General features: G+C 43.1%; 4 protein-coding genes across 13 annotated transcripts; 2 read left to right on the forward strand and 2 right to left on the reverse strand.

Annotated features, from left to right (window-relative positions):
• The first annotated feature begins 8,022 nt into the window (after window positions 1–8,022).
• Window positions 8,023–30,045, forward strand: TSEN2 (tRNA splicing endonuclease subunit 2). Of its 5 annotated transcripts, none has more exons than XM_066615128.1 (12): window positions 8,023–8,479; window positions 9,792–10,003; window positions 10,610–10,691; window positions 10,789–10,825; window positions 11,425–11,881; window positions 12,423–12,500; window positions 13,217–13,267; window positions 17,760–17,898; window positions 19,141–19,177; window positions 20,284–20,398; window positions 21,634–21,723; window positions 29,772–30,045. In XM_066615128.1, the coding sequence occupies exons 2-12, from the start codon at window positions 9,836–9,838 to the stop codon at window positions 29,829–29,831; spliced, it is 1,314 nt and encodes a 437-aa protein (XP_066471225.1). In that variant the 5' UTR covers window positions 8,023–8,479; window positions 9,792–9,835; the 3' UTR covers window positions 29,832–30,045. The 5 variants fall into 5 exon arrangements, with proteins under 5 accessions (XP_066471225.1, XP_066471223.1, XP_066471226.1 ...); XM_066615126.1 differs by having other exon boundaries at window positions 9,810–10,003; XM_066615129.1 differs by having other exon boundaries at window positions 8,023–8,364.
• An 11,571-nt stretch (window positions 30,046–41,616) lies between these two features.
• MKRN2OS (MKRN2 opposite strand) lies at window positions 41,617–48,455 on the reverse strand. The gene is made up of 4 exons (XM_066616987.1): window positions 48,135–48,455; window positions 47,194–47,243; window positions 46,424–46,586; window positions 41,617–42,179 (listed from the first exon to the last, which is right to left on the reverse strand). The coding sequence occupies exons 1-4, from the start codon at window positions 48,350–48,352 to the stop codon at window positions 41,903–41,905; spliced, it is 708 nt and encodes a 235-aa protein (XP_066473084.1). The 5' UTR covers window positions 48,353–48,455; the 3' UTR covers window positions 41,617–41,902.
• A 1,124-nt stretch (window positions 48,456–49,579) lies between these two features.
• MKRN2 (makorin ring finger protein 2) lies at window positions 49,580–67,838 on the forward strand. 2 transcript variants are annotated; one of them, XM_066614847.1, is made up of 8 exons: window positions 49,580–49,776; window positions 51,007–51,135; window positions 52,686–52,864; window positions 53,938–54,245; window positions 55,895–56,109; window positions 57,714–57,824; window positions 66,344–66,488; window positions 67,490–67,837. In XM_066614847.1, the coding sequence occupies exons 1-8, from the start codon at window positions 49,748–49,750 to the stop codon at window positions 67,631–67,633; spliced, it is 1,260 nt and encodes a 419-aa protein (XP_066470944.1). In that variant the 5' UTR covers window positions 49,580–49,747; the 3' UTR covers window positions 67,634–67,837. The 2 variants fall into 2 exon arrangements, with proteins under 2 accessions (XP_066470944.1, XP_066470945.1); XM_066614848.1 differs by lacking the exon at window positions 49,580–49,776 and adding an exon at window positions 49,960–50,042 and having other exon boundaries at window positions 67,490–67,838.
• A 10,837-nt stretch (window positions 67,839–78,675) lies between these two features.
• Window positions 78,676–139,929, reverse strand: RAF1 (Raf-1 proto-oncogene, serine/threonine kinase). Of its 5 annotated transcripts, none has more exons than XM_066618114.1 (18): window positions 139,812–139,929; window positions 110,416–110,645; window positions 109,157–109,269; window positions 106,176–106,278; window positions 103,403–103,560; window positions 101,157–101,249; window positions 99,622–99,775; window positions 96,649–96,708; window positions 94,390–94,417; window positions 94,007–94,131; window positions 93,289–93,406; window positions 92,346–92,430; window positions 91,250–91,426; window positions 90,643–90,689; window positions 89,448–89,566; window positions 84,219–84,350; window positions 82,278–82,412; window positions 78,676–79,832 (listed from the first exon to the last, which is right to left on the reverse strand). In XM_066618114.1, exons 2-18 carry the CDS (start codon window positions 110,620–110,622, stop codon window positions 79,692–79,694), a joined length of 1,995 nt encoding a protein of 664 aa, XP_066474211.1. In that variant the 5' UTR covers window positions 110,623–110,645; window positions 139,812–139,929; the 3' UTR covers window positions 78,676–79,691. The 5 variants fall into 5 exon arrangements, with proteins under 5 accessions (XP_066474211.1, XP_066474214.1, XP_066474212.1 ...); XM_066618117.1 differs by having other exon boundaries at window positions 139,866–139,883; XM_066618115.1 differs by lacking the exon at window positions 139,812–139,929 and adding an exon at window positions 139,472–139,489.
• Window positions 139,930–218,990: the final 79,061 nt, after the last annotated feature.

The raw sequence follows: 218,990 nt of genomic DNA on the forward strand, positions 1-218,990 counted from the left end.
AATCCCTATACATTCTGCGTGAGGATGATAAGTGGCAGAGAAGTGGCACAGAAAGGACACAGCAACTTGGGTTCGTGATTGAAATTGACACTGGCCTGCAGTAAAACTGCAGTAGTGTGAACCGGTCCCAAGAGTCAAACATTCTTCTGATGTTGCTGGTTTTACAAATACAATGAAATGGAAGCTATTCCTGGACTTTTGTGCGATATTTAATGCCATTTGTTAATATATAACTTGGCATGCCTCACCTTATATTGACATTTTCAACAGGCTGTCAAACATTTGCTTGTAACTGCTCTGAAAGGAAAGGCTGCCACTGGTGAAACTTACTGAAAGATGGACATCTAGTGGCTCCACCAATAATTGCATGATTATTTAAAGAGCAACATACGCATTGATAGCAGGAAATAATATTGCATTTGGTTGGTTCTGCAGCTGGCAATTGGGCTTTCTTTCGTTGTTTTTTTTCACAGTGTCTCCCTACTGGCCCAGTGGATAAGGGGGCTGTGGTAGCCACAACATACTTGCAAGAGCAGTATGTTGTGCTCTTTACTGGGGAGCTGTAAAGGCAGACCCGTAGAAGAGGTTAATGCAGTAGGATTTTATTTTATTTCATTTTTAAATTTATTTTATTTTATGTTCTCAGAGATGGTCCAGGATCAATTTAATTCAAAATACAGCAGCATGCATTGGTGAGAACGCACCAATTGACAGATATAACTCCTCTGCTGAAACAACTGCATTGGCTTCCAATTCATTCCTGAGCACCAATCAAAGTGTTAATTGTGATCTTCAAAGCTTCCAATTGCCCTAGTCTAGATCAGCATTTCTCAAAGTGTGCTCCTAGGAGCCCTGGTGCTCCCTGAGACCCTTTCAGAGGCTCCACTTCAGGGCTCCATCCACTATAAGTGGCTACCACTTGACCTTGCCTGGTTTACTCATCCATCCATCCATCCCTCCTCCCCTGCTTTTGTCACTCCTTCCTCATGCCCCTCCTGTTCTGGCTCTTTGCCAGTATTCTACGTTAGGCTTGGTGCCATATTACTTTGCACATGCGCTGATACCATGGGGCTCCCTGAGATTCCATGGATGTGCTGATGGGGCTCCCCAAGTCTCCATTTAGGAGTATAAAGTGCTCCAGAGACGGAAAAGTTTGAGAACCTCTGGTCTAGATCATTGCAGGAATGGGGGAATTTTTATCCATATGAGTATCTATGCTCTGAAATCCCCAGCTGAAACCTGCTCTGAATCCCTTCTTTTCCCACATTTGTCCCTATTGATGGGGATGAGGTACAGGGCCTTTTCAGCAGTGGCACTATCACTAGAACGGCAACACTGCTTACGTAATTTTGTTTATGTTTTTAGGAAACTGATAACACTTTTTTTTTTTTAAATTCCAGCAAGTGTTCAACAGGAAAGATTAATGTTAATAATCTGGCAGCCCAATCCTATCCTGTCCTGGAACAAGCAGACCAGTTGGCCTGCACTGTATCTAGCGGAGGGTTGGGCCTGGCTGCACACAACCCAGGGCAAGGAGAATTAATTCCCCTTCTGCCCAATAATGTGGCAGCAGCCCAAATGGAGCTACTTGGATCTGCAAGTAGATCAGAGATCTACTCGGTGGCACAGATCTGAGCAGCCTAGGCACAAGGCTGGGCTGCCCAGGAAGGGAGTTAGGATCCAACCTAAGTGCCGGGTCCTGGCTCCACCCCGTCCCAGGCCCTGTCCATCCACAGGACCACTTGCTGCCCACTTTCCCTTTGCCCCAGAACAGCCCCATTTCACCTTCCCCCAGAACCCCCAAAACCCCACGCTGGCTGAGGCCAGCCGGCACATACTTACCTGTCTGCTGGCACAGTGGGACCTGATTTGGCCCCAGGAGACCAGCGCACATTCGTGCACCGGCCTACCTCCTCCCGCGATGGTGCAAAAGTGCCTTACGGCACTTTTGTGATTCTCAGAGGCCAGCACACAGGACTTGCGCTGGCCTAGGGTACACTTTGGATTGCACCCTGAATCTGTTTTATGTACTGCTAAAATGCTGTTTTTACACTGGCTCTTTTAAATTTTGGGTTTTTTTATTTTTTAATATTATGTCTTATAGTGGTATTTGTTGTTGTCTTTGATATTATGTTGTAAATCTCACTGAACACTCTGTGGTGCCATCTGGCAAGCCAGAAATCCCAAAATAAATAAACAAAATGTTAATCGTGGTGCCAAAGGCAAAAAAAAAAAGTCTCACCTCTCCCAGTGTATTACAACAATAATATGCGGTGCAGTCTTGTGTGTGCTAATGCGATCCAAGTTCCCCTGTATTCAATAAGAGTTGCTTGTTAATAAATATGTTTTGCAGCTTAAACGACTGACATTTTGCTGTCCTTTAAAAATCAAAATCTGCAGCCTAAAATGACCTAACAGTAAAGCCAGTCCTGGTTTTTTTTTATTCCCCAACCCCTCTCTCAAGCAAAGAGAGCAAATTTAATTTATTTTTCCAATAAATAGTGCATTACTGTGTATTAATAAAAACAAAACACTGTCCACTAGATGTTTTGTAAAGTGTCCAAAACCACTGGAAGTTCATATTACTAGCACTTTAATGAGAATTGGTGTTGCCTCAGAATTTGCCCAGAATGAAAGAAAAACAAGCCAAAGTCTGACACAATTGAGTTTTGTGTGTGAAAAGTGTAGCGTTTTCTGGGGTGTAACTTGTAGGGCACCACCTGCGATGAGAGAGTTCTGTTGATTGCGACAACGATCAGATTACACAGGTGATTTGAAAGTGGACTATTAATTACAACTTATGCATAGAGACCGCAACATTTTAGATAAAAGCTGGTGTGGTTTGAATGAAATCTAAAGAGCAAACTGTTAGTCAGGCTTTTCCCAAACTGATGGAATGCCAGCTTTTCAATGCAAGCATGATTAAGAGAAAAACTATGTACATAAAAATGTGCCCTTAGCATCCAATAACTCCACCGGATGTTGGCCACACAGCAAAGCAAACACACAGGGGTGATCTCCATCTGGTGCCCGGGTCACTGCTCTGCACACAGTCAATTAAACAAGAAAAAATACTGTTTATCATTAGCCGTGGAACAGCCATAAAGGTGCAGGATGCAGGGCTCACAAATGTACCCAGCTGCCTCAGTGGGAACCCCAATTTACTTCAGCCTTGTGTGGAGTGACTAACAGGACTCTGTTGGGCAGTGGCATTCCCAGAGGGGAGCACAGTGCTGTGTTTTGCAGGGCACCTCAATGGACTGTGCAAGCTACCCCTTCCCCTTGCCATCAGAGTCATTTCAGGTGGCAAAAGCAATGACTGGTGGTGAGGGGAAAGGGCAGCTTGCACGGCACATTGAAGCACACTGCAAAACTTAGTGCTGTTCCCCACCCCCATACTGAGAACACCACTGCTGTTGGTTTTCAAACAGGAGTCTTTCTCATACCTGCCTGGAAAAACCAGGGACTGAATACTGGGGCCTCAAAGTGAGAATTCTTTTCCAGATTACTTTATCTGCCTGGTGATTCAGTCTTGGTACAGTATATAAAAGTACCTTGACATGTGGAGCAGCTCCTTACCTCTGATGGCCACAGCCAGACTTAGCTCCTGGACTACGGGTAGATATTTGGCCTCTTTCTTTGACAGAACCATGAGGACAGAGCATTAGTGGTTGCCTTGTAACCAAACAGAAACCACACGGAAACCCAAGGGTTTCTACAGCCAACTGAAAGTGACTCTCTTTCTCTCCCCTTCCTCTTTCTCAGAAACAGTTCAGATAAACATGTGGGTCTTGATGACCATTTGAATGTGGTGGCAGGGACAGCTGGCTTTATATCTCACCAATACAGGGCAGACCTTTCCATACCTTTGTCCCTTTAAAAAAAGTTTGGGGCATATCAATTGATTTGAATACACTAAGAGCCAATCCTATGTATGTCTGTTCAGAAGTAAGTCCCATTATAGTCAGTGGGGCTTACTCCCAGGCAAGTGTGGATAGGATTGTGGCCTGAGTCAGTGCAGGAACCAGGTTGCTGGGGCCCCAAGGCAAAGTCCTGTATGATCCGTCCCTGTACATACTTCTCCACAGCACTCTCCATCCATTCCCTGATGGCACTTTGGGTGCTACTGAAGGTGCATGGGTCAGCCTGGCTGGTCAGCCTTCTGATGGGTGTGAACCATCTGCCGGTACCCCATACAGACCACCTGCAATGCCACCCCTGCTCCAGATATCAATTTTTTTTGTCTCATTATATTGGGGGTTTTAATAGTTATCATTTTATCCATTTTTAAATACTGGGACTTAAAATATGCCTGTATTTTGATGAAAGGCATGTGTATGTGATTGCACTGGTATAACCCAATGATAGATCTCCAAAACCTACATCTGATCTTCAAATCCTTTTCATGCAAAGGATGGATATCATGCAATGGATACAGTGGGCGTTTGGATATAATGCTGCAAAATTAAAACCCCTGTTCAGCAAAGGGGTCATTATTAGTCCATCTGTTGTAGCCTAATACATGCAACTGTCGCCATCTGTTGCACACAGCCTTGACATCTTTCCTCAGGGTTGTTTCTGTTGGGGGGGGGGGGGGTCTGAGATTTTTCCAAGACAGTATGTGCTATGTTTTTATACCTCAAACATGTGTAATTCTTCCCTTGGATAAGCGATTGTTATTTTCATTATCCTGTGGCTATGTGACTGTCATCATGGCCACATATGGATGCTGCCTGAGAAATGAATGGTTTCTAGGATCCACTGAAAAACCTCTTCATGATACTTTGGAAAAATTACATTCCAGATAATGCTAGTGCAAGAACAACAATAATGAATTATGCATCTAATGAGGACTGGCCTCAAGGCAGGTTACACCTGAGGTCCAGAAAATTTACCAACACCTCTTGCCACTACCATCTCCTCATCCACCCCTATCCCCTTATCTCCAAGTGGCAGGGTGGTGGCAGTGGTGGAAGTACTGCTGCCAAAAAGACAAAAACAAAAGGGAAAGATGAAATCTGCATCCCTACCACCTTCATTGCACAGTCCCTTTGAATAAAACAGACAATGCAGGACACACTGGGAGTGATCTCAACACATTCCATACTTCTTGTTTTATTTAAAGGGACCATGTGAGGAAGGTGGTAGGGAAGCAGATTCATGTGAGTTTGGAGGGGGCATGCAGCAGCAGCAGCAACAACAACCCACTGGTCACTCCCAACATGTCTTGCTCTTCCCATTTATTTAAAGGAACTGCATGAGGAAGGACTGAGGTGAGTAAGATAGCAAAGTGGATCACTGCTCCTGATCTGCTTCCCATTCACTAAAAGAAATTGAGAAATGGATCAGAACAGTAAGCTGGAAGGAGGCAGTGTTAGCAGACTCAGGATTGAAGGCATGCTGAGTCTGTTTGTGGCTCCCCACCATGAGCTCAACATGAGCCTCATCGTTCACTTAATCTATGGGCCAGCCCTGCACCTCATCATTGACCTTCTTGCCACAGAACTATCAAAGAATTAACCTTGAAGTTGGCTTTTAGCAGTGTAGAGGAAGTAAGCTCATATCACAAAAGCCAGTGAAGTGCTGTCAGCTAAACTGACTTTGTTGACATATGTCTATTTCCAGCAACAACAAGTGTGTATGTAATGTTTTCAGAGACAGCAAAGGACAGGTCTTAAAGTGCTAAATGTACTGGAGTAACTAAAATTTATCCTGCATATACTTGTCTGGGTTTTTTTACAGACAATGGGAAAATCTTGTGTCTGATGTGCAATGTGATATTAGTGCTAGTACATGTAATGTTTGGTGGACAGTCTTGTCACATGGGAAAAATCTTTGTATGAACCTGAATAAGAATATAAGATCTGTAGGATCAGGCAAAGGCCCATCTAGCCAGCTTTCTGTGTGGGAAGTTGCAGCTGAAACTGAAATTTGGAGTTGTATCAATGCATCAAATCACTGAGCTGTATCACTGCTGAACTGCGTTGCTGAACTATGTGAGAGAAGGATTTCTATAGAAGTGTCCTTGGTAAATGAATCCAGCTTTGTTTGAAGAGCTGCACTGTCTCTACTTCAATCCTGTGCTACGTTCTGGCAGAGAGTCAGGTTATCTTGGGTTCTCAGATCCAGGGTTGAGAATGTGAAAGGGAGCATCCCTGATTTTTCAAGCCCTTGCAGTGAGATCCTTCACAGCTTTGCAATGATAGGAACTGGTGGCAGCAGAAGACTGACTGGATGGGTTGGTGTCTGCAGTGCTTCTCTGCTTGCACAAATACTGAAGCCAGGATAAATTTTTCCCCACGTTCCAGAATCTGGGCAACCTGAATGCAGTCAGAAACTTTCCCCAGGTTCAGTGTTTGTCTGTAAAGACAAGTACGGACTGTGGGGCAAACAGTGGGCATGGCTGTAGCACATTGGCACAGACAAAGCCAGCTGACATGCTCCCAATTCCTCTCATGTTGGGTTGAGTAGCATAGTGGATAACAAACTGAGGGCCCAATCTTATCCAACTGTCCAGCACCAATGCGTGGTCTGTGGCTTGCATCCTATGGGGGTGGGTGCATCCCTATGGGTGCATCCTATCCTCACAGGCCTACTCAAGGTAAGGAAACAAACATTGTCTAACCTCAGGACTGCATTGATGCTGGGAAGTTTGATAGGATTCGCCCAGAGCTGTGAATCTGGACTTCTTTGATTGAATCTCATTTACTCTGTGAACTCCTGAAGAGCTCAGCTTGCCAGCTACAATACAGGACTAATAATACTTACTCAGGTTGTTGTAAGGACAATATCAAGATTTTAAATGGGAAGTGATTTGCACACTTCTGAAAGCACTACTGCATATAAATGCTAAGTATATTAACACCTGAACAGGTCTGCAGTCATTCCGGAAAATGTGTGCATGCATACAAAATAACAGGTGAATCTGGGCTGCACACCAAACCTAGCAGCTGTTACAAAGTTCACATGAGTTACAATGGAGGCGAGACGGGGATCCGATTTTTAAAATTTCCAGCATGAAGAAAGATAACAGCTCATGCTCAGGCTGACCAGGCATCCTCTTTTTCCAAGACACATCCGCTTTTTAGCTTCGTGTCCTGGAAAAGAACTTAAATGTCCTCCTTTCCCTGTGGGCTGGCCTCTGTAGGCAGCCTTTTTATAATTCATAAATTATATGTAATATAGTTTTAAATTTCATAATAAGTAATAGTGCTTAAATTAACCACATGAAATCAACATACGAGTGTTTTTAGCTTTTATTTTGTCATGTCCTAAATTCTTCTTGGATGTCTTACATTTTTGGGTGCCTGGTCCTCTTTTGCAGTTATGACATCCGGTCCCCCTGTTCACACTCCAGAAGCTTGGTGTCTGTGAACCTACATAAGAAGAGCTCTGCTGGATCTGGCTATAGGCCCATCTAGCCCAGCCTCCTGTATCTCACAGCCTCGGGGGCACACAAGACCACAAGAGACCTGCATCCTGTTGCCACCCCCTTGCATCTGGCATTTTGAGGCAGCCTACTTCTAAAACCAGGAGGTTGCACGCACCCATCATGGCTTGTTAAGCTGTGATGGACTTTCCTCTGGAAATCTGTCCAATCCCCCTTTAAAGGCACCCTGGCCAGATGCCATCACCGCATACTGTGGCAAAGAGTTCCACAGTCTAATTACAGAGCCTCCCCCTCAGAGAGCCTCCCCCTCAGAGCCTCCACCTCCCCTCCAACAGAAATATTTGTAATTGCTCATACAGTACTCAAATCTCTTATATAAAGAGAAAGAGAATTAAAATAGTCCATAAGAATAGCCCATAAGGTGGCAGGTCAATGCAGTGAGCAGCAGAACTCTACTAGGAGTCCAAGGATCTACCCCCTGCTACCCCCATGTCCTTCCACTACTCTTGCCCCGCACAGAGAGGTTGCAACACAGGACCGGAGGTGATACTCTGCGTGCAGCTCGCTTTTCTGTACCTCTTTGGAGCGAGAGGCGCTTCCTTTTTCCGTCGCTGCAGAGAGGGGCTGGGCTGCCCGTCTTCCTGTCCACCATGTGCGGGGAAGGTGACTGCAGAAGCTTATGCCTGGGGTCGTGGGCTGGGTTGAGCTGTGCTGTGCCAGCAGCAGTCACCCTGGGTGGCTTTGTGTGAGTTTAGTCTTTGCTGGGGGAGGCGGCAGCAGCGGCATCAGCATCTGTCTGTGGTTTTGAGCTGATCTCAGGGAAGGCAGACCTGGGCAAAGCCCCTCCAGCTCCAGTGAGGAGAGGAGGTTGTCTGCTCAGGTCATCAAGGTTAGGACTGTAAAGACTGACTCGTCCAGATATCTGGAGCTGAGCCTCTTTTCTGCCTCCTTACTCTCTCCCCCCTTCCCAAAATGTAAGTGTGTGATAAAAGTGGCATCCTTCAAAGGTGCCCACTGTTTGATTCAGCGCAGTCCTGTGCATGTCTACTCAGAAGTAAACCCCATTGATTCCATGGGCCTTACTTCCAGGTGAGCATGTATAGGAGTGCAGCCTTTGTGATTTTGTTTGTAGATGAGAGAAAAGTGCTCTGGACATACGCCCTTGTTTTTCTCCTAAGCTGTTTTGCATATGTGTTGAAAAAACTGTTTCTGCCTTTGCTTTTGTTCCCATTTGGGGTGGGGGTCATGAGGACAGAGATGAGGACTGGGATTGCTGAAGAGACAAGCATCCAGGAATCCTTTCATAAGAAGCTGCCTTGTTTTGAGCCACATCCTTGGTTTATCTCGCTCAGTACAGTATGCACTGGCAGGCAGCATCTCTCCAGAGTCTTTGATGGAATTTCCAACCCTCTCTGAAGCTGATATCATCTGCATGTGAATCATGTGTGCTGCCACTGAACTACAGCCCACCCACCCCTTCTTCTTTACTCTTTCTTCCTCCAGAAATGTAATGGTGTCACCAAGTACATCTTTGCTTGTGACCTTATTATCTGAAATATACTCTGTACATGCTCAGAGAGAGAACTTGTACTTAAATTTATCTGCTGCCAAAAAAGGCCCTTAGACAGGCTTACAGTGAGATGATTAAAGACATTAGTGGACATTATACTGAATGCATAATTTGAAAACTAAAATACCAGCCTAATCAAGATACAATCCAGGACAGATCTCGGAAGATCTGGCAAAATGCACATGTCTTTATGAACTGCCAAAAAATGTTAGTGAGTTGAATATGGTGGGATCTGCCTTGGAAGGACCTGTGATCCCACCTCAGGAAAAAAAAAAACTTTCTTGTGGAGAACAATCTTATGACTTTCAGTACCCCCATCATCATCCCCATTTCATCTTCACTGGAGGTGGGGAAGGAACAGTAATGAAGGTAGTTCTTCAGGCAACGCACAAAAACCTTTTTCCCCCAAAAGCCTGGTGTGGGTCGGCAGCAAGAACAGGGTTTCTGTGTAAAAAAAATCTCTTTACTTCTTTTGACCTTACAGTGTTTGGTGATTTGGTGAAAGACTCATATTTCAGTAGTGAAGCTCATAGTTTGTGTGCATAAAATGGGTTTGGGATTCTGTTAGTACTGTATGTCCTTTTTATTCCTACATCACTTTATAGGTTTAAGTGACATTTATAGTATTTGCAAATTAGGCAATGGCTACCTTATTCCTCAACTGATTTTTAAGCTGACATCCATTTGCATTTGCCTTTCATTGTTTCATTTAAGTCAGTGGGTCTTTTCTAACCAATTCAAGGAAAAGTGTACTGGCTTATTTGATTTGTGGATATTGTACCTAACAAACTTAGATTAGTTTAAAAAATTCCAAGTTTTTTCTTCTTATAGTTTGTCCTTTGGTGATAGTTGCTGAAGCAGAAAGATAATCCAGAATGACAGAAGCAGTTTTCCGACCCCCAAGAAGAAAGAAAAGGGTGTACGAATCATATGATTCTCCATTTCCTATTTGTGGAAGTGATTTCAAAATATGTCGGGCTGAAGTTATTAACAACAATGTAATTGTGAAGAATCCTGAAGATATAGAACAGCTATATAGCAAGGTATTGTTATCTGCTTTGGCTGTTGCAAGGAAGCAGTGACATAACTGAAATGTTTTAGTTCCTCCTAAAACTGCCAGATATATTGTCAACCCAGGTGATGTTATCTTTCTTCTCCTAACCTAAACCTAGGGAAATACAATGCCTTTTTAGCCAATAAATCTAAAAAATATTTGCAGTCCAATAATGGTTGAGAAGGCATTAAAGGATCAATTATGTTTATCCTTCCACAGACTGGACTGACATCTCATATAGCCTTGCCAAAATAGATTCCAAGTGAGATTCTGGTAAAATTAAGGAGCTGGGGTTCACTGTTTTTTTGCTTCCTCTCCGAAGAAGTAAAGGGAAACTGCATTGGGAAGATGGGGGCAAACTAGTGTTTCAGCATCACATCACCTGTCTTCCAGAAGACTAGTTTTCATAATGTTGGAATGTTTGCAGTGTAAAGAGATAGTGAAATGCTTCAGATCAGTCATGTGAAGAATATTAAAGCTATAACTCAGTAACTGTGAAACTACCAGTTAAGTTCCATTGAAAGATTCTATATCTGGATGCTGTATTTTGAATGAGCTTTGGGTAGATAGTAACACTGATCTTTCCTTTTTCCAGGGATTTTTTGGAAAAGGTATTTTATCCAGAAGTCAGCCAGCATACAATATTTCAGATCCTGTTTTGGTTGCTAAGTGGAAAGGTAAATTAGTATGAAATTGACTTAAAGCTATAAAGTGTGCACTAGGATCTTGAAGTGATTTGATATTTATGTGAAATAATATTTTTTTTTATTGCAGATGTCAGGTTAAACATGCCAATAATCTCATCAAAAAAGTAAGTGCAGTTCTCTTGCTCTGAATCTAGGGCTAGAACTACAATTAGATAATTAATCGATGGTGAAATTTCAAATTAATGAGAACTGGCATCCTGATGTGATGCCAGTAAATGATGTGAAGCATTATTTCACATGAGCCCTACTTGAACTCTCCACAGTTAGGCAGTGTCTGTGTGCACACCATCAACACCCTTGTAACTCTACCACTTCTTTCTAGGGAGAGCATTTTTCTGAAAAGAGGAACACTATCCCTGTGGAGATATTAACCATGCAACTTAGAAATCTGGACTGTTCCAAAATTTAGCTCTAGAAACCTCCTCAGTGCAATTGTTTGAAGATTGTGTTAATGATAAGTAATACTGTATATATCCTGCAATGTATCAATGTTATAGCATCTGTTGTTGGGTTATAAATAATAATGGCAGAATATTGCACAAAAAGGATAGATTCTTAAATGAAAAAATAGCTTGCAGATGTAATAGAGAAGTTGATGAAACATGGACACTTCTATATTGCGTAAATTGTTGGATTGTTGTGAATTGGTTAAAGGATTCTGGGTACTATAATCCTTTGTGCTCTTTGTTTTCTTTTATTTCAGGTACCATTGTCATGTAGAATGGGCTAAAAGTCTAATGCGGGAACAAGGACTTGATGACTGCACAATTAATGCAACTATTCTAAATTACACTGAGCCACTTAATCTGAATCAAGAAGCTGAACAAAATAGTGAGCCTCAGGTTGAAGAGACTACTGAAGATAAACCAAATTTTTTAGTGACTTCTGCTGAAACAAATGGGAAGAAGGTTGCCTGTTCGGAAGGCGAATCATGTTATGACCCATTATGCAAGTATGGTTCTAATGATTCAGATATAGCAGGCTTTCAAGCTGTTGCTAAAACTCATTCAGCAAACTCATATCCATTCAGTTCACAAGATGACTTTATGAAACAAGAATCTCATTCTGTGATCAGCAAAGAATATAATCATGAGTATGTGTTGGTGGAAGAAGAAGAATCAGATTTGTGTCTGGAAGAAGAAACTAGTGAGAAGTTAAATGTAAGGTTGCTAGTTTTGGGGTGATATTTTTAAAACAAAATATAAGATGATTTTAAAATGGTATTTTTGCCCTTTTATGAATAGTTTTATGCATAAGCAAACATTTATCCCTTTTTAACTGAAACTGCTCAGCTGAATTCATCATTAAGGTGACAATGCCTTTGGTATCTTGGCATTAATTGTAGTTTGATTTAACTAAGCATACATGTAGGCATTTTAATTCTAAGGGTTCTCAGGACCCACTGAAGACAGTTCCAGTGATCAGTACCCAAATCGCCATGTGGCATCAGCCCAACTAAGCCAGTGGCATCCAGAGCAGTCCTAAAACTTCTGCCTGCAAGATCACTCTGTGACTTCAGAACAGATCAGCCAATGCCATCAAGAGAGCCGTTCCAGGCAAAAGAGGAGATTGCAGGAGTGAAGAGATCTCATGGAAGAAAAGAAAAACAGCTTCTCATGTTGACAGACCCTTAGACAGTGCTCAGTAAATGTCTTAAGTATGTTGGTTGCTTCTTTGTAACTATGTTTTTCCTTGTTGTAGTTGATGAAAAGCAAAAAGTTAGTATGCAGAAAAAATCCATTCCGGATTTTTGAATATCTGCAGCTCAGTCTAGAGGAGGTAAGTTCTGCATACTTAGTAATATTAGAACCTAAGTCTATCAATGTAAATATAACACAGTATGAATTTCTAACTTCAGGACATCTGCCCGGTTTTAATTGGGGTGCTTTTTAAATGCAATGGACGAATTTTACAAAAATAATTACAAATGTAGTTTCAGAGTTCTTAGTTCTCCATGTGTCCTTGTTCTCCCGGGAAGGGGTCAACAACGACTGCAAGGTGGTAACTAAGCAGCCAAGTGATATCGGTCCAGAAAGCATTTTAATTATGAGAGTATTGCTGTTTATCATCAGTGACAGTAGGAGTTACTAATAAACAGTGGTGTCTGCCACCAACAGCTGCAACTGTTGCAGATTTCTAGCCAGTGAAAGCCACATTCTAGTACATTCTTGAACTTCAAAGATCAAAAATAATTTGACTAGGGTTGTGAAATCTCCCCTCCTCTTTTTATGTTCAAAAAATCTCCCCTCCCCCTTTTTATGTTCTGGAGAAGTTCCAGCTGGAACGTATTCATTGAAGTTCATCTCACAGTTTTTGACAATGGAAGTTGAACAAAGTACTGTAATGTCTTTCAGTATGCTTTTAATGTGAGCAAATACTTTGCCAATGGTTACTTGAACCACTATTCCCCTCCCTTACTTTTTATTTTGTTACAGAATATGCACAAACTACTAATTTGTAATATTTACAAAATAATTCAACTTCTTTTTTCTTAGGCTTTTTTCTTGGTCTATGCCCTGGGATGTTTAAGTGTATATTACAATGAGGTAAGATGATGCTTCTAGCCTTGATGGATGGCATTGAATGGATAACCTCTTGCTTTGTGTACTGATTTTCAGCACTTGTCAATTGGTACTTGATAGTAGTTTCCAAGGTAATGTATGCCAACCTTGAAGGGATGGATAACTTTTCTTTCTCTTATCATCTTACATTAATTTTTCCTTAACTGGACAGTCTTTGGTTGCAAGCCTACCTTACTGAGGGTATATCTGGAGTTCTATTCAAGTCCTGTGGATCTTGGTGAGATTTGTAATACAGTTCCACATATGTTTACTTTGAAAAGCCTTGCTGTGTTCATTGAGGGTGAACTCTTCAGTAAGAGTGCATGGGATTGCTGGTTGACTTTCATGTAAGCATACTTGAGTTATCAAACTGTAATTATACAAGATTTTGTATCCTCTCTGTATAAGACAGGGGTGGCCAACTTTTCAACTTTAGGGCACCTAGACCTTTAACATTGGGAAAGGTAGGGTGAAGGGATGTGATAGACGGTTTGGCACAATGAGAGGATGCGGGGACAAAGGAGCAAATAAGCAGCCCATCCTGGGGCATTCCGTGTATAAATGCTTTTATGCGAATGCCCGAAGTCTACGAGCAAAGGTGGGAGAACTGGAATGTCTGGTGACAAGGGAAAATATTGACATAGTGGGCATAACGGAAACCTGGTGGAATGCGGAGAATCAGTGGGATACCGCAATCCCGGGCTATAAACTCTACAGGAGGGACAGGCAGGGGCGTGTTGGAGGTGGGGTGGCCCTTTATGTTAAGGAAGGGATAGAATCCAGCAAAGTAGAGATTGAAGGTGGGTCCGACTCCACCGTAGAATCTCTGTGGGTTAAATTACCAGGCTTGTGCAGCAATGTAATACTGGGGGCGTGCTATCGTCCTCCAGACCAGAAATCTGATGGGGACCTTGAAATGAGGAAACAGATCAGGGAGGTGACAAGGAGGGACAGGGTTGTAATCATGGGGGACTTCAATTATCCTCATATTGACTGGGTCAATTTGTGTTCTGGTCACGATAAGGAAACCGGATTTCTTGACGTGCTAAATGACTGTGGCTTAGATCAGCTAGTCAAGGAGCCCACCAGAGGACAGGTGACTCTGGATTTAATTTTGTGTGGTACGCAGGACCTGGTTAGAGATGTAAACGTTACTGAGCCATTGGGGAACAGTGATCATGCTGCGATCCGTTTTGATGTGCACGTTGGGGGAAGAATACCAGGCAAATCTCTAACAAAAACCCTTGACTTCCGACGGGCGGACTTCCCTCAAATGAGGAGGCTGGTTAGAAGGAGGTTGAAAGGGAGGGTAAAAAGAGTCCAGTCTCTCCAGAGTGCATGGAGGCTGCTTAAAACAACAGTAATAGAGGCCCAGCAGAGGTGTATACCGCAAAGAAAGAAGGGTTCCACTAAATCCAGGAGAGTGCCCGCATGGCTAACCAGCCAAGTTAGAGAGGCTGTGAAGGGCAAGGAAGCTTCCTTCCGTAAATGGAAGTCTTGCCCTAATGAAGAGAATAAAAAGGAACATAAACTGTGGCAAAAGAAATGTAAGAAGGTGATAGGGGAGGCCAAGCGAGACTATGAGGAACGCATGGCCAGCAACATTAAGGGGAATAATAAAAGCTTCTTCAAATATGTTAGAAGCAGGAAACCTGCCAGAGAAGCGGTTGGCCCTCTGGATGGTGAGGGAGGGAAAGGGGAGATAAAAGGAGACTTAGAGATGGCAGAGAAATTAAATGAGTTCTTTGCATCTGTCTTCACGGCAGAAGACCTCGGGCAGATACCGCTGCCCGAACGGCCCCTCCTAACCGAGGAGTTAAGTCAGATAGAGGTTAAAAGAGAAGAAGTTTCAGACCTCATTGATAAATTAAAGATCAATAAGTCACCGGGCCCTGATGGCATACACCCAAGGGTTATTAAGGAATTGAAGAATGAAGTTGCAGATCTCTTGACTAAGGTATGCAACTTGTCCCTCAAAACAGCCATGGTACCAGAAGATTGGAGGATAGCAAATGTCACGCCTATTTTTAAAAAGGGAAAGAGGGGGGACCCGGGAAACTATAGGCCGGTCAGCCTAACATCCATACCGGGTAAGATGGTGGAATGCCTCATCAAAGATAGGATCTCAAAACACATAGACGAACAGGCCTTGCTGAGGGAGAGTCAGCATGGCTTCTGTAAGGGTAAGTCTTGCCTCACAAACCTTATAGAATTCTTTGAAAAGGTCAACAGGCATGTGGATGCGGGAGAACCCGTGGACATTATATATCTGGACTTTCAGAAGGCATTTGACACGGTCCCTCACCAAAGGCTACTGAAAAAACTCCACAGTCAGGGAATTAGAGGACAGGTCCTCTCGTGGATTGAGAACTGGTTGGAGGCCAGGAAGCAGCGAGTGGGTGTCAATGGGCAATTTTCACAATGGAGAGAGGTGAAAAGCGGTGTGCCCCAAGGATCTGTCCTGGGACCGGTGCTTTTCAACCTCTTCATAAATGACCTGGAGACAGGGTTGAGCAGTGAAGTGGCTAAGTTTGCAGACGACACCAAACTTTTCCGAGTGGTAAAGACCAGAAGTGATTGTGAGGAGCTCCAGAAGGATCTCTCCAGACTGGCAGAATGGGCAGCAAAATGGCAGATGCGCTTCAATGTCAGTAAGTGTAAAGTCATGCACATTGGGGCAAAAAATCAAAACTTTAGATATAGGCTGATGGGTTCTGAGCTGTCTGTGACAGATCAGGAGAGAGATCTTGGGGTGGTGGTGGACAGGTCGATGAAAGTGTCGACCCAATGTGCGGCGGCAGTGAAGAAGGCCAATTCTATGCTTGGGATCATTAGGAAGGGTATTGAGAACAAAACGGCTAGTATTATAATGCCGTTGTACAAATCGATGGTAAGGCCACACCTGGAGTATTGTGTCCAGTTCTGGTCGCCGCATCTCAAAAAAGACATAGTGGAAATGGAAAAGGTGCAAAAGAGAGCGACTAAGATGATTACGGGGCTGGGGCACCTTCCTTATGAGGAAAGGCTACGGCGTTTGGGCCTCTTCAGCCTAGAAAAGAGACGCTTGAGGGGGGACATGATTGAGACATACAAAATTATGCAGGGGATGGACAGAGTGGATAGGGAGATGCTCTTTACACTCTCACATAATACCAGAACCAGGGGACATCCACTAAAATTGAGTGTTGGGCGGGTTAGGACAGACAAAAGAAAATATTTCTTTACTCAGCGTGTGGTCGGTCTGTGGAACTCCTTGCCACAGGATGTGGTGCTGGCGTCTAGCCTAGACGCCTTTAAAAGTGGATTGGACGAGTTTCTGGAGGAAAAATCCATTATGGGGTACAAGCCATGATGTGTATGCGCAACCTCCTGATTTTAGGAATGGGTTAAGTCAGAATGCCAGATGTAGGGGAGAGCACCAGGATGAGGTCTCTTGTTATCTGGTGTGCTCCCTGGGGCATTTGGTGGGCCGCTGTGAGATACAGGAAGCTGGACTAGATGGGCCTATGGCCTGATCCAGTGGGGCTGTTCTTATGTTCTTATGTTCTAACAATTGTGTAGAGGTGGGAATTTCAACAGGAGCATCCTGTCATCTGTGAGATGACAAGCTGCACTAGCTGACATTCCCTCTTCTATGCAATTGTTGAAGGTCCAAGAGCCCTCAAGTTGAAAGGCTGGCTACCTCTTGTATAATACCACAACAATATGCTTTATCTGTAAAGTTTGTGAAGATTTTAATGATAGCAAAATTGGGGGATGGGGCCAGCACTGGCCCGAGAGAACTGTTAGGGCAGCCCCTCCCCATCTTCCCAGGGACTGCTTAAGATCTGCATCCCCTGAGGGAAAGGAAGGAGGTGCCCAGGCCAGTGGGAGCTTATATGCCAGCTACTAAAGAGACCATCCCTGACCTGAGAGTTGTTTATTATTATTATTATTATTATTATTATTATTACAGATATTTATATACCACAATTCAACAAAAAGCTGCTCATAAAGTGAACTCACAGACCATAAATAAATACATTAAAGTAGTTTATTTTATTAAGATATTGTACTTTTGAAAATGTTGTAAGCCACCTTGCGGGAGTGCCTCTTTAGAGAAAGAAAAACAGGATATAGCTATCTTGATGAATAAAGAAAGAGGGTTCTACTTAATTGCATATATAACTCTTCAATGTGGTATGTTGCTTGTTGCACTGTAACAAGCTTTTGAAAATATGCCCATTGTGGAGAGTCTTCATTACTGACTTCTGGTCTCCCATGGGATTTTCTTCTCTTGAGTTTTTGATAGTGATAGATAACACACAGGTTGAAAGCTAGATGGCATTTATGTTCTGTCTTGCCTTTTGGGTATTTTCAAAACTTGAATGGCGTAACAAGTACAAAATATGCAAGTTGAGAAGTGGCTAAGAACAGTACTTTGCTGTCAGTGTTAGTCTTACGCTGCAATTGCATGAATGCATTTTGTGACTTTTAGGTACCTTTATCTGTTTTGAAGCTGTGGACATTTTTTAGTGACGTGCAACCCAACTTTAGGACTCTGTACATGGCATATCACCATTTCCGTGCTAAAGGGTGGGTCCCTAAAATTGGACTGAAGTATGCATCTGATCTCTGTGAGTATTTTCTTTCATGTTTATGTCTGGTGGTCTTAACCTGCAACAGGGGTAGTCCTGATGAGATGACTGCCACAGCTCCTTAACAACAGATACGGACTGAATATGGGTGGTGTATGAAGCGGGAGAGACACATAACTCTGAATTTCCATGCTGAAATTAACTTGAATTCATTTTGACTTGGCTTAAGCCTCTCACAGTGAAGAGATGAGATAATTAAAGTTGTATAAGCCCCTTTTCTATCTGCCTGGTCCCCACTTTAAATTATTGTCCATGATTTTTATAAAGCAGGGTTTTGTATTTTTTTCTTTTCCCAAATATGCTGCACGTTCAGGCGGGTATGATTTCCTTGGGTGTTGATAATGCTGTGTCATATCTCAGTGTTCTCATTCTTCATTGGCCTAGTTAAATAATAGATGTGCACATTGCAGTAATTTTAAATGTTTAATTGATGGCCTATTGTCATCAGTAAGAGTGAAATGCTTTTTACTACAGGGAGAAAAGAGCTTGGAAATCTGTTGGGAGGTGTTCATTATTTATGTTATTGAGCACATGCAATACGCAAAGCTCTTTATAATCCTTTATTAATCTCTCCCAATTCCCTTAAAGTTTTTGAGCATGGTGAGTGATTCCCCCAGCAAGGTCTAACTATGTTATAATTAGTATAACCTACACTCTCTTTCCTTTTTAAGAGTAGCAAAACCAGCAAGGCAGTGTTTGCCTGAACTTAGAACAAGATAAGTTATACTATTTATTTTCCTTCTAAATGCATAACTGACTCGGGGTGTGTGAAATTTTAAACCAAGCAGTTACACCCTTGTACACCAGGCAGCTAGTGTACATGTTATAAGTGTTAAAGCAAGTGTAATCAGGCATGCTGTGGGACACTCATAGTAAAGTGCACACATAGGGAAAACAATAGTTGAAACCCCTGTGTGGGGTTAGAATAATTTGTGGAGGGGTAGGCATATTTGTCTTGTAACTAGAAACAGCTTTTGTACTTGAAACAGTTTTGTGGCACTTGACAGACCCACAAATTCATTGTAGCAGAAGTCCATGAAAAACCTATGCTATAATAAATGTGTTACTCTTTTAAGGCACTGCAAGATTTTTTGCATGTCAGAATTGTTGTACTGCACTGTAGATGTCTAAAGTTGAGTAATGGAAATGCCACATTTCCTTGCCTAATATGATTCAAAATGAAGAATGAATTTCTAATGACTGTGTGTGTTTTTGTTGCAGTGCTGTATCGAAAAGGACCTCCTTTTTACCATGCCAGGTATTGTGGGCTGACTGGGATTGAATATTTTATGTGTTTGAGTACTCCATTAGTTTAAAAGAGTTACATTTTGTTTCAGCTTTTGTATTGGCATACTTCTCTTAATGTTTTGCATCTTCAGCATCAAAGTAAATGTTATTGGGAAAGTTGCATAGAAGATGGCTATTTTTGAGAAGTGCACTAAGATACAAAACAAGCTTTGTAGCATTTTCCCTGAGGACCCTCTGGGAGGTCATACAGTGGTATATAGTGGCACTAGGGAGGCACTGTGATAATAATATGAACCCTTGGAAGAATGATAAAAATGCTAAGTATTATTATTACTATACTATTACTGTTCAGCTTGATTGAGGGCAGGCAAAGCATTTGGATCAACTGGAAACAATTTAAATGGAGAATTCACACTGACTTACTATGTTGCTGTTAACCCCTGCTAATTGGGTAAGAGGCACTTTTTCAAGTGGGTGCTCCTTTTTTTAGCAGGGGGAGAGTAACTGGCCCACCTCACCCCAGCACTGTCTGTTCTAGTGGCTGTCTACTGGTATTCCTTGGCATCTTTTTAGATTGTGAGCCCTTTTGGGACAGGGAGCCATTTAGTTATTTGACTTTTCTCTGTAAACCGCTTTGTGAACGTTCAGTTGAAAAGCGGTATATAAATACTGTTAATTAATTAATTAATTAATTCACTTTATTGAGCAAATAATGTGGCCTTCAGATAAACTGTCAAAAAGGCTTATAATTGCCTTTTTGTAAGTTGTTTTGGTCTACAATATTATGATGATCTTTGTAAGTTGTTTTGGTCTACAATATTATGCCCATTGCTTGATCAGATAATTTGGGAGAGTATAGTATCTCTTACAAGACTTGTTTTGTGCTTAAGCCATTTCTGCCCAACGTTGCATATATGCAACAGGGACCAAATGTTTACACCTGTGGGCTGGGCAGAAATGGGTTGAAGGAAATGAAAACTAACTGTCACTGCTTAGCTGTTTACTAAACTCATAACTTTCATCTCTGCTAGAAATAAGCATCTATTCTTAAACTTCTTTTTGCTTAGCTGTGGTTAGAGTTATACTCTGAAAAGTATTGCTTTGGTTTTTTTCCAGTTACTCTGTGATTGCTGAGTTAGTTGTGGATGATGACTTTGAGGGGTCATCTCAGAGACCTTTCAACTGGAAGTCTTTGTGTGGCTTGAACAGAACTACAGCAAATGTTTCTAAGGTAACAAATAAAAGGAACTAAGAATTTTAAAAAATCACAATGAGAGAATAAAATATGGAATGAAGATGAATGCATAAAAGCTGTGGAGATTCTGTTGTAATCCAGAACTTTTGATAATATATGTGGGAGTAGAAACAGATGTACATACCTTTTTATTACAATTTCTTGTGCTCCTGAGAGCTGCAATAGGAGTGGAAAATTTGGAGATCTTTAGTACGCACAAGACTCTTTAGGCTGGATTCAGATGAGCATGAGTGAATGAGGTACAAAATGAGGTACCCATTTTGTTTGGATACCTCGTCCTCCTCCAATACAGTCTTTTCCACCCAGAATGCCACACTTTGGATCCTATCAAACAGAATGGGATGGGGGAACTGCTGAAAATGAGGGGAGGGCACTTGAGAAGCCCTGTGTTGGGCTTTTGAGCCCGACATGGGGGATAGGATTTGACGGAGAAGGCCTCTGCCAGTTCCATCCCCCTTGGGCCTGTCCCTTTCCCATTACATCCTCTGGCATCCACCCACCCAGAAACACCTCCCACCACCTTCCCCATTCCCCCACGCTGCTTGGTACTTACCTGAGCTCTGGTGGTGGCTGGCGCTCCCACTGCAAGGTCAATGGGGTGGTGCAGGCCTCATTGCCAGTGCCACCTGCTCTCTTGGTGGCGCAAAGGTTCCATAAAGCAAGTCTGCAACACCCAGTACCATCACGACCTGCTCTGTGCAAGGCAGAGCCGAAACTGGGGACTGGGAAGCTCTCCCCCTGAGAGGAGACCAGATCCATTTCGGCCCTGCCTCTTGCAGTGGGAGAGACTACCCATCAGTGATGAATGCCCCCTCCCTCTTCCCAGAACAGGAGATTCACAGGTAAGGAATTCCTTTCTTTATTTACAAATTTATGCCCACTTTATCTCCCTCATGGCATTCAAAGCAGATTTTGACCCATTGTCCTCCTTAATCTAAGTTCAATACTATATATATTGAACAACACTGAGTCTCCCTACACCTTTGCCATTATAGAGGTGAAGAATGCCCCTTAATTTGGTGAACATTTCAAACTTTCACTTTCAGCTGAGTTTCAGAAAGATATCTTGGAACCCAATCCTATGCATGTATACTCAGAAGTAACTCTAATTGTAGTCAATGGGGCTTACTCCTGGGTAAGCATGGATATAATTGCAGCCTTAGTGTATTTTAATTTTTTTTAGTTTATGTGTATGATTTATTTGCCAACAGGAACTTATGTTCTGCTATTTGATTAAACCATCTAATATGACTGAAAAAGAAATGGCATCACCTGAATGTCTCAAAAGAATTAAAGTGCAGGTATGCAAGTTCTGCTCTGATTTTAATTCATTCTCTGATGTAGTGATTGTCTCGAGATATTCAGCTCATTGAGTACTTGTAGCTAAGGCCATATGTAGCATTTGGGTTTGTTTGTCTTTTAAATCTCCCTAACCAAGTGTATCTCGGCTGAGGTGGTCATGGGCTTTCCCACAACTGGGGCCATCTCTGCCTTTGCCACCCTCTGTTCCTGACCCAGAAGTGATTGCAGTGACGTCATTGTCACCACATTTACTTCCACGTGCTGCATTATCTGTTCCCCCTTTGAAAAAAGGGGGAATGAAGGAGGCAACCCAGGCTCCAGTGGAGCCTTTTGTGCCACTTCTGAGCTGTGCAAACAGCTCCATCAAAGCATTTTGGGGCTGCTGGAAGCGGCACCCAGGACAGGCAAGTACTGCTTCCGGGAGGCAGGGGGAGCTCATGGGTGCCACTTTCAGTGCCCCAAAATGCTATGAGGGAGTGCTCCGCAAAAGGCTCTGTCGGAGCCGGAGAAGCAGCATGCATCTCCCCTGAAATGGGAGGAGGCACATGCTGCTTCTCCCCGCCCTGTGGGCCGCCCCTCACCTTTCATTAAAGGGAAGGAGAGAGGCATAACCTCAGACATGGTCGGGAACCACACAGAGAGTGGTTACAGGAGTGCAGCCACTCTGCGCGGTTCCCTGCTGGTGGAGAGGGAGTGGTGCTCATACCAGCAGGGAACTGTGCAGAGTGGCTGCACTCCTGCAACCACTCTTGGCATGGTTCCCGACTGAGGTCTGAGGCAGCCCCTCTCCCCTTCCTTTTAACAAAAGGGGAGGGGAGGGAGGTGGCCCTCAAGGGCTGTGTTGACAGTGGCTGCACTCCTTGCCATACCAGGGGCAGGTCACAGTGCCCCCCCAGTGTAGCACCTGGGGCATTTGCCCTGCTTGCCCCCCTCTAGGTATTTCACTGGGCACCCACTAGAGCTCAGTTTGAATCTACAGTGGCTGGCACCCTGCTAGCCTGACATGGCCCATCTTCCCTCCATCACCAGTGCCAACCCTCCATCACCAGGACCAACCCTCAAAGAGCCAAAGGAATGCTGTGGGAGCCACAACACGATGCACTGGATAATCCTGGCTTCCTTGTGAGGAGCAACATTTCTTATTTCTGTGCCTTCTGGTCACCAGGTCAACTAGGAGACAGGCAAGGAGGGGAAATAGGGCATAGCTGGGGGTGGGGAAGTATGAGACCAGTCAGTACATTTGGAGATGTACTCTAATGTAGTTACTTTTTCCCTTTACTGTCCAAAATACTGTCTAAGCATGTTTCACCAGCTCTGTGTACAATATCAGTTCTCGGAGCATCAATTCCTACAGTTTGGGTCTGGTCAGTGCCTGGATGGGACACCACCTGTGGACCTCATGTACACCACCTTGAGTTCCACTATGGAAGAACGGCAGGACAAACACAAAATAAATATTTTCAAAGTGGGATATAACTACGTAATGCATTTACCCTACACGGTTCCTTCCTACAGACGTTCAAGGAACAATTCAGAATCCAGATATATTAAAGTGGTTTCTTTATCACTCCAGTAACAAATTATAGACAGATACTGGTATTATAGACCAGGGGTGTCCAAACTTTTTGGCAGGAGGGCCACAGCATCTCTCTGACACTGTGTCAGGGACCAGGAAAAAAAGAACTAATTTATATCTCAAATTTGAATAAATTTACATAAATGAACATATTAGAGATAACAGGAATTTGTCTTACCTGGGTAAGTCTTGTTCCTGGTGGAGGCAGGGGGCATTCCTCACCAATGGGATTGTCCCTCGCTGCTGCTGGAGGCAGGGCCAATGAAAAGGTGGACGGAGCTCCACAAGCACAGGGATCCAGTCCCCAGACACTACTTGCCAAGCTGTGACAGGATCCTCATACACACTACTGTGACTGGTTGCAAACTTGCATCACAATTGTACTCTGTTTGGAAAACTGCTTTGCACATAAATAGGTTTAATACCCCAGAAACAGAAGGGTTTGAACAAGGGAAATAGGTCATAGGAAACCCTAAATACCACCTTGCATCTATGTTTATGCAGTAGAGGGAGTGATCCCCTTTAGTGTGGTAGGCGGAATGCCCCCTGCCTCAACCAGGAACAAGACTTACCCAGGTAAGGCAAATTCCTGTTTTCCCTGGTGGAGGCGGGGGCATTCCTCACCAATGGGATCTACCCTTGGGGAGGGGCAGTTAGATCACTCACTCTCACACCTTTAGTACCCTCTGGAGAACTTTCTTCCTGAAGGAAACCTCTGCTGAGGCGGATAGATTTACCTTGTAGTGCTTAAAGAAAATATGAGGTGATGACCACGTGGCAGCCCTGCATATATCCTAGAGCGATGCCAGGCTTTCAAATGCTGCCTAAGCAGCTGCCATCTAATGGAAAAAAGCCTTTAAACCTCCTGGAGGTTATAAACCAGCTGCCTTGTACACCATCAGGATGCGAACTCTAAGCCACTTAGCTAGAGTTACCAGGGACACCTTTCCACCCGTGGTAAGTTACAGATAGAGTGTCCATCTTCCTGAATGGGCAAGTGCGTTCTGTATGGAAACTTAGGACTCTTCTGACATGTAGTGTGTGCCAAGCCTTTTCCCTTGTATGTTTAGGATTAGGACAAAATGATGATAAAAACTAGTTCTTGCTGTCAATGAAAAATTGAATTAACTTTGGGTAAGAAAAATGAGTCAATCCTAAGTACCACGGTGTGTGGAATACACATAAGTCAGGATGGATAAGGCCTCCCATTCATATACCCTTCTTTCCGATGTTCTAGCTACTAGAAAGGCAGTTTTATATGACAGGACTTCATGGGACTATGGCCACAGGCTCGAAGGAAGGACTCATTAAAGATGTTAGGATCCTGTTCAGATCCCGATTTGGAAGCGTATCAACAGGAGGAATGTTCAGTAACACTACCCCTCTGAGAAAATGTTCGGGGGTGGTGGTGGTTCTGAAGATAGGCAGATAGACCCACCCTTGACTTGGAGAGCTGACTTGGATGACTTGGAGAGCTGCTACTTGACAATGTAGCCAACTAGTTCTAAGCTCCTTGACTAAGCCATCCTGGGGAAACTCCAAGATAACAAACACATCAGGTGAGGTGGGAGAGAAAACCTTATCCCTGCACCAGTCCCTAAAGGTTTTCCAGGTGATCCTATACACATTTCAGGCACTTAGAGGATAGTCTGGGCTTTATAAACTTATCGGAGAAGCCCAATTGGTGCAATTCCAACTTTTCAACCTCCACACTGTCAATTGGGATCTTTGTGGTTGTGGGTATTGTAAAGGGCCTTGTAAGAGTAGATCTGCCCAGACTGGAATCTCCCAAGGTTCCTGTCTTAATAATTGTATTAAGTTTGGGTACCAACCTGGCCACTTTTGTGCCACCAGAACAACTTAGGAGCTCCTGAGGTCAAGGGCTTTGATAGTGCATCCACCACTTCCACTCTGACCCTGGAGTAGAATTTTTTAAGTTGCGAGTTTTCTGCAGTAGCAAACTATTACAAGTAGCAAACTACCTACTATCGGTGTCCAAATTTGGTCCTCAGTTTCTGGATGCAACCTGCACTCTGTTTCCAAGAGGCTCCATCTACGTAGGCAGTCTGCCTCTATGTTCTTCTTTCCTGCTAGGTGTTAAGTTGTGAGAGATAACTGTGTTTTTTTGTGTGTGGACGCTGTCTGTTCTTACTAGAACATGACAATGGCAGAAATGAGGTTTGAGCTGAAAACAGAGCAAGATAGATAGATCTCAGCTCCAGGAGACTGATGCTTTGAGACATCTCCTGAGAGGAATAATGACCCTGAATCACTCTGCCATTTCGTTGGGCCAGCCAACCAACCAAATATGCTGGCATCAGTGGTCAGGATTACTTGTTGCCAGTCCTGAAGGCTCATCTCTTGGACATCTGTCCATTGTACACCCACCACTGCAAATCCCTCTTCATGGGTGGTGGAATTAGAGTATGGAAGTGGCATCTCCTCTCTATCTTCTTAGGGAACCAGAAACACTCCTGAAAGAGTTCTGGTGTGGAATTGGGTTTAGTTGACCAGCTGGTGACAGCACCAACATTCATAGCAGGTGGAACAGCATCATGATATCTGCCTACTTGACTGAGAATCTGGAGAATTGTGTCTGTAATCCTCTGTCATCTCTCTGTTGGCAAAAAGGCATGGAAAATGTGGGTAGTGAAAAATACTGGATGGTATCTGGATGGGAACCAGTGAACTGTTTTGACTGGATTATCACAAAACCATGAGTTTGGAGGCAGAGCACCATCTGGTGCGTGTTGAGCACTGCTTGCTCCCTGAGCGACACCTTTATTTAAAAGTCATCCAGGTGAGGGAAAGAGACATTCCCCTCTGCCTGAGATGCGCCAATACTACCACTAACACTTTTGTGAACCCTCTTGGGGAGTTCATTAACCCAAAGGGGAAGGCATGGTACTGAAAGTGCGAGGATTTGTAGAAGACCTCAGATACCTTCTGTGATTTCACAAAAACAGTTCAACCACCTTAGATCTAGAATTCCATGCATCTCTCCATTCCGCTTCAGTACTGGAAAGAGCACCAAGTAAACCCTGGTACCTCTCTCAGCAGAGGGAACTGCCTCTGTCGCCCCAATATGAGGTAGATGGTATATGGCTGCTAAGATAGCTTCATGTTTATTTGCATCCCTTGATTTTGATGGGTTTTCCCTTGGTTTTCTTACAAATTCCAAGGAATAGTCTTTGGAGATATGTCTCCAGGAACCACGTGTCCAATATTTTGTTGTACCAGGTTCGCACATAATCCTGAAGCCTAGCCTGCACCTTGGGTAAGAAACCCCTGGGCGTGGCAACCTGTCTCTAGCTTCATTCCCTGCCTTGGAAGAATGGGAATGCTGGAACTTTCTGTGGAAGTTCCCAGATTTGTGCCACTTGGGGTTGAATTTGGACAGCTCTCTATTCCTTCTTTCAAGATGAAAGGGGTGAAAGTTCTGGTTGACTTTAGTCTCCCCTGTCTTGGAAGCTGTGGGAAGTGCTCTGTTTTTATCCTTGTTTCAATGAGAACAAGGTCTAACGCTTGCCAAATAACTTAGATTTGGAGAATAGAGTCCCAAGTAATCTACTTTGAGATTGCACAGCCACAGACTTCTTATGGCCACCATACTGGAGGTGGTAGCTCTAGAACAAATAGTCAGCTGAGAAAGCAGCTGGCAAGGATACCTTTTCCAAAGTGTCTTGATTGGTTTGGATAAGGTGTTGTTCCTCCTCCCAGAAATAGGTGGCTCTGGAGAAAAACAAATTGGCTGCTGAGGCTCTGAGAGCAAACAAAATAGTCTAGAAAGCTCTCTTCAGCTACGCCTCAATGCATTTGTTGCATGGGACACAAGGGCCATGTTGCCCATCTGAAGGGATCAAGGCCTGAGAAGACAGTACTGTAACAAGTGCATCCATTCACTGATGGTACCTCGAGTTTATCTAAGATTCCCTTAGGAAGAGAGTAAAACTTACTCATGAGTTTGGTGTCTCACTAGCCGTGCAGTGAGGAGGACCACTCCATCTCCATCGTTTTAGGATGGGTTCTGGAAAAAGGCATCTCTGCTGGCCTCAGTGGACCCTGAGGAAAGAGACTTCCTGGAGAAAGAAGTTAGAGTTGCAACACTGGCTCTCATTCTGAGGCTTTAAGGCTCAATGGCTTAATAACCTTATCAAATATCCTGGAAAAAACTCCCTCTGGAAAGAGGTTTTTTTCCATTGATGTGAGCTTCTGCACTCTCCACAGCCTCACCATTTTGGGGGGGGGGGGGTCCTTTACTGAGGAATGGGGAACTCTGAATCTGAGGAGTCAGATTGGCCTGAGCATTGTGAGGGAGAGCTGGAAGGGACAGGATTCCTCAGCGCCTGAGGCTGCTGTCCCTTTTCCAACCTTGGTCTTTCAGTTGCTTAGGGAGAGTAAGCAGACCCTGTGAGGCTAGCTTGCTGTCAGTCAAGCCCTTGAGTCACAGCAGGCAGGGCAGGAGGAATAGGGGTTACAGCAGTACTACTGCTTGACCCCTTAGGCTTATTAGCACCTCTAGGCTCTTTGGAGTGCCTGGACAGGTTTGACTCTGAGCTGGCCTCAGAAGACATGTTGGCCTCTTTTTTTAAAAAAAATATATATTACCACACTGAACAGCCAAAGAATAACCAACTGGCTGTCCACTGGACGGTTTATGAGGGAAAAACAGAGGCTGGGCAAAAAGAGCGGGAAAACAAACCCCTCACTGGGTTCCTCACTGCATGTGAGGAAAATGTTGCCCGCTGAGATACAAAATAGCACCCGCTGAGGTAAAAAAAGAGCCCATGCTTGTGAGCGTTGGACAGGCTTTGGGCACGCTGATGGGGGATCCTGTCCATTTGCCCCTGACACTGCAATAGTGCCTGGTGATCAAGGGGTCTGCCTCTGTTCCTCAAACCTGCTGCCACCTCAGAGAGGTGCAGACCAGGCACCGTGAGCTCAAACAGCTGAGGTAAAAAATGGCACCCACTGAGGTAAAAGCAGACCTGATGCTTATGAGTGTTGGGCAGGCCAGGCAAACACTGGGAAATGTGAAGCCACCAGAATGGTCCTGATCTGATGGAACTGGAGCTCAACAAATGCTCCAGAAGGCAGCCTCCCCCCCCCCCACCAACTAAAAAGGATTAAAGCAGAGGCTTCAGCTGATAAGGTGAACTTTTTTGAGACTTGCAAAGCCAGGTGGATCCTGACAGTGATCTGGTTTAAACACAAGTTCTTAAATTGAACTCAGCACTCGGTAGGGCTGAAAACCTTACTGGTTTTGGAAGGGGGTGTTATTGCAGGTAGGCTACAGAGGAAATTCATTTGGTGGAACAGGGCTGGCTTTTGCATATTTAATTATTTGTTTTACTTTAACTATTTATACTTATTTATTTTAATTTGCCTGATGATGTCACTTCCACCATGACATCACTTCTTGGTGGGTCTTGGACAGATTGTCATTCTAAAAAATGGGTCCCAATGCTAAATGTTTGAGAACTGCTGCAATAAGGTGTTAGTAGGTTGACACCCTTGGGTGGGGTGACACCACTAGTGACCAAAATCACTAAAATCACAGTTTGGAGAAATAATACCATCATGTTATATATCAATCAATGCATAATTTCATGCAGAATGTGTTCTATCTTTGTTCTATCAAACACGCCTGCCACCTGGGGTGTTGCCCCACCCACTGCATGGGGGTGACGCACTTGCATTCCCACACCGGGTGACGTGAACCCTAGTGACGCCGCTGCTGCCACTGCTGCATCACAAGACGTGAAACAGTATGGAGGGAGCCCTCATCCCATAGCTCACGCGAGAGGTTGAACAGTCACTCTCACCCTGAGAGCAGTTGCATTGGGCCAGCATGGGCTCCAGCAAGTCTCCAGAGGGTCAGAGGTTCATTGGAGACAGGAGGCCAGATTGGGAGGGCTACAAGTGGCCCCTGGGCCAAGGTTTGGACCCCTGTTATAGACCAATAATGCTGTGATCTAGCATTCCATAGATTTTGGACTAAACACAACCAAAGAACTGTGCAACTCGTTCCACAATCCTAAGAGGGTTTAAGGTGTGTAATAGTTAACCAGCATGCCCCTTAGCAAACCTCTCACGAAACTTCAAAAGCAATGTGTAAAAAAGTCAAAAATTTCCCAGGACATGCTTTTGGGAAACTGAAAAGAGCTCTTACAATTTCCAGTCAAATGGAAGCATTCGTCTGATACACCAGAATCCTAAATGTAGTATTTTAGGGTGGGATGTGTGTGATTAAGTTGGTAGGAATTCAGGAAAAAATCCACTCAGGACCACTGGCAATTCTATTACTGCCAGGCTCCTGCAGAGTTGAGCTGCAGTCTTACCCCATAGATGAGCCAAAAACCCTCTCATGAGAGATAGGGATAAGATCTGTGGCCATACTGTTTTTACTTTTATACATTTGTAACTTTTAATAATCAATGGCTTTCTTTTTCCATTTGTTATTCTTTTAAGGAATTGATTCTAAATCGTTGGGTCTCATCCCGTGAGCGCAGTGAGCAAGAGGAGCTATGATAAGAGATGGAAAAAATTGATTATAGTCGACATAATGGCGATAAATTGATAAAAGTTTACTCTTTTTGAGCTATCAGTGCCTTTTTAAAAAATAACTTGTGTGTACATAATACCAAGTATTCTTCAAAATAAGAGATGTTTAGAACAATGGATACTGACATTTTGTGTGATGCTATTTGGTCCATAAAAACATTAAATTTATGTTCTCAAGCTAGTATGTGTTGATGTTTCTGTGAACATTACTGTAGATCTAGTGGAACATATTATGCCACAGTAGGAATGAATATATATATATATATATATATATATATATATATATATATATATATATATATATATATATATATATATATATATATATATAATTTAGGAATATATATTTTTTATTTTAAATTTTCTTACTACACCTTATATTTACATTATATTTACATTCCCGTACGTGAAAATCCGTTACATTACCGGTTTTATCTTTGTTTCTTATTAATACAATGTATTATCTTATCTAACTTACATCTAATATAGAATTGTTACCTAGTATTAATTGAAAAATGTTGTACAAATGTTTCAATTTCCAGTTTTCTGTCACATTATTGGAGCAGTTGTTCCCTGGTCCCAAGGCCAAAATTTTTTCCACTTGGTTTCTGACATGCTTTCTTTTTCGTATCTACTTAATGCGTTTACTTTAAACAATATAAATTCAACTGAATTACTTATTTTACTTTCTTTTCCAATTTTAATTTCTCTGTTTCTTTGAAACGTTAATGCTAATAGTACAATTAAATTTATTAGACGTACTGTTGACCAGGGAACACTCCAATAGTTTATCACAGTTGGTTGTCTTTCATTCCTTTTCCTTTTCTTTGTAGTCTTCTTTCTTGGTCCTTTGAAAGATTCTGTTTTGTTTTGTCCTGAAACAATATTTTCCCAGTTCTGTTTGGCCAAATCTGGCCAGTCCATTTTTTCTGCTAATTTTGTCCAAGTTTCTTTTGCTGTAATACAATTACTAACAAAATGTTCTATTGTTTCTGTATGAGGTTGTCCTGTTGTAACTGTTTGTCTTCGACATGCTATCAGAGTACAAGTTTGATCATTGGCTGCCAGTTTGCCAGTACAAGTTTGATCATGGTCTTGCTGCTAAAACTCCATAAACTTGGTGGTATAACCGCCATCTCAAGTCCCACAGATAGAATGGTACTCTGTTGTCTTTAAAATATTCAATCGGATAATCTGGTTCTCTTAAATAGTTACATAAATTACTTTCTTTTTTTCTAATTCTGGTTCAAAATAACATTTTTCTAATATATACTGATACGTTTTCTTTTTTGTTATTTTCACAGAAGCTCCAAATTCTTTCAACATGTCAGAATTTATATTCCACTTTTTTACACTTCCATAAATTTCACATAAATAATCAGGTCCAGTAAGTTTCATTGCCTGAGTGACATTATAAGATAAACTACCAGATTCCCACCACTTGTTACTCCAGTGTTTTCCCTTCCAACCCGATGCGAATGCTATTAACCAAAATTTAACATCTGTTCTTTTGACATCTTCAAATTCTAATTGAGCCCATTTTCCAAAGTTAAAGGATAAAAAAGTCGCTAAAAAAATTGGCCCTATAGCCGGCAGATCTAATCCTCCATCAACAACAGATCTAAATGCTGTTGCTCTTGCAAGTGGAAAATGGATTGTACCCCATAAAAATTTAAAAATCAAATTATCTGCTTCCTTAATCAACCACTGAGGAGGAGGGTACACTGCTGCTATATTTGTCACTATGGGTAAAAGATAAGTTCTTACATAAATTGCTCTTTGGTACACTGTTAGAGTCCAATTTTTCCATACTTTTATTTTTTCTGTAATTTTTTCTAACCATTTTTTCCAATTGACTTCCCATCCATTTTTTCCTACTGAAAAATAGACTCCTAGCAATTTTACATATTCCTGTATTTCCATATTTGTTATTGTTTTTAAATCTGAGTTGATTACATCTTGCATTGGAATAACTGTCATTCCTTTTTTAGGTGCTTTTAAAGAAATTAAAAAACTCTTTTGAATATTTAATTTTGATCCAGAACATTTCTCATAGTTATTAAACAACGTAATTAATCTTTCCATTTCTTCCTTATTTTTTACCAAAATGGATACATCGTCTGCATGGGCCACCAATTTAACCACCACGTGACTTTCTTTTAATGTATCTTTTGCTTTGTGTGTTATATCAGTTTTATTTGTTGACTTTAAATTGTTTTTACTAAATAATCCTAAATTACCTGGTATTGGTAAACATATACCAGTTATACCTTTATCTAAATGAATTTTAGCCAAGATAGGATCTAATGCTAATACATACGATAAAGAACTCAAGGGACAACCCTGCCTCACTCCTGATAAGAGAGGAACTGGACTACCTCTCCAGCCGCTAAATTGAGGAGTCACAGTGGCACCTTTTACAGTAGTTTTACAGTATTTAGTTTTACAGTATTCACAAAATCCGTTGGTATTTTCTTCCACAACATCACTTCCCACAAATAATCATGATGGATATTATCAAAAGCTTTTACTTGGTCAAGTTGTACCAAATTACCTTCCCATCTCCCTTTATTAACCAAACAGAACATTTCTCTGAAAAGACATAAGGAATCAGTCATATTTCTCCCTGGTATACCATTGGTCTGGCATTGCATCACTATTTTACTTGCAATTTTTGCTAACCGTTCGTTCAAAATTTTTGTTACAATTCTATAATCAACATTTGTAAGTGCAATAGGTTTCCAATTTTGTGGTAGGGTCAAATCTCCCTGCTTGGGAAAAAATATTAATGTTCCCTCATAAAAGGACTTATTCCAGGTATGGTGTGTCAAACAATAATTTAAGACTCTAGTAAGAGGGCCTACTAACCAAGCACTGAATATCTTGTAGAATTTCCATCCAAGTCCATCTGGACCTGGAGCAGATTTACCTCTTCCACTGGTTATGGCCTTTTTAACTTCCTGTTCTAAAATGGGACAAAGAAGAGTTTGAATATCTTCTTCATCTAATCCCTGATAGATTGCACTCAAATCATGTTTTGATAAGTCTGATAAAAATTGTATAGTGTTCTTTTTATCTATCTGTTTTACTGAGAACATTTTTCGATAATAATTTTCCATAATGGCGACCATTTCTTGTGGATGAAATTTTACTAGAGCATTTTCATTTTCTCTTAAACCACACTCAATGAACGTTTTGGAACTTCTACTTTTGGCCCATTGATCCATATCTATGATCCCTCCCTTTGTTCTAAAGTATTTGTTATTTAGTCTTTTTATTGTTTTCGTTGAAAATCTGCTATAATTTCTTTAGACCGCTTTATGTTTGTTTCATTGATTAAGAGACCTTTATTGGCCTCATAGTGACCCCTTAAAAATTGATTAATAGCTTTATGATATTCTACTATTTCTTTTATAAAAATATTTTTTTCATATTTTCTACATCTGTTAACTACTGTTTTTTTTAGCCTTTCCCACCATTTATCAAGATCATCTAAGTAAAAATCTAGTATAGATACTAGTTCTGCTAGAGTGGATTCAATTTGTTTTTTATATTCATATCTGTCCAAGTTGCTTGGTCTTAATCTCCAAAGTGATTTCCTTTTTGATGTATTTGACTTGTAGAACATTCGAGGGCAAGCATGCCATGATCTGACCATGGTGTGATCAAAATACGACATTTTTGAACTTTTAGATTTTGTGGGGCCCATAAACGATCTATTCTACTTGCAATTCTAGGGTGATAATACGTAAACCTTACTCCTTGTATAGACGAATATTTGCTTAAATATATTTTTCTACAGACAACAGGAAAAAAATCTAACTCATTGCTGATGTTCAAAGCTTTGTCCTGTAGATCTTTTTGAACCAAAAATATTTGTAACATTTTTTCCTCAGGGTCTAACATTTTTGAATATTGTCTCTTGGTTTTTGAAGTGACATAACTACTCCTGTCTGACACCTTAGACCTATTATTAAAATCTCCTGCTACTATTAGATTTTTTTTTTGTATTACATGCATCTTTCAAATGAGACCATAATTTTTTCCTACCCGTTGATGTGGTGGGAGCATAAACTCCACATACACAAAAACTTTTTGTCTCATATTTCCCATTACTTAAAAGTTCTTTTAATGAAAAATCAACCACTAGCAATCTACCTGGCACTGCTTCCAAAATAAAATCAACAGTCATGTTTTGTTTCTGTTTAAATAAAATTGCCACACCATCTTTCTTATCCTCGCCATGGGACTAATAAGAAGGACTCAGAGTCCAAGCCCTCTGGGCCTGACTCCGTTCCTTCTGGTTGGTAAAATGGGTCTCTTGTAAAATGTATATATCTTGGTTTAAACTAGGCAACTTTGATAAGATCTCATTTCGCCTATCTACAATTTTTAGGCCTCCTGTATTCCAAGTAATAATGTTAAGTTGACCCATAATGATTAAAAGTTAATAATTTGTATTGGTTCAACTTTCTATATTTCCTCCACCTGTTTGATACCCATTTCTGCTTCTGCTTCTTCTTCTTTTTTTATTCTTCTTTTACATCATTTCTTTCTACCTCCTCTGAAATCAGAGGTGTAGCACTACTTGAATTGTTTACTTGAGTCTCTGGAGGTTTCGAGGGTATCAATCTAGGGAAATCAGTAATGTCAAGCAAATTTTTTGTTTTTTCTGCTGTTTGTTGTATAGTTTGTTGGGTAGCTCGTTGATAGATTTCAACTCCTTGCTTTTTATGGTGTAGGATGCTTTGTTCTGAAGTAGTTGCAAGATATCCACTATCTTGATCAGATTGTCTACCTATAGTACTTTCGCTTTGGATTTCCCCTCTTTGTTCCGTATCTCCTGCAGTTTTGTCAATGTCATATGCAATTATATTCAGTTTTATTTGTAATTCAGTAATGTCTTTTTCCAGTATTGAAATAGAATCTTTTAAAGTTTTGTGATGCTTTTGACTTTTAGTTCTTTGTAATTGGTTATTAAGCGTGTCCCATTCCAAATATTTATCTTGTATTTGTATCTGTAAAGATTCAATTTCTTTCTGAAAATTGGCTCCTTTTTGAATCAAAAATTCACTTTGTCTATGTTTCTTATTCAATTTATTCCTTTGTTCTTTTGGAGATGATTGGTTTTGAACATTCTCAATTTTGAAAGAAGTTTCATCTATATCTGACAAACCATACAGGCTATTCTTTTCTTCTGTTTCTTCTTCTGTCATTAACATTTGAAATTTGTTTTGTTCAGCTAAAGTGTCTACTGAGAAGGTGGACAGTGTGTGATTTATTTTCCTGGATTTCTTACCTCCTTTTTTCTGCTCTCTCCATTCAGATGTTTTTTCCGCTGACAAATCGACTGGGTTAAATTGGCTTCTTAGAATATAGTCATCATTATCTATGCCCTTTTCCATAGTTGGTGTTTCACTTTCCATTTCATCAGAAGCGTTTGGTTGTTGATGTGCTTCATCCTTTCTGGTAGCAGTTTCTTTTGAGGTTGATTGTTTTGTTGTCTGTTCCCATCTTTTACGATCTTGCTGTTGTAGTAGGCATCTGGACATTTGTAATAAACATGACCTGCTTTTCCACATAAATTGCAACAGATACCTTTTTGGCAAATGGTCGCATCGTGTCCTCTCGTACCACATTGGAAGCACAAAGACGTTGTGCAAAAACGCCTTATGTGGTCGTAGGCCCCACAATGATAACATGCTGGTCGTTGTCCACTGAAACATGCTATTCCTCTATCTGTCCCCAAAAAGAAATATTTTGGTATTTGGGTGACTCCATCTCTAAAGGCGATAACAGTTCGATATTCACCAGTCCATATTCCAAAGTCATCGTACTTCTTGTCTGGACCTAATAAGATGTTTGCATATCTGGAGATCCAAGTTGCTATGTCCTGTGCTGGGATGGTAGTTGTTCTTAAAATAATTGTTAAGACTTTGGTGTCACCTCTGAAGAGTGGCACCGCATCATAATCCTTAAATAAAGAAGCGTCTTTAGACATAATGTTTTTAAAACTGAGCCAAAATTTTTGATAGGACCTTTCCAATGCTAAACAAAAGTCAATTTCTTTGGATCCAGTAAGCTGGATCACAGCTACAATATCTTCTCTTGGAAAAGATAATTGTTCTTTTAGAAAACGTTGTATGAGATACTTACGGGTCCCTTTTTCAGGATCTGTCCCTTTGTATGTAAAGCGTACCACAAATCTTTTCCGAGGATTCTTTTCATCAGAAGCCAAGTGTGTAGTATTATTCCAATAAGCTTCCTCTTCATCTTCAATATCTTGTCTGTCTGCAGAGACACGTGTAAGACGTTTTCTCCCAATTTGAGGGTCTTGTGTTCTCTTGGCTCCTGTTACCTTTGCATAAGGTCTTTTAGAGTCTGTCTGTGTTGGTCTCTTAAGAGTGTCATCCTGTATGCTTCCTTGCTGTACTGAAAGTCCTTGTAGCACTGGTGTATCTTGTTCCTTTTGTAAATGTATTTTCTCTTTGTCAGAAGAAGGATGTAAAATAGCTTTGGATTTTCCTTCAATTCTTTGTACTGTTGATAAATTTTCTGATATCTGCTTATCAAAATGTTCATGGCTTAGGTATTGTGATTCCATACTAATTAATTCTAAATTTTCTTGAAAGGGTTCTTTGGCCCAGTCTCTACCTCTTCTTGGCTTTATATGTTTTGGACCTTCTATCTCTGTATCCTTCCTTTGTTCAAATAAACTTTCACTGTACTGTAATTGTACTGTCTCTTTAATGGACTTAAACACTTCATTTGAATCAGTTTGCATTAAAGATTCCTCCGCTGATATCTCTTCATCAGGTTGTTCCAGTTTTTTTCCAAAAGTTTTAAATCCCACATTTAAGGTTTCTTGCAGTTGTTGTTTATAAAGTTTTTGTCTTTGTTTTAAATTATCAACAACATATCTCATTCTATCCAAATACGTATTAATATCAACACACGAAGAACCCTCTTCTAAGTGTTGTTTATGATACATTTGTGCACCTTCAAAAGGCTGCTCCCAAGATCTAATCAGATGTTGTACCATCTTGATCATATTTTGTTCTTTTAACCATTCTGGTATGGGCTTTGTCCTTGCTTTTCTAAAAACTATAACTTTTTTGACAATTTCAAGAGTTACAATCCTTGCATAATTAGGTTGATGCTCAATGTTGTTTTTATGTTTACCTTGTAGTATATCCAACATGTTATCTTTTTGATTATCCAGAAGGTTCCATAATGCGTCTTGGCTCAATCTGGAGAGTTTAATCATGTTGTCTGCTGGTAAATCTATGTAAGCAAACCCCATAGTTTTACCATATCAAATTTATGCATTTCTTTAGGATAGATGATTTCCTGAACACTTTTGTAAAAATCTTTATGTAATAACACTTGCCAGGCTTCTTGAATTTCTCTCTCTTTAGATGGTTTTCGTTTTCCAGTTTTAACCTTCATTACAACATCAGTTTCACTTGTTTCTTCTTCACTAAATAGTTGCACTTCACTATCTGAATTATGAATCAAAATGTAATCTTAAACATCAGACTGCAACGAGTTAGTAGAATTTATTTTTCCATTTAGTTGTTTATTAGTCTGTTCAACAACGTCTAAAATACTTTCATCTTTTGGTAAAATAAAAGGGTCATCTTTGACTTGTATATCAGAAGTAAGACTTTGTTCTTTTTCTTTAAGAGTAGATGCCTTATTTTTTTCTTTTAATTGTATTTGTTTATCCTCACCCAGTAAAGATAGATCAAAATCAAATGAACCAATTTTTTTCCTTAATTTTCCTTGATGTCCATCATCCCAAGACAAATCTAGTATCGATTTGTGAGGTGAGCGATCTCGTTCTTCTAAAAGAAATTTTCCTTCACCGATGAAATCTTTAGACAAACTTTTCTTTGATAAAGATAGTTGTTTTATTGTTTGTCTGGTGCTTGTTTTGGAAGTCTTTGTTAAGGCAAAGTGTCCTAAAGGTTTTAAGACCTCTTGCACTGGAAAAGTTATTTTTTCAATAGTCTGCAGTGATGCATGAAATTCCCCTTCTTTAGCTCCCAAAGTCAAAGTTTGTGGGGTATGACTAGGCTGAGCTGATTCCTGAGGATTTTTAGGAACCCCTCCTGTCGTATTGGATGTGGTTTCCATTCCAATAAACATGGTTTTCAGTTGATTGTGATCATTATTTACATTTGGGCCTATCGGGCTTGTTCCTAAAGCAGGGGACTCACTTAACTGCTTGCCTGATTTTGATTCCAGTGAATCAGTTGTGCTTTGACTTAGTGGACCTAAGACAGAGGCCTCGCCTATATACTTTCCCAGAAAAGGCTCTAAGTCTTTATTAGCATGTGATTGCAAGGCTTGCTGGCCTGACCGCTCTGAAGAAACCAAAAGGTCTTGTGGTTTCCTCCCCATTAATAGGGTACAAGAAAAAGATTCACTTTGCTGTTCTCTTTCAGTAGCCATTTTGTCTTGTTCTTCGTCTCTGTCTTTTCCAGTCATAGAGACCTCTTCATGTTCTGCAGTTTTCTGGGGTTCTATACAAGGTACCCCCTCCATCCTGATCTTATTTTGATCCTTAGACATTCCCCCAGCTGATCCTATATTGGGATCCTGGGCATTGTCACTGGAGAACTGAATTTTGGACATTTTTTTCCAACAGAAGTCAGGAACACAGTCCAAACACTTTCTCTCAAGGCAGAGAAATTATGCCACAGTAGGAATTAACCCAGTCTTACTTCTAGAACATTGCAGTTACCCTGTTGCATGCTGGAATCTCAGCATCATGAACTACAGAGCATAAACTTTGCTTCTAGAGCAGGTCGAAACAGAACATAAGAACAGCCCCACTGGATCAGGCCATAGGCCCATCTAGTCCAGCTTCCTGTATCTCACAGTGGCCCACCAAATGCCCCAGGGAGCACACCAGATAACAAGAGACCTCATTCTGGTGTCCTCCCTTGCATCTGACATTCTGACATAGCCCATTTCTAAAATGAGGAGCTTGCACATACACATCATGGCTTGTAACCCATAATGGATTTTTCCTCCAGAAACTTGTCCAATCCCCTTTTAAAGGCGTCTAGGCTAAACGCCATCACCACATCTTGTGGCAAGGAGTTCCACAGACCAACCACACGCTGAGTAAATAAATATTTTCTTTTGTCTGTTCTAACTCTCCCAACACTCAATTTTAGTGGATGTCCCCTGGCTCTGGTGTTATGTGAGAGTGTAAAGAGCATCTCTCTATCCACTCTGTCCATCCCCTGCATAACTTTGTATGTCTCAATCAAGTCCCCACTCAGGCGCCTCTTTTCTAGGCTGAAGAGGCCCAAACGCCATAGCCTTTCCTGATAAGGAAGGTGCCCCAGCCCCGTAATCATCTTAGTTGCTCTCTTTTGCATCTTTTCCATTTCCACTATGTCTTTTTTGAGATGCGGCGACCAGAACTGGACTCAATACTCCAGGTGTGGCCTTACCATCGATTTGTACAACAGCATTATAATACTAGCCGTTTTGTTCTCAATACCCTTCCTAATGATCCCAAGCATAGAATTGGCCTTCTTCACTGCCGCCGCACATTGGGTCGACACTTTCATCAACCTGTCCACCACCACCCCAAGATCTCTCTCCTGATCTGTCACAGACAGCTCAGAACCCATCAGCCTATATCTAAAGTTTTGATTTTTTGCCCCAACATGCATGACTTTATACTTACTGACATTGAAGTGCATCTGCCATTTTGCTGCCCATTCTGCCAGTCTGGAGAGATCCTTCTGGAGCTCCTCACAATCACTTCTGGTCTTCACCACTCGGAAAAGTTTGGTGTCGTCTGCAAACCTAGCCACCTCACTGCTCAACCCTGTCTCCAGGTCATTTATGAAGAGGTTGAAAAGCACCGGTCCCAGAACAGATCCTTGGGGCACACCGCTTTTCACCTCTCTCCATTGTGAAAATTGCCCATTGACACCCACTCTGTTTCCTGGTCTTCAACCAGTTCTCAATCCATGAGAGGACCTGTCCTCTAATTCCCTGACTGTGGAGTTTTTTCAGTAGCCTTTGGTGAGGGGCCATGTCAAACGCCTTCTGAAAGTCCAGATATATAATGTCCACAGGTTCTCTCGCATCCACATGCCTATTGACCTTTTCAAAGAATTCTATAAGCTTCGTGAGGCAAGACTTACCCTTACAGAAGCCATGCTGATTCTCTCTCAGCAAGGCCTGTTCGTCTATGTGTTTTGAGAGCCTATCTTTGATGAGGCATTCCACCTTCTTACCCGGTATAGATGTTAGGCTGACCGGCCTATAGTTTCCCGGGTCCCCCCTCTTTCCCTTTTTAAAGATCGATGTGACATTTGCTATCCTCCAATCTTCTGGCACCGTGGCCATTTTGAGGGACAAGTTGCATATCTTAGTCAAGAGATCTGCAACTTCATTCTTCAATTCCTTAATAACTCTTGGGTGGATGCCATCAGGGCACGGTGACTTATTGATCTTTAATTTATCAATGAGGTCTGAAACATCTTCTCTTTTAACCTCTATCTGACTTAATTCCTCAGACAGGAGGGGCCGTTCGGGCAGCGGTATCTGCCCGAGGTCTTCTGCCGTGAAGACAGATGCAAAGAACTCATTTAATTTCTCTGCCATCTCTAAGTCTCCTTTTATCTCCCCTTTCCCTCCCTCACCATCCAGAGGGCCAACCGCTTCTCTGGCGGGTTTCCTGCTTCTAACATATTTGAAGAAGCTTTTATTATTCCCCTTAATGTTGCTGGCCATGCGTTCCTCATAGTCTCGCTTGGCCTCCTGTATCACCTTCTTACATTTCTTTTGCTACAGTTTATGTTCCTTTTTATTCTCCTCATTAGGGCAAGACTTCCATTTATGGAAGGAAGCTTCCTTGCCCTTTACAGCCCCTCTAACTTGGCTGGTTAGCCATACGGGCACCCTCCTGGATTTAGTGGAACCCTTCTTTCTTTGTGGTATACACCTCTGCTGGGCCTCTACTGTTGTTTTAAGCAGCCTCCATGCACTCTGGAGAGATTGGACTCTTTACCTTCCCTTTCAACCTCCTAACCAGCCTCTTCATTTGAGGGAAGTCCGCCCATCGGAAGTCAAGGGTTTTTGTGAGAGATTTGCCCGGTATTCTTCCCCCAATGTGCATATCAAAACGGATTGCAGCATGATCACTGTTCCCCAATGGCTCAGTAACATTGACATCTCTAACCAGGTCCTGTGTACCACACAATATTAAATCCAGAGTCACCTGTCCTCTGGTGGGCTCCATGACTAGCTGCTCTAAGGCACAGTCATTTAGCATGTCAAGGAATCTGGTCTCCTTTTCGTGACCAGAACACAAATTGACCCAGTCAATATGAGGATAATTGAAGTCCCCCATGATTACAACCCTGTCCCTCCTTGTCACCTCCCTGATCTGTCTCCTCATTTCAAGGTCCCCTTCTGATTTCTGGTCTGGAGGACGATAGTACACCCCCAGTATTACATCACTCCTCAGGCCTGGTAATTTAACCCACAGAGATTCTACAGTGGAGTCGGACCTGCCTTCAATTTCTAGCAGAATCTCTAGCATGAATGCTTTCGAAAAGACAGGTGATTGTGAACTTTTACAATTATCAGTATTTTCCTGCAGTAGATTAGGTATTATACATGAAAGCAAGGAAGTTTTATCCCATACAGTTAGTGATGTAGAAGGTTGACTAGTTGCATCATGCAAAAAAAAAGAAACTGAATATATGAGAATGCAGACAATGAATTTATTTTGTATAATGCTAAATGTAACTGTTCAGAAAGAAAGAGAATCTCATTTGAAAAGTTATAAGGGTGCACTGTGTACAAGTAGGGATAAGCCTCTTTGGTGGGCCACTGTGAGATACAGGAAGCTGGACTAGATTGGCCTATGGGCTGATCCAGTGGGGCTGTTCTTATGAACTCCATGGTTGTTCCTTTCAAGAAAAGACATACTGAATTGTGTTGCAGTCCCAGAGTCTTATTTTCCTTGCAAGAGGATGGGGAAAAGTAGTATCACAGTGTCATGACCTGAGGATTTTACTTCCATTACTATCTGTATGTATTTCATTATAGCCAGTGGAATCACCCTCTTCTTGATCAGGGTGGTCAATAACGTAGAAGCCATTGTTGCATATTTCCTTGTAGATTGTGATATACTTGGAAGCTTTCCTTGTCCGTGGAATCACAAATCTCTCTGTAAATTCACTTTTATTCATTTGCTTCTTCCCTTGGGCACTCAACACACAGTTAATAAATGTTAATGCATATGTGTAACAATTGTGGAAGTATTCTTCATACCTATGAAATGGGTAACCAGAAATGAATTTAAGAAATCAATGTTCCATACAACTATTAAACGCTTTATTAATTTGCACTACAGTCCTATCCTTAGGTTACATTTGGCTAGCTAAGGATCAGGTTGTAACCCAATTCCCACAAACTTATGGAATGCAAAGTTACAACCATGCTGAAGTTATGATGGCATAGGAACCATTATGTTGGAACAACTTTTGGCTGGTAGAATAATTAGTCATTGGAACATAAAATGCACAAGGTTAACAAAAAAAAAGTGGAGATGCAGATGTGGAAGAGAATTAGTCAGGTTAGCTAGTCTCCTATGTCTGCTCTGTCAGCACAAGACTGCAAATAGTAAATTGTAGTAATTTAAATTCACCTGTTATAAGTACCCTGCCTCCAACTTAGGCATATAAGAATGTGGGACTAAGTAGCCGATCATGGCATAGCATCAAGAATACAAGGGCCAACATGGGATTATAGCTTAAATATATTGTTATAGGGTATGGGCTACATCACTCTGCTCCCATACCTACAGAACTGCAAGCAAACAAAAGGTAACTTCAGCTGAGTGCCCTTTCACCAGATGAGTACTGTGCACAAACAAAAACACACACTAGAGTCTAGCAGAACAGAAAAGGAAGTGCAGTAGGCCAACACTTGTATCGTACTCACCTCTATACAGAAAAAAGGATGGAAGAAAAATGGAGACCAAAAAGGATATCAGTTGAGTTATAGTTAGCGCAAAGATTACTATCTTCATGTAAAGGTATTCAATCTCTTCCGATTAGCCTAAATAATTTAGGTTTCATTTGTCTTCACCAATCACAACTGTTGTACTGATCTATTCACCTAGAAATCTGTGTCCAGGTGCAGTTCTCACTATCTTGTTTTCTTTAAAAAAAAAAAAAATTCAGGTTCGCAATAGCATTTAATGCCTTATTCAGAGATTTGTGCAAAACTCCTGCATTACAATTTCGGTGCATGAACTGGAGGTTGTCCATGACTTTGTGTACCTTGGCTCAACGATCTCCAACACTCTTTCTCTCAATACCGAGCTAAACAAACGCATCGGTAAAGCAGCTACCACATTTTCCAGACTCACAAAGAGTCTGGTCCAACAAGAAGCTGACGGAACATACCAAGATCCAGGTCTACAGAGCTTGCGTCCTGAGTACACTTCTGTACTGCAGCAAGTCATGGACTCTCCGCTCACAACAGGAGAGGAAACTGAACGCTTTCCACATGCGCTGCCTCCGACGCATTCTCGGCATCATCTGGCAGGACAGAGTTCCAAACAACACAGTCCTGGAACGTGCTGGAATCCCTAGCATGTATGCACTGCTGAAACAGAGACGCCTGCGTTGGCTCGGTCATGTTGTGAGAATGGATGATGGCCGGATCCCAAAGGATCTCCTCTATGGAGAACTCGTGCAAGGAAAGTGCCCTACAGGTAGACCACAGCTGCGATATAAGGACATCTGCAAGAGGGATCTGAAGGCCTTAGGAGTGGAGCTCAACAGGTGGGAAACCCTGGCCTCTGAGCGGCCTGCTTGGAGGCAGGCTGTGCAGCATGGCCTTTCCCAGTTTGAAGAGACACTTGGCCAACAGACTGAGGCAAAGAGGTAAGAAGGAAGGCCCATAGCCAGGGAGACAGACCAGGGACAGACTGCACTTGCTCCCAGTGTGGAAGGGATTGTCACTCCCGAATTGGCCTTTTCAGCCACACTAGACGCTGTTCCAGAACCACCAATCAAAGCGCGATACCATAGTCTTTCAAGACTGAAGGTTGCCAACAGGTGAAAAACTATATAATCGCCTTGTCCTGTGAGACTCCAGCAGGTAAAAAGATTGCATATATACCAGCAACTGCATGGGAGAATATGGTTGAGATACACTAATTGAAATGTAGCCGGGGAGCTTGGCAATCAAAATGTCTTTACAATTGCTCATTACTTTTGAAATCAAGAAAATTGGCCAAAATACTGAATAACTAGGGAATGCTTGGGTGACTTTTTAAAGATACTTTCATTACTCTGTGAAATGTATTTAGTTTATTTTTCTGAACTGGGGATTTAATTGCTTTAAGAGTGCAAAGTGGGTGTGCGTACTTTTGTAGCCGACTCTTATACTCCCAGACTGTAAACTACTGGGTGGGCTTTCCTTAAAACAAAACAGATGAGAGAATCAGCCATAAGCTTTATGGCCTTTTGTTAGGATCCAAAACAAAATGAATGTGGTTTTTTTTAGTGTCTTCATTGAAAGATTTATGAATTTTGTTGCTTTACTGAACTTCAGTAAAGCCCCAAATGTCCCATGGTGAATGTTCTAATAGTCTGCATTGGTTTTGCTATACTACCTTCAACGAAACCATTAGACTGCAAGAGCAGCAGCAATTGGGCCTTGGGGTAATGCCTAGGAGTCCTCTTAAAGCACAGGAACCTGAACAAACCTCTTGTTCTGCTTCACTGCAAGAAGACATACTCATGACATAAGTCATACAAGATGGAAGACTTGTAATATGAAACAGAAGACTATTCTAATAATCACTGCATCCATATCTAATGAAATTTTCAGGGAAATGTTGGAAGTTACACAGAAAGCTTTGCACTTTAAAAGAGGTACTGCATATGGAAACAGAAAGGTTAGATTGAGGCTGCAATGGGCAACATGCACCCATGAACTCTGGGACAAGTTTGTGTGATCAGCAATCTTCTGTCCAAATCTTGAGATTTTTTAATTCAAAAGTTTCTAGTACTCATTTGCAGTTTCTGATCCAGACAATTTCCATTTCTTGTAAACATCATCTGAACAACAGCAACCAAAACCAGAAATGAAAATCTTTGATTGCACAGATGAACTCAGAAAATGGAGTGGGAATTAAGCATGGCTCTAGAGTCACCTTCCCCTGCAACTCAACTCGAAAACAAATAATAATGGGGGCACTTTCTGAGTCTCCATGTCAACGGCTCGATAGGACTCGGTCAAGTTGCCCTGCGCCCTTTTAAAAGCCCACCGCGGCTCAGCAGAGGGAAACAGAACTGCTGTTGGGCAGTGTGTGTGTGTGTCAAAGCTCTCTTTGAACACAGCCCTGATGTCCCTGCCCATAAACAGGGTGGGAGGGACTGTGAGAGAGCGGGGACATATGTGGCAAGAGAGAGGAGGGTCATATGCAGCAGCTGTGAGGCTTATCAGGATGACCCAATCCTTGGTATCTCTATACAGAAGTAGTCCCATCTGCACGAGTCATTCAATGAGTGTTCCCCCTCCCCAGCAGCCATGGTGGAAGGCGTGATCGCTATGAACTGCTTTCCTCCTTCTCTGCCTCTTCTCCCTCCCTGGGCTTCTGTAGCCAATTGTGAGGCAAGAACCCCCAGAGGCTCCTTCTTCTGCCCTCTCAGCCAAAGAAAATACCAAACCTCCCATACTGCATCCAATGATCATCTGTTCCTTCCTTCCTATCAGAGAGCCCACTCCTGCCTCCCACCTTCCCACTCAGCTGCAAAAGCAAACAGTAATCCTTCCCTGCCTCTTAATTGGAACTTCCCTACTGCTCACCCATTGGAATGATGCCGCATGAGGTCTTTCACACTGTGAAAACAATAAGTAAGCACATCCAGACACAGACAGACTCAAGTGTGCGTGCGTGGGGACGAGTGCCGTGTCAGGAGGGTCCTGACTTGAGTGTTTTTCAAAGTCTTCCACACGTGTGCGTCACGAGTCAACGAGTCAGCAAAAAACATGCATTTTCTTGACTTGAGTATGAGTCATCCAAGTCGAGTTCTCAACTCTAGATTTTGCTGACAGAACCACTACTGTGCAGCTACAGGAAACGTTTTGCAACATGGCCCTGTTAAGAACTCTCCCCTCTTGTTTTGCTGATATGATATAAACTAGTCGTCTGAACTTTAAATAGAAATGGTTGAATCCAAAAACTATTTTCCTAGTGTAGTTTGTCTTAATGATTAGATATTTGTCACCACTGTGCAAGTTGCGTTTGCCAAAGAACCTCATCTTAAGTGGGAAAGATGCACTCAAGCACTTGTTTTGTACCTTCTTTTGTTCTTGAAAGAATATTTTTGTAGTAGCCTAATGAGGATATAGACTTTGATGTGGTTTTATGTAAAGCTTTGACTCTTACACTGTTGCATAAATGAATATATCAAATCCATGTGTCTGCCACAAGCTAAGCAGAGTCCAAAATCAAACATGTCTGTCTACATTTCAATCTCTGTTGAACTTCATACCTGTGTGGAAGCCAGATCTCTTTTGCTGAGAATTGGTCGAGGTATATATCCCACTGTTTAAGCAGACTGTACATATCAGGCTGTACCAATGGGACGCTTACACATTGCTCCCATCCATATTCAGCTATATGAACTCCTGTTTCATTGTAATTGAATACTAAACCTGAAAACACAAAGAAGCTGAATCAGGAGAGTAAAAAATAATTTGCTACAAGATACTTCATGATGGTAATGCTTTGAATAATGACAAGTTTAATTGCAGTTCATCAATTGCTGCTATCTGCAACATCATTCCCATTCCAACTAAAGCTGTTCAGGAAAGAACAATCTTTCTTAAAATCTGATTATCTGAATCTACAATATGGTCTCATGCAGTCCAATGGAATCCTTGCAATAGTTAGCCAGTCATCCAATTTGTCTCCCTCCCCATATCAAAGCACTGATGTTCATAAACATAACTGCTAAAAGGAAAGCTGTCAATTAAAAAAAAAAAAGGAACACTTGAGGGGGGATGTATTTACTGCACAAATAGTAAAGAAATAGCTGGCTTTTCATCCCACTCCTGCCTCTTCCCACCCAACAGGGGAAACACTGGTACTCAGGTGGAAGCAAGTGAAGTAGGTGTGCCATGCATTCACACCTAACTTTGAAGAATGCACATTATTCAGTAATGTGGCCAATCCACTATACAGTACAGGAGCAACATAAAATTATATGTTCAATGCAGAGGGAAAAATGCATTTAGAAAATTAATTATAAACTTCACTTACCACTGGTATTGGTTATCCCAACATGAAGGTCAGAACTTCCATCATAACCTCTGAAACAAGAAAGTAAATGTTTTTCATGTTGGAAAATACAGTAATCCATTTGTATAAAGAGATGTCCTGTTCTTTCCTGAATGAAACAGGATATGATTCAGTTAAACCAAACCATCATTAAGCTGAACTTACACATTATAAAAGAACCAAGGTCTTCTCTGTGACAGCCCCAGTGCTCTGGACCTTGCTTCTAAGAGATAACCTTCTTGTGCAGAGCCAGTCAGAGCCCATTATTTTTCAAAGGATCATTGATGTTTCTGATTGTGTTTGCACTGATTCAGGCTGTTGTGCTGATTCTGCAGCTGAAGTTGTTTTGCTGATGTATTTATTTGCTTTGCCTGTTTCAGTGGATGCTGTTTTTATTGTTGTATTTTGTAACCTGCTATGAAATGTGATGAGTAGGAGTAGGACTGAATAAATACAGTCTAATTAACTATGGAATTGATTATGCAAAAAGGGACTACAAAGTCATCCCCGCTCCCCAATAAATAGGACAAGTGTGGTCAATTTGGTTTCAAGGCAACTTTCTACTGAAATTAACAAAAAATACATAATGTAGACACACAATGATGTGAGCAGTAAACTTGATTCTCCAGCTGCACTGAAGTGGGCCTAGAGAGTTCAATGCCAGGTCATATGCTTTGCATGAAGAAGGTGTCAGGTTGAGTTCTAAGTACCTCCAGCACTGTTACCAGATCTCTGGTAGCAGGAACCCTGCTCTCAAACTCTGGGGAGTTCCCATCAGTTACAGTATAGAGAGTACTGGCCTCAATGGACCAATACTCTGATCTAGCTTTATCTCTTTATAATTGGTCTATTCAGGACAGGAAGCAAACACTGCAGAACACTTACTTCAGCATTGTCAAAAAGAAAACCAAAAGTAATCATACCTTAGAAATGTTCCTGTAGTAGGTTTCAGTAAAAATGAACACTTTTCTCTGTGCCCGTTAATAAATGGGCTGGGAATACTAACAGGTGCTTCATCCAGTCTCCTGTAGATCAGGTTGTATCCACACAAAGGGCACTGCTTGGGCACTGAGAAACAAAATATGGCTTTCTTACAATGGCTGATTTTGATCAAGCCTCTTTCTGGCTCCCAAGGCTGCATACTTTCAGCCACCTCCTTGTGTAAATACTGCTTGCTTCTTCCCTGTCACTACCTCATGGATGAAAGCCAAGACTAACCACTGAAACCGGCATGGAAAAAGAGAAGGGACTTATGAACAGTCTACAGTGCTTGAGAATGGCAGTTCACGTAGCCAATCCGGGAATGTGAGGAAGACTGGCAGGCAGGCAGCAGGGGAGGAGGCAATTTCCAGCTCAGCTCCTTTTTAAAGAACCAGAGTTCTCTTCATAGTTGTGTTGAGATGATATTGATGAACAGCCACTTTCAGGACAGCCTTGCTACAATGTGTCTATATTAGTTCAAGTCAGACTAATCTTGCCAGACTCCTGTAGCCTGAATCACAGGCAAGTACATGGCATTTAAAACTTTCCTCATTGCTCAAGTGTCATACCTGGAAAAGCTTCAACAGCTGGATTTAATTTCTGCCTGTTTTGCAGAAATTAAAAGTACAGGAGCCCTAACAGCATGCGTGCAGAAGTAATGTGCAACCACACTTGCTCTTGCTCCGCGCATGGATTGTGTGTGCTTGCACACCTTAGGGGGTGCTGGGGGAGGCTCTGTCCTGCCCTGCCTCACCACCTGCCACATGTCCCTGCTTAGAACAAATTTTATTTGTGGTGTGAGTCAAATTTGCTTCCAAGTATGGCTGCAGGGCCTAAACAACTCCAAAGAGCTCAGGGCAGTGTGTCCACACAACAACCCTGCGAGGTAGGTGAGGCTGAGAGAAAGTGACTGGCCCCAGGTCACCCTCGTGGCTGAGGGAGGATTCGAACCTGGGTCTAAGTCCACCTCCCAAACCACTACACCACCCTGGCTCATCTTGCAGGGGGGAGGGAGGCAGTAGTCAGGAAGGCCTCCTGAGACATCCTCCTGAGACATCCTCAGGGCGAGAAGGCGGAGAGGTTGGTGCCGAGTCCTGTAGAACTCAGAGGGACTCCCTAGCTTTTGGGTGAACCTGCTCGGGTGTGCTGGAAGGCCTGAGAGGAGTAGGAGCAGAGGCTGCACCCTCCCGGACAGGCCTTGTCCTTGTCCAGCTGGACAACTGCGATGAACCGAGCCTCCCAGAACAGCTTCCTGCAAAGCAGGAGAGGCAAGTAGGGGGCGCTCTGCCTCAGAAGGGGCGCTCTGGCTCCGTACTCGATGCCCCGCTCGCGCTCCCGTCCCGTCCGTAGGCAGAACGCTACTCTCTATGGTCCCCACGCCCAGCGCCGCAACTAATCGGTTCCGACGGGAAAGCAGTTCCTGCGGGAAGGGGCCGGGCGACCCAGGCCGGGCTCCCCACGGCTCCTCCCCTCGCTTCAGCTCCGCAGGCGGAACCAAAATGCGAGGAGCCGCGCGGGGAGGGGACGCCGAAGCGGGAGCGGAGCCGGCGGAGACATGAGCACCACTAAGGACGTGACCTGCAGGTCAGAGCCGGCCCCGGCCCCTCCCCCGCCCGCGCGCTCCGCCCCCCGCCCGTTAACCGCCGGGCCCCCTCTCCCACGGGAAGGAGCCCGCAGCGCCTGCCTCTGTTCCCCCAGCAAAAGCCCCTCCCGGCGCCCTCCCTTCCCAGGCCCGAGTGGGCCCCCTTGCCCCGGGCCTGCAGGAGCCCCTCGGGGACCTCGCCGCGCAGGAGCTGGGCCGACGCTGGTCAGGGCGCCCGCTGGACGCTGCCCTTCAGAGACCGATTTAGGTATAGAATCTGCACCTGCCTTTGTGGCCTTGCAAGTGACGTGAGAAAACAACATTCTCTATACACACGCACACACTCACGCTCTATATGCACACACACATATATACACACACTCTTGATACACACACACACAGGCATGCACCACGTAACAACGGTCCACACAACGACAGACCACATATATGATGGTGGCAAAGCACAACAAAGAAGGCGATCAGTAGCCTCCCATAGCCTTTGCAGCCAGCAAGTGTCTGGCAGGGAGCTCTGCTTACACATCAAAGGTGGAATGTATGCTTAACAACCTAATCACATAACAACAGGGATCGGAGAACGTATCCCTGTCCTTAAGTGGCTCACACAGGATAAAAGAATTAAAGCAATAAAACACAATAAAACCTGGATCCTAATTAAAATGCGTTAATGAAAAAGTGCCAGTGGGAGGCTCCCCTTCTGTGTCAGCATAAAAAGTCTTCCCTGAATGAAAAGGTCTTAATTGCTTTGGCCAGTGTTGGCTTTTGGTGCAGCCCATCAATGATGGACTCGCTTCCGCTAAGCAGGGGCAGCTAAAGTGGGCAACAGCCTTCCTTTGAGCAACTGCTGTTGTATTTTCAGATATGTTTTAGAACCTGTTGCCATAAGGATATTCTATGACTTTTCTCTTAGGCTTGCCAGCAGAATAACAGCACTCATGGTCTAAGTCAGGCGAAACCCTAGAGCCTTTTTTCAATGAACAGCTTAATCGTTCAGATTAGAAACTAGGATCCAAAGAGAGCATGACAGAATGTGCCTATCCTTTGCTTGGTGTACATTCTGACTTACGTATATACTATTTATCTTTACAAAAAAAAATACATTTATGGAGACAGATTTGTTTGCCATACATGAACAATCAAAAGAATCCCATACCTAATCAAAAGATAAATCATTTTTTTCTGCTGTTTTTGGATATAAACATATCATCCTGTAGGTATTTTATGCAAGGGGTGTGCCGTGAAGGAAGTAGGTGCCTGTTTTCACACGACTTGTCTACAAGCAAACCATCAACAATCTGCAAATTCTACCAGAAAGGACAGTGTGCCTATGGAGCTCGCTGCAGGTATGAATTGTTAGTTTTCAGATTAGTAACTGCAGACTACAGCAGGGGTGCCTAAACCCTGGCCCTGGGGCCACTTGCGGCCCTCGAGGCCTCTCAATGTGGCCCTCAGGGAGTCCCCAGTCTCCAATGAGCCTCTGGTCCTCCGTAGATTCGTTGGAGCCCACACTGGCCCGACGCAACTGCTCTCAGCGTGAGGCCGACTGTTTGACTGCTTGCGTGAGCTGTGGGATGAGGGCTCCCTCCAAGGCTTGTTTCATGTCTGTGATGTAGTAGCAGCAGCAAAGGAAGGGCCAGCCTTGCTTAGTGCAAGGCCTTTTATAGGCCTTGAGCTATTTCAAGACCTTCATTCATTCATATAAGTTCATCTTTAATATATTCATTTATGTAAACTTATGTAAATTTATTCAAATTTTAAATGTAAATTAATTCTTTTTTTCCCTGGCCCCCCCCCCCCGACTCAGTGTCAGAGAGATGATGTGGCCCTCCTGCCAAAAACTTTGGACACTCCTGGACTACAGTGATAACTTAGGAAGCTATTTGTCATTAAAAGGGGTAGCTTGTTGCTCCAAATTGGTTTGTAACATCTAGATTAGTAGTTCCCAAGCTTTCAGCAGCAGGACTCACCTAAAAAAAAGTTTCACTTTACCAGCTGCTCAAGCCTCAAGTTAGAACAGACAAAAGAAAATATTTCTTTACTCAGCGTGTGGTTGGTCTGTGGAACTCCTTGCCGCAGGATGTGGTGATGGCGTCTGGCCTGGACGCCTTTAAAAGGGGATTGGACAAGTTTCTGGAGGAAATATCCATTACAGGTTACAAGCCATGATGTGCATGTGCAACCTCCTGATTTTAGAAATGGGCTATGTCAGAATGCCAAATGTAAACACGGGTAATGGCAAGGTCAGATAACTAATTGCCTCAAGTCTTGAGGCTTTTCAAAAATCAGATAGCTGCTGATTACCCTGCAAACAGGTCAGCTCCTGAGGTAGCTGCTAATTGCCCTGCAAGGAGCTGAGGTCCTGTAGTAAGCTTGTGTAAGTACAGGGAGATAAATGTGTCTTGTGGCCCAATCCTATCCAACTTTCTAGCACAGGTGCAGCCACAATGCAGACCTGAGGTAAGAGAAGAAATGTTCCCATACCTTGAGTAGGTCTCTGTGACTGCCTCCCCACCATAGGATGCAGTTCACCTCTCATTGGCATGGCTGCACCGGCACTGGAAAATTGGAAAGTATTGGGCCCTCAGTTGGTAGAGAAATTCAAAAAAATCAGAAATTTTATATTTTTCTTGGAGAGAAATGTAGAAAAAGAGCATTCATTAAAGTTCATTAAGGCTGCTTCATGATGAGGAATGAATCAAGCTGAGTTTTTTGTAAATAAATTGTTACTTGTAAGTAAATAAATAAAAAAATTATTTCTAGATTTTTTTTTAAGTCTTGTAAACCTAGGTGGATCCTAGAATGTCATTTTATAAAGTGGGTCCTGATGCTAAATAGTTTGGGAACTTCTGCTATAGCAATTTCATCTTGTGTCTATTTTTTATTTGTTTTTAAGATACGACCACATTAGACCTTCTACATCGGGTGGTGTGGTGGGTACAAGGACACTTTACTCTTCTGCACCACCTTTCTACAGCCTTAACTCCCAACCAGAGCCAAGTGCACATATAATCAAAAATAAAGCACATGAGCCTGGAAAACGTGAAAAGAAAACATTAGTTCTCAGGGACAGAGGTGAGTAGGAGCCAGTGGCTCTGCATTTTCTGGTGGGTTTTATTACTTCTGTTGATCCACTCATTTACTCTTGTACATTTGTAAACTGGCCCATTTTCCAAGTAAATATCCATTGTTCCCTTTCTACAAGTAAAAATAGGACAACTGAACAATTGTTTTCTTTTGAAAGGCAAAATTGTTTTCTTTTGAAGGGCAACAATTACACTTGCCGTATACAGTATTTTATTTGCCAGTGATGCTAATGACATCCTCTGTAGAAAGGAAATGCAGGTATCCAAACCAAGGGTGTGCGAATGCCAGGTGGCTGTTCACCCAAATACCTAAAAACATGATCCCAATGCAGATATTTGAAATATTTTTTTCACTTGGGATAGGTTGTAGGAACTTTTATCTACAGCAGATCCCAAAATTCCACCCTCCAGCATTCTGTTTCACACTAAAGCAATCAAGAGACAGAACCCAGTATTTAACTATATAAGTGGAGCATGCTTGATTCCTAATGGGTTGGGGTCACCAGGGATAGACAGCAGGTTTAACTCCCACCCAATAATGTTCCTTGGTGCATCCTTTTGCATTCTGCTGTGTGAGTTATTGCCATTCCTTTCTCTGGGAAAAAATGTCCTACATGTGGAAGGAAAATGTGAGGGTGAGGGCAAAACTCACCTGGACCTCGTGTTAGAGGTCCCTGAAACTCACAAAGTACCTGCTTCATGTACCTGCTTCCCATTGTCATAACTAGTATTTGGCTAGTTTGAGATTATTTAAGTGTGACTGGGCGAAAGTGAGAGACTGCTTGCTGGTAGATTGCTTTTATGTGATTTATACTTAATTCCTTCTGGTATTATGGTATGTATCTGGAGATGATAAATCCTTCTGTGATTTTAAGGCAAAAGTAGGTTTTCTGCGTTTTGATGATGGTGGGTTAGGTTATATGACAGTTCATATTTTAAAATGCTAGCTAGTTACTGATTTACAATATAGGATTCCATGTGAAGCTAACAGAAGCTCTTCCAGGCATTCCTAATGCTCTTCTGCTTTTAAATGTGACAATATTTATTTCCTCATCTCACAAGATTTATGTGGCTCAAAGGAGGAAAGAGTAAGACCCAATACTGTGAGTGAGTCAGCATGTTGCAGTGTCTCAAGTGATCCCCCAGAAATGAAACCTCATTCATATTTGGAAGCCATCTGCAGTGGGCTTGAAGAAGATGCTGAACCTGGAAGTTCATACACCGATGGTGAGCAGCTATGTCCCTATGCGGCAGCTGGGGCATGCCAGTTTGGTGACAGATGCCTCTATCTCCATGGGCAAATGTGTGAAATCTGTGGATTGCAAGTACTTCATCCCTTTGACCCAGAACAGAGGAAGATGCATGAGAAGGTAAGTAGGACCAGAAAAATATCTGGTTTTAACATGATTTGGTATTATTTTAAAAATGCCGTAAGAATCGGTGAGTAGGATCCAAATATGCACTTCTGGTATTGGAAGGCCTCTTTGTTTTTACATATGGGCTGTTCTCAAATCAGCAGGAGGGTGTTAAATTAGAAAAGTTGCCCCATTCCAGAGGAGGTTTTCCATTTGTACAAGCTCATGTGCAAGATTTTGTAGAATTTTTAAATCATTTAAAAATCCATGGAAGTTTATATATTTTACTGCCATTAGATATTTGATTTTCTCTGTAAACCGCTTCGTGAACTTTCTGTTGAAAAGCGGTATATAAATACTGTTGTTGTTGTTGTTGTACTGCTCAATCCTGAGCTGCCTCAGGCGCAGGGTTGCAGCGACGCTAAAATGGCTGCTGCCGCGTCCTGCATGCTCCAGGCAGCCACTGGTGACTCCTCAGGAGAAGGGGACTTTCGTCCCCTTCTCCTGGGTAAAGAGTGTAGCCCTGCAATGGGGCTACTCAATTCACTGCCAACCAAAAGGTCGGTGATGAATCAAAAACCTCCTCAAGAACCTCCGTGTCGGGTGAGGAGCCCAACACCCAATGCCCAACTCCCATCTCCCTCCCTCCCCGCTTCCTCCCCCCCCCGGAGTGCTTCATCCCTGCTTCCCTCCCTGGAACACCTCTTCCCCACCTCCCCTGACACCTCCACTTACCTCTCTGCTGCTTGGTGGTCCACGCATTCGCCAAACAGCAGAGCTCTGGTGACTGCCTGGTGGTGACAGTGTGTGCTGGTGATAAGCCGGTGCGCACTGTTCAGGATTGGGCACTTATGTGTTATCTGGTGATGCAACCCCCAGTACATTATGGCTCTGCGCTGTGAGAAACCTTCTGCTCACACTTGCACAAGAATTTATGGAATAGCACTAAGTCACTTTCCCCTTCCACTCACAGTTCATTGGATCTGTGCTAGTGTGTTAAATTTCACAAATCATCTTGTATTTCTGCTAGAATAGTTTTTGTGTGTGTCGGGGGGGGGGAACTGTACAGTGATTCTGTCTGCAGACCAGATTCTTTAAAATGTCATGATATATTAAGTATTTGTTATTGGTTATCTTGCATAAGAAATGAAATTATTTTCAGTTGGCTCTATTTGAAAAGTTGGGTACTGATAAAAGGTCAGTGTAGCAATAACCATTAGTTCATGTCTGTGAAATACTATTGTATTAAAAACAATTCTCACACTAAACCGGCTCAAGGCACAATCCTATTCTGCAATGGAATAGGCAAGCCAAGAGGCTTGCGCTGTATCCAGCGCAGGATAGGGGCCCAAAGTGGCTCAGCCAGAGGTACGGGCAACCTTTTCCCCTTACGTCTGGGTAAGGCACCCTGGCCCCTATGGGTCTCAGGAGTTCCTAGTACAGTTTTTATGGGTCTCTAGTACAGTTTTTATGCAACAGAGGTGGCAACGTTTGTTAAGAATAGATAGTACCTATAAATGTAAAGACACACCTGCTTTTCAACAAATTTTCATTATTTTACAGTTTAACAGCATTGTGGTAGCACTATGGCAACAACAACAGTCCCCTCTGCCTTTTCCTTATTGATTTAGTTTTTTTTATGTGCCTTTTCTTTCAATATGTAGATGTGCATGGCTACATTTGAACTTGAGATGGAGAAGGCCTTTGCCTTTCAGGCAAGTCAGGACAAAGTATGCAGTATCTGCATGGAGGTGGTGTATGAAAAACCATCAGCATCTGAGAGAAGATTTGGAATCCTTTCTAACTGCAATCACACCTACTGTTTGTCCTGTATCCGCCAATGGAGAGGTGTCAAGCAGTTTGAGAATCCCATCATAAAGTAAGTTCCTAGAGCTTAAAGTTCTTATGGAATGGACAATAGGGTATCTGCTTAGTATTTTTGTTTTTTCCACAGTACAGCAGTACAATACAGTGGGCCCTCTGTATCCTTGGGAGATCCATTCCTGGATCCCTGCAGATACAGATTTCTGTGGATGTGGAAAACCCTTAAAGGACCTCCCGAACATAACCAGAAATGCCTGCTGGTTGCGTCCGGAAGATTTTCTCCCCCAAACTTCAGAACATGTCCAGGCACAATTGGGAGACCCTTCTGGTTGCATCCAGGAGGTCTTTGCAGCCCTTCAGTCATGGGATTGGCACCCATATTAAATCAATGGGTGCTGAACCCGCAGATGAGAAGGACACACTGAACTTTGACTTTTGTCACTTTACTCTTTCAGCTATTTTCAATTATAACCATGTTTCAGATGTCATCCACATGCTTTCCTCTTCCATCTGATCATTACCACAGTCTCACAAGGTCCCAGCAGGGGATGGCGACACAAAATGAAATACTTGGTCTTGCCTGAAGTATTGAGTTTATTTTGGCCACCATTCTTTGAATATGCGCTCTCTTCCTGAAGCCACTATGTTCAATTTTAGGGTTATCTGAAACAATCAATGACTTCCTTAAAACATTTTAGGAAATAATCATTTATACTACAAATGGTATGGAACTGTGACTTAATATTTGCTCTGCAAATTAATAATAGAAAAATGGAATAAAGCACTTTTGAGGGAAGTGCAGGTCCTATGATGGCTTATTTAAAGTAAATAAATAAAATAAAATGAAACTTTGGAGGACAGCAAAAACAATTAAAGACTGAAGGTACAAGGTATTTGATGATCTGTCTTCAATTAAGAGTTGCTGAAAGAGAACAAATGGTTATTCCTTCCCTAGACTAAGATAAAAGGAAGATAAACTCAGGTAAGTATTGGTTTGGTCCTGATTTGTTGGTATAGACCATTGTAGCGGTCCTGAACCCACTTCCTGGGTTACTGACCTCAACTCCTTTTCAACTCCTTTTCAAAAAGACAGGAGGAAAGACTGGATGGGCTGGGGAGTGCCTAGCGCCTTTGTAACAAACAATCAACATGGGTTATCAATAATTCCCCACTTTAAATAATATGATCCCCCCACATTCATAACCCATAAAAAGGCCATTTAGACAAATACCAGAGAAGCATATTAACATTCACAGGTTCTGAACCATTCTCCTAGCTAAGATGATGATGATTCTTCCTCTTTTGCCCTTTCCTTTATACTCCAACTAATCAACTACCCCATCCCTCCCTTCAGTAATCCCAGCCTTACACCAGCTGAGCATAATAACCACAACTTCACAAACCCAGTCAAGATCTTAAAGGGCCAGTACATTACAACCACCTTATCCTGTAAGATCTTTATACCTGGGAGTTTGACAAAAGATTGACTAAGATCACATCATAGAGATGGTTCAGACTTTCTGGATCTTCACAAGTAAAAGGAGGGTGCATTTAAAGAGCCTTGGAAGACTTACTATCCTGTCCTGTAATTGCCCTTCAGAATTGTTTTTCGTGCTCTTTGAGTTGGGTGAAACATACATTTTTCATTATTCACTCCAGGTCCTGTCCAGAGTGTCGCGTGATATCGGAGTTTGTAATTCCCAGTGAGTATTGGGTAGAAGACGAGACCAAAAAGAATGAGTTAATTGAAGCATTTAAGCAGGGGGTCGGGTAAGTATGATTTGATTTAGTTGAGAACAAAAATGTTTAATAGGAAAAGAGAATTCATATGGCTCTGTTGAGGTCTCGCTCTAGATCAGTGTGCAGTGAGACTTCTGTGAGTAAGGCCACAATCCTAACCAACATTTCAGCACTGACATAAGGGCAATGCAACTCCGAGATGAGGGAAGGAACATTGCCTTAGCTTGAGGAGGCCTTTGTGGCTGCCCCCAACTGCAGGATGCAGCACATGCCCCACTGGCACAGCTATGCCAGTGCTGGAAAGAGGGTTAGGATAGTGTCCTAAATCTGCCAGCAGTTTATTTAATTTGTAAAATGTGGCAGTCATTGGAATGAAAGACCTGCTTTGTGCTGGAGGAATTGGTTAATGGATTGATGGCATGTATATATTTATCAGGGGATTTTTATACTGTTTTTGCCTCTGAAATAGCTGATTATAAAAGAAAAATACAGTAGCTCAATAAAATCCATACAATACATCTAAAAACATAATATCAGATAGCAAATAAATAAAATAGTTGCCAAAAAACCCCATAAGACTCAGGAATTGCAAACCAACTTAGGGGCACAACTTAACTAAATGCCTGTGTAAACAAAAAAGTTTATCAGGATTTTATTCCGGATTATGTATCCTAAATAAAAAATAAATCCCCAAAGCTTTTTCCAAATCTTGTAGGGTGAAAGCTTCAGTGTTCCTCTGACAAATGGTGTCTATCTGCCTTTGAGAAAGCTCATGGCTCAGATTTGAAAGTGTTCAAGTATCAAAGGTTTCCTGCTTTTTAAAAAATCTTGTCATTCTTCATTTTTTAATATTTCTTGAACAGGGAATTAAAATAAGTATAATTTTAATAAAAATCTATAAATATAGTTTGGGTGGGATCAACTTTAAACATTAGAAAGAAAAACATAAACAACCATGAAATTACAGAAGTTGTTTTGTTAAATTAATGAGAATCAGGGATAGAAAATGTTTTGATTGTCAGGGGATCTCAAAGAAGACATGTATGCCTCCAGGAGTAATTCCAGGTGTTTGCATACACCTGAGACAAAATGTTGCATTTGTGCAACTTTTGGACTTTACAGGATTCAGAAAGGCCATGTGTTTGGAATTGGAGCTGTCACAGAATGCTGCTTTGACCCGGAAACATTACAGATGCATAAGAGGATTCACAGCACACTTCCATGCATGTCTTCCCAGAAGGAGGTCCCGTTGGCCAGCAGGACTTACTGCTTCCCTAGAAGTATATAAGACTACAGGCATGCCCTTGTATATCCCCACGGTCAAGTGAAACTGCATCTACTAGTGAATGCCCCCCCCCCACCCTCCGGAGGTAAGGGGAGCTCTGCTTCCCTCACCTCAGGAAGGTCTTCTGAGCCCAACAGAGGCTGCACTCGTCCAATCACAGCCTCTGCCAGACTCAGAATAAAGCTTAGAGTAAAAAAAACAAAAACACAACTTCCAGTTTTTCAAAATGAAAACATTTTAATGTCTTATAAGGCATTTAGGGCCCCGGGAACTTATAAGGCATTAAAAACATCACATCCAATTAAAACAAAAAACCAGAAGTCATGTTTTTTTTCCACACGAAGCTTCATTCTGAGCTTGGCAGAGGCTTCAGGCAGACACGCAAGGCCTCTGCTGAGCTCAGAAGACCCTCCAGAGGCAAGGTGAGTGAAATTCTCACCTCTAGAGGGGATACGTGGGGGGGGGGTGTCGTACACCCAATCGGCGGATACGGGATCAATGAATTCCAGGGGCCCCCCTGTATAAGGGATTCCAAACACATGTTAGACCTTCAGGAAAACTGTTTCTCTGTGTTATACTGACTCATGTGTAATTTGATCTGAGGTACTTGAGCAGTTTAATTGTTCACTTTCAGCATCCCTCAGCATCAGCACCATGACTTTATGTCTGAGGTGCTGATTTTGAAATGCTTATAAAAATCATATACAGAAACAGTTCTCACCTCAGCATCCCAAAAAATTCTCAGTAAAAAACATCCTTTTTCTTTCACTGAGCACACGGCTCTAGCTGTTGCTAAGTCTTGCAGAGCATGGCAGTGGGAGGTACATCTGTGAACTTTGGATACCCTATAAATAGCTGGAGAAGGAACCTATTTTTCAGCTGGTTGTTGCAAGGCTTACAAAGCGTAATGAGGGGACTTCATAGGAAGGGTAGCTAATGACTTTTGAGTACCCTATAAATAAGTTGGAGAAAAAAACCTATATTTCCCAGGGAGCTAGCTTTTGCAAGGCTTGGGAGGCCTGCCTTGTAGGCTGAGCAGAAAGCAACCTCATTGACTTGTGAACACTTCTAAGTACCTGGTACTTGGTTATCGAAATCATCAGTAAAATACAACAGATATCTATCTTTTCCATGGAGCTGGTTGTCCCAAGTGTCTTGGGAAGTTTCACAGGAGGGATAGCTAATGATCTTTGAGCATCCTGAAAATAGCTGGAAACATATGAAGAATGAAGTTGCAGATCTCTTGACTAAGGTATGCAACTTGTCCCTCAAAACGGCCACGGTGCCAGAAGATTGGAGGATAGCAAATGTCACGCCTATTTTTAAAAAGGGAAAGAGGGGGGACCCGGGAAACTATAGGCCGGTCAGCCTAACATCCATACCGGGTAAGATGGTGGAATGCCTCATCAAAGATAGGATCTCAAAACACATAGATGAACAGGCTTTGCTGAGGGAGAGTCAGCATGGCTTCTGTAAGGGTAAGTCTTGCCTCACGAACCTTATAGAATTCTTTGAAAAGGTCAATAGGCATGTGGATTTGGGAGAACCCATGGACATTATATATCTGGACTTTCAGAAGGCGTTTGACACAGTCCCTCACCAAAGGCTACTGAAAAAACTCCACAGTCAGGGAATTAGAGGACAGGTCCTCTTGTGGATTGAGAACTGGTTGGAGGCCAGGAAGCAGAGAGTGGGTGTCAATGGGCAATTTTCACAGTGGAGAGAGGTGAAAAGCGGTGTGCCCCACGGATCTGTTCTGGGACCAGTGCTTTTCAACCTCTTCATAAATGACCTGGAGACAGGGTTGAGCAGTGAAGTGGCTAAGTTTGCAGACGACACCAAACTTTTCCGAGTGGTGAAGACCAGAAGTGATTGTGAGGAGCTCCAGAAGGATCTGTCCAGACTGGTAGAATGGGCAGCAAAATGGCAGATGCGCTTCAATGTCAGTAAGTGTAAAGTCATGCACGTTGGGGCAAAAAATCAAAACTTTAGATATAGGCTGATGGGTTCTGAGCTGTCTGTGACAGATCAGGAGAGAGATCTTGGGGTGGTGGTGGACAGGTCGATGAAAGTGTCGACCCAATGTGCGGCGGCAGTGAAGAAGGCCAATTCTATGCTTGGGATCATTAGGAAGGGTATTGAGAACAAAACGGCTAGTATTATTATGCTGTTGTACAAATCGATGGTAAGGCCACACCTGGAGTATTGAGTCCAGTTCTGGTCGTCGCATCTCAAAAAAGACATAGTGGAAATGGAAAAGGTGCAAAAGAGAGCGACTAAGATGATTACGGGGCTGGGTCACCTTCCTTATGAGGAAAGGCTATGGCGTTTGGGCCTCTTCAGCCTAGAAAAGAGATGCCTGAGTGGGGACATGATTGAGACATACAAAATTATGCAGGGGGTGGACAGAGTGGATAGGGAGATGCTCTTTACACTCTCACATAATACCAGAACCAGGGGACATCCACTAAAATTGAGTGTTGAGCGGGTTAGGACAGACAAAAGAAAATATTTATTTACTCAGCGTGTGGTCGGTCTGTGGAACTCCTTGCCACAGGATGTGGTGCTGGCGTCTACCCTAGACGCCTTTAAAAGGGGATTGGACAAGTTTCTGGAGGAAAAATCCATTACGGGGTACAAGCCATGATGTGTATGCGCAACCTCCCAATTTTAGAAATGGGTTATGTCAGAATGCCAGATGCAAGGGAGGGCACCAGGATGAGGTCTCTTGTTATCTGGTGTGCTCCCTGGGGCATTTGGTGGGCCGCTGTGAGATACAGGAAGCTGGACTAGATGGGTCTATGGCCTGATCCAGTGGGGTTGTTCTTATGTTCTTATATTTTAGGGGGAAAAAACAGTTCTTTTCCCCATGGAATAATTACAGCTTCAGTACCACACACTCTCAGCATCAGTACTCACACACCTTCAGCTGTCCGAGGTGTTGATGCTGAGGGGTGCATCTTATAATCATAACCAAAATCACTTCATTGAAACTCTGTGTCCTTGTCTGACTGAGATAGAGTTAGTCTGAGAGTCTTTTCAGCTGTCCTGGCCAAGTTTCTTATCTCTCCATCAGGTGTGAATAGAGCTGTAGAGCACCTAAGGCCTGAAGCGAATCCCTGCAACTTTTACTGAGTCTCTCCCATGATCAACTCACATAGTTATTCACATCTAACTACTGTACCAGCAGAAACCAAAAGAACAAGAGATGAGCAAAGCATGCAGAAACATGACTGAATATGCTTGAAATGGCTTGAACCCTGTAAGTCCCAAAGTTGCATAAAAGCAACATTTACAGGCATTTGCCTATTTCTGAAACATTCCAATTAAAGTGAATTACAAAGTCTAGTCTCTGAACCTTCAATGCATACAGAACAGATTTTTAATTTCAGTGGGGAGGGGACACTGAATGGTCAGAGCACTAGTGGTACAATGGCTCTCAGTGAACTCCCCCATGCTCAAAATGTGGTATTTCTAAAGATCTGAAAAAATTTAAAGAACAAGTTTCATCCCTTTACTGTCAAAAGTAAAAAAAAAAATAAATCGAATCAGAACAACGAGTCTAACTACCTTTTCTACACTCGTATATTAATGTTGCTTTTATGCAACCTGAGCCCATATGGGTTAAAATGGGTAATCGTCTCACATCAGACTACTTCAGCTGCTATTGCACCTGAAAATCTGGTGGACAAAACTGGGAAAGGTAACCTCCACACTCCTGGCCCAAGTAGATCTCTGTCATGCATGCCAGGTCAGTCTGCTCACCCAGAATAGGATTCTAGATAGCACAGGTTTTGTTATTTATCAACCTGAAATTGAGCAGCAGCATTTTAAAGTCCAGAGGGCTGTTGCTGCACTTACCCAGCTGGGAGACATGTACATTGATTTCGAATCGTGTCCCTTTTCCACAAGTCAATAACTTGGTTCAAATGCAGTGCTAAATCATGGTTTGAAGGTTTGTGAACAAGCCTCCCTCTTCCCTCCACAGTGTTTGTGCAAACCAGAATTAGTTTGCTCCACTCAGATGAAATGCCAAGTTCAAGAAGGAAAGTGGGAACAACGTGTGGCATTTTTCCAGCCCTCCCTTTTGAGAACACGGGGTCCCACCCAGCCCAGTGTCTTTGTGTTCTGTTGCCTCAGAGAGGTGTGTCTCCGTCCTTCAAATGTTATTGTCAGTTCTGGTTATGGCTGGGGTGTTCACCCACCCTGTCAGGCTTTGGTTTTCCTAACAATCCTCCAGTTGGCCAAGGCAGCCCTGCTTGCATTTTCTTAAAGCACATGATAAAAATGAATGTTGACAACTGGAAACGTCTTTTTTGCTTGGTGTCATATTACATTCAGGGAGACTTAGATGTCATAGTGGGGGTAGGACTGTGGAGCAGATTGAGACCACATAGTTGAGGCGTACAGTTTCTGTTGGGTTTCACCTCAAGTCTTTGAGAGCCTGGCAGTGTCTCCACTACTGTATATTTGCAGAGCTTGCAATTTTCTGGGCTGATTCTTCATACACATGTATAGAAGTTTACAGCCTTTGTTCTGAGATTAATGAAGTGCAACATGTGGAAATATTTTTGACTGTGTGTTTAGGTTGCAACTTGGTTATACAGCATCAGATCATAAATTATTCCAAGAATAGTTTTCTGTAGCATTGCAAAGGGGCCTTGGTTTTCATCCTATGACCTTCTGCAAAAAAATTTATAGGGCAGTTTAAAAGAATTCTGTTGTCATATCTTTCCTAGCAAACCTTTTAAGCGCAAGTATTTTAGCTTAAACATTGTATTCGGACTGCAAGTAGCAAATCTCTGATGGAAGAGACTGTGTGTGGCATTTTGACCAAACTGCCAGATTGGAAACTTTTAGACTTTTGCTTTGTTCTTGTGTACAGGCAGCTGTAACTGTTACCCTGCACATGCCTGATCTTGTCTGATCTCGGAAGCTAAGCAGGGTCAGGCCTGGTTAGTACTTGGATGGGAGACTGTCTGGAAATACCGGGTGCTGTAGGCTTATACCAGTCTTTCGACACTGAAGGTTGCCAACCATGCCAACCAAGTAGGAAACTTAAAGAAAAAACAAAATAGAAAGTGAAGAGTTTTAATTTTATGTGACCTAACAGTGAATTATATATATATTCTACATAATCTGTTTAGCATTTGGTCGAATGCATGTTGCATCTAACCAAATGTCAGCTGTGTGATTCTGTGACCTTCACTGTTGATCTCTAAAATGTTATGTTTGTTTCTGAGGGGGTGAAGCTTTTGTTGTTTACATTGTGTTGCTTCGTGTTTATGCTTATCAGTCACATCAGAGGCTGTGCTATTAATATATCTGGAGCTGAAATCTGCAGCTGCTGATCAGAGCAAGCAGCTTGGCACTCTGCTCTGATTACAACCTGTCTAATCAAATATTCCTGTAGAAAATCCAAGCGTGAGGACTCCAGAAACAAACCAAGGAGGGGGCTGTTTGCATTGGGCAGTAAACCACTTTGTGAACTTTTTTTTTGTGTGCTGAAAAATGGTATATAACTATTTATTAATAATAATCCTACGATCTTAAACTGTTTGCAGTAGGATCCTGGGGGGGGGGGATGGGACTAATTATCAAAATTCACATTTAATTTCTGTCTTGCTGGAAAAACTTAAAAATTCATGTATGTAAGTGGGTTTGTGATTTCCTCAACTTTACTAGTGTTTTTTCACATGGTGTCAAGTTAAAATCCTCCTCAGTACTGCAGTAAGTGCAACTCCCTGTAGATTTCTTGAGAGATCTGTCGTGCAAACTCTAATTTAATTAAAGTTGTGGCCTTCATTTCTCAGAACAATGAGTTTCTTCAGTGCCTAGTAATGGAAGGTGCAAGAGGGCGCTCCTGTTGCATAATGGTCTTAGATCATTCTCGCAGCTGAATTACTATGAATGTCTAATGGCTCAGATCAGGAAATTTTGTAATTCATGAAAACTATGCATAACTTGTTTTCTTGTGAGTTGGATAATCTAAGAATCTACTACCATTTCAGATTTTGCAACTTAAACTTTTTATCAGCCATTAAGTTCTTCTGTGTTAAGCACAAAGATAAGTCCTGATGCATTATATTGCTTCAGATTTTATGCCACTTTATAAGCAGTATTACTCCCTCTTGGTGTTAATGACTCATTGTACTTTTTCATAAGTTGCAATTGGACTTTTTCATAAGTTGCAGTAAGTTGGTTCTTTACATCAAGAAAGTAAACCATCATTTCACAATGGAATTTAAGCTACGGTCAGAACCCCTTGCCTTTATATTCTTATGCAGTTTTATTCTATTAAGAAATAAAGAGATACATTATTATCTCTATTATTAGAGATAGAGAGATATATAATAGAGAAACATTATTTCTCTATTAAGAAATAAAGAGATATCTAAAGAAATTTTAGATACATTGATCTAAAAGCATCAATGATCTAAAAAAATGATCAAAAAAAGCATCATTTTTGATCTAAAAGCATCAATGTATCATTTCTTAAGTCTTTTATAATATGTGAGCTTTATTTTTCCTTGTAACTTTGGATGCTTCAACTAGGCTGATCATAGGGAAAGTACTGAAATCTGACTTGGTTTTGTCTGCTCAGCATGGTGTAATTTTATCCATTTTTCCCTCCCTGGTTGGTGTCTAAAGATAATTGCTGCTTTAGATAGCTATAAGGTTGCATATCAGGATGCCAATGAAGCATATGTTTATCCTTTCTGTCGCCATATTGACAGAGGGCAATATTCAAGGAATACTGGAAAAAATGTCAACAGTTACTCCAGCTCGTGTCCCCTTCTACAAAGTGACAAGGAAAAAAATTACAGTTGCAATAGTTTGAAGCATGTACTGCATATGTTGCACAGAGACTCCTCTACTATCTAAGAACTGCTCACCTCTCCACGTGCAGTAGTGGTTAGAAGTTGCTGTGCAGCTTAGGGTGCAATCCTAACCAACTTTCCAGTACTAAGGGAATAAATGTTCTCTTACCTTGAGGAGCACTCCATGACTGCCACCCAACTGCAGGGTGCAGCACGTGCCTCACTGGCATAGCTACGTCAGTGCTGAAAAGTTGATTAGGATTTGGACCTTAATTATCTAAATATTGTTGCGTAGAGAGGCTCCCTCACACTGTCTGTGTGAGGGAGATGGATGGAAAGGTAAGTATTGGGTGCTGTAGGAATGATATCCATGCGCACTCTTTTTAGTAGCTTTCCTTTTGTCTTGTGTTAAAAAGTGATTCACTGTGTCTCTCATGTTGCAGGAGGAAGGCCTGTAAGTATTTTGAGCAGGGCAAGGGGACCTGCCCATTTGGGGGCAAGTGTCTGTATCTCCATGCCTATCCAGATGGGAGGCGAGCTGAACCAGAGAAACCACGAAAACAGCTTAGCTCAGAGGGAACTGTCCGGGTAAGGTGGTTTGAATCTCATGTTCTCTCTCAACGAGATAGCACTACTTCTTGATGATCTGTTGTTGTTTAACCCATTTCTGCCCAGCCCGCAGGTGTACACATTTGATCCCTGTTGCGTATGTACAACGTTGGACAGAAATGGCTTAAAGTGTTTGTTTCAGCACAAATGGACAGTTTGGGGTGCCAGACTCACTCTAAAATGCCGTCTCAGAGAATTGATGCTTTTCCACAATGAGTGCTGATTTTTTTTATTAATTCGGTCCCTCCACTCTCAGAATCAGTTTTACTTTTATTTGAACTATACAACTCCTAATATGTTGCTGAAAGGCAAAACAAGTTGACATAATGTAAAATCTGCTTGGGTCTTCTTCATTTTCGAGTCTGTATTCTTGCTTTGCTAGCAGCTTTTCCTATTGGAGCAGGGAAAAATTGCAGGTGGTTTTTCATACATGAATCACTCTGCCATCTATTTATCTGGTTTTTGTGTGATGTTCTTGCATATTATGGAGTTCCTGCACCTGTACCAACAGCACCCTTGTGTAGCCTTTGTATCTTCTCTCATCGCCTCTTTCCTTTTTGCACAACTGATCATAGGATCAGACTCTTAATGGGTGAAGGAATAACTTGACATTGGGTTGTTTTATCAGGATCAGTTTCATATCTGCCTGTTCATCAAAAGATTGTTTTTCAGCAGATGGAGGTCAAGGCTAAACAAAATTCCCTTTAATGAAGGCTATTGCCCTAGCGTTTGTATCAACATGAGCCAAAAGCAGCTGTTCACGGGATTATGTGACTGTCAGTAAACCATCATCCAAGCACAGCTCTGGAGTGTAGCAAATTATGCAGTGCTTACCAAACTTGGAGGCTGCTCTTTATCTAATCAGGAGGTGGCTGCTGCACCTGATTGGAAGGGCATGTAGTCACCTGAGGCTATAGCCTTTAGTGTCTCTCTGATACAAGAGTTATTAATAAAAGCTACCTGTGTGTGTTTTTTCCTAGTTTCTAAATTCTATCAGACTCTGGGATTTTATTGAGAACCGAGAAAACAGGACGCTGCCAGTTGCAGAGGAGGAGGTAGCTGAGCTTGGAGAAATTTTCATGCATCTCTCAGGAACAGATGCTGAAACTGCTCCTTCTCCCTAATATAACACAAGATTGATACTATATTCTCTTCTATATCAGTTCTTCTGTTCCTTAGCTTTGTACTATTTACCACAATGTTAGAATTACTGTGCGCCATGAGGATTGAGGTCTTGGTGAAATTCTAGTATAAGCCTGTCACTGTAGAGCAAAACTGTTGGTGTAATAAAATGAATGCTTTCAATAAATATGATTGACATCACAAAGAGAACTTCCTTTTTTTTGTATTTAAGTGGTAACATAGTAGGTTAACCATTAAGGGAATAGATTTGTTCAAGACCAGAGGACTGTGTAAGAACCCTCAGTCAACAGGAGTAGCATAATTATGGAACACTTTTTATATAGGATAGTATAGGTGGACATTGATCTCCAACTGGAATAGCAACAAGCAAGCTGGAGCCAAAATGAATTCCATCTTTTTTTTCCCCCAATATATTTTATTCATTCATTACAGATACAGGAAAGGAAATAGGCTTAACTTTGGGTAGGGTACGACACAGGTTACACATAAGGGTTGGCCCCAGATTCCAACATACATCATTCAATTAACTCAAAAACACAATAATCATCAATACAAAGGTTCGCATATTTATCGATATAGAAAAATTAATTTTTACGAAACACTCAATTTTATCTAACTAGATTTATCTACCCAATCATAAAAAAACTTCCAATATTTTCTTACTCTATCCAAACCTCTCTCTTTCATTCTTTCTGTTAAAATTTATGAAGTAGCAGAAATGGAAGTTTTATCTATTAAATCTTCCTTAGTTGGTGCATCTATAGATTTCCATTTTTGCGCAAACAATATTCTTGCCGCTGTAACAATATTTACAATAAGGTGTTTCTTAGGTTGGTCTTTAATTTCTGATGTCACATTTAGGAGGAATATTTCTGGTTTGAATGGTAATACACAATGCAATATCTCTTGCAACACTTTATGTATCATCTTTCAATATTTCTTTGCTTTTTCGCATGTCCACCACATATGATAAAAAATTCCTTCTAGCTCATTACATTTCCAACACTTATTTGATAACCCAGAGTACATTTTTGCTAACTTCTCTGGTGTTAAACACCATCTATAAAACATTTTATATAAATTCTCTTTAAAAGTCACTGCTTTAGTTATCTTAATATTCGTATTCCAAATTTGATTCCAATCATCCATTGATATTATATCCAAAAATTTTTGCCCAACACACCATTGCATCTTTAATGATCTCATCTTCCATTCTCATCTCCAGGAGAAAACTGTACATTTTTCTTATATACTTCCCCTCATCAATCAAAAATATTTTATCAAAACTTATATCTTCTTCATATAGACCTATTTTTTGGTCTTCTCGTAATCTTGCATTTTGCATTTCATTCCACCAGTCCAGCTTTATTCCTTTCTCTTCTAACTCAGACTTACTTAAAATCTCTCCTTTATTATTCAGCAAGTCACTGTATGGTTTATTTTGATCTTTTTTAATCCCGTTCGGATTGGTTGCTATTTTGAGTGGTTTTATCCATCTAGGTAATTTAAAATATATCTTATATTTTATCTGGTCCCATATCCAAATTAGAGATCTTCTTAAAATATGTTGTTTAAAATATCCATGCTGTTTATCATAAAAGAGGAACGCATGCCAGCCTATTTGTAAATCGTGTGCTTCTAATGTTAAGATTTTTTCGTTCAATACAACTCCCCAATCTTTTATTCAGTTTAAGGCTGCTGCTTGATAATATAGTTCCCAGTCTGGTAATCCAAATCCTGCTCTTTTTTTTATCTTCTTGCAATAATTTCAGTCTTATTCTCGGTTTTTTACCTTGCCAGATGAATTTTGTCGTAATTTTGTTCATTTCTTCAAAAAAAGCTCTCTTCAAAATAATCGGAATAGTCTGAAATAAAAACATTAATTTTGGTAATATTTTCATTTTCAACAAAGCTATTCTTCCCATTAGAGATAGTTGCAGTTTATTATATTTCTCCAAATCTTTTTTTATTTCTTTCATTAATTTGATATAATTATCTTCCATTAATATACTTATCTTTTTTGTAATTGTAATTCCTAGATATTTTACTCTGTTTGTTATCTGTAGTCCAAATGCCTTTAATTGTTCTATATCATTATTTTTTATGTTTTTAAGTATCATTTTGTTCTTCTGGTAATTTATTTTTAAACCTGCTACTTCTCCATATTGTTTTAAGTCTTCTATCAAAAATTCCATAGAGTTGAGTGGATCTTCCAAAATAAATACCAGATCATCCGCAAACGCTTGTAATTTATATTCTTCACTTTTAATTTTGAGCGGTTTCACCCTATCTTCTCTTATTACATTATTCAATATTTCTAATGTCAAGATAAACAACAATGGTGAAAGTGGACAACCTTGTCTTACTCCTTGTTGAATATTAATCTCTCTCGTCAAATCTCCATTTACTCTTATTCTTGCTTTCTGGTCCGAATATATTCCTTGTATCATCTTGATAAATTTTGGACCAAAATCTAATTCTTGCAGACAATTAATCATAAAATCCCAATGTAAATTGTCAAAAGCCTTCTCCGCATCTAGAAACACTAGAGCTAATTTCTTATCTGGATGGGCTTCAAAAAATTCCAATATATTTATTATCATTCTCACGTTGTTTTTTAATTGTCTTTTTGGTAAAAAACCAGTTTGATCTTCTTTGATTATCTGATTCAATACTTTCTTTAGTCTTGTAGCTAAAATTGAAACAAAAATTTTATAATCCGTGTTTAACAACGAGATGGGTCTATAATTTTTAATATCTTTTTCATCCGTGTCTGGTTTATGTATCAAAGTAATTGTTCCTTCCTTCCATGAATTTGGCATTTCTCCAGTCTCCCATATATCATCAATGACTTTTTTAAATGGTAACAACAATACTTCTTCAAATTTCTTATAATACTCAGCTGGTAATCCATCAGGTCCTGGCATTTTTTGAAGTTTTTGTATTTTAATCGCTTTTGATACTGTTATTTTTCTTCAAATATACTTTTTGTTTCTGGTGTTCTATAACTGATAAAATTGTTCAATAATTAATTTTTTCTTTTCTAATTCTGTTTCTTCTTTCCCCATCAAATCTTTCAATATCTTAATATGATTTTTTTGTCTTTCTTTTTTAAGCTTGTGGGCTAACCATCTTCCTGGTTTATTTGCATTTTCAAAAAAATTCTGTTTTGCCATTTTCCATTTCCTGAGTTTGGAGTATTTTAATTTCATGTTGTATCTTCTTAATTCTTTGTTGAATTCTCTGATTTGTAGATTCTATCTGTAATTCCTTTTCACCCATCTCTAATCTTTGTACAAGATCTTTCATTTTCTTCTCTTGTCCAGTTCTTTGTTTCACTGCATTTCTAATTGCTAATCCTCGAAAGAATGCTTTACTTGCATCCCAAACCATTTGTGTTTTAGTTTCTGAATGAAAATTAGTCTTAAAAAAAAATTCCATTTCAATTTTTGTTTGATTCAAAAATTCCTGATTATTCAACTGAATTGTATTTAGCTTCCAAATATTTCTCCTTAATTTTTTATTTATTATTAATGAAATTGGGTTATGATCTGCGTATATGTTAGGTAAAATTTCCGACTGAAACGTTCCACCTAAACCGGATATTGAAGCCCAACACATATCAATTCTAGACCAGGAATTATGTGAATTTGAATAATATGTAAACTGTTTTTTCTCTGGATATTGTGTTCTCCATGTATCAATCATCTAAAAAGCAACTAAAAGCTTTGAGCAGTCAGTAATTTTAGCTTGGACAGGAGCCAGTGGAGTGTCAGGGGAAATGAAGTAGGCTTCCCCAGTCTGCTTCTGCTTTCAGAATTTGAACAACTGTTGCTGTGACTACAGGCGCATGGACCTATATTGCTTGCTGCTGAAAAGAATGTCATTTTTCAGGCTTTGACTTCCACATTGTTATTTAAAATGAAGTAAAATTTTAAATTTTGGCCTGGCATGACACTCTCCCTGCAGCTTGCCTGCAGAACTGAGCAGCTCAGTAAGTGGCAGATGTTTACCTCCCATATACTCCTGCACTCAGCTGCACAAACAGAATCTGGCAACTAACCACTCCAAAAGGAAACAGTTTTTTTCTTTTATTAAATATTTTATTTATTACAGATACAGGTGAGGAAAATGGGTTAGACTTTGGGCAGGTACTACACAGGTTACACATAAGGATATGGCCCTAGATTACAACATGTGTTATTCAGAAAAAAAAGCAATCAAACGACTGGAAAAAAAACACAATAATCTTCAATACAAAAAGCTATCATATTTGCCATTATAAAAATTTAACAAATGAAGTAAACCCAAACTTACTTAAGATATCTCCTTTAATATTCAACAGATCGTTATATGATTTATTTTGGTCTTTTTTAATCCAGTTTGGTTTAGTTGCTATTTCAAGCAGTTTTATCTATCTGGGTAATTTATCTTGTATTTTATCTGTTCCCATATCCAAATTAAAGATCTTCTTAAAATGTGTTGTCTAAAATATCCATTCTGTTTGACTTTATCATAAAACAGGAATGCATGCCAGCCTATTTGTAAATCATGTGCTTCTAAAATTAAAATTTTAGAATTTGGTACGAGTCCCCAATCTTTTATCCAGTTTAGGGCTGCCGCTTGATAATATAATTCCCAGTATGGTAATCCAAATCCTGCTCTTTTTTTATCCTCTTGAAGTAATTTCCGTCTTATTCTCAGTTTTTTACCTTGCCAGATGAATTTTGTAGTAATTTTATTCATTTCTTCAAAAAAAGTTCTCTTCAAAGTAATCGGAATAGTCTGGAATAAAAACATTAATTCTGGTAATATTTTCATTTTCAGTAGAGCTATTCTTCCCATTAGGGATAATTGCAGTTCATTATATTTCTCCAACCTTTTTTTATTTCTTTCATTAATTTAATATAGCTGTCTTCCATTAATGTAGTTGTCTTTTTGGTAATTATAATTCCTAGATGTTTTACTTTGATTAAAAGAATTTGGACTACAAATAACATTCTATGTCATTGTCTTATATTTTTAAGTATCATTTTGGTCTTCTGGTAATTTATTTTTAAACCTGCCACTTCCCCATATTCTTTTAAGTCTTCTATCAAAAATCCTATGGAGTTAAGTGGATCTTCCAAAATAAATACCAAATCATCTGCAAACTCTTGTAATTTGTATTCTTCACTTTTAAATTTAAACAGTTTCATCCTGTCATCTTCTCTTATTACATTATTCAACATTTTTAGTGTCAAAATAAACAACAGTGGTGAAAGTGGACAACCTTTTCTTACTCCTTGTTGAATGTTGATCTCTCTCGTCAATTCTCCATTCACTCTTATCTTTGCTTTTTGATCTGAATATATTCCTTGTATCATCTTAATAAATTTTGGACCAAAATGTAATTCTTGAAGACAGTTAATCATAAAGTCCCAATGTACATTGTCAAAGGCTTTCTGGGCGTCTAAAAACACTAGGGCTAATTTCTTATCTGGATGTACTTCAAAAAATTCCAATATGTTTATTATAGTTCTCACATTTTTCAACTGTCTTTTTGGTAAAAAAACCAGTTTGATCTTCTTTATTTTATTTAATTTTTTAAAATCTTGTAGCCAAAATTGAAGCAGAAATTTTATAATCTGTATTTAAAAGCAAAATAGGTAAAAAAAAAAAAAAAAAGGAAACCATTTTTCTATGACAGATGTAAGTACAGGTGGGACCTCAGTATCCACTGACAAGGCATCTACTGATTGACTCACATCTGATCAGGGTACATCTTTAAATGCCTTATAATGAGAAAAAAGGCACCAAAATCCAATTTCCTACCTTCACATTGTTAAACCACACTGGTTGCAAGCTTTTCATGGTTAAAGATAGCTTTAAAAACCCACTGCCACCCCAGTGTGCTTTACCACATTCAGCCACTAGATGGGGTGAATAATAGAATCTAATGGAATTTCATTCCATTCTTCACCCCAGCTAGTGACTGAATAAGGTATAGCATCTATAAATGCATTCTGAGGCAACAATGGAGGAGCAAGAACTGGTCTTTAAAGCTATTTTTCCACTGATTTGGTATGCCACAGAACTCCAGTGCATAACGAGGTACAATCTGTATTAGTCTATTCAGGACAGCACACTTGAGTGAAATCTTAGGACTCAACAGTTGAAGGACTGTCATACTGTGCCCTAGTACTAGAACATAGTGCAGGCGGGTTCATGGATCTGATATCTGCAGATTCATTGATCTGTGGAGCACCCTGAGCTTATTCCACTACCTTAATTTGTGTACTAGCACTGGAAGTGCTGCTGGTCCTTCCTTAAATCGAGAAATTCTTGCAAAACAGAAGAGCAATGTGCAGGCAACCAGCCTGCACACTAGTAGAAACCAAACTGAACATTAACATTGCGTGCTTCCTGTTAGGGTTCAGTTATTCCCCTGCATGTTTTATGCAAGCTTGTGTTTGCATAAACACAAGATTAGCAAGGTTTAGCAAGATTTCAGTTGGTTTAAGAAACCCAGTGCTTCCAGTTCACAAAAACTAAGGTAATAGAATGTGCTCAGGGGAGGCACATGGGGGCTTGCTACAGTATTTAAATAGAGTCCCCCTTATCTGTGGTTTCTGTATCTGTGGAGGGAACAGAACCCCTGCAGATGTGGGGCCCCAAGTATATATGGCAGCTTCCTATGTGTCCAAATCACACCATTGATCTATCTAGCTCAGCACACTAGACACAGTATCTCTCCAGAGTGGAGACCACTGCACACTGGAATGCCTTCCCCAATGCCACCGACACTATTCTGGTGCACTGTGGCTCTCTATGTCCCCCAATCGAAATGATGTGATGCTCTGGGCAGTCACATCATCAGGCATGGCTCCCAGATTTCCTGGCAGATACGACTGCCCAGAGTGTTTTATTGTCCTTATCGGGGGACATCGAGAGCCATGGCACACCAGAACGATAAGCTCCGCTCATGGAGCTGATAGCTTCTCCTAAACCCCAGCTTGTGGACCAGGGTTTGGAGGGAGCTATTCCAAAGTTTCAAAGATGAATTTTCGCCCACCCTATATTGAGATACTAGGATTGAACCTGGGACCTTCTACATGCAAAACAGAAGCTGTCCCAGATAGAAGCTACAGTCTATCTATCCCTGCTGCTACCTACATGCCTAAGCCATGAAAGCAATATTGATTTTTCAATGCAACTCTTCTTGAACATTTACCATAAGATTCATTTGATAGACTATCTGCACCATTTTTCCACTTTTAATTCATTTCTATATAGTAGGATAAGGAAGCTGACTGATACTAAATTAATGTATGCAGTTAATGTTTATGATCAGGTGCAAGGCAGTAGCACTCCTTACCATAGCATAAATATAAACTGGAAAGTCACATCACTGCTTTTAGGATGACATGCAAACACAATCATATTAGATATTAAAAAGCTTATATGAACTTGAAAATTGTAAACTGCTATTTGACATCTACAGTGTAAACAGAGATTTTCAGTTAGTATTTCCAAAGAACTTCATAGCTCCACATGTCCAAGGGAGATTCATACTTCAGTTTCTGGGAACAGCAAACCTGCCCCTTCCCCATGCTACACAGCAAGTTTCTTTGAAATCAGAGATAAATTTGAAACAAACTTTTGATATGGCTTTTTATGCCCTGCCAAAAAGAGGTCAGAGATCCACTAGGCATGCCCAACACCTTAGACTTGTTTATATAGCTCTTTGAATCCAACTCAATTGCCCTAAACCATCCACAGTACACAGAGCTTTTATTTACTTAAGAAAAATGATAAACTCCTGACAAAATTCCTAGAATATTCCTCAGGTAACCTAATAAGCTAGTACAGCATTTCTCAAACTGTGGGTCACAACCAATTTTTGGTGGATTGTGTGCGTGTACTGAGATCAGGAATCTGCAGGGCAATATGAAGTACAACTCATGTCACTGGCCGCATTGCATCCTGGATCCCCTTGCAGTTTCCTAGTCCAAAAATCAGGTTGCAACCCACCAGTGGGTTGCAACACAGTTTAAATGCAGCATGACATGGTCAATAATACGGGTCACATACTGGCATGACCTTCTAGATTGTAACTTCTGGATTGCACACCTCATTGTCCTACAACTTCCTGGTTGCAGCAGGTCTGGGACTCAATACAGACAAGGTTGGTTGCAAAGGTAAGTCGTCTGAGAACTGCTGAGCTAGTGAGTTGTCTAAAATGATACTCCATCCGAGAAATTAACTGGAGGTGTTAAAAGATACAAAACACAAAGCAATTCACATTTCAATACATGATACAGGCAATATTACCACTGAGCTTAAGAGTTATCAAATCCTATCTCAATGGATACTCCTAGTTTAAGGCAAGACATCTGTATGGGCCCCAACACTGCAAGATCAACCTCAAATGAATCATCTTTGTTGCTTTCAGAAACTTTCATCCAAGGCCTTTGAACAGAGACAAAGGACAGCTTTCTGTAATTCTCTAGATGGAGAAAGAAGCAGTCTTCGCAAAATCCTTATGGAACTAGGTCTTAAGGGTTCAGTTCTTCAATCACCAAAAGCCAACCAGCTGCTTGTGTCTCTGGGAGTGGGCATGTGGCTGCAATGCTCCAGGGACCTAGGAACATCAAGGCACAAAGGCAGGCTGCAAGCACTGCGGGGAGGAACATGCCCGCCTGCTCTGGAGAGCTTCCCACCACCCCTGCTGATGAGACCCAGGAGGAGGGAAGGAGAAGTGCTGTGCAGGAGAGCTCCAGGAGAGCGACCAGCCTGTGCACGAGGCAGGAATGATCTGGGACCTAGTCCCTATGCACAGGGAACTCCACCCTCCTTTTGGGCTTGACCTGCCAATATGAAGTGACGAGGGACATTCCCATCTGTCAGGAATGCCCCAGTCTCCACAAGGGAATTTAAACTTTCAGGTCACATGGCAGCTGATTGGCTGAATGCACTGAACCAAGAGAGAAGCACAATACCCAGTTCTAAGGCTTTCACTACAGAAAGGAAAACACAGGTTACCCCATAGAATGAAAAAAATGGTGAGGTGGATGTGAACACAAACGCGAGGAACAGGACTGCACAAACTTCAAATCCAAAACTGTAGGGAATCAAAAGAACTGTGAAAGTTGAGGATGGTCTATAATTAAGGAAGTCACCCCTACAACACAGAGAGGTAAATCTGTAGTTGACATTTCCTAGGCCTGTCAGAATACCTGTAACCTTGCTTGTGCAGTTTTAGCCTCCACTTCATTTGCCAGTGCCCCTTGCTTAGTAGAAGCTCCATCAGGTTAAGTGTTTGCAGAAACTTTGATCCATCCCAATAGTTTGTGTTTATCTATGGCATGCAATTAAAGCATCTATGATCAGGGCAACCCCCCAGAGCCCAGGTGAAACAGTCATTTCAAACCGCCGTCAGGGGGAGGCAATGAACTGATTGAGGATGCTTCAGGCCGTCTACTTGCCCACCACTTCCACCAGCCTGTTGTCCACCCAGCTAGCTATGTTGCCCTGCAAGGAAAGGAGAGCTAATGAGCAGAGGGTCAGCGACCCACTTCCTTTTCAAGTGCTGCTGCTGTGAACAATTACGACAACAGAGCCGGACGGGAAGTGAAGGGAGTGTCACCGTGACCCTGTTCTAATAGCTCTCCTTCCAAAAGAGCAATTGGAAATGAATCATGGTCCCCTCTAAAGACTGGGAGAAAAACTGCTATAGGAGGAAGAGGACTCCCTTTTCTGCTCCCAGCATCCTTCTGCTCATCCTGTTTAGAAGCAGCAAAGTGGACTAAAGGTCGCAGAGGTGGTGGTTGGGGCATGTGTTTTCTAACACACATGACTGATGGGGGGAGAACAGAAAAATTGGGTGCCATTTGGCTTGGATCAGTACCATTTATGACATACAGCTTGCATGCTCTTCAAGCACAAGGTAGACCATAATATAACTTTGAAAATTTTGGTTACTATCCTCAGTGTAAAAGGTAATTTTAGGAAGAAATGCCATTAGTAAGCATTTTGGAATGTCACCTTGGCATGCCATAACAGTGGTGGTTACTCAGTACGAAAAATATTAACCATCTATTTTCCACTGGTTAAAACAAGAAGTATTGATTTCCCTATATCAAAATTTAATCATTTGCTTTGCTACATCTGAAAGATACAAATGGTTTTGAGATTTGTATTGCCTGTAAATATGGGTGAAAAAAATATTTGTGTTGCAATGCACACATATAGAAATATTAGTGGCAAGTATCTACCACTATCTACCTACCTTTTGAGAGAGACCATAAATGAGGTTTCCCCCCCAAAACACTATTAGATGAAAGTTGTTTCAGTATTTTTACACTCTCCTAAAAAAGTACAGCTGAACCACATCCTAGGCACACTTTACTTGCACATATTCAAGTAAATGTGCTTGAAAAGAAACAGAGATAAACAGTTTAAATAATGCAGGTTATTCTGCTCACCATTCCAATCACAGAGCACATGTCTCAGAACAAGGATAAGATGTGAAAATCTATTTCCTCAGTCAGTTTCAGTTCCTGCTTGCCTTTTGTAGTTTGTAGAAAATATGTAGTTAAATACATATTTTCACAGTAATTTTGAGTTTGTGCAGTTTTACACTTAGATGCCAACTTCAGAAACTAACTCTTGTGTAAGATGCATTCTGAATGTATGAATACCAGCAGTTCCCAAATTGTGGGTCCAGGACCCACCACTGGGTCATGACCAAATTTTTGTTGGGTTGCAAAACTAACATGGCAGATTAGGCTATGTACTTCAAAAGTAAAACAAGCTGAGACGGGGGAGGGGAGGAGAGTATGACTGCCCAATAACCATTATAGGCACACCCCTTGGCATTTATAAATCAGGTAGTAGCCTCTAGAGCCTGTAAAAAATTTGGGAACACTTGATGTGTACACATGATTTATAAATTAGGTATCACGACTACATACAACATATTTCTAATATCACATACAAAGTTTGAAAGATCAATTGGAAAAGAATTAATTGAATGTCAAACTGAAATTTAATTTATTTTATTAAAATAAGATAAATCAGAAGAACCTGGGCTTACAATAAATGCTTCTTTCTTAGGAGCAATAAAAACAAAATTAAAAACAGAATTAAAACCCAAAATCAGCAAGGGAAAAACCTGTATACACCAAGTTTCTTTATAGTGCATCTTGGAAAACAGTTTCAAAACAGGCTAAAGGCTGCTTTTTTGCAGAAATATACTGACAGCATTACTTAGCTTGCTTCTTCTCCTCCCCCCAAAACTATAGTTCCTCACTGGACACCTCAAGGTGCTGCAAGAAACAAGTCTAAAGTACCCAATAAGCTTTTTATGTTGCTGTAAGAGGATTGTAGCATGATTGTGCTAGCTTCCTTCTGTGAGCAGTACTAGTTAGAATAATATTCTTGCCTTTATATTAGCATTTCCTCCTATGTGCAAAACTATGTGTGTTGACATAATAATGATGTTTAAAATGTCATTGTCTTGAAAAATACTTAGTAGGAGAAACTTTCCAGAACTTGCACTTCCCGCTTCCCTTAAGTCTTCTTGGTGGATGGCCGTTTGAGTTACAATCCCACCAGCTTGAATGGCACAAGGTCTTAGGATATCAGAAGAACAGCACCATCTGCACTGACTTCTCTCAAATGCTAAGCTGTTATTGTTGCTTTAGAAAAATACCAGTTTCAAAAGAATGAAAGAGTCAAAACTTGCCAAAGTAGCAATTCTTTTTTTCCTTTTTATGCATATGGGGAAAAAAAATAAGGCTCAAGTGCGTCTATAAAAAATAGCAATAGAACTTCTTGTATAGTCTGTTAACTATTTCAATATGATAAACTGTAGAAAAAGGCAACACGGAGTTTTGTCCCTGTAGGATCAGAATGATAAATTCATAGCAGCTCATTCTTAAAACTGGCATCCAGCTGAATCCCATGCTAGCACTGCAATCCTGTAGACTGAGGCCTTGGAAGCACAACTGCTATAACTGTTATTGGAGAGAGCAGTGGGCAGTGCACACAGACCTCCTAAAATACAGGTAGCTTTGTTGATGTCAACGTGCATGAATTTATATCCTGTGTGTGGGTTGCACGATGCAGAGAAGGTTCTGAAGCACTTCGATTGATTTTAGGTAAAGAATACTGCAGCAATTCAATGGAAGACAATATCTAAAGGGAAGAGGAAGAAAAGAAAAATTATACAACGAAAGTTATAGAAATGCGTAATTTCAAGTCCAGGCACTGTACTGTAGTGCTGAATATTCTGTAGCTCCCAAGGAAAGGGCAACAGCATAGTGGTAGCACACATGCTTTACAGTCAGAAGATCTCAGATTCAATCCCTAGCATTTCCAGGTAAGAAAGATCCCTCTCTGAAATCCGAGACAACCACTGCCACTCAGACTAGATCAGGGGTGCCCAAACCTCGGCCCTGGGGCCATTTACGGCCCTCGAAGACTCCCAATCCGGCCCTCAGGGAGTCCCCAGTCTCCAATGAACCTCTGGCCCTCCGGAGACTTGCTGGAGCCCATGCAGGTTTCATGCAACTGCTCTTAGAGTGACAGCCAAGTATTTGACCTCTTCTGTTAGCTGTGGGTCGAGGGCTCCCTCCACCTGCTGTTGTTTGCTGTTTCACATCTGTGATGCAGCAGTGGCAGCAAAGGAAAGGCTAGCTTTGCTTTGTGCAAGGTCTTTTAGAGGCCTTGAGCTATTGCAAGGCCTTCATTCATTCATATAAGTTCCATGTCTAATATATACATTTATGTAAATTTATTCACATTTGAAATGTAAATTAATTCTTTTTTTCCCCAGCCCCCGACACAGTGTCAGAGAGATGATGTGGCCCTCCTGCCAAAAAGTTTGGACACCCCTGGACTAGACAATACTGACCTAGATAGACAGATGAACTGACTCTGTATAAGGCAGCTTACACAGAGTTCCTCAGACCTGAGGAGCCTGAAAGCTAAATTTCAACAGCGGGGAAGGGGAGGGAAAGGAGGAGGTGAGAGTAACAAGGGATGAGTTCAGGTAGATGTAGGCTTAGAACGCAATCCAGAGGTGCCCTTGGGCTGGTGCAAGTCCCTTGTGTCAACCCAGGAGGGTTGCAAACGTGCCGTAAAGCATGTTTGTACCTCCTCATGAGCAAACCACGCCAGTGCACGAAAGTGCACTGGCACACGGAGGCTGAATCCAACCTCTGTGGTGGCTTGCGTGATGAGCCTTGTGTCGGCCAAGCTGGGCCCACGCAAGGCTCTGGGGTAGGCGGGGAGGAGGCGTTCTGAGGTGGGGAGAGGGTGAGCAGTGGGTGGCCCCAGGGGCGGGTGGATGGGGAGCGGGAGGTGGGACTGGGACCCGGCAGTTATGCCAGATCCGAACCCATTTCCAGGGAGCTCGGAGCGGCTTCATGCTGTTCCACTCTCCTCAGACTTGAGGTGGCACAAGGAGACCCATAGGGGTAAGGGTGCCTTACTCGGAGGTAAGGGAAAAAAGTTTCCCCTTACCTCTGGCTGAGCCATTTTGGACCCCTATCCCACGCTGGATACAGCACAAAGTAGGTTTGCACCCTTAGTTTCCACTGGCAGTGAGAAATGGGATTGATTGGCAATTCTTTGTTGGCAAAATTAAGAAAGCTGTATAACAGTACAGGTTAATACAAATTCAGGATAGCACAAGCATTAAGGAATTCCTTGCCTAGTGAGATGCAGCTGGGGCCTTCTCTGCCAATATCCTTGAGGGAGTAAAAAAAATTTTGTTTTTGTTTTTTAAATTTTAGCAGGTAATCTCCAATATCCTTTGGTTTTATTGCTATCCTGCTGGTTTGTTTTTTAATTGTTTTGCTGCTGTTTAGTTTTATATTAAACCTTTATATTGAATTGACATAATATGGTTTTTAAGTTTGATTGTGAGCCATCCTGAGTCCAACTGGAAAAAGTGGGATATAATTTTAAACTGTTTTGAAAAAGCAACTTGTAGGAAGAAAACATCAAATTAATTTCCCAAAGTATTACCTGCTGTATTCCTTTTGCAGGTCCTGGAGCATTCAGTATAAAAAAAATATGGCTAAATAGGCTCATTGCCCAGAGTCTTACAAACTAAAATAATGTTTATAAGCAGGATCTTACAGGACACACAACAACAGAGTCCCATAAAAACGAATCGCTGATAAAATTTCCAAAAGTTACAGCACCATCCACAAACTGATATGCAGGAATGCCCACCAGCCCATGAAACTAGGTTGGTAGTATTAATAAGGATGTGGTTCCTAGAACAGGAATATTTAACATAATCTTTTACATCACCGTCATCATCATCATCAGTGTTTCAGGTTTATCTCAAAATTTGTCAAAGCATACTTAGGAAGTATTTGATCACTGCAAAACTTCTCATTGTTTTCTACACTCAATATGAATGAGGCGACCTCCCTAGAACACTAAGCATACATATTGTGCAACCAGATACTAATTCAATTTAGAAGTAGTTCTTGTTCTACTTTCAAAAAGGAACTTAAGTTTAGAAGTTTGGTGTCTTTTGGGAAACGGATCAGAGGATGTTCCATCTAATTGTGTTCAAACGCATGCTAGAGAATACCAATTTTAGACTCCTTAAAAAGATCTTACCTGTGGAAAGAGAGGCCTTTCTTCCCTAACCTTCTTCACACAATCTGCTACAAGTCTTTTCATAGCTTTGGGGCAGTTTTTGTATAGTCTACTGAGGTCTGGAGATGCATATCCTCGACCAACCATAAAAATGATCTAAGAAAAAAAGAGGCAAACAAATTGATAAATTGAACATAAATCATAACCACTTCCTATTTAACATTATTTCATATCTCTGTATTGTATCTATTTTATTAGGTATAAATGATATCTAATTTCATCAAGCATTCAGGCTGCTGGCAGCCTGTTCACGTTGCGCTATAGGCTTGAATGCTTAAAGCGACCTGTTAATATAACACTTTGCCCCAGTAAGGTTACAAACCCAGTAAGGTAACAAACCATGTTAATGGGTGGTGCGTGGGGGAGCTGAATCAATGGATAAAGGATCCCATCTGTATTAAGAACACTGATATATTCTGTCTAGATCCCAACTTACCCCTTGCAGGTCTGCAGGGGACTGACGTCAGGGAATGCAGCATGGCACAGGCCTCCATAGGCCAGTTGGGATTGTTATCCAGAGTACCATTGGCCTGGTTGGCCATCTGTTGGGGCATTGCCTCCCTTGGTCTGTGCATTTCTGTCAGGCCTACAGGTGTACACATTTTATCCATGTTGCATATACAGTATGCAATGTTGGGAAGAAATGACTTAATCAGGCCTCTGGAGCCTGCAGAGCAGGGAGGGAGCGCACTCACAGGTGTGCAATTTACATCCCTGGAGCAAAGAAGCTTCTGTGTCATACTCCAGGAAAGAAAGGGGGGAAGTAAAGCTCCCAATGCTTCTCCATTCCCATCGATGGCCCAGACAGGGGGTGGAGAAGGTGCTGGGGGTGTAGGAAGGGGTGGGGACAGCAGGCTACTGCTCAGTTCAAGATGTGGAATGAGGATGGCTGAGTTAAGACTGAGGGGGTGAATGGCTGGGGAAGACCCAAGAAAAGAGGCCCAGCTGCACCGAGGAGGCAGGTCTGCCCTGAGACAGTGGCCAAGAACCAAGGGTGACAACCAATCCCCTCCCCGCAGCTACTTCTGAAGCTTAGCAGGGATAGCAGGTGAAACAGGATCACCCTGGACAACTAGGGGGAGCCAGAACTTAAAAGGGGTGTGTACCTCTTGCTAAGACCCCCTTCCCTTGCAGGTCAAACAACCATCTTTCAGCAAAAAGGTTCACACACCAGTTTGCAGAGAAACAAATAATTAAATGGTTCCCTGTCCCAAAGCAGCTCATAATCTAAAAAGATGCAGAAGGAACATCAGCAAACAGCCACTAGAAAAATACCCTGTGTTACGGTGAACAGGGCTGCATCACAGCTTTCTATAATAATTCTGTTTGTACTGACTATTGCTTGTCTTGGGAGGAGGGGCCCCTTGGAGTGAGGAAGCCACACAAGTATGCAGGGTGGTAACACATGGGGACAGAGTTAAAGGGGGCACAATCTGGAATGAAACAGCAGTCAGTGGGACCAACAGGATTCCTAGAACTTTCACCCTAGATTTCTAGGGAGAATTCCTTGATTGCCACAGACTCATATTTGTTTAAACTATGCTGTTAATTCATAGTTGTACAACTGGTTCATCATACTTAACAAGCTGATGCTACAATTTACTGCACTAGCAAATAAAGCTGCTAGGACAGCGTGCCCTAATCTTGCTGGTGGACTGGCATTTTAATGGCACTGCAAGTCAATATGCCTGCACAAAATCTTCTACATGAGGCACATTGTACATCAGATTTGCACAAGCTAATTTTGAAGTTATTAGATTTGCCATTCTCACACAAAAGAATGAGGTAAAGTGCAATTATTTGTTCCATTACATTCCACAGAAAATCTAGAGGTAATCTGAAATAGTAAATATATTTTCTTTAGAAATACAATGCAGTACGTAAAAAAAGACCTGCTCTCACCTGGTCTCTATTGTTAATATGGGAATATGGTAGCTCTCCTGTCATCAGTTCATACAGTACAATTCCATAAGAATAGACATCAGATTGGAAACTGAATGGATTGCTATCTTGCATTCGTATGACTTCTGGTGCCTTTATAAAAAGAAAAAATAAAATTTTTATTCTAAGGGGAAAAACCACAGGATACAATTTCTACATCTGGAAAAAGAAAACATGATATAATGACCCTAATATGACACATAGTTAGAGCACATAGTTTTGAAAACACACACATTCAAGTTGGCTCTGAGAGCAATGAATGAGCAATATCATTTTTGACTACAGGGGATGAAATGATTGACAATGAATCAGTCGAGTTTTTGAGAGCTACCAGCACATGCTTTTTCTATGCAAGCAACGCAATAGTCAATGAAAGCTACAAAATGTTACAAGACAGCAAGTGTAAAAGCACTATAGTAGAAGAAAACACACTTTGGAACACATTACACAATTATTGTATTGGCAACCTTCAGTCTCGAAAGACTATGGTATCGCGCTCTGAAAGGTGGTTCTGGCACAGCGTCTAGTGTGGCTGAAAAGGCCAATCCGGGAGTGACAATCCCTTCCACACCGGGAGCAAGTGCAGTCTGTCCCTGGTCTGTCTCCCTGGCTATGGGCCTTCCTTCTTTGCCTCTTAGCCTCAGACTGTTGGCAAAGTGTCTCTTCAAACTGGGAAAGGCCATGCTGCACAGCCTGCCTCCAAGCGGGCCGCTCAGAGGCCAGGGTTTCCCACTTGTTGAGGTCCATCCCTAAGGCCTTCAAATCCCTCTTGCAGATGTCCTTGTATCGCAGCTGTGGTCTACCTGTAGGGTGCTTTCCTTGCACGAGTTCTCCATAGAGGAGATCCTTTGGGATCCGGCCATCATCCATTCTCACGACATGACCAAGCCAACGCAGGCGTCTCTGTTTCAGCAGTGAATACATGCTAGGGATTCCAGCACGTTCCAGGACTGTGTTGTTTGGAACTTTGTCCTGCCAGGTGATGCCGAGGATGCGTCGGAGGCAGCGCATGTGGAAAGCGCTCAGTTTCCTCTCCTGTTGTGAGCGAAGAGTCCATGACTCGCTGCAGTACAGAAGTGTACTCAGGACGCAAGCTCTGTAGACCTGGATCTTGGTATGTTCCGTCAGCTTCTTGTTGGACCAGACTCTCTTTGTGAGTCTGGAAAACGTGGTAGCTGCTTTACCGATGCGCTTGTTTAGCTCGGTATCGAGAGAAAGAGTGTCGGAGATCGTTGAGCCAAGGTACACAAAGTCATGGACAACCTCCAGTTCATGCTCAGAGATTGTAATGCAGGGAGGTGAGTCCACATCCTGAACCATGACCTGTGTTTTCTTCAGGCTGATTGTCAGTCCAAAATCTTGGCAGGCCTTGCTAAAACGATCCATGAGCTGCTGGAGATCTTTGGCAGAGTGGGTAGTGACAGCTGCATCGTCGGCAAAGAGGAAGTCACGCAGACATTTCAGCTGGACTTTGGATTTTGCTCTCAGTCTGGAGAGGTTGAAGAGCTTTCCGTCTGATCTGGTCCGGAGATAGATGCCTTCTGTTGCAGTTCCAAAGGCCTGCTTCAGCAGGACAGCGAAGAAAATCCCAAACAAGGTTGGTGCAAGAACACAGCCCTGCTTCACTCCGCTTCGGATGTCAAAAGGGTCTGATGTGGAGCCATCGAAGACAACAGTGCCCTTCATGTCCTTGTGGAAAGATCTGATGATGCTGAGGAGCCTGGGTGGACATCCAATCTTGGGGAGAATCTTGAAGAGGCCGTCTCTGCTGACCAGGTCGAAAGCCTTTGTGAGATCTATGAAGGCTATAGAGTGGCTGTCGTTGTTCCCTGCATTTCTCCTGCAGTTGTCTAAGGGAGAATACCATATCAGTGGTGGACCTGTTGGCTCGGAATCCACACTGCGATTCTGGATAGACGCTCTCTGCAAGTACCTGGAGCCTCTTTAGTACAACTCGGGCAAACAGCTTTCCTACAACGCTAAGGAGAGAGATGCCGCGGTAGTTGTTGCAGTCACCCCTGTCACCTTTGTTCTTGTACAGCGTGATGATGTTTGCATCCCTCATGTCTTGAGGTACTCCACCTTCTCTCCAGCAGAGACAGAGGATTTCATGCAGCTCAGTGACGATGATCTCTTTGCAGCATTTTAGGACTTCAGCAGGGATGCTGTCTTTTCCAGGTGCCTTGCCAAAGGCAAGGGAGTCCAGGGCCACGTGAAGTTCTTCTAGGGTTGGTTCACTGTCAAGCTCTTCCAGCACAGGCAGGCACTCAATGTTGTTCAGTGCTTCTTCGGTGACTACATTTTCTCTGGAATATAGCTCAGAGTAGTGCTGCACCCAGCGTTCCATCTGCTGCGCCCGATCCTGGATGACCTCGCCTGTGGCAGACTTCAGAGGGGCAATTTTCTTCTGTGTTGGACCTAGGGCCTGCTTGATACCATCATACATCCCCTTGATGTTGCCCGTGTCAGCTGCTATCTGTATCTGGGAACAGAGCTGGAGCCAGTAGTCGTTAGCACATCTCCTGGCAGTCTGTTGGACTTTGCTGCGAGCAGTTCGGAGGACCTGCAGGTTGCGCTCACTGGGACAGGCCTTGTATGCTGCTTGAGCTCTCCTCTTTTCCTCAATGACTGGTGTCAACTCCTCAGAGTGGGCTTCAAACCAGTCTGCCGCCTTGTTGGTCTTCTTGCCGAATATGGACAAGGCAGTGTTGTAAACGGTATTCTTGAAATGTTCCCATCTGTTGGATGCGTTTGCGTCGGCCGGGCCTGGAAGAGATTCCTCAAGCGCTTGTGCAAATTCCTCCGCTTTTCTCTGATCCCGGGTCTTGCTGGTATCAATGCGAGGTCTTCCTTCCTTTTTCGTGTGATACTGTCGCTTTGTTTGCAGTTTCACTCTGCTGCACACCAGGGAGTGGTCAGTGTCGCAGGCAGCACCATGATAACTGCGTGTGATCTTGATGCTGGGAAGGCTGGAGCGTCTGGTGAGGATCAGGTCGAGCTGGTGCCAGTGCTTTGATCTTGGATGTCTCCAAGAGACTCTATGTTGGGGCTTTGTGTTGAAGAACGTGTTGCTGACACAGAGACCGTGATGACAGCAAAACTCTAGCAGGCGTTGGCCATTTTCGTTCATCCTCCCAGTGCCAAACTGACCTAAGCAAGTGGGCCATGAACTGTTATCAGCACCAACTCATTACACAAACATTACATTACATTACACAAACAACCTCAAAAAGCAGTATGCTATAAAAGAACTAAGCTTGACAGAAAAATGACAATATGATAGGCACCAATAGTACTATTTAGCTGTTTCATCTGTACTAGAACTATGATTTATTCCAAAAGTCACGATAGTCTATAAATAATATTGTTAGGCTGCATTCAACCAGACTCTTTGTATGGCCTTGATTAGTCATTCTCAGGACTGTTTCACACATTGTGGGAGTTGGGAAGTATATATTGATATCTATATCCTGCATGGTACTCTACAAGGCAAAACTTTCAACACACATACACACCCTGAGGGAACTGCAACTGAACTGCATCATGTAAGTATACAGACAGCAACACACAGAAAGACTTTGTCCTTCTCACATTACAAGGATCACCACAGCTATGCAAAGCATACAGATGTGAACCTACTTCTTCCAAGGCACATGAAGCAGCCTTCCTTTTAATGGAATAGTAATGCAAAGATAAGTGAGGAAAAAAAATGAGGGTAACTAAAGATGGGAAGATCCAGAAAAAAAAAAAAGCAGGAAAAATTCAGGGAAAAAGAAGCCCCCCCTCCCATTGACAATTTTCAACTTTTCTCATGGAAATTTGGGGAAAACCATTCTGATGATTTTTTTTTCTCTTTTGTAATGAGTGAAACAATTCATTTCTCTTTTGTAATGAGTGAAACAATTCTTAAAGTTTTGCTCACCCAGAATGCCACAAACTGTGTGGTATGAAGATATGTATGGAAGATAGTCTACAGAAGTAGAAAATTATAATCACTGTGCACACTGTAGACAAAATGCAAGGTGCAGGAGGTCTGGTCGAGAGGGTAGAGCCTCCGTCTGCTTGAAGATAACATCCACAAGGTCGCCAGTTCGAGGCCACTGGCACTGTGCGACCTTGGAGCAGCTGACAAGCTGAAGCCGAGCTATTCCATCTGCTCTGAGCGTGGGAGGATGGAGGCCAGAATGTGAAGCCAGATCGGAATGAAACACCTTGAATGTAGTCTTTGAAATTGTAAAAATCCCTATTTAATAGGGATTTAATAAAGCCTGCCTATGTAAACCGCCTTGAATAAAGTCTTGAATAAAGACCAAGAAAGGCAGTATATAAATACCTATTATTATTATTATTATTATTATTATTATTATTATTATTATTATTATTATTATTATTATTATTATTATTTCTGCACCTAGAGGATGCTGCCATCTTCATGAGAAGAGCATACAGGGCATTTGCTGCTTGTAGATTGCTGCTGGCCTTTCTTCAGGTGACTTTTATTCTACTTTGGTGAAGAGTTTTCAGTGCTCCTGCTGCCCTTTGGACCTGGCCCCAGTCAGCCTTTTCACCTCTGCTTTCAAATGTGACACAGATACCCTGCTACAAACTAGGAACAAGCACCTTATTGCTCTGCCTAGCTGGGGGATAAACAGGTCAGAAGGAGGTAGGGCAGAAACTGTGACAGCTTGCTGTGGGTACCAAAGCCTCAGAGAAAGAATGTGAAGTTTGGGTGACAAAAACTCTAACCAGTCCAAGGGTGAAATAGGATGCAGCAGTTTGCAGCTCTCTTGTGGGTATATCTGCAGTTATGCATGTGCAAATCTAAGTCTTTTATAACTAAGTTTCATACATAGCCAAATAGTACCATTTTATATGTTAACTGAGTTGTAAATGATGCATTTTATGCTGCTAAAGCAGTAAAATAAGTTTAGGCTTGATATGAACATAACTACTGCATATATTTCACTTTTTTCCAGTTTCCATTTTTGGAAATTTTTCATGGAAAAAAGCCTATTTTTTCAACTGCTTCAACAGTACTGGAAACTTTTACATCTTAGTGGGTAACACTGCACATTCAAATAATAATTTAAAAAAACCAGTTTTAAGGATCATCAGTAAAATTAGATCAGATGTATACATTTTGCTCCGCAACAGCTACACCTGTCTTTTTTCCCCACACAAGATACTTACCATCCAGAGAACAGATCCGGTAGGCTGTTCCACCTGCTGAGAACCACTCCATCTGGATTTGACTGTTGCCAACCCAAAGTCTCCTATCTTTACTGTGCGGTCTTCATGAAGAAATATATCTACATGACTACTAAGGAACAGTAATTTGATTTACAGAACACTAGCCTTTTGCAACTAGATGAGCATTTCCAGAGTACTGTCCATACTATTACATTATAATGTACTTCCAGAGTCCCCAACTATGGTTCGCAGTCCACATCTGCCACCACATTCTGACTGGCCTACTAAGCCCAGTGGTATTATAGCAAGACCTTCCCCGTTCATTTCCACTTCCATCCCCATGTACCTTCAAATGGGGTACAAAGAACAAGAAAGGAAATTATGGTTGATATCAGGAAGAAATTCTTAATGCTAAAGGCAGTTTGGCAGTGGAGCAGATCACTAAGGGAGGTGGGTAGATTCTCCCTTACAGGAGATCTTCAAGCAGAAGCTAGACAAGCACCTGCTGAAGATGATCCAGAAGGATTTTCTGCTACAGGCAGGGAGCTGGATTAGATGACCTTGAGGTTCACTTCCAATTCTGTGATTGCTAGGCTGCATCACTCTCACAGAGAAAGAAAGAAGCAAGAGGCCCTGCCTCTTTGCAAATATTTCTCTCCTAGTGTGAAAATTCAGAATTCTGTACAAAATGTATGTCATTTTCTGTAATAGATCCATTCTAGTCTGCCACAGCAGCAAGACAAGCTGAAAGTTTGGGGAACCCTGATGTACAGAATAAATACATCTGAAGAGCTTTATAAACATTCAATATGAAGGGAAGGGAGTAAGATGTCTGACCCTGTCAAAGGTTCCTCCTCTCCTCTTTCCCACTTCCCCAAAGTTGATCCCACTATCAAAACTGATCATCTGTCTGGCAGGCAGAGGGATCCTTCACCAGTGAGCATGTAGCTCTTCCACTATAATCGTAACAAGTTGTCAAATTTTGTCTTTTGAATTGGAATACTGAGCCCTTAGCAGCTGTTTTTAGCCCAAATTTGTATATGAATGGCAGCAAAAGAATGAAGAAATCATTTTAGCTATGTAACTGGCAAGTCTTGACCTCATCCAATCACTACAGACTAGGTATACTAAATTAATTTACTATACTGATCACATGAAAAATAGACCAACAGAATCACATCAGGTAAAAGGATACTATTTGACTTCATGTCTCTGTGAATAATATTCTTGGCATGTAAGTAGCTGTAAAGAAAATTTAATATAAATCTAATGTATTTACAAGTCAAAAGATGTTACAAAGCAACTATCTATATCTTTTGCTATGTAAATTATTTTGTTAACTTTTTAATTGAAAAGTGGTATATAAATATTCTTATTCCAAAAACAAATTATTTTTTCCTCAATTATTGAAAATTTAAATTTCACATTTAATGTTTAATATCCATTTAACCTATGTAGAATTAATTTTATCCATTCAGAACAAATAATGCCATTGTTGTACATCCAGAAAATCTTTTTATAATCTCTACCCTTTGTGGAAAATTTCCTAATGTTCTGCTGTTTCAAGGTTAGTAGAAAGAATAGAATACAACTAGGCTTCAAGTAACATTGACTTGATTTTATGTAAAATTATTTTTTCCTTTCAGAAAATCTTGTACCCTGCTACCTGCACGGTTATCTGCCAAGGATGTTAACAGTTTTGAAAGATGCTGAGGGCAGTCAACACCACTTCCAAAACTGTTATTATTTGATTCCATTTTTCATTCCACAATTCTGCCACTGCAGCTCCTGTAACTACTTACTCCATTCCTTGTGCTGTCTGTCTTGCAATATCAATACGTTGTAACATCTGAAACTTGGACTCCTGGACATGTAGGTGTTTATACAGACTGCTTCCTTCACACCATTGTGTAACAATAGCCAGATTATCTTTAGTCATGTAGCCCATGAACAGCAAAATATTAACATGCCGTGTTTTCCTAACAGAGACAAAGTAAGGTACAAGTATTTTTTAAAGTTGAACTCTAAAAGATCCTGAAAATCTGTCATCTTGAGAACTAGGGATGATCAAAATACTGAAAAAATCAGAGTACAGTCTTACATATTTCTTACATACTACTATCCTACATATTTGACATTTTAAGTTGGGTAATTTTTAGAAATAAATTATTACATTTAAGGAAAAAAAAGGAGGGCAAGTCTTTAAGAGTACCTGTATTTAAACATAATGTCCAAGTTCCAGGAAAGAACATAAACATGGAACATAAGTAATTCAATATCCAAACACAGCTTCAACAAAATGTGCTAACTTAGTTAGATACAATGAAGCCAGATTGATTTTTTTCTATAGCAGAAACTGCATGACTGCAAGAATGCAGATAGGTCAAATACAATGGGAAAATAGCAACACGTACATAAAGAAAACTATTACTCAGCTGGTAACAGAAGACTACATAAAGCTGGGTTTTTCCTCTGCAACTCATGCTAAGTGATGCTCAAAGCTGACCCAGCAATTTTGCTGGCACAGGTCCAAGTGGACCCAAGAAGGTGGGGCGAGGCCAGAAATGGGGACAGGATATCAGTGGCAGTGCTGTCCTCTTCTCCACCTTGACACACATCCCTCCCTGGCCTCCACTCTGTTCCTTTTACTCCCTGAACCAGGTGTCTTTGGATGCTGCTGGTGCACAGCAACAGTGGGGCCCGGCCACGCAGAAGAGCATTTTGTCTTTTGTAACTTCCATAAAGCATGCTGTGCTGCTGGACCATGGTGGTGCAGAAGGCCCACAGGACTGGGCCACAAAGTTCTACTGTAAAGTAACTACTGCAAAGCCACTAGGAGGACACTGCCATTTAAAAAGAATGGCTCAAGAAGTACATAAAGTTGCAGTTTTGGCCTACCTTAGTACAGCCACTTCATTTCTGAAGGCTTGAAATTGTTCTGGAGTTGGATCCACAACCTTTAATATCTTTACTGCTACATCTCCTGCAAACACAATGTAAGAATCAAAACACAATGCCAATGTTCTTACTCACATACAGAACACTAAAATCTGTACACAAAGTATGTACAAGAACAAACCACAGGCTTTGTGATACACTTTGCATGCAGAAATAACAAGGATCAATCTCTGCCATCACCATTTGAAAGATCTCTTAGATAACAGGACCTCAGACCAAAACTTGGAGATCTGCTATCAGCCAATTAGTATTATACATGGACCAATGGAACCATTCAGTATAAGTCAGTTTCACAGATAATAATCAGAGGTATCTTCTACACTGTCATGGGGCTGAAAAGCTGATTTTTGAACTGAAACATACCACACATTCATTTCCCATAAAACTCTGGATTATGTCAGGCATGGTGCTCTTATTGCACTGAAACTGATAATTTCTTCAATAGGTGGCAGCAGGTGATACTTCTCCCTGTCATGCGTTACCACTTCGCAGCAGTTCAGCAAGTTCCATACTTTTAATAATAGTGTGGCATATGTCAAGCATGTCTTTCCCATTGCCATCTCTTTCTTATCTTTAAACATCTGCAGGGGGGGAAATGCATAACCCACCCCTCAGGGAGAAGAGTTTACTGTTGCATTTTAGAAAGCTACCTTAAAATATCCTGAATGCAGCCCATTGTATTGAACTCTGCATCTATCAGAGCAGTAATAAGAGTAACAGGACTCAAAATTATGAACCTCAGAAGAAAATCACTAACATTTGGTTTGACCAGATGGAAAATAAAAAGGTCAGTTCTTGAAATATCACACACACACAGCCAAACATTTGACTAGATCTGCCATTTTAGAACAATTATGTAGAACTACAAATGCTTGCTACTTACCATGCCACTTGCCCTTGTAAACCGTTCCAAAGGAGCCTGACCCAACTCTGGTAGAGAGCATAACTTCGCTTGCTTCTATTTCCCAATAATAACTTGAGTCTCTCTGTCCACGAGGTCTCTGAAAAGCAAATAAATATTTAGAGCATGGTTTAAAAGGTTCAAATCAAAGCTTGCATCAAGCAGTAGAACTCAGATATGACTGTGCAATATGCACAGTTTCAACACCAACTTAACAAAATGTCAACAGGAAATGTGTAACAAAAATAGAGATTAAACTATCATGCAAGTCTTCCATCTGTATTCAGACATCTGTTGTACAGCTAGAAGATCCAGGCCATAGTTTCAAGTCCAAGAACATTTTTCTCTTGAAGTTGATTAGAATCCCTAGTAAATACAATTATGATAATAAGGTTTTTATTCCCATCTTAAGACTCTCTGTAGAAGGGGACAAATGCTTAGCACTATCAGCTATACTATCCTGACATCAGAAAGAATAGCTCAAGATTCTGACATAAAAACAAGGGTGTGAGGTTGATCCAAAGCACATTATATACTATGGCAATACGCAACAATATGGCAACAAATGTACAGACATCTCCCCAAATTACTGATATGCAAGTTACTATAATTTCACTTCCACTTACATACTTTCAAAACTGATGTTGGAAATCCGCATGTTTGCTCTCTAAAACAATACTGACAAACCTTTCAAACTTACAATTTTTTTTTCTTGTGCATTAGATGCTGTAGCTTTCTCTCTTTGGGCTGGAACTGGCGTTTTAGGCTGAGACCATCCTGTCGGACTTGTGTTGTTGGGACTTCCAGATATTGCTGAGGGTGATGCTTCACATTTTTGAAAAAAGAAAGAATTTTTCTAAAACTGCTGCATGAGACACACTTGCATGTTCCTAACTGCCATGAAATCAGCATATTAGTTATGTTGATTGAAGACTAGATACGTGTTGTAATTGCTGCATACATATGATTATGTAAGTTCAGATCACACACCAGTTCTGACATGAAGTTCTTTCCATGCAGACGTTTTTATAACGTGTACTGACCTTCATCGTATCATAATGATATTGTTCATGTAACACTTACCAGACTCACTATGACTACGAATAGCATCCTGAAACAGAAAGAGAAGAGCTATCAACACTTCAGCATAAATTTCCACAGAATGGGGCCAGAAACTTTCAGTAATGAGAAACTGACTCAGCAGCTTTGTTGCTATATACCCCCAAACCTACAAAACACCATTTTGATATGGAAAGATGTTGGGCATTTTAATACTGGGCTTTGGTTTCAAGGCTTTCAAAATGAGCTTGTCCAATTGACATCTTGCAGCTTTAATCGGAGCACTGGTATATTCTATACAAGGGCACCATTAGCCACTGCATTTGTAAAGATATTAATGTTTGGAATTCAGCTGTATGTAAAGTGTATTTTACATAGCCTACTGTCTAATAGCAAGTACATTTTCATTTGGACAGATTACTCTGTTTAAACAGAACAAAGAATTAGAGCTGTAAATATTTCAGATTAGTGGAAGCCTGCATTGTTTCCACTGTACCACTGCTGCAACTGAGCTGGTTTCTCCTTCTCTGCCTTCATGCCACACATGCTGTCCTGTGTAAACATGCACAGCTCTGACATAAGACACATTTGTACTGTTCCTGACCTATCCAATACGACTCAAAGTACAATCTGGATAACTGAAAGAAAAGGCACATTCCCAAATGCTTCAGAAAACAAAAACCAAGATCAAACGAGGCCCAGGGCCTGAAGGCACATAATGCAGTTCTTCTGTTGAAGCTAAGCAGGTCTGGCCCTGCCAACTCTTTAGAAACCACATGTAAGCTGCTCTAAACTTTATGAGGAAAAGTGGGGTGTAAGAAGAATGATTCATAAAATTAGTAAGTGATTTCAAATCTAAGTTAGAAAAAAAATATTTGGCAGGTTGAACCCCTCCACAAAATTCTGACAGTAGTAATACAGCCTTGTGAGAATGGCACATTAACATTGCAAAGAGATTAATTTGGAAGTGGGCAGCTGGGGACAGCTTGAAGGATCCAAAGATCTGTCAAGCAGAAAGTGTGTCAGGGTTAGAAAATAACCTGGGGAAATTTGGCCTGGATAAGGTAGGGCCTAAGCTGTGTAAAATGCTGAATCACCAAGAGTCAGGTGAATAGAGAGCTCACTAATTGTAACAGGTGTTGAGCTAGCACCAGGAGGAGGAGACACCACCCTTCCTAATTCACACACAGTGCTTTAAAAGGACTGCAAGAGCCCTCATGTGTGGGAAGGCAGGGGAGGCTGGTGGTCATGTATATTGCACCTTGTGCCGTCTTTATGTTTCTTTGCTATGCTGCTGTTATTTCTCCATTACCTTGTAAATACAGACTGAAATAATGACGGATTTATGTCTGAAGTGCTCTTTGTGTGGGCTGAATCTGAGGCTGCATTCCGCAGGCAGCAACAGATAAGAAGCTGCTCCTTCCTCGACAAAGTGTTTCAGTGCGCTCATACAGAATGGGTTGCAATTTTTCCTTCTGTCTATTTCCTGTTGAACATCAAAATCCTGCTCCTCAGGTTCTTCTCATTTTCAGAAGCAGACCTTTGGAGACACAAGGGGCTCCAGTGGGAAGAAACAGGACTAGAAAAATCCTGGTACTGTTTTCCGCAGTTAAATTTAATCTGGACTTTTCAGCACCACTTTCACGTATGTGCCGTTATTTACATGTAGCCAATACTGATTTCCCACCACTTCTTTAACATAAGTCAAATTACAACTGCGTAAGTATAGACACCAAAATTCTAAGAAAAAAATTCACTATATTTCAACTTTTCCCCATTTTAACTTTTAAGAACAAAATATTAATTTCCCCTGGGCATAGGTTCTGCAGCACTGTTAATTACAGCTTGAGTAAACGAAAGCCTTGCTTTATCCAAAACCTAGTCGTCATCATGGGTATAGCTTCTCAGTGAAAATACACTATAATTCACCAGTCCAGAGGACAGTCTATGTAGTAACACCATTTCTGTCCACATATTTCTATAATGAAGTATTTAACCAGGATATCACTTATTGTTCAAACACACTTAGACAACCAAATCCACAATGATAAAGCTGAAACAGAGGTTCTGTTCAAGAGAATGAATTCTGCTCAAACTGACTGGATGAACCAAATTTTATATAACCAACACTGGCTTTAGTGTTAGGTTCAAAGAAACATGCCACACTGATAACTCTAAATGCAACTGTTAAAAGCTACAGTTATGTTAACTCACACTGCTTGACCAACCGTTTAAGCAATCCTGTTAACTGCAAGAAAGCAAAGGCATCCAGACAATACCTACTCTTCCCCTTAAACAGAATCTTCTGCACCAGGACCTGGGAGAAGCATTCAGGCTGTTATTCTAGTTCAAAGTAATGAGAAATAAGAAAAGAACAGAGGGAGTAGTAAAAAAATAGTTTCCAGCTGCTAAAATGAAAGAAGCACAGAAGGTAACTTGAAAGAAAAACGAGTTAAGACATTTGCTATGTGCATGCCATTTTACCTAAGAACTGTAGTTTTAGAAGTGATGCAAGAATGCTCAGTAACCACACTTAAAAGATTAGGCAGGCAGACATTTCTGCTGAACAAAAACTAAGAAAACACTCTTCAAGTAAAGTTATCTAATTTATCTTTTGCCCCATTCCATATCTGGAGTATTCCAGTCTTATAACAAAATTAAAATCCAAGAACTCAGCGGGAATGGCAAACCATAACAAGGTATATACAATCTGGTATGAACAAGGTATGAAAACAATCTGGTGACCTGAAGCTGAAACCACATAGAGTTAATTCAGTTGAGTTTGCCTGCAACTCTATAAGAAGTCAGAGGTATCATATAGAATGACCTCACTATTCTAGAATAAAAGCTAGAGAAAACTGAACACAATCAGGAGACTGAGGTGCAATTAAAATAGTCATTTTCTCTTTCATCCCAAACAATTCCAGGAAAGACTTTCCAGTCTGGTTAGAGAGATCACAGGAGTGAATTTGATCTATCAATAATGAACTGCAGAGTTCCAAAAGTAGCCATTTATATATAACAAGGTAGCAAAAGTTAAACCCAAGAAAAGATTAGCTATAGATTAAATTACCTTAAATCAGCACACAATTGGTTTATTTTACATTTCTGCTATTAATGGGAAGGGTTTAAAGAGCTAGGCATAGCACTGATATTATTCCCTTATCTAGTAGAAATCCTCACCCATCCAATGTGGTTTGCATACTAATTTTTTACTGACATGGAGCAACAGCAGAACAATGGGACATACTGCCCTGAAGACAGAAATGATCGCCCATTGTAAAACCTAAACTACACATAGAAAGTCAGATACAGAACCACTGGCAAAGTAGGATGGCTCTCTAAAAATTCCTGGAAAAGATGAACCTTACCAACAATGTTTTAATGACTTTTAGAGTAAGCTCTGTAAACATAATGATTATCCTCTGATGAAATGATGCAAGAAGTATAATCTCTTCTTTGCACATCTGAATATTTGGGTTTGACTTTCACTAGCATCAAGCACAGCTTCAACAATGTTCACTATCCCTCCTCCACTACTACCATTCCATTGTCTCTGCAATGAGAGAAGTGAAATGGAAAACAAAACAGCATAACTTCCTGTTGTACCCTGAATACAAAAGAATGTTGCATTAAGTATTAACTCCCCTATAAACTGACTTAATCTGAAATATTTATTTTTTTTAAACAGAATTACCCTAGGAGCATCATTTGTTTTTGCAAAAACTCACCAGATGCATATCCACAAAGCAGGTCTGTGGCCCCCCGCACGCGCCTCCCTGATGGGCTCCCCTCGCCTCTGGAGGATCCTCTGAGCCTAGCAGAGGCCGTAGACATCTGTCTTCAGCCTCTGCTGGGCTCAAATCGAGCCCTAGAACTGAAAATACTCGGATTCGGGGGCACACCTGTATACCCAAAGGAAAATGGATTGCCATTCATCATTTCCTTCCTATGAACAAAAGTGTCCAAGTTGGAACACTACATCAGAAATTATCCGGATTTCCCATTGGTGTAATTTTATATCTTGGCTATGTTTCATTAATTTCTCTCTGCTAACTTTCAACTTTCCACTCCAACTATTTCTTTATTCTAGAAAAATATGCTAATGGCTTCTGATTGTCCTTCTGAGTAAATCTATACTCACAAGGATGTCCATGTGAATGAATGGGCCACAGTTATCTATAAGGAGAGTAACTCTGATTTTTGGACCTTACTAAATTATACACACACACGCACTGGCGTCGCTAGGGGAGTGTGGGGGGTGCAGGCTGCACCAGGTGACGCGCTGTGGGGGGAGTGATGCGCCATGCACCCCCGCCCCTGCACGCTTACCAAGTGTGTGACGTCACAGCCTCAAACCTGCAGCCAAGTTCCTAACCTTCTGAAGGCTGCAGCTAGATCTAGCGTCATGCTCTTGTGCGAGCCTCATGCATGTGCACGATGCTAGAGGCACCTGCAGCCAAGTTCGGAAGGTGCCTGAGAGCCCCTCCAAACTCAGCTGCAGTTAGATCCAGCATTGTGTGCGTCTCGCACATGCGCACAACACTAGAGGCACTGCCCACTACACAGAAGGAGGTCCATCATGGGGGTGACGCACTCGCCTCCCACACCAGGTGACGCAAAGCCTAGTGACGCCACTACACACACACACCTGGGAGTGAATCCTACTGAAGTCAACAGGAGTTATTTCCTAGTAGATATGCATAAGGCTGCACTGTGAATATGACAAGCAGAAAACATGTGTTATGTGTTCATGTGTTTACAGAATGTGTGGTGATGTGCAGTGCATACGGTGACACACACAGAAATCTATTTTCAATTACATTTAACAGAATCTGGAAGGGACTGGAAGCTGGAAGGGACTTAAAGATCATCAAGTCAAATGTGGGAAATTCCCAACTGCTTGATTCCTTTGTAAACATCACAAAATCCATCTAGGACAACCAGTTACCTCTCTTTTCTGTTTCCAAATGAGGGTTAATGGCTTGCAAGGTTGCTCTCTTGTGTAGTTCAGAGAGTTATTAATACTAGTGTCTTTTTTAGACACTAAAAAAAGGTCTTTTAAAGAGATCAAGATGTTTTCAGTTCTGCACAAATCTCACACTTCTGTGAAAACCCTATTAACAGTTATCAGAGGGGATACTAACTAAAAGAATGAGATGTCATGGGGTTCGTCTCACATTATCACTGGCAACAGAAAAGATATCAGACATGCAATTAGAAATTAAACACTTGATTTAAAAGGTGTAGGATTACCTCAATTATTCGGTTGTCCACAGGCATAGTAGTGCTGACAATATGGACATTTGGGGTTGATGTAGATCTTTGTCTTTGAGAAAGGGAGCCCTCAGGAGAAGGATTTGTTGCGCTGAATGTGAAGGCATGAGGTGTAGAATATCTGTGCTGTGAACTGACAAAAGTTGAGGCTTATTTTGGCTTCTGTAACAAGAAATTACTATTCATTGTTGGCCAACTGAAAACTTATTCCAAAGTCTCTAGCATAATGTTTCTCAAACTGTGGATCAGGACTCACAGTTGACTTGCAAACCAATTTCAGGTGGGTTCCCATTTCACTTCAATGTGTATTTTATTTTTAATACGTAAGACTTGATGCTACCATGGTATGTGACTGCATTTGGGGAAATGTTACGCATTGTACTTTTAACAGGCTACTATGTATGCTTTTAACAATGACAGTCAATGGAGCTTACTCCTAGGTAAGTGTGGATAGGATAGGATAGGATAGGATAGGAGCTTACTCCTAGGTAAGTGTGGACATCCCTTTGGGATGTTTGGGGAATTTTTAAAAACAGTTCAGCAACTGCTTGGGAGGGTTAGGACGGTTTTTCTTTATTTTAAATAAATTTATAAATTTACTTATTGCAAACTTTTTTAATTTCACATTTCATTTTGCACTGTTTCCTGTTCAAAGATCCAAACATGCCTACTGCATATTCAACAGGAGTTTGTATTGTCTGCATCATTACTGTGTTCTTTTCTTGCCCGTATAATGCAGAAGCCTCTCTTTCTGCACTGGATATGCAGAGGCTGTTTTGGTGCTACTGAAATGAAGCACACAAAGTTAGTTAGGATTGGTTCACCCCTTGGTTAATACTCACAAATGCATAGCATAAAGAACCAGTGACACTTTGACTCTTATTTCCATTAGCGCTCAATGCCAGTCTTGTCATTAAGCCCCCAACCAACATTCTTTCAGGGTATGCGTATGCTTGACCCTTATTCCTGGCAGCAAGGAGAGGGTGGTTTAATTTTTAAATTTTTTTTCCACTGCACCTTTCAAATACTTTTGGTTCTGAATTGCTCTCCAAGGAGATTGCTCTGCAGATACCCTATCCTAACAACATAAGAAGAGCCTGGCTTGATCAGGTCTTTTCATTAAAGTGCTGCTAATGCTCCCAGGGGCCAGTTTTTGTAAGTCACCTATTTTTCCCCTTTTAAACCGTGCTCTATGACACACAGAGTATCTCCCGGCATATTCTAAAGGAAAAAAAATGGCAACAAGCAGAAACTATCCACCAGGAATACTAGCAGCACTGAAGTGTTGCTGAAACTGCCGGTGCTTGCAGAGGCATGCCAAAAATGTTTTGTTTTTTTTAATTCTAAAAACCTCAAAGCTGTGATTCACCCACACAAAATTCAGTTGCCAATGGTGATCAGGTGAGTGATTTGAGACAAGAAATTCACTTGGTGCTGCTTTTAAATATCTAGGGTATTGTTCCAGGATTACTTTATGAATTTTGCCACTACAAAATGGTTAAAGTACAACTTACTTAGGTATTCGGGACACAGATTCTCGCATTCGCCGTGGTGTTAAAGGAGGTAGTGTAGAGACGCCACTTTCACCAATATTTGAAGGTGGAAATCTGAAATCAAAGAAATTCAACTGAAGAGAATACTTAACATTCTCTTAGTCATCCTTCTAGTGTGTAGGCTTCCTGCCTGCTTGTCTGTCTGTAAGCGATGCTTATAGCTTCCTGTGAAAGCAAGATGCCAATTGTTTCACGCAAGTGTAAACAACAACAAAGATAAAGGGCAAGGGGGCTATAGGGGGGCACAGAGACCACAGAGATAGAGTCCCCTGTATCGACAATGGGGCAGGAACATATCCCCCGAGGATACTGGGAACGCCTGTATACATAAACAAAGTTGTATTAAATTCCAAATAACATAATTTTGAACCACTGTATCTATTAAATTTTACAATGGTCATGATTTCTCAATAGAGATAAATCAAAATTAGTGGTAACACACAAAACAGCTCAATCCTATATCCTTTCTAGGAATATAAAAGCTGGATGGAATTACATTTGAATAAAAACACATTAAGCGGTCATTCCTAGCATGCTGACAACTTCCACTTTCAGATGTTTCAGGGAAGAAGAAAGGGATTGGGTACTACTGCCTTGCTCCTAACCAACAGGGAAGAGTTACGGCACAATCCTAACCAGGTCTACTTAGAAGTAAGTCCTATTTTGTTCAATGGGACTTACTCTCAGGAAAGTGTGGTTTGGATTGCAGCCTTAGTCAATGGCAAGGAGTTCCACTGATTAATTACACACTGGATAAAGAAATATTTCCTTCTTCTGTTCTGTCTCTCCTGCCAATCAGTTTTAGTGGATGTCCCTGGTTCTGGTGTTGTGCAAGAGGAAAAAGAACTACCTTCTATCCAGCCCATGCCTAATTTTATACGTCTCTATCATGCCCCCACCCCAGCACCTTCTTTCTAGACCAAGGGTCTCCAAACTTCTCAGCATGATGGCCACATCATATATCTGACACAGTGTTGAGGGTCAGAAAATAAATAAATACATTCATGAAGAACCAATGTGCTGAGAATTTGATTGAATACAATAAATGAGTGGAGATGGGAGGAGGAGGGGAGCAGAGGGCAAAACTGATTTGCACAGGAAGGGGGGGAATTGATTTTGAAAAAGGATTGGGAGAGCAGAGGGCAAAATTGACTTGCATAAGAACAGTGGGAATGGATTTTGAAAAACATCAAGCAACCAATGACATAAATCACATACTTCTTTTGGTCTCAGTTTCTTCTCTATATAAGTTTAATGTAGACATTAACTTTAATTTCTATTTATACACCAGGTCACACATCATTGGTATATATCTCATTTAGCACCTCTAGCAGCTGAATGAGGAATATACTGGGTATATACCAAATTCGGCTACTAGAATTTATTTATGGAAATAAATTATTCCATTACACTGCATTACATTCAGTACCTCTAGTAGTTGAATGAGGAATATACCCATGCTGGGAGACCCAGATGTGCATCATTTGAGCTATTTTTAACTCTGAAATGCTGGGGAACCTCGTGGGCTGGATGAAATCCTCTGGAGGGCCTGATGTGGCCTTCAGGCCAGAGTTTGGAGACCCCTGTTCTAGACTGAACAGCCCCAAATTACGGAGGTGCCCCAGCCCACTAATCATTTTGGCCACTCACTTCTGCACCTTTTCCTCTCTCAGAGTGCTCCCCGGGGCATCTGGTGGGCCACTGTGAGATACCAGAATAAGGCCTTTGGACCTGATCCAACATGGCAATTCTTATTTTTTTATTAAATTGCTCCATGAATAATTTAACCCACAGTGCTTCTATGGCAGAGTTGGACCCACCCCCTTCCATTTCTACTCCGCTAGATTTTACTCCTCTCAACATCGAGGGCCACCCAACTTCCAATGTGCCTACCCCTATCGCTATAGAGCCTGTACCTAAATTGCAGTATCCTATTGGTCCTCCACATTCCACTAAATTACTGTTATGCTTACTATATCAATAGTAAGCCACAAAAAATTTCAATTCCTTCATCTCAGACTCCTACCATATAGAACTTCTGAGGAAGTACAAGCCTGACAAAAACCTCAAAACAATAGTATAGTGCTCAGCTAGCTCTCTTTTACACTATTTAAGTATTTGCATGTTACAAGTTAGCAGTACTTTACACTGGAAGAGATGGCTGTATACCAGGTAACTAGACAATTCCTTGAGTTAAAAAAACTTACAAGAGTTGCCGAATATTGCTCCAGTCCACGCACATGGTTGGAACTTTAGTGCTGCAGTGTTCATGGAATTTATAACCACAAGTTTGACACCGGAATCCATTTAGTAAGAACTTCTGGCAGATGTCGCAGAATGCAAGCTTTAGAAACGTCTTCCGGGCCTACAAAAACAAGTGTATTCATTTTATTGCTATTTGTGTTGCTAACTATGTAGCAGTGTTTCACATTCCTGAAATGATCTGAATGATTATCTGAAATGATCTAAATCTGAATGATTAAACTTTAAAAACATTTCACATTATTTAATGTTAAGTCCTGATTCCTCAGAAAAGTTCCACATTTTACAACTTTTACCAACTACTTATTGAAACTCCCAGGGAGTACTGTGTTAATCTATTGCAGGGCTGCCCAAACCCCGGGCCCCGGGCCACTTGCGGCCCGTAGGGGGCCCCAATCTGGCCCCCCAAGGAGCCCCCCAACGGGCGCTCGGCAGGAGCCCTCGCTGGCCCGACATGACTGCTCTTAGCAGACAGCGAGGAAAAGGCTAAGCACTCACAGGAGAGCAGGAGCCCCACCCATCCGCAACCTTCCCATTAGGTTGGGGAGGCTACAGCTGAGTTCAGGCTTCGGATGGGGGTGAGAATTCCTGGGTCTGTTTGCCCTGATGTTTGGGTTGGGGGGGCGGGGGTAGGCACTAAGGAGGGATGGGAAACTGTGGGTCTATTCGTGCTGCTTGTGTGTGCTGGGGGGTGGGTTCTGCAAGGGAGAAATTGTGGGATGTTTGAATGCCGCTGGAGAGCGTGTCTTCTCGGCAGTAAATCCCATCTGACTCAGTGGGGTTTACTCCCAGGAAAGTGTGGATCCAATTGGGCTGTGAGTGTGCTTGGGGTCGGGGGCTGGCACTGCAGGGGAGAAATCCCGGGGATCCTTGAATGCAGCTGGAGAGCATGTCTACTCAGCAGTAAGTCCCAATAGAGTCAGTGGGGCTTACTCCCAGGAAAGTGTGGGTTGATTGGGCTGTGAGTGCTCAGTTTTGGAGGCAGGCACTACAGGGGAGACCTCACCTGTTTGAATGGGGGGGGGGGAACTACTGCTTGTGTTTGTTGGGGTTGCTGGAAGAGAGGGAAGAAGATGGGGGTCTGTTTGTGAAGGGGGAAATACACACAGCTCTCTGCCTGCTTCTAAGTTTGTTTTGTGCTCGGTGCAGGCTGGGGGAGGGGGAGACTGAGAGAGGGAGACAGGCAGCTCCCTTCTCTGTGTGAATGAGGAGAAACAAACTCTTGTCCCGAGGGGGCAGGTGCCTGACTGATTGTGTTCCTTTGCTGCTGCTTGTTGCCAGGATGAGGGGGGAGAAAGAGAGTAAAAACATGTTCCTGCATGGGGGGGGAAGGACCCCATGCTGACTCCTCTTAAGTTTGTTCTGTACTTTTCCCTAGGAAGAGGTTGTTGTATGTGTTAGGAATTATTTTAACAACCCCCCTTTATTTTATTATTTTAACAACCCCCCTTTTCTGGATCTCATGTGTATTATAAATAAGCTCAGCAAAATTAGTTCATTCATATAAATTACATCTCCAATATATTCATTTATGTAAATTTATTCAAATTTGAAATGTAAATCCCCCTCCCCGGCCCCTGACAGTGTCAGAGAGATGATGTGGCCCTCCTGTCAAAAAGTTTGGACACCCCTGATCTATTGCAATAAAACAAGTCACAAAAATCCTGGGACACCACACAGACTAAGGAGTTCGCCACAAACGAAAGCCGTGGGCTACAACAAACCTGTTAGTCGTTAAGATGCTGCAAGACTATCAGTTTTTGTTTTTACTATCAGTTATGAATAAGGATGTTTGTAGTATACAGTTTTAACACATTCTTTTCTCAGAATATGCAGTTTTAAAATAGTAAACAGTAAAATATTTTAAAGCATTTACAATGCAAATAAATTTCAGTAGATTAAAAAAAAAAATAAAGTTCATATCATTTATGTTTTCAGAAGTTAGTTTTTATTTTCAAAACCCCAGGTAGAGTTAGAGCCTTTGTTAGAGCCAACTAAAATATACTAGCAAGCTTCTCAATACTCCAGAACACCTCTCCAAGCTGAAGGTTAGCCAAATTAAAAAGGGATAGGGGGAAGAAATCTAGATGAGGTATGGCACAGTGGGAAAGCACCAAGATCTATAGTCGTAACAGTTTCAATATGAAGTGCCTGAGTTTTTATGCAGCTAACCTGATTAGCCTGTGCTAGGTATAAGACTAGCACTAGTGCAAGGCCTCCTTTAAATTGCAAGAGTAACAATACATATTTCAAATTAGCCAGAGACCTAGTTCAAACATACATGCTTATCACTTGAAGACAGCATCAAGTAGTGCCTTGCTTGTGTGAATGAGCCATCACAGAACTATCATCTTATTCACAAAGTTTTTAAATGAAAATTGTTCATAGCTTTGAGTCATCAGATGTAAAACTCTTCTTGATCCCTCAAGTAACAATTCAATATCTACTCGCACAGGAGGGCCACAAAACATAACATTCCCTAGCATTCTGATGAACTCACCACAAAGTTGTTCATTTCCCAACAAGACTGGAAAGGTACAAAAGCAAATATATTAGAGGAATCTGCTTTATTAGCTGATGGGTATGAAAAAAGAATATTAGAAAGTCCTAAGTGCACTACTAATACTATACTATTCTTAATAAAAGCCTGCCCACAGTGGTCCTAAATAGCATTCCAAATCTATGCATATATAAGTCTAATTTAGAAGATCAACATACAAAGTTGTGTGTCGTGAGTGGAACATGATCAAGGAAGTCCACTTGCAGTTCCTCTCCAATCAAGGATGCAGCATCTGTACCCCAATCCAATCGTGCTTTTTTACTGAAAGAGAAAGAAACTCTTGTAATATGCTGCATGCATTCATTTTTCAAATAAATTAACACTGTGCAAGAACAGAAGAATTAAGTGACTACCGGTTTAGAATCTTCAGCAGCAGAACTATCTTAGGATGTGTGTTCACACACCTTAGGCCAGAATCCTAAGCAGGTCTACTCAGAGTCAAGTCCTATTGTGTTCAATGGGACTTACTCCCAGGAAAGCGAGGTTAGGATTGCAGCCCTACTTTACAGCATTCAAAAGCAACAAGCACTAGAAAAACAAACACACACTAAACAGCAGGCTTAGTGATATGGAAGCTATATGATGCACGTGACCCTGAACTTACTGGGAACTAACATGGATTAAAGTGCAGAAATGAAAACTGACTGTTCCATTAATGTGGTTTAACATGACATTCAGAACAAGCCTTAAGACCAGTGGTATTCAAACTGGGGTGTTGTGACGCCCCAGCACGTGGGTCCTGGCCTCTGCCCCCTTAAGGGGTGGGGGCAGCAAGGAGACAGGGGATCGCGCTGCTCAGGGGGGCTGCAGGGGCTTGGGTGCACTTGCCTAAGCCTCCTGCAGCCTCCCTGGGGTGCGGGGAGCCCTGCGCAACCTTCGGTAGGGCTCCCCAGGACAGGAAAAGTGAAAGCAGAGCAATTGCGCTCCGTTCTGCAAAACTGGAAGCAGAGCACAATCGCTCCGCTTTCCCTACTGACGGGGCTGCAGGGACTGGGGTGCACTCACCAGTCCCTGCAGCAGCCATCCCCGTGTGCGGGGAGCCCTGCGTGAGCGCCTGCAGGGCACCCCAGGTCAGGGAAAGGGAGAGTGGGGCAATCACGCTCCGCTTCTGCTTTTGTGGAGGCAGAGCAGATTGCTCCACTCTCCCTGACCTGGGGCGCCCTGCAGGCACTCACGCAGGGATCCCCGCACACGGGGATGGCTGCTGCAGGGACTGGTGAGTGCATCCCAGTCCCTGCAGCTCCCTGAGCAACGCGATCCTGAGGATCATGTCGCTGCCCTGCCCTTGCCCCTGCTGCCTCCCCCCCACCCCCACAAAGACGTACCGTGGGTTTCAAACTCCCAGAGAGTTTGAAAACCACAGCTTAAGACAATAAGTTAACTTCACTCCCTCAGTTTGTTAAAGAATCATTTTGTATTTAACATCACACCTGATCCTATAAAAAGCAGAGGAATACCCAGAGTGAGAGCCATATCCAAACTGGTAAAAGTTTCAGACATAACCTAAACCTAAACATAGAAAAGAACCCACAACTTCCTTAAGAACTATAATGCCAATGTTTTATTGAAAGATGAATTTCAATTCCTTCAATTTTAAAATCTGCAAAAAGTGTTTCACTTGTGACAATGCATCAGTGGCACAAACAACATATGCTTCACATATAGAAGTGCTCCAATTCCAACTGTACTCTTTGTGATTTTGTACTACTTAGAAATCCTTGAACATTAGGTGTAATATCATGCACAGAGATTGTAATGCAGGGAGGTGAGTCCACATCCTGAACCATGACCTGTGTTTTCTTAAGGCTGATTGTCAGTCCAAAATCTTGGCAGGCCTTGCTAAAACGATTCATGAGCTGCTGGAGATCTTTGGCAGAGTGGGTAGTGACAGCTGCATCGTCAGCAAAGAGGAAGTCACGCAGACATTTCAGCTGGACTTTGGACTTTGCTCTCAGTCTGGAGAGGTTGAAGAGCTTTCTGTCTGATCTGGTCCAAAGATAGATGCCTTCTGTTGCAGTTCCAAAGGCATGCTTCAGCAGGACAGCGAAGAAAATCCCAAACTAGGTTGGTGCAAGAACACAGCCCTGCTTCACTCCACTTCAGATGTCAAAGCGGTCTGATGTGGAACTGGAGGTTGTCCATGACTTGTGTACCTTTGCTCAACGATCTCCGACACTCTTTCTCTCGATATCAAGCTAAACAAACGCATCGGTAAAGCAGCTATCACGTTTTCCAGACTCACAAAGAGAGTCTGGTCCAACAAGAAGCTGACGGAACATACCAAGATCCAGGTCTACAGAGCTTGCGTCCTGAGTACACTTCTGTACTGCGGCAAGTCATGGACTCTTCGCTCACAACAGGAGAGGAAACTTAACGCTTTCCACATGCGCTGCCTCCGACGCATCCTCGGCATCACCTGGCAGGACAAAGTTCCAAACACAGTCCTAGATCGAGCTGGAATCCCTAGCATGCATGCACTGCTGAAACAGAGACGCCTGCGTTGGCTCGGTCATGTTGTGAAAATGGATGATGGCCGGAACCCAAACGATCTCCTCTATGGAGAACTCATGCAGGGAAAGTGCCCTACAGGTAGACCACAGCTACGATACAAGGACATCTGCAAGAGGGATCTGAAGGCCTTAGGAATGGACCTTAACAGGTGAGAAAACCTGGCCTCTGAGCAGCCCGCTTGGAGGCAGGCTGTGCAGCATAGCCTCTTCCAGTTTGAAGAGACTTGGCCAACAGACTGAGGCAAAGAGGCAAAGAAGGAAGGCCCACAGCCAGGGAGACAGACCAGGGACAGACTGCACTTGCTCCCAGTGTGGAAGGTATTGTCACTCCCGAATCAGCCTTTTCAGTCACACTAGACGCTGTTCCAGAACCACCGTTCAGAGCGTAATACCACAGTCTTTCAAGACTGAAGGTTGCCAAAAAAATAGGTGTAATATCATTAATTTGGCATTGAAAGTTTGAAAGGATAAAATGGGAAAGAATAGTAAGAATATTTATATACTGCTTTTCAACAGAGTAGTTCCCAAAATGGTTTACATAGAAGTAAGTCAATAAAATGGTTCTGTGTCCCCAATCTAATAGATTGAATGGCTTTGAATGGATATCAAGTTGATATCCTAATTCTCACCCTTTGTTTTCATTAAGCAGTCTAAAAACAGCACAGCATTCTGGTTGCAGACCTCGGACTTTGAGTGCTTTCATAAGACAATCATGAAGGGTCATTCCATTACGCACATTCACCTGTGAATTAAAAAATAAATTGTTAAAAAAGCATGCCAAAAGGAATTTTGAAATATCTTTCAGCTATAGATTAAGTAAGGGGCGTCAAACATAAGGCCCTGGAAGTCTTTCCTCTTGCCCTCCGGTTCTCACAGCACCACCATCAGCCACTCTCAGCTGCACTGAGGTGTCACTGCTGAAAGGGCAACCCATATGATAATTAAGTTCTCCCATATCTTGAAAATATGATCAAGATTTGCATGTTTTCTCTTCTGCTATCTGTAGCTGAGTTCCTAAGTGAGACAACAACAACAACAACAACAACAGTATTTATATACCGCTTTCCAACAAAAAGTTCACAAAGCGGTTTACAGAGAAAATCAAATATCTAATGGTGCTATCTTATAAGCACAAAAGTGCTTATTTCTGCTTAATGATATCACTTTGGGCCCTCAGCAGGTATCATGAATGCTATTCAGCCTGCTGTATGAAATTGAGTTTGACACCCCTGAATTACATGTTACAATTTTTATTAACAGACCCTAGGTAGATTCACATAACCACAGCTTCCAGTTGATTACAGCACAACACATAACAAATGCAGCACTATGGGTGCATTGGGTCTATGCAACAAGTCAGAGATCGGGTCTGACTATCATGCATTAGCTGTGCGTACCAGTGAGGATGGAAAAGGTGTATGATTAATTTTACTGGATACTCATCAACAGAATTCATCTGAAATCCATTAGCCAACATAATGCATGCTACTCAAGTTTAACCATCCTGTATCTTAATTTTACAGTGTTGATACAACTTTGGGAGGAGTTGAAGCATACGTAAATCATGTATATTCCCACTCTATCTTGAATCAGAAGAAAAAACCAAGATGCATTTTCTGGCTAACACAACCTTATTGTCCAAAAAGTATTCATCAGAGGCTTTCATAAGAGACAGGATCATATATTCAGTGAAGTGACATTAATCTCATTGCTCTTCCTAAGTTGTGCATGTGTATATTGAGTCAGCATGTTGAATAAAACATCACTGCATCCATTCAGAAGTCTCTACATTTAAACCTTGTTAGACTACTGGGGCACTGGAATGTTTGCACTCTAGAGAAACAAACAGCCAATCTTTCATCTTGCACAAAACAAGAAACAGACTCACCACTGTGCGTTGCTTGTTAGGTAAGAAAACGCGAATGGTATTGCTTGTCTTGGAGGAATCTGAAAGTTTCCCATCATCAGATGCTCTACGTTGACAGCTAAACTGCTGGACAATAGTAGGTGAACTACAGTTGGAGCCATTGAAGACGGAATCTTTTAATCCAATTCCATCACTAAGAGCCTTCCAAGCTCCTTGAATGTGCTCCATTGAAGCAGTCTAAGCAACAAAACCTGAGGGAGGGAGAGAGAAGTATATAAAATATTCTGAAAACAAGTCTCTGAGACCAAAACCAAAACAGATTTTGATTATTCCAATATAAAGGATACATTGCACCATCAAGGTGTGTGCCAATGAACTGTAATTCTTCTTACGGAGGGCAAAAATGCCCTGCCAGTAACAAAACTGTGCTTATTTTGCTTTTTTATACAGATGTGCACTTTTAGTTTTGCAATAGCATGATACAGCTACCAGAAAGAAGAAAGTATGATATTTAAGAAATAATACTACGTTGCATAGACCAAATGCTTCTGGTGTGACCATGCTTAGGGCCCAACCCTACCCAACTTTCCAGCACTGATACAGCCCATAATCTACATAATCTACATCCCCTATAAACCGTGGCATCGCTAGGGGGTGTGGGTGGTGCAGGCTGCACCGGGTGATGCGCTAAAATCGTGGGGGTTAGGAATAATACCATCATGTTATATACTGGTTGATGTGGAATTTCTAGCGGAATGCAGTGAAAAACAGGAGTGCAATATCCCATTTCTATCAAAAGTTATTGACAAAAACCTGAAAACAAAAAATGCATGGAGCCCTATGAAAAGTGAAACTGAGCTGTATCATGCGTTTACTAGCACATAGGCCAGCCATTTTCAACCACTGTGCTGTGGCACACTGGTGTGCCGCGAGTGGTCCACAGGTGTGCCACAGGAATTTGGTGGAAGGTCATTTATTAATAGGGCCAATGGGAGATGTGAGCCCCCAGTGGCAGCATGGTGTGCCTTGTCAATTGTCAAAAACCTGGTGGTGTGCCTTGACCATTTTAATGCCTTGTCAGTGTGTCGTGAGAGGAAAAAAGTTGAAAATCACTGGCGTAAGCAAACTTGCCTTAGCCCATCGGAATGGGCAGGTTGTGAGGAATCCAACAACATCTGAATGGTCCTGATCCAATGAATGTAGCCCCCCAAAAAACACCTGAGAAGGAGGTTCCTCCCTCCAAGCTGGTGAATGTATTGAGCCCTATGGAAAGTGAAACTAAGGGCGAAATCCTAACCCTTTATGTCAGTACTTTCCAGCACTGGCATAGTGGTGCCAATGGGACATGTGCTGCATCCTGCAGTTGGTGTCACTCACAGAGGCTCCTCAAAGTAAGGGAATGTTTGTTCCCTTACCTCAGAGCTGCACTGCCCTTATGTCAGTGCTGGAAAGCACTGACATAAGGAGTTAGGACTGCAGCCTAAGTCACACTGTTACATTTACTCACGAATAAGCAAACCTGCCTTTGCTCCTGGGCAGGTCAGGCAAAGGCAAACGGGAGACCACCAGAATGGTCCTGATCTGATGGAACTTGAGCTCAACAAATGTTCCAGAAGGCACCCCCCCCCATAAAAAGAATGAAAAAGAAGCTTAACAGGATAATTTTTTTCTATTTTAGACTTGTAAAGCCAGGTGGGTCCTGATAGTTACATGCCTGAAATATAAGAACTTAAATTGAACTGGGTAGGGCTGAAAATCTTATTCTTTTTTTTTTTTTTTTTTTTGAGGGGGTGGTGTTATTACAGGCAGGCTATAGAGAAAATTCACTTGGTGAAACAGGGTTGGCTTCCTCTTATTTGTTTTACTTTATTTATAATTATTTGTTTTAATTTGCTTTATGATGTCACTTCCAGCCATGACGTCACTTCCGGTGGGTCATGGACAGATTGTCGTGCTAAAAAGTGGGTGTCAGTGCTAAAAGTTTGAGAACTGTTGCAATAAGATGTTAGTAAGTTGACATCCGGGAGGGTGACATCACTACTGACCAAAATCACAGAGAAATAAAAAGTACAGCTATAAAACAAGTGGGGGCAAGGCAATGGTAGTTCACCATGCCCACCACCTGGAGTGTTGCCCTGCCCACTGTAAGGGGCAATGCGCTGGCACTGGGTGATGAAAACAGATTAACGTTTGCATTTCTAGCATCAAAATTTTTCCCATTACTTACTGTTAAAATTAAATGAAGATTTGTTAGATCATCACAACAAGCCATGTTAAGGTGAGAAACAGTTTCTAACTCAAGCCATATATACTCATAAGTTGAACCTGTAGATGTCAAGGGCAAGTTTGTAGCCAAAAATACAGACATTTCCTATGACTCACAGATAAAGTGGGGAGGGGGATTCCAGTGGAGTTACCGTATTTTTCGCTCCATAAGACGCACTTCCCCCCCCCCAAGAAGTGGGGGGGAAAGTGTGTGTGTCTTATGGAGCGAATACTGCAAAAAAAAAAAAAAACTCCGCCCTCGGCCCCGCCCCCTGCCCGCTCTGCTCTGCTCGCCTTCCCAGGAAAGTGTGGGTGGGATGGCAGTCTTGCTGAGCAAGCCCTCCTGTCTACTCAGAAGTAAGTCTCAGAGTCACTGGGGCTCACTCCCAGGAAAGCGTGGGTGGGGTGGCAGTCTTACTGAGCAAGCCCCTAGAGCAGGGGTGCTCATTATGTCGATTGAGAGCGACCAGTCAATCTCCAGGCGAAATGAGTCAATCGCAGGCTTCTCTCCCGTCCAAGAATCCCTAGGAGTGAGCCCCTGGCAGGCTTGTGAGCCCAGGGAGGGAGCCTAGCGAGTGAGTCCAGGGAGCCCAGGGAGTGAGCACCTGACGGTTCTGTGTGGTTCTGTGTGCAAGGGGTTTTGCACTGGTCTTGCTGTGATGTCTATTCAGAGATCTTCCCTCCCCCACACCTTTCCCCTGCTTTTGCACTGGTATGTATGGAGATCTGCCCCCCCCCCCACTTCCATCTGTTGGTTCTGTGTGCAAGGGGTTTTGCACTGGTCTTGCTGTGATGTCTATTCAGAGATCTTCCCTCCCCCACACCTTTCCCCTGCTTTTGCACTGGTATGTATGGAGATCTGCCCCCCCCCCCACTTCCATCTGTTGGTTCTGTGCGCAAGGGGTTTTGCACTGGTCTTGCTGTGATGTCTATACAGAGATCTTCCCTTCCCCATACCTTTCCCCTGTTTTTGCACTGGTCTGTATAGAGATCTGCTTCCCCCCCCCCCCGTATTGGAATCCGGGAAGATCTGGTGAGGAGGTAGATGTGGTGTCAGCAGTGGCCCCTTTAAGGGTAAGGCCTGGGCATCCAGCAGAGTGTGCTGTACAGCTGCAGCTACTGGAAGGCAATAGGGCCCTCAGGGATATAAGGAGTACCAGAGGCAGAAAGGGTTTGTGGGTTTTGAAGGAGTGCAGGTTGGAGAGGAGACTGACTGGGTTTACTGAATTTGGAATCTGACTGTGGATTGTGACTGGACTTGGATACCCTGATGGATTTGACTGACCTACCTGGAACCTGACCTTGGACTGTAATTTGGCTTATTGGCTCTGGACTCTGATTTGGTAACTCTGATTGATGGGACTGATTTACTTGGACTGGAACTGGACTCACTTTTGCTTGCTGCACTGGTGAGTTGCACAAGGGGGACTGATCAGCCTTAAGCGGGCACGAGGCCCAGTGGTTTGGAATTTGGCAGAACATCATTGTAGCAGAAAGATAATGTGATCCCCTATTTGTGTGCACCTGCTTTTGTGAGCTTCATAAATTCTGACTCTAGCAATGATGAGTTCTTGGGGTTTCCAGAAAACTAGAGTACTCAAACCTTTAAGTCTCTCCATTTGTTAATGACAGTGATAATGGTTCTTAATGCCACTGTTGACTGCTGATCACTTTACATGGTTCAAATGTTATTCTGTTATAGTTTATTAAATATTTTATTACACTATTTGGTTCAGAATATTTTTTTCCTTGTTTTCCTCCTCTAAAAACTAGGTGCATCTTATGGTCAGGTGCGTCTTATGGAGCGAAAAATACGGTACTTGACGCTGCTGCAATGGAATGGAACACTCCATACAGGCTTCGCTTAATCCCTCCCTCCAACCAATCCAGACTGGTGTTGCTACAACCAAACATGATGCTGTTGCAATGGAATGGTCCATTCCATATAGGCTTCCCTCTCTCATCCGACCCAGGCAAACACCATCTATGCAGCTCAGAAAACACAGGTGGATGTGTGTAAAATGGGTGCCCCCTCCCTGGATTGCTGTAAGAGCAAGTTTGTGACCAGTTTTACCACATACACTCATGCATTAAGTTGACTCAGGTTTTTAGAATAAATTTTAAGACCTAAATTTCTCAACCTATACATGAGAATATATGATAGTCAATATGATGCTCCTCTTGTCCCCTATATACAGTACTATAATAGCCCTTACATGCACATTTTTAATAAAAATTAAATTTTAGAACGTTTAAGAACTGAACAGTAATGAATGATGGCAGAATCTACAGTAGACTTCTTCAAGTTTATTACAAACTTTTTGACCCAAACATCAGAAGTTCAGAATCTGGAGAATATTGAACAATTAAAAACCCAAACTTTTACATGAGAGCTAGAACTGCTGGAGAATTACATGATCATCCTCTGCCTGGGCCTAGTGCATTAGCCTCCAAATTATAATGCAGTGCTTTCTTGCAGCCTGCTTCTAAACTGACTTTCAGTGGGTTATAAATCCAGCCTGCATGCGTCAGTTGTCTCCTGACGACAAATACAAATTGGCTTTGCCAGACTGGATCTATACCCCAATGAAATTTCTGGTAAATATATACACACCGAGTGCAGAAAACTCACTTGAAAAAGGGTTGTGTCCTTATGCCCCTCTTGGAGAAATAGTGTCACTAAAGCTTTCAGCAGCAAAACAGGACAGTAAACAGAACACCAGTTTTCTTTACCTCCTACAACCTTCAGCTCAGCAAAGGCAGGGAAAAGGGAACAGAACTTGGCCCAAGATTGAAGAGACAGCACTGGAAAGGTGGCTTAGAATTACAATAAAGGGACAAGGGGCCACTACTGACTACTGAGACAATGGTAGAGGAAGAAAGCAAGGGTCAAGTTGTAAAAGAGCTGTGGCTGGAAAGGAAATGCATAGAACAGGGCCGCTAGGAGACTAAAGGTTTAGAATGTATATAGCACATCTGAAGCATTTAAAGTGCTTCACATGCATTTTCAGTCATTCTTACCACAGCTAAAATACATGCCCAGCCATAACTGCAGTATGGAGAAGGAGGGACACGCTCCGGTGCTGATAACTTTCCTAACAGTGCAATTCTATGAGTTACTCAGAAGTACCATATTCCCTTACCTTGAGGACACGGATCTATTAGTGCCTTTTCCCTGACATGTAATTTGTTTGTTTGGAGGAGCATTCAATTCTGCAAGACCTTACCTGATGTCCAAACACACAGGTTTACCACCTCACTGAGAATCAAACCTATATTTTAATATTTTTAACTTGAACTAAGTACAGGTTGTCCCTAGTTATCCACTGGGGTTCTGTTTCGGAACCACAAGTGCAGTGTTTCTCAAACTGTGGGTTGGGACCCACTAGTTGGGTCGCGAGCCAATTTCAGGTGGGTCCCCATTCATTTCAATATTTTCTTTTTAATCTGTTAGAAGTGGTGCTTCCATGGGATGCAACTGCATTTGGGGAAATGTTACAGACCTGTACTTTTAATAAGCTACTATGCATATTTTTTAACAATGATAGTTAATGGGACTTACTCCTGGGTATGTTTAGGTAGGATTGTAGCCTACAATTGTTAAAAATTTTCCTGCTTGATGATGTCACTTCCAGTCATGACATAACTTCCGGTGGGTCCTGACAGGTTCGCATTCAAAAAAGTGGATAAAAAAAGTGCCCTAGTAAATAAAAGCAGTTTAAAAAAATTAAAAAAGTACATCCCTTTACAATTGTGGTTTAAAACAGTTTCTTATTTTTGTAGAGAGGCAGTCAGCAATTCAAAGCCCTGCTTTTGCCTGGCTCAGCTGAAGAATGGCATGATCACCTGCATGACTGTCTCTCTATAACAGTAAGCAGTTTTTTTAAACTGTGGTTTTAAAGGGATGCATTTTTTCCCCTTCTCCAGGAATCAGCACACTCCTTCTCATTTGCAGTGGCCAATCAAATTGTGTTGAGTCAAATCCATGTACAAAAAAATCCATGTATAACAAGGCTGGACTTGCAGTCTGTGGAGGCAATTCTTTATCTTATTTTTACAGCTACTAAATAATAACTTTCAAGACTAAAAAACTATTGAAAATTTCTCATCATACTTTAAAAAAAAAAGAAGAGACACATACCATTATAAATGCTAACTTTGAAAATTTGCATGTAGATATCAAAAGTGCTTGTAGAAGTCATCTAAATCCTAATTTGTGAAGTGTCCTACTAGGTTATGAAGTGAGTATGCTTGTAGCCCTCGTCAGCATCAACATTTCTACAGGTAAATAGAGGCGACAGCAAACAGCAATACAGTACAGGTCCAGCCTTGTTATACACGGATTTTTTATACACAGAGTTGACTCAACACAAATGGCCACTGCAAATGAGAAGGAATGTGCTGATCCCTGGAGAAGGGGAAAAATGCATCCCTTTAAAATCAGTTTAAAAAACTGAACAGTCCTTTAACAATAGCCTCCTTAATGAGAGAGAGAGGGCAGCTGGCTGACAATCCATCAATCCTTCTCTCTCCAGGTGACCCCTCCCTTCCCCTGAGCACGTGAAAGAAAGGTGATCACTCAGCATTGGGGAAGGGAGGGGCTGAGTGAAGCATCTTTGTAAGCGCTTGGAGGACTGATTGGTGGATTGTCTTAATGACTCTTATCTTAAATCACAAAGGTCAGCAAGGCTGTTTTTAAATCACAAAGAAGCAAAGAAACTTTGTTTTTTAAATTGATTTGCTATAGTGTGTTTTTTGCCATCCACTTGAGTGCTTGGAATGGAACCCACCAGGAATAATGAGGCTCAACCTGTACTCTGAACAACCAGTTCTGATGCTTTCCTTATCAGTTGTAACAGGGAAAGTACAACATTTCTCTCATTTCTCTTCTCAAAGTAATGGTGATTGGTGACTTTGTATTTACGACTGTATGTCAACACAATCAGTTAATATCTCACTTCTATTTGTCACTATAATATCAATATAATGTAATATTTGTAATCTCACTTCCATTTATATTACAACTTTCCTTCAAGAAGCTCTGGCGATATGGGAGAGCTTTTATTCAGTACTTGAACTGAGGAAGGGAGGAGGCAAAAGGCTTTTGAAACCACAGTTCAAATCATGGTTCCTTTATAAGTCTCTGAAAAATTCTAGATAAAGGGGCTATCACAAAATCTAGGTCAGACAATCTCTATGACTTAGGTACCGATTTTCTCCTCACAATTCTTCAAGGCAGAGCGGAAGAGTCCAACCTACTTCCTCAGGTCATTACAGTGAACTTCACAGTTAATGTGGCTAGTACTGCATCACAATGCTGAAATCCTAAATTCAAATCCCACTCACTATAGACACTACTCTTACTTCACAGGATTGTTGGATGGTGCTGCTCACAGCTCCCTGAAGGAAGGACAGAACAAAACAAAACATAGCTGAATGGGGGATTAGTCATCCCAATCCAAGTCTCACATTCTGCTCTCATAAGCCATGAAGCCAGTCTCCTAAGGCAGGGGCTTCCAAACCAGCCCATGGTGCACACAGGGAAAATTCTTCTGAGCAAGGCAGCCTCCCTTCTTTGTGCTCTATCTTCACACAGCCTCAGGTTGGGCAACTGTTTCAGAGCCCTAGAAGGCTCCGCATCCCAACTTCCGGGGGGGGGAGCGGCTGCCAGTACGAGGCTGTATGAAGACTGGGTGGCAAAGAAATAAGACTGCAGCGAGGAACAGTAAGGGTTCGCTGCCACCACACCCAGAAGGATTTTCCCAACATGCTGAATCCAGCCTGTGGGCTGAGGTCTGGAGGCCCCTGTTCCATGGCATAACTTTAAAATCCCAGAAAAATGGAATGCCAAGTTATCTTTAACACTACACATCAATTATGTAAATAGTTGCCATTACTTCAGAATAGTTATTGCAGAACAAAGATCTCCAACACAGATAAAGAAACCATCATCCAATGGTCAAGCTACTGCTTGTTGAGGATAGCCATCTGTTCATAAAAGGATCCCCTTTTCTTCCAATTGCCAGAAACAGATTGTAAACTGCAAAAATGTAAGAAAAAAGGGGTGTTTCTCTCTGTCTCTCTTATATGTGCAAATATAGCCCTTCTCCTCCACTGTTTGAAAAGAAGCAGGAGCAGTCTAGCAACTATGGTGACTGAAACGGCCATTTTCAGCCACAAATTGGGTCACCTTGGTAACTGCCAAGGAATGCCCCACAACCTTGTGTCTGCCCACTACCCTCTCCAACTCATTTCAAACAGAAGAGGGGCAGGGCAGGCTGCAAGGTAGTTGTGCCAGCCAGTACCAGAAGCAGGATGAATTGATGGCACTGGATGTCATCCCCATGTCAGTATGTCACTCCCCTGCATAGGGGCATCAACCCCCACCCCGGCATCTGGAATGGATCTGATTTGTAGCCAAACACACACAGGGGTGGGCAGGCCCATCTTCACTCCATTCACCACTCAGAGTAGTCATGCAGCAAGAGCTGCACACCCTGCCCTAAGCAGAGAGCATTGCAAAATCAATATGCTGATGACACCCAGCTCTCTCTCTCCTTTCCTCCAGACTCCAGGGTGGCGGTTGAGGGCCTGGAGCGCTGTCTGGAGGCAGTGAGGATCTGGATGGGGGCTAACAAGCTGAAATTAAATCCGGATAAGACAGAGGCTCTCCTGGTTCAGAAATCCTCGATGCAGGTGCTGGACTATCGGCTTGCGCTGAATGGGGTTGCACTCCCTCTGAAGGAGCAGGTCCGCAGCTTGGGGGTCCACCTGGACTCGCAGCTGCTCCTGGATTCCCAGGTGGCGGCTGTGGCAAGGGGGGCCTTCGCTCAGCTTCGGCTGGTGCGCCAGCTGCGGCCGTACTTGGATCGTGCAGACCTGGCCACGGTGATCCATGCCTCGGTGACATCGAGATTAGATTACTGTAACGCGCTCTATGTGGGGCTGCCCTTGAAGACGGTTCGGAAACTGCAACTAGTGCAGAATGCGGCGGCCCGCATGGTTACTGGAGGTAGACAGTTCGACTCTGTCAGTCCGCTTCTCCAGCGGCTGCACTGGCTGCCCATTCGTTTCCGGGCCCAATTCAAGGTGCTGGTATTGACCTTTAAAGCCCTATACTGCTCTGGACCAGGGTATCTTAGAGATCGCCTGCTCCCGTACAATCCGGCTCGCCCTCTCAGGTCATCAGAGAAGGCCTTTTTACAAGTGCCGCCGCCTAGGGAGGTACGTGGGGCAGCTGCAAGAAATAGGGCCTTCTCAGTAGTGGCACCAACGCTATGGAACTCCCTTCCCCTTGACTTAAGAATGGCTCCCTCTCTTGAGACCTTTCGGCAAGGCCTGAAGACCCTTCTGTTTAAACAGGCCTTCTGAGTTCTCGGCCTTTTAACATCTTTTTAACATCTTTTAATATTTTTTACAGGCCTGATTCTTTTATGACTTGCTGCTGCTCTATGCTCTTTTTACCTATTTTTTTTACTCTGACTGCTGTTTTTTATGATGTGTTAATATGTTTTTATTTGTTTTTAAATTGTTTTTAATATGTTGTAAGCCGCCTTGAGTCCCTTCGGGGAGAAAGGCGGGGTAAAAATAAAGTTATTATTATTATTATTATTATTATTATTATTATTATTATTATTATTAAACCTACAGAAAAATAAGGGGGTAGCCCCCCACATCAGGCTTGCTATGCTGGGGCCAATACATCTCTTCCTGAAGTGCTGCTGAAGGAAGAAAGCCATAATGGCTGCCACTGTGCCTCCTTGCTCAAGTAGGGTATGAGAATCCAGAGTCTCCCCCTCTTACTGAGCTCCAGGATCAACTTCTCCTTCTGCACCATCCTGTTTGAAACAAACAGAATGAACAGGGCATGTTGAAAGCTCCTGTTATTTTCAAACAAGTAGGCATACAGGAAGGAAGTAGAGCTGGAGCTCAAGGTAAGGGGGTGGACAAATATTGTATATCAGTAAAACAAAAAGTCAATGATAAATAACCTCATGATTCTTCGCACACTAGGTTCCACTGATTTCATTCCAGATGTCTAACCAAAAGTCAGATTGTACATAGATCAAAAAAGCTAGCTCATGCCAGGCTGGTACTATTGCAACTCCACAAAAGCACCACAACTGACAGACTGCAGTTGTGTCAAAGTATCAACACAGCCATCTGTAACTCAGTCATCCAATAAGTTAAGGAGCCAGCATATACCTTCTACAGCAGTGGTTCCGAATCTTTTAGAGTCAGGACTCACTTTTTAAAATGACAGTCTATCAGAACCTATCTAGCTTTACAAAGTTTGAAAAAAGTTACACCTTACCAGCTGCTCAAAGCATTCGTTTTTATCCATTTTACCCTGATGGGGGGCCTGCCTTCCAGAGTATTTTTTGAGCTCCAGGTGCATCATATCATGACCATTCCAGAAGCCTTGCATTCTCCTTCACCTGGCCTTTGATAGGAGCCAAGGCAAATTTGCCTATTCGTAAGTAAACATGCATGTGTTGCTCCATTTCAGTTTAAAATAGGAATCAATACATTTTCCTTGACACCTTGGAGGGGGCCTGTGTTCATCGGATCCTAGTCAGCTTTCAGCTTGTCAAATATGCAGATGCCAGGTCCACAGATAGAGGGCCCACTGTATTTCAACCCAATTTCCCATTTATGTAATAAATTATCTTAAATGGGCTTAGCAAACTTCTTCAAGAACATTTCTATACCTTGAGGTTGCTAACCTATGACATCTGAAGTATTTTTAGCTTTAAACACACACAGGTGGACGAACGGACACAAATCCATATCAGATTTGTATGCTTATATGTTTATATGGAGTGTCAGAGTCATTATCAGTAGTAGAAATAAGCAGCTCATGTGGCATAATGTAAAATAACCACCTTTCTGATCTTGTGGATTTGAAATAGACCCACATTTCCCTGAAGACCAAGGAAGATACAATTCTTTTTGAAATATTTCCTATACCTGGTTTTCACTTAGTATGTTACGTTTTTATTTTCTTCCATTGAAATACTGACAGATAATCCTAGACACAAGGCATTACCACCCTGCCACCAATAAACATTTCAGATAGCGTGAGGTTTTAGAAATGGGGGCTAATTTTCTAATAGCAGAATACTACAGATCCAGATGTCTTCAAATATACTACTTTATGGTTCTATTTTCATTTCAGAAGGAAACAGAACACATTTCCTATATTATTCAAACCTGTCACAACATTGGTGGCTCAATGACTAATTGTCACTGCAATATTTGCATTATTTTTGCAAATGATTTGCATCACTTTTCACTCATTTTTCATTAAGAAAATAAAATCAAATCCTTCAATTATTACCCCTAGAAAAGCAGTTCCCAAACTCTCCAGGAATTTGGGAGCAGCAGTAAGTCTTTGCAGGGGAGGGGGATTGCAGGATCAAGCTGCTGCCAGGGGTGAAAGAGACTTTGTTTTACTCACCACCACCAGCAGCCTCTGCAGGGCTCCCCAAAGCCTTGGAAAGTCTAAAAATAAAAGACTGCAACCCACTTCTGATTTTTGACCACAAAACCTGGGGATCATGTTGCTGCAATCCCCCCTCCCCACTCTCTGAAGGGGCAGACAGAGCTCCTCAGGTTGGGGCACCTTGACACCCTAGTTTGAGAACCTCCATCCTAGAATGTTTATAAAGGCATATCTAAAAATGTGTTTCAACACTGCATGCATCAGATCACAATTTTAGGCAATTCAGTATTCTCTGAAAATTGTGCTCATAAACTGTTTTGAACAGGCTAACGAAACCTGGTACAATTCTGCTGCTGCAGATATGCAGGTCTAACTAAGCACTGCTAGGATAGGAAACTAAGTTCTCCACATATGCACCAGTTAGGTTCCAGAGGTTTATATGGAAGCAAAAATGCATATAAGTTTGAACTACTAGCACCTGCATGAAAGCACAATCAAAGGACAGACTGTGCTTGAACAAAAGTTCCAAAGCAGCTGCGGATGCCCGTAACTCAGGAAATCAATGTATCTGGAACTAGATCAACATACCTATGTTTTATGAAAGAACACCTGGGTACAAGCATAATAGACAAGTTACAAATTTAAAACTATCGTTTAAGGTTAATGTATTTCTGAGGAAGAATTTGACATATTCTAAAGCAGTAACTTTCAGCCCTTTTCATTTTACAACACATTGACAAGGCACTAAAATTGTCAGGTGCACCTTCAGATTTTTTACAATTGACAAGGCATACCACACTGCCAATGGAGGAGGCTCACATCACCCAATGGCCCTAAACGACCCTACTTCAAACTCCCACGGCACACCTGCAGATCATTCATGGCATAATGGATGAAAATCACAGCTCTAAACCAAAAAGCTCTTGTTCAGAGACTCCGTCAACCCAAGAATAAAACTGATTATAATAGTACAGTGAACCCTCAACCTATTCATTAAGTTGATCATTAAGACTTAATAGATTAGTACGGGAAAGGAATGTCTGTTAATGCTGAAAAGTCTGCTAAATCATAATGCATTTAAGGGCCCAATCCTAACCAATTTTCCAGGGCCAGAGCAGCGGTGCCAATGGGGTGTGCACTGCATCCTTTGGTGGCAAGGCCTCCTCAAGGTAAGGGAACATTTATTCTCTTACCTCTGGGCTGCATCACAACTGCACTGGTGCTGGAAAGTTGTATAGGATTGGGCCCTAAGTCAGCAAAAACCCAGGCACAAAACAAATATGACTAGTTTTTAATGAAGCAGAAAATAGCCATTGTTTCCAAAGCCTGTAAAATCAAAGTATGTTAAACTGAGGGTTCACTGTATTGGGTAAATGTTTCTTTTCTCAAACATTTAAACACTATTAGCTTCATGCAATGCTCTTTAAAACTTAAGATCAGTTTACAAGAATCCTCATTTTAAAAGTAAGCACCATAGCCTCAAAGATTTTGCTCAGCTTATTATAATTCATAAGCATGGAAACTTATTCATAAAAATATATAAATGCTAAAAAATTTACATAATGTCTACAATAACTATGTAACAGACTTATGGTAATTTCTTTGCATGATGCTGAACTCCATATATTAAGAGTGAAAGTTTAAATTATGTTTGCTGAAAAAGAGAATTGATTAGTGGCTAATTTATGGAGATATGGCAGCTAATATTTTTTGATGTCCTCACCATAAACATATATTCCACCCAGAATAACAAGTAGCACATAATTACAACTACACAAGAAAAGAATCAAATACTGCCCAGACTGGTCATGCTACCTCCTTCCCCTTGGTAGGAATCTGAAAAAAGTCATACAATTAATAGTCTAAGAGCACAATCCTACCTTTGAGTTAGGCTCACTGCATCAGCCCAGGACTGTCACGAAGTACTGTAAAACATATTCGCAGCTACACAAGAGCCAGCTAGCCAGTAAGGACGTGTGCTGGCCTGCTGGTACCAAATCCAGCCCTAGACAGGGTAAGTCTGTGCCAGCCCAGACAGGCCAGCTCAGGGGGTGGAAGAGGGTGGCAGGAAGGTGTAACGGGGGCAGGAAGGGGGCATTTTAGAGCAGGGATGGTGGTCCGGGAGGCAGATCAGGCCTGGGAGGGGGGGTGGGATCAGCTGCAGCAGCCTAGGCCTTACACCAGCCTTACACGGCTGGCACAGACAGCCTGCCTGTTCCAGCACAGGTTAGGATTGGGCTGCTCATCAGTCAAACAAGGTGATAGGATTTCAAATTTAATACCTAGTGGATGAAAGAAAAAACTCTTTCCTACTGCGAATACACAGAAGAACCTAGAACACCAAGAATTGTACAACACATTCTAATTCCCTAGTACCCTGGAACACATCCAGTCATATAAGACTGATTTGGCTAACTCCCATCTTTCGCTTTAATCTAGGCCAGGGGTGCCCAAACCCTGGCCCTGGGGCCACTTGCGGCCCTCAAGGCCTCTCAATGCGGCCCTCAGGGAGCCCACAGTCTCCAATGAGCCTCTGGCCCTCTGGAGATTTGTTGGAGCCCACACTGGCCCAACGCAACTGCTATCAGCGTGAGGGCGACTGTTTGACCTCTTGCATGAGCTGTCGGATGAGGGTTCCCTCCACTGCTTGCTGTTTCACGTCTGTGATGCAGTAGCAACAGCAAAGGAAAGGCCAGCCTTGCTTTGTGCAAGGCCTTCTACAGGCCTTGAGCTATCGCAAGACCTTCATTCATTCATATAAGTTCATCTTTAATATATTCATTTATGTAAATGTATGTAAATTTATTCAAATTTTAAATGTAAATTAATTCTTTTTTTACCCTGGCCCCTGACACAGTGTCAGAGAGCTGATGTGGCCCTCCTGCCAAAAACTTTGGACACCCCTGGTCTAGGCCAGGGGTGGGCAAACCCAGGCCTGGGGGCCATTTGTGCCCTCAGGGTCTCCCAATCTGGCCGCAGGGAGCCCCCAGTCTCCAATGAGCCTCTGGCCTATTGGAGACTGTTGGAGCCTGCACTGACCCGTGACTGACAGACACGAGCTGCAAGCAGAGTTACAGCAAGGCCTGTTAGAGTCTCCAGTTTTCTGCTTTTCCCTGGGCATTATTTTAACACACACACACACACACACACACACACACACAAACACACACACACACCCCAATTGCCTCTGAACTTATGTCTCCATGTGTTTCTGGCTTAGTCTGTGTGTTTTTACTGTGCAAGACGTGTGTGGCAAACAGGTCATAGTTCTCATGTGTATTATAAATAAGCTCAGTTCATTCATGTAAGTTCCAGGAGTATGAGAACCTCTGATAAGTTTTGGCAGGGGTGGAGACTGGGAAGTGGGGTGTGCCCCAACAGCGCCACAGTGATTGCAGTGCTGCAGGGAAACAGAAGTATGTAAACTCACCCAGGACAGGAAGCCTCCTGGAGGTTTGCAGCTCCCTCTGCTGCAGTGAGCTCCTTTTCACAATCAGAGCTCACTTCCGGTTTTCGATTGCAAATTGGAGTTCACTGCAGCAGAGGGGAGACTTGCTGAGGACCCTCCAGGTGGCTTCTCAACCCCCCCAGTATATCTACATACCCCTGGGTCCCCATGGCAGTACAATCACTGCATTGTCGTCTGGACATCCAATGGCCCCTTTTCCTTTCCTATGTGGATTACAATCCACTACTTTAAGAAACACTAGGCATACAACCAAGGTAAACAGAGAAGACTGAAACTATTTAGGCCTCACTGCACATATGCAAATGCCACAAAAATAGTAATAAAATTTTAATTTATAATATGACAAATTGTTAATGTACTGTATTAACACATTAGAAGCTCTACTCCAATTCTGTCTACTGAGCTGACACACTGCAATACAGCAAAATAAGCTTGCTAAAGGATGTAGGTGAGCTATTAAGAAACAATCAGCATCCAAAGCATTGTAAACAAGGCAGGCATCCAAGCGATACCCAGCACAGCCTTCAAATGTGCAACTCCTAGGCCCCTTTATTCTTGCAACAAGCCTCTTTTGTTTCAGAACAGGCAAGGAACATATTGTTAAATAATTTGTCACTATAACTTTTTTAAATTTACAAATTCAACCAAGGGCACAATCCTGAGGCACCCATGGGTAGGCGCAAGTCCCTTATGGCAGCCCAGGAGGGTTGCAAATGTGCCTTAAGTCACATTTGCGCCTCCTTGGGAGGAAGCTGGGCCAGTGCTCAGAGGTGCACCGGCCTGTGGAGGCTGATGCAAGCCTCTGCGCCAGCTTCCTCAGCGAGCCTTGCGATGGCCTGGCTGGGCCAACGCAAGGCTCTGGGATGCGTGGGGAGGAGGCAGGAGGGAGGCGTTCCTGGGTGGGGAGGAGGGTGGACAGCCCTGTGGGCAGACGGGGGGAGTGGAAGGTGGGGCTGGGATCCGGCACTTATGCTGGATCCCAACCCTCGTTCCCGGGCAGTTTGGAGTGGCATGAAGCCGCTCTGCTCTCCTCCGACTTGTGCTATCTCAGGAGGTGACGCAAGTCCAAGGAGACCCATTGGGGTAAAAGTGCCTTACCCGGAGGTAAGGGGAAGTTTCCCCTTGCCTCTGACTGAGCTACCTTGGGTCCCTATCCTGTGATGGATACAGCACAAGCCTCTTGGCCCCTGTTCCAACACAGGATAGGATTGTGCCCCAAATCTTCTAATTGGACAAAAAAGGCTCAAGGTAAATAGTCACTCATAAGTTGTTGCTATTCAGAGAAAGTAGTACAGTGAGGAATTCACTGACACTCCTTAAGATTTTACTTAGTGCTCTGAATGGCAAAGCTCCTGCAATCTTCACATCATGTAGGACCTAATGAGCAAAAAACTCTGTACTTTGTAGATTTCTGGCTATTCTAGTCATACAGAGACATACTATATGAACATATTGGAGATAGTGAAGTACGCAAACTGCTCACTTGACTTTGAAGCCAAGGAAGATTTTGCTAGAAGTTATTTTGGTCTCATTAGAGCTTGTACAAGAGACTGGAAAAGGCATTGCTGAGTCAAGAAATATATGCTTCATACAAGATTAAAATAAATACAGGAATAGGTCAAAGACCCCACAGGTAATAAACAGCAACCTTCATTCTCTTTTTAGTGTTAGAGGTGTTTGAAAATGGTGTCATGTTACTCAGAAGCAAGCTTATTGTGTTCAGTAAGACTTAGGCTTTAATCCTATCTTACAAGAAACACCTCTAATGATAAACGGAAATCAGAGATATGCTGTATGAAGGCATAGCGCTTGAGCCATGTTAAGTTTAAAGAATAGAGACAATTTTAACAAAACATTATGTAATGCTTCACTCTACTAAATCTCTCACTTCTATACAGTAGAACACTGTACATTGAGGACTATGGGGCTAAACAAGTCATGCCTCATTATCCATTCCATTCTGGAACCCCCAGTAGATAAAAAAAAAAATCAGAGGAAAAATAGCTTAAAAGACCCACTTCCACATTTCTTGCTCCACCATTGCTCTTTATGGAAAAATTTCATTCCATTAGATTCCTGGAGGCCAAATTTAGGCTCTTAGGCAGGAAGCTGAAAGCCAGGACCTCAAAGGTAGCGTTCTCTGAAGTGCTGCCTGTTCCACGGGCAGGGCCAGCTAGGCAGGCGGAGATCAGGGGTCTCAATGCGTGGATGAGACGGTGGTGTAGGGAGGAGGGGTTTAGATTCGTTAGGCACTGGGGAACGTTTTGGGACAAGCGGGGCCTGTACAAGAGGGACGGGCTCCACTTGAAGCAGAATGGAACCAGACTGCTGGCGCATAACATTAAAAAGGGGGCAGAGCAGCTTTTAAACTGATCCCTGGGGGAAGGCCGACTGGAGCCGAGGGGCATCCGGTTTGGGACTCCTCATCCCTATGGGATGAGGATGGGGAGGTTAGAGAACGACAAGACAAAGGCAGGGTAGGAGAAGAAATTGGGAAAGGTAGCGTGATGGGATGTGATAGACGGTTTGGCACAATGAGAGGATGCGGGGACAAAGGAGCGAATAAGCAGCCCATCCTGGGGCATTCCGTGTACAAATGCTTTTATGCGAATGCCCGAAGTCTACGAGCAAAGGTGGGAGAACTGGAATGTCTGGTGACAAGGGAAAACATTGACATAGTGGGCATAACGGAAACCTGGTGGAATGCGGAGAATCAGTGGGATACTGTAATCCCGGGCTATAAACTCTACATGAGGGACAGGCGGGGCGTGTTGGAGGTGGGGTGGCCCTTTATGTCAAGGAAGGGATAGAATCCAGCAAAGTAGAGATTGAAGGTGGGTCCGACTCCACCGCAGAATCTCTGTGGGTTAAATTACCAGGCTTGTGCAGCGATGTAATACTGGGGGCGTGCTATCGTCCTCCAGACCAGAAATCGGATGGGGACCTTGAAATGAGGAAACAGATCAGGGAGGTGACAAGGAGGGACAGGGTTGTAATCATGGGGGACTTCAATTATCCTCATATTGACTGGGTCAATTTGTGTTCTGGTCACGATAAGGAAACCGGATTTCTTGACGTGCTAAATGACTGTGGCTTAGAGCAGCTAGTCACAGAGCCCACCAGAGGGCAGGTGACTCTGGATTTAATATTGTGCGGTACACAGGACCTGGTTAGAGATGTAAACGTTACTGAGCCATTGGGGAACAGTGATCATGCTGCGATCCGTTTTGACATGCACGTTGGGGGAAGAATACCAGGCAAATCTCTAACAAAAACCCTTGACTTCCGACGGGTAGACTTCCCCCAAATGAGGAGGCTGGTTAGAAGGAGGTTGAAAGGGAGGGTAAAAAGAGTCCAATCTCTCCAGAGTGCATGGAGGCTGCTTAAAACAACAGTAATAGAGGCCCAGCAGAGGTGTATACCGCAAAGAAAGAAGGGTTCCACTAAATCCAGGAGGGTGCCCGCATGGCTAACCAGCCAAGTTAGAGAGGCTGTGAAGGGCAAGGAAGCTTCCTTCCATAAATGGAAGTCTTGCCCTAATGAGGAGAATAAAAAGGAACATAAACTGTGGCAAAAGAAATGTAAGAAGGTGATACGGGAGGCCAAGTGAGACTATGAGGAACGCATGGCCAGCAACATTAAGGGGAATAATAAAAGCTTCTTCAAATATGTTAGAAGCAGGAAACCTGCCGGAGAAGCGGTTGGCCTTCTGGATGGTGAGGGAGGGAAAGGGGAGATAAAAGGAGACTTAGAGATGGCAGAGAAATTAAATGCGTTCTTTGAATCTGTCTTCACGGCAGAAGACCTCAGGCAGATACCGCTGCCTGAATGGCCCCTCCTGACCGAGGAGTTAAGTCAGATAGAGGTTAAAAGAGAAGATGTTTCAGACCTCATTGATAAATTAAAGATCAATAAGTCACCAGGCCCTGATGGCATCCACCCAAGAGTTATTAAGGAATTGAAGAATGAAGTTGCAGATCTCTTGACTAAGGTATGCAACTTGTCCCTCAAAATGGCCACAGTGCCAGAAGATTGGAGGATAGCAAATGTCACGCCTATTTTTAAAAAGGGAAAGAGGGGGGACCTGGGAAACTATAGGCCGGTCAGCCTAACATCCATACCGGGTAAGATGGTGGAATGCCTCATCAAAGATAGGATCTCAAAACACATAGACGAACAGGCCTTGCTGAGGGAGAGTCAGCATGGCTTCTGTAAGGGTAAGTCTTGCCTCACGAACCTTATAGAATTCTTTGAAAAGTTCAACAGGCATGTGGATGTGGGAGAACCCGTGGACAATATATATCTGGACTTTCAGAAGGCGTTTGACACGGTCTCTCACCAAAGGCTACTGAAAAAACTCCACAGTCAGGGAATTAGAGGCAGGTCCTCTCGTGGATTGAGGTCCTCCTGGTCCTCCTGGTTGGAGGCCAGGAAGCAGAGAGTGGGTGTCAATGGGCAATTTTCACAATGGAGAGAGGTGAAAAGCGGTGTGCCCCAAGGATCTGTCCTGGGACCAGTGCTTTTCAACCTCTTCATAAATGACCTGGAGACAGGGTTGAGCAGTGAAGTGGCTAAGTTTGCAGAAGACACCAAACCTTTCTGAGTGGTGAAGACCAGAAGTGATTGTGAGGAGCTCCAGAAGGATCTCTCCAGACTGGCAGAATGGGCAGCAAAATGGCAGATGCGCTAAGTGTAAAGTCATGCACATTGGGGCAAAAAATCAAAACTTTAGATATAGGCTGATGGGTTCTCAGCTGTCTGTGACAGATTAGGAGAGAGATCTTGGGGTGGTGGTGGATAGGTCGATGAAAGTGTCGACCCAATGTGCGGCGGCAGTGAAGAAGGCTAATTCTATGCTTGGGATCATTAGGAAGGGTATTGAGAACAAAACGGCTAGTATTATAATGCCGTTGTACAAATCTATGGTAAGGCCACACCTGGAGTATTGAGTACAGTTCTGGTCGCCGCATCTCAAAAAAGACACAGTGGCAATGGAAAAGGTGCAAAAGAGAGCGACTAAGATGATTACGGGGCTGGGGCACCTTCCTTATGAGGAAAGGCTATGGCGTTTGGGCCTCTTCAGCCTAGAAAAGAGACGCCTGAGGGGGGACATGATTGAGACATACAAAATTATGCAGGGGATGGACAGAGTGGATAGGGAGATGCTCTTTACACTCTCACATAATACCAGAACCAGGGGACATCCACTAAAATTGAGTGTTGGGCAGGTTAGGACAGACAAAAGAAAATATTTCTTTACTCAGCGTGTGGTCAGTCTGTGGAACTCCTTGCCACAGGATGTGGTGCTGGCGTCTAGCCTAGACGCCTTTAAAAGGGGATTGGACAAGTTTCTGGAGGAAAAATCCATCATGGGGTACAAGCCATGATGTGTATGCGCAACCTTCTGATTTTAGAAATGGGTTATGTCAGAATGCCAGATGCAAGGGAGGGCACCAGGATGAGGTCTCTTGTTATCTGGTGTGCTCCCTGGGGCATTTGGTGGGCCGCTGTGAGATACAGGAAGCTGGACTAAATGGGCCTATGGCCTGATCCAGTGGTGCTGTTCTTATGTTGTTATTCCATTATTCACCCTATCCTAGTGGCTGAATGAGGTATAGCATCTATAGCGATGCATTCTGGGATGAGACTGGAGGAGCAAGAAACCCAGAAGTAGGTCTTAAGCTATACTAAACCCCGAGAAGCTTGCAACTGGTGCAGTTTAACAGCAGGAAGGTAGGAACTTGGATTCTGGTCTTTTTTTTCCTTTGTTAAAAGGCATTTAAATGTTGTATCAGTGGTAAGTCAAATCAGTGGATACCGAGGCATCACCTGTACTGTGTATTCAAAGTACATCTTACAAAGTTCGTGATGCTGTTCTTTTAAAACATCAAAACTACTGCACTCTAATAAAACCCATTGGATAACATTACCAAGCCTAGTACGAAATCAAAATAAACCTGCCGTGCTTACCAAAAGATAAATAGGAAAGACTTTTCATAATAAATGAACCATTCATACTATCATACATCACCAAACTGGTTCTAAATTGGCCTATCATAGTAGTGCCAGAGGATAAAGATGTTCCTACTTCTGAAACGCTTGCACCTGGCTTGTGATAAGGGACCATTCACAACACATTCTTCTCTCTCTCCACAGAAATCCTATGGACAAAAATAGTATATGAAACAGGAAATCACAAACTGTTAAATTCCCATGTCTGTGGAAGTACCATAGATACTCGCTTATAGTAGTGAAATTTTTGCCAAGTAATCAAGCTCCAATTATCACTTCGCCTTATCTCCGGGTCAATCGAGGGCAGAGCCTTTCAACTCTGAAAAGTTTGGTTTCTCAAGTGGCAGACAGAAAGGCGCCAAGTTTCTCAAGCAGCAGGCAGGCACAGCTCCTTAGAAGCAATTTGTTAACTTTTTATTCTCTTTCCTTCTGCTGCAGCCTGGTTCTGCTTTGCAAATGCTGCCAAATGCTGCCAAATGCTGCCAAATGCTTGCAAAGCACGTCTGTTTTTTGAAACACCAGGATGGGAATCCTCCTTTCCATCTGAAGCAGGCTACAATTCAGTGCACCATTACTTAAGAATAGCACCCATGGAAAGCAGTGGGTCTACTTCTGAGTAAAAAGGGTTGCAAATAATATGCAGCTGCATCTCTCTGCTGTGAATTGAATTGCACACTCCCAGTTATGTGTTATGGGTTGCATGTTGTGCATAGAGCTTCTGGCTTAACACACCAGACACCTAAAAAGTGGATTTGATTCCTGGTTCTCCTGCAGTGGTTCCCAACCTTTTTCATTTGCATATCCCTTGGCTGCCTATTTCCATAAATTGTACCCTTCATATTAGCAAAATGTTTGTAATTAACAATACAAGCCCTCATCTCCTCTATATGAAAGCCCCGACTTCATGTATTTATCACAGTGTTTTCTCTTTTTATCTGTTTGAAGAACAGAAGACTCTGCCTTTGCACTGTTTTGCACCAGAAGTGTGCTGAGAAATTCTGGGTGATTGATCACTTTCCATATTATGTTTCAGCTTTTTTACTGTGCTGGTTTCTATCACTGGTTCATAGATGAATTGATGACCAAAAACTAGCTATTGGTGGGGCTTTCACAGCCAACTAGCTACCTCCCTTCCTGCCTTGCTGGTCCTTGCAAGGCATTCCTGTCTTGCAAGCCATTCTGGAGCTCATTCCATTCTTTTTCAAGTACCCCTAAAGGTCCTTTGAGTGTCCCTGGGAGTACATGAATACCAGGTTGGGAACCACTGTTTTACTGGTATGCTGTTTACAGTGCACTTACTCTGACAGTGTTTACAAAAAGGTGAAGAAGACCAGAATTTAAAAAGAATAAAAATGTATCTTATGATCTTTTACTATGTTTTTAATAAATTAGAGACTACAGTTCTTATGTAACAATTAGTGGTGGGTTATTTTTCAGGATCTGGCCTCAAGTAAAATCAGACAAAACTATAGTCAGACACCCCCCTAAGTTTAGCCCCCAACTTATCCGAGGGTCATAGAAAATTCCATGGTTGTTGGCTCAAAGCCTGCCCTCGGCTTATCCGTGGGGTCAACTTATAGGCGGGTGTGTGCGGTGCTTTTCTGCCCGTTTCAATTAAAGAATGGCTGTCAGACTCACCTGCACTTGTTCAGGTGAACAAATGGAAGAATAAGAATCGCGTACACATTCATACAGCATTTATACAAAAAGTTGTGTGAATTCTAGGTCTTAATGCACACGCCGAATGCATTCTAAGATACTGCAAGAAAGTGCACCACTAATTTGTGGAGAATATACTTGGAGGCATTTCTCATCATCCCACAGGAGAGAGCCATTCATTCTGTACTCTAACCTATAACAATCACAAAAACCACTTACAGAGAGATATGGGATGGCTTTCCATAGTTTTAGTATGGTTTAAGAAAAGCAAAAGATTAATCATTTCTATAAAGAACTAGCTATCGTTAAAGCAAGAATCTAGATTCAAGACTAGTCAGTCAGGAAATAAATGCACATGCAAACATATTCCCAGATGAAGTCTAGCTTCCAAAGTCTCTAATTAATTCAGTCTTTTCATCCAACAGAACAGCTGGTGTACACCTCCCTGAAGGTCTACCTAAATTAGTCAATTGCCACAATAGAGAGAGTTAGTGAACTATTGTGGTTAAGCTTGTGAGTCAGGAAACCTGCCCTGGTCCCCAATTCAAATCCTGCCTCAACCATGAGCTCACAAAGGCAGGCAGACAAGCCAGTATAACTCAGTCTGCCCGTCCCATCTGCTATGTGAGGATACAAATACCAACCTACCTTGCAGAGTTGCTGTTACTGAGCTACTGTATGTGAAGCAATTTAAACATTCTAAAGTGCTATATAAATTTACTGTAGCTACAGGGATCAAAGTTCTGTATTTTAGAGCATTTATTATTAAGAATATTTATATACTGTTATATATTTATATACCGAGCCTGCGTTGGCTCGGTCATGTCGTGAGAATGGATGATGGCCGGATCCCAAAGGATCTCCTCTATGGAGAACTCGTACAAGGGAAGCGCCCTGCTTGGAGGCAGGCTGTGCAGCATGGCCTTTCCCAGTTTGAAGAGACACTTGGCCAACAGTCTGAGGCTAAGAGGCAAATAAGGAAGGCCCATAACCAGGGAGACAGACCAGGCACAGACTGCACTTGCTCCCGTTGTGGAAGGGATTGTCACTCCCGAATTGGCCTTTTCAGCCACACTAGTCGATGTTCCAAAACCACCTTTCAGAGCGCGATACCATAGTCTCTCGAGACTGAAGGTTGCCAACAATGTCTATACTGTTTCAATAAAAAAGTTCACAATACAGTTTACAGAGAAAAAACAAATGAACCCTTGTCCCAAATTTTAAAAGTTATAGAAGAAACACCAGCAATAGCCACTAGAAAAGACACTGCGCTGGGGTGAAGGAGGACAGTTACAATCCCCCTGCTAAATATTAAATGTGAACCACTTGAAAAAGTGCCTCTTCGCCCAGTTAGCAGGGGTATCAGCACTTATAAAACCAACACTGATTTTGATATAGGTATTCCCTAAGACTGAAGACAAATAGGGCTGCTGAGGGCTGGCACTGGGCCAGGACAAGATGCCTGATTGGGCCTCCATCTTTATTTATTTTGCAATAAATTTGTTTTGCACTATATAGTTTGTTTCTCATGGCCTGGGCCTCCTAGAAGCCTGGGCCCTGGGGATTTCACATGCCCCCCCCCCCAGGCCTGAAGGCAAACAGGCTCTAACATGAGAAATCAAACCCCAAAATTGTATCACACTCAACAGAATTTTTAAAAATCATATCATTTCACTCCTTCCTATGCAATGTTCAAAGGCATAAAAGTGTATTGATCTGCCAATTCCAACAATCCCCCTTACCGCTGAACCTTCTTCTGGTTATAAATGCAAGTAAAACTAATTTCAGTTACTGTACTTTAACTTAAAAATACAAGGACAGATCTACTGGAATAGGTAAAAATAACACTACTGAAGATGCCAAAGAAGAATCTTTCCACTATATGACTACTACTCAGACTGCAACATCAGCTGGCTTTCTTTTTATAACTCCTTGGTTACATATACATGAACTCTATAGTGAAGAAAGAAAAAGGCCAAGAAAGAAAATCTGCCTTTTATATTTTCTTATATTACTGCTCATTCTAGAGTTATCTTTTGGTTCCCTCAACATATAAACATGCGTTTTTCATTTTTAAAAACTTATCTTTCCCTGTTTATTGTTTGATTCAAGCATATCATAGTAAAAATACACTATAGAAGCAGCAAAACGCTAGTATAAAATCTATTTCTATTACAGAAGCAGCAAAAACACCTTCCAAAGTACAGATAAATCTTGCATGACTTGTGATCCTCCAAAACAAATGCAACCCAACAACCACACAATAACCTTTCTATACAAGCTGTATGCCTGGGACTGCAACAACAGGAGAGTTGTCAGCCATCTGGCAGGCCACAACATGTGGTGGGCTGCATTTAGTTTGGTTGGTCACAGGTTGGGGCTGCCTGAAATAAATGGAGGCAGGCAGATTTTACTTATTCAGCTTTAAAACACTGTACAAGCTGAAGTCAAGTAGAAAGCACAGAATCTCCAAACACAAATTCACCATCTTCTGCCTCACCTGAGTCAAGTTTTCCAACAGTATTTCTTACAAATATAACATTCTTCAAGGTATCTGTACCTTCCCATATACACACCTTACACTCAGTAAGAACATGAATGGCAGTATTCATTCCGTATCACACAGAGTACAGTACCTAATATATGAGCTACCAAATATATTTAAAGAAGGCTGGTAGAGTGTTTATAAATCTTGGTTACTGGAGGAAGGAGAAAGAGAAAAGATACTGACAGTTTATCTTTGCTGCTTATAAACTATAAATGATTTGCAAAAAAAGTCCAAATCCTTCTGCCTACAGATATCTATTGCTCATCAATACATAATCATATTCTCCTTCTAAATTCATTAAAAAATTAAAACAATTGTGCAAGCTAAATAAAATATTAGAGTCAAACAAGTATGCTCTATTAACATAAATGTATAACAATTGCAACATTCAGGATTGCTGATACAAACTTGAGTCCACTCACTTATCTCCACTGCAGCTAAGAGATAAATACTGCACACTATAGCCAGGGGAAAAAATTGTTTCACTGTTAACAAAAAGATGTATAGTTTACACTATGCTGTTATTAAATTAACAGCAGAAAGTAAACGTTAAGATAAGAACTAGGGTGCTATCTCTACACCTGGTTAAAGAACGAGTGTAAAACAGAAAACACAGAGAATATGTTATCTTCCTAAAGCTAACAATTCTTTTCTCTGGTGCCTAGACTCCCTTCACCCCCATCTTTAGCATTTACCTACCCAGTGGGTCAGGATTCCATTCCCTAAGACAGATTTCAGTATTTAGCTCACACTCCCCTATAAAATTAAAAAAGCAACACTGAGGCCCTTAATGTCTAAAATCCTAAACCAGATTTAACACCACACCCATCTAGCAATTCAGTCAACCAATTTCCCTCTTTTTGCAATCAAAAAATATGTGTGCCCTAAATGTTAAGATATATAGTATTATGCGCAGTAAATAGAGTACACTGCTAATTGACAGAACTTTAGTAAAATTGCCAGAACTCTACCTCAGATATACCGCAACATCAAGTGCTGCCAAGCACTAGTCTTACAGCACAATTCTATGCATGGCTACTCAAAAGTAAGTCCAAGTTTGTTCAATGGAATTTACTCTCAGAAAAAAATATTACAGGGTTGCAGCATAAGAGAATTCCAGCAAAACACACACACACAGCTTCATTTTACAAAATGGATTCTGCAAACTAATGTTAAACGAAACAAATATACCAAACCGAAAAACCAAACATCCACAGCTCTGGAAAATTTAAAATTGGGTAGTCATCTTTTATTCAAAATTGCTCATATTTATATTCTTTGCTCCTTTGTGCAGATAGGCAGGCTTCTCCTGTAGTGCCTGCTCTAACGTTACCACCATATAGCTCAGATTAAACTGCAAATGAACTCAGGAACCCAAGTGTGTTATTGCACTGCTCAAAGAAACAGTATATTTCTATTATAATTGAAGACTTCAATGTTAATTTTTGGTCTTAAAAAATAAGCAATAATTTCTTTAAAATGCCTGACCGTGGCTACACTTTTCAATGAATACATATTTCTGTTGCCCTTTAGACATGATAACCAATCCTCAAAATTCTGAAAGAATTATTCACAACCTTCAGTTTTTATCACTTTTAATGCTTATAGAGGGTGTAGACTCCATAAATGCTTTTATCCAGTAAAATAATAAAACACATTAATTGCTTTGGGACATCACTGGCTAATTATTGAGAAAAATGCAGACCTATGCAGCAGATTGTTTTTGTTCTTAAATAAAATAGCTATTTATATAAAATATTCCCCAAAATAGCAGGAACCAAGCCACCTGAAACACATTTTTTGGCACAGCAAGTATTCACTTCAAGTAGTCTCCAATACAAATAAGCCAATGACATTTTATTGTAATTATTGGAACAGAAGAGACAGCTTGCCTAACTGATCTCTGTCCATTACTACATTTGAACAGCAACTGAGCTTATTAGACCCTCACCCAACAAGTCTACTAATGTTTTGATGCATGTTACGCACTTCAAATTTGTGCTGAAGCAGTCTTGCTAAACATGAATATATAAAGTAGCCTTGGGTCAAGAGAAGGCACTGGCCTACCTTAGCTCACTAGTGTCTATTTTGCCTAGCAGCATCTCTCCCAAGATGCCTTTTGAAGCTGTACCATTCAATATCCTTTAACTAGAGATACCAGCAACTGGATCTCAGTCCATATATATGCAAGGCATGTGCTCTATAGGAGGCAATGTTCTCTCTCAAAGCTATGCTCTCTCCTAGAATAGACAGATATAACACATTCAAACATATCTGCTTGCCAGAATTACAATTTAATCTTGCTATTTAAAGCAGATTCAGTTGAAAACAGCACAACTTACTCCTAAGTAAACACTAATTGGACTTCAATATCATTAACCATTAATACTACACTACACAGACACATACAGAGAAATCACATTCTGCTCCACACAAGTATTATTGTCCTATTCAAAGCAAAAACCAGCCAAAATGAATTCAAGGCCAGTCTATTTGTATAATCATCAACAGCTTGATTCGCATTACCTGAACTGTGTGGATCACAGGCTAGCCAAGACCAGTTATTGCAAAAATCAAAACATCTGAATACGGCAGATTTAAAGATTTCTTGTTTTTTTCCACAAAAATAAGTGCTAGACATCAGACTGTTCAGTTCTTGCCACGTATTTTCTGCCCGCCCTGCAGACCCAGATTCACCTTCATGCTCTTTCTATCCCTGTGCGTGCAATTGCAGAAGAGCTCCAGTTCCCTCCTCTTTTCCACCGACCTGAAACTAACCACAACTGGATCATACGGACAGCTGTGGGAATCCCCATCCTTGCAACCTCCACACATCCCCCCCCCCACACACACACCGATGACCTCATGCGTGAGAGCTCCTAATCGCCTAAACAAAACGATTTCAAGCGCATTTCGCACAGGCAGCGCAGGAACCAGATCATCCCGCACTTGATCGGCTCGTGGCACGAAGAAAGAACTAAAGCACCAGACGGACCCTGGGTGGGGACTCCCTGCGGGATCGGTGGGTGGCCGGCTACGGCCACAGCTACAGCCAGGCGCAGTTTACCAACACCAACCCCGCACGGGCAGAAAGCGCCAACTCGCCGGCACTGGACGGAGGCGGCGGCGGCGGCGGCGGCGGCGGCATCAATTCCCACCCTTGTCAATAAAGAGGAGGACCCGCTGCATCGCGTTGTTGGACGCCGCGAGACAGATGCCTACGTTGCCAGCCCTGCTCGCTCTCTTGCTCTCTCTCTATGTCCCCTAAAGGGCAGGACACACACGCACACACCCCTCTGTCCCCTAAAAGGCAGGGCAGACACATACACAGCGGTGTGTGTGTTGTGAGTCCTAGGTCCCCTAAAGGGCAGGACATACACACACCCCTATGTCCCCAAACGGCAGAACACACACACAACACAAACACGCACAACCCCATGCCCTCTAAAAGGCAGGACAGACACATACACAGGGGTGTGTGTGTTGTGAGTGTGTGTGTCCTAGGTCCCCTAAAGGGCAGGACATACACACACCCCCATGTCCCCAAAGGGCAGGACACGCACTCACAACACACACACCCCATGTCCCCAAAGGGCAGGAGGGCGCGCTCTCCCTGACCCAAAACAACAACAACACCACCACAAAATACAAATGAGGAAGGAGCAGAAAACCAGCCAACCAGGAGCAGGAAGGGCCCGAAACTGGAGCGCCGTCAGAAGCAGAGGCGAAGGGGCTGCTGCAAGGGGCGCCTCCACCAGACCTGGGAAGGCGGCCAGGAGAAGCAGCCGGCGACCTCACACTCCTCGGGAGCTCACTGGCGGGGGGCAGCGCCGGAGCCGTCGAGGCTGGACGGAGCAGACAAGGCACTGCCCGCAGGCAGGCAGCGCCTCGACGCCGCCGCCAGGACTCGAGCCCTTCTCCCCGCCACTGCAGGACGCAGCGCAGACAGGACCCGACGCGGCGGCAGCGTCCCGTCGCTTCTTCACCGGCTCCCCCCGCGCGCGAAACCTGGCCAGTACCTGCCCGCCGCACGTCACCGTCGTCCGCGCCCGGCTCGTCCCTCCCTCACTCACAGCTGCCCGCTCCGCTCCCCATCTAAAATGGCGGCCTGACTCCCAGCGAGACATTTATTCCTCGTCCATCGAGGCGCTCGGCGCTCCACTCCTCCCGCCTGGGGTGCTCAGCTGCCCGTCCTGCACGCCCCGCCCCTTCCAACCGCCATTTGCAACCGTCTGCTTCGAAGTCCTGCCAGCTGGCGGGGGGAGGGGCGAGAGGGGCTTAGCGGGGTCTCAGCGGGGAGAGTCGCGGACGCCCTGAGGGAGGGGGAAGAGGCGCCTCCCAGCCCGTCTAGACTGGGATCAGGGCTGCCAGATGTCCCCGCGCCCAGGGACTCTCCAGAGCCCCTCCCCCACGGGGCAACTTGCAAAGGGGGGCTTGACACTGCTGCACGGCGCTCCCTTGGAACGCGCTGGCACCTGTCTGCAGGTCGTGGCTCTTCTAGGGCCCGTGCCAGCGCAGCACTGCCCACGGGACGTGCCTGGCACCCCGTCAGAGGGGCTCATAAGAACATAAGAACAGCCCCACTGGATCAGGCCATAGGCCCATCTAGTCCAGCTTCCTGTATCTCACAGCGGCCCACCAAATGCCCCAGGGAGCACACCAGATAACAAGAAACCTCATCCTGGTGCCCTCCCTTGCATCTGGCATTCTGACATAACCCATTCCTAAAATCAGAAGGTTGCGCATACACATCATGGCTTGTACCCCATACATGTACCCCAAGGCTCCTCCAGGCCTTGCCTCAGGGCCGCACTGTGGCTGCTCCAGTGCTGGAAGGGTGGACGGGGCTGGGCCCTCGAAGCCCCATCCTCTCCACACTTACCTGGGAGTGAACCCCATTGACTGCGATGGGACCAACTTCTGAGTGGACAGGCAGAGGATGAGGCTCTGAGGCTGCAATCCTGTCCACGCTTTCCTGGGAGTAAGCCCCATCAACTCTAATGGGACTGACTTCTGAGTAGGCACACATAGGATGGGGCTGCCAGCTAGACCGCTTTTGGGCGCATTCACTGACTAGCAGCCCAATCCTGAGCTTCCCAGTGCCCAGGGTTGCAACAGCACCAAAACAGCAGCCGCTACATCCCAAGGGGCTGGGAACTGCTGCTGGGGCTACGGAGTATGGGAGCTTGCTATTGAGCGGGCACAGGTTCAAGGAGATCTATGATAGGTCTCCCATGTTGGGAGGGGGGTCAGGATATGGTGGCAGGGCCAGCCATCACCTCCACCCCTCTCCTGCCCCGCTCCCTCCCCCACCACACTTCTCGCCCCTTGCGGACACCACTGCCCCACCCAGACATGCCTCTCCATCACCTGGCACTCAACTGGAGCTCCATGACAGTTCATGTCAGAGCTGGGCTGGCGCATGTCGCTCAGAATTGAGCCCCACAACAGCCTGGTTGAATGCATCGGAAAACCCTGAGATTTCTTAGACGTGACCTGGTGATGTTAGCAGGGTGTTGACCATTGAAAACCGGGGAGGGGGCATAAGAACAGCCCCACTGGATCAGGCCATAGGCCCATCTAGTCCAGCTTCCTGTATCTCACAGCGGCCCACCAAATGCACCAGGGAGCGCACCAGATAACAAGAGACCTCATCCTGGTGCCTTCCCTTGCATCTGGCCTTCTGACATAGCCCATTTCTAAAATCAGGAGGTTGCGCATACACCTCATGGCTTGTACCCCGTAATTGATTTTTCCTCTAGAAACTTGTCCAATCCCCTTTTAAAGGCGTTCAGGCCAGATGCCGTCACCACATCCTGTGGCAAGGAGTTCCACAGACCAACCACACGCTGAGTAAAGAAATATTTTCTCTTGTCTGTTCTAACTCTCCCAACACTCAATTTTAGTGTATGTCCCCTGGTTCTGGTGTTGTGTGAGAGTGTAAAGAGCATCTCCCTATCCACTCTGTCCATCCCCTGCATAATTTTGTATTTCTCAATCATGTCCCCCCTGAGGTGCCTCTTTTCTAGGCTGAAGAGACCCAAACGCCGTAGCCTTTCCTCGTAAGGAAGGTGCCCCAGCCCCGTAATCATCTTAGTCGCTCTCTTTTGCACCTTTTCCATTTCCACTATGTCTTTTTTGAGATGCGGCGACCAGAACCGGACACAATACTCCAGGTGTGGCCTTACCATCGATTTGTACAATGGCATTATAATATTAGCCGTTTTGTTCTCAATACCTTTCCTAATTATCCCAAGCATAGAATTGGCCTTCTTAACTGCTGCCGCACATTGAGTCGACACTTTCATCGACCTGTCCACCACCTAATTGGATAGGATTGGGCCCGAAGTCATCAGTAGAATATTTTGGGCAAAGTGGTACTTTCTTAGCATTTGTGTAGATGTTTCCAGTTAGCTCAGTAACTTGCCACTTGTGTTTGTCCTCCAACAAGGGACATTGTATTGGGTGCATCCAAAACAAACCCTGTGAAGTAGACCTTCCCCATTAGGAAAAGCAATAAATACCCTTGTAACATCTTAAAAACAAACCAGTTTATTTTACTGTAGTGATATTCACTGTAGTGAAATAAACATGTAGTTTTCATGGGCTACAGTCCACTCCATCAGATGAATTAAATGAAATCCTAATCACAGATGCACTGACACAAGTACAGTATAAAGGGAGAGTCAAGTGTAAAAGATGGCACCAAAAGACTAGGATGGAAGAGATGCAGTCACTGCCCATTATTATGTAAAGTACAGTGACAAGCACAATAAATAATGCCATTTCTCTGGCTATCCTAAATAAATGGCAGGGATTTATTTTAGAATTTTATATTCCATGCTTTCCCCTCCCACTCAGGAACTAAACAATAGTCACAGAACTCAGGAACTAAACAGTAGTCACTAAACAATAAAAAAAACTAAAACAGTCACAGAAGCAGAGCAGGCATCTGATGCCTTTGTCTGCCTCCCCCTTTCTCTGCTTCTGCCTCACAGGATAGTTGGTGTTAAATGGCCCCTAAGTATGGAGGCAAGAACAGAGGTGACTTTTAGTCCAACCTTGTGAAGAAAAGGACTAAAATGGCCATGGGATGCAAGGAATGTAGTGAGCAATTGTTCTTATGAGAAGCTAAATGCACAAACTAGGTTCAATGATATTTTACACCAACAATGATACATTATAGTGCAGTCTCTCTGGCAGAACTAAGTTATTGAACAATGTATGGAGACAGGAAAGCATCTTTGTTCAAAACAAATAAAACAATTTTGATAAGTTCTGGTTCAGCAGTTTCTCACTAGAGTCTCCCTTTGTAATTACTTTGTTGTAAAATGATGACATTAAGGGTCCAATCCTATTCAACTTTCTAGCACTGGTGCAGCCACAATACAGCCCTGAGGTAAGGGAACAAATGTTCCCTTACCTTGAGGAGGCCTCTGTGACTGCCTCCCCACCATAGGATGCAGTACACCTCTCATTGGCATGGCTGCACCAGCACTGGAAAATTGGATAGGATTGGGCCCAAAATCATCAGTAGAATATTTTGGGAGACTGAGGGCCCAATTCTATCCAATTTTCCAGTGCTGGTGCAGCCATGCCAATGGGGCATGCACTGCATCCTGTGGTGGAGGGACAGTCACAGAGGACTCCTCAAGGTAAAGGAACATTTGTTCCCTCACCTTAGGGCTGCATTACGGCAGCACTGCTGCTGGAAAGTTGGATACAATTGGGCCCTGAAATGGGCCCACTGGTTGGATACAATTGGGCCCTTAAATGGCCCACTGGTTTCTGGACATTGTCATGCTTTCCATGAGATTTGTGTCTATTTAAGATTCTGCGGTCTGCTTGCACAAGGTGATACTTGAGCTTGTTGGAGAAATTAATGGGCTTGCTCCTGAGCCTTACAGAGCCAAGTTTCCATTCCACCTGAACCACTGGAAAAGGAGTGTCAACTTGAAATAGCTTAATTAAAATTGGTTACCCCTTAACTTACTTGACCCATAACGTTGTACTGACTGTGCAGTACAAACACATACAGTACTTGTACTCTACATATTCTCTGGTTCTATACTGTATTCACATTCCAGGATGTCAATTTAGGATTCCTCTATTCATTTGTAAAGGTGCACACACCATTTTTACTGTTCCATTAACCCAGGGGTGCTCAAACTTTCAACTTTAGGGATCCTGGACCTTTAAAATTGTGGAGGAGAGATAATTTCAGCAGGTGCAGCTTGTCATCTGTGGGATGACAAGTTGCAACTGCTGAACTTCTTCTATACACTTGTTAAAGGTCCAGCATCCCTAAAGTTGAAAGTTTGAGCACCCCTGCATTAACCTAAGCACCTGATTGTAAGGTGACTTAAGGGCTTTAGTGTTAAATGCCATACATAATGATAATTGTGTGTGTGTGTGTGATGTTATTTGTATAGTGCTTTCAGTGTGTGCAACGTGCTTCACATGTATTTTTTTGCAGTCATTATAGCAGCCCTATTACCTAAGTGTGTATTATTGTCCCACATTATAGTTTGAGAAACTAAGGCTGAGAGGAAATGGGGGGGTGGGGGGAGTTGATCCATCTGGAAAAAAAGATTAGCTTTTTAAAATCATGTTAGTGGGTTTAGAAACTGACTTGGGAATTTTTTTTTTATCTCAGTGGGTTAATCTGTAATAAAAATACTAGCAGTCTGTACCATAGTAAAGAGGATAAAAACAGAGGTTTCAACAGCTGGTCAGGTGAAACTTTTTTTTAACAGCCCAGTCCTAAATTGCTCTGGAACAGTAAGGCTAAGTGGCCTGCACTGTATCCGGTGCAAGGAAGGTGCTGGCTGGAGGGCAACTCAGGGTAAGGGGATACCACTGGCACAGATCCGTGCAGCCTGTGTAAGGCTGATGGGGCCAGGAGTGGGAGTTAGAATTTGGCCTGCACTGCCACAGCTGATCCTGCTTCCCTCCCAGACCCAATCGATCTCCTGGATCGCCCTCCCCCAGTGGCAGACCTTCCCAGCCCCACACCCTGAGCAAAGGTCCACGATGGCACTCCCCCATGGGCTGTTGCCACCCCCCCTGCACACAAATCCACCCCCTCCACTCACCTGAGGCTCACATGTGACCTCATGAGCCTCATGCGGCCCAAGGCTACATCAGGGAAGCCTCTCTGAGGTTCCCAAATACTATAAACAGTGCTTCTGGGATACCAGAAACCCAGTTTCCAACCCCGTCCAGAGCCTCAGAGAGGCTTCTGCAAGGTCCTACAGCTTTGTGCCTGCAGCATTTGCCCTATATAACATAATGGGAGGTCCGCAACTGACCTCCCCTGTCCAATATTGCCCCCTCCTCACCTCCATTCTGCCCTCCCACCACCCTCCCATCTCTTGTGCCAGCCTTCCTCAGCCGGCACAAACTCACCAGCGCAGAGTCCTCTGTGTCATCCCCGTCAACTCCTAAGGTGACATAAACATGCTTTATTAGCATGTTTGCCACACTCAAAGGCCAGCTAAGGGGGCATGCACTAGCACAACAAGTACTCTGGATTGTGGTCTTGTGAAGCTGGGTGGGTCCTGATCAAGTGTCATTTTATAAAGTGGGTTCTGGTGCTAAAAACGTTTGGGAACCATTGTTGTAGGCTGCCTAGATAACCAGCAGGATCGAATGCAGGAGCCTCTGGAATGGAGCATGAAGGAATTCAGTAACATCAGGAATAGCAGATAGTCCCAAGCTAATTTGGCAAAGCCTAATCCTAACTCAGAAACATTTATAGCCCAACTGGGTCAGGGGAGACCAATGAACTGCTTAGTGGGCAGACACTGAGACATGGGAGAACATAATTCTGGGAACTCCCTGCTCTACAGGCCTAAGCAGCTTGGCACAAGGGCAACAGAACATTAATCTAAAAGTTCCTGGTTATAGTTCTGAATGCTCCTGACATTATGGTTAGGAACATATTTGAAAACTACTAGGGACTCATTGGTAGAGAAGGTGCTTTCATTTAAAAGTTCTTGGACTTAATCTCAGGAACTCCATTCAAAGGATCTAAGGTAACTAACTGGTACTGAGAAAGACCTCTCCCTGAGACCCTGAAGACCACTGCCAATCAGATGGATTTGTGGTCTCACTCTACATTAGGCAGCTTCATATGTTCAAACCTTTCACACTTTTAAGAGCATGTATGTATATTGCAAATTGCATGCCCTCTTCAAGACAATTTATATTTGTTGTTAGAAAATTATTCTTGTGACAACACAGTTGGATTGGCCCTATTCAAACATAACAGCTGTATTCTTTGATCAAGCTGTTTTTTAAATCCTAATTTTTGAAACACTGCAATTCTATACTGGAACCTCCACAATAGTCCTTAAAATTTTAGTGTGAAACTTCAGCCAGGCCCTTCCCAAGCTGAAATGGCACCCAGATTTTCTGTTCTCCCATTTTTTTGTGCATATACTTCAAGTCTCCCCTTATCACTGCTGCCTCTGTCTCCTCTGGCCCAGTGCCCACTCTTTCTTCAAAACAGGTTTGGTGGGAGGATACTCAGAGCAGAAGAAGAAGCCTTAGCTCTGTGCCTCCGAGTCTTACCAGAGGACAGCTACTTGGGAGCTCTGGCATGTAGGGCAAGTGGTTTGACCTTCTATTGCTTATGCGATGGATCTGTCTCCTTCTTCCAACTCCCATCATATCACTGTGGCAAGAAATGAATGCTAGGCTCTTACATTAATCCTGTAACAATCACCAGGAAACCTTCCGTGCTGTAGGTTTGCATCCACAACACTCCTTGATGTTGCCAAATACTCAATACTTCTCTGTGCTGCACAATTTCTTTTCCTAAGATAGCACTGGAGACTTTATTGACTGCTTCGTTTATAAATACACATGAAGAGCATATAGCAGATCCTGTATCAGACTCCCAAAACAAGACTGTGCACTTCAAGCTGTTTCCTTTCCTACTACCTTAATCCCAAAACTCACAGCTCTCTGACTTACTTTTTTCTCTTTCATAATCTGAAACTGCAAGCTCCTTTCTGTTTCCACACTACACATGCCAGGGTCAGTTTGGACCATACTTTTATCATCTAACCAGCGCCACATATTAAAAGATGTACATGCTAATGGAGTGCACAGGTCCTGCCCCCCTTTCTTCCCCCCACTTCCTCAATAGGTCTTTCCAATTATCTTAATGGTCACACATTGCTAAAACTACTTAAAGTCCAAACTTCCTCCCCCCCCACCCCAATACTTACTGGAGAAGGATGAGGAAGGGCCAGGATGCAAGCATGCACATATATTAACAAATGGGGTTAGTCAGACAAAAAAAATCAACTGAATTGGTGCCCTGTACAACATTGTTCTCAACTCTGCATATGCAAACAAGAGCCCAATTATGATGAATGCACGTCAGCTCACTGCCAGTGTGCACTGTCACAAACATTGCAGGGCTACTTTTCCTTACCTGGGGGAAGGGGACACTGTTTCTGGTGCTGCAGCAGCCCTTCGCACTGGGCAGCTCAGGATTGGGCTTCCCATTGTCAATTCATGTAAAACTTCTAAGCATTGGTTTCCACTGAGGACATACAACAAATCATGTATGTCATGGCATCTAGCAAATAAGCAATTAGCAGCTACAACACCATATTTAGAATTATGATACAAACTATAGAGTCATAAAAATGGGAAAATCTGTGACTCTTGATTTCCTTGGAAAAATGATGGGATACCAGTAAAGTTGACTGATACACTGATGAAATAATAATAATCTGCATCATAGGTTTACTCTGAGGATGACAAAAACAAGGCTTGTAAACCACAATGTAATTAACATTGCTATATAATGTAAATAGCTGTTATCATCAAGAAAGAATTATACATATTTAATTGCAATATTAAATATTTACACTTCATAATCTCTAAAGATTTCAAAATATATGTTTAGGCCACTTAGGGCCCAATCCTATCCAATTTTCCAGTGCTGGTGCAGCTGTGCCAATGGGGTATGCACTGCATCCTGTGGTAGGGAGGCAGTAACAGAAGCCTCCTCAAGGTCAGGGAGCATTTGTTCCCTTACCACGGAGCTGCACTGACTGCAGCAGTGCTGGATAGTTGGATAGAATTGGGCCCTTACATGGCAGATATTTCCACCTAATTCAGAGAGGCTTATTTCTGAGTTAGTGCTGAGGTGAATAGGATTCTTTCACCCTTCTAGTGTGTGGAAAATTACAATATTTATTTAGTCTTATTTGAGTGTCTGCACTATTTTGCCTAAACGTCACACCTGAATTGCTGTCATAGTATCACAGAAATTGCTCTGATGTAAAGCAGGGCATCCTATAGTGCAACAAATGACTGGGACAAACAATGCCTAGCAAAAATCATGTGAATTCCATGCAAGTTTTTATCAAGTTTTAACTGTTATTTCAGTCCTTGCCTGATGATGGCCTCACAAATTGTGCAACAGTTCCCATGGACTTGAGCCAAATTGTTCCATGCAGCTCCAGCCTGCCACATCAGCTCATCTCTCCATCTGGCTGACAGCCATCAGAGTGCTTCGTCTGCAAATCTCTCAGACCTTCAGTCCACAGTATTGACTTTTTTAATTTAAATATGAAGTTTGTCTGCTCCAGATAGTCTAGTTCAGTCACTGTGCCTTTTTCGTTGCTCTGTGAACATCTGTGTAGGTTATATCTTTACTAATATAACACTTTTCATTATCCATTCCACACATAACACAGCTCCTGTGGTACTGGAATGGTACTAGAAGGGGGGGATGAATTATGGTGTATTTTTTCAATACTGGTCTGGTTGAAAGAATTCACTTTATCTCATGAGAGTTTGTGTGACCAGATTCCTCCACAAAGCCAGACTGATTGTAATCCAATTAACAAATAGCTTCTGCTGCCATATTCTGTTTTTCTTTATTCTAAAAAACTACATGATACAAGTGGGTTGCCCTCAGCCAGGACATGCAATGCCCAGTGGCATAGCTAAGGGGGTGCAAGGAGTAGCAGTTGCACCGGGCAACAAGCTTTAGGGGGCAACAAACTGAGCTTAACACTAGTGACCAAAATTGTGAAAAAATTGGTATGTACGAATAATACCATCATGTTATATATCATTGGAAAGGTAATTTAATGCAGTATTCAATGAAACAAACCTCATTGAAATATCTGTAATGTTATGGCCAATTAACCAGAGAATGAAAACACAACAGCCTTATGGAACAAAAAGTGGATTTTCGTAACTTAAAACTGACCTATGAAACTGATTTTTCTGAGAGCCAATGAGATGTTATTATGATATAACATGGAACCAATAGGTGTTAATATGAGGGCCCAATCCTATCCAACTTTCCAGCACCAGTGCAACCACAATGCAGCCCTGATGTAAGGGAACAAGTGTTTTCATATCTCGAGGAGGGCTTCCCCATCACAGGATGCAGTGCATGTCCCATTGGCATGGCTATACCATCACTGGAACATTGGATAGGATTGGGCCCTGAGTCAGTTATCATTTCTATGTAACATAACAGTTACCCCTACTAAATGAGTAAAGAGGTACTTTTTCAAGTGGTGTTCCTCTTATATTTAACAGGAGAAGAATAACTGTCCCTCTTCACCACAGCACAGTGTCACTAACCAATAAGGTGCACACTTTTATTTACTTAATTAACTTTGATTTTGTCATGGGGGGCTACAAAATCTTCTTTGACCCCAGGTAGCAGATAGATGCCTTAGCTATGCCACTGGCTGGGGGGGAAGCAGTAGAGCTAGTGGGTGGGGAGCTTCTGGGGGGAGGAGGCAGGTTTTCCTCTGATTTTCACTTTTAAAAAGCCTGGGATGACATCACTTCTGGTTGTGACATCATTTCCAGGGCATCATTTTGAGCTTTGCAGTGGGATACGCAATCATTAGCTATGCCACTGGCAATGCCCTTGAGATTTTTAAAAATTGGTTAACATTTTATCCTTACTTTTTTTCTTAAGCCTGACATATATGTTTTAAAGCTCATACCCAGTATTTATGTTGACTGACCAAATAAAAGTTATGGTCCCAGTTACTCTGTGACTACCTTAGTGAAATAAATACCTTCTACCTTTTCTTATATCCAGTTTCCCAAAAATCAGATGAACCTCTTTGTGGACTCAAATATCCTACGAAAAGGAATCTCGTTCCTTTCCAGCATTTCCCAACAATGCACACCAGTAACTAATCCTTTCTTGCCTTTATTGCAATTAGTGCAATTTAGTAGGCCTGTGTGTTATATACACGCGCGCGCACACACATACACTCCTATACAATAAGGCTACAGCTTGTTTTCAGATATTTTGTCTTCATCCAACTCTGTTCTGACAGCCCATTGTGATACTTTGTTCCCTCTTTCAGTTTTGATTTATCTGCTCAGTTTAAGCCCATAACTTCAATAGTGCAGATCACTATTGTCATCTGGCTTTTATCTCAGCTGTACTTGGGAAGGGTTATTTAGCTTTCTCCTTACAAGCTCACTAAGTGCTTGAGAGCTTCTGCTCACAGCTCTGGGGCTTTCTCCTAGATTGCAATCTAAAGTGCCTCTTCATAGTGAATTGCAGCAATTTAGAATAATTTCAGAATGTAATAATTCAATCCTATCCTCATCCTATGCTGGGGGATCCCAGGGTACTGAGCAGTCCGCCATTGTGGCCACCTCTTCGATGGTCTGTGGAGTGCAACCACTGTGGTGTGCCAGCAGGCCATGCACCAGCAATGATGCCACGCAGTTCAGCCATCAGTACAGTCATGGTGGCAGTTGGGGTGGATCAAGGACGGAATTGAGATGGGTTGGGTGGTTCTTGGCTGCAATGACATCCACCAGATCTAGAACTCTCAGTCTGGACATGGTCCATGACTTTCTTCATATCTATGCCAGCAAAAGAGCTAGCATAGATCTGAGCGGGCCCACAGGGGACCAGACAGCAGATGGAGAAATAGGTAAAGTAAGCTTCCTTTTCCCAAGTTTACCTGAAATGCATTTCAAACTCACATCTACCTTCAAAGAATAATGGCTGAAATATATATAATTTTTGTTCTGCCTCAGGTATTGCTTTACACACAGCTATTTCTCTCCATCACTGTCAGTTGGAAGAAAAAGCCTGTGCATATGCATGAAGATTGTACTTGTTTCTGTTTTACCATGCACACCTGGACTGAGAAACTACAATGGGTAGTAGATTTCAATGCATATAAATGTGGTTGTAGCACATGGGCAGATCATGGTGCCCAGGCAAACCATGAAAGAAGTCTTGCTGATCACCTGGAGAGAAGAATGATGGCTGAAGCATGAGAGAAACTACAGAAAAAAGAGAAGGAAGGAGCAGAAGATGGACTGGCAGAAGAAGAAGGGGCAGGAGGGGTGTCAAGTGGTAGAAGGAGAGAGAAACAGAAAAGGAATTGGCTGGGGGGGGAGGAATAAAGAAGGAATAAGGGAATGGCAGTGGCAAAGGAAAGGAGAAATAGGCATCCCAAGAAAGACTGAGGGATTTAGGGGAATCAGTCCACCCAACCTCTTGGCTGGCCACTGGCAGGCTACTGGACGTCTCCAGAGATGCATGAAGACTATGGAGATAGCAGACCCTGTGAGATATTTCTGGAACAAGCAATGTGGGTACTTCACTGCCCCTGGAGACCCTACAAGAGCTTGTGATAGTGTAACATTACACACAGATAACAATCTTCACATAAGATGGTATACAGGGGGATTTTCTTGACGTGTGTATTGAAGGGAAAATGTACTGTGCAAAGCACTCTGAAGAAATCTGGGGGTGAAATGGTGTGGATTTTGCTCAGAACTGGTTAGGATTTGGGGGATTGATTATGGCTTGGCTCCAGATTTCAGGGTGCTGGTGACAAACTTTCCTCCATGGGTTGTTTTCTAGCTGGATGGGCCTGTAGCATTCCTGGTGGAGAATTTTTTTCCCAGGTGCAGGGATGCCTGCATAAAGTATTCCCTCCCCCTTGCCTTCAGAGCCCATCATCATGGCTCCGAAAGCATTTGCAACTGCAACCATGACTGGCTCTGAAGCTAAGGGGGACAGGGTGCTTTACACATGTGTCCCTGCACCTTAAGAAACTTAGCATTTTGCCCCCCTCCAGGACCGCCACTGGGGTAGGCCCAGAAACAGTTGCTCCACCACTTCCACATGAAGATTATCAACACAGAGGCAGTTTCCAGTATCAACAGTGGACCATTCTGAGGGTTCTGGACCTTCAGCAAATCGACAATGATACTGGCCTTGTATATGATAAACAAATGTTACTGTGGCTCTCGTAGTATTTGATGTTGATCCCAATAATACCTGATTAGCATGTACATAAACATATGATTGGAGAAAACTGTCTCCTTCTCCCTGTCAAAAAATGGAGACTGCCCAAAAGTTCTCAGTGAAGGGGGAGAGCAAAATAGCACAGCCCAAAACTGACCCGCTTGAACAATTCATTGTGTAAATTAGTGGCATGATACTCACAAACATAGTATACTGTCCTGCTGCAAACTGAAATTAGGCAGCACATCCACAACAACACATTAATACACTGTGTGACCTCTCATATATTTGTGTAATGTGGAACAGCTGCATATTAACCCTGACTCAAAATATGTATTCTAATCAGTTGTGGGAAAGTCATTGTGCATGGATGATAGTCATAACTTAGGTAAATTAAACAGACTAAATTCAAAAACAAGAGACTGTGCATTCCATGATCAATGGCAGGTTGATTATGCAGCATGCTGCTGTTTTGATGGTACAGTACAATCTTGTAATTACCTAACTCAGCATAATATCAGAAGCCATAATAGTACACCTGAGTTTGCTGGAGCTATATTCTGTGCCTTACCTAAGGGCCAACTTCAGCTAAAGTAAACTGGCTGCCTCAGATCCTTGTAGCCCAAGCCTGGTCTCAAGCACAGTGATAGCTCCTAACAAAGGACTCCCCATTGATCCTTCCCTAAGGACCATCTCTAAGAACCATTTGTCTCTGTAAGTAGCAGATTTGCTTCTACAGGCCCAAACTTTTCTTGCTTCTTCTTATTCCATCATCCATCCATGTCCTGCCCTGCTACCAGCTTATCTGGCCCTAAATTCCACAGCTCTCCTCCCTGTAGCTTTACTGTCTCTTCTGGTGGTTTTCTGTTCACCCACAGCCACACGTTTAGACTTCGAATGTTGCTTCTCTTATTGTTTGAGCCATTTGACTGCTGCCTGGTCCTCTCTTCTTGATTTGGTGTGCTACAAACCTTAACAGTGCAATCCTACATTGGTTTATTCAGAAGTAATTGTCACTGTGTTCAGTGGCATTTACTCTCAGAAATGTTTGGAGCCTGGCTTGACGTCAGTACTTGCTGACCTTGGCTACATCTGGCTCAACTCTGCCTATAGCTAGTTCTGATCAGTCAATGTTACCCTTTTATTCTCATCAAAGGATCACAAGAGAAGCAGAAGATGCTGGCATTCACCTGGCAGCATTGAGAGAGATGGCACTGCGTACCACATTATACTGTACCATCATAAGCACCAAATGGCATTTGGAATTTAGGGCACATCCTGTGGGCTACAGTTCCTATGTGTGATGGGAAGTCCTCTTCTCAGTGACAGTACTTTAATGATTGAAATTGGTTGAGTAAAGTATTTCACTTCTGCTCTCCTAATGCAATGGGGAGTAAACTACTCCTGTTCACTTTGGTGTATCAAGATAAAGTACTTTACTGCTGGAGTAAACTACTGCTGTTCAATGAGGAAATTGAAAATGTGAGATAAAGTGTAATTACAGAATAGAGGTAAATAATGGAACAGACAAGTACTGTACTGGTGGTAATGCAGAAGCCTTTTAGTAAAGTCTAGTCTACCTTCTTGCATTAAAAATTCACCCTCAGCAATCTGAGATGTTTTGCAAATTGCTTATGAATTGCTCTTGATTTCTGACATGATATTTTGCTCTAGTATGCCAGATGCCTGGAATCTAATTCAGCTGTGATGTAACCACTCTGGTAGCATATAAATAGCATGAGGTAGCAGCACATTGTGTTCTATTATTGTTTTTCTTGATCTTTGGTGCACCAGCAGAGAGGAAAATCCTTAATAATGAAGAGAATGTGTTTTCAGAGAACCTCTTATCTGATAATGTTCCAAAAGCCGCTTTTAGGTGTCTGGCCAGGAGGTCTAGCCAGTCCTTTGAACAACTGAACCCTGGATGTTGCAAGCCTAAGAGATAAGGAATGGGAATTGATTAAAAAATTCAGCTGTCTTTCTTGACTAGTGGACACACATTTCTCTCAATTGATTAGGAAAGATAATTGTTTAATAACTCAACTGTATGAGTTACAACACCAGTGATTTAGCCACTGTTCTAGGGCACACGCATGTACTGTGACTGGTCTGCATATGTGCTGTGGCAGTTTGGGGGAGGGTCTTAGTAAGGCCATTGGAGGAGTTTGAGGGCAGAACCAGTGTCATTCTTCAGTCAGCTGTTGTTCAGATTGAGTGTGTTATTTGTGTAAGCTTTCACTAATTCATTTTGTTTGTTATTTCTATATCTTAATACCTGTTTTTTAAATAATAAAATATATCCTTAAAAAACTGATGGTGTGCCTTGACATTTTGAGTGCCTTATCAATGTGCCATGAGATAAAAAGGGTTGAAAATCTCTGATTTACACCATGCAAGGGTCAGGAGTGGTAGCAACAGCCTTAAGTCATTTTTTGGCCCTGGAACTGAGAACAGAAGCACTACCCAGACCTCTTGTTTCACTCAGTGAATGGCAAGTGAGGAGCAGTAGGATACTTCTGTACCCCTTGATGTGTAGAAGATGAATCCATCTGGGAGACCAAATTACCCCAGAGCAAATTCTTTCACCCTGGAGGAGTTTGGTCATCAGTATCATCATATCAGGAGGAGAACTCTACCATGTTAAGTGCATGTGTGTGGTACAGTGTTCTTCTGTAACCTCTACCTGGAATTACTTTAGCTGCTGAATTTCTAAGACAAGCCATAGGGTTGGCCTGCTCAATGATCTTTCAAACAATTATGCTGTCTGCTGGTATTCATTTGCATCTTTTAGATTGTGAGCCCTTCTGGGACAGGGAGCCATTTAGTTATTTGATTTTTCTCTGTAAACCGCTTTGTGAACTTTTAGTTGAAAAGCGGTATATAAATACTCTTAATAATAATAATGATATTTACCCTGGTGATGACTTGCACATAAAATCATTTGCAATATACCACTCAGCTCTGGAACACCTTTCTAAGAACAGCTATAGTTAGAATCTGATTTAAATTAATATTTTAAGTCTTTGATTAAACAATTAATCCACTTTTAAGCTAATAGTAGCCCTCTAAGATTTTAGAGGAGTTACTTAAGACTGAAGGTGTATTTCAGTGTACAGGTGTAAGTGGCATTCTGGACATGTTCATTTTAGTAAGTGATGCTTTAATAAAGATCATTTAAGATCTACAGCCTAATAATTTGCAATCTGCAGGTCTTTTCTCATCTGCTATAGTGCCTCCCATATTCCAATGGCCTGGAGGAGAGTTACCAAATGTCCCTAATTTTAAGGCAGTCACAAGTGCCATGACAGATCAATAGAACATGAAGTTCCTTCCTTGCCAACCCCCTTGATCCAGAACATTCTTAAGCATCAAAGTTCAGCAATATCCCTCAACTGAGCTGACACAGAGTTCCCAAACTGTATGTGGTATGGTTAATGAAGGAAAAGGTTCTTATTGGTACAGTGACACCATAAGAGTCAGCATAGTAAATGGTTACAGTCACAGCTATGGGGAGGAGGACCCAGCATCAAATCTCCACTCAGCCATAAACTTCACTAAGGCTGCAATCCTCTGCACATTTTCCTAGGAGTAAGTCCCATTAAACATAATGGTACTTCTGAGTAGACATGCATCGGATTGTGTTGAAAAGGTTGCAGTCCTACACTCTTAATTGCGAGTAAACCCTAATGAACATAATTGAACACAATATGTAGAATGATTCTGTAAATGGGCACCTGTTTAATTTAAAGAGAGAGAGGACATTGGAGATGTGACTCATATCTCCCTTGTCTTCATATAGAGTATGGCGTTCATGCATATAAAGGAGAGCAACCCAGAAGCTAAGTAGTGAATGAGAGTGGAGAAAGTTGGTTTCCAGTGCAGAAAACTTAGGGCCCAATCCCATCTAACTTTCCAGCCCCAGTGCAGTCATACCAAGGGGCCGTGCACTGCATCCTGCAGTGAAGAGTCTGTCATGGAGGCCTTCTCAAGGTAAAGGAATGTTTGTTCCCTTACCCTGAGGCTGCATTGCAGCTGCATTGGTACTGGAAAGTTGGGTAGGACTGGGCCCTTTGTTTCCCCACCTCTGTTCCACCTCATGGTCACTCCCTGCAGAGTTCATGCTCTTTCTGATCTCTTCTGTGAGGGGGAGGGAGTACAGCTCATGTCCATATGTTGTTTTAAGGCTAGAGTTCAGGATAATCCAGAGCCAAAGATGGCAGCCTTCATGCTTGCTTGTATTCTGCCATTAGTGGAACTACATTAATGTAAACTTTTCTGTAGAAAGTACCTTTTGTGCATAAGTCCATTACGAGATGGTCTTTTTGATTTGATTCAAGTTACACCATAGAAACCAACAAAGGAGGTAATGCTGGTGTTACCATTTCTCCCTAACAATGCAATCAACTGCTTATCTGACTTGAGATAAGGAAAGAATCATTTCTTTCTGAGTGGAAAACATGTGCAAGCCATTTTTGTTTGAAAAAAGAGCCTTGCTTTCTGTGTATGTAGATGTTAGTTACTTGTTTTTGTAGGAAGTGAAGAATTCATTAAGGAAAGTGCTAAGATGTTTGTTTTGCACTGTGAACTATGGGAAGAATTTACAGCAAAGCCAAATTATGCTGCTGTGTGAGAAGTGGCATGGAACAGTAAATATTCAAGGTCAACAAGCCACTAATAACTCCAATGATTTGTAATCTTGACATCTGTCAGATGACAAAGTGCTACTGCAATATGGGCTGTATAAAAACACTGGCAATCCTGTTTGTTAAGGAGTACTGGCTGAACAGAAATGGGAGGCAAACTGGCAACACTAATTTACTGTTGCTTTCAGGCTCAAGCTTTACAATAATCTATAAAGCAGGGTTTTTCAAACTGTGGGTCAGGACCCACTAGGTGGGTCGCAAGCCAATTTCAGGTGGGTCCCCATTCATTTCAATATTTTATTTTTAATATATTAGACTTAATGCTACCATGGTATGTGACTACTTTTGAGGAAATGTTACAGACCTAACAGACTACTATGTATATGCTTTAAACAATGGTAGTCCATGAGACTTACTCCTGGGTAAGTGTGGGTAAGATTGCAGCACAGGATTGTTAAAAATGTTTCTGCTTGATGATGTCATTTCCGGTCATGACATAACTTCCGATGGGTCCTGACAGATTCTCATTCTAAAAAGTGGGTCCCGGTGCTAAATGTGTGAGAACCACTGCTATAAAGCATTGCAGCACAAACTCAGATTGTACAGCAACATGAACCCTGTGTCCACGTTTCACCAGGAGCCATTCTACACATAGCACAGCATGGGGTGGAAGGCTGAGGCTATATAATTTTAGCCTACTGTACTACTGTACAGAACTGTACTACTATGTGTAAGATGAATATAAACACTACATTGGCTAGAATATGTGCTCAGTTTTAAAATGGCTGTCTCCCACTTTCTTTCCTGCGATGGAAACATTCACACCTGCATATATAGCGTAAGAAAGCTTGAATGTTTCAAGTTGCTTTGAGGGCATGAATTATTTTATAGCTATCTGCAATGAGAAGCAATCTCTGTTATGATCGTCTAAACCAGGAGTGTCATACATAAAGTCCTCAGGCTGGATATGGCCCAAGGAAGCAATATCCAGCCAGTGTGATAATTGGGCTCTCCCAGTTCCACCATCAGCTGTTCTCAGCTGCTCTGCTGCTAAGTGTCACCACTGAAAGGGTGGCCTGGGCTCTCCTCTATCTTGAAAATATGATCAAGATTTGCAAATGTTCTCTTCTGCCATTTGCAGCTAATGAGTTCCTAGGAGTGAAAAAAGTGCCTATTTCTAGTGATCACCTGCTCAATGACATCACTTCCTGCTTCATGACATCACTTTCAGCCCTCAGCAGATGTCATGAATGCTATTTGGCCTGCTGTGCTGTATGAAATGAGTTTGACACCCCGCTCTATACATTGTAGGATCAACCTATTTGAGATGTTAAACACATCACTGTCTCCTGTGTAATACAGCAGTTGGAGGGAGAGAAGGACTTAGCCATTTCAGGGCAGCTGAAGGAGTGGGGCTTTACCCCTTTTACACCTATGCCATTTTCCCACCAAAAATTCTGTATAAGTGCAGTAGCACTTCAGGGGTAAATAGAAATCTTGGTGGTGTAGGGACTTGATGGAAAGATGGAATGAGGCCAAAAAGCCCTCCACCTGTAGTCCTAGTCTGGATTGGCCCCATCACAGCTGCTATTTTGAACAGAAAAACACACACAGGCAGGAGAAGACGATGTGTGTAACATTACAGGTATAACCTAATTCTTTCTTACTCCTCCAGTATTTTATGATTTTCTTCCTACGTGATGACAGAAGAATATAGCCCCAATATACGTATTTAGGATGCCATAAAAATGGAAGAAGTGCTGGTATTGCATAATGGCTGAGGGCCAGATCCTATCCAACTTTCCAGCCCTGATGCACCCATGCCAACAAAACGTGTGCTGCATCCTGTGGTGGGCAGTCAGTCACCATTACCATATCTTCCATCACCTCAGGGCTGCATTGGCACTGGAAAGTTGAATAGGATTGGGCCCTGAGAGCAGGGCCTCGGAAAGAGGGGTAAAGGGGTCATTTGTACCCAGGCCCAGGGTCAGAAATGGGGCCCAGGAGCCAAAGAAGGGGCCCCAGAAATTTCCTGGAATCTTCCATTTTCCAATCTCACCCAGACTCACTGCCCATGTGGGATGCTGACAACACCAGGCAGCAAGATAGACCTGAGCTCTGCATTGGAAGATTGGCAGACCTTGGCTCCAAAGACTATTCTGGCTTTTGCCACTTTCCCCCCTCCCCATTTTGTCCCCATTCTGCCCACTCCATTGCCACCCCCCACTCTGTTTTGCCCCCTCCCTCTTTGAGAAGGGGCCCAAAAGAAACTTTGTATCCCTTGATAACATTCCTCACAGAGGCCCTGCCTGAGAGTCTGAGTTGGGAATCAGTATTTCCATGGTTGGAGTCTCACTTCTGCTCTGTACCCCTTAGGTCAGTAGTTCTCACACTTTTAGCACCGGGACCCACTTTTTAGAATGAGAATCTGTCGGGACCCACCAGAAGTGATGCCATGAGCGGAAGTGACGTCATCAGGCAGGAACATTTTAAACAATCCTAGGCTGCAATCCTACCCATATTTACCCAGGAGTAAGTTCCATTTATTGTCATTGTTAAAAACATATACATAGTAGCCTGTTCAAAGTACAGATCTGTAACATTTCCCCAAAAGCAGTCACATACCATGGTAGCATCAAGTCTAATATATTAAAAATAAAATATTGAAATGAATGGGGACCCACCTGAAATTGGCTCGCAACCCACCTAGTGGGTCCTTACCCAAAGTTTGAGAAACACTGCTTAGAGGAGGATAGAACTGTAGTAGTGAGTAAAAATTATTGAGCAGGTCAGTAAAAATACAATTCCTTTCAATATCATGAGTGAAGGGATTAATGTGTGAAGGGATTAATACTAAGTGTAATGTTCTGAGCTAGTATTTTGGCATAACAGCAGTGTCTTTGCTTAATATTGATTATGAATTTAGCACCCAGTGTATTGTGAAGGCATGTAGATGGTACTGTATGGTGGGAGTTCACTGCAGGAGAGAAGCAATGAAGACTGCAACTGAACAAGCAGGAAGGACCCCTGGTAAAGCTGAACGCTCTCACTCCATGCTCATTGCAGGGAGACACAACTAATGCTGGCCCCCTTCAGCGTGATTCTGAGGAGTAGAAACAGCTGTTGGGTTCTTCAGCAGCTGCCAAGTGAGGTAGTATGCTGGGCTTGGTCTGCCAAACAGCTTGTCAAGAGAATTGTAAGAGTCTGGAGCAGTTGGAGGCAGTGGGAGAGCAGGAGGTTGGCTGTAAGGAGTGCCACAGCCTTGGCATGAACACAAGAACACAAAAAGAGCCCTGCTGGATCAGGCCAAAGGCCCATCTATTCCAGCTTCCTGTATCTCACAGTGGCTCACCAGATGCCTCAGGGAGCACGCATGACATCAAGATACCTGCACCCTGGTGCCACTCTCTTGCACCTGGCATTCTGAGATAGTCTACCTTTAAAACCATGCTTTCACAAGTCCTGCTTTCCAGTGGCTTTCCCCTCCCCACAGCAGGGCGAGAACAAATCATAGAAGCAAACTAGAGTTGACTACCCATTAACTCTCCTTAAGGTGCCAATGATAGTACTAACATTTGTATAGTGCCTTCTGAAGGTGCATAGCACTTCACATGTATTATCTTAAAGTTGTTTTTGTAACACGTATGTAAAGTGAGTAAGTATTATTATTCCCACATTGCAAATGTGGGCTGAAACTGAGAAGGAGCAGTTTGCCTACAGCTACCTTGTGAATTTGTGGCAAAGGCATGTTTCAGACTGGGGAAATCCTGACTCACAGCGCAATATGAGTTAGGGCGCAATCCAAACTATGCAGTAAAGCGCATTCGTGGGAGAAAGCCGCGTCGGCACATGCGCCAATGCACAGAGGATGGCAGAAGCCTCCCCCGCGGCTTCCTTGCCGCCACTTGTGTCGGCGTGCCCGCACTGACAAAAGCGGCAATGGTAGGTGTGGGGGGGCAGGGAGGAGGCTGGAGGGGGCATTTCTGGGCAGGGGGAGGGCGGGCGATGGGCAGCCCCGGGGGCGGGCGCATGGGGAGCCAGGGGCGGGGCTGGGACTCGGCAGTTATGCTGGATCCCAACCCCCGTCCCCGCGGAGAACGGAGTGGCTTCAAGCAGCTCCGCTCTCCTTGAACTAACGCCACCTCCAGAGGTTGCACAGGTCCGAGGAGACCCATTGGGGTGAGCAGCCCTTACCCAGGGGTCAGGGGAAGAGCTTCTCCTTGCCCTTGGCTGAGCCACTGCAGCCAAAGAACCTGTGTTGGATGCAGCACAAGCCTCCTGACTTGCCTGCTCCAGAGCAGGTTTGGTTTGCGGCCTTACTCTGCTACACCAGCCCCAATAAGGAGTGTTGCCAGCCGCAAGACTATAAAATAAGGGTAGGCAGTATCTGCCATAGGGATACTGATTTTTCACCAAAGGGTCAATTCAGAGATGCCATGAATGTGGTCAGGGTCTGTGTTGATCCTCTTGGAAGGTTAAAGGCTTGAATCATGAAGGAGAGTAGGAATCAACTTGAGCCTAATTTGGAAGGTTACAATATTCCACCCAGGGCTGGCCCAAGGCCTCCCAGCGCTTTGGGACAGCATGCCCCTGCACTGCCTCAATCCCCTACCAAATGCTGCCTTTGCTCATGAATGTGGAGAGAGGCAGGGTGCACGGGCAAATGGGGGGCACACCCACATCTCCCCTTCCCTTACCAGGAGTGGGTTGCATACACACTGCTTCTGTTTGATATGAAAGGGTGCAACCTGTGTTCCTGCCATGCTTCCATTCATATCGAATCAAAGTGGAATGGAGCAGGGAGGCTGCAATCCTGGTAACAGCACTAAGGGAAGGGGGACAAGCTCCAAATCAACTGTCCCTGCCTACTTGGTGATTTGCACATACCACGGAGGTGGGGAGAGTCGATCTGGAGTGCAGTAGTCTTTCCCTTCCTTCTTCTTCCAGAAGTATATTATATATTGGCAACCTTCAGTCTCAAAAGACTATGGTATCGCACTCTGAAAGGTGGTTCTGGCACAGCGTCTAGTGTGGCTGAAAAGGCCAATCCGGGAGTGACAATCCCTTCCACACCAGGAGCAAGTGCCGTCTGTCCCTGGTCTGTCTCCCTGGCTATGGGCCTTCCTTCTTTGCCTCTTTGCCTCAGACTGTTGGCCAAGTGTCTCTTCAAACTGGGAAAGGCCATGCTGCACAGCCTGCCTCCAAGCAGGCCGCTCAGAGGCCAGGGTTTCCCACTTGTTGAGTTCCATTCCTAAGGCCTTCAGATCCCTCTTGCAGATGTCCTTGTATCGCAGCTGTGGTCTACCTGTAGGGCGCTTTCCTTGCACGAGTTCTCCATAGAGGAGATCCTTTGGGATCCGGCCATCATCCATTCTCACGACATGACCGAGCCAATGCAGGCATCTCTGTTTCAGCACGGGACTCTGTTTCAATGCTAGGGATTCCAGCACGTTCCAGGACTGTGTTGTTAGGAACTTTGTCCTGCCAGGTGATGCCGAGAATGCGTCGGAGGCAGCGCATGTGGAAAGCGTTCAGTTTCCTCTCCTGTTGTGAGCAGAGATTCCATGACTCGCTGCAGTACAGAAGTGTACTCAGGACGCAAGCTCTGTAGACCTGGATCTTGGTATGTTCCGTCAGCTTCTTGTTGGACCAGACTCTCTTTGTGAGTCTGGAAAACGTGGTAGCTGCTTTACCGACGCGTTTGTTTAGCTTGGTATCGAGAGAAAGAGTGTCGGAGATCGTTGAGTCAAGGTACACAAAGTCATGGACACCTCCAGTTCATGCTCAGAGATTGTAATGCAGGGAGGTGAGTCCACATCCTGAACCATGACCTGTGTTTTCTTTAAGCTGATCGTCAGTCCAAAATCTTGGCAGGCCTTGCTAAAACGATCCATGAGCTGCTGGAGATCTTTGGCAGAGTGGGCAGTGACAGCTGCATCGTCGGCAAAGAGGAAGTCACGCAGACATTTCAGCTGGACTTTGGACTTTGCTCTCAGTCTGGAGAGGTTGAAGAGCTTTCCGTCAGATCTGGTCCGGAGATAGATGCCTTCTGTTGCAGTTCCAAAGGCCTGCTTCAGCATGACAGCGAAGAAAATTCCAGAAGTGCTAGAGGGAGTACGGAATAAAAGTTCCTTACATCCTCACTGAGCTCCATCTTTATATAAAGTTTAAGGGGAATATGCCCCTTTGAACATTGCATGCAAGTATAGTGTGAGGCGGGGTAGTGAAGACATCTTTCTTCATATATGTTCCCTTAAAACTCCATGCAAGGAGCACAGAGAGGGAAGGAAATGATCAGATTCTCGCTTGCATTTAGCAAGCGGGAGGTGAATCAATGCAGCCTGCATCCATGGTGAACTGGAGGGAGGCGGCAGCAGACATGTGGTGAAGGGCACCCTGAATCTGCTGCTCCTCCCACCATCTACCCTGATGCAAGCCACATCAAGCCACAACCATTAATGTTGTTTAATGGGAGGGCTAGCCATGATTATATGTCCTCATGTATATATTACCCTGCATCAATTAGCCCTCCTGGTGAATCTTTCAGTTTGCCTATAAAGCTGAACTGCTCTGCATTTACGATTAAAATTCTGTTTGAATTTGCCACCAGCATCAAAGTGGGCAGGCTGCAAAACAGGCAGGTACACAACCTACTTAGTTATTTATCCCTGTATAGCTTGTCTTCGAAATCTGCTTTCTTCCTTCACCCCTCAGCAGTCATTCCCATATGGTTTTGATCCTCTGTTCCAAGTTTATGTTGTGCAACTGTACAGTGCTGCCTCATCTCTAAATTTAAAACTTGCCCTAGACCAGCCTGCAACAGCAATTGATCTCAGGACCATCTTATCTTTGTTTTGTAAAAAGCTGATGCTGATCTTTCTCCAGTTATTAGGGTTAGTTTGAATGAGTTGCCTCTTGTTGAAAGTTTCGTGCAAAGGGAAAAATAGAAATCTACATGATGTGAGGTTTACAATGGTTCATCATCTGATTTTAGTTGGATTGGATGCACTCTTCATCTTTTTTTTTTTTTCCTTTCCATTTAATCAGTCATTTTTATTGACTGGTGCAAATTCCCTGAAGTAGTTTGCTTTTCCAGTAAGAACCGCACAGATTCTGGTTCCACATGACTATTAACAAATGGCATGTCTAAGAAAAGTACAACTATGAAGGAAAGGAGATGTCGGTCAACTTTTCAAAAGGGAGTTCTTAGGTCTATCTCTCTTAAATGTATTTAAAAAGAAAAAAATCAAAAGTAAGCTATATGATGAGGCACATGCAGGTCTGTCCAGATGTTGAGGATATTGTCTACTCTCAATTTGTCACTTGTCTGTTTTTTTAAAAAAAAACCAACAAGGAAAGCAGCTACCTTTTAAAGCTATAGTCCTTTGCACACTTCGGAGTAAAATTCACTGAATTCACTCAAACTTATTTCCAAGACAACTTTCATGGGATCAGACTGTAAAATTAAAACAGCTTATTTGCAGCCCATCTCCCAGATCCTGCCATGCATGCGCCAGCATCGAGAATGGTCCCACACTTGCTTCCCTTTGCAGTGTGGATGGTCACGAACAGAAGAGGAACCAGGATGGAGTCACCAGCGTATATGGACTGTGGGGCATGGATTTGCAAGCATATCAGCATCCTTTTGGAATCTACAGTAAGGATGTGCCCTTGTCCACACTACTGTTGTTCTGGTAGGTCACCTTACCAAGTTTTGACGACCTGGTAGATCACCCTATCACCCTCCCAAAAGGTTTTACAATGAATACTGGTAAGTCCCACAGTACAATTCTATCCACTTGTTATGCTGCCAGAATGAGCATTCCAAAGGTGTAATCTGCTTTCTGGCTGTCACAAACAAGGCACACCAGAGTAAATGTTCTCTTATCCAGAGGAGACCTCCTGGACTGCACCCCCACCATAGGATGTAACAGTTGCCATTTGGGTGCCATTGCATGTGCAATGGCAATGTAATGTATAAGATTGGACTATAAATCCCTTTATGCCACTCACACAAATACAAACTGCCAAACAATATCTTTTTCTCTACAGTAGATCAAAGGCAAGAATATAACTCCCTTGGGAGAGCGCAGCCATGTGAAATAAACACACAAGTCTCTCCATAGCAAGGATTCAAGTCCATCTGAGAGAATTTAGCAGCTAAAAGAATCCCTTTTGCCATAGGAGGGCCTGACTTGAGTCATAGGGGGAGCTTCAACAGTACTCAAGCAAGCTTGGGCACTGGCAGCCTACTGCACAGAGACCCAGCTTGAGGGCCAAGGAAGACAGGTTTGAGCACAGCCAAAGGGCTTGCCATAACCAACAATGCATTCACCTTTCGCACAATTGCCCAGAAACACCTGTGGCATGGGCAAAAGAAGAAGTGCAAACATGTCTAAAGCCTACACTGGCTAGTCTACAAAGTTGACCTCTAAGCACTCAGCCACAGCAAGAAACAAACAAATAGCACCACATGAAACATTTAGCATCCTGAAATACCACAAACAAGCATAGTGTGACCTAGAATATGCATGGACACGCACACACACACCATAGTCTCCTAGTCAGGTATGCTTGTTTGTAGTGTTGCAGGATGCTAAATGTTCCATATATCTACAACTATATCTATAGAAAGATAAAATTAGAATGAACGGAGCTCACTATACCAATTGCCTATTTTAGTCCTTGGGTGTTCTGGAAAAGTTTGCGGCGACGCAAAGACAACGGATGTCATTCTGGGGGGCTTGAACCTGTCATGGTCAACATGACTATTCTAAATACAGACAAAAAGCATGGAATTAGTGATGTCACATGGTGTGGATTGCTATCATTTTCCATGGGGGGAAATGGAATACAGCAGTGTTTCTCAAACTGTTGGTCAGGACCCACTAGGTGGTCGTGAACCAATTTCAGGTGGGTCCCCATTCATTTCAATATTTTATTTTTAATATATAAGATTTGATGATACCATGGTATGTGACTGTATTAGGGAAATGTTACAGACCTGTACTTTTAACAAGCTACTATGTATAGTCTTTTAATAATGATAGTCAATGGGACTTACTGCTGGGTAAGTGTGGGTAAAATTGCAACCTAGGATTGTTTCAAATTTTCCTGCTTGATGATGTCACTTCCGGTCACTTCTGGTGGGTCCCGACAGATTCTCATTCTAAAAAGTTGATCCTGGTGCCAAGAGTGTGAGAACCACTGGACTACAGTATTTCATAAAAAGCTTGCAAAAGCTTAGCAGGCCCACACCATGTGTCAACAGCATTGCTAAGAATGAAAACCACAAATGCTGACTGAGAATCAGCTGCTCTAAAAGACCACACAGCTTCCTTAACTGTCTGCTTGTTTCACAATTGTTCCCCATATCATTGGGCCTTATCCAAAGTTTTCTAAAGATGACAATTCATCATAGCCTGATGTTCCAACCCCATTCCCTTTTTTTGGGTCTTAGGAGGATGGACATTCTAACAGTATTTTTGAGATACAATTAAAATGATTGACTGCTCGCCTTCCACCATTACTTGTGGCAGGGCAAAGGAAGTGTTGACACACTTGAGGCCACCTGTCGCTCATGGCCAAGTTAGGGAATTACAAACCATTTGGGTTAGAAAGGCTCGTCATACCTGCAACCATGTGCCAGGTTGATGATTTGAAACTATCATTCTTCCTTCAGCCTACCCCCTTCTACCAATTCAACTGAACATGGACTTAACATGAGAGATGGGAGTGTTAAGGCTTATTTTCGCCACATAGAAACTGCAATATACTGTTGATGAAATGCACCCTCTCTTTCACTATTGTGCTTGGGAACAATATCTGGAGTATGTTTGCATGAGAGTCTTCCGAACTGATTGGATACCAGCTCCACCCTCCTGGCTGATGAGTAGTACAACTACGTCTCTCACCACAGCTTGCCATTGCATGAACCTAACACCAGTTCTCAGTCTATCTAGTAGCAGAACTGGAACTGTCCAGTTTCAGCATGAAGTGTGAAGTGTTTTGTCAATATCATGCTTCCCTCACACTGAACCCTGGCATTAAGTTTTTGGTTTCTGCCTTAAGAAGACTGCACCTGGGCAGACTTAAGTGGATAGACTGCTTTGGTGAAAATGAGAATGGACTTTTCCAGACCTTTGGGATATTAGATCTCTATCTTTACAACGTGAGAAACTGTTGTGATGACCAGATGGCCACTCACTTTCACAAAACTGTTCACATGAGTGGTTTACTACTTGCCATTGTAAGTGGTTTACTTGCCTTTGGCAAGGCACCTGGAAAAGACAGCATCCCTGCTGAAGTCCTAAAGTGCTGCAAATAGATCATCGTCACTGAGCTGCATGGAATCCTCTGTCTCTGGTGGAGAGAAGGTGGAGTACCTCAAGACATGAGGGATACAAACAGCATCACGCTGTACAAGAACAAAGGCGACAGGGGTGACTGCAACAACTACCGCGGCATCTTAGCGTTGTAGGAAAGCTGTTTGCCCGAGTTGCACTAAAGAGGATCTAGGTACTTGCAGAAAGCGTCTATCCAGAATCGCAGTGCAGACTCCGAGCCAACAGGTCCACCACTGATATGGTATTCTCCCTTAGACAACTGCAGGAGAAATGCAGGGAACGACTACAGCCACTCTTTATAGCCTTCATAGATCTCACAAAGGCTTTCGACCTGGTCAGCAGGGACGGCCTCTTCAAGATTCTCCCCAAGATCAGATGTCCATCCAGGCTCCTCAGCATCATCAGGTCCTTCCACAAGGACATGAAGGCCACTGTTATCTTTGATGGCTCCGCATCAGACCCCTTTGACATCCGAAGCGGAGTGAAGCAGGGCTGTGTTCTTGCACCAACCTTGTTTGGGATTTCCTTCGCTGTCCTGCTGAAGTATGCCTTTGGAACTGCTACAGAAGGCATCTATCTCCGGACCAGATCAGACGGAAAGCTCTTCAACCTCTCCAGACTGAGAGCAAAGTCCAAAGTCCAGCTGAAATGTCTGCGTGACTTCCTCTTTGCCGACGATGCAGCTGTCATTACCCACTCTGCCAAAGATCTCCAGCAGCTCATGAATCATTTTAGCAAGGCCTGCCAAGATTTTGGACTGATGATCAGCCTTAAGAAAACGCAGGTCATGGTTCAGGATGCAGACTCACCTCCCTGCATTACAATCTCAGCGCATGAACTGGAGGTTGTCCATGACTTTGTGTACCTTGGCTCAGCAATCTCTGACACTCTTTCTCTCGATACCGAGCTAAACAAACGCATCGGTAAAGCAGCTACCATGTTTTCCAGACTCACAAAGAGAGTCTGGTCCAACAAGAAGCTGACGGAACATACCAAGATCCAGGTCTACAGAGCTTGCGTCCTGAGTACACTTCTGTACTGCAGCGTGTCATGGACTCTTCGCTCACAACAGGAGAGAAAACTGAATGCTTTCCACATGCACTGCCTCTGACGCAACTTCAGCATCACCTGGCAGGACAAAGTTCCAAACAACACAGTCTTGGAACGAGCTGGAATCCCTAGCATGTATGCACTGCTGAAACAGAGACGCCTGCGTTGGCTCGGTCATGTTGTGAGAATGGATGATGGCCGGATCCCAAAGGATCTCCTCTATGGAGAACTCGTGCAAGGAAAGCGCCCTACAGGTAGACCACAGCTGCAATACAAGGACATCTGCAAGAGGGATCTGAAGGCCTTAGGAGTGGACCTCAACAGGTGGGAAACCCTGGCCTCTGAGCGGCCCGCTTGGAGGCAGGCTGTGCAGCATGGCCTTTCCCAGTTTGAAGAGACACTTGGCCAACAGACTGAGGCAAAGAAGGAAGGCCCATAGCCAGGGAGACAGAACAGGGACAGACTGCACTTGCTCCTGGTGTGGAGGGGATTGTCACTCCCGGATTGGCCTTTTCAGCCACACTAGACGCTGTTCCAGAACCACCATTCAGAGCGCGATACCATAGTCTTTCGAGACTGAAGGTTGCCAACTAACTGAGTGATTTACTAGTATAAACTGTATAATGTGGGAGGCAACCAACAATTCAAATGGCTTCATCCCTTCTATGAACTGGAAATGCACAAGGTGTGTTTTCCCCCCAGTTCAGAGAAAGGAGGGGACAAAACCTCACATGAGTTCTCCGCTCCCACATGCTGCTTCTGTGTCTAGACTGCTCATGTGAGCAGTTATTTGTGGAGCTGGGCAGCTGGCTGATCATTACAACTGACTTCTCATGTACTACACCTCACCCAGACATTTTAAAGAAATGCTCTAATGATCCAATATAAATTCCATTGACATAAGTGGCCTTGTGGTTGATCTGTGGTTTAGAGAGGCCTGGTATTAACTCTTAGTTCTTCTACAGGCTACTTGAATATTTCTTAGCCAGGTCATTTGGCTGTAATTCAGCAAAGTGTAAACAGAACTTTGGTTTTGATGGAACTCTTGGTAGAGTTCTTGGCATACAAAAAATGCATGTAAGAGTGCTAGCTGGATCTTCGTTGCAACAGGAGTTCACAGAGAGTGAAGTTCGGTTTGACAATATCTTTCCTTCCCACTACTTCTAGAAGGCAGCAGCAGGCAAAATATTTTTTATCCCCTTGGTGTATGTATGATTCACAGGGTGTAAATTTGTTCAATGAACTAGTCACAGACTGGATTGGATGAGGGTTACAGTCCTGATTTGGGAGTAAGCCCCACAAAACTCAGTGAGACTTGCTTTCAAGTAAGCATGTACAGGATCAGGTTGCATGTGGCTTGAGACTGTAATTATCGTAGAGTATAATGACCACTCCATTTATACCGCAGGCATACACAAAAGAACCCTGATCCTGAAGTCTGGCTCAGTGTATGTATCCATTTTTTTATGGATCCATTTTAAAATACAAACATGGATATGGGCAGGTTTTTTCTAATGGAACGCGGGGGGACGGAGTTCCGGCACCTTTTTGCAGGGGCCCCTCCCCTTCAGAGGCATTCCGAGGGGGGGGAGCAAAACAGAGGCATTCGCTGGGTGGGTGCTGGGGGGTGCAGGGCAGGCGGGCGCCTGGCCCCTGCCTGACCGCACAACGGCCCCTTCCTGCCCCCATCTCCAAGCTCTCGCCTGAGCCCAGCCCGCCTCCCCTCCCCCCCGTGCTCTGCTTCCCCTGGCAGCTTCCAAGCCGGTGGAGGGTGCGGGGGACACGCGCCGATGCCAAGGAGGAGGACAGACGGACAGCCAGCCAGCCAGCCAGGGAGACAGGCTGCGGCACTCACGGAACGCCCAGGTACTGGCTTGGCAGAGGAGACAGAGAAGGAAGCTGACTGGTGCAGCCCCCCTGCCGATCTGCAGCACGAGCCTAGTGTCTACTCAGAAGTAAGTCTCATTGTGCTCAATGGGTCTTGCTCCTGGGAAAGGGTGCATAGCCTTGCAGCCTGAGAGCCCAAGCCTATGCATGTCTACTCAGAAGTAAATTTCATTGCGTTCAATGGGGCTTACTCCTGGGAAAGTGTCATAGCATTGCAGCCTGAGTAGACAGGCAGAAGAAGGGCTCTGAGGCTGCAGTCCTCTCCACACTTTCCTGGGAGGAAGCCCCACTGCCTCTACTGGGACTGACTTCTGAGGAGACAGCCATAGGTTTTGGCTCTGAGGCTGCAGTCCTCTCCACACTTTCCTGGGAGGAAGCCCCATTGACTCTAATGGGACTGACTTCTGAGTAGACAGGCACAGGATTGGGCCCTGAGGTTGCCATCCTATCCACAGTAAGCCCCATTCACTAAAGTGGACTTCTGAGTAGACATGCATAGGATTGGGCTCTTAGGCTGCAATCCTAGGCACTTTCCTGGGAGTAAGCTCAATTGACTAGAACAAGACTTACTTCAGAGTAGACATACCTAGGATTGGGCTCTTAATCCTGGCAGAAATATATATCTGCACCTGTTTTCCCATGCTAAGGGCGGGTGAAAAGGGATTCTACGTGTGTACAACGTGCTGTCCAGCCTTGCCAGAGATCCTCCTCATCCTTCCCCCACAAGCATGCCCTCCACCAGCCAGCGTTTGCAGCTCTTCTCCAGCAATGCACAGCAGCTGCTCAGGGCAGCAGAGAACATACAAGAAGGCATGCCAAGTGCCTTCCCAAAGATAGAGTATTCTGATACCTGAATTAAACCATATTTAATCCCTTGTTTGCAAACGTAGCTATTTCTATGTGCACCTAAGGACCCCTCTCGTGTAAGAATTCCTTTTTTGTTCTTACTCCCACAGTTGCTTAGAGTAATTTTACTACATGGAACTCATGTAAGCCATTTTTTGGAATCCATTCACTGCTTCCTCTCCTCGAAGTAGTGCCACACTACATGCTACACGCTACAAGTGCACCTGTACAGTATTTTTCCCCATGTGTAGAAAAAGTAGCTAGGGGGAAGGGGATGTGGAGATTGACAGCCCAATCCTATGCATGTCTGCTCAGAAGTAAGTTCATCTTTAGGGGGGAAGCACATAAAAACTATTGTATTTCTCCAATAAAAAATGGTTTAATAAATAAATAAATAAATAAATAAATAAATAAAAGATTAACAAGTTGTGAGTTCCTGCACCTTTTTTTTGGTTTGTTTTTTGTTTTTTGGTTTTTTTTTTACAAAAAAAGCACTGGATATGGGTAAAACAAGCAGAATACATAAGTCATGTACATGTGTGAAGGAAGAGTGCTGAAGAACAAAGCTGCCTGAGATGTGAACAGGCATGACTCACATATTTGAAAAGCTTTCTCCACAACATGAACAGCTAAAAACATACTTATTTTCAAGACAGGAAAGTTGAGGTGCATTTTGTGCCATGAGCAATTGGCCCAACCAGGTACATTGTTAATCTAGCCTTAGCCATATAATCACATGCTTCAGTTCTTTGTACATGAAAATGATGGGCATTTGCTAAGCTCTGATCCCCACCCTTTTAAAAAGGGTATATGCAGAACTGTATGTATCATTCTCAACACCTTTGTGGGAAATGCTTAGACACAGTTTGGCTGCATTCAGATTCAACAACAAACCATGGTTGGTTATTATAAGCATGAGGTCAAGTGCTTTTCCCTGACCTTCATGCATGACAGGAGGAGATTGAAAGGTTAGTTCTTGGTATGTTATAAATGGAAGTTTTCCGCTTCATCTGAAGTCAGAGAACTATGGTTTGCACAAACCACAGTTCATTAGCAATCCAGGGTAACAAACCAATCCTGGTTTGATATCTTGGCTTATTAACTGTGGCTTGAAGAAATAACAATTTTCAAAGTTTGGATGAAATGGGAAACTATTGTTTATAATAGACCAGGACCAGAAGTTTTCAGTCTCCTCCTCTTGCGCTCAAAGTGTAAGGTCAAAGGGGAGCATGAAAGCTGGAGGATCATGCTTTAATAGCAGACCATAGTTTGTTATTGTCTCTGAACCTTTTTTCCCTTCTGCCAAGTCAAAAAAAGAATATTATATACCCCCAGAATCAATAATCTTTGCATTAGATCAAAGGTTCTCAAACTGGTGGGTCGCAACCCACCAGTTTGTGTAATGCTTCTCCCTGTCCCTTTAAGGGGCAGGGGAAGGGGAGGGAGGCTAAGGGGGGCAAGGGGGGTGCTTTGCACTTACTTTAAGAAGGCAGGGCTGCAAAACAGAAGTGCTTTGCACCCTCTTTTAGTGAAAGTTCCGAGCGCTGTGTAGGGCTGCGCAGGGCTCCCTGCACCTCCTGCAGCCTGCTGCAGCCCTGCCTTCTTGAAGTAAGTGCAAAGCACCCCCTCCTCACCCCCCTTAGCAACGGGGATCGCTTTGCTGCCCTAGCCCTTCCCCTGCAAGAACTTACTGAGGGAGTAAAGCTCCCTCAAAGTTTGAGAAACGCGGCATTAGATCACAGACTCTATTATTTGTCTTAAATTAAGCTTTACAGCTCAATCTTCAATTATTTTTCAGTTACAGTCAAGTACATGCTGTAATCATTAATCCTTGGTTGAAAATTCAACAGATTGACATATTGTACCATGCAGTAATTCCGTATTTACATATGTAAAAGACATTCCCAAATGAGTTGTCTCATATTGCATTTGAGAGTGGCAGCAATTTATGAGCAATCCCTAAGTCTTGCAATGAACGCAGTTTACATATGTGATTTCATCTGAAACAAACGTATAGAAGTGGTTTTTTTTTCCCCCTAAAACACATCTGAAAATAATTGTACAAAGTACAATGTTGGACTAATCAGCATGACTTCTTAAAACAACAATAAACAAATTGGATAGCTTCAATCTCTGTATGACTCATCACTACTTCTGAGAAACATTAAATGCTATTTTTTCCATCTAAGAAGAATGATAATTTACTTATAAGTACACTGGCTCCCTGAGTTACAGATGTCTGTGTTATGGTCAGCTAAGTGTTTTTGCACAGGTACAGTATGTCCTGTGGTGGTTCACAAGAGTGCTGGCTGGCAAGAAGTAGATGTTTCAACGTAAGTATGTTTCAGCTTAAGTACAGATCCCTGGAACTTAACCTGTAGTTAAGCAAGGAACTTGGTGCACATATGTCCATATTTTACTTAAAAGCAATTTTGTCATTAGCTGTTATCACCCAGGATTCTGGTTCTGGCATGAAAAATATCATATTTTGCATCAACAAAACTCCCAATTGTATTACAGGAATAAACTAATGTATGCCAAAATGGGCACATTTACACAGTTTCTGTGCTTCATACAAATTCATACAATTTGCATACCTGCAGAATGAAGCTGGTTTACACATTTGCCCTACTGCAGTCAGGAGTGGTAGGTGACTCGTTTATTTAAATGCAAGAGCATTTTGGCCTGGTTGTAATCAGGCAGCTCTAACATTTGGCACTGACTTTGGATAAATAAGGACCATACTATGCATGACAGCAAACAGTCCTATGTCCCAGTTCTGCCCTAAACACAGATGCAGTAGGGAATGGAGATGCAATTCAAAGCACAAACTTCTGCATGAGTTGGGGCCACTGAACTTGTCTCCATGCTACTTTCTTCCAGTGGGGTTCAGTATCAGAGCCCAGCTGGGGAAAATGATATTTACTTCATTTATACCCCACCTGTCTTTCAGCAGGAAGAACAAAGAGTCCTGTAGCACCTTAAATTTATTTCAGCACAAGCTTTTGTGGACTACAATCCACTTCACCATATGCATATAAAGTGAAATCCTCAAGGGTAGATTGGAGGGGAGAGAGGATGATTTAACTACACCCCCCCACCGCAACTGCACACAATTTTTGTGGCTGAAATTGCACTCCACCATGCCCACATCTGCTGATCACATGTAGCCTGATCTTTAGTACTATAGATAAGATCTCCATTTATTTTCCCCAGTTTGCCCATCCTCATATCTACTAGCCCTCTTTGAGGGCAAAACCACATATGATGCAAATTAATTATATAGCTACTGTACTTAACCCATTTTTGTCTGGCCCACAGGTGTACACATTTGGTCCCTGTTATGCAACTGTATATGCAACTTTGTTATGTTATGTATATGCAACTTTGGGCAGAAATGGCTTATTGGGGTCTGACTCGAGCAGTGTTTCTCAACACTGGGATCCCCAGGCCCATGGGTGTATTCAGGGACCCCCAGGCCCTTTCCACCTGGCAGTGAGACCAGCAATGCAATGTAACGAACAGTGGTAAGAGGCTCAGTTCAGTGAGCAGAGCTCCAGCATGTGCTTTTCACATGCTTGAAAAAGCCCTCTCATCTGCCCTGAGCCTTTTACTGGTGTTGGTTGCTTGCCTCTGGCCTCCCAATGGGGAAGTATCTTGCGATGACATCATTACCAGTGACTTCTGGTGGTACTCCCAATAGGTGGACTTCGCAAAGTGGTACAGTGGGGGATACCTGTTGAGAAATGCTGCACTAGAGTGAAAAACCATCTTGTTCACTTATAACTTTTCTGCATTCTCATGTGTCTCTTTCTCTGTGCCTTCCAGCTTGACTGAACAATAATAGACACTACTTGGCCTCTGCCAAGATCATGGCATTCCTGAGCCTCTCTATATGCATTTCAGTAGTCTCTGATTAAATGCTGATAGCTGACCTATCAGTTAATCAGTTAATGGTTTGTTTGGGCCTCTTCAGTCTAGAAAAGAGGCGCCTGAGGGGGGACATGATTGAGACATACAAAATCATGCAGGGGATGGACAGAGTGGATAGAGAGATGCTCTTTTCCCTCTTGCATAACACCAGAACCAGGGGACATCCATGAAAGCTGAATGTTGGGAGAGTGAGGACAGACAGAAGAAAATATTTCTTTACCCAGCGTGTAGTTAGTTTGTGAAACTCTTTGCCACAAGAAGTAGTTATGGCATCTTGCTTGGATGCCTTTAAGAAGGAATTGGACAAATTTCAGGAGGAGAAGTTCATTACAGGTTACAAGTCATAACCTGTAAGTTCATTACGGGTTACAAGTCATAGTAGATATGTGCAAGCTTTTGGTTTTAGAGGCAGGCTGCCTCTGATTGCCAGATTCAGGGGAGGGCACCAGGACGCAGGTTGTGCCTGTTGTCTTGTGTGCTCCCTGGGGCATTTGGTGGGCCACTGTGAGATACAGGAAGCTGGACTAGATGTGCCTTTGGCCGGATCCAGCGGGGCTCTTCTTATTTTCTTATGACCTGTGATTGGAGATTCAGTGACTGGAAGGTCAGCAGGGAACACTGCTGAGACAGGATTCAGTGTGACTGAACACCTGGCATCTAACAACATTTTAAAGAAAAGAAAAAAGCTTGCAGGGTTGTAAATAAAAGAGATGGGGAAACATGCAACCAATGCCACATCTAGTGTTGACCTTAGGCTGCAATTCTGCACATATTTACTTCGAAGTAGGCCCCACTAAACTCATTTGGACTTATTCTGAGCAGACATGCCTAGGATTGGACTGTAAAGTCCTGGCAGATGTGCATCTCAAAGGTGTTGGGCTGAGATTTATTTATTTATTTAAGATATTGTTGCCCCCCTCCTCCCTAAAGGAGGCAGCTAACAACATCCAAGGCAGCTGGCAACAAAATGCAATGATCAAAATACAAACAATATAAAACACTACCATAATAACCAAACACACAAAATGCTTTCTATTTCCTAACCCACCTAAAGATGGAAGTGCTGCATGTTCTCCACCCTGTGCTGCTGATGGAGCACACAAAGGCAGCCTGGGCCCTGGGCTGTCAGCAGCAGTCCAACAATGCAGGACCCCTGATGCTGGCCCCATCTTCAATTGTTTCCTATCTCTGTGGTTGCTAACCTTATATCAGTCAGAAATTAGGGGATGGTGTGAGGGTAATTTGGCAGCTGAGGGAGGCATAGTCTGCATTATTGCAAAAAGCAGGGTCATAGTCTCAAAGTTTCAAAAAATGCTACTGAGAAAGAGAAACTAATCTTAAAAATAAGGGTTGAACTCAGTGTCTGGTGGGATCCCTTCCAACCCTAAGATTAGATATGCTAATTAAAGCACCTAATTTGTACAGATAATAGAACTAAGGGGAAGGTTGTTTGTTCATTTTAAGCGTTTTAAAGAGTGTTGCTAATTTCTTTCTTTCATTCTTTCAATTTTATTTTAAGACAACAAAAATTAACAAACATAAACTCAGAATATCTTAAACACACAGTACCACCACTGGCAAGTTTAAACACAGAACAAAAAGATAAAAAGAAGAAAAATTTAAAAAATAGCTCAGTTTCTGTGGTTTCGACAACAGCCTGAGGCCCAGATATTCAATGAATGAAGTTTGTTCCCCATTGCTTTGCCAAAAAAGTGCATTGGTCAGACAACCATAATTATCTCTTCCTCTTGTGGGGATTTGATTGATTGATTGATTTTGCTTCCTCACAGCCTATGCTGGTCTGGTAATAGTCTGCAATTCAGGATCTAGCCAAGATCCTGGGAATCATAAAGATATCTCTGTAGGATTCTTGCTGTTCCAAGCAAGGTTGTTTTCTGGAGCTGAGCTAGTGTAATTTCCTCAAGGCCAAGAATGTCAAGGTGCTTCTCCAGACTTAGGCACTGCTCCAAGGGCTCCAACAACAATTGGCACAACATCGACTTTCTTCTCCCAAAGACGCCAAAGTTCTGCTCACAGATTGTCGCTACTATTATGATTGGCAAGTTTATAGAAGAAATATATATATCTATCCAACTGCACAAACTAGTTTATAATTGTGTTTTTTTTAAATAATTCTTTGGGGGGGGGGGAAATGTCAGTTTGCATTTTATGACACCACTGGACAGTTTTTCTCTTTAATTTCAGGCCACCTCAAGGATGCAAAATCTTGAATGTCCCAAGTGTCTTGTCCAGATCTGGAAAATCTGAAATATGGTAATCTAATCAACATATTTTCTTCATGTTGCTGTATTAATTAACTATAGTGTTATGCAAAACAGATCACGTGCAGTGTAAGAAGTGGAGTTCATGTCTATGAAAAGTCAGCCAGACCTGCATGTACAAGAACCATAAAAGCAAACCCCATGCACATTCCATAAAACCTGTAGTGGCAGCAAAAACCTTGCCACTACAAGTAATCTAGATCTTTTTCCTAATGTACCATTTCTCAACTGCACAGCTGTTTTCCAAATTCCACTTAGTTAATGGTGACTCAGGCAAGAAAAGCCTGAACCGTATTTTGCCATGCCAGATGGTGCAGTAACTAATTTTCTTTCTTCTCATTTAAATCTCAAAAATTCTTTCAAAACCTAAGCCTTATACTGAACACATTTACAGTTCTCAGAGCTCCTCCTATTTCTTCTCCTGGAATTTGGAAGGCAGCCCAAGTTCCCAGAATGCAGTTCAGCTGGTTTCAGTGCTACTGATCATAATGAACTGATCCAATTATGTTCCATTTCTTTCCCTTTTGAACTCCTTAATGAACCTGTAATTTTTCCCGTCACATGCCCAAAGCTAAATGAAGTGTCTGATACACCCAGAGAATTCCTAACCTACCACTGCTGATTAGATTAGCAGTTGACATCACTTAAAAAGTCTACTGGAGGGAGGTAACGTAACTTCATATTGAGGTTAAATGAGGCTGTTCAGGTTGTTGGGGGAAACGGACACATAAATATAGCTGCCCATTAAGGTACAGAGACTGTGAATCAATACTTCAGTAATCTCTGTACAATGATGTGTTTCTACCTAATTGATTTGAAAATATAACTTTAGGTGTTTAGAAGGTGCTTTATGGATTTTAATGATACCCCCCATAATGACTTACTGAGCTCAGGGAGGAGCAAATTTCAGACAAGAAATTATTGCTTGTGTATTTGTAAATAAGTTTCCATTCATAGGCTGAGGGGTACAACCCAATCATGGCACTGAACCCCACTTTCATCTTCACAAATGTAGTTTGTTTGAAAGCTCCCTTCATGAGTAAATTGCATCTGATCCTATGCCATCTGTGTCACACCAGAGAGAGCAAGAGAGAGCGAGAGAGCTTGAATATAAGTCTTGGGACATAAGTTTAGAGAAGGGACATAATTTTCACATGTTGGTAATTTCATTGTCTGACATGAAACTGAAGGTGGTAAAATGGAAAAGAAAAGCCTTAGCACAACAGCCGCCCTGGGTCCCTTCGGGGAGAAGGGCGGGGTATAAATAAAGTTTATTATTATTATCAGCCTTGGATCTGTCGTAGAATGTATCTTTCAAACACACCTTAGTTTCTTGTGTTCAAGTTTAGGAAATATTCATAGATGTACAGGAATTTTCTCAAAGAGCAACAATACATCTGTTTTGTCGGTTGGTCAAGGCCCACTAACTGGACCTTACTGGCAGACTTACCAATCCTATGTTTGCGCTGTGTTGCTGGAACCAGCATTCTGGCACTGCGGCCCAACCTATGGCATCACAAAATGCAATAGCACACAACTGGGCTGTTGCCAGAAATGGCAAGTTGTGCTGTCTGCGTGGCAGCAGCCTGCCTGGTGCCCCTGATGCTGGTAAGTTGGGGGGAGGTTGTAGGGGGGGAGGGGGTGGAGAGGGAAAACTGGGGGCATAACTGGGTTGGGAGGGGGAGGAACTGGTGGCAGGAGGGGTTGGAACCGTTGACAGTTGTGCATGCTGGATCTCATCCCCTCCATTTTAAACATCCCTGCCACTTTTCTCTCTTTGGATGGATGCCACCAAAATAGGTGGTGCTAAATATAAGAGGACACCACTTCAAAAGGTGCCTCTTCAGCCAGTTGGCAGTGGTGCATATGAGCTTAAGGCATCCTACAGAAGGAAAAAACAACCTATGCAAGCATGAAGCAATTTTGAATAGGCTGGTGGCAGGAAGATCCACAGCAGCCATTTTGAACCACTGTGCCATGGCACACTGGTGTGCCACAAATGGTTTGCAGGTGTACCATGGGGATTTGGGGGTCATTTATTAGTAGGGCCATTGGAGGGTGTGAACCCCCCACCCGCAGCACAGTGTGCCTTGTAAAAAAACTGATGGTGTGCCCTGACAATTTTAGCACCTTTTCAGTGTGACATGAGATGAAAAAGGTTGCAAATCACTGGTCCACAGGATAACAGTTAGAGCAAAACATACCAGAACAGGAATATTACAGACATAGAACTGAAAATATAGCAAGCATCATAAGCAACCATGTAAACATTGCAGAACTGGAGAATCTTCTCCTGGGCATGGATTAACCTACATTATGTTTCAAAGCACAAAACTTTACATTGACTCCTAACAACAGAGCTATAACTCACTGCCCCAGCATCTGGGGCAGTGATGTCATGATATCACGTGATATTGTGTCACATAACATCACTTCTGGGTTCTTCCCAGAGGAGGGGTGCTTGCTGCAGCAGCTTCATGCTCCCTCTTCCTTCTCCTGTGGAGGATCCCCTTGAAGGAATGGGGCCTAAGGGGCAGTCATGCACAGCCCTTGGCATTGTGCCTGGGGCAGGTGCCCCTCAGGCTCCGCCCTAGTTACAGCTCTGCCTAACAGAATCAGAGCATAAAGCATAACCTGACCTTCAAAATAGGTTGCTTTCCACCATTGTTTGCCTCCCTGAAGGTTCTGCAAATATACAGTCAACTTTTATTCAGGTTACATAACACACAAAATCAATACAAAGATACAGTAACATGGATTGAGTTCATGGTGTTTGCATTTGGCTGGTAGCATCTTTTGAAATGCAGGTTGCTAGGGGAGTTCGATACTTAAACAGACAGGAAATCTTGCAGGCTGCAGCAAGAAAATGTCCATTCGGAACATTGCCTAGTTTAGTTGGCACCAAAGCAACTTGGAAGCAGCCAATCACAGGGGAAAGGGACTATCTAAGGAAGAAATGGGTTGAGATCTGAAATTGGCTCAACAGCTTCATGAACCTAGCCCTCTCTCCTCCTCATTGTTTGGGGTGGGGGAGGTCCTACAACCTTGCTGGGAGCAACTGGGACAGGATCAGAAGCAGATTTCTGGGTCACACCTTTTGTCTTCACCACCAGTCTGCAATGCAGAATAGTGCATTACATAGATGACAGGTTCAAAAAAAGGTTATATATAGTTCTTGGGGAGGAGGGAAATGGAGGAATTTTGCTTCACTAGGGCCACTGGCCATGACCAAGAGAGTGCCATCTCTTGGACTTTGCAAGAGGGATACAACTGCTCCTCCCTTCTATGTTCTGGGTTTGGGGCTGGACTTCCACTCCTCCTTGTGTCTCCTCCTCCTGACTTACCTTTGATCTTCTCAGCCAGGCTGGTTTTTTGCTGAGAGGTGGTGGTGATGGAAAAAAGGAGGGCACTTCCCACGACTAGCCCAAGACCTCCTGATGCCTGAAGGGATTTGCCAAATGCTGCCCCCTTTACCCAATGATATGCCAGTCTATGTTCCTCCCACTGCCCAATGTTCTAGATCAGAATTCTTCTTGCCTCCATGTTTTCTTCTCCATTTACCTCTTTTCTAATTCAGAGAGTTGTAGGAGAAGGAGGAGCAGTGGATGCAAGTGGGGGGCAGAGAAAGGCAGTCCCCCTCCCCCCAATATGCTGCCAGGATGGGCCAGCTCTTTCCTCTCTTGCCTCCTGTGTTCAGTGCCTCCCTAGCCACAGTGGGGAAAAGTATGCTCTCTCTCCTTTTGCAAGGCTCAAAGCAGGATGAGAAGCAGGAGGTGTGCCTGCCTGGTGAATTGCCACAGCTCTTTGCTGGTTCACAAAAGTGTACACATCATTTTCCAGGGTGAGAGCTGCAGGGGTTTTGGAGGGCATGGCCACCACCCATTTTCCTACCCAGCCCTTAAACTGCAAATTCATCTCTGTCTTGAGGACAGAAACTGGACTGCATTTGTCAGGTTTCACCTTGACTGCCGCCCCATACAGGAGCTAGCTGATGCAAACAAGGTTGCTATGCATGGACAAAATGCCTGATCCTGTATCTTTCAACCATTATATACTCTCCCATTCACTCCAATAGTCATCTGGTGCTGGCAGGATAGCTCCTACAGAGCAGAGGCATCATGTGTGAACCTGGCAAGCAATGCTCTCAAGGAGTCTCTCCCAGGAGGGATTCTTCTGGCTGTTCCTGGGGCACTGACTTCTCAAGTGTCCCAGCTCATTGCAATGAAAGTACCTCCTGTGAGGCAGCTGCTCATAAACATGCAGGAGTTGACAGACAAAGGTGGTTTGGGTATGTGAGACACCAATGGGACCTCTTTGCTGTAGCTACACTGAACATGGTGACAGGATTTGAGGGGTGGTCGTGCCACATGGTAGCAGCTTTTTCAGCTGCAGTGATGGATTTTGCACTATGCAGCGCACTTCCTAAGGTTCTCCAACCCCTTAGCAACATATTCTGTCTTCTCTCCAGCTTCTTGGATAATTTGGGGGCACATCAAAGAGAGGCCCTTGAATATCCCCGATATCAACTGCACAAACTGTACGTTTTTAAAGAGGATTGAGATCTCATCTCTCATCTGAGCTTTTGCGCTTAGCCACATCTCACAGGCTTGGCCCAGCTGGTAGGCTAGCTGTGTAAGCTTCCATGGCTCATGGAAGTTCCTCAAGATGTTTGTAAGCATTGTGCTAGTGCTCTGGGGCCTGGCTCTGGTCTGCTCTTTAAAGAGGGTATAAGTGTGTCTGCCTCCCTAGGCCAACTCAGTGGCAACATCCACTAAGTCTCCACTAGGCTGGAAACTCAAGTGTTGCACAAACAAGTCGTGCCTCATTATCACTGATTTGGCATCCACTGATTTGACTCACCACTGATACTGGGATTCACCTTTAAATGCCTTGAAAAAGGAAAAAAGCACCAAAATCCCATTTCTTACTTTCATGCTGTTAAGCTGCACTGGTTGCAAGCTTTTTGGGATTAAAGATAGTTTTTAAAGACCCACTTCCGAGTTTGTTGCTCCTCAATTGTCGCCCCAGAATGCATCACTTATAGATGCTATACCACATTCAGCCACTAGACAGGGTGGCTGAATGCAGTATAGCACCTATACCAATGATACGTATTTTTCCACTGATATGGAATCCTCTGATTTTTTTAATCCACTGAGGGTTATGGAATGGAACCCCAGTGGATAATGAAGCATGACCTGTAATCCTTTTACTCATTCCAATAGTTAATAAGCCCTGTTCAAAGTTCACAGCATGAAGTCTGCATCATTCCAACATGGAACGCAGAACTTTGTTTGGCATATACCGAGACGGGGTGGGAACAGGAGGAAGAGGTGGGAACTAACCCTTGCCTAATTCTCTCAATCTGAATGTCATGCAAGCTTTCTCTTCCTCCAGCACAAAGTGTTTCTCCTCCCTCCTCAGCCACCAGTCACATCTCTTCCTGCTAAGGGTCAACTTCCATATCTTGCTCTCACTCCAACGCCATCCTTTTCTCTTCCCATTCAAATTTCAACTCCATGTGCCACATTTCAAAACAGAATTTCTTCTGCTCTACAGCCATTATGCCCTCCCCACCACTACTGGAGCCTGACCTAGGTGAGGGGGGTCCTTGGGAATGACCAGCCTTGTCCTCGTCGTGGTTTCACTCCCGATGGCAGTTTTCTTTTGAACTTGAGCTCTAGGGGAGGCTAGAACTGCTAATATGGTCTTACCGCCTCACAAGAGCATACAGAATGCAGCCCATATCAATTTCATTACCTGATTGATCCCAGTCAATGAAGATAATCAGCACCTTGAACTTGGCCTAGAAATTCATTTGCAATTATATCCAGTGCAGTTGCCATAGAAGAGGTTGAATATATTCTCACTTCCAACATCCACCAAAATGAGGGTAGTAGCCATCTGCTGCAGCTCAAGCTTCCAAGTTGTCTTCAGATTACCCAACATAAAGTGCATTTTCGTTGTCAAATCAAGAGATTTTAAGAACATGGAGCAGTAGGGTAAGGTTCTTCTAAAAAAAAAAATCTATGTGACGGGTGAATTTGATAAAATTTGATCCTGGCCACCGCCTGCCTATCTTGGAGCATGCCTGGGCTCCTAACTTACAGCCCAATCCTACCCACACTTTCCTGGGAGTAAGCCCCATTGACTTTAATGAGCCTTACTTCTGAGTAGACATGCATAGGATTGGACTGTTAATCAGGCAGGGAAACAAGCAACCCGCCTATCATGGGATGGACCAACAATCATTAAGAGCGTTACTTCCATTTTGTCTGGATTCATTTGGAGATAATAAATAATAAAATAAACTTTATTTATATCCCGCCCTTCTCCCTAAAGGGACCCAGGGATGATGTGCTAGAATAGCACGCTGCTATAAAGAGATAAAATGGTTCATGTCTGCCATTTTATATGATTGTACACATACTGTTGGTTCAGTGTATAGCCATTGTTTTATAAACCTATAGAAACTGTATTTTTTATCATTCTTTGGGCACTGTGGTTTTTGTGGTTCCTTCAGAGCCCTTCCTCTTTTGTTTTCTTGACAAGGCCCCTGCCTTTTTCTTTATACAGATGTATAACAAATAGAAATGTAGTGGTTAAAGTTTTTTCTTTCCCTTTAGCAGCATGCCAGGAAAAACTTTACCTGCTGAATTTCTACTTGTCATGAAGCTATTAAAAGTTCCAGGAACCAGGCCAGAAAGATTTGGCAACTTATGGTGGAAGGATTTGCCATCACAAACATTTAAGATTAGAGTTTCAGCCACTGATAGAGAACATTTGACATTGTTTGTACCCAGGAACACTCATCTTTATTGATCAAAACTATCACTTTTTGTACAGCTCCTACCCTGCCCAAAGCAGTATTGGAACATGAATCCTCTGTTCTTTAGAACAGGGGCGTCCAAAGTTTTTGGCAGGAGGGCCACATCATCTCACTGACACTATGTCGGGGGCCGGGGGAAAAAAGAACTAATTTACATTTAAAATTTGAATAAATTTACATAAGTTTACATAAATGAATATATTAAAGATGAACTTATATGAATGAATGAAGGTCTTGAAATAGCTCAAGGCCTATAAAAGGCCTTGCACAAAGCAAGGCTGGCCTTTCCTTTGCTACTGCTACTGCATCACAGACGTGAAACAAGAAGCAGTGGAAGGAGCCCTCATCCCACAGCTCACTGGGGGCCAAGGTTTGGGCACCCCTGCTTTAGAACCTTCACAAGCTATCTGAAGTTTCAAATATACTGAAAACCCCCCACCCACCCCAAAAAAATACAAGTAGTTCCTCAGTATCTGCAAGGATTCCAGTCTCGGACTCCTTGTGCATACTGAAAACCATGGATAATGAAATCTGTGATTTCAGCCCCTTAAATCCTCTGAAGGCAGCTTGCACTTCAGTCACCTCTGGAGGGCTTTCTGAAGCCCGCAGAAGCTGCACACGTCCATCTGCATCCTCTGTGGGTTTCAGAATGGCCCTTACAGGCTCCCAAAATGAGGGAAACCAGAAGTGACATTTTTATGTCTTTTAAGGCATTCTGAAGCCGGGGAAGCCCTCTGCAGCTCCTGTTGCCTTTGAAGGGCTCAGATGGAGCAATGGCTGGCTCAACCCAGGTCCAGGGGACCCGCATTGAGCCAGATCTGCGTATATAAAATCCACAGATAAACAAGCTCCACCTGTATGCATTAAACAATTAACTGTGCACATATAATTTCAATGAGGAACTAGTAGATGCCATTTCCTACTTTGATGACATTCTCTTTGGCTATAATGGTTTTCCATTGGTGAAGAACAGTGGATACAATGAACCACAAAGTCCCTGATTCAACTCTCAGCGTGTTATCCCATCATGAACTCACTTAGGGCCCAAACCTATCCAACATTCCAGCATAGGCAACTGCAATGCATCTCCAAAGTTCCCTTGGAACAAATGTTCCCTTACATTGAGGAGGTCTCCATGACTACAGCAGGATGCAACATGTGCTCTGTTGGCAAGGCTGCATTAGCACTGGAAAGTTGGATAGGATTGGGGCCTTAGTAGCCTTAAGTGAGCCACTTTTCTCTCAGCACTGTGAAGTCATCTGTAATGTTGAGATAATAATTATCCTGTCCTTCCATTATAGGCTGTTGTAAGGATTCCTGAAACAATGCTTCTGAAATGCATTGATCACTTGAAATGATCTGTGTAAATTAAAGCATGTTTTATAAGGAGTTATGGGGTAACAACATCTTAGCTGAGCACTTGGTTTTTGTTATTAATAAATATAGATGTCAGTTGGTTATGCTTTACCCTTGTTGAAGCAGTGATTATATGTGATTTCAGTTTCTATGACACAGTGAAAGATCAGTGATGAGGAAAAACTCAATTTTGTGTCCATGGTAAATACATGAGACCAGTGTTATTCAAACTGTGAGGCGCAGCTCCTTAGGGAGGCACCAGAAACTCAAAAGGGAGGCGCGGGATATCCTCTCGCAGCAATACAGTCACACCCCTGAGCAGAATACGAGCCCATCTTCTCCACTTTTTTTTAAAGCAGAAGAAACAGGATTTGCTCAGCTGCTCCCTCCGAGAGTGGCGGCGGCTGCTGCTGTGCCATCCCGCTCTCTTCTCCCTCCACTCCAAGGCTGCCACCTTCTGTGTTCACTGCATGTTGTTTCCAAAGCTCTTTGTGAGGCCTCCCTGTGGGGGGAGGGGAGGGCCTGTCTGGCCTTTCCAAGGGAACCCCCTTGTGGAGGCCTCAAAATAGTTCACCAGAAGAAAGGGGGGTTGTGTCACCCAGTTCCTCCTCTTTGGGTTGGCAGCATTTACCAGTCAAGAGCAGGGGCTGCTAGCAGCAGATCCTCCTGCCTGCTCTTCTGACTCCCACCTGCCTTGTCATCCCTGGCCTCCAGGTTTATGTAGGGCAGACCCTTTGGGACCCTCCCTTTGGGACCCTCCCCAAAACCCTTTGGCCCCTCCCCTTCCCTCACAGGGATGGTACAAAAAGGGCCTATCTCGGCCTGCCCTCCCCTGAGATTACCACCACCCCTCCCCTTCCTCTCTCTGTTTCCCTCCTGCCTCCTCTCACCTGGAGCTGCCAGGGTTGTTCCAGAGAGGGCTGGGAAGGCTGCTGCCTCTGCTCTGGTCTCTGCCTTTGGGGGGTGGGCTGGCCCTGCCCACCTGGGTCCTGTAGCTCTGCAGATGGCTCAGGAAGGTCCAGCTGTGGGCTCCTGATGTCACAGCCAGGTGCCCTGCCAGGCAAGGCAGTCCCCGGCTGGGTGGGTGAGGGAGTGCTCCCCTCTCCCCCAAGGTGGGGGAGGGGTGGCTGCCTAGCAGCCGAATGGCCTGCATCCTGTCTCCCCCTCCCTCCTCCAAGGCGGGGGGCAAAGCGGGGGGTTCGGCACGCAGTATTCCTCTGCTGTGCCTTGCCGCCCACAGGAGTGTCCAGGCAGCCTATGGGGAGGCGGCCCCATGTTCCATCGGCTTCCTCCCTGATCCTTTGGCCCAGAACCTCCCTGGGTAAGTTGGGGACTTGTGGGAGGAGGGGAACCCTTCGACTCCAACCCCCATCTGGCAAGTAGCAAGCATGCTCATTTTGCAGTCCTTGTCCTTGCTGACTGTCAGAAAGAAACCCTCCTTGATCCTTGTCTGATTGGTTCCTAATTCCCAGCCTGGGATCACTTCTCATCAAAGTGAAATCTCTCTTTTCAACCCCCTCCCTCTTCCACTCCACCCTTTCAATCTCCAAACCTTCCTGCTTTCCTCCCCCTCCCCAAATAAAACACTTCCCAGGGGTCTTAAAATTGTTTCCATGCAGTTGACAAAGCGGGGGGGGGGGGGAGGGAAGAGAGAGAGAGAAGCACACACTTTACTTGGCCAGGAGCAGAAAAAGGGTACTGTTTTTAAAGTGATTTATTAATCTTGTTGTTTGACTGAAGAGGAGAGGCTGTATTTTTAAAGTGATGAATCTTGCTATTTGAAGGGAATACTTATCAGCCATTGATGAAGTGAATGCCTGCCCAATCCTATCCACACTTTCCTGGGAGTAAGCCCCATTGACTCTAATGGGACTTACTTCTGAGTAGGTATGCGTAGGATTGGGCTGTGCATCTCCTAGTATAGGAGACAAATCAACTTCCTAACCAAACCCTTATCAGCTCTGATATATTTTCATGGTCTATTTTTGTTTTCCCCATCAGCTGCTGGAAAAATTTAATTTCATTAAATTAATAAAGGGTTCAATCCTATCCAAGGAGAATGGGACAAATAACTAGTTGGATTGGGGTCCATAGGGGTGTGTGTGTGTAATGTTAGTCAGACTGGTCGTTAACAAAGTTCATTTGATAAAGCAATTCTACTGGTATGCTTACAAAGTTAAAAATAAAAGTCTTCCTGGACCAGACAAAATCTACCTACTCCAGCATCCTGTCGCCAACAGTGATCAGCAGCTGATCATCTATAAAGCATGTATATTGCTGTGTATTAATAATATATTTTTAAGATTTGCATTTAATTAATGATATGATTGATATAATTAATATTAATATAGTTAATATTTCTGGCCACTTCCTGTTTAATGATGTCACTTCCAGCCCTCAGGAACATGATGGGGAGTCATGGCCAACAGCCACAGGGGTCAAGGGAGCCACTGGTCAGAAAAGTTTGAGTACCACTGCATGAGACTGTTAGATTCCCATAGCATTCATTAGGTAGGAAGAGATCGTGATAAACAGCTTTAAGGGAGTCTTCCTTAGCAGACCTTCCAGTCAAATTAGGCCCTTGGCTGATTTTTGATCAGATGTATTCAAACCAGACCTTTCCTTACCTGAATCACTGCGGTCATTCCTTGGTTGGGGGTTTTAAAAGGGAAAGGATATTTTTTCCATGTGACCTCCTCAGCCCAGGAAAACAGGTCCACTTGGCCTACCCACTCAGATTCCATATGGAGGTACTCAGCTAGGTGTTAATTCACAGTGTAACCCTTTCCTGCCCAGAGTTTTCTCTGGTTCATGATCTCCAAGCCCTCAGGGTGGGTAGAAGACCATGCCACTGGAAAAAATATGCTTGGGAGCCTTGCATTCCTCCCCACTCTGCAAAGAAGGCCTTTGCCAGTTTCCCAGTAACAGGTGTTCAGGGATATACTACCCTTATGCATACAGGTTTCATTTAATTATCTTGCCTAATAGACACTGATGCACCTACCTTTCATTGATCAACAGCATTGGCCATCACCATTTTTTCAATCAAAGTGTGTTTATTGTAGGAATATTGTAATTTGTGTCATGGTCTTCAGTTATACTAGAAAGGACTGCACTGGAATGAAGAAACCTATGCCTGGTTGCAGTACAAATGGTGTATAAACATAGTATAAACACGCAGTGGTTCACAGCACAAGAAGTACCAAAATCATTTGTGGGAGCATAGACATTATGTTTTTGTATTAGTGATACAGTCAAGGTATGAAATGTATCCAATTCTGTCACCCTGTTAACATATCTATTTCAATCTTGTGCTATCTGTCTGTACTTGGGTGAGAACTAGATATTCTCAGTCTAATATTACGCAAGCCATAATGATAAAAAAAAAGATAAACTGGGGAACTGATTTCAGGTTTGCAATTTCAAGCCAATGCAAAACAACAGCAGTGACTGGCACAAAGGTCTCTCGAGATGCAACCCTCTGCAATAAGAATGGAGTTAAATTTGAACAGATACCATAAAGGTTCCTTATTCTGAAGGCCAAATTAGATGTGATGACAGTGACTTCTCTCTGCTAGCTAGGCTTTGATAATAACTTGAGAGAAAATCATTCTGGCAGGCTGCAGGAAGGTAAACTTCTTTCCATTCTAAAGCAGATTCACCACATCATAATTTCTATGTGGATTTGGGTTTAATTATGCAGATCTGCCACCAACACATCTCATCTGGCATTGAGTCAGACACTGACCCATTTTGCCCACTGTTTTCTACTCGGACAGTGTCTTCTGAAAATCTCAGCAGAGGATTTTTCCAAGCTAGCTACCCCAAATTAGATCCTTTTCAACTATAGATGCCAACAATTGAACCTGGGACTTCTGCATGCAGCTCAACTGCTCTACCAATGAGCAAAGACACCTCCTCATCTTCTCATTGCAATGGTTAATGGGGTTGCCAACCCTCCAGGATTGGCCTGAAGGCTCCAGGAATCAGCATCAATCTCCAGGTGACTACTGAAAGCAAATCTTGGAAGTTTTAACAGTGCACAGCCCATGCTGTATCCAGTGCTGAAACTGAGAAGGCCACAGGTCTCTTTGGGGTAAAGGAACATTTGTTCCCTTACTCTGTGTCAAGCTCCAGCTTGACCAATGGGGCTACTTGGATCTGTGCCAGCAAAATTCTGGCACTAGTCTGAGAAGCCCTATGTAGGCCTGAACCACTCCCCCTGCCCTCTCCCTGTCCTGAAACACTCCCTTCCCACCTCTGTTCTGCCCCTCTGCTCCTGTGCCACTTGGCACAGTACTTACTAGTATCATTGGCTGTTGGGCTGAATTCAGCATTGGTGGGATGGCGCATGCCTTTCCACTGGTGCTGCCTACTCACAAGTTGTTGCAAATGTGCTTAACGGCACATTTGTGACAGCTATCAACAGCGCTAGTGCCATAGGATTAATGACCTATGACAATATGGCTGCAATCCTACACACCTTTAACTGGGAAAAGCTTCCATGAAACTCAGTCTTACTTCTGAGTAGACATACATAGGCTGCACTGTCAGTCATACTGGGGGGGGGGAGAAATCACAAGACATAGCTTCAGCATTCCTTTGTCCTGGAAAGTACTCCCTACAATTTCAGAGGTCCAAACATACTGAAGAAAATGTATTCTGCATATGCTCAAATACACTCAGAATTGCTACCTCAGAAATCTCAGGGATGATTCTCTGATTAAATTATACCCAAGTAAAAAGTTTGATTTATACATATCAGCTGATCTTGTACACAGGTATATGAACAAGTGACATTAAGCATCCATATAATCTGAAATGGTAATTTCTGAAAACAAACCGTAGAAGCAGAAGAAAGTTTAAAAAATAGGCTAGGCACTTGCTAATGTAATGTTACAATTTAATTATGGCAGATGCAGGAAATGCAAAAACCAAATTGAGCATTGCTTCTGAAAATGATAGCACCTCTAGACAGGCAACCCAGGGGTTATATGATGCAGCAGTCAGTCACCTCACAGAACAGGATTTTATTGAACAGAGACCCTGATAAAGGGAGCATATGGTTCTAATAAAGAGCACATCCCAATCTGAATTTTTTTTTTTTACAAACTACAGTTCACACTGGAAAAAGTCAACATATCAACAATAATTCAATCTGTTCTAGACTAATTCCTTCCCCAGAGAAGAATCAGAACCATACATTTCACAATAGTCACAGAATGTGTTAAAGATAGCAGTCCTGTTCCAGCTAGTTTAAATCAGAATTAAATATCCATCTAACAGATCTTTGGCATTTAGCTTTGATAGATTTCTGATAAATATATAATATAATATATTTTTTAATAGCCCATGAGATTTATCAAAGACAAGGAAACACATAAAAACAGCTGCCCTATCACCCATTGCCTACCGAAATTTACCTGTGGAAGTCTTGACAGTCTCTTTATTCTGACTGATTGCTAGTTAATAGGAAAGGCTTTGCACAAAAGCATCATATTGGCTTCAAGGACTAATAACATAGTTCAGCAAAAGACTGGGCAGCACTGCAATCAAAGTGGTGCAACCAGTGTTGACCTGAAGCAGGAGCATGGGAGGAAGGGCCCAAGACTGACAGCTCAACTTGCGTTTCTCAGATTCCCATGCAGATTAGCTAGATACTCAAGATAATCACATGACTGGTACAATCTTTAAAAGGCAATAAATCTAACCTAATAAATTCATGTGCCATTCAAGGCATTAGCATTTTCTCTGGAGCTACTATTTGCCTTTTTACAAACTTGCCTGCAATTCCCTCCACCGCACCATACCCTTATTTTAATAGTTTACTTTCTTTGGCTTGATGCTTTTCTCACTATTTTATTTTTAGATTGTCCGTTTAATACAGTGGCTTGCAGAGGCTGCATGACACCAGCAAATGTAACTGTATCCCTAGCCCTCGAGTGCCAGGAATTACAGCCTCAGTCAGCACACTGCTGAACACTCAGACCTGAAGGCACTGGGCAAAACAAAAGATCAGAAACCTCTATTTTTGCATCAATCTCTAGAGCAGGGGTCTCCAAACCCCAGCCCGGGGGCCAGATGCGGCCCGCAGCAAGCCTCTTTCCGGCCGGTGGCCAACCTCTTGTCCCCTGAAAGCCTCTGGCCCACTCAACTGAACATGACCAGAACAGTGCTCTGATTGTGTCTGGAGGGTGTTCTGAGGGCCAGAGAGGTTGAATGAATGAGCCCATTCATTCATTTATTCACTCACCTAAGTTCCATCACTAATTTATTTATTTCAATTTTATATTTCAATTTTTTTTCCGGCCCTCCACGCCATGCCAGATATTTGATGCGGCTCTCTGGCCAAAACGTTTGGAGACCCCTGGTCTAGAGAAGAGAAAGAAAAGGGATCAGCAAAAGAGAAAAGAGCTCTAGGTGTAGAGGTAACATTAGGATTTGCTGGGACATTGGGACAATGTGAAAGACGACTTCTAGTGGGGCAATCCTGATTGCTTGAGCATTGGTGCCACTGCACCACTAGCTAGAATGAGTATGTAGTAAGTGACGCTAGAGGTGGGGAATGGCATGGAGGCTTTGAGGCTTCACATCCATTAGCTGCTTAATGAGGCTATGGAAGAAAGATGTTGGAAGGTATAACAAGCAGCTAGGCTCTGAAAAGCAGCACAGTCACCTGAAGCACACCCTGTCTCTTAGACTCTTGGTGGTTCACCATGGCTTTAAAAGTTAGTGGCCTAATCCTATCGGTGTGATCCATCGCTGGAACTAGTGTTCCAGTGGTGAGGATGCACTTTCTGACCATTGTAAACGGCAATCCAGAAGTATGTGCAGCTGCACACTTCCAGACGGCCGCCAGAGATGAGGAGGAGGCTCCATGTGCAGAGGCAGGGCAAAAAAGGCCCACCAATGGAGGTGAGTCAATGGGGTGGGCAGAACATGGGCTGCAGCTGTGGCTGACACTGGGAACCTGCCACAAACCCCTCCCTTCCCTTGTAAGGTTCAAGCCCTAATTAAGGAGAGTAAAAGGGGAGAAGAAAAGGAAAAGAAACAAGAGGAAGAATAAGGCAGAGAAGAAGAGAAGGTCCAAGGAAAAAATACTGAGCTCTGGAGTTCAGAAGACTGCACATTTACCCTAGCAGAGGCAGGGGTTATCTGGTGATGGGATGTCCTCAACAAGAGAAGGATACACCAAGCTTCACTGGCCCTACCTCCTGGTAATGGGAGGGCACACTTGAAGGATCAGGAATGTCCCCCTTCCTGTATGAGAGCATTGCCATTTTGCTTATTTTGCTGGTTTCTATCAAATGTGACTTACATTTGGATAGAAACCTCGGAGTAGGAGCACTGGTTGAGTTTCTAACTTTTTTTGTATTTCTATTGATGGTCAACAACACATAGCAGGGATGTACAATATGTCCAAAGAGAAGGCTACATGTGTACAGAGATGCACACTTTGAGTCATGAGAAGAGTAGCATTGAAGTATATTAAACAAACAGTATGAAGCAGAGTTCTCTTCTTCCAATTAATTGGACTCAGTCGACCCCATTCATTTCAATGGAAGGAGCCAATTCACATGTGCAAAGGATAACATTTGCAGACCTTCCACGCAGAAAAGATGACTGCACATGGACTTTTGAGTCAGGATAATAAAAATATGACCTCTAAAGAAAAACCATTTATTGCACATCTGCTCATAAATATCAGTGTAGAAAATTTATGTGAGAGGTGGACACCCACAAAGCTTGTAAACACAGCCTATGTAAATATTTATAATGATAGTGAATCTTGCACGTTAGTGTAAACACAACTCCTTCACTAAACAGCCAAATACAAGAGTGTTTTAAAATGGCCCCATTTTTATGTGCTGTGTTATCGCCACCAATAAACAGTGTCTTGTAACTAATCTCTATGAAAGATTACTTCCCACACTGTCATGCCTTATGCAGCTGTAAACAGATAAAAGTTTTCCCAGAGTGACCTTCCTTGTCTAGGCAAAGCTGGAAGCAAAAAATGGGAACTAGACATTTCGGCAGATCAGTATAAAAGTGACAGACGTACTTATGGGATTGGTAAAGAATGGGTGCTCTAAGTAATACCTTTGACTGGACCAAGTGTGTTGGTAGAGGAGGGAGGTTAGGATGGCTAGACCTCTTCTGTTTTAAAAGCTGAGATCCTTTAGTGCTGCTGTCTTTAATAGCTAGTCTTCTGGCTCCAAACTCGATATATAACAACATGGGTGCCCGAGACAGTGATTGGTCATGCAAATGCCTATTTTTTTATTTAATATATTTATATATGGGGGGCATTAGTAGTCCCCATTATATGCATTCCTGGGCATAAATCCTTAACTTTTTGAGAAACTAGACATAGAAATGCCCTGTACTTACATCCTTTACCTTGGCCAAGTCAACAACAACCTGCATATTCTTCCCCCCCCCCATCCTCCAAGCTCAAAGAGATATCTGTATTAATGTGAGGGCCATTAAGATCACTACTAGTATGTTCTGGGTTTTTATGAATGGATCCAAGGAGGCAGGTGTGGTCTGTGCCAAATGCCAGCTGAGTCCCCCAATACTGCACTCCACCTTTGCATTTTGCCTCTTGCACCCCACCAACTGCACCCCCATAATGCCCCAGCTGCTTGGTGGTGATGTCATTGCCAAGTGTCAAGGTGCAGGAGCAGAGGCAGGGAACCCCAGCTGGCCTCCATAGGAGGAGTGGGAGGGGCCCAAACAGGGGAACTTGAGGGGGTGAGAGAGATGGCAAGGGATAGAGAGGAGGAAAAGCAGAAGGACAAGCAGAAGGATGAGCACAGAGACCTTAAGAGCAAGAAGACAGAGCAGGGGAAGACAGCAGCAGGGAAAGGAGAGAGGGAAGTTGACACAAGATTCCAAAGGAAGAGACCGAAGGGGACAAGATAGAGGAGGAGAATGAGAAAGGGCCAGGAGGTGAGCCAGGGGAAAAGGGGGGGGACTGGAAACAGGATGGTGGGTAGAAGCAAGGAAGGGGGGGAAGTGGACCCTGATGGGGACAGATCAGAGTCAGACGTTGAGAACCACAAACCAGCCAGGGGGTAGGCTGCATTCGGAAAGAAGAAAGGCTGGTTGTTGGACAGAGGCTACAATACTGCGGCACATCCCCTGTCCCCTGGAGCCTCAACAGACTTCCAGCCCTTTGCCACCCCAGGGCCAGACTCATTAGGCCGGCACAGATGATCCACACATCCGCTGGCTGGATGTCTAAGCAGAGAAATTCTCTCTAGCAAGCAGCAGTGAGGAAGCCAGGAGAGAGGAAGAAGCCAAAGCCAGAGAAGGGACCTGGAGAAGCATCCTGGGAGCCCCAAGAGACTATAAGCTGAGACTTGACTAAGCCTACCCTAAGCATCAAGCTGCTGCAGTTAATGCCTTCCTTCATCCATCCTGTCCTGCCCTGAAGCCCCGCCGTGTCCTGCCTTAGCCCTGACGATGTTGACTGACCTCCTTGGGGGAGGTGCAACAAGGGGTGCCATTACAGGAGGAGATTCCCCTCTCTAAGTAGTTTTGATGCAAGTCGAAGCCTTCTGGTTCATAAACCTGTCTTATAAATGAGGCCCTCTTTCCCAGCCTCAAGGCAGTTTACATAAAAGCTCAATAAAAATATTTAAAAATCTAGTTAATCAAAGAAAGCCGTCTTCACAAAGCCTCATATGCAGCAAATTCAGCAATCACTACCTGTGGAATATGTTTTTGCCTGCATCTAAAGGTAGGCTGTAGCACTCTGCACCAACTGGAGGTTCCTGTTCATCTTCAATATAGGACGGTAAGTATAGTGAGTTTCCTCTCTCCCCAAAAGATGCAGCTGATGAAAAGCATTCTGGCCACTTTCACTACCTGTTTTTCCAGGAGCAAAGCAACCTGCAGGAGGAGAACTCCTAGGCTCTAAACCTGCTGAAATGGAGTAAGACTCCACCCAAAGCAGACATCACTCTTCCCTCAAGAACACTGGAATTACCTACTAGCGTCACCTCACTTTTGACTTCAGATTGTTTAACTTCATCCATGGCTTCCAGTCACGGGTTTAGGACTAGATCATCACTCCTGAGTGCTTTGAGAAAAAAGTATAGAGTTGATAAGACCTAACTCCAAAGTGCCTAACATGGTCTTTCCGAGTGGTGCCCTATACCTCTGGCATTACAACATTGATGGAAATGGATGTGGTTCTGCATACCATGCACCACAAATGGGCCACACTGCATACCTCATATTGAAGTGCATGGTGTGATACAGTGCGCACTCAGATACAAATGTACCCAGACTTTGTGCTCCTTGCTGTAGCAAGGAGCTGCCTCTACATCTGCATAGCCATGATTTGTTATTCTAGTAGTACGTATGTATGTATGTATGTATGTATGTATGTATGTATGTATGTATGTATGTATGTATGTATGTATGATTCTAAAACATTTGTGAGCTCCTTCTCACTTCTCACTGTAGCACAGGGAGTTCAGATCATAGCATGAGTTGTATAGATCAGAAGTCAGTTTACAAGAGAACAGAGCGCATGGAAGGCCAGGACCACACAGGACTGACTCCAAGCCCAGGCCAGATACAGCAACCAAGGAAGGCATAGGCATTGATCCAGCAGAAGTGTAAAGCAGACTGAAAACCCGCTGAGGAATGCAGGGTGACTAGCTTCACCTTAAGAAGCCTGCTGTTGATTAAAGGAGCCTCAGCTGCAGCCGTTGATGTTGGCAGTGCAGGGAGGAATGTAATTCCCTTGAATGCTCATAGCAAAGTCTTTACAGTCAGAAGAGGAAGGCAGAGCTGTGCAGAACTGGGTTCTCCGGCCAAGTCAATTCCAGTGCTATCCTTATGTCCTGGAATTGGGGCTTCTAAGATCTTTGTCAGAGGACTTCTCTCCCCTGAATTTGTCTCCTTCTCCTGCCTCATTCGCTGAGCATGGGGGTTCTGTTCCCAGGGCCATGACAGCTTCCTACTCTGGGCTAATAGTAGCTGTGGGGGGGGGGGGAGACTGATCTGGATTAGGACAATGGCAGGAACCAAGGTTTAAGGCCCTCTCCTGCAATTGTCACAATCTGCCTAGATGCATTTAAAAGGGGATTGGACAAATTTCTGGAAGAAAAATCCATCATGGGTTACAAGCCATGATGTGTATGTGCAACCTCCTGATTTTAGAAATGGGCTATGTCAGATGCAAGGGAGGGCACCAGGATGCAGGTCTCTTGTTGTCTGGTGTGCTCCCTGGGGCATTTGGTGGGCCATTGTGAGATACGGGAAGCTGGACTAGATGGGCTTATGGCCTGATCCAGCGGGGCTGTTCTTATGAAAGAGTTCCTGGTTACTATTTAGAAAACAAAAATGAGACATACATGCCCAATGCAAGCTACCTGTAACTGGGGCCTGAGAATTTGAGGATTTAGGGTACAATCCTAACCTCTTTCCAGTACTTTAATAAAGTACTTTTATTCCAGTACTTTAATAAAGTACTGGAATAAAGTACTGGTGTTCTGATGGGCCTGCACAGGCTTGTGTGCAGGTTAGCCACTTCTCATTGGCTCATCTGCTCTGATGCCCCAAGGGCTGCTGATGGCTTAGGGGCCATGGGGAAACCAGTGAGGTCCACAAGCAAATGATGAAAAGTTAAACCATAGAAACAGAGTTTTCTACTGATGCCTTGAAGGGACAAATTAGCTGAGCAGTTTGGAGCCATTTGAGGAACAGACAGACAACATTTTTCTGCTTAAGATGAGAAGTGTTTGTTCTTGGAAAATACATCATCCAAAACACTGATATTGTAGGTGAATATCACAATCTTACCTGCTGACATGTTTTTGTTGAACTGCCACAGGTACATTTTGTACTTCCTTAAACGTAACTACACAAGTGAAAGGAAATTATCAGCATTAGTGAAAAGAATTCCAACTGGTTTGGTGAGCAGCCAGAATGCTGTATTTGCAAAGAGCTATATCGACAAACTAACAACCTTGTGCTACAACATTCTCATCAATAAACAATAATCTCTTTAGCCATCTTTTTCCTGACCCTTTCTTTAATCAGATAACTTTCCTTGCTGTCTATTCTGCTAAATCAGTGTACTTTGCCTTCATTTCACCACATTCTTCCAGAAAGCTAGCATAGTTTGGGCGTCTGGAACAGGTACATATGTGCTGGAGCACAGACTGAGACAAAATAAAAACTGGCATTTCAGCACAATACAAAACATGTAAGAAGCAGAGTCAGCATGGAGACCCCCTGCAGTGTGGAGCCCAGGGCAACTGATCCCTTGACCCTGCCTTTGCTATGCCACTGAAAGCAGTGCTCAAGAAAAGGGAAGCCATGTGGAACAGGTGTTTTGTGTTCTTTCTTCTTTCATGCATGGCATGGAAGTCTTCACATTTTCATCATGCACACATGAATATGCTTTATCTTGAGAAGAGCCCCACTGGATCAGGTCAAAGGCCCATCTAGTCCAGCTTCCTGTATGTCACAGTGGCCCACCAAATGCTTCAGGGAGCACACAAGACAGTAAGACACAACCTGAGTCCTGTTGTTCTCCCCTCAATTTGGCATTCTGACGTAGCCTACTTCTAAAGCCAGGAGCTTGCACATACTTACTACTACTACTACTACTACTACTACTACTACTACTACTACTACTAATAATAATAATAATAATACAGTAATGGTTTAACAATCTCCTTCCGCTGTCAAGATTAGAATGGAGGAATTTGACCTTGCCGTGCTTCCAATAGTCGGGCTGTTAGTTAATCAAGGGCTCAATCCTACCTTGCACTGGAACAGGCAAGCCAGGAGGCTTGCACTGTATCCAGCATGAGACAGGGCACCACAGTGGCTTAGCTGAAGGTAAGGGGAAACTCTTCCCCTTACTGCAGGTAAGCCACTGCAGCCCCTATAGGTCTCTTTGGACTTGCACCACCTCCTGAGGTAGCACAAGTCTGAGGAGAGCGGGAAACAGGGTTGGGATCCGGCATAACTGCTGGTTCCCAGACCTCTCTCCCACTCCTCACCTGCCCGCTCCCGGGGCCACTCTCCACCCGCCTTCCCCTTGCTCCAGAATGCCTCCTTTCTGCCTGCTCCCTGCCCACCTCAGAGCTCGGCCGATGCAAGTCTTGGTCCCTCCGTAGGTGCAGAGGCTGAATTCAGCCTCCACAGGCTGGCGCGCCTCTACGTGCCAGCCTAACCGACTCATGAGGAGACACAAATGTGCCTTATAACACATTCGCGACCCTCCTGGGCTTGTGCAAGGGACTTGCGCCAGCCCAAGGGCGCCTCAGGATTGTGCCCTAAGAATCAATTAACGAGTCAATTAAAATTTGTATCAAACTGCAATCAAATATTTTGATTAAAAACTTTTATTTTTCGTGCATTAATCGGCACAATTATGAAAGCTTCAGCCAAGTGATCAACACAGAGAAAAAGAAAAACTGGATGCAAATGGTATTCCCTCTTATTATACTTTTTAATCTTTATTTACATATAATGTATGAAGGGACAGCAGATCTCATTCCGAGTGATGTGTCCATACAGAACCTCTACCATTTTGCCCTTCCTGAAGCTCCACCTGCTTGCCCCTTTCGCTGGAGAAGCCTTCCACAAACAAGGTCACTGTCTCAGCATGCTTGTTGTGGTAAGAACCCAAGGGGCTTCCTGTCTTGGCATGAATTGAAATGGACCTGCAGTGGCATTGGGAAGAGACTAGAGAGCGAGTTTGATCTCCGTGTCAGCTTGAGCTGAGATGCATGCACACCCAGTGCCAGGAAGAGACCTGGGGCTCTCAGCATGAATTAAGATGCAAACACAATAGTACCAAGAAAAGATCAGAAGTTTCTTTGTGTGCCTTAAGATGCATGTGCAAAGTCACTATAAAAATGTTGGGTACTCTCTGAACTGACATTGGGAATTCACACTCTTGTTGAGATGCAGAGGCAGCAGTGGAAGGAGGGGGGTGGATTTCTAATGGCAGAATTGTACCACAACTAGCTTGGTTTGGTTTACTGTCATATCTGTGGTGAGGAGCCACCAATTTGCAGCTCCCAACCAACACTATCAAGCTTTTGCACTCACTGGTTAATTATTTCAGTTTCTATGTTGAGACAAAATGTCTGATTTATCCAGGCCAGTATTTTAATTAAGGTGAAGATGCTTAATCAAATAATCAACAGTTTGATTAATTGAATAACTGTTGCAATCCTATTTAACAGTTGATGATGAGATGAAGGGCAGTGTGGCTAAGCTTACAGAGAGGGCTGATATGAATTTTCTGGTGTGCTATACCAGGGGTATCCAAACATTTTGGCAGGAGGGCCACATCATGTCTCTGACACTGTGTCAGGGGCCGGGGGGGGGAGAATTAATTTACATTTAAAATTTGAATACACTTACATAAGTAAATATATTAGAGATGGAACTTAAATGAATGAATGAAGGACTTGCAGCAGCTCAAGGCCTCTAAAAGGCCTTGCACAAAGCAAGACCAGCCTCTTCTTTGCTGCTGCTGCTGCATCACAGACATGAAACAGCAAGTAGTGGAGGGAGCTCCCAGCTCACTCGAGAGGTCAAACAGTCACCCTCACACTGAGATTGGTTGCTTTGGGCCAGCATGGGCTCCAGCAAGTCTCCAGAGGGCCAGAGGCTCATTGGAGACTGGGGGCTCCCTGAGGGCCGGATTGGGAGTCCCCAAGTGGCTCCCGGGCCGGGGTTTGGGCACCCCTGTGCTACACAAAAGGAAAGGGAGGAGTTTAGCATCTCTTCCATGATGCAGAAACTTAATCATGTGACGTACATATGTAACTTGTAAATGTTAGCAAAATCCCTTTGCCTCCATCAATAGTACATCTTTTTATTGTTGGTTGTCCCCTTGTGGAATGGCTGCCTGACACATTTTATTTCCTTGTGACTAGGGCTACAGTCTTTCCTGTGAGTAAGCCACATTGGGTCTTACTTCTAAGTAGACATGCATAGGATTGGGCTTTAGGTCTCTTGCCTGGCAGATCTAGATCATACCATACAGTTAGAGGTAGGTGAGCTTGGGCAGCGTATATCTTCAAGGCTAAAAACAGTATTCAGGTTATGTTTTCTCTCAGCTCTGAGGCTTTTAAGTTGCATTCCCTCATTATTTTTAGCATTAGAAGTATGTGGTCCTCAAAGAGTGATAGCCGCTTAAAGCATATATTAATTATAGTGCATTACATCTGAAACTCCATGGATTAAGAGGGCTGTAAATAGGACACTATTTTTAAAAAGTTCTGTTTTTAAGTGTGTATTATACACTGGCCTTAATGGTTTTCTGTAACTGCCTAAGACTACAATCCTGCCCAGTTATGGCATGCAAGAGCATTTGAGGCATTATAAGCATGTGCTGACAGAACATGTTTTTTATGCTTCCTGATCTGGAGTTCTGCATCTACCCTGTATGTGCAGTCATGAGTTCCCAGCTTGTTAATTGTGGCAGTCTTGCTCCTTGGTTGCTGGGCATGCAAACAGACTTGAGAGGAAGATTGATGCAATTATTGCTCGTGTCTTCAAGATTGATGGTTCTCTAAAGCAGTGATATTCCTCTATCCTGTACCTAGGAACAATAAGGGGCTCTCTCCCAGGTGAAAGATTAGGGCAGTGGTTCTGTAGGCCCATCACAACCCAATTTTTGGCTAGTCGTGAAACTGACAAGGCAGATTAGGCTATGTGCATCAAGGGTTAAACAACCTGCTACTGGGAGTTGAGCACTGCTGCCCAATCACCATTATAGCCACAGAGGATAGGTGCTGGTAAAGTTGAAACTTTTTTTTACTTGGGTCCCAATGCTAAAAGTTTTGAGAACCACTGGGTTAGATTTCTGAGAACCATTCTCTTAGATTTCTGATAGTATTCTGCACTAACGGGGGATTCAGCAGAAGATGTTAGAAAGACATAGTGATATGGGACAATAAGAATTACAATTTTTAATTCCAGTAATAAACAATTTCTCAGTCATTTTTGTTTGCTGCCTATTTTCATGAGTATATATTACACATTTATACATTGATCTCAATGACTTTTACTGTGCATAACTGAACCTAGACTCCTTTTCTACATTTCTTTTATTGTACTACAGAATATTAGTATGAAATTCTCCTTTACCCTTGAGATCTCCAAACCATTTTACACTGAAGGGAGGTAGATGTCCTGAATTGATGAAGAATGACAATAAACAACTTTTTTCATTTTTTATTTCCAAATTAATAACAAATACTTATACAATACATACACATAAACTATGTAAAGGTAAAATATATGTTCTATTTACTTATATCCCTACTCTATCTATTCTATACTTCAGATCACATTATTCCCATCTGTCATAATTTGACAAAACAAAAATCTTAATGCAGACTACAGCCCCATTTTGCAGGGCAGTAGCAATTACTTCAGCTAATAAACCATGGGACATTTACAATGTCACTTTCTCCCAAGCTTTGGATTGATAAAATACTGCAACTTCTTAATTACTCATTTATTTATCAATGCTCAAGGTTCTATTGTATTCTGCTCTGGGAGTAGTCACTCTGAAGAGTAACATTATAAATAGAAATATTGCTACAGTACTTATAAATATTCCTACAGAATTAGGAAATGAGTTTTAGGAATTGTAAATTCAATATTAGATCAACTGCTTTTTCATGACAGAATTTTACCTGGCCAGCTCTTTGCGCTAAGCTAAGAGTCCAGTAGGCTGGAATCCAGTCATAGGATGGTGTCCAAGCTTTTGTTAAGATAATAAATCAAGAGGCTAGTTAATTGTTCTTAGCAACTCCCCAATGATCCTTAATGGGGACCCTCAGGACCCTGAACATACCTGAGAGGAGGGGCTGAGATGTGAGTGACAGGTGACTCACTTCTCTAATTGTGTTGTCAATGAGAAAGACAAAGACAGCGTGTGATGTAGTTTCTAAAGTGATAGAGAGTGAGCTGGGGTTTGAGAGAGATTGCCATGGTAGTTAGAGAAGAAAGCTCGCAGCCACAGACTTGCTCAGAAGACTCATGTTGCTTGCAGGAATGTGCTACCTGATTCCATCCAATGCTCAAATCTTAGCCTTTGTAAATAAAACAAATATCAAAAAGACACCATGAGTCTCCAGTGGCATTTCCTTGTTCAGACATTCCTACAGTGGCACTGGGTCAGGACAAGCATAAATATAGCACAGAAGGATTTTTCTGACCTTTCTAATCCTCACAGGTCCATCCCTTAGCTCTAGATGTCACTTTTGAAAAGGACACTCAGAAAATCCGCTTTTAAAGCCAAAGTGTTTGGCAGGTTCTTCATTCCATTATGCATTGTTCTGCTCAGTTCCAATTTATCTGCATACCAAGGAGGTTAAGTGAATGTCAGTTTTCTTCAAGGGCACAGTCATCTACTTCAAAAGTCAGGAAATGAACTGTGGAAAAGGCTAGACTAGGTGATGTTATGACTTTTTTCCAAAACAAACACCAATGATTCATTTACATTACCTTAATATTTCTGGCTATTTTCAGAAGGTACTTCCATTCCTGATGATAGCTCCCTTTCTTTCCCTCTTCCTTATGTAACTGAAGATCTGCATACAAGGTAAAAGGATACAAGGCTACTTTGCATATTCTGCTGCTTCTTCAGCCTGGCTGTAACAGAGCCAAGTGTGCCCTGCTGACTCAGTACTCTGGTGCAATAGCACTTAAGCTACCAATTAACATTTGATTCACTTTCATATCATCAGAATGCTGCTCTCTCGATTTCCCTCCCTCCCTTCCTCCTGCTCTCAGAGAAGGAAAGAACTCTGGGTTAAAAGATCTGTGTAATTCTGAATCTCAGCAGTGAAAAATGGGAAAATTCTCAGCAGGTTATGTAACAATAAAATGAGACAAAGAAAGTACTGTATTTTATTTAACCCACATCTTAAAAGTTTTCCTTGAGGTGTTGAGCTGCTACCTTGACAAATACCAGAGGCAAGGTGAAGCATGCACAAGACAGATCACTACAGCAACTATATAGATATTTATATAGCAGTTTGGCATGTTCTTCTCTTGGTCATGCTAAGCAGGAATCAGGTCTGAGGACACAATGCAGCCACATTGCTAAGCTGGTTAGGTTTTGTCAGTGCCTCGATGGGTGCCTGCTTGGAAACATCATGCTACATACATGTAATTTTAAAAAACCCTTCCTCCCTGTCTGGTAGGCTGTCACACAAACAATAGTCACAGTTATCCCCATGAAGGGAATAAGTGTGGGTTCACATGCAGAGCCATACCTCAGAGGGGAGAAAGGAAGAAAGATTGCTCTTCTTGTTGATGGCCTCCCACCCATCAAATCTGATAGACATATAAGTTATATATCTGGAATTTGGCAATAGTAATATTGGTAAATATATAATGTAGACTGAAGGCAAGAGCCTACTTTGTCAGCAGTATAATGTGTAGGCTGGAAATTGATCGGGTAGTCTGGATATTGATAGACAGATCACATGCTAAACCTATCCAGAAACTGAATGCAAATCAAAATAAGTCCTCACAGCTAGACACAAACTGGATGGATAGAGTCATGCTTAGCTTTCTGCTTGACACAGCATCAGACCTCAGACTGTCAGGTACCAAGACTGTCAGCCCTTGAGAGCAAAGACAAGGATTTGGTTCAAAGCAGGTAGGAAACAGAAAGAAAGTAGATCTGAAATCTTGAGGCATTGTTGTAGGGTTACCACATACGAAGGGGGACAAAATGGCTATACCTTTAACCATTGTATAGAAGAGGGAATTTTGGCAGATGCAGCTCAGCATGGAAGGGTTTAAAAAGGGTCTACACAATGGTTACCTCCCTCCCAGCATTACAACCTCACCTCCCTGCATTACAATCTCTGCGCATGAACTGGAGGTTGTCCATGACTTTGTGTACCTTGGCTCAACGATCTCCGACACTCTTTCTCTCGATACTGAGCTAAACAAACGCATCGGTAAAGCAGCTACCATGTTTTCCAGACTCACAAAGAGAGTCTGGTCCAACAAGAAGCTGACAGAACATACCAAGATCCAGGTCTACAGAGCTTGCGTCCTGAGTACACTTCTGTACTGCAGCGAGTCATGGACTCTCCGCTCACAACAGGAGAGGAAACTGAACGCTTTCCACATGCGCTGCCTCCGACGCATTCTCGGCATCATCTGGCAGGACACAGTTCCAAACAACACAGTCCTGGAACGTGCTGGAATCCCTAGCATGTATGCACTGCTGAAACAGAGACGCCTGCGTTGGATCGGTCATGTTGTGAGAATGGATGATGGCCGGATCCCAAAGGATCTCCTCTATGGAGAACTTGTGCAAGGAAAGCGCCCTACAGGTAGACCACAGCTGCGATACAAGGACATCTGCAAGAGGGATCTGAAGGCCTTAGGGATGGACCTCAACAAGTGGGAAACCCTGGCCTCTGAGCGGCCCGCTTGGAGGCAGGCTGTGCAACATGGCCTTTCCCAGTTTGAAGAGACATTTTGCCAGCAGTCTGAGGCAAAGAGGCAAAGAAGGAAGGCCCATAGCCAGGGAGACAGACCAGGGACAGACTGCACTTGCTCCCGTTGTGGAAGGGATTGTCACTCCCGGATTGGCCTTTTCAGCCACACTAGACGCTGTACCAGAACCACCTTTCAGAGCACGATACCATAGTCTTTCGAGACTGAAGGTTGCCAATACCAATACACAATGGTTAAAGGTATAAGTACTCTGTCCCCTTTTGAAGGTGTGTTCAGTCGGTTTCATGTTTTAAAAATTGGTCACGTGTTTAATAAAGTGGCCCAAGTTAAACCCAACTGCAGTCTGGTTGGGGGGTGTACGGGTAAATAGAATGCCAGATGAAGAGGAATGGCAGCGAGATGCAAGTATCTTGTGGTCTTGTGTGCTCCTTGAAGCATCTGGTGGGCTGCTGTGAGTTAAAGGAAGCTGGACTAGATGGGCCTTGGGTCTGAACTAGCAGGGTTCTTCTTATGTTCTTATACATACTCGGTCACCTTTTGTATCTGGTAACCTACACAGTCAGTGTCAGGCTGGAGGCCAGATTCTTGACAAGATGGCAGGTGAAGTACAGCATGGCACCAGGGGATCTATACTGCTTCTCCTAGCAGAAACTAATTTTTCAAAAAGGACAAGCAAACTATAAGGCCAGGGCTTTACAGGACTAGATGAGCAGGGACAGGACTGTAGAGACAGTTACTCACTTACTGCAGCCTACGTGGTACCCTTGTACCACAAAGCTTACAGCCCAATCCTGAGCTGCCCAGAGCTGCGGGACCCGGCGGCTTCACGGAGGGCTCCTGCCGGATCCAGCGCCTCCCGTGCTACCACAGGAGGCTCCTTGGGAGAAGGGGACGTTTGTCCCCTTCCCCTGAATAAGGGAAGCAGCCCCACAATGGGGCTGTTTGGTCGCAGCTAAAGTGAAGGCGCTCGTGTAGGGCGAGCAGCCCTGCCCAAGCACCTTGGATCCTGTGGAGCTAAGCTCCATGGATCCGCCTCTCCCCCACCCCCCAACACGCCTCCCCCACGCCCCCGGGCATGCCCCCAGCTCCCGTTCCGCAGCCCAGCAGTCACGGAGACTGCCGGGCTGCGGATCCTGGGTGCCCGCTTGCGCGCTGGCTCAGCCCAGCTCTGGCGGGAGCCCGGCAGTAAGCAAACATGATCCATGCACAAGTATTCTCAGGTGGTACAGTCAATAAACGTGTCCCTTTCCTGAAGCTTTAAATTAGCTCTTGCATTCAATTTTCTGAGTGGGCCAGTTTAATAAACTTGGGGTGCAATCCTAAGTCCTTTCCAGCACTGACTTAAGGGCAATGCAGCTCTGAGGTAAGGGAACAAACATTCCCTTAGGAACAAACATTTGAGGAGGCCTCCGTGAGTGACACCCAACTGCAGGACGCAGCACGTGTCCCATTGGCACCACTATGCCAGTGCTGGAAAGCACTGACATAAGGGGTTAGGATTGCGCCCTTGGTATTCTAGCATGCAAGCTACAGACTTAGTAAATAGATTTGGGGCTCTAATCTTGGCTTGGCTTAATATCAGCAAGCTAATGGGCAGGAATGGCTAACATTTGGACATTAAAAGAAATACCACTATGGGTTTCACAGATCTGTTAACAGATAGAACATACTATATAAAGTCCAGTTATTAAATATGTTTGTATGTATTGCTCCTAGCTACTTCAGTCCATAGGCATATATTGCATTACTTTATATGTCTTAAATAAAGCCTGTTCTTTGGAGAATAAGATAAACTAATGTTGGCCACAAATGATAAGAACATAAGAGCAGCCCCACTGGATCAGGCCATAGGCCCATCTAGTCCAGCTTCCTGTATCTCACAGTGGCCCACCAAATGCCCAGGGAGCACATCAGATAACAAGAGACCTCATTCTGGTGCCTCCCTTGCATCTGGCATTCTGACATAGCCCATTTCTAAAATCAGGAGGTTGCACATGCACATCATGGCTTGCAACCCATAATGGATTTTTCCTCCAGAAACTTGTCCAATACCCTTTTAAAGGCATCCAGGCCAGACGCCATCACCACATCCTGCGGCAACGAGTTCCACAGACCAACCACACGCTGAGTAAAGAAATATTTTCTTTTGTCTGTTCTAACTCTCCCAACACTCAAATTTAGTGGATGATATATTTTATATTTCTTTTAATGCTTACCTGGAGATAACTATGCTATGTAAACTCTTTTCAATTCATTTTAAGCTATGTATCTTCTATTCAATCCTATTTACAAAATAATATTTTTATTTACTACTCTCCAAAAGATAAAACCCAGTTGGTTTCTGGATAATTTTTGAAGAGACTGAGAGCAGGCTGTCATTCTTTCTTTCTGCAGTAAATTAATAATAATAATAATAATAATAATAATAAACTTTATTTGTATCCCGCCCTTCTCCCTGAAAGGGACCTACTAATTACTGGTGTATTAGGTACTATTCAGACAAAGTTAAGCACAGTGAAGTCCTACTGATTACAGTGAAAGAGTATAAAGCAAAGGTAGCCTAAATAAATTCAAATGCATGTAACTCACATTTAGCTCTAGTTCCCCATTGCCTCCGTCCCACCCATTCCCTCCCTCTGTCAGGAACTGATCTCTTTTTGATTTCCATAAAATGTTTCTATAAAATGTATGAACCAGAACCAGCAGAAATGTTGACCCAAGTGAGGGATCTGGTAAACGTGTATGGAAAGTTTTCCAGTCTATTCATGGAAATCTATTTTGTCCCTCTTCTTGTCCAATGTGTGCATGAGAACACTGGATGAGATCATGCAAAAATCTGGAGCAAGAAGATATCAGTATTTGGATGATTTGTGACTCTCTTACTCCATTTCATCAGAGCCTGGCAGTCATTTCCCTGTCTTTGTCAGTGCCCAGCTGTAGCTGGGACTGAATGCGGGTGTACTGATTGAAACAGTATGTAGACAAGTCTGAGATAATTATGGTTGGCTGGCTGTGAGACCTAGAGGGAGTTGCTTCACCACCAATTCACAGGGTTCTGCCAATCCTATCCTAATCACTAAGGCATAAAGCCTTGGGGTGCATCAATCAAATGTTCAAGTAGTAGTGTTGGCTAGGAGCTTTCCCCACACACTCCATTCAGTCCATTCCTTCAGATTCAGACTGTCTTTATGATTACTGCAATGGGTGCCATAAGCAATATCTGTCTGAAGGCTTCCTACTATCCAGAGTGCATTGATGAAAGTACATTTCACCAGTACGCCAGTATTTGCAGCAGCTTCCTACAGGGTTCCAATTCAAGATGCTAACATTAATGTATTAAGGCCTTAATTGGTTTGGATCCTGCATAACTTCAGTATCACCCCCTTCTCTTTTATCATCCTGCTTAATACAGTCAGCAGCGAGATGAATTTTGGCAGTGCCCTCCATGTACTACCTCCAGATTGTGGGAGTCTATACAATGGTTCCTTGATGTCTGAGAACTCTGAGGCCTTTCTACACTCTTTTTCAAAAGCCCAATAAGTCTGCAATGGGTGATTGTTGCAAAGCCCTACTGAGACCTCTATCACCTGATGTACATGTATACGTAGATCTTTCCAAATTTTAACTTTTTCACAGAAATGCATTCATGTTTTCTGCATGGATTTATAGAGTAATTTACCCATATTTTCACTCATTCTGAAGCTAATATTACATCTATGAATAATGGAAAGTCCTCACTTTCAAAAACTGGGAAATAAGAAATGAAAGCTTCCCTTATATTCCTTCGCAAGTCTGTACCCTATTCTTTGTCTCTTGCAGCCCAATCCTAACTAAATCCCTCCCTCCGATGCAGCTGAACCAATACAATGCATGCTGTGTCCTGCAGGGGTGAAGGAGGCCTCCTGAGGTAAGATAATTTTTTCAGGGGCAAGCCTCTGTTTTCCAAATGAAACTCTTCAGATCTGCACCAGCTAATCTGCTGGTGCAAATTCAAGGAGAGTATGGGACAGGGCAGGGAGTGGGGTTAGGATCTGGTGCATGCTGGTGCTGCCAAGATTCTTCCCCTCCAATTCCACCTCCTGTCTGCGCTGTTTCACTATGCCCCACCAGACCCTGCCAGCTTACCTTTGCTGCTACAGGTAGCACTGTTAGTGACAGTGGACTCAGTATGGCCACTTACAACACTGGAATTGTGTTCCACTGTCGTAAAGGTCAGCACAGCCCTACAATGGATTGGGCTGCTAGTCTCCCTTGCCCAAAGGACAAATTGAACTGTGGGGTAGGGCCAAACTGGTATTGGAAAGATTGATCATAGGAAAAGATGCCTGCTTTTATAAACTTTTTTTGTTTTTCATTTCTTTGCTCTTCCTTTTATAAGAGAAAACCTTGAAAATGTCATAAACATGGATTACTAGCTAAAGATTGAGGTATACAGTATGTCACTATCTCCCCCTTGTGGTTAAAAGTAGACTCTCAGCTTTTAAAAATAAGCTTGTCCAGAAAATTGTGACCTTCAGTATGAGAACAATTTTCTACAACATGAATAAGCCTGCACGGTCTGCTCTCTGAAACCTTTTCTTTAGTGATATGAGATCATTCTAAAACACCTGCCTACAACTTTTCTGAGAATCATAATTACAAAGTTAATTACCTAGCTTTCTTTTCCCACTCTACCCTTTGTTTATATCGTTTTACAGACTTGGTTTCGGATCTCATTTCATCAGCACAACCACCCTGTGAGGTTGTTAGGCTGAGAGGTTGTTACCTTCCCAAAACCACTGAGAGATATTAACGATAGACCTGGAAGATTAAATCAGGCTCTCGATCATGTTCATCCTAATATCTATGGCACCACATTAGCTCTTAGAATAGCACTAATGGCATCAGAGAAGAACATGTGTCTAAACCAAATATAGTCTTATATTTGATCTACCCTTAACAGGACATGAATGTGATATGTCACAGCCATTCAAGTTCGTTTCTGAGTTAAGCTGTTGTCAGGATCTGCCTGGGCTGGAGTTAGTAGCTGCCCTGTGTGGTCAGTCGCTGGAACTACAGCAAGCAAAAGACAGCGAACTGGCCAGCCTATCCAGGCTGATAATTGGGTCCTTCTGGAGAGAAAGCTGCCTGTCTGGGCTGGGCCTTTGCCTGAGCAATACAATCTTGTTGCTTCTGGTATGATACCAGCTTCCAACTGCTGGCCTCTGGTTTCCATCTCTGTCTTGGCTCCTGATGCAATTCCTGGCTTGTCTTCTGGTTCCAGAACGCTCCCTGGGAAAAGGCAAACTGGAGCAACCACTCTGAGTCCTGGGCTTTGGAGGCCCCGCTTTGTCTTATTGCCACTCTGATCTGCTTCTTGCTCTCTCCCTTGAAAAGAGAGCCAAAGAGAAGAGGATCAGAGTGGTGTCAGCCTACCTTTTCCTCCAGTGCTCCTGCCATGAGCAAGCAATAGTGGCAGCCGGGCTGGAGACAGAAATGAGGCAGCTGCAATCCTGTTCTGATCACCTTCTGCACAGTAGAGCAACGGGAACAGGATCGTGCCTCTCCCCTTACTGCTGTCACTTTCTCCACTTCTCAGCCACTCATTCTAAACAGGCTGGGCATGATGATGCTGGAAGAGGAGGAGGACTTCCTCTTCTGCCCCCAGTGTTCTCCTGCCCAGCCTGTTTGAAGAAGCATCCGGTACTGGGGGCAAAACGAATAGCTTGAAACACATGTGCTGACACATGCAATTGAAATGGAAACAAAATGTTTTTAAAGGGGTGGTGAGGTGAAAAATTTGGGTGCTACTTCAGCTGTCAGGATGATTCCTGCTGGGCCTGCACCCACATAGGCATGACCCTGCCCAGTCCTGACCTTTGATTTCCTTGGTTGCTACCTACAGCCCAGCTCTGACAACTGAAGACATGATGTTTTTGTCCTCATTTCCATTTCTCACCTCTGTAGTGCACATGGTGTGTGTGTGGGGGGGGGGGGAGATTTTATGTCTGATCCCATCTTTTTCCTACTATAAAGGTGGAGTATCAAGATGGCATCCTGTACTAGTGGACTAAACAAATGCATGCTTTAACATAGCCACATATGTTAATGAATTTTGGGATCACCTATATGTTTTAAAGTAATGTGCAAGGGGAAAGAAGCTTCTAAGCCAGAGGTCAGCAACTTATCACCAGCAAGCCAGGCCTGCCACCCTAAATCCTCCAGCCTGAAATCTCAAAAAGAAATATCATATTCACCTGGCCTGTGGTCAGGGTGACCAAATGTCATAACTGCAGAAGAGGATAAGGCACCTCAAAATGTAGGACATCCTAGAACAATGTAGGACATGACAGCTAAAAACACTTGTGAATTGATTTCATGTGGTCAGTTTAAACACTATTACTTATAATTAAGTTTAAAACTATATAATTTATTAATTTCAAGAAGGCTATGTGCTGCCTGTAGAGGCTGCTCACAAGGGAAAAGAGGACATTCACCGCAGACGCCCGCCTACAAGTCAATCTCACGGATAAGTCGAGGGCAGGTTTTGAGCCCCAAATCATGGAACTTACCCCTCGGATAAGTTGGGGGTTAAACTTAGGGGGGTCTGACTATAATTTTGTCTGATTTTACCGGAGGCCAGCTCCTGAAAAATAACCTTCCAGTAGTTGTTACTGAAAAACTGTACAGTTTCTAATTTATTAAAAATACAATAAAAGATCATAAGATGCATTTTTGTTCATTAACTTTTAAAATTCTGGTCTTCACATTTGTGTAAACACTGTCAGAGTAAGTGCCTGTAAACAACATACCAGTAGAACCATTAGTCAAATCCTTCTTTAAGATGCCTGGTGTGTTAAGCCAGAGGTTCTACATATAACATGCAACATAAAACATACAATTGGGAGTGTGTAGTTCAGTTCACAGCAGGAAGACGAGCAACAAGGACTGAGCTGCACACAGTTGCAACCCTCTTTACTCAGAAGCAGACCCAGTGCTTTCCATGGGTGTTGTTCTTAAGCAATGGTGCATTGCAGCCTGGGACCTTGTTTCAGATGGAAAGGAGGATCACATCCTGGGGTCTTAAAAACCAGGCCCCTAAACTTGGGGGTGGGTGAAATTCTTTGCAAATGACTTGCTAGGAATGTTCTGAGCAGCAGCAAAAGAAGGAGGCATTTTCCTTCTTCTCCAAACTGGGAGACAAATTCTGGGAATTGTGGGGAAGCTTTGTGGGAGTATGTGCTGCATTCCATAGCAGCAGCCCATACAGACTACAGTTCCCAGAAGCGCCTTCACTTTTCTTCCTGTCTGGAGAAGAGGCTAAAATACCACAATTACTGGTAAAAATTCTCCTTTTCCTCCACCTGCTTCCTGCTTCTCAGCCCATTTCCAGCCCCCCCAACTTCACCAGACAGCTGCTAAATTCTCCTTTTCCTCCACCTGCTTCCTGCTTCTCAGCCCATTTCCAGCCCCCCCCCCAACTTCACCAGACAGCTGCTGAGCTTCCATAAGCTTCCCAGAAGCTCCCAGAGGATCCTGCCTCATTCACTGCATTGACCCGGGTATAAGTCGACCCAGGATCTCAGGCTCCATTGTTAGGCATAAATTTTTTGACCTATAGGCGAGTATATACGGTTAGTTCTTTTCCAGGTCACAAGGCTAAAAAAGAGGTCATGTCCAGGAAAAAGAGGCTATCTGGTCATCCTGCCTGTGGTGGTCCTAAAAAGGACGGTCTGCCTCCAAGCAGATGCTAGGGAGGGTGAACTGGATGCAGGGTGACCAGATACAGCAGAGGACAGAGTGAGTGCCTGTACCTTTAACCCTTGTACAGAAGAGGGAATTTGGCAGATGCAGCTCAATATGGAAGGGTTTAAAAAACTGCACCTGCCAAAATTCCCTCTTCTGTACAAGGGTATAGGCAATCTGTCCTCCATTATATCTGATCATCCTGACTGGATGGGGTGAGATACATGGTGGGAGGAAATGACCTGTAGCTAACTGGCAACCACCTTGATGTTGAGGCAAGAGCAGGCTACAATGTAGCATCTCTGCAGGTAGGGGACCCACCCTACTACAGATCCCACCCATCAGCATAACCAGGAGGAGGAAACATGTCTGGTGTGAATAGGACTGGATCTGGGATGGCATAGAGTTAGATCTGGCAGGAGAGGTGAACAAGACCGGCCTGCTTTGTTGAGGCCCACCCGGGTGCCTGACTTCCATGGCTGGCCCAGTCTAGAGCACATTGCTGTGATCCCTCCCCACCTTGCAGATATTTCTGGGTGGGGTCTCACACTTGCATGCTTGTGTAGAGCAGGCAAACAGAGTCCTGGGAGATAATCTCTGCATGGAAAGTAGGTTCAAGTTTGGGCGAGCACTGTTCAGTATGGATCTTCATGTGATGTCTAAGAATTTGAGTTAGGAGGGGAGAAGAGGAAGAGTGTAATTGTGCTAAACGTTAGAGCTTTCATGCTTAATCTGATATTGATCTTTCAGCCTCCACTGCCACTGGTGGGACTGGGGTTCATAGAGATTAATGTAGCCCAACATCCACTCACAGATGTGGCCTTGGCCCCTATTGCTGCTAATATTGCTTAGACATTGCAAGGAGACGGCAGGAAAAGTTCCTTTCCCACTTTCTTGCAATCAAATCAGGAAATGAAACACTCAGACCTACTGTAGATGTTATGTTGCCCAATTAGGAGCACCATAGAGCTTCATGCACTTCTCGTGTGATCATCTTTCACTTTCAGTTTTGGAGTATTATGCCTGCACTCAAGTTAATGCTAACCATAACGCAGACTACACTTCGAGTTATGCAGACTTGAGTTTGCACTGCAAACTGCTTCAAAGCAAACTGCTTCGAACCATGAAAGTGCTATTTGCCCCAACATGGCTATTTTAGAAATGGGCTATGTCAGAATGCCAGATGCAAGGGAGGGCACCAGGATGAGGTCTCTTGTTATCTGGCGTGCTCCCTGGGGCATTTGGTGGGCAGCTGTGAGATACAGGAAGCTGGACTAGATGGGCCTATGGCCTGATCCAGTGGGGCTGTTCTTATGTTCTTATGGAGGCAAGTAGCAGGTTTAGGGAAAATGGTTGACTGTGGAAAATTAGTGCAGGGGTACAGGGATGAACCCTATTTTCTGTAGGTCCAATCCAGATTGCCTCCCCCACAACTGCTTTTGCTTGATAAAGAGAAGATGCCAGTCTTAAGTATGCCTGTGATGGCCCAATTTTATGGACCAGTTACGGCAGCGGATCTAGCAATCTACTGTCACAAGTGACCTTGCAGTGGTGCAGACATCATGCCACTGTCATGTGCTATGGAGCTACTGGCAGAAATGGCTGAAGGTGGTGTGTGTGCACCAGGGGGCAGTTCATGGACAGTTTGGGGTGAGGAGTGCGTTCAAGGGTGGGAGGGTAGATCTAGGTGGTATCATGCATGCCAGATCCTATCCTCCTTGCATGGCTGAGATGGCTCCTTTCATGGCCCTTTCCTCTTCTCAGTCTTACACCAGCAAAATGGTTGGCACTGGTCAAAGAAGACTTATTGGTGATCAGGCAGACTACTGAGGTAAGTAAAAGATGTTTTTACCGACCTCTTGCTGGATGTCTGCTCAGCCGCCGCCACCACAGCATGCAGCACATGATCCGTTGGTGTGACTGCATGCTATCTAGGGGATAGGACTGGGCCAACAGTAACACATTTTACATAATGTGTAGTTTGGCCCTTGTTGTGTCGCTTTACCAAGTCTCACCCTGATCTATTTCACAGATTTGCAAATTGTACACCATCATTTGTTTCCTAGAACTAGGTCAGGATATCAATTTGATCATTATGAATAAATCTGTGATAATTTCTAGGGTAATCTCCTGATACATAGTGGCTGCCTGACACAACTGACTTAGCAGAGAGCAATTGCAGTGCAACAGAAGATGAATCCCAGAAGCAGAAACAGGAATAACTTGAAATCAGATCTGCTGGAATGCCACCCATTTTATCCCACATGCCAGGGAAAACTTCTGAGGTGGCCCTTGTGCTCTCTGCATTTCATACTGCACTGAGCCACAGTCATGTCATTACCATGTGTCTCAGCCTTGTAATTGTTCAAATATAGAACAGTGTCAGCTCTGTAAGCTGCCACCCTTGGAAGCATAATGTCCAAACCTGCTTCAAATACTGAAGCTTTGTGGCCTCTCATGGAAAGTCTACTGGAGTTCAGTCATCAGCAGACTCCTAAAATGAAGGCAACTTTTAAAATTCAGTCCCACTTTCATGAAGCAGATGTATGTGTAAACATGGGAGCAGATGCAGAGATTAGAAACTAGCTCAGCTAGGCAGCACTGTCCTGTTTCTCAGGGCTGCTTCTCACATTACAATTTAAGGCCAAATTAGACATTCCCCCTTCTCTCTGAAAAGATGTGCAAAGTGCCTTGGAAAAATTAGCATCATGTGCAAATGGACTAGGGAACACACGCACACAGACAATGTATGTATATGTACATGTATATGTGTGAATATCTGTGTGTGTGTGTAGTTAAATATAAGAGTGACCCCCCAGAGTTAGTTCCTGCTTTTTATACCATATATAGCACAGTATTCTGATTGAAAGGTTCTCATTTGTCTCATGGAGCAAAAGGGGATGGGATGCATAACAGAAAGGATGTGATATTATCCTCTGTTACAACCTCTTATACTTCAACAAAAAGTAAAATAACCATTGTAAAAATTGCCAAACAATGATGTGACAGATTGTTGAAAGCAGTATAATAGAAGTATGGTTTCCAATATATACTCATTCATACTCTATTGCATGGGTGTCAAACATAAGACCCGGGGGCTGGATGTGGCCCACGGAATTTTTTTTAATCCGGCCCTTAGGCTCTCAGCTTCTGAGCAGTAATGAGGTGTTACTGCTGAAAGGGCAGATGACATGAAAATTGGGCTCTCCCAAATCTTGAAAGTTGATCAAGATTTGCATATTTTCTCTTCTGTCATTGGCAGCTAATGAGTTCCTAAGTGAGAAGAAGTGCTTATTTTTGGTTATGACTAGTTTAATGACATCACTTCTTGCCTAATGACATCATTTCCGGCCCTCAGCAGGCATCATGAATGCTATTTGACCCTCTGTATGAAATGAGTTTGACCCCCCTGGTCTATTGTCTTTGTAAAAAGATTTTGCAGATTTGTGTGCTGTTTCAAAATGCACAAAACCTGGCAGTATCACCCACTTGTCTAAAAATTGTCTGCCTCAAGCTCTATTCAGTGCAATATAAATACTGTATTTGTATCTGATGACCTCTGTGCATTCTGCTGTGCATGACATTTGTACAGTTGGTTCTCCTGAATACACTTTTCACCTCTCTCCTCAGTAGACACTGTAGAGAGAATTAAGCCATCTTCCCTGTCTACACAGTAAGGAGGAAGAAAAGGAAGTGCTGAGACCCAGTACAGTTTTAAGTGAAAGAATGGAGCTCCTATCCAAGGCTTGCTACACTCCTTCACCATTAACCATGGGAAGTGGGAGAATTAAATATCATCATAGGCTGCAATCCTAACCATACTTTCCTGATAGTAAGTCCCATTGAACAAAGTAGGACTTACTTCTGAGTAGACCTGGTTAGGATTGTGCCCTTAGTCTCTTAGGACACAGGTGGCCACTGGCAATGGTTAACTCTTTAAAGACTGGTCCCACATTGCATTTTGCCCGGTTTCCCCGAAAATAAGACCTACCCTGAAAATAAGACCTAGTTGTGATCAGGGATGGGACGGGACGGGACGGGGGGGGCGGAAAGGGTTCTTGGGTGGGGGTGAGTGGACAACGTGACCGGGAACACTGCACTCCCATGCACGCCACCTAGAAAGCATCTGCTGTGCTACCTTGGGCAGAGGACGCTGAGGTGGGAAGCAGCAAGCAAGGCATCCTGCCTACTGGGCTCTGAGGCTCTCCACACTTTCCAGGGAGTAAGTCCCATTAACTATAAAGGGACTGAGTTCTGAGTAGACAGGCAGGTGGTCATCCTCCTGGGTGCTGAGGGGACACCCTTTCCACACCTTCCAGGGAGAAAGTCCCATTAACTATAAAGAGACTGACTTCTGAAAAAAAATAAGACCTACCCTGAAAATAAGACCTAGTGTGCTTTTTTTGAGCCAAAAAAAATATAAGACAGTGTCTTATATTCGGGGAAACATGGTAGATGTCACGCACCCATATCTGAAAATGTGTTCATTTCTAATATGTGAAGGGCAGCACAATCTATTGACTGCAGCAAAAAGCCTAGGAATGATGAAATGAGTATATTTGGAACATGGAAAGACAAAAGACAGCCTGCTAATTTCTAGGATACTTAAACCACCTGTATCACCTTCCTCAGGAAATCACAGCAAAAGATTGGCAAGTGAACCACAGCAGGCAGCAACACATAATTGTGAAATGCTGGCTACAGTTTACATTCCAGACTAAAAATGTGACATTTTAACTTTACAGCTCATGCTGGCAGAAATATCATGACACATCTTGTTCTTCTAGTTGCTAGGCCTACAAATTGTAGGTTTGATTGTGTTCAGCTCTAGGTTCCCCTTTTATCCACTTGGGAACGTCCAAAGAAAAAGCTTAGTAATCTCATAGTTATTTAGAATGGGGACACCCAAAAACCATAGCTAAAATTCATGTTAACACTACAGTTGGCAACCTTCAGTCTCGAAAGACTATGGTATCACGCTCTGAATGGTGGTTCTGGAACAGTGTCTAGTGTGGCTGAAAAGGCCAATTCGGGAGTGACAATCCCTTCCACACTGGGAGCAAGTGCAGTCTGTCCCTGGTCTGTCTCCCTGGCTATGGGCTTGCCTCTTTGCCTCAGTCTGTTGGCCAAGTGTCTCTTCAACCTGGGAAAGGCCATGCTGCACAGCCTGCCTCCAAGCGGGCCGCTCAGAAGCCAGGGTTTCCCACTTGTTGAGGTCCACTCCTAAGGCCTTCAGATCCCTCTTGCAGATGTCCTTGTATCGCAGCTGTGGTCTACCTGTAGGGCGCTTTCCTTGCACAAATTCTCCATAGAGAAGATCCTTTGGGATCCGGCCATCATCCATTCTCACGACATGACCAAGCCAACGCAGGCATCTCTGTTTCAGCAGTGCATACATGCTAGGGATTCCAGCTCGTTCCAGGACTGTGTTGTTTGGAACTTTGTCCTGCCAGGTAATGCTGAGGATGCGTCGGAGGCAGCACATGTGGAAAGCGTTCAGTTTCCTCTCCTGTTGTGAGCGAAGAGTCCATGACTCGCTGCAGTACAGAAGTGTACTCAGGATGCAAGCTCTGTAGACCTGGATCTTGGTATGTTCCGTCAGCTTCTTGTTGGACCAGACTCTCTTTGTGAGTCTGGAAAACGTGGTAGCTGCTTTACCGATGTTTACACTTTATTAGATTTAGGGCGCAATCCAAATAAGGGCATGGGCCTCTGCAAGTCCCTTACACTGGCTCAGCAGTGTTGCAAAAGAGCCATAAAGCACTTTCATGCCACTGAGGAAGCAGGGATCCTCCACAGACCTACCCAAGCCCTGCAGGGCTGGTGGTTGAGGTAGCATCGTGCCGGCCAAGTTGAGCCAGCATGGGGGCTTGGGGAAGGCGGGCAGAGGGTGGGAGGTGTTTCGGGGAGGGAGGCCATGGGTGGGCAGATGGTGCAGCCAGGATCCAGCACTTGTGCCGGATACTAACCCCGGTCCTGGGCAGCCCAGAGCAGCTCTGGGCTGCTTGGATCTGCACCACCACTTGATGTGGTGCAGATCTGAGTAGCCCCATTGGGGCTGCTGCAGTGTTACCTGGGTAAGGGGAAGATTTTCCCTTGCCCCAGGCTAAACCACATTTGGCCCCAATTCCACATTGGATACAGGGCAGGCCATCCGGCCTCCCACTCCAGTGCAGGTTAGAATTGGGCTACCTGCCATATTCTTTTGGCTACAGAATATGGTATGTATATTTTTGTATGACTTCAAAAGTCTCTAGTTTCTTTTGAAAGGGAAAAAAATCTCCCCAAAAATATATGCTCAAGCAGGACAAACAGATTTGTTAAACCCCTGGTGCGTTGCTAGATTATGGCTAGGAGGCCACATTTGACTTGGTAGGTCACAAGTTGTACATGAGGGCCAAACTATGTATTACATTAACAGCCTGATTCTTGTCTTGTTGGCATCCTTCAGTCTAGGAAGACTGTGGTATCGTGCTCTGAATAGTGTTCTGGAACATAGTGTCCTCTCCAGTGCGCGAAGCCTGGGTAAAG

This window comes from Tiliqua scincoides, chromosome 2 (genome assembly GCF_035046505.1).
Source record: "Tiliqua scincoides isolate rTilSci1 chromosome 2, rTilSci1.hap2, whole genome shotgun sequence".
Taxonomy (NCBI): Eukaryota; Metazoa; Chordata; class Lepidosauria; order Squamata; family Scincidae; genus Tiliqua; species Tiliqua scincoides.

Bases quoted from the DNA above. Each gene is read 5' to 3' on its own strand.
- TSEN2 (XM_066615128.1), top strand. From the start codon at position 9,836: ATGACAGAAGCAGTTTTCCGACCCCCAAGAAGAAAGAAAAGGGTGTAC. The intron at 10,004-10,609 runs GTATTGTTATCT...TCCTTTTTCCAG, and splicing joins TAGAACAGCTATATAGCAAG to GGATTTTTTGGAAAAGGTAT. The intron at 17,899-19,140 runs GTGAGTATTTTC...TTTTTGTTGCAG, and splicing joins GAAGTATGCATCTGATCTCT to TGCTGTATCGAAAAGGACCT.
- MKRN2OS (XM_066616987.1), bottom strand. From the start codon at position 48,352: ATGCAGCCTTGGGAGCCAGAAAGAGGCTTGATCAAAATCAGCCATTGT. The intron at 47,244-48,134 runs GTATGATTACTT...TTCTTGTTTCAG, and splicing joins ACTACAGGAACATTTCTAAG to AGGTTATGATGGAAGTTCTG. The intron at 42,180-46,423 runs GTATGAAGTTCA...CCCATTTCATAG, and splicing joins GAGATCTGGCTTCCACACAG to GTATGAAGAATACTTCCACA.
- MKRN2 (XM_066614847.1), top strand. From the start codon at position 49,748: ATGAGCACCACTAAGGACGTGACCTGCAG. The intron at 49,777-51,006 runs GTCAGAGCCGGC...ATCATCCTGTAG, and splicing joins ACTAAGGACGTGACCTGCAG to GTATTTTATGCAAGGGGTGT. The intron at 57,825-66,343 runs GTAAGTATGATT...CTCATGTTGCAG, and splicing joins GCATTTAAGCAGGGGGTCGG to GAGGAAGGCCTGTAAGTATT.
- RAF1 (XM_066618114.1), bottom strand. From the start codon at position 110,622: ATGGAGCACATTCAAGGAGCTTGGAAGGCTCTTAGTGATGGAATTGGA. The intron at 94,132-94,389 runs GTAAGTGTTACA...AAAAATGTGAAG, and splicing joins TCGTAGTCATAGTGAGTCTG to CATCACCCTCAGCAATATCT. The intron at 79,833-82,277 runs GTAAGATCTTTT...TCTTCCCTTTAG, and splicing joins AAAGGCCTCTCTTTCCACAG to ATATTGTCTTCCATTGAATT.